The sequence below is a fragment of the Loxodonta africana genome, chromosome 1, assembly GCF_030014295.1.
Source record: "Loxodonta africana isolate mLoxAfr1 chromosome 1, mLoxAfr1.hap2, whole genome shotgun sequence".
In the NCBI taxonomy this organism is placed as follows: domain Eukaryota; kingdom Metazoa; phylum Chordata; class Mammalia; order Proboscidea; family Elephantidae; genus Loxodonta; species Loxodonta africana.
Window position 1 is genome coordinate 98,619,321 of NC_087342.1, and position 227,303 is coordinate 98,846,623.

General features: G+C 48.5%; 5 protein-coding genes across 13 annotated transcripts; 3 read left to right on the forward strand and 2 right to left on the reverse strand.

Moving 5' to 3' along the window:
- Positions 1-12,414: 12,414 nt before the first annotated feature.
- CDKN1A (cyclin dependent kinase inhibitor 1A) lies at positions 12,415-22,198 on the forward strand. The gene is made up of 3 exons (XM_003403940.4): positions 12,415-12,534; positions 17,443-17,898; positions 19,811-22,198. The coding sequence occupies exons 2-3, from the start codon at positions 17,454-17,456 to the stop codon at positions 19,858-19,860; spliced, it is 495 nt and encodes a 164-aa protein (XP_003403988.1). The 5' UTR covers positions 12,415-12,534; positions 17,443-17,453; the 3' UTR covers positions 19,861-22,198.
- A 22,316-nt stretch (positions 22,199-44,514) lies between these two features.
- Positions 44,515-78,381, forward strand: RAB44 (RAB44, member RAS oncogene family). 7 transcript variants are annotated; one of them, XM_023546242.2, is made up of 15 exons: positions 44,552-44,669; positions 48,861-48,919; positions 51,090-51,308; positions 57,602-57,713; positions 59,792-59,966; positions 61,397-61,543; positions 62,116-62,206; positions 62,636-62,731; positions 63,796-63,986; positions 64,581-66,046; positions 70,378-70,459; positions 71,545-71,659; positions 72,744-72,845; positions 74,921-74,997; positions 76,795-76,991. In XM_023546242.2, the coding sequence occupies exons 3-15, from the start codon at positions 51,102-51,104 to the stop codon at positions 76,883-76,885; spliced, it is 2,952 nt and encodes a 983-aa protein (XP_023402010.1). In that variant the 5' UTR covers positions 44,552-44,669; positions 48,861-48,919; positions 51,090-51,101; the 3' UTR covers positions 76,886-76,991. The 7 variants fall into 7 exon arrangements, with proteins under 7 accessions (XP_023402005.1, XP_023402010.1, XP_064141371.1 ...); XM_064285301.1 differs by lacking the exons at positions 44,552-44,669; positions 48,861-48,919 and adding an exon at positions 48,978-50,144 and having other exon boundaries at positions 64,581-65,509; positions 65,789-66,046; XM_023546237.2 differs by lacking the exon at positions 48,861-48,919 and having other exon boundaries at positions 44,515-44,669.
- Positions 78,382-81,348: 2,967 nt separating this feature from the next.
- LOC104845811 (somatostatin receptor type 4-like) lies at positions 81,349-82,472 on the forward strand. Its single transcript, XM_010589215.3, has one exon. The coding sequence runs from the start codon at positions 81,384-81,386 to the stop codon at positions 82,470-82,472; it is 1,089 nt and encodes a 362-aa protein (XP_010587517.3). The 5' UTR covers positions 81,349-81,383.
- Positions 82,473-83,715: 1,243 nt separating this feature from the next.
- On the reverse strand, positions 83,716-223,767 carry CPNE5 (copine 5). Of its 3 annotated transcripts, XM_003403939.4 has the most exons (21): positions 194,139-194,321; positions 179,746-179,786; positions 179,027-179,073; positions 153,046-153,149; positions 151,317-151,356; positions 151,035-151,111; positions 148,396-148,455; positions 145,924-145,987; positions 131,894-131,997; positions 126,429-126,533; positions 115,500-115,541; positions 113,165-113,240; positions 104,192-104,245; positions 99,664-99,725; positions 93,979-94,025; positions 91,814-91,995; positions 90,737-90,864; positions 90,399-90,501; positions 89,589-89,646; positions 89,043-89,116; positions 83,716-87,629 (listed from the first exon to the last, which is right to left on the reverse strand). In XM_003403939.4, exons 1-21 carry the CDS (start codon positions 194,231-194,233, stop codon positions 87,411-87,413), a joined length of 1,782 nt encoding a protein of 593 aa, XP_003403987.1. In that variant the 5' UTR covers positions 194,234-194,321; the 3' UTR covers positions 83,716-87,410. The 3 variants fall into 3 exon arrangements, 2 of the variants coding, with proteins under 2 accessions (XP_003403987.1, XP_064141386.1); XR_010322004.1 differs by lacking the exons at positions 83,716-87,629; positions 194,139-194,321 and adding an exon at positions 223,662-223,767 and having other exon boundaries at positions 89,051-89,116; positions 89,589-90,501; XM_064285316.1 differs by lacking the exons at positions 83,716-87,629; positions 89,043-89,116; positions 194,139-194,321 and adding an exon at positions 223,662-223,767 and having other exon boundaries at positions 89,535-90,501.
- Positions 209,851-226,754, reverse strand: PPIL1 (peptidylprolyl isomerase like 1). The gene is made up of 4 exons (XM_003403937.4): positions 226,418-226,754; positions 223,662-223,816; positions 211,666-211,734; positions 209,851-211,095 (listed from the first exon to the last, which is right to left on the reverse strand). Exons 1-4 carry the CDS (start codon positions 226,471-226,473, stop codon positions 210,875-210,877), a joined length of 501 nt encoding a protein of 166 aa, XP_003403985.1. The 5' UTR covers positions 226,474-226,754; the 3' UTR covers positions 209,851-210,874.
- Between the last annotated feature and the right edge of the window lie 549 nt (positions 226,755-227,303).

The following is a 227,303-nucleotide window of genomic DNA, read 5'->3' on the forward strand; positions in this document are numbered from 1 at the left end:
TATAATACCAGGTATTATTATTATAGTAGTAGTATTAGTATGGGGGAGGCAGGGGTTGGATGAGGGAACCACTAGAGAGCACCCTGTATAGAGCCAGCAGCGGGGTCCAGGATGCAGGAGACAGGCTGAGCTGGGCACTGGCCCCATCCTCTCTCTCGTCTCTCCTGTGTCCTCTTCCAGCCCAGGCTTTTCTGTTCCTTAAACTCTTAAAGTTGTGGTTCCCAAGCGCCACCCCCCCCACCCCACTACTATTCTGGCCCTTAATCAGTCACACGCAGGGGTTGATTTATGTGAAGTTAACGAAGGGGGCTTCTAGGGCTCTCATTTGCATGGAAGGTGCCCTGGCAATTAAATTTATAATTGTGTCTTTTTTTTTTTTTCTTAAAGAGAACTTCCATCATTGCATGAATTTTGGCCCCACCAAACCTGGATGCTGCCCTGGGTTTAGAAAGAAAATTCCAGTTCAGGCTTCAAATGCCCCATATACTGAAATTCAGCCCCTTTCTTTACCTGGACCTGGTCACCAGAAACCTACCTGAGTAGTATTTTTACCCCTGTGAGCCTGTTTAACCTTCGTTGCCTCTCTTGCAGCCACAGACTCTACCTGTCACCATTTGGGCTGGGTGTTAACCTTGGATGAATAAAGGAATAAATGCAGATGTCTTGAGTCTGCTTTGTTCTGGAGGAAAACCAGAAGAGGAAATGGCTGATTCCTGGGTCAAAGCAGAGCCCTGGACAGACAGGAAAAGCTGGAAGGCCTTTTGAATCCATATGAGACAAGAAACCTCTGAAATCCCATAGTGGTTGGCAGCTCAGGAACTCAACTACAAGGCTAATTGGGTGATTGTACTAGTCTAGAGACTTAACCAGAAGCTAAAATTGATGAACAGTCACAGGTCAGGAAGAAAAGAACCCTATCGTGGATCAGTGTTCATTATTGAGACTTGCTTTCTCCTTAATTTGGGGTCCATTAAGACTGCTCTGTTGATCTACTTTATTAAACATTTATGTAGTTTTTTTAAAAAAATATTTTATTTGTTTTTGGTGAAAGTTTACACAGGTTTACATTCTGTTTCCATTTAACAATTTCTTACATATTGTTCAGTGACTTGGGGTACATTTTCCACATCGTGTCAACATTCTCATTATTTCCATTTTGGTCGTTCCGCTCCCATTAATCCAGCATCCCTGCCCCCCTGACATTCTCATCTTTGCTTTAGGGTAGATGTTGATGATTTCTTTCTTTCTTTCTTTTTTTAAAGAGCACAGTACTTACGGGTGGTGATTTTGTTTATTTTATGAGCCAACCTGTTATTTAGCTGAAAGGTGACTTCTGGGAGTACATAGTTTCAGTTCAAAGTTTAAAGGGTTTCTCAGGGCAACAGTCTGATAACCTGAGGGTTTCCTCTGGCCTCTACCAGTCCAATATGTCTGGCTTTTTTTTTTTTTTTTTTAAGAATTAGAATTTGGCTTTACAATTTTCTTCCATTCTATTTATTGTGTCCCTGGTCAGAACAGTCTGTAGTAGTAGCCGGGCACCATCTAGCTCTTCTGGTCTGTGGATAGATGAGGCCATGTTTCGTGTAGATAATTAGTCTTGTAGACTAGTTTCTTCTTTGAGTCTTTGGTTTCCTTCTTTCTCTTTTGCTCCAGATGAGTAGAGACCAATAGTTGTACCTTAGATGGCCCCTAGCAAGCTTTTAAGACCCTAGACACTACTTACCATACTAGGATGTAGAACATAAACTTTATAGGCTATGTTATGCCAGTTGACCAAGTTGTCCCACGAGATTATGGTCCTAAGCCTTCAAACCCAGTAAACCAATGCTGTGAGGTGTTCGTTTGTATCTGGGAGGTATCCATATATCTATCTATATATATATATAGATATAGATATAGATATAGATATAGATATAGATATAGATATAGATATAGATATAGATATAGATATAGATATGAATATATATTCATATATATATGAATACATGTGCAGCACCATATATATATTCATATATATATATATATATATATATGAATATATGTGCAGCACACATGTCATGGATTGAATTGTGTCCCCTGAAAATATATGTCAACTTGGTTAAGCCATGATTCCCAATATTTTGTGGATGTCCTCCATTTTGTGATTGTAATTTTATGTTAAAGAAGATCAGGGTGAAATTATAATACCCTTACTAAGGTCACATCCCTGATTGAATATAAAGGAAGTTTCCCTGAAGTGTGGCCTGTACCACCTTTTATCTTACAAGAGATTAAAGGAAAGGGAAGCAAGCAGAGAGTGGGGACCTCATACCACCAAGAAAGAAGTACCAGGAGCAGGGCACGTCCTTTGGATCTGGGGTTCCTGTGAGGAGAAGCTCTTAGTCCAGGGGAAGATTGACGTGAAGGACCTTCCCACAGGGCTGACAGAAACAAAAAGCCTTCTGGAGCTGACATCCTGAATTTGGAAGTCTAGTCTACTAGACTGAGAAAATAAATTTCTCTTTGTTAAAGCCATCCACTTGTGGTATTTCTGTCACAGCAGCACTAGATGGCTAAGACAACACACAAACATGTATATATCTATAAACATTTATGTTTTTATTCTAAAATGGGTGAAATTGGGAGGAAGGGACACCTGCTTGTCTCAGTGCCAGGCGTGAACTCCCAGTGTCTCTCTGGCTTTCTGGGCTGTACAAGGGGACTTTTCTAGGGTGTACTCAGAATCTCGCAATTTGCCCCACACTAGGTGCTTCCTGGTACTGTTTGTGACCGTTGCATGTGCTCCAACTTTATCTCCTTCTTGGGATTGTTAACTTTGGGAAGACGGGGACTTCCACATCCCAGCCTGATAAACACTCAAGGCTGGATAGAGTTGGGGTGGGGGGATTAATAGATCTGGATGTAAGTTGTTTTCTTTATTTTGGAAAAAAATCATTCTTGATGTGAAATGGCTTTTCAGGATGTAGGAGGATGGACAGATGTAGGAGGTCCAGGAGACCTCAGCAGGCCTCTTGTCTCTCCCCCCGCTTCTGAGCAGGCTTGGACTTATGGCTTCAGTCACCAATAAGTGTTGGCAATGAAGATCGGATTCCTCCTCTGCCACCCCCCATGTAGGTAGCTATATATAAAACCATGCACATCTGTGATAGCAAAAGACTGGGGACAGCCTAAACATTCAGCTACACAGTGAAGCTCTCTGCAGCAGTCAAAAGGAGTGGGGGGCTTTGTACTTCTTGATGTGGAACAGCTCTAAATTAAATGGAAAAAACAAAACAAGGGGCCCAATCCTGTGTTTCCATTTGTGTCACAAGAATATATGTGCCCACAATCCCTAGTCCATAATTCCAAAATCCAAAGAGCTCTGAAAACCCAAAGTTTTATTCTTGGTGTGTGGCAAATTAATTTGGTAGCAAAACCTGAGCTGAAAGATGTGAAGCTCTTTGCACTTTTTATTTAATCCTGTTAGTGTGAATACTTTATAGGGTGCTGCCCCAGACCTGGGGTGACCAATGGTCCTGATTTGGCTGGGACTAAGGGAGTTCCCAGACATGGGACTTACAGTGCAAAAACCAGGACAGTCCAGGGCAATCAACATGATTGGTCATGTTAGACTAGGGGTATTAAAGAATACCCCTAGTACCTTAGTACGCACCTTAGTACCTTTCTAACATCTGAACAGCTCTGGATTCTGGAACTCAGCTGTCCCCAAGGGTTTCAGATGGAGGACTGTGGCCCTGGACGTACAAAGGCTCTTCCTGGGAGGAGATAGAAGCGACTGGCCACAGCCTTTGGCCCTGGGAAGGAAAAGGGTGGCTGGACGGCAGGGGTGAGAGGGAGACTGTTGGATGCATATCCGTTTGCATCTTTTGACTGTGAACCGTGTGAATGCATTACCTACTCAAAAAAATAAATACAGGAAATTATTGAAAAACAAAACTCTCCACTTTGGACTAAACTACAAATAGAATTTTAAATATTTTTGAAAAAATAAATGATGGTGTGTTGCCGTTATTGATGTCTTTATTTGTCAAAGCAATATTTGTCTTTTTCGTTCTGCTGATTCCTGTGTATCCTATTCTGAGAGCCACAGCGTCTACTGAGCCCTGATTTGGGAATCGAGAGTCTCCTCTTGGATTTCCTGAACAGAAAGGGCTGGATAGGTCTCAGACTTTAGCAGCAGGTGAACGATGGCTTTTACTTCAGCAGCCTGCTCCATGGAGCCCTGGGGCAATTTTTCCTGGTTGGTTCTTATTATTATTTTGAAAAATCAAGAACAATAATGAAAAGCAAGTAGAAACAGGCTAGGCCAGCTGAAAATGCCTACACAGCTCTGCCCTGGGTCTCGGGTGATATAATTAGTCGGTTTTATCCAGCGGTGAGTGGGCGGCTCCCCTGGCACCCCGCAAGGCCACTGCGGAGGCCCCATGGTTATGCAACGCAAGGCAAGCCCGGGCAAGGCCAAGCAGAGAAGCCCAGTCGTCCAGAGATGCAAGTGTGATGCACCTAGGGGAATATGGGAGGTGGAGGGAGTTTCAGGGCTGCAGGAGCTGAGGGGCGGGGGGACGACTGCCCAGGAGGCAAAGCTGGCCTCTTGCTTGCTTAGCCTTCAGCCTTTGGGGGAGCCTCCCACCTCACCCTGCTGTCTTCTCTCATCCCCCACCCCTCTCCCTTGACAGAAGCTATTCCAGTTCCCTCATTCGCACTGAGGTGGAAGGGTCTGCTGAGAGCTTCTAGAGGTGACAAAAGGACCCTGGGCTTGGATAGATTATATCAGAGTTCCTGAAGCGTTGCGGCTGGGGGATGGGAAAGTTTCAAATACCTGGGGAGATTTTTGAAAATACTTCCCTCAGTTGACCCTCAATTTTAATTCAGTAAGGCTGGAACTACATTCAGTAGGGCTGGAACTTGGAATATACATATATATAAAACTTCGTATTTTTTGTTGAAAATATACACAGCAAAACATACACCAATTCAACAATTCCTACATGTACAATTCAGTGACATTGATTCCATTCTTCCAGTTGTGGGATATATTTTTAAATTGTGTTAATTATTATTTAAAATGGTATTAACTATTTAAAGATATGTTGTGAAGAAGTCTACTTCCACCCTGAGACAGGCGGGCTGTGCACAGCCTAACTCCAGGGGGCGCTGTCCGCACAAACTCAGATGATGTTAATGGTGCCCCCGGAGGTAGGCAACGCGGTGGACTTGCTCCTCCCCCCAGAGACGACCACTATTATTGTTTCTTGTGTCTTCTTCCAGAGAGAGTCTACGTGATATAGGAGCTGAGCATTTTTCAAAAGGGGGTTTCCTTTTCTCCCACTCCCTTTGTTGAGAGTCACCAAGCTAGAGGGATGAAAGGTGAGTGGGCGGGTTTCAGGCACCTTCACAGTGATAAAGAAGGATTGAGCCTCCCCTGAAGCCTCATTCAGCAAGCTGCTCCCCCAGCCACCGTGTGCAGGCTGGTCCCACATACCCCATCATGAACCTGTTCGGGTTTCTGTAGCTGAATTTTTAGCAATAAAAGGGCTTTTCTTCTTAGTAATCCTTCTCCTACGGCTCCAGGGGGTTTTCAGACGGATTTGCTGAGTAAGGGATTTTCCTGCATTTCAATGCTATGACCTCTCAACAGACTTTGTTGTGCTGACTGGTTAAAAAAAAAAAAAAAGGTTCTAGATCAGAAGGGGGAAACTGAGTCCTGCTGGTTTGGGAACTGGGGAGGATCATGTCTACCTTGTTGTTTTCCTCTTCCCTCCAATCTCTCAGAGTGGTTATGAGATCACAAATATGAAAGTACCCATTTTATAGATGAAGACATTGAGGTCCAAGGTCACACAGTGCAGAGGTGGTACTGTTCTTCCTGTGGCTGTGTTCACAGACTCAGCAGGAAAAAACCCTCTCGTAGAAAGGAGGGAGGAAGAAGGGCTTCCCATCTACCTCAATCCTTTGTTGTGGCCGAGACGGTTAGCAGGTCATCACAAATTTATGCCTCCATCCAGGGACGACATCAACTCTTGCCTCTAGGTGGGGTCACATGACAATTTCTCACCAATGGAATGTGGGTGAGAAATGAGGCATGTTACTTCTGAACCAGCTGGTGAAGATGTACGCATGCCTTCATGTTCATTTGACTTCCTCCATCTAGAAGCAGAGATTCTGAGATCCTGGGGGATGATGGGGAGTCTTGGATTATGCAAACAGTTAACATGCTTGGCTGCTAACTGAAAGGTTGGAGGTTTGAGTTCACCCAGAGGCACCTTGGAAGAAAAGTCTGGCAACCATTGAAAACCCTACAGAGCACAAGTCTACTCTGACACACATGGGGTCACCACGAGTCAGAGTCAGCTTGATGGCAACTGGTTTTCAGGGGATGGTGGAGCCACAGCATAGAAAGAACATGCATCTCTGAATCACTACATGGAGGTCAGCTGCCTACAAACCAGAACCCCCCTGTTGGATTTGTATGTTAGTAAAAAAAAAAATTTCTGTTGGCTTAAGTCACTGAGATTTGAGAGTTTTATTTGTTTTGGTGGCTAGCATTATCCTAATACATACTGCACTTTTCTAAGTCCAGCCCTAAGCTGAAAGAATGTGCCCAGGAGGAGACATAAGCAGTTATCCCTCCCAGCAGGTACAGGGCTGTTAGAAATCAATGGAGAGGTATAGAAGGAGCTCTGGCTCTGAGCTTGGCTCCAGCAGGGCCACTAGACATTTGGGGCCTGGAGGTTGCAGCTGTTGCATTCTGCAGTGGTTTTGGTGGCCTTATGACCATGCATGGCACTCAGTCCACCCTAGGGAAGCAAAGACGAGGACAAGCAACTGATGGGGGTGGGGAAACAGAAAGGGTGGGACCATAGCTAGAATTCTGAATCTCCCTGTGTCACCTCAGCCAAAAGCAGCCCCTCCTAGGGCCTCTGTTTCCCACCTGTAATATTAGTCTGGGGGCAGCAGTGGTTCAGCGCTGGAGTTATCGCCCTCCATGCTGGAGATCTGGGCTTGATTACCAGTTACTGCACCGTATGCACAGCTACCACGTGACTGCCAGTGGAAGCTGCATGTTGACGTGATGCTGAACAGGTTTCATCAGAGCTTTCAGACTAAGATGGAGTAGAAAGAAAGGCCTGGTGACGTACTTCCAAAAGTCAGCCAATGATTTGGTTAGGAATAATCACATGGCCCCACCTAACTGCAAGGAGAGAAGCTGGGAAATATAGAAGGGCACATAGAAAAATGGGTGAGCATTACTGTCTTGAAGCCCTGGTGGCACAGTGGTTAAGAGCTCGGCTGCTAACCAAAAGGTCAGCAATTTGAATCCATCAGCCGCTCCTTGGAAACCCTGTGGCGCAGTTCTACTTTGTCCTATAGGGTCCCTATGAGTCTGTATCAACTTGTCGGCAACTTTTTTTTTTTTTTATTACTGTCTTGGCCACATGTGATAAAACTATTTAAAACAAAGGAAAGTTAAGCAAAACATTCAAGATATTGTTTACTTCAGGGTAAGGGAGGGAAGGGACAGGATAGGACAGGAACACACAGGAAGATGTCAGTGGTTTGTAATGTTCTAATTCTCAGGTTGAGAATGAAAACCCTGCAGATCACAATGGTCTGATTCGAAACTGACCATGGGAATGGTGGCCAACCAAAACTGAATCCGTTGCCATTGAATCGATTCCAACTCATAGCAACCCTATAGGACAGAGTAGAACTGCCCCATTGTGTATCCAAGGAGCGCCTAGTGAATTTGAACTGCTGACCTTTTGGTTAGCAGCCATAGCACTTAACCACTAAGCCATCAGGGTTTCCGGGAATGGTGCAGTGGGAGTTTTTTTTTTTTTTTTAAATGAATGAATGAATAGATGGATGACTATTAAAGAGAGGGCTCAGAAACAGGGGCACTGAAGCCTCACCTCAGAGTGTAGGCCAAAAATGGCCGTTGCATAAATATTCACTGAGTTCCAAGCTGAGGCTGCTAGGCCTAGAAGGTACAAAGATGAATAAAATATGAGCTCATACCCCCACCCCCAGGTTCCCAGCTCAGAGGATGCACTCAGCACGAAGACCAAGCATGCCAGCACAGCGTAGTTGAGAGGCTTGCACCCCAAGAGCGTTGGAAGCCAAAGGGAGCCCTAGAAGACCTCACCCCCAAGGGGCATGTGGGTTGGATCATGAAGGATCAGAAGGAGTTCAACAGGCAGAGAAAGGAGTGGAGGTGAGGTAGACTGGTCAGGGAAACCCATACCAGGAAGAGAGAACACTATGATCAAAGAGACAGAGGGGCCCTTTGCTCCTCAGGTGGCCTCTGTCCATAGCATTTCCTTGCCTCTTTCTAGTCCCTAAAGGAACTCTGGTGGTTACAGCGCTTGGCCGCTAACTGAAAGGTCAGCAGTTTGAACCCGCCAGCTTCTCCGTGGGAGAAAGATGTGGCAGTCTGCTTCTGTAAAGATTACAGCCTTGGAAACACTGTGGGGCAGTTCTACTCTGTCCTATAGGGTCACTATGAGTTGGAATCGACTTAACGGCAACAGGTTAGTCCCTAAATGGTTAAGTCATTCACATTGTGCTGTGCCACCCAGAACCCCTGAAGGACCTGGTCTGGAGTGTTGGCTGTTAATACAACTGAGTCCTTCTTCAGGAATTGGCCTCAGATAAGGGAGTTCCCTTGCCACCCCTCTGTCCCCACAAGCCACTGGTCACAGTAGCCCCCTTGCTTCAATTCAGCAACTCTGCAGAACCACCCTAGTTCTGGAGCTTCCAGAGGGATCAGCCTTCACCACAGCCCAATTCCTCCTTCTGCTGGATCCTGTTTCCTTTACACCCTCATAGGTGTTGATTCTGAATGCACTTTCCAATAAACCTCCTGCATGAAAATCTCTGCTCAGAGTGTGTTTTCTGGGACACATACCAAAGACACTCACAAAAGTGCAAATGATTACTAAACTCCAAGGGATGCCTTCTCTCAGAGTGTTTGTCCTATAGCAGTAATCATAATTAAAATTTGTGAGGTGATTTCACTATGCTGAGCACTTTTCCTATACGATCTTATTTAACAAAGAACCAAATCTAAGTCAAAGGAATTAATTTCTAATGGCGAAATTTCAGGCTTTGGCTAGTAAGCTAGGGAGACTAGAAGTATTTGTATGGCACAAATTCTGTCACAATTTCTGTGCCTCTCTGTATGGTCAGCCCTGACCCTTGTGCTGGTTGCATAAAGCCCCCAATCAGGTGAGGATGGGGGCTCCCAATCTCATTCTTCTTAAAAAAAAAAAAAAAAGCAGGGCTTACTTATTCTGCTTGGTGGTGTAATATCTCTGCTCTGCTTCTTCTCTGGGGTCTCACTTCTTGGGACTCTGTGTGGAGCTGAATTCCTCTGAAAGCTGGCTGTCCCTGTTTTGGGACTCCCCAGACCTCTTCTGAGAAATGGTGACATTATCCCCAGCACTTCCTCTCCTTTCCTGGGTAGCTCCTGCAGCCACCATGGGGCCCTCCTCACATCCTCTTTCCTCAGGCCTGTGCTTTCCACCTTTCCCTTCCATTATCTGGAGCCTGCTGGGTGGGGATGTGGGGTTGGCCTAGACCCTCCTGTCTTCTAGGCTGAGACTCCTTCCATCCCTAAGCTGCTTGCCTCCTGGGGAGCATGCCTGGGCAGCAGGCAGTGGCCCCCATCGGCCCTCTGGCCCTTAGGGACATGTCCCAACAAGTTGAGCCATGGCATAGAAGAGGCTGGTGGCTGCTCTCTACTTTGGGGTGGGGAGGGTGTGGTAGGAGATGGGGAACCCCCAGAGACCCCAGAGAGATCTTGGCCTTCTTGGTCAGAGTCTTCCTTCAGGGGCCTGAGTTTCACTGAACAAAAAATGTGGTTTGCAGTACACTCCAGAGAGATCTTGGCCTCCTTGGGTCAGAGTCTTCCCTCAGGAGCCTGAGTTCCTTGGAACAGAAAATTTGGTTTGCAGTAGATTTCTTGGGATTGGTCTGGGAACTGGCACAGCTGTGTGTGTGTGTGTGTGTGTGTGTGCGCGTGCGCGCATGCATGCATGCAAGGTGAGAATCAGCTCTTGTGACCTCTAACAACCTGCTCCTTTGCCCTCTTCAAGGCAGAAATCCTCCCTTGAAGGATGTGCCTGGCTACATGCTGCAAACATTTTTTTTTTTTTTTTTTAACGTACCTAGTGCTAGACACTTAGTAGGTGCTTACTAAATATTTGCTGAATCCCATTATGGTGGTGGTGGGGAGCTAGAAGCTATTAAAAAATTCACTTCCCAATAACAACAACAAAAAGAATTATTTCATTGTGAATCTCAGTACCACAAAACTGTAAATAATTCAATATAAGCCTTCATTAAAAAAAAAAAAAATTCCAAAGTAAACAGACAGATAATGTCAAGTCTATCTGAAATGCCCGAAAGCTGGGGGGATTCAAGGCAGCTGGGGGATGTGCTTGTCCTCTATTGGACATTTGACAACCCAGCACTTGAGTGGTGTAGGTGGAAGGGAGGTGGGGGCAGGTGCTGGGGGGTGGCGGCCCTGGGACCTCAACTTCTCTGGGACCCTCCTGAGGTCCAGCGACAATTCTGGCCTGACTTGAGGTCCAGGCAGAGTTAGGGGTCTGGGGCAGCACCCTCCCACTTCTACAGGGGCTCCCATCCCAACACTAGAGGAAGAAGCCTGTTCCCTGAGGTCAGCTGCTTTAGAGGAAGAAGACTGGGCATGTCTGGGCAGAGATTTCCAGACACTCAACAGCCCGAGATGTCAGTAATTACAGCCCTTCCAAGAGCCTGGATTCTATTTTTTAATGGGATTTCTCTTCAGATTTACACTCCATTCTCTGCAATATTAAAAAAAAAATTTTTTTTTTTTTTGTGGTAAATAATAGGTAACGTTTGCCATTTCAGCAGTCTTCACATGTACCGTTCAGTGACACGTTCATCATGTTTTATAATTTTTTTTAAAGCACAAACTGCAAATGCATCAGGGGAAGGAAAGAGGCAAAGGTGGGGTGCAAGGGGGGCTAAGGTGTGAGGGTGAGTGGGAATGGCTGGACATCTCACGTGGCTCTGTATCTGTCAGAAACACCAGTGGACACTTCCAGAATTGTCTGGCTTTAATGTTACCTCAGTAAGCTGCCTGCAAATGAGGGGTCCTGCAGAGTCCCTCCCCCCACCCCCCATTCTAGAGTCACCGAAGCAGAGAAGGCAGCAGGCAGAAGCATGGCAGGAGGTAAAAAACCTGAGTTCCAGCCCTGCCATAGCCATTTATTTATTGTGTGACCTGAGTTAAATCACTTAGATTCTCTGGGCAACAATTTCCCCCACAGAAAATGTGAAGTGTGTGTGGGAATATCCAGGAGATAAATCACCAAAGCCTTCTCCCCTTCTTTTTCTTTTTTTGATTTGGTAGTTGTGGCTAAGAATATACACCGCAAAACATATACCAATTCAACCACTTCTACACGTACAATTCAGTGACACTGATCACGGACTTTGAGTTGTGCAGCCACTCTCACCCTCCATTTCTGAGTTGTTCCCCCATTAACATAAACTCACTGCCCTCTAAGGTTCCTATTGAATCTTTCCAGTTGCTGCTGTCACTTTGATCCCATATAGGTACTTCTTAAAAGTGTGTAATGACCTTCTGCCCTTCTTAAACATCAAGTCTGCTGTAATCAGTGGTTTCTTCTGTTGAGGTGAGAAGCTGGGAGAGGAACAGGCGGGGAGGTTGGTTCCATTTTCCGATTTCCTGGAAACCGTGCTGGTCCTTCTGAAGTGTCCCCAGTTCCCTCTTTCTCTGAGGCACTTGACAAGCGTCAGCTCTGTACCCCTTAGGTTTACTGGGCCTGTTTCCTCATCTTGAAATAAAGCAGATCGAATTCTGTTCTGGCCTCAAGGATGCTTGTTAGGGTGTCTGGTTGCCCCAGCGTGCATCAAGGAGAGGTGGTCTAGTGAGAGCTCTGTGGGAATTGTGGTGGGATAGTGAGGCTTTTCTGGGAATTGCAAAGTGAGGTACATAATTTTTATTATTTATGGAATAGTATTTATTAATGCCATTCCTTGTGATCTTTTTAGCTGTGATGGGTAAGTCCTTGCCTGGAGTCCGCCAGCGGGGGGCCAGGAAGAGGGAGGGGGGGTCCTCCTAACTACGCCGTCCTGGTCCTGCGAAGCGCCCACTCACTCTTCAACTGGAAAAAGCCGGGTTTGTGGCTCAATTCGTGGAGAAATGTGTAAAGCGCGCAAGCCCAGGAGCGACGGGACGCGCCTCCTGCAGCTCCCGAGGTTCCGAGACCTACAGTTGTCCCAGGGCCTGGAACCCCGCCCAGACTCGGGCGCGGAGCCGCCCGGGCCCCCGGGGAGGGCGGTCCCCGGCGCGGTGGGCCGAGCGGCGGGTCCCGCCTCCCGAGGCGTGCCTGAGCCGTGGCTATATATCAAGGCTGCGCCAGGCAGCACCAGCTGAGGTGTGAGCGGCTGTTGGAGTCAGTGGCTTGGACACCCGGAGCCGGGCGCGGATTCGCAGAGACAGCGAGCCACTCAGACGAGGTGAGGGAGCCGCGACAGACAAGAGCAGACCCTGGGCCGGCAACTCTGAGCTGAGTGTGTCTGCGTGTGTGTCCGGATGTGTCCGTGTGTGTGTGCTGCGTCTACAGTTGTTTCTGCGGCAGGTGAATGACAGGCGTGTGTCTGTGCGCTGGGCTTTGCGCGCACGAGTGTCTGTAAGTGCGTGTGACGGGGGTCGGGATGTATTGGGGCCTCAAGGCGGGAGGGAGGGCACCAGTACTGGGGATCCTCTGCCCGCTCTCTTCTCCCTGAAACTCTCCTGGAGCTAGGAAAGGCGTGGGTGGGGCCGTCCTCGGAGCTTGCGGCTGTAGGGTAGCCCCCCTGACCCCCGGTGCCGCTTGGCTCTCGTCGTGGTCCGGAGGCCCCGGCCGCCGCAGGCCGTGGGGGGACGCCGGGGGAACGCTGAGCAGGTTAAAGTGGGCTCCGCCCCGGGGCCGCTCTCGGGCTTTCGGACCCAATTCGTGCCGCCAGGACCCAGGCCCGTGAGGTCCAGATCCCCGACGCCGCCGTGCCCGACACCCCTTTGGCGCTGAGGTCAGCGCGGGCTGTGTCCCCGGCCCTCGGGAATGTGCCAGGACACGTCCCTTAAGAACAAGAGAGGAGGTGACTCACGGTGACAAGGAGACCCCGGGGAGCGGGCCGGGTAAGATCAAAACCCCGCCCGGGCGGGGGGCGGGCGCCCCAGAAGCCTTCCGCCTCTCCGCAGTCTCAGTCCCCCATCAACACAGTGACCTACTTGGCTGGCACAGCGTGTTCCCGGGGAAGCCGGGGCACTGGAAGGTCCAGGACCTGGGGTCCGGCTCCTGCCGCGCGGCGCGGGTTCTCCGTGGGAGAAGCGCAGGGGTCTCATCTACCCTTTTCGCACCGCCGTCGGGAGAACCCCGCCCAGCCTGTCCTCGGGTTGGGACGCTGGACTCCGGAGCTGGAGCCGGAGCTGAGCCCACTCCAGGGTGGGCGGTGGGAGGGGGCGCATCTTTGCGGAGTGGGAGGTGGGAGGGGGCGCGTCTTTGCGAGATGGGGCTTCCGAGGGTTCAGATGCTGTCCAAGGCCTGTGTCTTTCGGGACTCGGATCCAGGGACTCGAGGCGCCCCCGGCATAGCCCCAAACTCCCTCTCCGAGGGCCAAAGAATTGAGCGGGGCAGAAGGGCGAATCGCGCTCGGGTGCAGCCACCCAGGGCGGACCACGGACCACTGGCACCATCAGAGTCACTTGGGGAGCTGTCTTGGGCGCCCGGTGGACCCTTGCACCCTTCTCGTGCGGAAAAGTATCTTGTTACTGGGTTTGGTACTTTGGGGCACCGGGGCAGCTCCCTCCCTGTCTCCCTCCCTCCACGTAGCGATTCGGGGAGGACTTTCGAGCGGTTTTATTTTCGTTGTTCCCGTCTATTTTTATTTTCCAGGGATCTGACTCATCCCGTGCTTTGGGCGTGGAGATAAGGTGGAGGGCCAGATCTTGGCGCGCCTGTGCGTGCGTGCGTGCGTGTGTGTGTATGTGTGTGACAGAGACGGCGCGAGAACGCGCGGTTTCCCAACAGCGGCGGGGGTTTCGGAAGCCGGGCCCGCTTAGAGTGACGTGTTCGCGGCCCCCGGCCCCTCCCTCGCAGTCTCCTCCTTCCCTACGCCAGGGTGACGCGCAGCAGGAGTGGAAGGGGGGTTTTGGCTGGCGGGAGCGCTTTGCAGGAAACTGACTCATCACAATTTGTCCCTCTCGCTGTCTAAGGCTCTGCCCACGCACCTCCCACCCTGCGCGTGATTTCCTGGAGATCAGCGCCCCCTCCCGGCCTTGTCTGGAATAGCAAACATCCCTTCCAACGGAATCAGGCTTCGCCCGCCTTTCCTTCCCGCCGCTACCCCTGGGCTGCTCCAACCTTGTTCTCCCCATACCGCCACTTAAAAAGAGTACCCCATTGGTTCAACAGTATTTACTGAGCGTTTACTATTTACCTGGGGATTAAAATATGGCTGAAGTGTCACACTAGGGTTTGGTCTAAGACACGCAGCCCAACGAGGGAAGCTCTTCTTCTTTGTAAAACGAGGGTTTGTGTTTTTTTCTGAGCTGGGAGTTATGATACTGGGCGTGAAAGCAGATTTTAATGGGGAAGGAGAGGCCCATAGGAGCCATCAGGCAACGAATGGTAGAAGGGGAGAGGGATCCTGCGGGACCCATCTTCAGCTCCTAGAAGCTGGGGAATATCCAGCTCACCGTAAAGCGGGCTCCTCCTCCTTGTGCCAATGGGTCGTGGAGACCCAGAATCCCCACTCCAGCCTTTCTGTGCGCCTCGCTGTCACCCCAGGGGAGCCCATCAGACCCTCTTGGGGAGCTGCACCAAACACTTGCTTGAATCCAGTCTGGATTAAGATGGTCTAGGGAAGGAGGGCCACCAATGTGTGCTTTGAGAAAGCCCTCCAGGTAAGCCTGCTGGACATACCTGGTTAAGAAACTTCAAAACTGGAGAAGGAGCAGGGTGTAGGGGCTGAGAGCATAGAACTCAGGGCAGACACGCCTGGATTCAAATCTACTTGTATCCCTTGTAACCCTGGGTATATTACTTAACCTCTCTGAGCCTTGGTTCCCTTTTCTGTGTAAAGGAGCTAATATATACGCATGTGCTCGGAGGATTAATATTTGTAAAGTGCTTAGACCAGTCCCTGGCACATAAAAATATATAAATAAATCTCACCCCCTGCCCTGAAGAGAGCCAACAAAGATTATTCGATGGATCTGCCCACGGCACCGTTGCCCCCTTTATGGGACAGAGGCCCTTTCCTTTTTAACTGTGTGATTTCGGAATAAGTTTCATAGCCTTTTGAGCACCTGCCCTTTACACCCTCCCCAGTGAGCTGAGACTTAAAGTTGTGAGCCCCTGTTCATTGTGAGAGGTGGGGGGTGGGGTAGATGTGGCACCAGGTCCAGATTTTCCTACCCGTGGAGGCCACTCAGCAGAGCTTTCTTTCTCAGAGCCTGCAGATCAGGACTTGTCCCCAGAAAAACCCAGTCCCTGCCAAGGATGTGTGGTTGCTATGTGACCTCGGGCAAGTTACTTAACTTCTCTGAGCATTGCTTTTCTCATCTGTAAAAAGGATTCAGTCCAGTCAGGGCTCCCCTCATGGGCAAACTCACCCTCAGCTTTCCTTCTTCTGAAGTGGGAGAAGAGGAGCTGTGCAGATCCGCCACCTTTAATTTTCTCTGCCAGCAAAACGAGTTTCTTGGGTGCAGGCAACTCAGGGCAAGGACTGTGAGGTGTCTAGACTTCAGATCACCTGATATGCCTGGCAGGATGTGGCTCAGCCCTGCAGAAATCATGGCCCTGCCTTGTCCCGCCCAGCCCCTCCTCAGCCCTAGGCCATCCGTCTGATGACATCCTTGGGAAAGGCCCTCTGCCCACAGCACCTGTCAGCTGCAGTCTGAAGGAGTTGAGAGCTGGTGGTGGTAGTGGGGTTGAGGGCCGGAGTGGGAATGATGGGGAGGAGGCAGGAGGCAGCTCAGCCAGAACTGAAGGCAGAGAGATACAGTGCTTCCCGTTTTCCAAACACTTCTGTATACCAGGTGTTGCTCTAAGCATGTTACCTACATTAACTCGGTTAATCCTTACACTTAACCCACTGAGACATTCATTATCAATGTCCTGGTTTTACAGAAAAAGAAACTAGAGCCCAGAGAGGTTAAGTCACTTGTCCAGGGTAACCCAGCTAAGCCTAGATTCCAACCCAGGCAATCTGGCCCCAGAGCCCTCTCTCTTGACTATGAAGATACAGTGTCTCAACTCTGTTCCATCCGGCTTCACTGCAGGGACTCTTCAACCAATTGTCTGAGCGTGCTTCCAAAGCCACACTCTTCGAACTTTCATGCAGCCCTAATTTACAGTTGAGGAAACTGAGGCCCAGAGACATTATGTCACATGCTAGTTTTAGGAAGTAACTGGTGGAGCCAGAACTAGAACCCAAATTTCCTGACCCCAAATTCCAGGGTATTTATAGGGTTACTGGAAACTCTGGTGACATAGTAAAGAGCTACGGCTGCTAACCAAAAAAGTCGGCAGTTCGAATCCACCAGGCGCTCCTTGGAAACCCCATGGGGCAATTCTACTCTGTCCTATAGGGTTGCTATGAGTCAGAATTGACTCAATGGCAGTGTTTTTTTTTTTTTGGTTTTATAGGGTTACTATGAGTTGGAATTGACTTGATGGGCAACAGTTTTTTTTTTTTTTAAGTTACAGAGCAGGTTTACCTCTCATGGACCTGCTAATGTCCAGTCGTGGGAGAAGCTATCAGTCTATTTATTCTTTTGGGAATTGACCTCTTGGCCAGATGGGGAAACTTCTGGACTCTGGCAATTCACATATATTTGAAGCATTCACACCTACTAAAGATACCTCAGGGGGGAAAACCATTTGATTTTAGTTGATAATACCTGGTAGTAAACAGGACTCTGATCCCTGCTATTGCAATAAACCTCTCTTTGTTGACATAAGCCTGCTCTTCAGCTGCCCACTGTCCCAGTGACATTGGAGGCGCCAGGCTGCCTGCGCCCTGGGCCCACCTGGTACCTTTTAATGGGTCTGGGGCCTGTGGGAAGGAAGTCATCTGGGAGTGGTGGGGCAGGAAAGGCCCAGAGATGGGCCCCACCTGAGGTCATACAGAAAGTAGAGCCAGGTAAAAAACCCAAACCAAACCCATTGCCATCGAGTCGATTCTGACTCATAGCAACCATAAAGGGCAGAGTAGAACTGCCTCATAGGGTTTCCAAGGAGCAGCTGATGGATTCGAACTGCTGACCTTTTGGTTAGCAGCAGAGCTCTTAACCACTGTGCCACCAGTGCTCCCTGGCTGAGTAAAAAAAAAAGGGAGGGTCCAATTTCCTGAGTGACCTGGGTCATACTTGTGTCTCAGCCACAGGCGCCATGTCGGAGCCGTCAGGGGACACCGCCCAGATCCCCTGCAGCAGCAAGGTGTGTCGCCGCCTCTTTGGCCCTGTGGACGAAGAGCAGCTGCGCCGCGACTGTGATGCGCTAATGGCAGACTGTTTGCAAGAGGCACGTGCACGTTGGAACTTCGACTTTGTCACCGAGACACCTCTGGAGGGCAACTATGTCTGGGAGCGTGTGCAGGGCCTTGGCCTGCCGAAGTTCTATCTGCCTGCAGGGCCTCGGGGGGCCTGGGATGACCTGGGAGGGGGCAAGCGGCCCTGCACCTCAACTGTTTTGCTTCAGGGGACGGCCCAAGGGGACCACGTGGACCTGTCGCTGTCCTGTACCGTCGTGCCTCGTTCCCCTGAGCGGCCTGAAGTGTCTCCAGGTGGGCCTGGTGCACGTCAGGGCCGGAAGCGGGGACAGACCAGCATGACAGGTGAGGACAGGTGTAGGAAAGAGGGTACTACTGGGAATGGAGTACCTGAGACCCAAAGAGCCAATCTGTTTGGTCCATCTTGCTTATTAGGCAGAGGGGAAAACAGGCCTGGAGAGGGGAAGTGATTTGCCTAAGGTCACACAGCAAGCCTGCAGCCATGACTGACTAGCTAACATTTATTGAGAATGTATTATATGCCAGGAGTCCCTGGGTGGTACAAAGAGTTAATGCTCTCGGCTGGTAATTGAAAGATTGGAAGTTTGAGTCCACCCACAGCACCTTGGAAGAAAGGCCTGGCAATCCACTTCTGAAAAATTGGCCACTATGGAGCATGGTTCTACTCTGACATATATGGAGTTGCCATGAGTTGGAGCAGACTTGATGGCAACTGGTTGGTTTTATTATATGCCTGGCCCTTTGCTAAACTTCTAAGGTGAATTTCATTTAGTCCTTATAGCAATCCTGTGCCATAAGACATTCTTACCGCCGTTTTATAGGTTAGGAAACAAGGCTCAGACAACCAAAAACCAAATCTGTTGTTGAGTTCATTCTGACTCATAGCAACCCTGTAGGACAGTGTAGAACTGCCCCATAGGGTTTCCAAGGAGCAGCTGGTAGATTCGAACTGCTGATCTTTTAGTTAGCAGCCGAATTCTTAACCACTGTGCCACCAGTGCTCCACAAGGCTCAGAGAAGTAGTAATTAGGCTAAGATTCCATAGTGAATTTGCAGTGGAGAAGAGACTAATGATAATAATTTCCTGGCCATCTGATCCAAACTTCACTTCCCCTCCCTAACACACACACACATACTTCCTGCCCCCCTTCCCTGCTTATTTTGTCCTCTTAAGCACTTTTTACTATCTATCAACAGCTACTTCCTTATCTTGATATTGTCTGTCTCCCCCATGAGAATATTAGCTCCAAGAGAAAGGTATCTGTATATCTCTAATTCATTGCTGAATCCCCAGTACCTAGAACAATGTCTGGCATGTAGTGGGTGCTTGATAAATAATGAATGAATGATGCTATTTGAGCATATCTGATGCTGGGCCCTGGACCAAGGCCTTTATATAAAATATTTCATTTAATCCTTATAGCACCAGGCCAGTATTATCCTCGTTTTACAGTTGATGGAACTGAGGTTTAGGGAGGCGAAGCCAAGGGACCCACAGCAAGTTTGCAGCTGGATCAGAACGAATAATAATAATAATAGCTAACATTTCTACAAGCCAAGAACTTTAAAGAGCACTTCCCATGAATCATCTAATTGAATTCGTAGATCAACGCTGTCCGATAGAACTCTTTGCAGAGATGAAAACATTCTGTATCTATCTCGTCCAGTGTGGTAGCCACTAGCCACATGAGGCTGTTGGGCACTTAACGTGTGATTAGTGTGACTGAAAGGAGCCCTGGTGGTGTGACGGTTAAGCGCACGGCTGCTAACCCAAAAGTCAGCACTTCAAACCCACTAGCCACTCCATAAGAGCAGGAGAAAAGACCTGGTGGTCTGCTCCCATAAAAATTACAGCCTAGGAAACCCTATAGGGGAGTTCTACTCTGTCATATAAGGTCACAATGAGTCAGAATCCACTTGATGGCATGTCACAACAGTGTGACTCAGGAATTTAATTTTTAATTTTATTTGATTTTAATTTAAGTAATCACGTATGACTCGTGGCTACTGTACTGGGCCGCTTGGCTCTAGAGTAGGTAGACCTTTGAATGTAGGTCCACTTCCAATTGTATCTGTGAAGTGAATGCATGTAAATGACCCCCTGAGAGTCAGAGTGGAGGTTCCCAGAGTTCTTCCCTGTACTTGACGGTGACCCCGCTGTGGTTTGCCTTGGTTGGGTGACTCTGTTGTGTACCCCCTTCCCCTGGTCATGCTGACCTTTGTTCTCTTTCTTCAGATTTCTACCACTCCAAACGTCGGCTGGTGTTCTCCAAGAGGAAGCCGTAACCCACCCGAGGAGGCATGGATCTCCTGGAACCAGGGGGCATCTACAGGCCCCTTCCATGTTCTCTGACTTAACCGTATTTTACGCAAATAATGTGCATGTGATGATTTTTTGCCAACCGCACAACCTCCCTGGCAAGTTATTTTCCTAGGCACACCATGCGCGTTATATGTATGGGTGCGTTATTTACGTGGGTGCGTTATTTGTGAAAATACGGTAGTCCTTCAGTATGTATGTCTTAATTATTATTTGTGTTTTAATTTAAACTCCTTCTCTTGTACATACCTTGATCCCCAGCCCCCATCCCCAGCCTCGGGCATTAGAATAATTTAAAAAAAAAAAAAAAAAAAAAGTAGGTAGGCCTGTCAGAGCGCTGGGTATTTTTTATTATACAAATCCTTATTTAAAACTTCCTCATTCTATGCTCTTCATGTCTTCTTTCCCTGGGGGTGAAGGGAGACTGGCTTCATGACAGCTGCTTCCTCCTCCGCCCAGACCTCTGAAAGGGCATGGCTCCCTCCAGTCACTGTCTTGTGGGCTTTATGAAATTCCACCCCTCTCCTGAATTCTCAGACCTAAATCCCTTATCATTTGAGAAGTAAACAGATAGCACTTTTAAGAGGCCCAGCAAAATGGAGCATTATCAGAAACTTTTTTTTTTTGGAGTCTCCTTACCTCCTCTAAGGCTGGGCATGGTAAACTTGAAGTGGCACAGCCTAGGAGCAGGGCTAGGGGCTTGGCACCCTCCTGGCACATGATACCCCCCTGTGTTCTGGGAAGGTAGGGTCTTGTAGCAAACCACCCTTACACCCCCCCCCCCCCCGCAGGTCCCCTCTGCTCTCTACAGGGGAGCCAGCCTCAATGTTTGTCCCCAACCCTGCTGGCTCCCCCTGGACTTTTTTAGGAGCCCCAGCTCTTTTCCAGCTGGGCTCTCAAGTCCCGTTCTTCTCTCCCCTCCTTCGTATTCTTTCCCTCTAGTAGCCTCCCGGCCCTGAGTGGCAGTTCCAGGGTGCCTGTTCCCCTCATCTCAGTAGATTGGATGGGGAAGGGGCACATTTGAAGTTGGGATTCCAAGTTTTACCTCAGGCAGCTCAAGCAGTGACCACCTCCTCTTCTTAGCTCTGGGGATGGGGACCCTAGGCAGTTGGACAGGCCTCCTTGAACAGGATCTCTCTCTGTTAAGAGTATGTGTATGAGGGGACACAGGGGTGGGTTAACCATAGGCATGGTACACATGGGCTTACAGTAAGCAAGGCTCACAGGAGCTTGTGTTAATTTACTAATCTGTAGTGTACAATTTCACATGGGTTTCATCACATCTTTGAAATTGTGCACTGCAGATTAGTAAATCAACACAAGTAAGCCCATGCATACGTTGCTTATTGGGTGTCTTAGTTATCTAGTGCTGCTATAACAGAAATAACACAAGTGGATGACTTCAGCAAAGAGAAATTTATTTCCTCGCAGTAAAGTAGGCTGAAAGTCCAAATTTAGGGTGTCAGCTCCAGGGAAAGTCTTTCTCTGTTTGTTGTGGAGAAAGGTCCTTCTCATCAATCTTCCCCTGGACTAGGAGCTTCTCCACGCAGGAACCTGGGGCCCAAAGGACGTGCTCTGCTCCTGGCACTTCTTTCTTGGTGATATGAGGTCCCTCTGTCTCTGCTCACTTCTCTCTTTTATATCCCAAAAGAAACGAGCTCAAGACACAATCCAATCCAGGTAGATCGAGTGCTGCCTCATCAACACAACTGCTGCACATCCCCCCTCATTAACATCATAGAGGCAGGATTTATAACACATAGAAAAAAATCACATCAGATGACAAAATGGTGGACGATCACACAGCACCCGGAATCATGGCCCAGCCAAATTGACACACACATTTTTTGGGAGACACAATTCAATCCATGACATTGGGTAATTTTTCTCGGGGCAGATTTTTCTGAGAGGGGGCTGATGTAGAACTCATCAGAGGATCTCCCTTTCCCCATTTCATTGCACTTTGAGTAGCAGCTGAGTCAGGGAATAGAAGCTGTGGATAGGGTACTCTAAGGGGGCTGATTCGGGACTCCGGGTTGTGAATTGTCTTTCCTATTGAAAGCTGAGTCCCTGGAGATGCGGAAGCACATAGTGGGTCTGACCCCAGGCACCTTCCAACTCCTGTAACATTCTGGCCTAGACTCTTCTCCCGGCTCCCCAAGTGTCCTGTTCCCCGTCTCTCCACCTAAGACTGTAAGCCTCTAAAGGGCAGGGACCACATCCTGTGCTGCTCTGTGATCTTCAGCCTCTTCCACAATGCTGGGTATACAGCAGGTGCTCAATAAATACTTCGTGTTGACTTTACTTGTGGTTTTACAGCGTTTATTGCACCTCGTCATTTATAAGAACAAGTAGTTGGGTTTTTTTTTTTGGTCATTTTAATAATTAAAAAAATAAAATTTTAAATTAAGCACTTAGATTTTTTTTTTTTTTAAATGCAGAAACTTGGCAAATAGATCATGAAGCAAAAATCAAAGAACAATACAAAAACAATATATCCTAACACCTCTGCAATAATAAAGAAACCAAAAAACCAAACCCGTTGCCGTCGAGTCCGACTCAGAGCAATCCTGTAGGACAGAGTAGAACTGTCCCACGGAGTTTCCAAGGAGCACCCGGTGAATTTGAACTGCCAACTTTTGGTTAGCAGCTGTAGCAATTAACAACTACGCCACCAGGGTTTCCCTGCAAAGATAGCCACTGTCAATATTTTGGTTTGTTTCCTCTGGATGTTTTCATATACCAAATGTGAACATTAACATTTTTCGATAATATACTGTACATAACATATAGTCTTTTTTTTGGTTAATCTTATTTTTGGTGAGAATATACACAGCAAAACCTGCTCCCTTTCTACAATGTCTAGACAATGATCAGTGACTTTGGTTACATTCCTCACATTGTGTCAACATTCTCGTTATTTCTATTCTAATTGTTTCACCTCCATTTACTTAAATCTCCCTGCCCCCTAACCTTCTCACCTATACTTTAAAATAGTGGTTGACCCTTTGGTCTTATATGATTTTTTTTTTTTTTTTAAGTAAGGCAATGCTCCAGGTTAACAAGCTTTGCACATTCTGTTTGTTTACTGGCTGTGTCTCCCTGCCCCAGTCACCCTCACAAGCTGCACCATGCCAACCCTCTTCCACATGTTGCAGAAAAAAAATAAGCATAGCACCATAGCACACTTATGAAAAGAGGGCTTGGCCAGCAAACAGACGCAGAAAAAAAAAAAAAAAAAGGTGTGCATTATATGCCAAAAATATGGTAGTCCTGTAGTCCAGTTCCTTCGCTCATTCTTGGGTTTCCTTCTTTCTCTTTTATTCTAGGTAAATGTAGACCAATAGTTGTCACTTAGATGGCAACTTTTAAGTTTTTAGACCCCAGACACTACTCACCATACTGGGAGGTAGAACACAAACTTTAAGAACTATGTATTATGCCAATTGACTGGATTGTCCCACGAGACCACAGCCTTAAGCCCCCAAATCAAGAGAACTAATTCCATGAGGTTATTGGTTAAACAAAACCCATCGCCGTCAAGTTGGCTCCGACTCATGGCGACCCTACAGGGCAGAGTAGAACTGCCCCATAAAGTTTCCAAGGAGCCCCTGGCGGATTTGAAGTGCCGACCTTTTGGTTAGCAGCCGTAGCACTTAACAACTACGCCACCAGGGTTTCCAGGTTATTGGTTATGTTTAATTAATAGCACATCTGTAGTGTCCCCACCCCTTTTTTTGGTGGTTGTTATTGTTGCAAAACCATACACAACCTAGCATTTGCCCGTTCATCCCTTTTCCCTACGTACAGCTTATTGACATCCGTTATATCAGTCAGGCTGTGCAAACTTCACCCACATTTGGTGCCACCTTTCCCATTTCTATAAATAAAAAATGACTACTACCTGGGGAGCATTCCTCCTTCTCTCCTCCTCCCTCTGGTAACCACTAATGAACATTAGTTTCTGTATCTTTACCAGTTCATGTCATTTCATAAATGAGAACATACAATGTTTGTTTTTCTGTGATTGACTTATTTCACTCAACATAATGTCCTCCAGGTTCATTCACGTTGTAAGATGTTTTGGAAACACATTTTTCTTTATTGCTGAGCAGTATTCCATTGCATGTATGTGCCACATTTTACTTATCATTCAGCAGTTAATGGGCACTTAGATTGTTTCCATCTTTTTGCTACTGTGAGTAATGCTGCAATGAACATAGGTGTGCCTATGTTCATGTCACTTCTATTAGATATATCTAGGTGTTATGGACTGAATTGTGTCCTCCAAAAACCTGTGTCAACTTGCCTAGGCCATGATTCCCAGTGTTGTGTGGTTGTCTACCATTTTGTGATCTGATGTGATTATCCTATGTGTTGTCAAGCCTAGCCTCTATGATGTTAATGAGGCAGGATTAGAGGCGGTTATGTTATATCTTTTGAGATATAAACGAGAGAATTGAGCAGAACAGAGAGGGCCCTCATACCACCAAGTAAGAAGAGCTGGGAGCGGAGCACATCCTTTGGACCCAGGGTCTCTGTGCTGAGAAGCTCCTAGAACAGTGGAAGGCTGATGACAAGGACCTTCCCCCAGAGATGACAGAGAAAGAAAGCATTCCCCTGGAGCTGACGCCCTGAAGTCTAACCTCCTAGACTGTGAGAGAACAAATTTGTTTGTTAAAGCCATCCATTTGTGGTATTTGTGTTATAGCAGGACTAGATAATTAAGACACTAGGAGTAGAATTGCTGGTCATATGGCAGCTATGCCTCTAGGTTTCTGAGGAACCCACAGACTGCTTTCTAAAATGGATGTACCATTTTGCATTCCCAGAAGCAGTGGATGAGGGTTCTAATTGATCCACATCTCCCCCAAGACTCGTTATTTTCAGGATTTTTTTTTTTTTTAAATCTTAGGTATCCTAGTGGAAGTGAAATGGTATCTCGTTGTAGTTTTGATTTGCATTTCCCTGGTGGCTAATGATGTTGAACAATTTTTCATGTGTCTTTTGGCTACTGGACTATCCTTTGGTGAAGTGTCTGTTCACTTACTTTGCCTGGTTTTTCATCGAGTTGTCTTTTTGTTGTTAAGTTATAGAGGTTCTCTATATATTTTAGATACTAGACTTTTGTCAGTTTTATCGTTCCCAAAGATTTTTTTTCCCAGTCTGTAGGTTATCTCTATAGTCTTTTTAGTAAAGAATATAGTGTGGCTTAACATCATTACTCATCAGGGAAATGCAAATTAAAGCTGTAGTGAGATACCACTATGCACCTTCCGGAATGACTAAAATTAAAAAGACTGACAATGTCAAATGTTGACAAGGATTTGGAGCAACTGGAACTCTTATACCTTGCTGATGGAAGTACAAACTATTTAATTCCCTTGGAAAACCTTTTGACAGTTGTCTTCTAAAGCTAAACTTATGGCTACCCCATGACTTAGTAATTCCATTGCTAGGTATGGTCTCAAGAGAAATGAGTATGTATTTCAACCAAAAGACACATATGAGAATGACCACAGCAGCATTATTCTTAATAGCCCCAAACCTAAATACCTATAACAGAAGAATAGACACGTACATTATGGTATATTTATATAGTGAATACTATGCAACATTAAAAAAAAAAACAACAAAGTACTTTTTAAAATTTTTATTTTTTTGTTCTTACTGAGAATATATACAGCAGAACCAATTCAACAACTTCTACATGCACATTTCAGTGACATTGATTACAACCTTCAAGTTGTGCAACCATTCTCACCCTCCTTTTTAGAATTTTTCCTTCCCCATTAAGTACTGTTATGTGCACGTTCTGACTATTCATAATAAACCACCCTAAGACTTAGAGTCTTAAAACAATAATAAATAATTTATTTGCTCATAATTCTGCCATGTGAACAGGGCTTAGAGGGAAAAGTTCATTTCTGCTCCATGCAGTATCAACTGGGGCAACTTGAGCAAGGCTGGAGGATCCAATTCCAAGATGGCTCTTTCACATAGTTGGCAGTTAATACTGGCTTTTGGCTTGGAAGTCAGCTGGGCTGTCAACCCAAATGCCTATATGTGACCTTTCTACGTAATTTGAGCTTTCCACAGGATGGTGGCTACGTTTCCAAGAGAGTGTCCTAGGAGTGAGCTATCCAAGACACCAAGGTGGGAGCTGCAAGTTTTTTTTTATGACCCAGTCTTGGAAGTCACACAGCTCTCCTCTCTGAGTCATCCTTGCTTGTGTTTGTAGTTAAGTAGCTTTCTCAGACTGCTTTCTGACTGTAGGAAGCTGGGGGCCCCAGGGCCTCTTTTTGTTTTAAATTGTCTCTATTGATTTCCATCCAAGCCGATATAATTCTTTTAAAATCTTTGTGGGCTTCCTGTGTAACAAATTCTAACCCATTCCATTAGTCAAAAGCCACACGTCTCTTTGAAACTCTCCTCTCTACCTTGGACTGAAAGTCAGGATGCTATGAAACAAATTCCTTAAATTCTTCTTCTTCTTTTATTTAAAGCATAATTTCTTTTTATTTCATTTTTAGATTTTCAGTTAGGCTCTTAATATTCTACCACCACCGGACTGTAAACTCTTTAAGGCCTACCACCACTTCTATCCGATAATGCCTTTATTTGTAAAGCATTTCAGTTTACGTAAACTTTTACAAACACCATTTCACACATCCTTACCACACCCAGCAAGGTAGGTATTCTTATGTCCATTTTGAAGATGCAGAAATAGAAGTTCAAAGTGATAAATTCATTTAGCCAGGTGGGATTAATAGATTTACCAAGGGCAAAGAGCAATAACTCAACAAAGCCAAGGTCCAAGATCCAAGCCCAGGTCTCACAAAACTCCAACTGCCTCCCTGCTCTCCATCCTTTTTTTTTCCTAAATCATTTATTTTATTTATTTATTTTTGTTGTTAAGAATACACACAGGAGAACACACACCAATTCAACAATTTCTACATGTACAATTCAATTACATTCTTCAAAGTCGTGCAACCATTCTCACCCCCCTTTTCAAAGTTGTTCCTCTTCTATCAACATAAACTCACTTCCCTGTAAGGTTCCTATCTAATCTTTCAAGTTGTTAATTCTATCTCATATAGATAGAATTTAAAGGAACACGATGCTCAAGACAGACATTCTTTACTAGTTAAGCTAAACTACAGAGAGTCTATGACTTACAAATGGGGTTCCATTCCAATGACTACTCCATCATAGGTCAGTTCTGAAATAAGTCGAACACCTCACTTTTTTTTTTTTTTTTATTATTGTCTTTTATTATCAGTATCTTTATAAATCCTATTTTATTTGTCTTTGGAGGTTGGAAACATTACATCCGAGGATGATACCATCAGCAAATTATATGTTGCAACATTATATATAGTACATATTACTAATGATAACCAAAAAAACCAAACCTGTTGCCATTGTCAATTCTGACTGATGGCGACCCTATAGGACAGAGTAGAACTGCCTGGTAGGGTTTCCAAGTAGCGGCTGGTGAATTCAAACTGCCAACCTTTTGGTTAGCAGCTGAACTCTTAACCACTGCGCCACCAGGTCTCCACTTATGATAAAAAATTTAAAAAAAACGGATGGTTGTAGATGTGGTTTGTCGTAACTCAAATATGTCGTAAGTCAGGAATCACCTGTTTTGAGAAAACTCCAGGGGATATTTTTGGTTTAAGCTTTAAAGATTATGTCAGGGCAATAGTTTCAGGGGTTCATCCAGCCTCAATAGCAACAGAAATTCTGGATTCCATGAGAATTTGAAATTCTATTCTGCTTTTCCCCCTTTTTGATGAGGATTCTTCTATAGAATCTTTGATCCAAATATTCAGTAATGGTAGCTGAACACCACCCAGTTTTTATGGGCTCATGGCGAAGGAAGCAGTTGTTCGTGGAGGCAGTTAGCTACACATTCCATTTCCTCATCCTCTTCCAGGCTCTCCTTCTTCTTCTATTGTTACAGGCCAATAGAGACCAATTATTGTACCTTGGATGGCTGCTTGCAAGCTTTTACGACCTCAGGCACTACACAATAAATTAGGGGTAGAACAGAAGCACTAAACACATCATTAGGCCAATTAAGTGAGATGTTCCATGAAACCATGACCCTAAACCACTAAACCAAGGAACCAAATCCCATGAGGTGTTTGGTTGTACATAAGCAGCCTCAGTAGCTAGTCTTTTTTTTTTCTGTCATTGTTATGGATTGAACTGTGTCCCCTCCCCCCGCCCCCCCCAAGTATGTGTTGTAAATCCTAACCTCTATACCTCTAGTTCTAATTCCATTTGAGAATGGGTTTATTTGTTATGTTAATAGGACAGGATTAGTGTAGGTGTGTCTTAAGTCAATCCCTCATAAGATATGAAAAGAGCAGATTAGGACAAGGGAGCAAGCAGAGATGGGGGAAGACTGATACCAAGCCACATGGAGATCTCCAAGGAACGAGGAAAAAAGAAGCTGAATAGACAAGAGCCTTCCCCCAGAGCTAATGGAGACAGAAAGCCTTCCCTCAGAGCCAGCACACTGAATTCAAACTTCTAGCCTCCTGAACTGTGAGAAAACAAATTTCTGTTTGTTAAATCCACCAATTTGTGGCATTCCTGTTACAGCAGCACTAGATAACTGAGACACAATTTTGTACTAGAAGAGCAGAGTGCTGCTCTAGCCAAAACCCAAAAACCAAACACACTGCCGTTGAGTCGATTCTGGCTCATAGGAAACACTGGTGGCGTAGTGGTTAAGTGTTATGGCTGCTAACCAAGAGGTCTGCAGTTCAAATCCGCCAGGAACTCTTTGGAAACTCTATGGGGCAGTTCTACTCTGTCCTATAGGGTTGCTATGAGTCTCTATGAGCTGCTCTAGCAGATGACTAAAATATGGAATCAGTTTTGGAATTGGGTAATAAGTAGAGGCTGGAAGAGTTTTAAGGTACCTAATAGTAAAAAGTAAAAGCCTAGATTGCCTTAAAGAGACTCTTGGTAGAATTATGAATATCAAGGGCAGCTCTGGTAAGGGTTCAAAAGCAAGGGAGGAGAGCTATAAAGAAAGCCTCTACCAATTTAGAGAATACATATGGTGACAGCAACAGAATATTGCTAGAAAGGTGGACATTAAATGTGCTTCTGGTGAGGCTTTAAAAGAAAATGAGGAACATGAGATTGGACCATGGAGGAAGGGCAATGCTTTTTGTGCGGTGGCAAAGAGCTTGTCTGAATTCTGTTCAAATGTTTGGTGGGAGATAGAACTTGTAAGTGATGGACTTGAATATCTCCCTAAGGAGATTTCTAAGCAAGATCTTAGAGAGGCTGCATGGTTTCTCCTTACCGCTTATAGTAAAATGCGGGAGGAAAGAGACGGACTTAAAAATGAACTATGAAAAATGAACACAGAACTTAAAGATTTGGAAAATCCTGTTGTACAAACTGAGGACACGTGTTCTAGAATTTTCACCAAGGGCGTGGCTACACAAATTTTTGTTAAAGAGATTAAGCCTGTGACTGATGGATCTAACCAACTGCACAGCAGAAAGCCCATCAGCTTAGACTGAAGGGGACGGAGAAAGAACAAAAGTGAAGAACACTGTCCAATTCTTGGAATTCTACAGGCAGGAAACTGGCCAAAGAAGCTACATCTGTTGTCCTTCAGGAAAAGAAAAGGACCATCCCTGGAGTGGCATGAAGATCAGCAGAACTGTTGGAAGAAGCCCAGGAAGCAGGGCCTTCTCAGTTTCGAAGAGTGGGGCCATGGTCTCCTGGATCTCAAAGGATGGAGCCATAGCCTCCTAGGTTTCAAACTCAGATCTTTGCCAACTTGGTTCTGGAGTGTGGGACTGCTGTTAAGGTGTGCCAGGGGGATGGGGCCACCACAAAAAACTGAGGGAACAGGGCTGCCATGCCCAAGGGGTGGAGGAATGAGGCCTGCTGGGGTCGAGGGGGTAGGTCACCACTCAAATGGCCTAGGAGAGTGGGGCTGTCTAAAGCTGAGGGAGCAGAGTTGCCAACCCAAAGGACCTGGAAAGCGTAGCTGAAGCCCAGGGCCAAGGGGATTCCACTCAGAATCCAGAGGGTGTAGCCAACACCCAGAGTCTGGAGGGCAGGGCCATTGCCCAGATGGTCTCAGAGAACAGAGGATTATTTTCAAGCCATGAGAACTAATGTAATGTGTTCTGCTGGATTTTGGACTTGCTTAGTGCCTGTTATCCCTTGTTTTCCTCCAGTTTTGCCTATTTATAGTAGAAATGTCTACCTTGTGCCTGTTTCACCATTGTACTTTGGAAACAGATAACTTGTAATTTGTATTTCACAGGTTCAAAGATGAAGAATTTTGCCCCAGGATGGAATATACCTAAAGTCTCACCGTATTTGGTGTAGATGATTCAGAAATGAGATTTTGGATTTGGAGTTGATTTAAGACTTTTGGGATGATGTGATGGGGTGAATGTGTTTTGCATGTGGGAAGGACATGAGTTTTTGGGGGCCAATGAGTGGAATGTTATGGAATGAACTGTGTCCCACCAAAATATGTGTTGTTAATCCTAACCTCTATGCCTGTGGTTATAATTCCATTTGGAGATGGGTTACCTTTGTTATGTTAATGAGACAGGATTAGTGTAGGGAGCATCTTGATATACAAGATATAAAAAGAGCAGATTAGGACAAGCAAGCAAGCAAGTGGAGACAGACGGAATTGATGCCAAGCCACATGAAGATCTCCAAGGAACTGGGAAACAGAAGCCAAAGAGATAGGGACCTTCTCTCAGAGCTGACAGAGAAAACCTTCCCCTAGAGCTGGCACCCTGAATTCAGACTTCTAGCCTCCTAAATTGTGAGAAACTAGATTTCTGTTTGTTAAATCCATCCACCTGTGGCATTTCTGTTGCAGCAGTGCTAGATAACTAAGACAGTCGTTGTTGTAAACGTGTACCACACAAATTTTGCCAATTCAACTTTTTACAGGTGTACAACTTATTGACAGCACTTAGAATAATTGGCTGTGCAGCCCTAACCTTCATCAATGGGATTTTTCCATCACTGTAAATCGAAACTCAGCACTCCATAATCAATCGCCCCCCCTTTCCCTCCTGCCCTTGGTAATCGCTAAGAAATTTTGGTCTCTATACATTTGTCTGTTCTTGTCTTTTTATATAAGTGAAGTCATATAATATTTGTCCTTTTATGACTGACTTATTTCACTCAACATAATGTCTTCAAGCTTCATCCATATTGTAGCAGTATCACAGTTTCATTTCTCTTACTGGCTGAGTAATATTCCAGTGTATGTGTGTACTACATTTTATTTATCCATTCATTCACTGATGGGCATGTAGGTTGTTCCTACCTTTTGGCTATTGTGAATAGTGCTGCAATGAACATTGCTGTACAAGTCTCTTCTTGAGTATCTGCTTTAAAGTCTTTGGGATATATACTGCAGTGTGATGGATTGCTTTTATATGGCCTTTCTCACCAAGGTCTTGTAACTCCCACCCAATCACTATAAGGTAATTGCGGCCCACCAAGAGGATTGGATAGATTGCTAATAATGTAAATAAAGTTTATGTCCCCCTTGTAGGGGTGGGATCATGCAAACAAGGACTATGGAACCTTAAAGGAATTGGTCGCTGTTGCCATCCCACTAGGTATAAAATGAACTATCCCAGAATCGGGAGGAGAAGATCTCACCACCACCAAGAAAGAAGATCCAGGAGTGGAGCGCATCCTTTGGACCCAGCTCCCTGCACTGAGAAGCTCCTAGAACCAGACCGAGAGAGAGAGAACTGTAATACTGAAAACAGCAAGAAGTGGTGGCAGAGAAGTGGCAGCAGCAGATGCAGGAGACTGACAGGAGATCGCACGCCGGGCTTCCTGGCCCACAGAGCCAAAAAGCTGAATGCCTTCAGGCAGGAGGCTTGCTGATGGAGTAGGGTGTCTCAGGGGACTTGGTGGATCTAGGTTTGCTGACCAGTGGGGCTAGACCTGAGCACCTTTGAGCCAAGGCTTACTGGCAGAGTGGGGTGCCTCTGGACACTTATTGGCAGAGCTAAAAGAGTTTTATAGCACTTGCCTGAGCAGGGCAGAGGCCAAGAGGGATGCCCGCATGCACGGCTAAGGAGAGGCTGTCCTGATGGAAGAACTGTATCCTAAGGGTTCCTGAACCTGAGTTGTAGCCTCTTACTTCTCTAATAAACTTCATAATTGTGAGTATCGTCTTCGAGTCTCAGGTGGCCATTGCAGTGAATTATTGAACTTGGCAAAGAAGTAGAAAGTGTATTGGGAAGGACGGTTGGAATCAGAATTGGTAAAGATGGCAGAGAGGGGAGGCATGTCTGACCTCCGCCTCATAATAATCAGCCTTGGGCTTTTGATCTTGATTCTCCTTCCCCCTCTTGAACCTAGAGGAGGACAGATGCCTCCCCCACGTCATTTTTACAATACCTAGGTGTGGCATTGTTGGGTCATATGGTAGTTCTGGAAACCCTGGTGGCATAGCGGCTAAGAGCTATGGCTGCTAACCAAAAGGTCGGCAGTTCAAATCCACCCATGCATTCCTTGGAAACTCTGTGGGGCAGTTCTACTCCATCCTATAGGGCTGCTATGAGTCAGAATTGACTTGACAGCAGTGGGTTTGGTTTTGGCGGGTATGGTAGTTCTATTTTTGGTTTTTTGAGGAACCACCACACAGTTTTCCACAACAGTTGTAGCATTTTGCATTCCCACCAGCAATGGATAAGTGTTCCAATTTCCACACATCCTTAAATTTCCTTAATATTCTTAGAAGCTCTGTTGCCTGGCAGAAAGGGTTTAATAAAATTAAGATTCTTAGAAATACTGTTGTTCATGAGGGGCCAAGAGACATGCCCTTAGATCTTTCTGAGATCACAAAAAGGTATTACAGTTGAAACTCTGACCTCATCTTTATCATGAGTCTACTTATTTTGAGAACATTTTACAGCTGTGAGAGGAGGTCATGAAACCTACACTTCACTGCATTCACAACAGCTCCTCAAGGAAGCTCCTATTGTCCCTATTTTATAGATGAGGAACCTGAAGTTCAGAAAGATTAGGTCACTTGTGCAAGGTCACTCAGCGAGTAAAGAGCACAAGTTCAAACTCAAGGCTGTCCAAATGGAGAAGCCATTGCTTCCATTTTGTGCTCCTGCCTCTTACCATATCACAGTTTCCCCCAAGCTGGGCTTGGGACTGGGTGATTGCCACTTCTAGTGTTGATTGCATTTCCCCAAAGCAGAACCTAGACAAGGACCTGGGTGTAGGTAGTTTATTTGGCAGGAAATCCCAGAAAGTGCAAGTAAGAGAGAGAGGAAGTGAGACAAGGAGAGGGGGAAGAAAGTCATACAGGGTGTGTTAATGAGTGGGTCATCGCTCTGGGCAATTGGCCTCACTCCTGTGAGGACCTTATAAGGAACTGTGTGGAAGGTCCCTCAGAAATACTCCATGGGACAGGAAGCTGGGTTATTTTATCCTTTTTGACGCTTCTCCTTCATTGGTTGAGGGTTTCCCCTGGAGGCCTGAGATGCTTGGCACACCGGGTGGAGCAAGCTGTCATGGTGACAATAAGTGGAGGAATGCAGGAGCTTGAGAGAGGGAGCTTGCAGCACTCTGGGAGTGCCCTGTCGCAGGTCCAGGCAAACTCAAGGTTGAACTTGGAGCAGGAGGTGGTGAATCTGAAGTCTACACCTTGCATTATTCTGATCTGCTGATTCCCCATCCTGAGTTTACTGTGTCGCTGAGGCTTCAAGATGGCAGTTGGCCACAATCGCTAAAATGGCTTAAAATGGGACAGTTAGTGGAACAAATTACAGCTTCTGCTGTATAGCTGGTCCTGAGATCATAATTGATATTTATCTTCTCCCTTCTCTCCTACCCATTCTAGATTCCCACACCCAGGGGTAGATTAACCAGTAAGTAAGGTATATATGGGCTTACAGTAACCAAGGTATGCATGGGCTTATTTGTGTTTACTTACTAATCTGTTGTGAAAAATTTCAAGGGGTTTCTTCACGTCTTTGATGATCCTGCATCCTGCTTGTCATTATCTGACCTCCGGTTCTTCGGACTTGAGCTAGTAGCTCACCTGCCAATCTTGGATTCGTCAGCCCCTGCAGGTACGTGAGTCAGGAAAAGCCTCCAGCCTGATACCTGACCAATGGTCTTGGGATTTGGCAGCCTGTACAACTGCATGAGATAAATCTCTCTCTTTCTCTATACATACATACATACATACATACATACATATATATATATAAAACCAAAAACCAAACCCAGTGCTGTCAAGTTGATTCCAACTCATAGCGACCCTATAGGACAGAGTAGAGCTGCCCCATAGAGTTTCCAAGGAGCACCTGGCGGATTCCAGCTGCTGACCCTTTGGTTAGCAGCCTTAGCACTTAACCACTACGCCACCATGGTTTCCTATATGGAGTCCTGGTGGTGCTGTGGTCAAGAGCTCACCTGTTAACCAAAAGGTCGGCAGTTTGAATACACTAGCTGCTCCTTGGAAATGCTATGGGGCAGTTCTACTCTGTCCTATTTGGTTTTTGGCATGTGTGTGTATATGTATATATATATATATATCTCACTGGTTTTGCTTGTCTAGAGAACCCAGCTTAAGACATTTGAAACTGTTCACTACAGATTAGTAAGTAAGCACAAGTAAGCCTGTGTGTACCTTGCTTATTGGGTAATCCACTCTTGTTCCCACCCTTGCTGTCATGTCTGCTGGTCTGGGTCACGTGCTCAGTGGAGTAACTCAGACCTTCATTCCTGAGAAGACTGAACTCCTGGTTATCTTATCAGGCAATGCTGTTGTTAGATGCTGCCAAGTCGGCTCTAACACACGGAGACCGTATGTATAACAGAACAAAATGTCACCTGGTCCTGTGCCATCTTCATGATCATTGACATGTTGGAGTACATTGCTGTGGATATTGTATAGTGCTTTCCAGCATAGGGGGCTCATCTCCCAGCACTACATTGGACAATTTTCTGCTGTGATCCATAAGGTTTTCATTGACCAATTTTCAGAAGTAGATCGCCAGGCCTTTTTTCCTAGCCTGTCTTATTCTGGAAGCTCCATTGAAATCTGTCTACCATAGGTGACCCTGCTGGTATTTGAAACACCACTGGCATAGCTTCCAGCATCATAGCAACATGCAAACCACCACAGTACATCAAAATAATAGGTGGTGGCTATAGTTCACTGAATTAAACCGTAGTTGCTACAATTTTCTTTTCACTAATAATCACTGGGCATAGAAGCACCAAGAGGTGCCGTAGTTAATCCCCAAGTTCCAGGTATACTCTTCCTGCTCCAATTATGTAGCAGCAAAGGCAGCTTCTCACGAAAATCAAAGTCAACTATCCTTAACTCCTTTGCCTGCTAGTCTCATGGCAAGAGGAGCTCCAAATGATCACGCATAGCTTTAGGGTCAACAGAGCTCTTACAGTATCCTTTGGGGAAAGTATTCCCCTCCTGGGGACCAGGACCTCAATGCCACAGAGTCTAGAGAATGGGGAAAGGAAGCATAAATCCCCAACGGGGCCATTGGAGGTGATTAGAAGGGCCATTGCTACTTCTAGCCCTCGGTTCCTAGACCAGTGATTCTAGTTATTGGGGTCACAGCACTCTGAATGGCCATTGGTTCAATATGTATTCCATATTCTGTAGCACAGGGCTGCAACCCTGCAGGATGTCGCCCCCAAGTTGGCATTTAGTTGAGCCCAAGAGGCAGTTACAGCACTCTATAGTACTGGCAACTTCTGCAGATGTGGTATGTGGTAGGACTAGTGGCTCCTGTGGTGCTGTGCCCATTGTTGCCTCTCCTTCATCATAAAGTGGGTTTTGTGGTCTGAGGGGATATTATGAGGGTCTTATGTCAGAAAATCAGATACTAAGTGTGCCCTTGGATAGTAGTGCTGGCTGAGACATTGCAGACAGAGAAAGCAAATCCATATTCAGAACAAGGATCAAGCCCAGTATGGATTACCATCCTTTCCAGGATGAAAGTGGTCTGGGTTAATCAACTTGCTACCAAGTGGCTGACTGGTGCTTCAAGGGATAGCACCATACTGAGGGCTCGGTGTTGGTCCCTATTGTTGGTAGGCTGGGCACTCAGTAGTGGCAATACCTAGATAAGTGTCAGCAAGAGGGAGTCCAGGCTTGGGGCTCCATGCAGAGTGATAGCCCTTCATACCTCCCATGGTGACTACTCCATTTACAGTCCCTTTGTGCAAACACTGAGGCGGCTAAGGACAATGGCTGGATGACATCCACTGGACAAAACATCTTGTCTATCTGGTTGCTCATACCTTGTTTTTGTTGTTGTTAGATGCTGTTGAGTTGGTTCTGACTCATAGCGACTCTATGTACAATAGAACGAAACACGCCTGGTCCTGTGCCATCCTTACAATCGTTGCTATCCTCGAGCCCATTTTTGCAGCCACTGTGCCAATCCACCTCTTTGAGGGCCTTCCTCTTTTTCATTGACCCTCTACTTTCCCAAGCATGAAGTCCTTCTCCAGGTACTGGTCCCTCCTGATAACATGTCCAAAGCATGTGAGATGAATTCTCGCCATCCTTGCTTCTAAGGAGCATTCTGGCTGTACTTCTTCCAAGACAGATTTGTTAGTTCCCTTGACAGCCCATGGTATGTTCAATATTCTTTGCCAACACCACAATTCAAAAGGAGTCAATTCTTCTTCCGTCTTCCTTGTTTATCATCTAGCTTTCGCATGCATATGAGGTGATTGAAAACACCAGGGCTTGGGTCAGTTGTACCTTAGTCTTCAAGGTGATATCTTTGCTTTTTAACACTTTAAAGAGGTCTTTCGCAGTAGATTTGCCCAATGCAATTCATCTTTTGATTTCTTGACTGCTGCTTCCCTGAAAGTTGATTGTGGACCCAAGTAAAATGAAATCCTTGACAACTTCAATCATTTCTCCATTTACCATGATGTTGCTTATTGGTCCAGTTGTGAAACTTCTGTTTTCTTTATGTTGAGGTGTAACCCATACTGAAGGCTACAGTCTTTGATCTTCATTAGTAAGTACTTCAAGTCCTCTTTACTTTCAGCAAGTAAGGTTGTGTCATCTGCATAATGCAGGTTGTTAATGAGCCTTCCTTCAATCCTATTGCTGTGTTCTTCTTCATAGAGTCCAGCTTCTCAGATTATTTGCTCAGCGTACAGATTGAACAGGTATGGTGAAAGGATACAACTCTGACCCACACCTTTCCTGACTTTAAACCATGCAGTATCCCCTTGTTCTATTTAAACGACTGCCTCTTGATCCATGTTCAGATTCCTCATGAGCACAATTAAGTGTTCTGGAATTCCCATTCTTCATAATGTTATCCATAATTTGTTATGATCCACACATTCGAATGCCATTGCATCGTCAATAAAATACAGGTAAACATCTTTCTGGTATTCTCTGCTTTCAGCCAGAATCCATTTGACATCAACAATGATATCCTTGGTTCATGTCCTCTTCTGAATCTAGCTTGAATTTCTGCCAGTTCCCTGTCAATGTATTGCTGCAGCTGCTTTTGAATGATCTTCAGCAAAATTTTACTTGCATGTGATATTAATGATCTTGTTCAATAATTTCCGCATTCAGTGGGATCACCTTTCTTTGGAACTTCTGCAGTCTGAAATTGAACATACAATGAGGATGCATTGATAGTTACTTGTGATTGGAATTCTGAAGTTGGAAACAAAGAAGAAGGATCAGTAGTTGAAAAATATGGCCTTGGTGATAGAAATGATGCTGGAGATCACATAATAGAATTTTTCAACAACATAAACAGAGACTATACACGTGGACCTTGCCAGATATAATACACAGGAATCAAACTGACTACATCTGTGGAAAGAGATGGTAGAAAAACTCAATATCATCAGTCAGAACAAGGTCAGGGGCCAACTGCAGAACAGACCATCAATTGCTCCCATGTAAGTTCAAGTTGAAGCTGAAGAAAATTTGAATAAGTCCACGAGTGCCAAAGTACAACTTGAGTATATCCCACCTGAATTTTTTTATGTGCCATCTCAAGAATAGATCTGACACATTGAACACTAATAACTGAAGACCAGACGAGTTGTGGAATGATGTCAAGGACATCATACATGAAGAAAGCAAGATGCAGGAAGCATCAAAAGAAGATGGAAGGAATACACAGAGTCACTATACCAAAAAGAATTGGTCAGTGTTCAACTGCTTCAGGGGTAACATATCATCAGGAACCAGCGGTACTGAAGAAAGAGGTCCGAGCTGCACTGAAGGCATTGGTGAAAAACGTCTCCAGGAATTGATGGAATACCAACTAAGATGTTTCAACAAACAGATGCAGGGCTGGAAGTACTTATTCATCTATGCCAAGAAATTTGGAAGACAGCTACCTTGCCAACTGACTGGAAGAGATCCATATTTATGCTCCTATCTTATCTGTGATGAATTGTCTCCAGTGAGTATTATAGTGACACACAAAGAACACCACTTTTTAGATCTATCTACAGGTCTCTTTCCCAGACCTCCTAGTCTCTGATCTTCTCATCTTGCTCCTTCCACACTCCTGACCAACTAACCAACCCATTTGTCACTACCCAAGAGTCCAAGTATGTTCTTACCTCAGACCATCTCCTTCCCTACAAGAGACATGACCAAGTACCTTGCCCAAATTTTGGCCCATTGGGAAGATTTATCCTCACCACTGTCACTCAGAGCCACCCCTGTGCTGTTGTGTGACAGAGGTCCGTTCTCAGATTACTCCAAGATATTGACCAGAGCAATCTATAGATTAGGCCCATTTCCCCTCTTCTCTGTCACCTGGTCATAGGGAACCCCATGAGGCTATTGGTGTGAGCTGAGGGAGACGGATCGGTACAACAGAGGTAGGTGCTATGGAGGTTTAGACCAGCCATTCTTGTGATTTACTTGTGCCCTCTGGTCCTGCTCATGCCCAGTCCTGAATGCACTGTTTCCACTGGTTGAAGTATTTCTGTTGTGCCCAGTCTACTTTACGACTTGGTGGATCTGACAACACCTAGCTCTTGATGGGCAACCCCAGTCATGTATTTGGTTGATGTCTCAGGGTCAGTTGTTCAAACTCTCGTGTGTCTAGAGCTCCTTTTCAAATGTTTAATTCTCTCGGTAGAAGGTATGGCTTTGTTCCAGGACCCTGGGGGTCTGAGATGAGACTCTCCCACTGGGGCTTGTCAGAGGCTCTGCATTGCCTACTTATCTCCACAGACACCTCCAGCACCATGAGATCTGTTGGGTCCACGTCAATTCTTCCTTGTCGGTAGCCCTGGTGTTCCTTGGCTTGTTGATCTTCACGTGGCATCTGTCTTCCCTCTTGTGTGTCTCTGTGTCTTTTCTGCTCTTTTTATAACTCAGAAGTGATTAGGTTTAGGACTCATTAAGATAACAAAACAAACACCTATTTCCAAACAGGATCAGGGGCCAGGAATTTAGTACCTATTTTTGGGGACACAATCAATCCATAACTGGAGAAAAAGGAGACTTTTTTCTTTTAAATTGTTGCAAAAATGTATATGACAACATTTGCTAATTTAACATTTTTTACATGTACAATTTAATGACATCAATTACATTAATCATGTTATGCAACCATTACCAATATCTGTTGCTACCAGAAGCTTGAAACATGAAAGGACCTTCCCCCAGAAACTTCAGAGAGAACACAGACCTGCTGACACCCTTCATTTGGCCTTCTAGGCTCCAAAAGTGTGAGATGATAAATTTCTGTTCTTGTAAACCACCCAGTTTGTAGTATTTTGTTACAGCAGACCTAGAAAATGAATACATTTTCTGACCTGAGTAATTTTCTCCCAAACCCCACCCCACTCCCAATCAGCCAGCCTACACCCAGCCTACACCCAGGTTCACTGCCCCTCATCACTGGATAAGCATCCTGGCATCTGGGCGAGGCCATCTAAAAATTGGGAGAATGGACAAATTGGAGGTTCTCTAACTCAGTCTTTTAAAATAAGCACAAAAACAGCAACAGCTAACATTGACTACCATCTGCCTAGCATCATTCCAAATGCTTTAAACGGATTACATCATTTAATCTTCACAACCAGCCTATGAGGTAGACACTATTATCAGCTCCATTTTACAGATGAGGAAACTGAGGCCTGAGTGCTTAAGTCACTTCTCTGAGATCACACCCTAGAAAATGTTGAGGAGCCAGGATATCTAGTGATGATTCCAGGCCACACCGCCTGCTTGATAAAACCAGAAAGGGGAAGTGCCTCGCCCAGCTCCTGCCACTGTGACACTGTGAAGAGGAGGCTGGTAGGGCCCTATCTCCATCTGCGACTGCCTCAGTCTTTGATGTCAGTGATGTTTTCTCAATTTTACCTAAAGCACTATACAAATGCAACTACAAAGCAATCCCTGGCCCTGGTTTTCTATGCAATTGCTCTCCTAAACTCTTAAGAGATATTCTGGAGCTGCCAGCCTGATACAGAGACTCAGACCTCCTTGCTGGAGCCCCAGTTCTCGCCACTGCACCCCAGAACACAGAGTATCTTGCTTCCGGACTTACCCAACTGTGAAGTGAATTCCAGCCTCTTTAAGGAATGAAGAGTAATGAGCGTGAAAACGTTTCCATTCGTATAGCGGTCTCACTGCCTTTGATCCTTGCAAGTTCACTCTGTTGTTGTAAAATCCAGCTTCCGAGGTCAGTGACACTCAGTGTTTTAAAATTAGCTCCACTGAGTCCCAAAAGGCCTGAATATAACTTTTTTCTAGCTCCTGGTATGTCCTCCTGCCAGCCTGCTCATGGACAGGCTTCTCCACTTGGGGCTGCAGCACTGGTTCGAGGGTGAGCCAGGCTGAGTCCTACCCGCCTGTGCCTACAGGGCTCCACAGAGGTTAGACTCCAGCAGAGAGGGCTGACGACTCCTGCCTTCTTTGTGGCTCTTTTGTTTCCATGGTTAGGAGGTGGGCTGGTGGAAGGAGGCCATGAACTGAGGTTGTCTGGGGACTGGATCTTGATAATCCAACTCGCTCTGCTCTGAGAGAATTGGAGGGGGCCCCTCGCTGGAGGGCAGAAAAGTCCTGATTTGTTGTATTAGCCTAAATCCAGCTGCAACCTCTGTTGGCCATAGTTTCAGAATATATCCAGGGTCCAATCACCTCTCATCATCACCTTCATCGCTGTCCTTCTAGTCCAGGTCACCACATCTTTCCCGGGTTATTGCAACAGGCTCCTCACTGGTCTTCCTGCTTCTCTCCTTGCCCTAAAAAAAAAAAAAACAAACCATTGCCGTTGAGTCGAGTCCAACTCGTAGTGACGCTACAGGACAGAATAAAACTGCCCCATAGAGTTTCCAAGGAGCACCTGGTGGATTTGAGCTGCTGACCTTTGGGTTAGCAGCCGTAGCACTTAACCACTACACTGCCACGGTTTCCATCCTTGGCCGAGTACCGTTTATTCTCCAGAGTGAGAGCAGCCAAACAGATCCTTTTAAAACCTAGGTCAGACCTTAGGCTTCCCCCAAATGCCTTCCATCTCATCTACAATTAGAAACCCAGGTACTTACATGGCCTGTGTCCTACCGCCTGCTACCTCTGACGTCATTCCCTCCACTTTGGGCTGCAGCCACAGTGGTCTCCTGGGTGTTTCTCACTCTTCCCTCAGCCTGAACACCCTATTTCCTGATCTTCCTCACTTCATTCCAATCTTTGCATCAATATTTCGTCATCAGAGAGGGCTCAGCTGACCACCACATTTAAATAACCCCCATGACTTTACTTCCTCACCCTGCTTTTCTCTTCTTCATTGCGCTTATCACTATTAAACATTATAGGTGTATTTTTTCCCTACACTTTTGAATCCTTGGTGCCTAGTACAGTGTCTGACACATAGTACAAAATATTTGCTCAGTACATACACGATTGACTTATTTCGTTCAACAAAGTCCTAGAAACTCTCTGAGCAACAGTTTCCTCATCTGTAAAAAGGGGGTGAAAGGGATCATTGGATGTGAGAATATTTATCTATTTAAAAAATTAAACCTAGTAATTAATTTAAAAGTTAAATTTCAAAATGTTTTGTTTTGCAGTAATTTTGGACCGACAGAAAGGCTGCAAAAATAGTAAAAGAATTCATCGACAGTCCTCAAATGTTAATGTCTTACCATGTTCGCGTTAGCATTTTCTTTCTTTGTATATGTACAAATCATTCTTAGATTCAGTTTTGAGTAGGTAATATATGGAGATGGTACAAAAAGTAACATATATAAAAAGTAAACTGTGAAAGATAAATCTCCTTCCTCCATCTCGACTTCCTCTCTCCAGCCCAACTGCTATCAGTTTCTTATATATTCTTTCAAAAGTGTTCTAAGCACTTACAAACATATATGAATATGTGTACATGTTGTTGTTGTTGTTAGACGCTGTCGAGTCAGTTCAGACTCATAGCTACCCTATAGGACAGGGTAGAACTGCCTCATAGGGTTTCCAAAGAGCAGCTGGTAGGTTTGCGGCTGAGCTCTTAAGCGCTGTGCCGCCAGGGCTCCATGTGTGCATATATATTGCACAAATTTAACACACACTTTTTTTTTCTTTGTACAAAACACACTATGCTTGAAATGGCAAATGGTTTGTTATCTATATATTTAATATAATAAAATACAAAACAAGACAAACCCACTATACCCAGGATTCCACATTTTACTTTTTTCATTCAACAATATATCTTGAAGATCATTCTGTGTCAGTACACCTGGCCCTTCTCATTTTCTTTACAGTTGCGTGGTGTGTCATTGCATGGACGTATCAGCACTTATTTAACTAGTTCTCTACTGACAGAAATTTGGGTTGTTTCCCATCCTTTCGCTACTACAGACAATGCTATAATGAGTATTCTTTTACACTGTCATTCTGTACATCATTTGTAGGACAAATGGCTAGAAGTGAAATTATTGAGTCAAAAGCTTTTCGCATTTTAAATATTAATAGAAATTGCCACATTTCTTTACCTAAAAGGTGTACCAGTTTGTATTCTTAGCAACTATGTGTGAAAGTATTTGTGTTCCTACTTCCTTTGTAACATAGTGTGTTACTTATCTTTTGTTTCCCCAGCTGGATAGCTGAAAATATCTCACTGTAGTTTTATTTCCATTTCTCTTAATTACAAGTCAAGATAAATATTTTTTCTTTGTGTCTAAAAACCATTTATATTTCTTTTTATGTGATTTGTCCACTTACATATGGTGCCAGTTTATTGCATTATTGCTTTTTTTTATTGTTCTGCAGGTTCTCTTTATATATAGAGGAAATTAGCTTATTTCCTGTGATACGTGAATATTTTTTTACAGCTTTTTTTTTTTTTTTTGCCATTCAGTCTTTTTTTTTAAATTTCTATATAGTCAAAATCTTATCTTTTATGGCTTCTAAGGCCTTGTGATATACATAGGAAGGCCTTGACCTCTTCAAGATTATTTTAGAACTATCCATTGATTTCTTATAATATCTTCATGAAGTTTTAAAACTTTTTATTACGGAAATGTTCAAACATACACAAAAGCAGAAAGAAGAGCCTGTCAAGCCTGCGGTGTCTTTATCAGCTTCACCAGTGATCAGAACAAGGCCAGTTTGTTTCATCTATGCCCTACCCATTGATTAGTTTGAAACAAATCCCAAACGTCAAGTAATTTTATGATTTTTAAATTCTTAAATCTTTGGTCCACTTTGAATTTTTTTAGAGTTAGATCTCCAACTTTGGTTTTTGCAGATATCCAGCCCATTCTCCCAACACAGTTAATTGAAAAAAAAAAAACCCAAAAACTTTTCCACACTGATTTGAAATGCTACTTTAAAAAAAAATAAATTCCCATATATATTTGAATTTATCTCTAGGTGCTTTATTCTCTTACACTGATTTATATCCTTATACATGCTCCAGTACCACACCGTTCTGACGGTTATAGCTTTGCAATATATTTTGGTACCAGGTAAGATAGCAGTACCAGCTGCCATTGAGTTGATTCCAACTCATGGTAGAACTATGTGCCACAGGGTTTTCGAGGCTGATTTTTCAGAAGTAGATTGCCAGGCCTTTATTCTGAGATGCCTCTGGGTGGACTTGAACCTCCAACCTTTCTGTTAGCAGCTGAGTGCATTTACCATTTGCATTTTTTTTTTATTACCCAAGGACTCCATCAGATAAAATACTTTCTCCAAAAGATCACTTAGATATAAGCTTCTCCTGGTATTTTAAGACATTGCCTGAGAATGAGGACCTGAGATACGGCAGATGTGCAATTAACCCAGGACATTCCACGCACCCAGCTTTGTCCACAGCTGTGCCCATCAACACTCTGGCTGGGACAAGGTGTGCTATCACCCTGGCAACCAAAGGCCTGGGTACAAGTTCTGGCTTTCCAATAAGGGTGACCTTGGGCAGTCCACCTCGCCCTTCAGAGCCTCTGTTTAGGACATCCCTTCAAGCTTCAGCATTCTCCAGTTCCAAGATTTTAGGACAAGAAGGGCCTTGGAGGTACCAGGAAAGATTGTGAAAGTAACAAGTGGTCTCTTCAACAGGAAGTCCCATAGATCAACCAAAGAGATTGGCTAGCTGGGGACCGGAAAGGGTGATTAAGCAAGAGACAAGACTGTTAACAGTTCCAGAGCTTGACTGCTCATGGTGGCAGCAGTTGTCTCATCACCAGGTCCAGGAGAAAGGGGGCTACGCACAGGACTGGGAGCCTTTGAGAGGTGGGAGTCACCCCAGAGTTGCAATGCTTCTTTTCTCTGGAGGGGTAGGGGTGGGGGAGGGAGCAGCTGTCCCAATCTAGCTCCTGCAACAAGGGTACAAAGGGCCGAGCCCACTTTTCTCGTGAATTTGGAGCTCTCTGCATGGTCTAATGGACAGCACTGGGGCAGGGGACTGGGATAGATGACCTACCCTTAAATGGCCATGTGACTTTGAACAAGTCACCTGTCTTCTCAGAGCCCTTGGTTTCTGTATCAGTAAAGTGGGAGAATGGGGAGGGTAGACTAGAATAGGGTACTAGGTGGTCTCTCAGGCTCATCCAGTTTCAACAATCTGGGTTCTGGGACCACCGCTAGTTTTTGTTGTTGTCGAAGTAAATGGAGTGAAGAGCAGACTCAGTTCCTAGACCCACAGGTGAGAGAGTGATGGAGTTGGGGGAGTCCCTAAGGCACCTGCAGATGCCATATTATAATTCCACTGCAGCCCTCCACCCCCTTTTCATCCTCCTTCTATGGATCTCCACTTACTTGGGGAAGGCCTGTGGTGTGTGCTCCCTTAACCTAATCCCACAGTGGCGAGCTGATTCCCACAGATACCTGGGAGTGGGATTCATTTGCTCTCAAGTTTGACTTCAAACTTTGTGTGATTTCTTGGTCAAGGAATGTGGGGAGAGGGGTCATGCTGAGGGACTGTGTGTATGTATGTTTCTGGCTATGAGGGGATTTCCAACTATTATTGGCGTGAGGGAGCAATTATGGACCAAGGGGAATGTGGTGGAGGAGAAGGAATGCTGACAGACGGGGTGCCCCTGGTGGCTGACTGAGAGGTGCTCTGAGTGACTTTGAGTGGGCAGTGACTACATGTGGAATGTCGGGGAGGGGAATGTTGTGACTGGGAGAGAGCAGACTGTCCCAGGGGTGTGCTGACCATGAGGGAGCGGTGGGTGTCCATTCCCACAGCCTGTGTGAGGGTGATGACTGACTGAGTGGGAGCTGACTGAGGAAAGATTGAGAAAGAGTGTGTGTGTGCATGCACTGACTGACGGTAGGATGTCCCCACTGTCTCTGAGTGGCCATGCGTGACCATGAAAGGGGCAAAGATTGCTTTTAGGGCATGCTGTAAGGCCATGAGGAGTGCTGTGACTGGTCTGAATGTGAGGGAGGAGGGGTGTATACTGTCCTGACTGACAATGACAGGTGTCCTGACTGACTTCAATGTAGTGCTGGCTGTAGGGCACCTGCTGACTTGGTGAGGCCCCAGGCCTTCCTGCCCCAGGCCTTCTGACAGGCAAGCAGGGCTTTGCCAGATGACTCTCTTGGGAGTGAAGGATTGACTTGGCCGAGAGGGCTGGAGGCCCATGATGGTGGGGGTGGGGCTGGGTGAGGTGTCCAGAAGGTGCTGTATTCTTATAAAATGCCAGGGAACTGCTGGGAAGGGGCTGTAGAGGGGCAGCTCTGTTACGAACTTCTCTAAAAATATTAAGGGTGCCCTGCACTGACTACAGGCTTCCTGGAGTCATGAAGGTTGGATGAACCCCCTGAAACTATTGCCCTGAGATAATCTTTAAACCTTAAACCAAAAATATCCCCAGACATCTTCTTAAAACCAAACAATAACTTATTAGTGAAAAAGGTCTCCTTGAGCATATGTTCTTTTGAGAACGATCTGTATGGGATCAAACTGACAGCAGCAACTTGAGAGATTAAATAGGAAACTTAGGGGACAGTAAATTTATGTTAATGGGGAGGAGTAACTCAGAACAGGAGGGTCAGAATGGTTGTACAGCTTGAAGAATGTAATCAGTGTCACCAAAGTGACATGTAGAAACTGTTGAATTGGTATATGTTTTGCTGTGTATATTCTCAAGAACAACAAGATAAAAAAAAATTAAATGAGTGCCCCATATCCAGGATGAGGCCACAGGAAATTGGTTTCAGTATTCTAAGTCCCTGTACTTGTAGAAGCCTGACAGACTCAGCAGCATGGTGCCCGCATCATAGTGGACCCTTCCCCCAGAGCTTCAGTTCTGGAGGCTTCCATACTGGGGATCTTATCTTGCTGCCTCATGCGTGTTATCTCCATTGCCGGAAGTACACATGAAACTGCTCTTAGAGACCAATACTGGGTCTCACCACGCTGAGCAGAGCCTGTCCACTTCTGCTCTGCTCCAAATCCCTTGTCCCACCTCCAGCTGCTCAGCTGGGCATCTGTGAGCCACAAGGGGGCCTTCTGCCCACTGAGAAGTCCACTGGGGAAAGTCTACGCCATGACAAATCAGGAGGGTGGGATCTAGTGCCCGTTTTGCTACTGACGTCATGGCTCCGGCAGGTCACGCTCTGCCTCTCCAAGCCTCTCTCAGTTTCCTCAACTGCTGAGTGGAATAAATTGTACCTGTACAATACTCAGTTATTATGAAACTCATGTGGCATTTCACCCTCATCAACGGCATCACCACCATCTCCCTTACTACCTTTACCCAGCAGTCACTGTATGCCAGGCATGTTCACAAGTACTTTACATGAATTATACATTCAACAAATATTTTCTAGTGTATGCCAGGTACTCTTCTAGGGTTTGGGATACAGCAGTTAACAGAACAGCAAACTCCCTACTCACATGAAGCTAAATGAGGAAAATATTCTGGGATGGCGACAAGTGCTAAGAAAAAATAAAGCCAGAAAGGGGAGTGGGCTGTGCTGGGTAGTGGGAAGTGGTGTTTTAATTTTAATGATCTCTTCTAATTCTCATGGCAACTCTGTGTGGTAGATATTAGTCCCATGCTCCAGGGAGGAAACTGAGGCACAGAGGTGTTAAGTGACTTTCCCAAGGAGCAGAGCTGGAAGAGGCAGAGGCCTGTGTGACTCCAGAGCACTATGACTAGAAGTCGTTTCTTATTTTGGGCCTCAGTTTCCACCTCTGTAAGTCTAAAGGGTGGGGCTGATGCTCTTCTGTGAATGACTCAGTGATTTTAAGCCACAAGGCCTCAGCCCCCAGGCCCAGCCCCATTGGCCATTGAAGGGTCATGGGGCCATGGAGAGAGGAGGCTCCCCTTTGAGACAGATGGGGAATGGGGCTGGATGGTGGCCTTCGGGGTTTTGACAATGTGGCCCAAGGAGGGGTCATTGTCTCCATGGGGCAAGATGGGAGTTAGGTGAGTATGAGAGATACTAGTGGAAGGGTGGTTAGAGTAGTATAGAAACTTCTATTCTAACACACGGAATTCCATTTTTAGCTTTTTTCTCCCTGCTTTTTATTAAGAAAACTTTTGAACCTATAAAACAAACCAAAACCAAATCTGTTGCCATCGAGTCAATTTCGACTCATAGTGACCCTATAGGACAGAGTAGAACTGCCCCATAGAGTTTCCAAGGAGTGCCTGACGGATTTGAACCGCCGACCATTTTAGTTAGCAGCCATCGCACTTAACCACTACTCCACCAGGGTTTCCCTTTCAAACCTATAGAAGGGTTGAATGAGTAGTACAATGATGCTATTGCGCCAATGGCTAATGTTTTGCTCCATTTGCACTCTCTCATTACATGCGCGCACACACACACACGTTTGTTTGTGGCTTGTTCGGAACCATCTGAAAGCAAATTGCAGCAGACATCATATACTTGACCCCTAGCTACTTCACATATCTCTTCAAGACAAGGTCATTCTCTTACCTGACCACAAGACCTTATCACGCCTAAGAAATTTTATCTTGCTCAATATCGTCTAATATATAGTCCGTATTCAAATTTCCCTAGTTGTTCCAAAATGTCCCATATAGCTATTTTCTTTTCTGAAAGAAAATCCAGTTAAGGGTTATACATTGGACCTAGTTGTCATTTCTCTTTAATCTCTTGAATATACAAAACAGTCACCCTGCCTTAGGAAACCCTGGTGGTGTAGTGGTTAAGTGCTACAGCTGCTAACCAAAAAGATCACCAGTTTGAATCCACCAGGCGCTCCTTGGAAACTCTATGGGGCAGTTCTACTCTGTCCTATTGGGTCACTATGAGTCAGAATTGACTCAGTGGCAACGGGTTTGGTTTTTTGAATTCAGTTGCCTAGAAGAACATCCCACTTTCTAGGGGACAGTGTGCCAGTGGAGGAATTATTAAGTATCTGAGTGCCCAAAACATGCTCAGAACAAGGCTAGGCACCATGAGGAGATCCAGGGTTAAATATGATCTCTTGCCTCCTAGAGCTCACTGCTGAGTTTCATCACCTTCGCCAGGAAGCCCTCCCTGGCAGGCCTAGGCAGGTGAGTTGCTGCTTTTTCAGTGTTTTCAGCACTTGGCACACAGGTCTGCTGGCCCCTCCAAGCTGTACTGTAATTAGTTTTGTGTCTTCTCCTGAATAAGGCTGTGAGTGCCTCCAGGGGAGACCAGGAGTTAGTTGCATCTGTACCTGCAGGATCAGGGGATCTGCTTGGGTGTGTAGGTGGTGTCCTGCACAAGGGTGCCCTGCTGAAGGGTAAGCGAGGACTGGGATCCAGTCCACATTCCACTTGGCAAACTATACTCCCTGGCACTGGGCGGTTTCTGCCAGGGGAAATGGTGCCTTTTCCTAATTCACTCTAAGTGCTTATTGCTTAGTGTGCGATAGATCTTGGGGACGGTTTGGGCAGAAGGAGGGCCTCTCAGAGAGGTATGCTGGTAACTGTTTAACAACCAGTTCCCAAGTGGGAAAAACCCTGATCTGTAGCATTTGCCAATTCCCATAGTGTGAATACTCCCACCACGGCTGATTTCAAGCCACCGAGTTAGGAAGTGCACAATTGGCTCCTGCGAGCCCCTAAGATTTGGCTCCAGCAGACCACTGTAGTTAAACAGCCATGATCTTAAAACTACATCTGAATCAAAATTAAGGTCCCAAAAGAAAGACAGAGAGACAGAGACAGAGACCCAGAAACAGACAGAGACAAAACAGACACACAGAGGGGCACTCTACTTCACTTTGAAGTTCTGGGCCTCCTCAGGGCAAAGAATTGCTTCATCCAAGTCCTGTGCAACCTGCAGGAGGGAACTTGCTCAAGGGAAGGCTGGACCAGTGGTTCCATGCCCCCTGAAATGAGCCCGTCGCCCCTAAAACAGGGCCCCCGATCCCTCTGCTCAGCCTGTCCAAGGCCTTTGACTCAGCAGAGCCCAGAGCAGAAGTTTCTTCCCTTTCCTGGGCACAGGCTTTGCTCTCTGCTGCCTCAATTCCTCGTCTCCTTTAGAGCTTGGCTCAAGACCACCTGCCCTGACCATCAGAACATGACCTTGACCCCCACCCCATACACTTTTATAGGCACTGAATTTGTTTCCTCCTTCCAGATCCTACCTGCCATTCCCCTGACCCGGGGTCTCACCTGGACCAAGTCTTACGCATTGAAATTTTTATTGATTGATCTACTGACCTAAGACCTTTTGCAACAGATGAAGGGGCCCCGATTAATGAATTTGACAACACTTACCTTAGCGCCTACTCTGTGCTAAGGAGCTATGGTACAATGTGGACTGAGGTGCACAGTGATATCCCCAGGGGAGCCCAGGGCATCACGAGCCCACAGATAAGGGGGCACTGAACTCAGCTTGAAGTGTGGGGGTGGCTTTCAGGAGGCTTCTGGGTGGAGGCAGCCTCTAAGGTGAGGCAAAGAAGTATTAACTAGACAAGGAAGTGAGAGAGTTGGGGGAGATTTGGGGCAAAGCATGGAAGGGAACTTGAAATTCTGAACAGCAAGTGGTTCAGTAGGGTTATGGGTGACCCCAAGGGCATTGGGGGGTGGTGGGATGAGGCAGGCGCCACCTCGTTCAGGGTCTTAGGAGCCCTTTGAAGGAGCTACTGATTCCCTGGTGCATGTGTTGAAGGAGTGGAGACATGGCGTTGAGGAGAAAAAAGGCTGGAGGAGAGGCGAGGGCTGAGAGAGGGAGGGGGCGATGGTGGTGGGAGCACTTCCAGGAGGCCCAGAATTCCTGTTTTGATGCAGCAGCATGTGAGAAAGTACACTGGAGGGACCACAGAAGAGTGCTCTCAGGAAGCTGTTTCTGGTCCTTCCCACAGCGAGATCCTGGCCTACGCTTTGTAACCACCCCCCAGGAGAGAAATAGAACATCTCCTAGAGGGAGGCTATTTTATTTAATGATCAGAGAAGGCTTTGGGCATTTGAGCAGAGACCTGAAGGAGCTGAGTGCATGAGTCATGAATATAGCTCGGGGAAGAGCATTTCAGGCAAAAGGAACAGAAAGAACAAAGGCCCTGAGCCAGGTGGGCTGAAGGCCAGTGTGGTGGGGCCGGAGGCAAGGTCAGAGTCCAGAGGAAAATGGTCAGGCAGAGCTTCACTGACGAAGGTGGATTTTCTTCCAAGGATTATGGGGAGCCATGGAGGGTTTTAAGTAGGGAGTAGCTTTGTTCAGTGGCCCACTGCCTCCTCACCTCTCCTCTGTCCCCAGGGCCAAGGAGCCATGGAGAATGGTCACAGAGTGTCCCGCAAAGTCCGGAAGCTGGGCTCTAACCGCCGGCGACAGACACGAGAGCCAGCTGATGGCCAGGATGCCCCTGTGGCCACAGAGCCAGAATCCTGGTCCTCCCAAACAGCTGTGGAACTACAGGACTTTTTCCAGGACTGCGGTGCCAAGGAGAGGGGCTTTGTTACCCGTGAGGACATGGCGGTGAGCCCTGGGCCCCATATCACTCCTACTTCCCCTTTATGTAGCCTCTGAGACTCCCTATCCCAGGAAGGCCTGCCCTCTCCCCTTTTTCTTTTCTAAAACCTCTTCTCAGAAAAGGCCAACAACTTGTTTATACTAACATGTAAATGACTGATAAGACATTTTGTGATACCCACTTCCAGAAGCATTTGCATTTTAACAACAGAAAGGAGTTTCAATCAAAGAAGTAACTTGATAATAGTAAAATTTTATGCCCATTGAGCAAAAAAGTTTCTCTAGGGAAGAGGCAGTGCCCTGGAAATCAAACCACGTCAGTGACTATCGACTTCACTGAAACACCAAGATCAATTTTTCTTTCCTTCATCCCTCCTCATTCTCTGTAAAGGGGCATATGTGGGCTGCCGAGGTCTCATGAGCCTGCCGTCTCCTCCTAACGCTGCTCCCTGCTCCAGACTTTGTCCTTTCCACTGTCAAAACTGACCCTTCCCACAGCCTATCACTCAGGGCCCCACTTTTTAATCCGCAGCAAACGGCTAATGGCTGATGTTGAAATTTAATTTTCAAAAAGGCAAAATAACGACTCTCAAGTAAAACGTGAACACTTATCGAAGGTATTAAGTAGTTAATTTAATTTATTGAATGATGGAACCAGTAAGATGTTGTGACCGGTTCAAAGGGCATTTGAGAAGCTAGGATATTTATAAGCAATTTGACAAAGGAGTGTTAGGATAAGATTGCTGAGTGAAATTTAAAAAATGGTTGATGCCTAGTACAGTAAAACCTACGAAAGCTGGAACCTGTGTAAGGCAGAAACCTGTCAGAAAAGGAGAACTCAAACATTTTCCAGTAAAACAAACGATAGAAAAGTGGTAAGACTGCATCTTGTCAAAGGCAGAAAGCTTGCGAGACCTGGAAAAATAAGGCAGTCCCATTGAGTTCCAGCTCTCACAGGTTTCACTGGATATAGAAATCAAAGTTTGTGAGTGGTTACCAGGGGTGGGTGGAAGGGAGGAGGAAAGGGGACTTACTGCTTAAGAGATACTGAGCTTCTGCTAAGGGTGATGGGAATATTTGGAAACAGTAATGGTTGAACGTGATAAACGTAACCGATGTCACTGAATTGTACATGTGAAGTGCTGAAAAGGCGAACAATTGTTGTATATGTATTTATCACCAAAAAAAAAAAAAAGTCAAAATGGTTACAATGCCCAACAGGTCATAAATCTTTAGAGTTATTTGTTCTACTAGACAAGAATTATTTTCATTTCTCCCAGACAAAAACTCTATAAGTTAATAAGTAACTTCAGTAAGTCTGAGGTTTTTAATTAAAAGTAAACAATGAGATGAACTAAGTCCATTCCTTCAGTCTAGACAATGCTTAGGCGGCCTCTGTCCCTGCATAACATTGGAAGGACATGCTGTCTACCTTTCTGCCTTATTTGCAAGTTTCAAATACTTCTTCTAGGATCATAAATAATCTCCAAAGTTTATTCTTGATATATATAAAAAAAAAGAGCTGGTCTCATTTGGTTTGGCTTGGTTGTTTCCATAGGTGCAGTGAGGGTGTGAATTAAGCATATGGGCCTGCTTGAGTTTGCTCTGCAAATCTAGACTTTTACAGTGTCGAGTCACTTCAGATTCTGTCCAAAAGTTTTCATATAGAACCTTAGGTTGGAGTTTCTCTTCCAACATCATTTTTTAAAAAGTTTGGTAAAATATGTCTAATGTAAAATTTGCTATTTTTAAGTGTACGATTTGGTGGCATTAGTTGCAATCACAATGCTGCGTGACCATCACCACCGTCTATTTACTAAATTTTACCATCATCCCAGATAGAAACTCCGCATCCACTTAAGCAGTAACTCCCTACCTCCCTCGCTCCCCCAGCCTCTGGTAACTTCTAATTTATTTTCTGTCTCTATGAATTTGCCTATTCTAGATACTTTCTATAAGTGGGATCATAAAATATTTATCCTTTTGTGTCTGGCTTCTTTCACTTAACATAACGTTTTCAAGGCTCATCTATGTTATAGCATGTATCAGAGCTCTACCAGATTTCACCTAAAATATCTATAAATCCGGGTGACTTCTTCTTTTCTTAAGATCCCCAATTTCTCTAAGGCCCCTCTCCTGCCAGGTTCCTTATCACCTTGTGCTAGGCCAGCTTCTTAGGAGGCCTTAGCACGTACTGACTCCACATGTGTCCCTTACAGAGGGCTCAACACACATGATTAAAAAAGAATTGTTCTCCAATATGACACTCCAAGTAGCGCCTTCGTTGCACAATTCATTTATCCTATTATATTCCAGTAAAAAGATGGGCAGATTCATACTGAATCTGTGCCGATAACTATATTGCCACGGAAGACAAGAGGACTCATAAAAGTATCAGTTTCTGAATTCTGAGGGGAGCAGTGAGATTCCGATACTACTTAAAATATTTAAATTCAGTTTAGAAAAGCAGAAGCGACTTTAAGCAAAAGCATAAACTGAGGGTTAGGGACAGCGCAGGAAGACAGAGAAAGGACTTCCTCATATAGCCATAAAAATAGGACAGTAAAAATAATACCAACCACATTCCAAACAAATAACCGCAATTAGAGTTCCTTCAGCTGTCCATTCAGTCCCGAGTAATTAGCCCTTGTTCCACTGGCTCTTGGACAAGCTGTCTGGCTTCGGACTCAAAGACTCCTGGAAATCCTGACTCAGTCCACTAGCTCAGTCTGGAGGCATCTAAGCAATGTCAGCTCACACGTCTGTACCAAAGTGAAGCATCAATAATTCAGGGAACCTGGAACAGTCTTTCCCGACAAGCTTTGAGTCTGTCCTTTTTTGTTGAAGACACAAACTCTGACCTGCAGTTTATAACACAGCATGTTGTTGCTGGGCACTGTTGAGTTGATTCCAACGCATAGCAAACCCTTGTGACAGAGCAGAACTGCCCCATAGGGTTTCCTAGGTTGTAATTTTTTAATCATTTTGGAAGCAGAGAGCCAGATCATTTTCCTGCAGAGGTGCTGGGTGGGTTCGAACCGCCAATCTTTAAGTTAGCAGCCGAGCACTTAACCATTGTGCAACCATGGCTCCTTTCAGGTAAGTATAGGAAAACTCAAATCTGTCTAATAATGAGACTGTGGTTATGTATTACAGTAGCAAATAATGTCAGAACTGAGGACAGAAAAATCCTCCATTGGGATACAGTACCAAAACCCGAAAACCAAACCCACTGACATCGAGTTGATTCTGACTCTATAGGACAGAGTAGAACTGCCCCACAGGGTTTCCAAAGAGTGCCTGGTGAACTTGAACCACTGAGCTTTTGGTTAGCAGTTGTAGTTCTTAACCACTATGCCACCAGGGCTTCCAGGATACAGTACATAACCATTTAATTAGCATTTGGTCGGTGTTTCCCCTGAAGATAAGAACATAGCAAAGGCATTGAGAAATCTCCAGGACCTTCCCATAAAGCACGCAATTGCTGAAATATTTATATTAACAGCAGTTTTCCTAGATAAATAGCCTCAGAAAGGCCGAGTATCTCCACTCATTGGACAATTGTTCCCATGATGCTCTTATAATAATGGTGCCCTTTTTTTTTTTTTCGTAAATATAGAGAAAGACGTCCGGGAATTTTTATTTTATTATTTTTTTAAATTAAAGATCTGATCTTAGGCTGCTAACTGAAAGGTCGGTTGTTCGAACCCACCAGCTGCTCCTTGGGGGAAAGATGTGGCCGTCTGCTTCCATAAAGAGTACAGCCTTGGAAACCCTACAGAGCAGTTCTACTCTGTCCTTTAGGGTGGCTATGAGTTGTAATTGACTGGACAGCAAGGGGTTAGGGTTTATGGGTACAGTTAGGAAAGAAAAAAAGTAAAACAAAAACACAATAGAATGTTACTATTATTATTATTTTTTAAAAAAGATCTGACTGTGGGAAGGCAAAAGCACAAGAACTGTCAGGGAAGTTTTGGGTGTCAGGTTAAGATAGGATCATGGGAGCCTGAGAAATAGTGCTTGGTTATCTAACCAAAGTGACAGTGAAAGTAAATATTTTAAAATAAATGTATTTTATTTTTATAAAGATTTTTATAATGAAATTTCAAGGGTACTTAGCTCTTTCATAGGGAGGGGACTTCGCTTTTCGCTTAAAATAAAAATTAAGGACGTGATAAAGTCAATAGAGAGCAGAGAAAATTATTCTAGTGAAACATAGCCTCTCTGCAATCTAGGCAGCTTACATAGAAGGTAAATAGCAACCTCTGTACTCTTTGAGAAAAGCTCTAAGCCCAATTTGTCATTTTAATAGAGATAAAGCCAAATTCTAGTTTTGCATTAATATAACATGTGGCAGTAAAAGTTTCACACTTTAAAAAATAAATTACCACTAAACTTTTCAAAATCGAGCCAAATTTGGCAAAATGTTAACATATTTCAGACATGTTTTTGGACTCAGGTATTATAAATTAAGGGAAATAAAGTTCCATTTCTGCAAACTCTCTGCAACTTTTTATATCCATTCAGGTTTAGCCTTTTATCCCCTTTCACATTTTGGGACTACCAGAGACTTTAAGGCAAAATCACTTCCCTTTTCCCTTGAGAAGCAAAAAACTCGTCTCGTTTCCTTACAGACACCCTTGCTCCTAGTACAGTCTCAAGCACCCGCAGTGATTACAACCTTTAGCCAGAATAACTAACCTCTACTTCACAGAAAAGGAGCCCTGGTGGCACAACAGTTAAGAACTTGGCTGCTAACTGCAAGGTTGGCGGTTCAAACCCACCCAGTGGCTCTGCAAAAGAAAGACCTGACAGTCTGTTTCTGTAAGGATTACAGCCTGGAAAACCCTGCGGAGCAGTTCTACTCTGTCACATGGGGTCTCTGTGAGTCAGAATTGACTCGATGGCGTCTAACAACAACAACGAGGATTTCACAGAAGGACTGGGGGATAAATAACTGAGGACTGACTGTACAAGCATTTTAACAGACTCACAAAGCTCACATATACACACAATACAACTTTCAATAGCTACCCATGTCCCCTGTACAACTTTTGAAAGTGGCAGAAATGGATACATTCATTAATAGAACCCAAAGATACAGTTACTCTCAAACATCTAAAAAGTAAGAAGCAAAAGGATCTAAGCCTAAAATTACACTCAGCATTCAATGTTTTAGTATTAAATTTTTCTTAGACATTATCCAGGTAGCCAAAAATGATTTATTAATTAATTTAATTTAATATTAATTTAGGAGTCCTTGGGTGGCACAAATAGTTAAGCACTCGACTCCTAGCTAAAGGTTGGTGGTCTGAACCCATCCAGAGGTGCCTTGGAAGAAAGGCCTGGCAATCTGCTTCCAAAAGATCACAGCCTTGAAAACCCTGTGGAGTGCAGTTCTACTCTGCACATATGGGGTAGCCATGAGTCAGAGCCAACTCCGCAGCAGCAAGGTTTAGTTTTGGTTTAGGGCTTAAAGAGCTCAGCCGGTACAGTGGCCTGCAATGCAGCTTTCTCAGCTTTGTCACGTGAGTCCACTGGGGCATCTCAATGGAATCTCCAAAGCTGTTAAAGGGTAATTTTCAGAAAAGTAAAATCCTGACTCTTAGACAAATTTAAAATGACCACATATTGAAGATTTTATTTAACTCATTATTTAACAAGGAATATAGTGGTTCAGGGAGAATTTTAAAAGTTAAGGTATTTATAGGTAATTTAACAAAGAAATGTTAGAATCAGATTGCGAGTTAGATTTTACAAAGTTAGATTTTTTCCATCAGACAAAAAATATTTTGTGTCCCTCTCGGACAAAAATCTACATATTAATGTGTGACTTCATTTAGTCTGGGACCTTTAATCAGCGGTAAATAATGAGATGAACTAAGCACATTCACAGAGTCTAGAAAATGTTTGGGTGACCTTTGTTCCTGTATAACACTGAAAGGCTCTACTGTCCACCTTTTTGCCTTGTTTTCGAGCATCACATAACTTATGGACACTGATGAACATTCTGGGGCAGTTTAGCTGCTGTGCTTCGTCAGCGTCCTAAAGGGAGGGGACGTGGAACAGATACGTTTTGATGTTGGATGGGGGAAGCAAAAGGTTTGGGGCCAGTTCAGGGCTCTGCTGAGAAGGCTCTCTTGGTTGAGGTTGGGGAGCTTCAAAGGTAGGCCCTGGGTTAGGTTAGGAGGAAGACTCCAAAACTGGGGAGAGGGAAGGAGGAGGTGGTTGAAGATAAACACCTCCCCTTTTTCGAGTGTGGCCCAGAGCTGTGTCCTCAACTCACCCCTTCTTTCCAGGCAGCAAAGTTCAGCTTCCTGGGCAGCGAGGAGGAGCCAGAGATGATCTTCGACTGGATGGACATGGAGCGGAAGGGACGCCTCTCCCTTGAAGAATTCAGCTCTGGGCTCAGTATGTCTGTCCTGGGAGGGCCTCTGGGGACGTCCTGCATAGCCAGGTGTTCCATGAAGTGTGCCCACCCCCAGGCTTGGCTAGGCTGGCAGGAAAAAAAAAAAATTTTTTTTTTTTTTTTTGCAGGAAAGGCAGCAGTAAATCCTTAAACAGCCAGAGGCCCCTTCACACACACACACGCACGCGCACACGCACACGCACACGCACACACACACACACACACACCCGGAGCAGTTCAGGGCACGGCTGATAATAAGGATTATTGTAGAGATGAGGAAACTGAGCCTCGGCTGGGAAGGCAGTTAAGGCAGAGCTGGGCCTTGAGATTCCTGGCCCAGAAGATCTGCTCACTTCTGTTCCCACCAGCCAGGGTCTTCATTGGCTGGGGGCTTTCTTGAGCATCCCCCCTCCTCCAGGTAGGCCTCCAGGCTTGTTTTCTGACACCTCTCCTGTCTTCTCCCCAATGAAAGACTTCTCTAGGGTGAAAAGTTAAACACCTCCCATTCTCGAGACCATTGCTCTTGTTTCTGTCTGAGGGGGATCATGTACCGCCTTTGCTTAAGTGAATTCCAGGCCGCAAGGAGCAGCAGGGTGTGGTATTCAGAGAGTAAGGGCTTCCTCCAAAATCAGGTGCCCTCAAGTCATGGTGAGTCCCCTAGGTGGTACAAACAGCTAATGCTTTCTCCTGCTAACCAAAAGGGTGGGGGTTCAAGTCCACCCAGAGGTGCCTCAGAAGAAAGACCTGGAGATCTACTTCTGAAAAATCAGCCGTTGACAACCCCGTGGAGCACAGTTCTACTCTGACACACATGGGGCTATCACTAGTCAGAAACGACTCGGCGGCAACTGGCACTGGTTTTGCAGGCTTCCTAGGCCCTGAGCCCCGCTGGGCAGGGCCCTCCCAGCACCCACTTCTCAAGACAGGCCCAACAGGACCTAGAGAGACCAAGGCCAAAAGGGCATAATACACGCAGTGATCGTGTCGCTCGGGGATTACCTTCGGCCCAGGGAATGAGAGGTGTGCTGTCCTCGGTAGAGGCCCTGCAAAGTACGGCTCAGCCTTCAATGCCCACAAAGCCACCCGGAGTCCTCGGGTCCGCCCAGTCTCCAAAAGCTTGGGGACCAGCAGAGAGGGAGGCCAGAAATCTGCATTTACAGACTGGGGACGCCCCAGGAGTTAGCTGGTCCAGCTCCGAGGCGTGAGAAGCTGAGAGTGGGGCAGGAGGGGAGAAGGGATTGGGAATAGGGGGGCAAGGAGCCAAAGGAAATATCTCTTATCCACACAGCCCCAAGGGGCCATCTTTACATCTGAATCCAGTCATACCCACCATGCCAGGGACTCTCCATTGCCCATTGAACAAAATCCAAACCGCTTCGGGGCCTACGGGGCCGGCACAGACTGGACCCCGCCAACCTCTTGGTCTCACTCAGTGTCACTCGCCCCCTTGGTCTTGCCAGCCTGGCACTCACCTCAGGGCCCTTGCAGGTACTGTTCTCTGTGTCTGGAATGCGCTTCCCTCCATATCCACACGGCTTGCTCCTTCTTGTTCCTCTCATTTCAGTTCCAATGTCACATCCTCAGGGACACCTGATCACCCCATCTAAAGTAGGCCCCTCTCCCAGAGTCTCGAGGGCAATTAGCCTATTTATTCCTTTAGATCACTTAGTAAAGTTACTTCCTTTTAAAAAAAGGATCCTGCTCCTCAACTCTCACTAGAATGTCACCTCCACCAGGGCAAGGATTTGAGCCAGTTTTGTCCCCAGTACCTACAACTACCACTATGTGCCCAGCACATAGTAGATAATAAATATTCCTTAACTGAGTCAATGAAGGCCACCATGGAGCCACTGTGTGACTTCTGGTAAGCTTCTTGGCCTCTCTGGGCCTCAGATTCTCATCCGTAAAGTGGGTGTGATGTCTATCTTGAGTAGGCTGCCAAGGCTGATAGGAAGAATGAAAGAATGTGACCCTGTATGAATGTGAGGGCACAGGTACGATTGCTTTCCCCAGGGGCTGGAGCAGAGCAGGGCAGGGTGGAAGGTTTGGGATGCTTCCCTCTCTCCCTTTCTGCCCACAGAGAGCATCTTTGGCTCCAGCCTGAGCACCCACAGACTCCGCAGAAGGAGGCCACTGCCCTCCAAACGGAGATCTGCAGCTGCCAGCTTCCCGGCACTGGAGGAGGCCAACACGGAGGAGAAGGAGGCGTTCCTTGCCTTCATGGAGAAGCTGGGGCCCAGCCACTTACTTCCTGAGTAAGGCCAGAGCCGTGTGTAGGCTGGGGGCTCACCCAGGCAGAGTGCTAGGATGGGTGCAAACCCTGACTTGGCTACCTGCTAGCTGTGCCATCTTGGCAAATGGCCTGGCCTCTCTACCCTCATTCCTTTTCCAGCTGCAGACTGAGTGTAAGAGCTGTTGTGGGATTAAATGGGAATCCCTGGGTAGTGCAAAGAGTTCATGTGCTCTGCTGGTAACTGAAAGATTGATGGTTTGAGTCCACCCAGAGGTGCCTCAGAAGAAAGGCCTGGCAATCTACTTCTGAAAAATCAGCTATTGAAAACCCTGCAGATCACAGTTTTACTGTGACACAAATGGAGTCACCATGAATTGGAGTCGGCTCACTAGCAACTGGTGTTGGTGAGATTAAATGAAACCATGTGTCACGAGAGGTTCCCCCTACTCCTACACCCTCCCTCTCTTGTCCTTCTCTATGGGATTGCTCCCCAGCAGGATTAGTGAGTTGGGGTATCGATCTTCCAAGGGGACTTCCATTCTTAAAAACATGAGGCTCCCTGAAAGTACATTTCTTAACCCAAAGAGAGGGTTCTCTAGTCGGGCGATTTCAGGCCTGGTGATGCCCAGGATTGGGCAGGTTTGGAGACAGGAAGGCATTTTCTCCAAATTGTCTCATGCTTATGGGATTCCCTCAGGCTCAGAGCAGGGGAGCTGCCTGAGAATGCCCCTGCCACACACCCCAGACCCCACTGGGGTCCCTTAGAGCCAGTAAGGGCCTCACCTTCACCCGTTTGCCCGGGCTTGCTCACTCCATTGGGTTCCCCAGAGACAAGATCGCTCTTATCTGCCTCTCCAAGGGTGTGGCCAGTATTGGGGGGCAGGTGGGGTTGGGCTTAGGATATAGGCTGGTAGGCAGGTGGAGTGGGAGCCATTTACCCACTTGGCAGTGTGGCCTGGCTTAGTCCTCTGCCATCTGTCTTCGTGACTTAATTAAACCTGTGTGAAAGCGGCATTCATCGAGTGCCAACTGGGTGCCAGGCCCCAAGCTGGTGCTTTCATTGGGCGTGTCTGTCATTCTCTAGCGACCTTGCCAGGCAGATATCAGGCTCACCATTTGACAAATGAGCCCAGAGAGGGCATTGGACCTGCCAAAGGTCACACAGCTAGAGAGTGTATGGGAAGGGAGAAGGCCGATGGTAGCCCTCAAGGCTCCCCCAGCCCGTGTTTAATCACTAAATCATACAAAGTGTTGGGCTCAAGGAGGGAGAGGGCACATGTGGGGAAGAGTCCTGGAGGAGGTAGCATTTGAGTTTCCCCTTGCAGGGTGTCTCAGCAGATTTTGGTGCCCAGGTGCCTGGTCTCTTGGAACACTGCAATTATGACGAAGGAGTGGGTTCCCCCTGCTTCCGGTCCCACCTCTTACCTAACCTCTGGCTACCCTCTCTCCCAGGCAAGCGGAGATTTGGCAGCTGTGGTGGAAGCTGCGGCAGGAGGAGCCCCACCTGGCAGGCAATCTGGAGGGCTTTCTGGCCAAGATGATCAGTCGCCTGCAAGAGGTGCGGGCTGACAAGGAGGCTCTGGAGCTGAGCCTGAGGAAGTGAGTGGGTGGGGTGGGAGCCTGTGCGCAAAGTGCCCTCACCAGGTGTCAGGCACCTAGTAGGTGCTCTTTACATTTTAGTTGAATCCAAATGGAATTCCTCCAGCCCAGCAGGGCCTGGGGGCTGGATGGGGCTGAGCTGAGCTGGAGGAAGAGGTGGTGCAGAGGACAGACTGTTCATATAACTACCGTATGTGCGGTGACCCCTGGAGCTGACAAGGGTACAGCCCTGCCAGGGGCTCTGAGTTATGGGGACAGGAGATAATGACAGAGGCAGGCAGAGACAGAGAGATGGGACGATGGGGACTATGTGACAGGGCCAGGGGGACTGACATCTTGGTGATGGTTACAGGAGTCAGTGTGATGGGAATAGGGTGACCAGTGCCAAAGTCATATGGGTCAAGATGACTGTTCTCAGGGTGACAGGGTCATTGGCCGCAGCCAGTGAGAGGCGAGCCAAGGAATGGACTCCAAACCTAGGTCTAAACCACCCCTGCCAGCAGCAGGGCCCCAGAGGTGCTGATGGGCTGCCTGCCCCCCACCTCCATCCTGCCACCTTTGACCCCTTCCAGGCGTGACTCTGATCACCATCGCGAGGTCCAGGAGCTCTACGAGGAGATGGAGCAGCAAATCCGCCGGGAGAAGCAGCAGCTGCAGGCTGAGGTGGGCTCCATTCCAGCAGCTGCCCTTTGCCCCCATGCCCCTCACCCCTTGCCCAGGATTTCTCTGCTGGCTAAGTTGTGGGGGGCTGGGACTAGCCTGTGGGGATAGCAGTAGGGTGCTGGGAGTGGGTCCTCTCACAGCTCTGACCGGCACTTGTTGCCTAGAGCGATGGGGTGTCGAGTGCTGAGCCTGGGCCTCTTTCCCTCTCTGTGGGGTCTCGTTGTGCACCCTGCAGCCCATCCTTCCCCTCTGGACCTCAGTCACTTTGTCTCCACCACCTAGGCCTGAGCTGGGAAGTTGCCCTGAGAACCCTCCCTGCTGGGCCCTACACCCCAGGCCTGGGTGGAGGTGTGAGCGTGGGGAGGACCAGCCCAGCTGGCTGGGTTGTGGAGCCAGCGGTGCAGGGGCTGAGTCCTCTCTGCTCCCCAGAGCAACTCCCGGGACGTGGCCCTCAGCTTGCAGATGCAAGAGGTCCTGGAGGCCAAGGAGCGTGAGGTGCAGCGGCTAGCTGAGGGCCAGAGGGAGGTGAGCCACTGGGCCTCCCCGGAAGCCTGATGTCTGAGTGTTCACGGGCTCTGACAGCTGTTGTTGGACCTGCCGTAAATGCTCTCTGATCCGGAGGCCTCATTGGACTGCTTGGGCTCCCATATGGGTATAAAACCAAAAACCAAAACTGTTGTTCTCCAGTGACTCTGACTTACAGCAACACTATAGGACAGAGTAGAACTGCCCCATAGGGTATCCAAGGAGTGGCTGGTGGATTTGAACTGCTGACCTTTTTGTTAGCAGCCAAGCTCTTAACCACTGCACCACCAGGGCTCCATATGAGTATAGCCCCATGGGAAAAAGGTGTCTTGGGCCCTTAGATGAGGCTAGGTAGTGCTGGGGGGAGTGACGGGACCTGAGTTCAAATCCCTGCTGTTCCACTTAAGAGCCACACAAACCTGAGGAAATCACTTTGGTTGTCCTGGCCTCAGTTTCTCCATCTATAAAATGGGGACAATCGCATCCATTGCATCTCGCAGGGTTATTATGTCAAATGAGGTAATACATGGAAGAGCACTTTGAGATAGGCGAACACTGGACAAACATGAGGTCTTGATACTGCAGAGGCTTAGTGACAGGGAGATGTTCAACTCTTATCTCCGTTGTCAGCTGAGTGACCTTGGCAGGTTCTTAACTGCTGAAACTTGGTTTCCTCCTCAGAAAAACGGGGGTCAGAACTCCAACTGGGAGTCATGTGGTTTGCTGTTGGGTCAGGAGCCCTGTTGGGATTCCATGGGGCTGGGAGTTGAGCAGCCCTGGAGGGCTGTGAACAGAGGAGGGTGTGGTGCTGGCATTTGTGCTCCTCATGCATTTCCTCTGTCCTCCCTACCCCGACAATTAACATGTCTCTCCTGGGTGGGAGGTAATGGAGCTAATTAGGCTAGTGGGGGTAACCACCCGCCACCCTAAACCTATGTTTTAAGTTGGGTCTCCAGGAGCCTTTAAGGGGGGGGGTGGTCTAGGCCCTAGAGTGGCCCTGGGAGACTTTGCCTTGACCAGAGGACAATTTGGCTTCTCTCCTCCTCACCCTCCACCCCCCACAGCTGCAGGCCCAGCTTGACCATCTCAGTAGCACCCACCAGGAGGCCAACTCAGAGAATCAGCAGCTTCGAGAGGCTGAGAAAGACCTGGTTGGGCAACTGAAAGAGGTGCAGGGACAGCTGCAGGTGACCAGGGGACACCTGAAAGCTGCCAAGGGCCGAGTGTCATGGCAGGTGGAAGAGGAGGAACCAAGGCAAGTGGCTACCAGGCCTGGGTTGTCCGGGTAGAGGTCAGGGGCTTCCTGGAAGAGGGGAGGAAGGCTCTGAGTTCTCCAAGGCCCTGATCAGCACCCAGTGCGCACGCACACACACACACACACACACACACACACACACACACAGTCTCCTGCCTTTAATTCTCTCAACAACCGTGCCAGGCAGAGGTTATCATTCCCATTTCACAGAAAATGAAAGTGAGGCACAGAGAGGGGTAGGTTACGTGCCTAAGGCCACATGACTGGGACACATATAGGGCTTCATGGGGTGCTGCTTCCGGGCAGGCACTCGCTCTACTTTTTATAGCTTGAAGGAGGGGGATGGGCCAGAAGAGTCAGAGAAGGTTTCCTGGAGGAGGTGAGGCTTCATATGGTCCTTGAAAGACGAGTAGGATTGGATGAGAGGGAGGACTGGGGAGGGCATGCCAGGTGAGAAGGACTGCCTGAGCAAACCCTGGGAGGAAGGACCAGACGTGGGCATGTGAAGGATGGTGAGGGATGCTGGTGGGGTTAGTGTGGCATCATTCCTCTGCCTGCTTCTCCCCTGACCTTCCGCTCTCCTTGTCCTTCTAGTGTCCCCAGAGCAGTGGAAGAGAAGGCCCCAGCTCCCCAGGCCATCTCCCCTGAGGAGTCATCCCTGCCCAGGCTGTTTGGGGACAACGACAGCTGGGACCAGCTCCTGAGCTTTAGCAGTCCCCCACTCAGACCCCTGCAGCTCTCCTGGAGTCCGCCCCCCACTCCAAGGGCCCCCTCAGCCCCTGATACACCCCGTGTGGTCAGGCAGATCTCCATTTCGGGGCCACAAGCTCTGCCGTTTGGTCAGAAGCCATCTTCAGAGCCAGATGGGGCTTCTAGGAGTCCCCCTGGGGGGACTTGCAGGGCTGAGGAAGGGAGAGGAGGGGACCCAGATGGGCAGGACATCAATTCAGAGCAGCCTATGGAGCCTCCTGGCCTGGAGGCCAAGGGGGAGCCAAGGCCTGATCCTGAGTCCTACTTTCGCTGGGATCTCCTGGGGGCCCCAGCTGGGCAGTCAGGGGGCCCGGTGGCAGCCACACTAAAAGTGCTCATTCATTCGGAAGATGGGTCCCTTCCTCATGTGGAGCCTCCCCCTCTCCAGGCCCCAGCTGGGCCCAGTGAATTGCCCCCAGCCTCAGATCCAGATGACAAAGGCCCCAAGCCTGGGCCTGCCCCAGTCAAGCCACACAGGCAGAGAGAGGCCTTCCATCAGGACCCACACACTGCTGGCTCTGAGCCAGGTTTGGGGCCCCTGGGGGCCGGGATCCTCACATTGGAACCAGCTAAGCCCTCCCAGGGTCAGGAACCTGTGGCTCCCAAAGAAGGGCTGGAGCCAAGGAAGCCAGGCCCAGATGAGCAGGAGGGCCACTCCGGGAGACTAAGAGAGGCTCATGTCCAGGCCCTCGGGCCAGGTGGGCCACCCAGCCTCCACCACCAGAGTCTGGAAAAGGAGCCTTGGGCTGGAGAAGGAAAGCAAGAGGACCGAGGTGGGCAGGATGTGGGTCCAGTGCAGTCAGTTGAGTCTGAGGGCCTGGAAGCTGGGCCTTCAGAACACCCCCTGCAAGATGCTCTGCCTGCTACTCCCCCACATGGTCCACCCCAGGCTCAGGCTAAAGTAGAGGCCCCTGTTCCCGGGAAACCATCAGCCCCAGGCATCCCCTTCCCCATGGGGGCTCAGCCTAGTGATGGAGCAGGGCCCCAGGAACCCACACAAACCCTTCCCACCACAGTTGAGCTGGAAGCCCAACTCAGATTCCCACCCACAGCTGCTCAAGCAGAAGGAGGGCAAGGCCTCCCTCAATCCGGGGAGCCAAGGGCAGAGAGCAGACCTGAAGACCCAGGAACGGAATCCCGGAAGGCTGGGCAGCCCCCACTCCCAGGGGACCTCCCGGCCAACGAGCCTCAGGATGACCCTGATTACATCTTCCATGTCATCTTCCTGGGGGACTCAAATGTGGGCAAAACCTCTTTCCTGCACCTGCTGCATCAGAACTCCTTTGCCGCTGGCCTGACAGCTACCGTGGGTAAGGGCCCAGGCTGGGGAGGGTGGCAGGGAGGGAGGGGAGACCCCAGGACTCGGGCCAGTGAGCCAGAGCAGGGCCAAAGCGAGCCATCCTTGAGGGCTCTGCAGGTACTGCCCTGGCCACGGGCCCCACATAAGACATTATTTTATATGGGCATGATCCTACTATTTTACTAATCGTCTTTAATTACAGGTAATTTGCTTTTTCTGCATTGATCTGATTAGCTTATAATGAGCTACATCAACAATGCACCCTGCAATTTAGGTGCTGGTTGGAGGTGAAAGCATGCAAGTCTCCACACACGTGGTGCACGGGCAGGCCGCTGCGGGGCCCACTGTGGCTGGATTTGCTCATGACTGGCTCCAGGCCAATCAGCCATGCTCTGGCAGGAAGTTACCTTGGGCACATTGAATATTTTTACACAGAGAGCATTTGGAGAGTGAGGTGTTAGGAGCCCAAAAGCCTGAGTTCAAATCCCAGCTCTGCCACTTACTATTGGTATGACCTTGGGCCAATTATTTCACCCCTTGAGCCTCAAAATCTTCATCTGAATAATGGGGGCACCAATTGTGCTGACTTTCTAGAGTTCTAGAATCAGGAGTAATTAATACATAGCAAGCACTTAGAATAATGTCTAGCACCTAGTAAGAGCTCAGTAAATATTAGTTATTATAAGTAAATATTTGATAATGTCTAATTCAGTGGCTTCTGCAAATGAAATGTCTCACAGAACAAAGCTTCCTCTCCCCAGAAATGTCAGGATCTGTGGCCACTCCTTGAGCGGTGCACACAGTTTATGTGCTTGGCTGCTAATGAAAGGTTGATGGTTTAAGTCCACCCAGATGAAACTTGGAAGAAAGGCCTGGTGGTCTATTTCTTAAAAATCAACTATTGAAAACCCTATGGAGCGCAGTTCTACTCTGACATACATGGGGTCACCTAGAGTTGGAATGGACTCAATGGCAATTGGTGTTTTTTTTTAATGGCCAAGTGAACATTGTGTAGAAAAGTAAGCTGATGGGAATGAAGGGGGAACCCATTTAGGAGCAAAGATGGACGGATTCACGTCTTTGCATCAGCCAGGGCATGTGCTGACTGGTGACTAGGGCCAGGCCAGTGGGTAATGACAGCCCTTGCACAAGAGGGACCCAGCACACGTTCCCCATTTGTGCTCTAAGAATCCTCACCTGGGGTGCGTGTTAAAAACGCAGTGCCTTGGGGAGGGGGAGCCCATAATAGACCTGGCCTGATGTTCGGCAGAATCACAGTGTCTGCAGGGCCACCATTATTGATTATCTTAGCTACTATTTTGGAAACCCTGGTAGCGTAGTGGTTAAGCGTATGGCTGCTAACCAAAAGGTAACCAGTTCAAGTCCACCAGGTGCTCCTTGGAAACTCTATGGGGCCGTTCCATTCTGTCCTATAGGGTTGCTATGAGTCAGAATCAACTTGATGGCGACCCAAAGGTGGGCAGTTCGAATCCACCAGCCTCTCCTTGGAAACCCTACAGGACAGTTCTACTCTGTCCTATAGGGTCACTACGAGCTGGAATCAACTTGACAGCAACTTTTTTTTTTTTAGCTACTGTTTACTGAATGTCTACAATGTACCAGGCATCTTATCTACATGTCTTATTCCTTACAACCCTCCTCATAATTGAGCCTTCCCATTATTCTGTGGTAAGACGGCTCTACAACAGACAATCAGGGGAAAAAAAAAAAAAACCACAATTGCATAATTGCAAAAAAAAAAAAAAAAAACAGGGCAAGGCTGCATGTACTGCTAGCCAGCTGGAAGAACCTGAGACCCAGGTGCAGAATACAAATCTGTTCCAGTCCCAGCTGTGGTTTGGCACCACCGGGGCCTATTCTGGCTTCACCAGTCATGAATATCTCTCCACCCTGAATCACCTTCTCTTCACTCGTTCCCCCTTCTCTCAGAAGATAAGAACCATAGCCTGCCTGCCTTTGAGAACAGGGCCAGCTGGAAGACCAGAGCCCACTGAGTTATATTCAAATGTGTGGTGGTATGAGATTTTTCCCTATCTACCATTTTACAGATAAGGAAATTGATATGAAGACCCGGTTAAGTTTCTTGCCTTCGCCGGGCCCCAGGGCTAAAGCTCATACCCAGAGGCACCTACCTTCAAATCTCATGCCCCCACACCAGAAGTTTCAGCATTGCCCTCTCTCTGGGGCTGCTCATTTAAAATAGTAGAGTCCCTGAGAAGGAGAAAACATTATATCCCTCACAGATTATATGGTTAAATTAAAACATGTTTTTAGGGAAAGCACAAGGACACACAGCTGGATTGAAGAAGGGGATGGGCAAAAACTAAAAGCCAAACCTGTTGCGGTCGAGTCAGCCCTGACTCATGGCAACTCCCTCTGTTACAGAGTAGAACTGCCTCATAGGGTGTTTTGGGCTGTAATCTTTATGGAAGCAGATTGCCAGACCTTCCTTCCGCAGCACTGCTGGGTAGATCCAAACCACCAAGCTTGAGGTTAGCAGCTGATTACAAACTACTTGTACCACCCAGGAAACATTACATCCCTAACAGTTTATGTGGTTAAGTTATAACATGTTGTTGGGGAGTGTGGGGACACATGGGTGAATTGAAGAAGGGGATGGGCAGAGAGGTGGAAAAGCGGGGATGGTAAGAGAATTATTAAATCCAAGGAAGAATAGTAGTTATCATTATTCAATAGAAGCAGTGAGCTCTCTGTCACTGTGGGTATTTAGGCAGAGGCTGGATATCATCACCGGGGGACTGGATTAGATAACCTCAAGAGACCCTAGGCTTCCTAAGACCTTCAGGAAAGAGGGCATCAAAGAGAAGCAGATGCTAAAGACAAACTTCTCTCCTTCACCATTTTGCTAAGGAGCTGCCACTTTTTGTAGCCTCCTTGGAGAGTGTGGAGGGGGGAGGGCCTATGGTTTCAGCCACCACCAGGGGGCAGCAGCAGGTGCTGCTGGGGTCGCTATTGAGTTTGGCATTGCCAATGTGAGAAGGCACATTTCCTGAGCTTGCCTGGGGCCTGTGCGCACAGGACTCCATTGGAAAGGGGATAGGGAATGGGGACAGAGCAGCCCTTCCCCATCAGTCCCTCAACTGTAGCCTGGTTTCCTTGGGAAGTGGGGGTTGCCAGGAAAGTGCACTCCAAAGATTCCAAACCTCCCTGGGATTTCACTATTACCTATGTATTTCCAGGGACAGAAAAGGTCTGGAAGCATGAGCACAGGAAGGGGTGGGGCTGTGAAATTTGGGGGACTGGGGTTCAGGGAGATGAGAATTAATAATAATAATTACCAATTTTTAATAATAAAATTTTTATTATTTCTCAATTTTAATTGATAAATTTCTGTGATAACATTTTTTGATAATTGATAATTTTTTGGTCATTTTTAATAATAAAATTATTTAAAATAATAAGAATTAACACCTCTCAAGTACCCATTGGAAACCAGGCTGAACCTTTGACACAAGTCTCCCGTTGAATTCTCCCAATCACTCTGCAGTGCAGGTCTTTTCAAATTGCCACCTTACAGATGAGGAAATGGAGGCTCAGAGAGGTGAGGTGACTTGTCCGAGGTCACATAGACTGTACAGAGCAGAGGGCAGATGACTCACAGCCTGAGGGGTCCTCCCTGTAGTCCGCTCCTTCCACGACCCTCCCTACTCTGCTGTCTAGTTGAAGGGAGAGATGCATCGGGCAATTAGGGGATGAAACAGGGAGTATTATAAAAATAAAATAGTGAGACTAGTTTTCCCAGATGACCTGAGGAATAAGCATTGCTGCCCAGTTGGGAAGACAGTTATATTCATAGAGATAAATACAACACAAGGTGCCTTGTGTTGGTGTTGGCACTGACCGTCAGGGTATGGGACTGCAGCAGGGGCAGTGAACTCTGTGGGCTGGGTGGGAAGGCTTCTTGGAGGAAGTGGGCCTTGGAGTATGGATGCAACTTGGAGAGTAGAGAGGAAGCCCACCAGCTGAAGGCCCCCAGCCCCACTGTGGCTGGTGTTGGGGATGGGCATATATCCAGGCGTGTTTTGGATAGAGGTGTCCTGGGTGGTGCAAATGGCTAACGCGCTCAGCTGCTAACCAAAGCATTGGAGGCTCAGTCCACCCAGAGGCACCTCGAAAGAAAGGCCTGGTGATCTACTTTTAAAAGATCTGCCATTGAAAACCTTATGGAGCATAGTTCTACTCTGACACACATGAGGTTGCCATGAGTTAGAGTTGATGTGACAGCAACTGGTTTGATTTTGGCTAGAAGTCCTGGATGTAACTTGAAAATGAGGGTTACTCCCTCTCCGTATGTCCTAGGAGTGGATTTTCGGGTCAAAATCCTGCTGGTGGACAACAAGCGCTTTGCACTGCAGCTCTGGGACACGGCTGGCCAGGAGAGGTAACGAACACTGTCAACAGGCTCCACCATCGGTGATGTCAGGGACCAGGGCTGAGCCTGGGGACGCAGAAGGGCTGAGGGCAGTCCTGGCCTTAAGGAGTTAAACATGGGCAGGAAGCTACCAAATACAAATGAGGCGTTGGCCTCCTAAGGGCTCAAGATGTCAGGGAAGGATGTCAGGGAAGGAGAGATGAGTCAAGCCCAAGTGAGGGACAGGGCAGCAGGCACAGGCCCCCTCCCTAGCCTGGCAGTGCACAGGTTAGGGCTGTCCCAATCACCTATCCTTCTGAAAACACTGGTCTTCCACTTTCCAGCTAAGCAGTGCTGATGAAAATTTAAAAGGCCCATATTCTTTGACCTAGCAGTTCTACTTCTAGAACTCCATACTATAGATACACTCATACGTGACTATAATAACATAGGGACCAAGACCATTCATAGCAATATCATTTGTATTACGAAACATTGGAAACAACCTAAATGTCCATCAATGGGGGACCAGCTAAATAAATGAAGGTCTATCCATACAATGGAATATGGTAAAGCCATAAAAAAGACTGAGGACTCTCTTTATGAACCAACAGGGAATATCTCCAAGACATTTTGTTAACTGGAAAAAACGTATTGCAGGAAACTGAATATTAATGAATGCAGTGAACGTTTTACACTGTAAACCAGAAGGGAAGATATCTATGTGTGTATACATGTGTGTATGTGTGTGTATATATATATATATACATACACACACATTCGTACATATACATTTATATGTAAGTGTAAAATACTCCTGGAAAGATACTGAAGAAACTGGTAACCCTGGTTGCCTCTGGGAAGGGGGACCGGATAACTGCAAGAAAGAGGAGAGGTAGACCTTTCACTGGATGTACTTTGGTACCTTTTGAAATTTAAGCCCCGAGAACACATTACCTAGGCAACGATAGCTACACTGTAAAAAGGCAAGCCTATGCAGGCTATCTTTGGGAAGCAATCAGAGGCAGGGCAGGTTAATTCTCCCCACTTTGCAGATGGAGTGGCTGAGGCTAGAGAGGCCAGGGCCTGGGGCCTCATGCAGACTTTATGGGCAGGTACCACAGTATGACGCGGCAGCTGCTTCGCAAGGCTGATGGGGTGGTGCTCATGTATGACGTCACCGACCAGGAGAGCTTTGCCCACGTGCGCTACTGGCTAGACTGTCTCCAGGTGAGCAGATGGTTATCGGGGTGGCCCCAGTTTCTGTAGTCAGGAGGAAGCTTGTATCTTGCCCACTCCCCCTTTTTTCTCAGAATTACAAATGGCACGACAGACATATGGGTGACGTCACCCACTGAGGGCATGTGGCTGGATGAACTGAGCACGTTAATACAAAGAAACCACAACCACACAATACAGCCCCCAAACCAGACTACTTCCTTTATCGTACGAACATTTCTGTTCTACACACAGTCATCTGTGTCTGTTTGTGGCATCTACTACTTCACATCTGGAAACGATGTAATTCTAGTGCCATCGCAGGGGATAAATTCGTCTGTCTCTGGTTCTTTCCCCTAAGTATTTAATTGATACGTGTATACGGAAATTCTGCAGTATGTACTAGCGCAGCAGAGGGGCATGAAGTCAGACATGTCTTCTCTCCGGAAGTTCCTAGTCTAGTTGAAGAGATGTAAAGGAAGCAGGGTGAGGTAATGATTGAGGAGTGGAATTCGGCTCTGAGATATGACAGGACCTGGGTTTGATTCCCAACTACCCAGCCTACTAACTCTGTGACCTTAGACAAGTGACTTAACCTCTCTGAACTTCAATCTTCCTACTTCTTTGATAGGGGAGTTATAAGAATTAACTGATATGATTGCTTTCAGCATGGCACCTGGTGTGCAGCAAGCGCTCAGTTAACAGAAGCTATTATTATACTTGAAACAATTACGAAATGAGCCAAGGCATTCTGGGTAGTCAAGTACTGTTTATTCTGCACAGACAGGAAGAGGGGGCATGGGCAGGAGCCATCTATGAAGGCTTCCTGGGGGAGGTGTCCTTGAGACTGGCCTTGGAAAGTGGGTGAGATGTTTGTAGGCAGAGAGGAGGGGCAGATTCACTGTAAATAGGGGTGGTGGTGAGGTGGGAAGGGTGTGGAGGATTGAGACAGGGAGAGGCAGCCCCCTAACCCTGGGAATGTGTTCGGGAGGGCACACATTCTCAGTTCCCAGGAAGGCAGGGCCAAATCTGCCCCAGGCCTGGCATACAGTAAGTGCTCAACACCTGTGGCTGAGAGAACATGTTTTGCGTGCAGGACGCAGGGTCCGACAAGGTGACTGTCCTTCTCCTGGGAAACAAGATGGACTGTGAGGAGGAACGGCAGGTGCCCACTGAGGCCGGGGAGCGACTGGCCGAGGTGAGCCCCTGGGCATCGACCCTTCTCCCAGCCCACACTGGACAGGCACTGCCCTAGAGGGTCACCCTGGCCTGGGCAACTGAGAAGGAACATTCCGCCCATTCCTGCCTCTGCCTCCGCCAAAGGCCAGGTCAGTGCAGACGGCAGCCTGGCTACCTCTGCCTTCACCCACCCAGGTCTCTGGAGACCAGCCTTGACCCAAACATAAGGCTGCTGATAACGGGCATGACATTGAACCTCTGATGGATCAGTGAATTCCCACACATGTCCCAACCTACATAAAAAATCTCTTCAGAGTAAAAGGGTTTTCAAAGCTTCACTTAAAATTCCCAATCAAATCTTAATTTTATCTCTGGTCTCTAATTAAAATTCTTCCTTCTAATTTATTCTATCTTAAGACTCAAATTCTTCCCTGGGAAGATGACATCAAAAGTACCATCACCAGACAGTGGATACTATTTACTTATGAATAGAATTTAATGACATTCCAGAAAATCTGGAGAATAGTAAAGAAGTTAAAACAACAACAACAAAAAAAAACCCTCTTAGTTCTACCCCTGACACAACCCTTCTTAATTAATATTTCCATCATTTTCTTACTGTTTATCTTCTTCTCAGAATCATAAGATCATCGTTGGGGTTCTTGGTTTGTGAGAATTTTTTCGTTTTAAAGGTGTAGATCACCCTTTGACACAATAACCCCTCCTCGAGCTATTTATCCTCAGGAAAAAATCAGAAATAATAATCCCTAAGGGAATAACAGAGGAGTCCTCGTGGCGCAGTAGTTAAGGGCTCACCCACGAACGGAAAGGTTGACGCTTCAAACCCACCCACTGCTCTGCAGGAGAAAGATGAGGCTGTGTGCTTCCATAAAGATTACAGCCTTGGAAGCCCTATGGGGCAGTTCTCCTCTGTCCTACAGGGTTGCTATGAGTCGAAATCGACTCAACAGCAGTGGGTTTTTTTTTTTTTTTTGAAGGGAATAACATAATGGATACCTGTATAATATATAATCAAACCTGTTTATTTGAGGATATTCTTTACAGTGTTATTTATAAGAACAAACATTTGGCTGGCGTTGCTGGTTAAATTGTGGCGTATTCGTATGAGAGGTTAGTTATTTTCTGTTCAGAATCCTGTCCTGGAAGGATATTTCAGGGTGTGGGACAAAAGCTTACACTAAAATGTGCAATCAGAGAAGCCGGCTGCAGATCTGGGTATAGGTTAGTTTGAACCATATGGACTCGCTGATATTCGATTGCGTGGGGCTTACCCAAACAGCAATTTCATATGGTTTAACCTAACAGTGGGGAGGGGATGTAGCTCAGTGGCAGAGCATGTGCTTTGCATGTACGAGGCTGAGGGTTCAACTCCGGGTGCCTCCAGCTCTTATTTGAAGTCCCTGGGTGGTGCAAACGGTCTAAGCACTCAGTTGCTAACCAAAAGGTTCGAGTTTCATGATCACCTGGAGGCCCTTCAGAAGAAGCGCCTAGCATTCTACTTTCAAAAAACCAGCTGTTGAAAACCCTGTGGAGAACAGTTTTGCTTTGACCCACATGGGGTCGCCACGAGTCAGAGTCGACACAATGATGGCGGTTGGTAACACAATAACAGCATGATGACATTTAGCCCATTTTCCCCAAGCAAAAGGATTATATAAAACAGAATGGAAATACATATGCCCAAATGCTAAGAGGAGTGGCTTATATTTTGTTCTTATAATTTTTTATATTGTGTTTCCAGTATTTCCCCCAATGAAATATTTTTGAAACAAGAAAACATAATTAATAGTTATAAAATGTCCCCCAAAGGCATTTCTCCAAGTTGGGACTCTAAAGACTGAGGAATATTTCTAGTATGGCATCCTAGACACCTTGGTCAGCCCAGATGGAGTGGGCGGGGGGCCCAGCTGGGGAACATGGGCCACACCAAGATGGGGCTGCCCGTTGCAGCTGGCTTAAGGAAGTATTGGGCAGGACTCTGATGGCCAGGCTTTTGGCCCCAGAGGCTGCCACCTGACTTCTCAGAGGTCTGTCTCCTCAAGGCACCTGTGTCCTTATCTGTCTGGCCTGCAGGAGCTGGGAGTCTCCTTTGGGGAGTGCAGTGCTGCCCTGGGTCACAACATCCTGGAGCCTATAGTGAACTTGGCCCGGTGAGTGTCACCTCACCCCTCTCCACCCAGAATCCTCTGGGGCAGCCTTCAGCCCAGACTCATGGGAAGGAAAGGCCCATTTTGAGGAAACGTGTCTGGAAACATATAGTTAGATAACAGGGCTCACCAGTCTGGACAAATGGAGCAAGCACTGCACTGAGAGTCTCCTGACTCCAGTTCTGGCATTCTCATTAGCTGTATCCCTTCCAGTGAGGGACTTCGCCTCTCTGAGCCTGTTTTCTCATCTGTAAAGTGGGATTGGGAGGGGAAGTGTCACTCTCCTGCTCTCAACCTTCTAGTGACTTCCATGGGATTTAGAATAAAATCCAAATGCCTCCTGATGGCCTACATCATCTCCAGTGCCATCTCCCCTGCACCTACGCTGGCACACCCCCCTCACCACCCCCCTCCACCAAGCTCAAGCCTCGATGGCTACCCTTGGTTCCCCTCACAGAATTTTCTGCCTCAGGGCCTTCATACCTGCTCTTTCCTCTGCCAAGAATGTCCCCTCCCTCTCATCTTTCAGAAAGGAGCCCTGGTGGCAACATGGTTAAGTGCTCGGCTGCTAACTGAAAGGTTGGCAGCTTGAACCCACCAACCACTTTTCAGGAGACAGATGTGGCAGTCTGTTTCTGTAAAGATTTACAGCCTTGGAACCCCTATGGGGCAATTCTTCTCTGTACTGTAAGGTCGCTATGATGGCATAAAACAATATCTTTCAGATTTCAATTCAGAGAGGCCCCTTCTGACCACTGCCCCCATCGCTGTTCTCCATCACAGCCCTCTCTGTGCCTTTCATAGCCTTCTAAACAAATTGTAATTATGTGTGCTTTTGTCTAGTTTTTTTGGTTGTTTCTTTGTTGTCTGCCTCTCACACTGGGCTGTAGTTGCAGGAGAGCAAGGCCATGTCTGTTTTGTTTACTCCCCTCCCACCCCATACTCAGGACTTGGCACGTAGTAGGTGCTCAATAAATGAATGAAATGAATAAGGGTGGGGCTGTTAGACCAGATGAGCTCTAAGGCCCGGTCTCTAACGAAGTAGTCAGAGTGAGCTTTCTAGACTTCAAACCTGTTCACACCACCACGTCCTCCTGGCCAAAACTGCTCAATGACTTCCCTTTGCTTTAGGATAAAAGTCCAAGTTCCTGAATGTGACTTCCAGGGCTTACAGAGCTCTGGACCCCTGCTGCTTCTAAGGCTCCTCTCTGACCACTTAGCCCTTACGCTCTATGGTCTAGCACAGTGCCTGGCACACAGTAAATACATAGTGAATGAATGAATGAATGGACTTCTTTTACTTCCCCAACCCCCAAGCTCTCTCTTGACACCAAGCCTTTGCCCTTTGCTTACAATACACCTCCCTTTCTGCCAGCGAACCCTGGTACACCCCTCAGCCCGCAGCTCAGACACCACCTCCTTCCTCTCTGGGAAGTCCCTTTATATGCCTCCCCAATCTACCATTCATTTCTGGGGTGCAATCACTCCCTTTCCTACCAATGGCCCCTTTTCCTACTACTCAAGGCATGGATGTATTGGCATCTTTGTCATGTCAGAGTCCCTGTCACAATGCCTGACACACAGTAGGCCTAATAGAGTGCCAGCAAAGAGACAGAAGACCAATGTCCCATTTTCCTGGTGCCATGGGAAGGCAGGGCAGGGGCAGAGCAGGTGGGAGGGGGAAGCTTGGGGGAGCAGTCCCCCACCCCTCTAGCTGCGCATGGGAAGTCTCCTGCCTGCCCCTGTACGCTGCTCCTGGAAAGTGGGAGGGGGGACTGAAGCCTAGGTATTACCACGCAGGTCACTCAAGGTGCAAGAAGACCTCCTGAGGGGTTCGCTGGTGGAGGTGGTCCCCAAGAGGCCACCAAAGAGAACTGGCTGCTGCTCCTGACCACCTGCGCTGGCCAGGGTAGGACGGCCACCCCTTGGGTTTCTTGTCCCTCAGCTCCTGTCCCGCATGCCTGGCCACAGCTGGGGCAGAGAGGACAGCTAGGAAGTTCATGAAAATCCTTGTCAGCTCAGGACTTGGACCCCAGGGTGGGGCCCTTTGCACTCTGAAGAAGGACTTTACTGGGTAGACAAGGTTGGGGGTGTGGGGGGGTGAGGGCGTTTAAAACCCTTTAAAGAAAGGAAAAGTCCCAAAAAACAGACTTAAGGATAATACACCAAAATATTGGCCACACATCTCTGGGTGGTAAAATTTTAGGGTGAATATGTGGGGGTGTTATTTTCTTTTTTATGTGTATTTGTATTTTCAGATTTTCTGCAATGGCTAGGTATTCCTTCTCTAATCAGAATAAAAATGTTGAGGGGGAGGAAAAAGTTTCCAAGGAGCATGCTTTGGTGCTGATAAATAACGTGGCCTGTTATTATGGATTGAATTGTGTCCCCCTCAAAATATGTGATGTTAATCCTAACTTCTATGCCTCTGGTTATGATCACACTTGGGAATGAGTTTTCTGTTATGTTAACGAGGCAGGATCAGTGTAGGCTGTGTGTTGAGTTAACCTCTTACAAAAGATAAAAAGAGCAGATTAGGCAAGCCGGATTTCGGAGAAGAGAGATGACGAGTCACACGAAGACTATCCAGGAGCAGAAGCTCAGAAGAGACAAGAACCTTCCTCCAGAGCCAGCAGAGAGAGAAAGCCTTCTCCTAGAGCTGGCACCCTGAATTCAGACTTCTAGCCTACTGAACAACGAGAAAATAAATTTCTGTTTGTTAAAGCCACCCACTTGGCGGTATTTCTGTTCTAGCAACACCAGATAACTAAGACGCCTGTGAACTACAAACTGCTCTGTTCAAGCAGTCCCTCTGTTCTGTGCCTGGCAGTTGTTGTTTGGTGCTGTGGAGTCAGCCTCCAACTCATGGCAACCCCGGCAGAAGTGAATGAAATCATGCCCAGCCCTGCCCCATCCCCTTGATTCGTTGAGGATCAGACTGTTGGAATCCATACCGGTTTCATTAGCTGATTTTCGCCAGTAGGTCAGTCACCAGCTACGCTGAAGCCTGTCTAGCATCACAGCAACACACAGATGGGTGGAGGCTGTACATGAGGTGCATCGGCTGGGAACTAAACCTGGGTCTCTTACGCAGAAGATAAGAATTCCACCACTGAACCATCTCTGCCCCCTTTGTGCCTGGCAGAAGTGTGTTAACCTTGTTTCACAAAGTGTATTTATTTGCAAGTGTGGGGTTTCTTCTGAGGAGAATCCAGTGCTAGGGGAAGAGCCATGTTCTGATGTATTCTGATGTCCTCCTGTATCCCTGAGCCCCAACCCCACTGCCTTTCCCCATGATCCACCTCTAAGGGCTCACATTCAGGAACACCCCTCCTAACCCCGATGGCACAGTATCCCCTGGTGCAGCCTTTGCCCCGAGGTGTCAACCTCTGGATCCTTGTGGGGTGCCGCTGGGGTGTGGCTGGTGGGCCCTGGGGAGCAGCCAGGGAAACTGGAGTCAGAATCTCTCCTGGACTCCAGTTTTTTGCAGGAATTCCTGGAGTATTGCCCAATATTTGCCTCCTGAAGCATTGCTGCATATTATAATCCAGGTCTGGGGTTTCCAGTGCCTTCAGGGAGCTTGCTTTGGGAAACTTCCGGAGACTGCGCCTCAGTGTTGAACTAGCCCATCATTTGCGTTTGCTGCAAATGTTGTTATTTGTATCTTACCATTAACCACATAATGCTCACCACGCACTGAGTGTCTGCTGTATGCAGGCGCTGAGTTTCGTACTTGGCAATCATGTGCGCGCTGGTGAATTCCCTGGCTGAATCGGAGGAAATCCCAGCTTCATAGTGAGACGGGGAAGACGGTCCAAGAGACAGAGTTGCAAAGAGCGAGAATGACAGAGAAACATGAAGAGCAGGGGACAGAAGACAGAGCCTTGTCCCTACTTGTTTAATTGCAGCCTTGACAGTTCCTGGCCCCTATCCTTCTCCTCAGTTCTAAAACGGATGCTGCAGTAGCAGTGAGCTTCCTGTCACTTAGAGGCATACAAGCAGAAGCCAGGTGACAGGTGGCAAGAGGCAGGGTAGAGAGGATTCAGGCCATCAGAAGCCACAAAGAGTTGGGTTAGATGCTCTGAACAGGCCCCATTTAACCTCCAGACTATTTGTGGGATGATTCCCACGACCCAGCCCACTCTTTTCCTGGGTCTCTTACTGAGTCTTTCTCACCCAAATGTCTTCTCCATTCCCTGACCCATTCCACAAGCCTCCCCTGCCCCAAGCAATTTCTAGGCTGTAGTGTGTAGAAAGACAGACAGACAGAGAAAGAAATGTGGGCTGTAATCAGTGATGCCCAGCTCTGGGTCAGGGTGGGGCAGGTCCTGCCGTTGCCAATGGCTCCCTCTCTGAGGTCCAGGAGGCCAAGCAGGCATCAACATGGGCCAGGGAATTAATGAGGCAGGTAGGTAGGGCGTGATTCCTTGGGGAGCCAGTGGGGCGGATAGAGCCTTTGTCCTTTGGGGGACTCAGAGTGGGAGTGGCCCCCTGGGGTGCCCCTCCCATCTCAGCTCTGCTCCAGCCTCCAGGCAGCCAGCTCAGGTTCCCCAGAAGCAGTGTTCTGAAAGGGACTGGACATTCTTCTGGCTAGATCCACCTTCTCTGCAGAGCACAGCTGTGGAGGGACCACCAGCCTGTTTCCCAGTATCAAGGGGCTCACAAGTCAGCAAGCAGGGCCCAAGAACCTCAAAGAAGCACGAGGCCGGTAAGGACTGCAGCAGGCAGGGCTCAAAGTAGACTGCAAAGTGAACTTCCAGACAAGTGGTGAGTTCTCAGGGTACGTCAGCTAAGGGGCTCTGATCACAACTTAGCTTGAGGCTGATTAAGAGAAGGAGGGTGGGACTGGGTTGATGGGGCTCAGGTGTAGAGTGAGGTCTCTCCAACTCCCACTCCCGATGTAAGAGAAAAGGGGATGGAAACTCGGTCAGGACCCCACTGGTCTGTCTTGTTTGCTACTGTATATCCCAGTGCCTGGACCAGCATAAGCACTCAGGGAATACTTACCGAGCTAATAAGCAAAGCTCTAAGCTGGCTGCCTCTCCGCATTTTTAGCTTGGGACTTCTGGCTTGGTTCGCGGGGTAGCAGATGGCTGACGCCAGACCCAGGGCTGATTCGGGATACCTAGTCTCCATCTCCCAGCCTGAGTTCTTTCAATCAAGGGCTCAGCATGTGGGATGGAATGGGGGTGAGGGCTTCCCCCAACCTCTACCAAGTAACCAGCACAACACAGCTCACAGATAAGTGGTGACTTCTCAGGGCAGAATGCTAATGGCAGCACTTCTCAGCTGGTCTGCATCTCAGAATGATCTGAGGATCTTGAAAAGCTGCCAAAGCCCAGACCAGTTAGATCACCTTTCTGGAGGTGGGATCCAGACATCAGTGTATTTTGAAGGCCCCAGGTGACCCCAACGTATGAGGCTTAATACCTTCTTGAAGCCTTTTCATACCCACTTTTCACTTGAGTCTCAAATCTGCCTGTGAATCAGGTAGGACAGGGTTTGGTTTTAAAATATCCGTAACACTTATTTACCAGATTATAAAAGCACTCACTATAATTTTTAATCTGATTTATTTATCAGATTATAAAATTTTAAAATTGTGAACATTCTAGAGAAAAAAAAAGATAAGAGAATGAAAATTACCTGAATCTTGCCTCTTAGTGAAGATTGCTGTTGACATCTGTTTTATTTCCTCTATTTCCTCACCTCCTTACAGGGAGGGAACTAAGGTAGGGAAACGTTAAGTAACTTTCCCAAGGTCACAGTGCTACTAAATAGCAGAGTCAGGATTTGAACCCAGGTGGTCCCCAGGCCCCATTGTATCAGGCTGTTGTGAGGTCTAACGGGGCTACTACGTGCACATGTCTGGGCCCACTATAAGCAGAGCTCTGTGAAAGGTTGTTGTTAGGTACCATTGAGTTGATTTCCACTCATAGTGACCCCATGTGACAGAGTAGAACTGCCCATAGGGTTTTCTTTTTTTTTTTTTTTTGCTGTAATCTTTACGGGAGCACATCGCCATGTCTCTCTCCCTCAGAGCCGCTGGGTGGGTTCAAACTGCCAACCTTTTCGTTAGCAGCAGAGTGCTCAAGCATTGTACCACCAGGGCTCCCTATTTTGTGAAATGAGGGGAGCTCATATGGGAAAAGAAAAGATCCCTGAATGGCACAAACGATTTGCATTCAACAATTGGAATCTACCCAGAGGCACCATGGAAGAAAGGCCTGGTGATTTGCTTCCGTAACAATTACAACCAAGAAAACCCTGTGGAGCTCTGCTCTCTCTGTAACACACAAGGTTGCCAGGAGTTGGAATAGACTTGATGACACAGGTTTGTTTTCTTTTCATATGGGAAAAGAGGGGAGGTGGCACTTGGGCTGGTTTCTATGCTGTCCTTGTGTGTCCGAAGCAGGAGGATGGAACCTGGGCTAGAGTCCAATGCCACGTTCACCACCCTGCTTACAGCCATGCCTGAACAGCAGCTCCGCCTCATCTTTGCCGGGATCTGTGGCCTCATCCTGCTGGTGGGGCTGCTGGCCAATGGGCTCATGTTGCTGGTGGTGGGCCGGAGCCCAGGTGCCCCCCGCCCGCTCCTTGCCCTGACCAATAGCCTCATGGTGAACATCACGCTGTCTGACCTGCTCTTCCTGGCCTGCGTGGTACCGGTGCGGCTGCTGAGCTTCCTGCGGCATGACTGGTGGCTGGGCCCTGCTGTCTGCACCACCAGCCAGGCTGTCAACACGGCCACCATGTTCTGCACCTTCTACAGCATGGTGGCCACTGCTCTCCTGCGTCATGTGGCTGTGGTCTGGCCTGATGTGGCCCTCCCAGCCGGCTGGGGTCCCCGGCTGCTGATCTGTGGGGCCATGTGGGTCCTGGGCATCACTGCATTGCTGCCCAACTGGCTGTTCCAGCAGGTGGTGGTGGAGGAGGAGGCAGTGGGGGCCTCTGGGGACCGGGCATGCATCTTGCTCCTGAGCCCTGCTTGGACCTCCTGCTACTTCACCCTGCTGGGAGCCCTGGCCTTCCTGCCCTGCGTGCTGGGGCTAGGCTGCTCTTTCAGCCACGTGGGCTGGCTCCTGTGGGCACAGCCCCACGGCCCCATGGGGGAGAGTGCTTGGGAGCACCAAGAGAACACTGGGCTCATCCTTGTGGTGCTGGTGGTTTTCGTGCTGATGTGGGGGCCCTGCTCTGTGCTGGGCTATGTGGCAGCTGTGGGTGGCCTGCCTGCCACGCCGGTGGCTTTTGTGGCCTCCAGCCTCTGCACCATCCTAGCCTACTCCAGTTGTGCTGTCAGTCCCATCCTCTGCTTCTACCTGTCTCGCCCCTTCCGGGCAGGACTCCGGAACATCTTCTGCAGGCCACTGGCAGCCAGGCATCACCGGGGCGAGGGAGGGGTTGCTGTGGTGATGGAGAGTGGCCAGCCTGGCCACGACACGGCTCCAGGAGGCCTATGGGGCCTGGCAGGGGTCTGAGAGGATAGGCTGATTGGAGGGCTCAGACTTCAGGGAGATGGGAAGACCCTTAATAATATTAGATCCCACCCCCTCCCATTTTACCAGTGGGAAGACTGAGAAACAGAAAGGGCAGGTGGCCCAGCAAAAGTCACACAGCAACTTAATGCCTCAGGCAGAACACATGTCTTTAGATAACTAGACCAACCCTCTCACACCATCTTAAGGGTCAGATACCTATAGGGTCCACTACTTTCTAGATAAGGAGCTCTGGTGGCACAATGGTTAACTGCTCAGCTGCTAGCCGAAAGTTTGGCAGTTTGAATCTGCCCAGTGGCTCTATGGGAGAAAAACCTGGCAATCTGCTCCCACAAAGATTACAGCCTAGGAAACCCTATGGGGCAGTTCTACACTGGAATTGATTTGATGGCACACAAAGACAACTTTCTAGTTGTGTGACATTGGCCAAGTTCATTAACCTCTCTGGGCCTCAGTTTTCTCATCTGGAAAATGGGATAATGATAGTACCTTCTTCACAGGGTTGTTATGAGGATGAAGTCACTTAACATATATAAGGTATTTAGGAGAGTGCCCAGTGCTTAGTAAATGCATGAGTCTTATTATTACTCACCTTTTATTTTTATTAGTTTAGGGGCATTGGAGGGGAGTGGGCAGGGGACAGGGAATGAGGGTAGAGGGGCTCCCAAAGGCAGAGAGGTGGGTAGAGGGATAACGTGGGGCTAACAGCCATGTGGGGTCCTTAATCCTGAAGGAATGGGGATTGAGTGGGGGTGAGGGGAGGGGCCAGCTGCGGTCTGGTTGGGGGCTCACAGCCCAGGAGACCCTTTCAGCTAACTCTCCCTACTCCGCCTGCCCTCCTCAAGCTCTGTCCCACACACCCCTCAACCCAATAAGAGAACAAAAATGATATCAACCATGGAGCACTTGGGCTGGGCCTATGAATTTCTAGGTACGCTCCTTTCTTCTCTGTTTTTCTTCCAACAGTGGCTGGGAGAGGGGCCTCTTTGAGACCCTTTCCTTCTTTTCAAGTCCAACTTCCCATCTCCATCTCTCCCACCTCATCTCCTCCAAGAAGCTCCTACCCTCCATACCCAACCTCCGGCTTCCTCAGAGAAGCTGCAGCCTGGGCTGGCCAGGGGGCCAGAGGAGAGACTCACCTGAAATTCCCAAGACAGCAGGGTCTTCTTGGTAATACTGTTACCACACACACACACACACACACACACACACACACACACACACACACACACGACTCCATGGTAAAAAATCATCTTGGGAAACATTGGGTTAAACCAAATCAAACCAGTATCTTTGCTGCAAGATTTGTCAGAGCCTTGAATATCCTCAAGGCCACTGGACTCTCCCAGAGGGGCTCACAGCAGGCAGTTTCCTAGAATCCATGCCAGGGAAAGAACACAGGAGAGAAGCTACAGCGTCGGGCACAGCAAAGGTGCTGCTGCCTGGAGGCAGCGCCTCTGAGCCTTGATGCCCCTGCTGGCCTGGCATCTCCTCCCAACACTTTCCCACAGGCGCCAAAGGTGAGGTAAACCGTGCTGCTGGTTATGGGAACTTCCCTCCTGAACTGTGACCCCACCCCTTTCCCACTCAGAAAGCATAGAGGAATGCAAGTCAAAGGGGCATCTAATTACAGGGACAGCTGTGAATCAGCTCTAATTTACTATAAAATCATAAGAAGTAAACAGTTCCCGAACTTTGGCCTAATTAGTACCGAATTCCTGGTGATGTGCAGGATGGGCCCGGCTGCCTGGAGGCCTAATCTGACAGCAAACTTGCCCAGACCCTTTTCCCTGTGATCCTGGCCCCTGAAGGTCACAGGGATGCAAAGAGGGACAAGGAGGAAAATGGCGTTTATTGTCCTGTGCACATGTCACACAGGCCATGGGCACATACCTACGTGTCACTCCACGTGGCTGCATATAACCCTGCAGGTAGGGGTGACGGCCCCACTGCACAGAGCAGCAGTAGCTCACCATGGGCACAAGGACTGTGAGTTACCCAGGCTGGGCCAGAAGGCCCGCTTTGGGTGCCCACAGACCCTGGCCCCTAACGCCGGCTTGGCTTCAGTGCCCCAGAGTTGTAGGGGTTCCTTGTTCCAGTGCAGGAAGTGGCACCTGTCTGTGTGTCAGTGTCTCCAGCACTTGAGCAGAGCCTGGCACTAGTGTTCAGTAAATACTCGTTGAGGTGAATGAACCAAGGATCAAGTGAAATGAAGTGATCCACTTGCTTCAGAGAAAAATCGCATCGTGTTACTCGCTTCTCTCACCTCCTCAATGGCCCCCTGTTTTGCTCAGAGTAACCACCTGTTGGAGCCCCTGTTATAGACTGAATTATGTCCCCCAAAAATATGTGTTGTAAATCCTAACCTCTATGCCTATGGTTATAATCCTCTTTGGGAATGGGTTGTCTTTGTTACGTTAATGAGGCAGGATGAGCGTACAGTGTATTTTGAGTCCAGCTCTTTTGAGATATAAAAGAGATTAAACAAGCCAGCAGAGCAGAGGTGGGGAAGAGAGATGCCAAGCCACATGAAGACTGCCCAGGAGCTGAAGATCAAAGAGAAAAGGACCTTCCTTCAGAGGTGACAGAGAGAGAAAGACTTTCCCTAGGGCCAGCACCCTAAATTCGGACTTCTAGCCTCTTGAACTGTGAGAAAACAAATTTCTGTTTGTTAAAGCCACCCGTTTGTGGTATTTCTGTTCTAGAAGCACTGGATGACTAAGACATCACCCAAGTCCTTACCATACATTCTGGCCCCTTCACCTCCCTGACCCCATCTCCTACGCTCTCCTCTTCTCAACTCCAATCACATAGGCCTCCTTGCTGTCCTTCACACACACCAAGCACACACTCCCACCTCAGGGCCTTTGTATTCGCTGTCCCCTCTACTTGGAATGCTTTTCCCCCAGATGTCAGCATGGCTCATCCCCTCATTTCCTTAGGGCTCACCTCAAACATTAAGTGCTTGGCTACTAACCAAAAAGTTGGAGGTTTGAACCCACCCAGTGGCTCTGCTCTGCAGGAGAAAGACCTGACTTTCTGCTCCCGTGAAGATTACAGTCTAGAAAACTCTATGGGAATGTTATATTCTGTCACGTGGGATCGCTATGAGTTGGATTCAACTCGATGACACTTAACAACATCACTTCCTCAGAAAGGCCCTCCCTGACCACCTCATCTAAAACATCGCCTCATCACTCTCTCTTTCTAACACTTATTGCTACCTGAAATTATATTATTTACCTACTTGTTTATGTGCTTACTGTGTTTCTCCCTGTCTTATCTGTGTGTTTGTTGTAAGCTCCATGTGGAGACAGGTCTGTGTTTTGGTCACTGCTGCATTCCCAGTGCCTGCCACAGAGCCTGGCACAGAGTGGTTGCTCAATAAATCCTTGTCGAACAAAAGAATGGAAAGAAAAGAAAGAACCTGGCCTCTGTCAAACAGCAACGCCTGTACTATTTTTCATGGGAGAAAGGAAAACAAGGGACTTTAGTAAAAGAACCAGATTTACTTCAATTTAAGGCAAATTCCACACAGAGACTGTCTCAGAGACGGGCACAGGACCAGACAGAGTAGAAACACCACCTTCATGCATGACAGGAAGGGAAGCAGTGTCGAGTATCAGACAGGGCAGGGCCAGGCATGGAAAGGTCAGGTTTCAGTGGGCTGAGGAGCCCCATGCAGCAGGAGGGGCTGGCATGCATGTCCTGCTTCCTGCATGGGTAATGTGGGTGGCTGGGTGGGCCCAGTGGTGAGCTCACCTGTTCCCACCTTTCCCACAACAGGGGCAGAGGCTTGAGCTCAGACACCAGAGCCCAAAGCTAAAGGACTGGGGTATGTTTCAGGCGACAGGACAGGGTGACCCTAGGGCCAAGACGGCCTGGGATAAAGGGAGATCACACTGGTAAGGTGTGGGCTGGGGTGAGCTAGGCATGGGATGAGTGGACCCTCAGGACATCAGAGCTGAAGGAAAAGCTGGGACCATCTGGTCAACCTTCTCATCATACGGATGTGGAAACTGAGGCCCAGAAGACAGAAGGACCTTGCTTGGGTTCCCACAGCAAGGAGGGGGTGGAAGCAGGACCTGAACCCAGGATTCCTATCTCCTATCCCTGTGGAATGGAGGCTGCTCAGAGAGCAGCGGCAGTGTGGGAGCACCAAGGCTGGGTTGCTCCTTGCCAGGCCTCCAGGCGGGCAGCAGAGGGCTGAGTACCACGGGCCCTGGAGTCATCAGTGGAGGGACCTGTGCACCCACACCAGGAAGAGGCCTGTGGGTCTTGGTTTCTAGAACCAGAGTCATACTCAACTTAAGAGGCACCAGAAAGGGCTGGCCAGTCATTTGGCCTACCAGCTCACAGTCACAGCCATTCTCTCATGGGTCAACAGGGCTCCCATTGCATGCAAGTGTCCCTGGAAGGGACACATATCCAGGCATTCCTGCAAACCCATTAGCTTCAAGAGGCTCATTGGAATAGGACACAGGATAGAGACTGGGATGGGGGTTTGGGATACGATTAGACACCAGAGAAGAGGGCTGGGGCTGGAGGAGGAAAGCCCAGCCCAAGGCTGCCTGGATATAGGTAAGCAGATGGATTGCCCAGGGTGGGCTGAGGGGGACCCCATCATCCTGCTTAACACCTTCCTTGCTGGGCTAGGAGTCAGGGGAAGAAGGGCTGAGCAGGGACAGTGTGCCTCATGTGTACTTCCACCCCTGTATTCCCCAATTCCCTGGGTCAGGGCCAGAGTGAGGCCAGGTAATTGGGAAAGAGTTTCCGGAGGCCCCACCCCCAGCCTTCCTCCAGGCACACAGATGTCCCAGGGGCTAGACTGGGCAGGGCAGGAGATCTGGTCGGGGGACCCTGCCCACCGTCTGACTGGCTCTCCCCAGGTCCCAGCCACCTGCCTGCCATGGGGCAGGCTCAGATGTGTGTGTGCAGGGGGGAAGCAGGGGGCGTGCGGGCTGGAGACTGTGGGGGTGAGTGGGCTGGGGGCCCAGGCGGGGGATGTGGGCGGATGCCCTGTGCCTTCATGTAGGACACCAGCTGGTCGGGGATCTCGGCCAGCACGTCGCGGGCCAGACGCGCCATGCTCAGCACGTGGTTGCCTGTGCGGTCCACATAGTCCCGGAAGGGCACAAACTGGGGGGTGGGGAGGCAGGGTCAGGCCCGGTCTCCTTCCTACCCCAGACCTGAAAATCTCCAGGCCTGGGGTCATGTCCTCACCCCTCTCCAGGCCCTTTTGACTTTACCCCCTCCCCCATGGTGAATTCCCTGAGGGCAAGGACTGTGTCAGAGTCATTAATTCACTCATTCAACAAGTATTTATTGAGCATCTACTCTGTGCCAGGATACTCCACTGAACAAGATTGCTCATCTCTTTAGTCTTGGTGTGAAACACAGGGCCTGGCGCTTAGTAGGTGTTCAGGAAAGGTTGTCGAATGAATCCCCCAACTTAAGGGACACTATGCCCTCAGGGTGTCCTCCACTCTCTCTGGCCCCTGCTTCTCCTCTTTCCTCTCTAGGGCTAATCTGGCCAGCATCCAAAGGCCACCCCTCTGGCTTCCTCCCCGTGTGCCCTGTATTTCTTGAGGGCCTAATGCTCACTCCTGCCTCCAGGCCTTTCCATTCACTGGCCCTCCTCCCAGGTTGCCCTCACGCACTTCCAGCCCCTTATCTTTGGTCTTCATTCCTGGAATGCTCCTGCCCTCCCTGCTGCTTCTTTTAATCAAGCAAGTGTAGAGAATGTCAGCTCTTTATTTCGAATCTCCTACACACTAAGGGCTCAATCTGCATGAGATGAAATTAGAGATGTGCTTGTTGAGGGTACATTCTTCATCTAGGCTGAACAGGGATTCCTGGAGGACAACGATCAGTCTACTCATTACATCTGCATACTATGAGGGGATGCTGGAGCCCTGGTGGCACAGTGGTTAAGAGCTCAGACTGCTAACCGAAAGGTCAGCAGTTCAAATCCACCAGCTGCTCCTTGGAAACCCTACGGGGCAGTTCTACTCTGTCCTGTGGGGTCGCTATGAGTTGGAATTTACTTGACAGCAACTGGTATGAGGGGATGTTAAGGCATTAACTCAATTAACCAAGCAATGCCTGTTCTCCAGAGGGCTGCAGCAACACTAAAGACACCACCTCTGCTGTCAAGGGGTTTGCCATCTCATCAGAAGGCAGCTGGTGGAAAACAACAGGAGGTCCGGGGAACCAGGCTACAGGCGCTCTGGAGGAGACTTGGGAGGCCTGGAGGGCCAGAGACGGCCAGCAGAACTTGGAAAAGTATCACAGAACATTCTGGTGGAGGCACCAGCAATGTTAGGTGTGAGGAGTCAATGTTAGGTGACATGGCAGGGAGGGGTCCAGCTGAGGTAAGTGTGAACTGAGGACTGACCCTCGTTCCCCTCTATGGCGGCCAGGCCACTTGGGAGCCCCAAAGTGCTTCCTTCCAGGGGCCCTCCCCAAAAAAGTTCCCAGAAACAGGTGTGAGGTAACCCTGGCTAGAGGGGCTCTTGCATTTCCTGTGGGCAGACAGGGCCTGGGCTTCACCTGCACGATGTCCCGCTCGGCCAGCTTCCCTCGAGAGGAGATCCGCACGTCATCACCATCCAGCTCCACCATGGCTGTGTGGGGAGAAGCAGCATGGGGGGATTAATGGTGGGGACCCCAGGTTGGTAGGTCAGTGAACTGTTGTCCACTCCCAAGCCAATCCAAGGCAGAGACCACAGACTCATGCCCCCATGTTACAGATGAGGAAACTATGGCCCAAGACAGGAGGAGAACAACCAGGCAAGCCTCTGACTTCTAGCCCAGTGCTCCCGCCTCCCCCGGGCTCCCAAGGTTGGAGGAAGGAGGGATGACTCAGAGCCTCCTCCCCACAGCCTTGGGATGTGGGCATGGGGTGCACACCCTGACACACCCCTCCCTGTGCAAACAAAGGCACCCTCACGCCCTGCACGCTCACCCAGACAGTCATACACACACTCAGGTGAAAGCTCTCGCTCTTGGGAAGGGTGGTCCCCAGGGACCTGAAGCCTCTGGGGAAACATTTGAGGGATGGGAATCAGAAGAGGGGAGGGCAGCAGCTGGACTCACCGTCAAACTCTGCCTGGCCCACGCCGATGATGATGATGGACATGGGGAGTTTGGCAGCCTGGGAGACAGCATGGGGGGATGGTTTGGACCCAGCAGAGGGGCCAGCCAAAAGAATGAGAAAGACACAGGCAGGGATAGAAAGAGATAGGTCAACAGAATAGAGGTAGGACAAGGAAGAAATGAGAGAAGAAGATGGAGAGACAGAGAAAGGGGGAAAGAGAGGGAAAGGGTGTGCCTAGAGATAAAGACCAAGGGAAACCGACGTGGGACCCCGAGAAGAAGGGGGGTAGAGAGAGAGAGACAGAGGGGGAAATCTGTCACAGGTCTGTTTCTGCCAGCTACCTCCATCCCTTCTGTGCCTGCTGGACCACCATCATGAGGGGCCCCTCTTCTATGTGGGTCTGAAAGAGGGGCTGGGGCAGTGCAGATGGGGCTTCTTTTTCAGAGAGGCCACATAGTAGGGCAGCCACATTCCTGGGACTCCTCTACTTTGGGCCTCCCACCTCGTCAACCTGGCAGGCTGGGCTGGGAGCTAGGGAAGCAGTCCTCGAGGTTGGCTAATGAGGGAGCCACGGGTGTCTGGAGAGAGGACCACATAGTGGGACTAAGAGATGGGTGCACAGCTCCTCACGGGGGGTCTCATGTCAGCCTGTTGTCCCTTCCATCTCTGGAAAACCCTACCAGACCCTGCAGCCAGGAGCCGGAAGTTGGGTGTGGTCTGTGGGTCCCCTCAGGGAGGGGAGGGAAGCCACACCCCGGTGTTTCCCTAAAGAAGCAGGAAGGCAGGCCCCAGAAGCTCCTCTCACGCACGTTGACAATGGCCTCCTTGGTCTGTGCCATGTCTGAGATGACTCCGTCTGTGATGATGAGGAGCACTGAGTACTGGGAGCCATCCTGCACAGCCGCCGCATTCCTGGGGAAAGGGCAGGGCTGAGGCCTGTCTGGCCAGGCTTCTGGGCATGTTGCCCTCCCCTCAAGGACCCTGAGCACTTTGGTGGGGACAGGTCTCAGGTGGATAGGAGGAGGGTCTCTTCAGGGTCAGGGCTCCCTGAAAGGGGAGTCAACGGGAGAGACACACTCTCGCCCAGTCATGTGAGCAGCTGGGATGGGGTTTCATGACCCTGGCCAAGGCGGGGGCAGGTGCTCACCTGGCCACGTGGGTGACCACAGGGGCAAAGTTGGTGGGACCGTAGAGTTGCACAGTGCGCAGGCTGCGGTGGTAGGCCTCCAGGATGCCGTCGATGCCACAGCAGGAGGGGTTCTCTTGGTTGCCGTTCTGGGGGCACAGAGTACCAGGCAGGGGGGTTAGGAAGGGGAGGCTGAGCCCAAGACGGAAGGAGGAGTGGGAAGGAGGACAGCCCAGTGGTCTGTGGGAATGGAACTGGGATCTGCTAGACGCTTCTTTGGTGGGCAGGGGATTCCTGGACCTGCCCTGAAGGTCAGCACATGCTCTGGTGAGCCAGGGTCAAGCCTGCTCCTTGCTCCCCTCTGTGCACTCACTCAAAAAGGCCCCCTGAGAGCCCTGCTGCTTCCCTCAGAAAACCGCAGGCAAGCCCATCATTCCCTACAATGGCTGCTGGGTCTGAGCAACTCAGGGAAGGGCCTCTGGCTGACCCATCTCTGTGTGTCCAAGGCCTAGCACAGTGCCTGGCACTCAGCAGGCATATGAAGCATGCTCCCTAAACACATCTGACTGACCAAGTAGCCAAGTGAGCTTCCCCAGCTAGTGGGAGGGAGGGAGAGGACATGTCCTGAGGAGGTATCTCCATAGAGCCTGGGATCCCTAAGGGATGCCATGTTCTACATAACCACTCTCTGCAGGAGCCCACCTTCCAGAGCACTGCTGGCCCTCATCCCCTCTCAGCACCAATGCAGGAAGTCCTTGGGATTACCTGTAGCTGCCCACACCCCTCATCCTCTTTTCTGGGCCCTGGGGAATAGATCAGCCACAGCTCCACTCCACCCCCACCTCCATCTTGTCAGAATAAGGAGGCCAAAGCCAGCTGTAGGTGGTTCAGACGTGGGGCAGTGGGAGGTATCTGTGAGCAGGGGGAGAGTGGGTCTCCAGAGGCCCTAACACAAGCCCCTCTACACACAGCCAGCCAGCTGCCTTGCCCCACAAAGGCTGTACCTCAAGTCCCTAAGCCTGGAGGATCGGAAACGCCCCCACCCCGAGCTTGTTACTATACCCCAGCCCAACCAGCCCTTCCTCCCGGGCCTCCTACCAGCGGGAACTCGTGGGACACCCGGCCGTCAGGGGGCAGCTTGGCCCCGAAGCCAAGGGCAGGGAACATCTTGTCGCTGTCGTAGTGCTGGATGATCTCCCCAACAGCGGTCAGTGCCAGCGCGTAGGCGTTCAGCTGGTAGGGGCTCATGTAGTGCAGGGACGTGGACTGCGACGGGTTCCCTGCAGCACGGGACATGGGAGCATTTGCCGGCCTGGACCCCCAAGCCACCTCGGGTTCAGCACGCAAAAGGGCACCCAAGGGAACCCCTATTGTTTTTTTTTTTTTTTTTTGCAGAGTAGAACTGTGCTCCATACGGTTTTCATGACTGTGACCTTTCAGAAGCAGATGGCCAGGCCTTTCTTCTGAGGTGCCTCTGGGTGGGTTTGAACGGCCAACCTTTCTGTTAATTGCCCAGCACGTAACCGTTTGCACCACCAAGGGACTCCCCAACTTTTATTTATTTCTCCTCAATTCCTCTCTTTCCCTCTCAGCCCAAATTCAAATCTGTAGGAAACCCTGGCTGCTGAACTTTCACAATGTATCCAGAACCCCACCTACTTCCTCCCGCAACTGCCACCACTCTGGTCCAGTCACCATCCTCTCGCTTACGGAACTGCAGCAGCCTCCTGACTGGGCTCCCTGCTTCTGCCCTGGCACCTACAGTCCCTACTCAGCACAGTAGCCAGAGCGGGCCTGTTCCAGCTAGAGCAGATCACGCCTCTCCTCGGCTCGAAACGCTCCACTGCTTCAGAGTCAAACCCGAAGTCCTTTGAAGGGCCCACAAGCCACATGATCTGGTCTCCAGTTACCTCTCTCCTACCCACATCTGTCACTCACTCCGTGCCAGCCTCAGCAGCCTCTCACCTCAGGGCCTTTGCAACGGCTGTTCCCTCTGCCTGGAACACTTTTCCTCAGAGGTCCACAGGACTTACCTCTGTTCAAGTGCCCCCTTCTCAGTGTGGCCTTCCCTGACTAGCCCGTGGAGAGTTACAGTCTCTCCCTGGCTTGATTTTTCTCCGTAGCCTTTGTCACTGCTAATAGAGTCTATATTTTCTTTCTTTGTTTATTAATGAGAGGCAGGACAGCACAGGCTCTGGAGCCAGACTGCCAAGGTACCAATCCTGCCCTCGCCTCCTTCTATCTGTATGATCTTGGATAAGTTCCTTAACCTCTCATCCTGTCTCCTCACCTGCAAAATGGGATGACAATAGTTCCTACCACGTGGGATTGCTGTGAGGATTAAACAGGTGTCATGAAGGCCCCTCCCCACTCTATGACACTGGGGCCTGCATCCCCAAGTGAGGTTTCTGACACCGTGAGCAGTAGGAGACCATGGCATCTTCGACACACTTGGCATAAAAATGAGCATTGAGCACCCCTAATGGGGTCCAGAATCCAAGACTGAGATGTTTATAATACTGTAAAGTTTGGCATGGTGGTGACTTGGCCACATTCTGATAGAGAAGAAATTCAGAGGAGGAAAGGAAGCTAGGGTAGCCCCAGAACAGTGAGGACCGGGTCCTTGGCTGGGTTTCCGTCCTCCTTGAGGACCACAGAGTTGGGTCTTGACTGTAGTCTTCCCCTCGAACCTATGGGATGGGCTGCACAGAGGGTGCGGGATTTGGTGCTGGGGTGAAAACACCTCTTCCTAGGGCTCTTGATGGGCCCAGATGACACACGGTCCTGTTTCCCCAGAGAGACTGGGTGTCCCTCAAGGACAAGGTTGTGGCTCATAGTATGTAGCCCCAGGGCCTGGATTTGTTAGTGACCCCGATCAGACCTAGGGATACCATTCTCAACCTGGTTGTATCTTTGGCCCTTCAGGCCTATGCAACATTCTTTGGCAAAGAGGCCAGGGACTAAGCAGGACCTGGCTCCCGGCAAGGGCCACCAACACAGCCCTCAAACCCTCCCCTTCTAGCCCGCCTCTGTCTTTCCAATCCCACCCCGCCATCCTGCTCTGCCCATTTCCCCACTCACTATTAAAAACCAAAAAAAAAAAAAACCCCAAACCCGTAGCCGTCGAGTAGATTCTGACTCCTAGTGACCCTATAGGACAGAGTAGAACTGCCCCACAGAGTTTCCGAGGAGCGCCTGATGGATTCGAACTACCGACCTTTTGGTTAACAGCTGTAGCTCTTAACCACTAGGCCACCACTCACCATTGGAGGCGGTGAAATCAATGGCCACCGTGAAGTTGATCTGAGTCCTAGAAGAAAGGGAACAGAAGGGAAGTTACCTCAGGAGAGGCAGGGCTGTGGGGACCGCTGGACAGGGGTAAGAAACCCTGGCTGTGGTCCCAGCCCCTCTGTCTGCCAGGTGCCTGTCTTGGTTAAGTCATTCTTCTCGCCAAGGTTCAGCTTCTGATTCTGGAAAACAGAGATAGTAACGCCAGCGCACCCTCCCCTAAAGGATTTGTTTTGAGGATCAAAAGAATTTAGCTGTAAGAATGTTCTTTGAAGATGATTAAGATCTGTGTGGACACGTGATTATGATTACTTATTTCCTCCTCCAACCCTGACCCCTGGGCCCACCTGAGGCCAGTGAGGTAGAGTTGGAGTAAGCTCGTGCCTGTATTTCAGGCTCAAACTTGGGTTCGGATTTAGGGTCAAGCTTATTCAACAAAAAAGAGAGCCACACTGATATCGTGCATCCCCTGCGAGAAGAATGACCCACCACTCACGAAGTGGTCTTGCCAGAAAATTGAACCTCTAGATCTATCTAGCGGTTTGCAGGAAATATGGGACACTGTAGAGAATGCAGCCAGCAAAATCCAGGCTGTGGGAAACTCTACTGGAACGCTATGAGAAGTGACCAGCAGCATCAGCCTCACCTGGCAGCTTGTCAGAAAGTTCAGGCTCTCCTCTGTGACTGTTGCTAGGTGCCATTGAGTTGGTTCTGACTCACGGCGACCCCATGTACAACAGGATGGAACACTGCCTGGTCCTTTGCCATCCTCACGATCGATCGTTAATATGCCTGAGCCCGTCGTTGCAGCCACTGTGTCAACCCATCTCATTGAGGCCCTCCTCTAGAACTACTGAACCAGAATCTCTTGTGGGGAGGGCAGGGAGAGTGGCAGAAATCTGTTTAAACAAGCCCTTCAGGTGGTTGGAAGGAGCTCTGGTGGCACAGTGGTTAAAGCGCTCGGCTGCTAACAAGGGTCAGCAGTTTACACCCACCAGCCGCTCTGCAGGAGAAAGATGTGGCAGTCTGCTTCCATAAAGATTTCAGCCTTTGGAAACCCTGTGGGGCAGTTCTACTCTGTTCCATAGGGTTGCTATGAATCAGAATCGACTTGATGGCAATGGGTTTGGTTTTTTTCGGTCAGGTACTTGAGGGATGTCGTAGATGAAAGCAAAATTAAGAAACAAATGAAGCAATCTCAAAATATAGATCTCGTCTGGATTCTGATGAGGAACATTTTTAAAATTTATAAGACAATCGGAGACATTTGAACACTGACTAGATGTGTGGTATTAAGGAATTACTCTTTAAAGTGTTGAAAAGCAAAGATGTCACTTTAAGGACTAAGGGATGCCTGATCCAAGCCATGGTGTTTCCAATCACCTCATGTGCATGAGAAAGCTGGACAATGAATAAGAAGACCGAAGAAGAATTGATGCCTTTGAATTATGGTGTTGGCAAAGAATACTGAATATCCCATGGACTGCAGAAGAAGGAACAAATCTGTCTTGGAAGAGTACAGTCAGAATGCTCATTAGAAGCAAGGACGGCTAGACTTTGTCTCACATACTTTGCATGTGTTATCAGGAGGCACCAGTCCCTGGAGTAGAACACCATGCTTGGTAAAGCAGATGGTCAGCGAAAAAGAGGAAAGTCCTCAACGAGATGGATTGACACAGTGGCTGCAACAATGGGCTCAAGCATAATGCTTATGAGGATGGTGCAGGACCGGGCAGTGTTTCATTTTGTTGTACACAGGATCCTGTGAGTTGGAACCAACTTGACGGCACCTCACAACAATTTTTAGGTGTAACTGAGGTATTGTGGTTATGTTTTTAAAAGAGAGAGAATCCTCATATTTTAGAGATACATCCTGAAGTATTTTGGGATGAACCATGTTGTCCTGGATTTGCTTCAGAATAACTGGATGGAGGGGAGAGCTGATGGAGCAGGACTGGCCGTTGAGTTGGTAATTGTTGAAGCTGTGTAAAGGTTACAAGGGGGTTCATTTATATAGTACCTTCTCTCTACTTTTCGATGTGTCTGAAATTTTCCACAATAAAAGGTTAGGTTTGGGGGGTTCAGATTTCAGGCTTGAAACTTTCTGGGGGCTTGGTGGTTCTAGGGGCTGGACGCTGCAAAACAAAGCTGACTAGGACATGAGTCCCTTATAAAGTCTAGTTCTGGGTTGTCATACTACAGGATAAGCATTGTTTAAAAAGCAAATTCCAGGGCCCCATCCCAGAGACTCCAACATGCCCCCATCCCCTGGCCTCATCCAGGATTCTAAGGAGCATGTTCTGGGATCACACATGGGGAAAGCTTCTGGTGGTTCCCACTTGGGCCAGGGGATGATGTAAGATGAGGCAGGCCTCATGTCACCAGCATTTAGCAGATGGTCCCTATGAGAAGCCACAGCCCTCTCTCCACCTGATCACAACTAAGCTGCTGTTCATGGGACCCCCAACCCCCAGGATGGTCAAGGACATGGTTAGTAGGAGACCTGAATCCTCCCACACCCTTTCCCCTCATCTGCCACCTGGGGCCAGGGCTTCGAATCAGTTCATTCCAGTTTGAGCCCCTGCTGAGAACTTGCATTTCTACCCCAGATATACTGAATCATAATCTACATTTTAACAGGATCCCCAGGTGATTCTCTTTTTTTTTTCAATTGTACTTTAGATGAAGGTTTTCAGAACCAACTAGCTGCTCATTAAACAGTTAGTACACATATTGTTTTGTGACAGTAGTTACCGACCCCACGACATGTCAACACTCTCCCTTTTCAACCTTGGGTTCCCTATTACCAGCTTTCCTGCCCCTCCTGCCTTCTAGTCCTTGCCCGTGGACTCTTGTGTCCCTCTAGTCTTGTTTTGTTTTATGGGCCTGTCTAATCTTTGGCTGAAGGGTGGACCTCAGTAGTGACTTCATTACTGAGCTAAAAGGTTGTCCGGGGGCCATACTCTTGGGGTGTCTCCAGTTTCCATCAGGCCAGTAAGTCTGGTCTCTTTTTGTGAGTTAAAATTTTGTTCTCAGGTGATTCTTATGCATAAAAAATTTTGAGAACCACTGCTCTACTAGTGGTTCTCAGAATCGGTCCCTAAACAGTATCATCAGCATTGCCTGGGAACTTGTTAGAAATGCAAATTCTTAGCAGGGGTTTGAACCAGTTTGAAGCCCTGGCTGGGGCAGAGCATCCAATGGACTCCAGGCTCTAGGAGAAAAGGAGCCACAAGAGAGAAGGAGCCTGGGTCCCTGAGTGGCTGCACGGAGCAGAGTCTTCTCAACCATCCCTGCTGTCCCATCCATGAATGAAAAATAAGCCTTGATTTGTAGTAAGCCCTGAGGATGAAGAACTATTTATTACAGCAGTTTGTTGTCACTTCCCAGCATGGAACATAGAGATTGTGTCTTTGTTAGGGAAAGGGAGACATTTGGAGGGTCAGACCCCTGCTCTGGGGCCACCCTTGGGCAGGGGTTCTGGCCCCCAGTACTGCAGCTGAGGGGCACAGTTTAGGCTGGCTTTTCCAAATACACAGTGAGGAATGAGGCAGGCCCTACTCCTTAACTAGTCCCCTGCTCTGGGTTCTAAAAAAACAGGCATTTTTTTTTGTGGGAAAATTACTCTCTGCAGTCTCATCTCCCCACTAAAGGGCAAAGCAGGGTAGAATGCAAGCCCTGAGCTCCCAGCTCTTCCTCCGACATAGGGGCAGAAGCGACTGTACCCTTCCTCTGGGGGTTCAGGAGGGTAGGTGAGAGAGGCCAGGGCGGAGAGGATCCCTAGACAAATGCCTCCTCCATAAGCTTCCTGCCCAGACATGCATGCTGGGCGCCTGCTCCCTGGAGCCAGCTCTCCCTCAGACTCTCTGGAGAGTTTAAAGAGAGGTGTAGGGAGGGCTGGCACTGGGGCTTCAACCTGCCCAGTACTGCCAGTGCCAGTTTTGTGCAGTTACCCGGCCTCCTCGGCCCCTTCCCGGTGACACCTCACAGCATCCAGCCCTTTAACTTGGCCGTCTCTCTTCATCACACCCCACCCTGTAGCAGTGAGGCAGGCAGGGCCAGGATTATTAATTACTATGGAACGAAAGGCAATAAACGTGGAGTAAAGGCAGCCCTGCCCCGATTAGGTGTGTGGCTTTGGGCAAATTATGTCATCTCTCCATCTGTAAATGCAGATAATTGTCCCCACCCTGCCCACTCTGCTCATGCATTGGGGGCATTATGCAAATGAGTTGGATAAATAGGATGAGGATTGTTTGAAAATTGCAAGGTGCTAGGAATGTAACCCACTGCTGTGGAGTTGATTCCAACTCATGGTGACCCCATGGATCCCTGGGAGGCCCAAAAAGTTTGTCCTTAGTTGCTAACTGAAAGGTTGGCTGTTTGAACCCACCCAATGGTGCCATGGAAGAAGTGCCTGGCGATCTACTTTCATAAAGATTACAGCCAAGAAACCTCTATGGAGCTAAGTTCTACTTGGTAACACTGGGGTCAAAATGAGTTGGAATGGACTGGACAGCAATGGGTTTTTCGGAATGTAAGGGGTGGCTTGTTGCTTAACGGGGTAGAGGATGGGGCAGTTTTGATGGGGAGGGAGCAAGGGCAGGGTGGGAGAAAGCTCAAAGGAGGGACAAATAGGTGCAGAGAGGCCTCTGGATGACTGGAGGGAGGGTGTGCTCACTGAACAGAAGGTGAACTTGCACCATCAAGGCTGCGCAGGTTCAGGACCGCAGGGAGCAATGTCATGGGAAAGTGAGTGTGGCTTCCCAGGGTCTGACTTTTCCCTCTGCCCTGGAGAACCAGGCAGCTAAGGTGCCTGTTTGGCTGGGATAAGCCTTTGGCAGCTACCCTTGCCTGTCTCCTTTCCAGACAGGTGTAGTCACTCACCTGCCTGCACCTGCAGGCTCCTGGCTGCCCACACTCTGACCTGGCACCTGTCCTGGCAGGGAGCACAATGGGCAGGCCCTCAGCTTGGAGTCAAGCTTTCATCCCAAGTGCTGTTGGCTGGAGCCTCTGGTGGCTTCCCTGCCTCCCATGTCCTGGACACTGTACCCTTTGGTTCTTTTTGTTCCTTAACTCATGTTTGACTATCTGCAAGCCCCAGGACCATCCCCTGGCTCACTCCAATCCCACCTGCCCCTTACAGGTCTCTGATACCACTGGGCAGGTTAATCACTGTCCCCAGAACAGATCAGACATATCAGAAGCTCAGAGCTGGAAGGAACCTGAGAACTCACCTATTCTAACTTCTTTGTGTACAAAGGCAGAAATAAGATACCCAGGGAGGGAAAGCAACTTGTCCAAAGTCATTCAGCAAATCCATGGCAAAGAAGGGCCAGAGCCTAGGCCTCCTGACTCCCAGACCAGGACTCTCTACCTCCCCAACTTTTGGCTCTTTTTGTCATGGAGTCCCATACCATCTCAGCATCCTGTCTCTGTCTGGGGAGCTGGTGTGACCCAGGCCAGCCTCTTTGGCTCAGGAGCTCCTATGCAGCCACTCAGGATCCAGGGGCATGCGGGACGCTGGGTGAGTTGTCTCCACCAGACAGTCGGGGATCGCCCAGAGCCCAGCATCACAGGCCCGGCCAGGGGGGAACCAGAACTGGTCGTATGGGTGTGTGGGGCCCCTCCCCTCTCCCTGAGGCCACATCTTTTCTCACCCTCCTTTGATGTAGTCGAGGAATGTGCACTCTGACTCCACAGCGAAGGAAAGCAGTGTGACCTTGAAAACAAGAGGAAGCTTGGTCAGCGGGGAGCCGGGGTGGAGGGCAGACATTTCCTCAGCATTCGATAAGTGCCTGTGTTGCATGCATTATTGCATTCGGTGTCCACAAGAGCCCTATGAAGAGGTGATACTACTACCCCCATTTTCCAGCTAAGGAAACCAAGGCTCAAAGAGGTAATGCAATGTGCCCAAGGACACTGACAGGATGAAGCACAGTGGGGATATGAACCTGGGTCTGACTCCGGAACCTGTACTCTTGATCCTGATGCCAAACTGCATTCTGGGAGGGTTCCCTTCTCTGTCAGTAGAGCACAGAGCTCCCCCAAGTGGGCACCGGCTCTCCAGTCCCAGGACCCCTGGCATGGGGTGCAGAGGGCGAGGGGTCTTCCCGACACAGGCTAACAAGCTCCCGGTGCTGACAAACCCCAGCCTCCACGTCCCACTGACTATAAATCCCGAAACACACCTCTTGTGTACTTCTTTCAAATCTTACTTGTCCACTGCATCCCTCTGGGATCTCTCGGCCTCCACCCTTTCAGACTCAAGTCCCTCATAAGCAGCCTGTTCTTTCCCTGGAGGTAACTGACCACCCCAGTTCCCCCTCGTCCCAAGCAGAGGCCTGCTGACCTCCACCATCTGGAAGGTGCCAGCTCGAGGCAGCTACCTGGCAGCTATTATAACAACGAATAGGATCGACAAGACAAGGGAAAGGCTGGCAGCCTAAACCAATTAAAGAAGGCAAGATTGGGACAGGAGACCTTTGACCTATGTAAGAGGACAAACTCCTCTCCAGTATGTTGGCAGCCCCCACACTGGGGCAGACTCAGCTATCTTTATCAACTCCCTGGGTAGGGCAGCTATCGCCTCAGCTTGGCAAAGCTAATGAGCCATTAGCCTGCATAATGGGAAGGATGTGAGTACCGGGCTGGGCCCTGGAGACAGCTACCCACTGGAGTGATGGTGTGAGGCACCTGGATGAACACAGCCTCCTTTCTTTCCAAGTGTAGTAGTTTAGACTCACCAGGATTGGAGTGGCCCTCAACCCTGACTGACGATCACTGCAATCCCTGGTGATCTTTTAAAGCATCTCTCGGCCTTTGTGGGGACCTCAGACCAATTACACCAAAATTTCCAGGGAGGGGCTCTGGCCCTGGGTCTGTCTTTTTAAAGCTCCTCACAGGAGTATAACCCACAGCTGGGATTGAACCCCAGGCCCTGGGCTGAAGCAATTCCCTAACTTGCCTGACCACAAGGATTCACCCAGGGACTTGTTACTCAAAGTGGACCAGCAGCATCGGCATCACCTTGAAATTCAGAAATGCAGACTCTCTACATTTTAACAAGATCCCCAGGTGATTCCTGCTCCTAGTAAGGTACCAAAAGCGCTAATAAAAACAAAACCAACCCTGTTGACATCGAGTCAATTCTGACTCATAGCCACCCTATAGGACAGAGTAGAACTGCCCCATGGGGTTTCCAAGGAGTGGCTGGTAGACTCGAACTACTGACTTTTGGTTAGTAGCTGAGCTCTCAGCCACTGTGCCACTAGGGCTCCAAAAGCCCTAATACGCTAGTCAAAAACACAGATTCTTGGGCCCCAGCCTGGGCCTCCTAATATGGAGCCCCAGGGAACTGGCCTGGGCCTCTGTATTTTAACAAGCATCCTGGATCCTGGATGATGTTTATGGTGATGATTGTGAAAGGCGGGGTGACCTGGAACAAATCACGTCCCCTCCCTCGGCCTCAGTTTCTTCATTCATCTTTAAAGAAAGAAGGTAGAACAAGGTTAGTGGTTTTCAAGCTTTTTTTTTTAGCTGTTCAACCAAGAGTTCTCAGCTGGGGGAGGTGCTGCCTCCCCTAGGAGCATTTGGGAACATATGGGAGAGTTGGGGGGGTGGGTGGTCTCACAATGACTGGGGCTCTACTGGCAACTATGGGCAGAGGCCAGGGTGCACCTGTGAGACAAAGAATTCTCCTGCCCCAAACACTGACAGCATCCCTGCTGAGAGGAACTGCCGCTTTGGACAAAGGAAATACTTCTTCCAGCCCCAGTCTGTGAAATAGTTACAGTCAGAGAAGCAGTGGTCAATCTGCTCTGAATGTACAGAGCACTTTGCAGTTTACAAGCCTGCATCTCTCATGTGTCTGTCACAGCCACCCTGTACGGTAAGCAGGGTAAAAAAAAAAAAGAAAAATTTTTTTGTAGGGATGATATATTAGCTCATTTTACAGATGAAAAAATGAGCCTCCTCGAATGAAGAACACCAAAGACACAAGGTAAATATGAGCCCAAAAGACAGAAAAGGCCACATAAACCAGAGACTATACCAGCCTGAGACTGGAAAAACTAGATGGTGCCCGGCTATAACCAATGACTACCCTGACAGGGAACACAACACAGAATCCCTGATGGAGCAGGAGGACAGTGGGATGCAGACCTCAAATTCTCATAAAAAGACCAGACTTAATGGTCTGACTGAGACTAAAGGGACCCCAGAGGTCATGCTCCCCGGACCTTCTGTTAGCCCAAAACTGGAACCATTCAGAAGCTGACTCTTCAGACAGGGATTGGACTGGACTATAAGACAGAAAATGATACTGGTGAGGAGTGAGCTTCTTGGCTCAGGTAGACACATGAGACTATGTGGGCAGCTCCTGTCTGGAGGAGAGATGAGAAGGCAGAGGGGGACAGGAGCTGGTTGAATGGATACAGGCGATACAGGGTGAAGAGGAGGAGTGTGCTGTCTCCTTAGGGCGAGAGCAGCTAGGGTTACATAGCAAGGTGTATATAAGTTTTTGTATGAAAGACTGACTTGACTTATAAATGTTCACTTAAAGCACATTAAATAAGTAAAAAAATTGAAGGCAGATCCCATCCATTTTCTCAAAAGGTGTGACCTTCTTTGTTCCTCTCACAGCCCCTCCAGAAGTAATCGTCAGAGGTTCTGACATAAATCACAAACGTTCTTTGGTAGATTTCAATATCTTAAAACACATAGCAAAAGCACAAGCATCTGGGACATCTGGAAAAATGCACAGTAAACACATTTTTTTCTGCAAAAAAAGGGAAAAAAAATGGGGCTCCTCAAAGGAACCCCAGGGCTCTCCTGACCAAGACCTCTTCTTAGTCAGGTCTGAAATTACAGTCTCCCTGACTCAAATCACTAAGCTTGGCTGCATTCGATGATGGGGCCATGGACCTCTGGAGTGGTGAGGTGACTCCAAGGGGATGAGTGTGGGTATGTTTACACTACAAAGACACTGGCTTGTTCTTTACGTGCACTGCAAGCTCCGACCTAAGGACCTTTGCACATGCTGTTGTTCCCTCTACCGAGGAGGCCCTTTCCCCTTATCCTCAGTACTTATTCCCTCACCTTCTTTGCATCTCTGCTCAAATGTCACCTTCCCAGAGAAGCTCGCCTTAACTACCTTACATACAACAGTAGTTTTTCCCCTGGCATTCCCTACTGTATTTTTTTTTCCGCGGCACTTATAACCACCTGACACACATAGGTATATATGTGTGTGTATTTCATTTCTGGAGCTTAGGTGGCTCAGTGTTTAAGAGCTCAGCTGCTAACCAAAAGGTCGGCACTTCGAATCCACCAGCTGTTCCTTGAAAACCCTATGGGGACAGCTCTACTCTGTCCTATAGGGTCACCGAGTCAGAATCAACTCAATGGCAACAGGTTTGGTTTATTTGTTTTCTCTCTCTTCCCACTAGAATATTAGCACCACGAGGGCAGAGATTTTGGTTCAAAGTGTTCCCAGCTGTACCCCTGGTGCCCAGAAGAGTGCCTGGCACATGGGGTTTTGTTAGTGGCCGGCAAGTCAATTCTGACTAGTAGCAACCCGATGAGTTGCCATGTAAATGTAGTAGCCTCAGTAAATTCATGTCAAATGAATGTACGAATGTGCTGACGACCAGCCCCCAGAAGCCACTGGGCCCATGAGTCAGCCCAGGATGGTCACAGTTAAGCAGGGGCAGCGCCCACAACAGCTGCCAGCCCTGGAGCCGATTGTATTGTTGACTTCCACTCTGCTGATTTCTCACTGTGTGGCCTTGGCTGAGTCACTTCCCTGCCTGCAGCCTGGGTTTCCTCTTTCATGGTAAGGGGATGATAAGATCTGCCTCTGGGGGAAACAGCCTGTGAAAAGCCCTGAAATGGGGAATTTCCCAGAGTAGGGGCACAATCAATACTACTCCTCTTCCTTCCTACAGTAACTCCCCACCAGAGTTTCTCTCTGCCACTTATTCTGTGTCAGGGCCCTGTTGTGTTGTCTCTACCATCTTGGCTTGGCTGTGGTTCCCTCCACCCCACCCTCCGCACCCCGGAGCCTCTCCAGGCCTCTAGTTCCCGCATTCCACATGTGCACAGACTGACATACAAGGCTCCCTGACACCAGACCTATCTTGGGGAGCAGAATGTCTATACCCACGGCAGGGAGGGGTGCCTACTCACTGTGCCAGAATTCACGTATTTCTTTTTCTTCATTTTCTTTTTTGGGTTTACCACCTGCAGGAAAAATCAGTTATCTGGTAAGAAGGAACATTTCCAACTAGTCAAGGCGGAGCCCCCAGGGCCTTCACCGACCCTGGGTGTGGTCTCGGTCCCATCAAGTGGACTCTGAAGACTTGGGGCTGGGGGCAAGGGGAGGAAGGCTCAGGGTCCATGAGGTTTTTTGGGAGTCTGACATTTAGAGTTACACAGTTGGGTCCCCGATTAGACTCGGTGTCCCACGACCCACATCAAGAATAATATTAATTTAACCTTCTTTCCCACTGTTCCCCCAAACACACCCTCCACCCAGTGTAGCCAAAGAAGGCTTGATGTCGCAAAGCGGCTCTGCCTGTGCCTGCCCTGTGTGTTGGCTCAGGTTGCTCCCCTCACCCAAAGTGCTCTCCTTGCTTCCCTTGACCAATTCCAATTCTCCTTGCTCCTCCTTCAAGTCCCAGCCCAAAGGGCTGCCCTGGAACCATCAAGGGTTCCCTTTAGACCACCAAGGCCCTTACAGGACTGTGAGAACCTCCTTAACTGTTCTTTATGTGTAAGATTTAGCTTCCAAACCAGATCTGACGTCAGAGAGTAAATTGCAGGGCTAGGCTCATAGTAAAAACCAGCTGCCGTTGAGTCCACCCTGACTCATGGCGACGCCATGCGTGACAGAGTACAACTGTGCTCCATGGACTTTTCAATGGCTGATGTTTCGGAAGTAGATCACCAGGCCTTTCTTCTAAGATGCCTCTGGGTGGACTTGAACCTCCAGCCTTTCAGTTAGCAGCCAAGTGCCTTAACCATTTGCACTACCCAGGAACTCCAGGCTCATCGCCGATGCTGAAAAAAATACTTGTTGGTAGGCTAACTCAGTGACCTTAACCAGGGTGGTTTTGTGCCCCCGTTGCCCCTGGAACATCTGGCAATGTCTGGAGACTGTTTGGGTTGTCACAACTGCTGGGGGGAGGGGTGCTAGTGGCATCTGGTGGGTAGAGGCCAGGGATGCTGTTAAATATCCTACAACACACAGGACAACTCCAACAACAAAGAATTATCCACCCAAAATGTCAACAGTGCCAAGGCTGAGAAATTTTGGGCTAAAGGAAGAGGACTACCCACCCCGCAACTCTGTGGGAGGAAACACCAGGTAATCTGCTTTTGTAAAGATTACAGTCAAAAAAACCATATGGTACAAGGGGTCGTCCAAGGCACAACTAGGTCTCTATTCGCCTGGAGCAACAAAGGAAGAAGGAGTGTCAGGAATAGGAGGAGGCAATGGAATGTGTGGCTAATTGCCTCCGTTAACAATTGCCTCCTTTGCCATGAGACCAGAAGAAACGGATGGTGCTCAGCTACCATTACTGAATGTTTTGGTCAAAGATTCTACAGAAGACTCCTAATCAAAAGGGGGGAAATGCAGACCAGAATTTCAAATTCTCATAGAATCTAGAATTTCTGGAGCCATGGAGGCTGGATGAACCCCTGAAACTATTGCCCTAAGATAATCTTTAAACCTTAAACCAAAATATCCCCTGTAGTTGTCTTAAAACCAAATAATCGATTAGCTTAACTAGTAAAGAATGTCTGCCTGGAGCATCATGCTCTTTTAAGATCTATCTATATGGGATCAAATTGACAACAGCAACTTGAAAGATAGGAAACCTAGGGGGCAGTGAGTTTATGTTAATGGGGGAGGAACAACTCAGAAAAAGAAGGTGAGAATGGTTGCACAAAGCAAAGAATGTAATCAATGTCGCTGAATTGTACACGTAAAAACTTGAGTTGGTATATGTTTTTGCTGTTTATGTTCTCAACAACAATAAAAATAAAATAAATTATTTAAAAAAAAAGAAAACCCTATGGAGTATAGTTCTACTCTGACACACTTGGGGTCACCATGAGTCAGAGCTAACTCAAGGGCAATTGATTTGGCTTTGGGGTTTTCATTGTTTTTGTTGTTGTTATTTTTCTTTTGGTTATTTTTAAAGCAATAAATAAATGTAGAATGTATTTAAAAACACACATACACATAAGATTCTATGGGGCAGTTCTATTCTGTAACACGTGGGGTTGCGGTGAGTTGGAATCTACTTGACGGCACCCAGCAACGATGACAACAGCAACCCTGCCCTTGTGAGCCCCCCACGAGACTTTTGCACTTACTGCATTTGTGCTCCCAGCCTTTTTTTTTTTTTTTTACATGGGAAGTTGTGTACAACCTTTCCCCAACCCCTAAAAAAAAACAAACAGAAAAAACAAACCCCTAACCTCCCATTAAACAGAGGGAGGTAATTTTCACACCCACTCTGTGGCCTCTTGGTTTCTGGGGAACTCACTTCCCCTCTCCCACATGTCCTGTTCTTTCTGCAGGGGCCACAAGCTGCATCTTTAGCTCAGGTCTCTTCTGCATGAGTGGGTGTTGATATCCACTTCTGGAGATAAGGAAACTAAGACACAGAGATGACAAGTGATTTGCCTAAGGTCACACAGCTGATCTGGAAAGTGACAGAATTAGAAACGAGGCTTCCTGCCTCCAGGCCAGTGTTCCATACATTGATGCCACCTTGATAGCCAATACCAACACGTTCCTTCAGGAAATACTTAAGGGGTAGAGGTGGAGGATGTCAGTTCCTCCCCTCAAGGATCTTCACTCCAGTGGGAAAACCAAGATATATACTGGAGGTGGTACAGTTAACGGGTTAATGCGCTTGCATACTAACTGAAAGGTTGGAGGTTTGAGTCCACCCAGAGGCGCTTCAGAAGAAAGCCTGGTGATTTACTTCCAAAACATCAGCCATTTGAAAACACTGTGGAGCACAGTTCTACTCCCGACACATATGGGGCCGCCATGAGTCAGAGTTGACTCGACAACGACTGGTTACTCAGGACAAGTGACAGGGGCATCAAAAATGGAAGAATTAGAGAAGTGTCAAAGGAGTTGGAGGGAGGAAAACCATTCCAGGTGTGAGTACCAGTGAAGGCTTCCTGGAGGAGGTGGTGTTGAAGCCAGACCTTGAAGGACAGGAAGGATTTGGGCATGAGAGTTCAAGGGAAGGCAATTCAGACAGAGGAGAAGTTGTGGGCAAAGACTGGTTGGGGAGAAACACAGAACTGGGGTCCTGTTTGATGGAAGAACCACGGGGTGGAAGAGTAAGTTGGGCTTGGCTGGAAAGGAGCCTAGAATGCCAGGTTAAATGTTTGAACGTCATCCAGAAACCAGCAAAGAACTCTGGTGAGCTCTAAGCTGGTAGGGGACAAGATCACAGCCCCTCTAGGATGCTGGGACCCCGGGGGATGTGAGTACAAGGGAGGATAGGGGACTGCCAGGGAGATGTTCACCTGGTTCTGCCCCCTAATAGATGTGTGACCTCAGGCAAGGTACTTAACCCCATTGTGCCTCAGTTTCCTCATGTGTAAAAATGGAAATAAAAAGAGTACCTACCTCACAGAGAAGTATGAGAACTAAATGAGTCAATACAAGTAAAGTGCTGGAACCAGGGCCTGGCATGTAGTAAGCACTGTATAAGTGTCAGCTGTTGCTATGTTCATTATTACGCTACAACCGCTAGTCTGGGTGAGAGGTAATGAGGGCCTGGGGGTGTTGGGACAGGTGCTAAGCTATGGCAGAAACAGCATTGTCAAGAAGCGACCATAGATCTTGGGTCCTGGAGGTGGCCATGGGGTTGGGGGAGGGACCGTGATGCCAGATACAGAAGGATGGAGGAGCTGGATTTGGGGCACAGGTGGGAAGTTTAAGTGGAAGGGCTGGCAAGCTGTGCAGGTGGAATCTGACAGCCTGGATGAAATGCTGAAAGAACCCGGGGAGAGAAGCCGAGGAGACCTTGGAGGGCTTTCTTTAGCACTGGGGAATGCCTCCTCCACCGGCCACACAGATGTCCCCATGCTCACAAACATACCCAAGGGAAAACACCTTACTATCTAAGCAAGCTGTTGAGATGAGGGCAAAAACGCGGCCCCAATGCTGCACTGTGCCTCAGTTTCCCAATCTCTCCCATTGGGGCGTTGAACCGAGTGCATCTCAAACTCCAAAGCACCCCTCCAGCTAAGGACTGGACTCCTGGAGGTCTGGGCATAGCCCAAAGACCTGGCCACAGGCACAAAATTTCTTTGAAGCCTTCTGTGTTATCTTTAAAATTAGCCCCTATTCCACATTTCCACTCTCTATCATAACTGTTTTAATCTTAAAGCAATGTTTTGCTCCCAGGGCTTCACGGGAGGTGGGCATTGATAAGGTGACCTGTTTATTCCAAGGCTTCATATACTCCAGGCATCTCTGCCCCCAGGGTACCAGCCTCTCCAGCCCTAAGTGGCTGCGGCTGTGAAGCTCCAGGCAGGGTACCAGTGCCCCCTAGAGGCCATCTCAGGAACCTCCCTCCCTCCTGACTCCACTAAGTCTTCTCTTTTTTCCCTCTTCCCTGGCCCTCATGACCCCAGGGCAGGTCTGGGGTCTGCCTACGTGCAAGGGGGCACTGAGTGGCTCTGATGAGCCCGGGGCTGTGCTGGCTCTGAGGATGCAACAGTGAGTGAGACATCATGCCACCCTCATGGTCTTCGAGGAGGTAGAAAGTATCATAAATAGGGAATCGTTGTGTGGGGAGGGAGACACCTCGGACCACCAAAGAGGGGTGTCTAATCCAGACCTGGGGTGGGTGGCTGTGCAGGCAGAGAAGGCTTCCTGGAACAAGTTACATCTGAAGGGAGTCTACGAGGACTGGCGGCCCCTAACCAGGTAAAGAAAAGAGAAGAGGAGGTCCCTCCAGAAGGAACCAGCGTGGATAAAGTTATGGAGGTGGAAACAGCACGGAAGTTCACAGAGCCTCAGATGGCGTGATGGGCTAAAATGGGAGAAGAGCAGAGGACAGGGGCAGGGACAGGGGCCAGATGTGAGGAGCCTTGAAAGGTGTGTGATTTATGTAGCTATTTACATACACATAGCTATTGCACAGGAGTCCTGGGTGGCAAAAGCAGTTAAGCACTCAGCTGCTAACCGAAAGATTGGAGGTTGGAACCCACCCAGAGGTGCCTCAGAAGAAAGGCCTGGTGATCTTCTGCCAAAAGTTCACAGCCATGAAAACCCTATGGAATGCAGTTCTACACTGACACAAATGGGGTTAGCATGAGTTGGAGTCAACTCCACAGCACCTGGTATACCTGTTGCACCCAGGCTTGTGGGGTGAATAAAGAGTATTCTGTGTGAAGGAGCTTAGACTTCACCCTGTAGGTAAACAAATCTCAGCTGGGGTGGGGGCGTCTTCTGGAATCTCCTTCTACCTGCCCTGTGAGCAACATGGCTGGTGTGGGGATGGGATGCACAGACAGGTTCTAAGCCAGGGAGCCATGTGGTCAGATCACCATTTTGGTGGAGCACTCTGGGTACTAAGTGGAGGACTGAAGGAGGTAGGAGGGCCATTAGGAGGTTGTTGCAAAGCCCCCACACAGGGGAGATGATAAGGACATGGTGGACGGAGATGAAGGGAACAAATGTTGGAATATTTGGGTGGTAGAGGGGCAGGATTCAATCGTGGACCAGATGTGGGCTGGGAGGTAATCAAGAATGACTCCCAAGGTACCTTGGGCCCTAGTGATGGGAACACTGGAGAAGGAGCTGGCTGGCTAGGACGGAGGGAGGGAGTGGGGAGGCTTTAGCTAACGTGTTCAGTTTTGGAAGGTTAGCCTGAGGAGGATAGGAGCCTTGGTGATGCAATGGTCAAGCACTCAGCTGCTAATTGAAAGGTTGGCACTTTGAACCCACCCAGTGGCTCCATGGGAGAAAAGAGCTGGTGATCTGCTTCTGTAAAGAATATAGCTTAGAAAACCCTATGAGGTAGTTCTACTCTGTCATACAGGGTTGCTACGAGTTGGAACTGACAAGTCTAACAAGCCTGAGGAGGGGCCAGTTAACAGCTGGACATGGAGTCTGACAGGATGATGTCAGGGCCGGAGATGTGGGCCTTTACTGTCAGAAGCTTGTTCTCTCTTTAGGCAGCTCTGACTCTAGGAGGGCCTTCCTGAGCCCAAACAGGGAGTGACACCCCGCCACAATCCAAGGTCTGCCCTCCGGGGCTGCCAGAAATTTAATTCATTTTCCACCTGTCCATGTTTCTGATATGTGAAGACAGCATTTCTGCTTCCCAAGTCTGCCTTTCTTTTGTTGAATGCAAAGGAGCAAGAATCAACCACTGAGAAAACAATTGAACTTTTTCTCCTTTTAGCCTGAGAGATTATGGCCTCTTCTGAGCCTGTCAAGCACCCTTAGACACCCAACTCCAGGAGGCCTGACCCCTTCCCTTCACCTCCCTAAAAGCTTCCTCAAAGGAGACCAGAGGAAGGAGCCTACTTCTCTCTGCCTGGGTGGGCAGATGGGGAGGGGAGAAGCCACAAAGACAGCCCTTCCCTTTGTAGATGCAGAAAACAAAACAATTTACTCAGAGTATTGGAGCCCCTTCAGAGAAATTCATCCACCCTCCATCTTCACAATAGCTTTGTCTGATCTAATTCAGCGTGTGTATAATAAACACCTACTGTGTGCCCAGCGGAAACCCTGATGGCGTAGTGGTTAAGAGCTATAGCTACTAAACAAAAGGCGCTCCTTGGAAACCCTATGGGGCAGTTCTACGCTGTCCTACAGGGTTGTTATAAGTCAGACTCCACGGCAATGGGTTTGGCTTTTTGGTTTGGTGTGCCCAGTGCTGCCCTGGCACAACAGAAAGGACTGTCACTTTCCCTGCCTTTGGGGACTATAAAGTCTCAATGGGAACACAAGACCTACCCATGCAGAAAAGTGGTTCAGTTCAGGGTGCGGGGAATGGCATCCCTTTTCAGTGAACGATTTGCCCTTTGGTCCTGGTTTTGCGATAGAACCACAACTGAGGCCAATAAGTGAGGGCCAACCCAACTAAGAGGGATGACCTGGGGCCTGATGCTAAGTCCTGTGGCCAGGCCAATGAAAGCCCAGGAAGCCAGGCTCACTGGAGCTTCCTGGGCTGGAGAGTGTGAATGATTGGCTCTTGGAGGAGGGGGTGAGTACATCCCCTGGGGACACAGAACTCTGTGCTGAAGAACACCGCCCCCCCCATAGTTGTCCTAGAGTGGAGAAGTCAGTTGGGTGGGGAGATAAGAAATTTGGAGATATATCAGAAGGGACTGGTACCAGAAGCAGCAGATATTCTGGACTTGGTAGAAGGCAGAGCCAGGAAAAGCAGAAGCCGGCATCTGCCGAGCAGAGAAGTGGCAACAGAGTGGTCTGAGAGGAGTGGGCTGAGAGCTGTAACACACTTGGGGCTGCAGCAGCACCAGAGGCAGCTGAGACCGCGGGCAGGCCCGGGCAGCAGCAGAAACCCTGGACGAGAGAGATAGGCCCAGAGGTGGCACAGGACACCTATCTGAGGCACTGGGAGGCCCCCAGTGCGAGGCACTAGGGGTCCCCCCAGTCTGAGGTACTGGGGTGGCCGCAGTCTGAGGCACTGGAGGGCTGGGGTGGTGTCTGTCCAGAGTGCAGGGGTTCTGCTGCCGACTCTGTGTTGTACACCCCACATAGGGTTGGCCCTCAGATCAGTTCTGCTTCCAGAGATGCTGGTCTAGAACTGTCCCAAAGTTGTTGGTGGAGAGCTGGACCAGCTATGAAGTGGGCAGAGCCAGCCAAGAGATATGCCAGCCCAGTGACATAAGACTAAACATTGACTCTTCACCATGAAACCGCTGCTTAAGAGTGAACACTGACTTCTGTTTATTGTTTGCTATCTACTTTCCTGTATTAACACCTGGGGAGCGTCTTGTGTGTTCTGGCTCTGATCAGATGGACGTGATATTTATGAACAACCTGCGACTGCATCACAGATACAGCATATGTACACTGTACAGGGCGAGGAATTCGGATTCAGGGATGGGAGTCAAATCCAGCTCTTTAACTTCACTAGCTGGGTGGCTGCTTACATGAGGAAAATACTACCAGACCTGCAGGGTGCTTGTGAAATGGTAAATCTTCTGGCACACAGGCACTCAATAAATGACAGTAAATGACAGCACTTTATGTATTGGTCACTCAGGGCCAAGCACTGTGCTATTAATTTATTTAACCTCAGCTTATTATCAGTTCAGTGACTTACCCAAGGTCACACAGCGAGTAAGTAGTAGAGTCAGGATATGGATACAAGCTGTTATTAGGATCATAACTATCCACGGTTAAGGAAGTTTGGCACAACTGTTCTGTCCATGAGTTAGAAGGAGGAGAAAGCACAGGAGGACAGAGGGGCCGAGGAAGGCCACTTAGAAGAGTAGGACCAGAGCTAGATTTGGACGGTGGGAAGGACATTCCGTGAGAAAGAGAACACACAAGCAAAGGCTCAGAGGCAGAAATTGTCCTTTGAGGGCAAATGCTATCACCTCTAGAGAGAATTAGGTGCCTTGTTCCGAGTCATCCAGCTAGTGGTGGGGCTAAGTCTAGACCAAGGCTTCCTGGCCCCTATTCTCTTATTCTGGACTCTTCCCTGAAATGCAAAGATACTCAACAGGCCCTGAAACCACTCTGATTGAGGGCAGGGGGCAGCTTTGAACTCAGGATTTGGGTCCCAGGCCTGGAACCTTCTTCTCATAGTGTCCCCCACCCCACCCCTGTTCTCTTTCTTCTTTCTCTCTCAGCAGACCTGCTCTTTAGCTGAGTACTGTAACTCACTGATTTGGAGTCAGACGAGTCTGGGTGGTTTGCCTCTTGATTCTGCCACTTACTGAACGACATGACTTTAGGCAAGTTCCCTAACTTCTCAGACTCAGTCTCCTTCACTGTAAAATGGGACACTGACACCCACCTCACTGGCGAAAACACAAAGCCCCAGCCCAGTGCCTAGCTCACTGTAGTCCTCAATGCCTGGGAGCTATTTAAGGTCATCAGAGCAAACCCCAGACTTCCGGGGGCAGCCTCACCTCGTAGATGTTGAATTGGCTCTGCCCGCGGGCCAGCTCCCGGTAGCTGGTGGTGAATTCCCCAATGAAGTCATGGCTGCAAGGGAAGGCTGCTGCTGAGATCTCAAGGCCCAGACTGGGCTCCACCTCTGCCCATCCTCCCACCTCTCACACACCCCTTCCCCTGGTTCCCAATTCCTCCTGGGCCTTTGTCCCAGGGACACCTGCCAGCAGAGAGGCTGGGTCCCTGGGAAGTGAGTCTAATATTACCCATGGAGCAAAAAACCCAATGGTCACCCAGCAAAGGCGCCCTGGAGGAATGAGACCCTGGATGGACACTTTTAGATGGAGAAGAGAGAACCAAGAGGTTCCTGGGATGGACAGACCCCAAGGCTGGCAGGAGTCAGGAAAAAGTCTCACACAGCAATCTGAAGTTTGTATAGAACATAGCCACCAAACGCAATGCAAGGCTCCTATTTGGATTCTGGTTTGAACAAACCAGAAATAAGAGGTATTTTGAGGACAACTGGGGAAATTTGAATGTGAAATACATATTAGATAGTAGTCAAGAAGTATTGTTCAGTGTATCAGGTATGATAATGGTATTTTTGATTATGCAGAAAAATGTCCTCATCTTTTAGACATGCTCAATAAAATACTGAAAATACTTAAAATACATCGCCATGATGTCTGTAATTATGTCGGCAAAACATGTACAAACCAAGAATGGCAAAATTTAACAATAGTTAATTCCAGGCACCCATTAAACTCTTCTCTCTACTTTTTGGTATATTTGACATTTGTCCAATAACAGCTTGTAAAAAGACAATTAGAGCTTTGTCCACCCCAGCAGCAGGGGGTGTTTTCTGTGGTGCCCACAACTTCTGAGGCTCTGCCCCCACACACTGTGTTTTTGCAAATGCAGCAAAAACTGAACAAAGCAGAACTCCCAGTATTTACCCCGTGGTCAGCTCCCTCCTAACCTCTGCTGTCCCTGTTAGAGGGCAGCGGTTACAACAGCACTCAACGTCCTGGCCTGGGGCGACCTGCTGGAGAGTGATACCTAGAAGGTGTCCCCAGGACCTTCTCTGCCTTGAGCCCACTCTGTATTTTGACAGCTTGTTTATAGCTCTCAGCCTTCAGGCTGTGAGCTCCTTGAGGCCAGGACCCAGTGGCACGTGACAGCAGCCTGCAGTTGACATGGAAAAGGAGAATATTCCAGGTAAAGAAGTATGGGCAACTCCAGGGTAAGAAAAGGCAAATCATGGATGGAAACATCCAGCTGACCTGCCCGGCTGTGAGGTAGTTAGAGGAGAGGAGATAAGGAGGAAGGAACAGAAGGAAGGAAGAAGGGAGGGACTGAAGGTAGTGTTGGCATTAGAGTTTCTCCATAGGAAGGTCTTAGGGAAAGCAAGCTCCTTAGAAGGGGGCTTGGGGATTTAAGTTCAAGCTGCATTATTTAAGAAAGCCCTTTACATAAGACTGAGACAACATCACGGTCCACATCACAGACTTGGGAGATACCAATGGAGATTATAGGGCCACCCCTGGTGGTGCCACACAATGTCAGAATGACATACTTAGATTTGGTTCAGTGGACAAGTAGGAGTCAACAAGAGTTTCAGATTATAGCTGTGAGAGCCTCTTCTTGTCCTTATCTATGAATTTCCAGAACATTGGCTCCTTGGGGGCACTCAGATCCATAGAAAGGGAAGGCACTGGCCTCCGAAAGACCCTAAGTGGGAATACCCTCCCTGCCCCCGCCCCCAAGCACAGCCCTACTCGGGCACTGCCTATGACTCCTGGGAGCCCATTCTTGTGCATCAAAGCTTCCCCTCCCATGACCTGGTCCCTTGGTCCTTGCTCCTGCAAACAGCACCTCTGACAAAAGGAGGGCTATGCGTATGATGGGCCTCCCCACTGGAGAGCTGAGCTCATCTTTTGCATCTTGGTGGCCCCACAATGCTTAGTTCAAGGTCTCACATGGAGAACGTGTCCGTGAATGCTCAGGGGTCATCACTATCTGTCCTGTAGAACATGTGCATTTCAGAAAATTCTAAGTTCTGCCAAAGCTGGGGAGATTTCAGGCACTGACCGGCCACTTGGCAGTGATTTGGGGCCAGAAGGCCTCTTATGCCCTTTGCACCATACCCTGCAGGAAGGAGACTACTTTGTGCTTAGTGCAGCTGGTTGGGGTCCAAGGCAGCGGACCTCCCGCAGGATAGCCCAGGCTCTCCCACCCCCAGAGCTGCCATGGTGGGGCCTGGGCACAGCTCTCCCCTTGTGTGGTCACGGCCCAACCTCCCTCCCCAGGGCTGCCTCATCACTGCTCACCTGTGCCCTCCTACCAGCTTACCTGCCATCTCGATCCCAGTCGTACACCTCCACCTTGATGGTCCTGTAAGGCAAAGGGCCCATCATGGGATAAGCCTGACCCAGACCCAAGTGGCCTGAGGACAGGGCTCTCCTGATGCCCCCAGACCAGAGAGGGTGAGGGGTCACCCTCCAGGCTACAGGGCCCTAAATGGCGAGGTAGGTAGCCCGGGAGACAAGGGGAGCTATCTTGGGGCCTTTTAGCTAAGGTCTTAGGGACCAGGGCAGCCCCAGAGCTATGGAGGGACTTCCTGGAATTTCAAGGAAGACGTGGAAAAACAGCCTCAGATTTCCTCTCACCCTACCTTCTCCTTGGCCATCCCAGGTGGGGCACAGGCCCCAGGATGAAGTCATACTTGTGGATTCTTCAGGAGTGGGCCATTATAGAGGAAGTGTGAGCTCCCCAGATCTCGGGCCTAAGCAGGGTGGGTTCTTCTGGGGAGGGGTAACAAGACTGCTTGGTGGGACCTGGTTGGACTGTGGAGGAGCCAGCCCCAATGTTCAGGGATGGGCTCAGAGGTGCTTCTTGGGTGGGGGGTTGCCTGCCCAGCGCTTCCATCCCCACGACTGGCTCCTGAGTGAGGGTGTAATTATCTTCACATTTTAGCCTGGTTGCTTTAATTAGTTTGTTTTGACTCCTGTGCATGGGGCTGGGCTTTGGGAGCACATTTTTATTTTTAGCCACGTTCCCATGGCAACAGGCTAGCGGACAAGAGGTGGGAGGAGGGAGGTGGAGGGTTTCTGGTTAACCCTTGGTAAGGGCTGCTGGATCCTCCAGGGATGGTCAGGGACAGGGGGCTTCCAGGGTCCTGCTGCAGGGTCAGAGGCTGGGGAGGCTGAACAGGCCTGGAGAGCAGGTGGTCTCCAGCCTTCAGTCCTAAATGGGGCTCACAGAGGCAGCTGCCTGGGCCTGGTCTTCTATTAACAGCCTATCATCTCGACCACGGCACAGGCCCCTCTCCTCGGGCCTCGAAGAGTCGGCCTTGGGGTTCTGTAGCCCCCAGGAGGAGGCGCTGTTTCCCTTCGGATGAGCCTCTTGGGTAAGGGGTGGGGGAGACAGATTCTCTACATCAGGGCAGAATCTGTTCTGGATTGAAGGAATGTCGGGTGTAGGTTGTGCACAGACTAGATTTTTGTAAATGAAATCTTGTGTAAAATGGTCTGGTCCTGGAAGTCCACCGTTTAAAGGAATCCTTTACACTCTCACGAAAAACAAAGAAATTATGTCCCTGAGGTGAATTAGTGGAAAGGGGAAAAAAAAACTAGGTAAGTAGGAAAGACACTGGGGTCTGGACTTAGAGGGCCCCTGGGTTGGACGCTGGGCCTCTGCTATGGGACCTAGAGAAGTCACACAACCTCTTTGAGCCACAAACTCTCATCTCTAAAGTGGGGATAATAACAGCTTCATGGAATAGCTGCAAAGGCAAGTCAGTAAAACCCATTGGTGCATGGGAGGCTCTCTGTAAAGATGCCATCTTCTCTCCACCTGGTGGCATAAAGGTTAAGTGCTCCCTTCTAACCAAAGGTTGCAGTTGGAACCCCCTCGGCCACTCCATGAGAGAAAGACCCGGTGATCTGCTCCTGTAAAGATTACAGCCTAGGAAACCCTATGGGGCAGTTCTACTTGTCACATGGGGTTGCTCTGAGTTGGACTCCACTTAACAGCACACAATAACCCTCCACTTTATCATCTGGCCACACTCAGATAGTTTTGCATATGAAATTTACTTAAAAAGTCAGAGAACACCTGAGCTTGGAGACCTGGGCCCTGCAATCTTCGATTCCTGGAATGACAAGGCTAGAAGTGACCTTAATGGTATCCAAGCTGGACCATCTGGTAGAATCACTGGGGAAATTTTCAGACACACAGACTCCAGGGTCCTGCCCTGACACATTCTGATTTTGTAGCTCTGGGGCAGGGTCTAGGGATCTGTATTTTAAAGGCTTCTCAAGTGAGTCTGCTGTGTATGTTCTAGAGTGGTGATCTCTACTCCTTCATTTTCAGATGGGGAAACTAAGCTCTAAGAGTGCCCAGTCATACAGCTGGTGAGTCTGTCCCTGCCTCCAGCCACTGGTCTGAAATGCTGAAGTCACCCAATTCCTTCATACTTGCCTCCCAGTCCTTCCCCAGAGCCCTGAGACCCCAGCAGGGCGTGTCCTCTCCAACTACTAACTCCATCAGGTGACTGGATTGGTCAGAGCCATAAGCTCAGAGGTGTGGAAGGGGAGTGCCTTAGTCACGCTCACAGCTCTAGATGTCCATGAAATCACCAGGGAGATTTTTGAAAATTCCACAGCCAGAGGGCCTGACCAACTTGCTCTGGATAGATCTCAGGCATGGGTAGTTTTGAAAAGCTCACCGGCGGACTGACGATGGCTCTGGACTACAGCACTGGTTTTCAAACTGGATTGCACACTGGGATCACCTGGGGAGCTTTAGAAAGACTGACGCCCAGGCCCCACTAGGGGTCAACTGGTCTGGGGTTAGCCTGGGCATGGGAATGGTCGACAGTCCCCCAAGGGATCTGAAGGAGCAGCCCAGGTTGAGACCTGCTCAGTGGTAGACTCGTGTACAAACTGGGGCTAGTCTCAATCAAGCGTCCAGAGATGGCTGCAGCCTGGGGGTCAGATTAGCTCAGAAGCTGCAACCTCCAGCCTTGGGGTGAGAGAAACAGTGCCCAGAGACAGGGGAAGGCAATAGGGAGAGGCCAGACACAGCTTTGGCTACTGTGTTTCCAGTTCTGTCACTGTCCAGGCCTGGTTGGCCCCCAGTCTTGACTCCCAACCCTTAGGAGAGGCCCAAATAAAGCTCATGTCCGGCCAACTGTGACTTCTGAAGACAGCACCCAAGAGAAGGGGCTTCTGGATGTGGACAATGAAATAGGCCTTGGCTGCCCACTAAATGAACATCTTATTTAGCATAAAAGGGTTCAGAACACAGAGCCCCTAATCTGAGAGACAGAGAGGTGGAGAGGGAAGACTGCAGCCCTGGGTGGCAACCCCAGCTCCTCCAGTTACTAGCTGTGTGGCCCTGAGTAGCTGGCTTAACCTCTCAGAGGCTTTGCTTAGTCCTCGGTAAAGTGGGGATAATCACACCCACTTTGGAGTTGCAATGAGAATCAGAATCAGCATTTGACATGTGTTCCACTTCCATCTAAAACTCTCAACTCCTTGACAGAGAGGGCCACGTGAACCAGCGACTACATCATCCTGAGACCAGAAGAACTAGATGGTGCCCAGCTACAACCCTGACAGGGAACACAACAGAGAACCCCTGAGGGAGCAGGAGAGCAGTGGGATGCAGACGCCAAATTCTCATAAGACCAGGCTTAATGGTTTGACTGAGACTGGAAGGACCCCGGTGGTCATGGCCCCCAGACCTTCTGTTGCCCCAGGACAGGAGCCATTCCCAAAGCCAACTCTTCAGACATGGATTGGACTGGACAATGGGTTGGAGAGGGATGCTGGTGAGGAGTGAGCTTCTTGGATCAGGTGGACACTTGAGACTATGTTGGCATCTCCTGCCTGGTGGGGAGATGAGAGGGTGGAGGGGGTTAGAAGCTGGTGAAATGGACATGAAAAGAGAGAGTGGAGGGAGAGAGCAGACTGTCTCATTAGGGGGAGAGTAATTGGGAGTGTTTAGCAAGGTGTGTGTGGGTTTTTGTATGAGAGACTGACTTGATTTGTAAACTTTCACTTAAAAAATTATTTAAAAAAATCTCTCAACTCCTCATATGCACACCCTTGTTCACTGCAGCATTGTTCATAATAGCAAAAAAGATGGAAACAACCTAGATGCCCATCAACAGATGAATGGATGAACAGGCTGTAGTACAAACACACAATGGAGTATTACACAACGCTAAAGAACAACGATGAATCCGTGAAGCGTCACATAACATGGATGCCTCTGAAGGACATTATGCTGAGTGAAATAAGTCAATCACAAAAGGACAAATATTGTATGAGACCACTACTGTAAATATTCATGGAAAGGTTTACATACAAAAAGAAATAATCTTTGATGGTTACGAGAAAGGGGAGGGGCGGGGATGGAAAAACACTTAATGGAAGAAAAAAATAAAACTCTCAACTCCTTTGTCCAAGCTTCTGTCTCCCAAACAATTTCCATTTGCCTGGACAATGCCAGCTCTACGAGGGCAGGAATTTTTCTTGTTTTGTTCACTACTAAATCTCCAGCTTCTAGAATCACCACCAAAACACAAACCCATTGCCATCGAGTCGATTCCAACTCACAGTGACCCTACAGGACAGAGTAGAAGTGCCCCATAAGGTTTCCAAGGCTATAATCTTTATGGAAGCAGACTGCCACATAAAATAAATACATTAAATAAGATAACGTATTTAAAATGATTAGGACACAACTTGGCCTAATCCTAACTACTCAGTAATTTAAGTGGGTTTGAACCGCAAACTTTTTGGTTAGCAGCCTAGTACTTAGCCACTGTGCCACCAGGGCTTCTGTTTCTAGAATAGTGCCTAGCATGTAGTTGGTGCTGTTGACTGACTGAGATCTCCTAACAACTTTGTGAAGTGGTCCACGCAGATAACAATACCGTTGTTCCACAAATGGTAAGCCTAGAGTTATGTGTCTTTCCCCAAGTCTCACAGCTGGTCAGGAGCAAGGCCAGGCCTCAGAGCCGGGAGCCACTGTCTGTGGGCATTGGAATGACAGAGCCATTGAGCGTTGTGTGAGCCTCGCCAGGCCAGCAGGGACGAGGGACACTGGCAAAGACACCGGGCAATGCTCCCTGCCCACCAAGCAGCTCTATGTGTTCTTCCAGTCCTGAGCTCCAAGGACTTCCTCCTAATGAGCCTCTCTCCCTGGCAAGGAGAAGGTACGTTTCCCTGCTGCTTCCAAGTCCCCAGGGGCTGGAGGCCTGAGGGGTTTGCCCTAAACTGACTGAGTCAGTCCAATGATGCTCAGAGAGGATCCAGGGAGGAAGAGGAGTGCCAGGGCCTGACCTGGCAAGGGGGTGAGGTTGGCAAGGCCGGTAAAGGAACTAAAATCCCAGCCTCTGGCTTCCACTGTGCAACCCTGCACTGTACTGCGGTGACTTCACCTCCTCTGAGCCTCAGCTTCTGCTTGGGGCAAACCCCGGATGATAAGACCTGCCTCATGGAGGATGTGAAATGCTGGTACTGTGTCTGACCCCTCCTCCTCCTGGGTGTCCAGCATGTGGTGGAACGTAAAGGAGAACAGACTATAAAGCCTTCCTCCAGGGCACAGGCAGAAGCATAAGGTTGTGGTGATGTTAGAGCCCCCAGCTCCTAGGGAATCCTCTAGAACCCCGTGCCCTTAATACCGTCTCTTAAAATCTACTCATCCAACATTGAACTGCGAGTGATGGATAGCGGCCTCTCCTGGGGGAACCTGGTTTAAATGGGACAAATCCTCAAGCCACAGAAAGTTCAAAGAGAGGGTAGGGAGGATTTGGCGAAGACAGAGGAAGTGCTTCCTGTGATCACCCCCACTTTATCCAACTGGAGCACTGGGCTGGCTCTGACCCAACGCCATTTCCTCAGACTCCAGCTCTGCTCAGCTGACTCACTCAGTTTGGTTTGTCTTGACTAGAGACACTGCAAAGGTAGGAGGGCTCCAACCAGAGGGCCAGCCCAGAGGGGACTTCTGGTCTGGGCCTCTTCACCTCCAGCAAGTTACATAATCTCTGGTCCTTGATTTCCCCCATCTGTAAAATGGACACATCACCAGTACTCACCTCCTAAGGTAATTCCAAAATTTAAACAAGATAATATATTTAAAATGATTAGGACACAACTTGGCCTCATCCAAACTACTCAGCAATTTAAGTACTATTCACTGGTTTCCATTCCCGTCATTCCAAGGAAACTGCCCTTTCTCATCAGATCCCTGGTTCTTGTCCTCCTCGACCTCTTTTTCACAAATGGTTGATATTTCTGTTTGAATCCTTTCTTGGCTCCCCGTCTAGTCTTCTTCTCAACCCCCTCCTAGATCTCTGACTTCCTTGTCTCCTTCCTCTTGCTCCCAATGTGTGGGCATCCCTCAGAAGGCAGGCTCAACCCCAGGGCCTCAAGCACCTGACCTCTGCTCACTCGCCCTGCTGGGGACTCCCAGACCCCCATCCCCCTGCCCCCTAGCACAACATTGCAGTGCTTATCCCACTGCCCTGAACTCTCCATGTGGCTAAAACTTTCACCTCTCTTCTCCTGGACCCTGTCAACGACAGCTCCTCATTTTCAACCACAGACATAACTTTTATAACTTGTTGGGGTTGTGTGTGCCGTCAAGCCTACAGGACAGAATACACAGGCTCTCAAGTCAGCTCACCTGCCCCACGCCAGAAGCCAAGCGCTGTTTTTGATCCATGGGTGTGTGGAGCTGAGCTTATCATATAAAAAACAGTATAAAAACCCATAGGGTTTTCTAGGCCGTCATCTCTATGGGAGCAGGTTGCCAGGTCTTTCTCCAGAAGAACCACTGGGTAGGTTTGAGCCGCCAACCTTTCAGTTAGCAGTTGAGTGCTTAACCATTGCACCTCCGGGGCTACTTTTATAACTTGAAAAGGGTGGTTTTTTAAAAACTCACTTGCACGTAGGCTATGACAGAAAAGGGCATAAAAGCAAATCTGTGTCAGCAAAGAAAATTCCACTCCCCCGTCACACCTCCCATTTCTGTGGATGACACCACCTTCTCCTGTCCCCCCAAGCTCCAAACCATGGTTATCTCTATGTCTCTTTCACTCCCTTATTTAGGAGATGCCAAGGCCTTTTGAGTCTTCCTTCATGCTGTCTCCCTCTCTCGTCTGAATTACTTGGGGTTAAAGGCAGAAGGATCTTCAATACTTTGAGGACTAAACCTACTCGGGGTGGGCTTCCCCACCTCTAGTCGCAGAGCAGGTCTGCCTCTCACCCTTGAGCGAGGCACCATTAGAGAGCCCTCCTTCAGATACACCCCACTCCCATCACATCGTGTCTCACCACATCTTGACAGCAGAGTGTAAGAGTTAAGGGCAGATTTTAGAGCCAGGCTGCCTAGGTTCAAATCCCGGTTCTACCACTTGCTGGCAGTAACACCAAACAGTTACTTAATATCTCTGGGCCTCAGTTTCCCTACCTGTAAAATGTGGAAACACTGGTGGTGTAGTGATTAAGTGCTACCTGGCGCTCCTTGGAAACTCTATGGGGCAGTTCTACTCTGTCCTGTTGGGTCACTATGAGCAGGAATTGACTTGACGGCAATGGGTTTGGTTTTTTTGGGTTTATTAGTACCTCCATGGTCCCTGGGTGGTACAAGTGGTTTGCTTTTGACTACTAACTTAAAGTTGGTGGTTTGAGCCCACCCAGCAGCGCCACAGAAGAGAGGTCTGGTGATCTACTTCCATAAAGATTACAGCCAAGAAATCCTAATAGAGCAGCTCTACTCTGTAACACATGGGGTTGCCATGAGTTGGAATCGACTCAACAGCAACGAGTTTGCCTTTTTCGGATCAGTACCTCCTTCATTTCTTTCCATTCTTTCTAATTACCATCAAGTCAATTCTGACTCATAGAGCCTCTGGGCGCATCAGGGTAGACCTATGCTCCATAGGGTTTTCAATGGCTGACTTTTTTGGAAGTAGATCTCTAGGCCTTTCTTCCAAGGCCCCTCTGGATGGACCCGTACACCCAACCTTTTAGTTAGGAGCAAGGCATGTTAACCACTTGCACCCTCCAGGGACTCCACCTCCTACATACCCAAACCAAAACTCAAACCAGTTGCCATTCCGTTGATCCCAACTCATGGTGACCCTGTATGTCAGAGTAGAACTGTGCTCCATAGGGTTTTCAATGGCTGATTTTTTGGAAGTAGACTGCCAGGCCTTTCTTCTGACCACCTCCATCATAGGAGCTACTAATTGTTGGAAGGATTAAATTAGTTAATATAGTAAAACACTCAGAGTAGGGCCTGTATAAGCCTTTGTTATTATTATCACTTGTCCATCTCCCCCACCAGCCTGGAAACAACCTAAAAAGGAGGCTTGGGAAAAATAATCTATTTTTTCCCTTATTTATTATGTTTATGGGTTCTTCACTAAAATGTAAGCCCCAAAAGGGCAGAGATTTTTGTCTTTTTTTGACCACTGGTATATCCCTGGTGCCTAGAACATTGTCTGGCACTTAGTAGGTGTTCAATAAGTATTTTTTTGAATGAACCAATGAATAAATGTATTTCTCAGGGGAGAGTTTCCATAGCTTTCCCTGGCTTTGCAAAGGGAAATACAGGGCCCCAAATTAAAATGTCTGATGCCTGGTTGGCTTTGGAAACGTGGCTGTTGGATTACAGAGTGTGTTCTGTGAGGCTCCAGGGGGTGCCTGAGAAGGAGAGGAATAATGGTCTCATTTTCCAAAAAAAAAATTTTTTTTTTTTTTTTATACCCTCTGGGTCCTGGGAGGGCCTCCGATGCCAGCACCTCCTGAGTGGCTGCTGGGGTATGCCGGTTATGTTAGAGCTCAGCCGGGGTCGGCGTGACATGCCCAGCCCCTTCGATTAACACCTCTGTCAGTCATGTCACAGTCAATCTGTTCCCAGCCTCGGAGAAGGGCCGAGCTGCCCTGACACAGTGGTGGGAGCCCAGGCTGGGGGCGCAGCCTGGGAGGGGGAGGGGCGCCTGCCTGGCCTTTTCCTCCTCCCTGCACTCTCCCCTCCTCCAATGGCAGGACAGTGTGCCCAGACCTCTGAGAACCGCTGCCCACTCACCATCCCTGACAAGCCTGGGCTCTGAAGCCTTGGGAGCCCTCCCTCGGGATGCAGGTTTGTGGGGGCCAGCTGGGCTCCCAGTAAAGTTGCGGCAGCAGGGCTGGGGCCTCCAATTGCTTTCACCTCATGGGATTTTAATTGTCATGCTCTCCCTTCCTCTCCATCCTGCCCGCTCTTCCCACACCCCTACCCCCAGGAAGTCCTCCAGTTCCACCTTCCAGTCTTCTCTGAGCCTCCTTTAGGCCCTACTGCTCTGACCAGACTGTCTTCCCATTCCCCCCACCTCCCAGCTCCAGAAGCTCCAAGACCCAGCCGGACATGTAACATGGGTCTGGATGCTTAAGGTTGTCTGCAGTCTCCTTCTGCACAGTTTTTAGCTCTCTAAAATGCATCTGGAAACCCTGGTGGTGCAGTGGTTAAGAGCTATGGCTGCTAACCAAAAGGTCAGCAGTGTGAATCCACCGGGCGCTCCTTGGAAACTCTATGGGGCGGTTCTACTCTGTCCTATAGGCTGCCTGTGAGTCAGAATCGACGCCAGGGCAATGGGTTTTTAAAATGCATGTGCACAGAGCTGGGCTCCTGAGGCCACACTATAAGCTTCCTGAGAGTGCAAATATGTATGCGGGCTCCCTTGAACGCTGTTCAGCTGAAGTCACACTACCAAGCACATCGTAGGTGCTAGAGGACCACCAGCAGAACAGATTGTGGCTTTTCTGCCCCTGCCAAGAGGCAGGAAGAGGAGCTACCTCATCTCTGACATCAGCAACCTGTGAGGGCAGCCTGAGGGCTTCCTTGGCAGCAAACAGAGGGAGGCCATCACTTTGCCCACCACCTCCTCCACCTCCACACATACCCTGTCAGTGACTACTGTGGACAAGGTTCTAGGGAGCCCATGGCAATTCCACCAGCCAGAGCACCCCGAGGTGTCTGTTTTGAGGCCCCAGTGTTCCCTTTCGGAGTGGCCAGTAGAGGTCCAGCTTCCCTAAGGTATGGGGTAGCTTCTGCTGCCTGGGCAGCCCTGCCAGTGGGTTCCTGAGAGCTCACCCACCTGAGCTGCGGCCATCTCCAGGAAACCAGGATGGGTTTTCGTGACTTAATCCAGACCATTGCCATCTTCCAGTTCCCATCTTAACGTGTGGCCTCCTCTCTCCCGGCACTTACCACAATTTGTAATTATACATTTCCTTGTGTTAAAATTATACATTTAATTAATGTCTGCTTCCCCCACAAGCCTGTCAACTCCAGGGGTTGGGTAAAGGGTGGTGGTTGTGTGTTTTGTTCACTGCTGATTTCCCAGCCTCTACCATGGTGCCTGGCACATAGCAGGGATATTAGAGGGCTAAGTGCTGACTCTAGTACTCTTATGTAGGTTGTGCCACGCAAGCTTCAAAGCAGCCCTATGAGGTAGGCAGACACTTTAATACTCACGTTACAGATAGGGAAACTGAGACTCAGACCGGTCAAAGTTGGCCGAGGTTGATGGTGCTTTTTAGTCACAGAGCCACGATTAGAAACCAGGTATCTGGTATCTATGCTCAACACTAGTATAGAACTATGTAGCGATGATGATGATGAAGATGATAGCTAATGTGTAACAAGAGTAGTCTATGTTGCATCAAAAAATGCCACTGTTCTTCGCACCCCAGCCCCTCGCCCCCCATTTATAGCACCTTGGCTGGCAGAGAATATCCCTGGGATTCTAACTCCCCAGAGTCCATCTGTCAGGAGTAGGGACTGATGGAGGCCCAGTTGCTTCTGCCTGCATCTAGAGCCTCCCCCACCCCCCACCTGTCCTTCCACTGGGAACAATAAAAAGACAGGCTGCTGAGCTCCAGGCCAGAGCACCTGGGGACCCACATCTGGGCTTTCCAGGAGTCCCAGGCACATTCCCAACCCCAGTCTTGGGAGTTTCTCACCAGTGAGAATGCCAGACAGGGAAGAGGGAGGTGTGAGGGGAGGCCATGAGGGGAGGGCGTGAGGATATGAAGAGGCAGAAGCTACCTGGTGAGGTGGTGGGAGGTGGGGGGACGGAGCTCACCAAGTCCCATCCCTGTGCAGGGCCACCCATTGACAAGTTCAGGAAGCACCATTCATGTTAATGGGACTGCCCCCAGGCTTGAGGATGGCACAGGGGTGTGAGGAAGCAAAGGATAGGGCAGTTTCCCATCTCACCGGTCATAGTCCCCATTGCAGAGGGCTCTCACAGGAATGGAGAAAGTTTGCCAGACTGGGTTTAGGGTGTTCTTCATGACCTCCGTCTTGTGGCAAATGGTGAACCTGGAGAAGAAGAGAGGGAAAGGCTGTCAGGCCTGAGCCTGAGGGAGGTAGAATCCAGGTTAGTAGAGGAGCCGAATAATGGAAACTATGGTTTCATAGGTAATAAACTGCCCATAGCTGGCAGCATCCAGGCATAAATTAGATGGCCATTTCCTGGTGATGCTGCAGGGAGCATTCCTACACCAGGTGGAGACCTGGACTGGTGGGATAAGCCCTGGGATGAGTGCTGGGAGATCTAGGTCTAGCCCCAGCTCTGGGGTCAACACGCTGTGCGACCATAAGCAAGCCCTTCCCTCTCTGGGCCTCCACTTCCTTACCTGTAAACCCAGGGAGTTGGCCACTATCAGAGGTTCTGCACCTGAGACCCATGGAAGGACCTGTGAATGGACTGTAAGGGGTCTATGAGCCTCTGAAATCATAGGTGAAATTGGGGGTATGAGTAATGTGTGCTTGCTCCTCCCCCTGTCTGGAACATTCTCTTGCCAGATCTCCATCTTCATGGCTTACCCCTCACCTCCTTTAGGTCTTTACTCAAATGTCATCTCAGTAAGACCTCCCCTGGCTACCATCCCTAAAATTTACAACCTCCTGATCCTCTGACTCTGACATCCCTAGTCCCCTTCCATACCTTTCTTTCCATTTCACTTGTCACCATTTGACATTTTGACATAATCTATTTGTTCCTTATTTATTATGTTTATAGTCTGTCACTAAAATGTAAATTCCATAAGGGCAGAAAGTTTTGTTTTGTTTTGTCTCATCACTAGTATATCCCTGATGCCTAGAACAATGCCTGGCACTTAATAGGTATTCAACAAATATTTTTTCAATGAATCAATGAGCAAATGTATTTCTCAGCGGAGAATTTCCATAGCTTTCATGGGCTTTTCCAAGGGGTGCTCAGTCCCCCAGTTAAAGCTCTTGTCTTAGATGATCTCTAAGACCCTTTCAGCTCTTCCAGTCTGAATCCATGAACTTGCTTTGCAAACTAAAACTATAGAATTTGCTTTTCCCAGCTGGACCCCAATCCAGCACCCCTACCCACACTGTGCCTAGCTAGTCCCATCCTGAAAGCTTGCCCTGCCACATGGAGGGCAGCCAGGCACCAGAGCTGAGCTGGAGACAAGGGAGCTGTCTCCCTGAGACTCTCCCAAATCTGCCCTGGCTACGTGCCTGTCTTGGAAAGGTCACCCAGGTAAGTGCCTGGGCTCTCCCTGTGCCTACATAGCCTGCACCATTTCTTCTCTGGCAATTTTCGAGTCAAAATGTCATTGCTATCACCGTGGCTCAGCGTTTCTCTTCTCTGCACCTTCTCATCCACTCACTGGAGCGTGGAGATACATGTGGGAGGCCCCACACACACACCCCAGAGCTGGTGACGAGGACAGAAATGGGGGTGGGGAAAAGGAGAGGCCGCTGCTGCCCACAGTTGGGGTAGGAAGGGAGGGCAGGAAGAGGAGACTGAGAGGGGTGAGTTTGGCAGTAGGGAGAATAAGGAGCAGCGACTGGGATGTGAAGGGAGGGTCATATTGGGTAGAAGTCATAACCAGGCTCCAAAGACGTCCCACCCCGAAACACCACACAGATCTTCCAAAGACTTCCCATGTAGAATACCACACAGACCTTCCAAAGACCTCCCACCTGGAATACCACACATATCTTCCAAAGACCTCCCACCCTGGAACACCACACAGGCCTTCCAAAGACCTCCCACTCCGGAACACCACACAGACCTTTCAAAGACCTCCCACCCAGGAACATCACACAGACCTTTCAAAGACCTCCCAGCCAGAACACCACATAGATGTTCCAAAGACCTCCCACCTAGAACACCACCAGATCTTCCAAAGATCTCCCACCCCACAACACCATACAGACCTTCCAAAGACCTCCCAGCCAGAACACCACACAGACCTTCCAAAGACCTCCCACCTAGAACACCACCAGATCTTCCAAAGATCTCCCACCCCACAACACCATACAGACCTTCCAAAGACCTCCCACCCAGGACACCACACAGACCTTCCAAAGACCTCCTCAGCATCCCCATCTCTTCAGAACCTCTGACTTCTCTCTTTCCTTTCCCGTGGCAGTCAAACTGCTTACCTAGGTCTCCTAAGCTATTAACCCAGTTTCCTCTCTACTTGTTCCTACCTTGATCCCGTTGCAGTCTGCTTTCTGCTTCGGACCCTTGCTCAAAACTGTTTTAAGCCCCAACACCAAATCATGGGCCTCTCCCTTCCCTTGATTCCCCTGTTGCACTTGCCATAGTGGGCCAGCCCCCCCTCTGTGTCCCCAAATGGTCCCTACTGTTGTTTAACCACTCAACTCAGTTAGAGACCTACTCAGAGCGTGGGTGTCGAGAGCCTTACCCAGTGTAATCAGACAGATGTGGTCTCCAGTTCCAGCACCACAACTTACTAGCTTGCAGCCTTGGGCTAGTAACTTTGACTCTCTGAGCTTCCCCCTCGTTTGTAAAATGGGGATAATAACCACAGCTTGCAATGCCAGGCGCTGTTCTAACTACACATAATAACTCATTGAATCCCTGAAGCAACCCTGTGGGAAAGGTGCTATGAGTATCCTCATTGCACATACAAGGTAACCGAGGCACACAGAGGTTATAGCTGCCCTGTCCAAAATGATAGCCACTAGCCACATGTCACTAACTAAATTTAAATTAAATACAATTGAAAATTCAGTTCTGTGGTTATACTAGCCCCATTTCAAGTACTCAACAGCCACATGTGGACAGTGGCTGCCATACTGGACAGTGAGATACAGAACATTTCCTTCCATCATCCCAGAAAGTTCTATTGGGTTAGAGGCTTGTCTAAAGTTGTTGTGTGCTGTTGAGTTGATTCTGACTCATGGGGACTGGGACCCCATGTGACAGAGTAGAACGCCCCATAGGGTTTTCTAGGCTATAATCTTCACAGATGGAGCCCTGATGGCACAGTGGTTCAGCACTTGGCTGCTAACCGAAAGGTCGGCAGTCCGAACCCACCAGCTGCTCCTCAGGAGAAAGATGTGACAGTCTGCTTCCGTTAAGATTACAGTCTTGGAAACCTTCAGGGGCAGTTCTACTCTGTCCTATAGGGTCGCTATGAGGTGGAATCAACTCATTGTCAATGGGTCTGGTTTTTTGGTTTAATCTTTATAGGAGCAGATCATCAGGTCTTTCTCCCAAAGGTCTGCTGGGTAGATTCAAACTGCCAACCTTCTGGTTAGCAGCCGAATGCTTAACTGTTTGCACCACGTCTGAAGTTACACAACTAACGATTGGCAGCACATAGCCAGGACCCAGCAGGCAGCCTGCAGAGCCCATGGTCTTCAATATCACTTTCTAACTCCCAGGTGAGCTATTAAGATGAAGTAAGATGCGGTAGGAGCAGCGTCAGGCACACAGTAGGTGCTTCCTAGATGCTTCCTTTCCTTTTCCCTCCTCCCCTGGCTAGTGTGACGTTTCACTCTGGGGGCTCCTCAAACCTTCCACTCTCCTGACTATCCTGTTCTCACCAGTTCACCCTCTGACCCGGGCACCTGCCGATTCAACTTGACAGTCCCTGTGTAGGGGCCCATCTCTTGGCTGGCTCCCTATAGGTTTCTCCAGCTGCCCTTGATTACCTCTTGGGGAGGCTCAGCCCAGAGCTTCAACTGAAACTTGCCCCCAAATCAACTCCCATCACCCCCTCCCCCCATGTGACCAGCTCTTTGCCATTTTCCACGCTCCAGGTTCCCAGGGCTCTATCACTGGAAACGGGGCTGCGACTTCTCCGAGCTCTTTCCACCACCCAAGTTCCACCTGGCGAGGTCTCATACTGTCCTTGTGCCCCCGCCCTCCTCTCCCCATTCCTTCCCCTGTATTTCCACAGCACAGCTCGCCTGGGTGCTCTCAGCACCTCCTACCTATTCACTGTGTCAGTCACGAGCCTCTCCCTCTTCCCCGCCCCCTCCCCATCCATCCTACACATCTCGCTGCTGGAACAATCCTTCCCAAACACAGTTTGCAATGCACCCCCCTCCAGCTCCAAACATCACTTCCCCTCTCCAGGCCAGCAGGGCCTTCACCCCTGAAACAAGCCTGGCCCTCCCGCTCTGCCTCTCCGCAAGAGTGTGGACATTTCTGTGGGCACCCAGAACAAGACTACGGCCTTTTCCTTCCCCCTACAAGTCAAGTCAAAGTCAACAAGAATTATTTAAAGAAAACCTGCTGGGAGTCCTTTGATGAGACGAAGAATCCCTTTGTTATGCAAATGATTATACCTAATTTCCCTGTTTTGTACGTTCAGGTTTAAAAATCAGTTTTCCCTTGAAGCGTTGCTTCTCTGCACCCCCAACACACACACACACACACACACACTCACACACAGAAATTCAGAACCCATGGGGAACTTGGTGAAGCCTTTCTACCCTCTGCTCAGGGCACACTTGCTTTGCACAGACCGTGTCTCCAGCCTGTGTTCCTCTTCCCTGCTCCTCCCCAGTGGACCCATTTTCTTCCCCTCCTGCAAAACCTGCTTCCAAGTTCCCCTTCTCAGCAGCGTTTCTCTAATTAACCTCCCTGGCCCCATCGCGTCCTTGTTCTGCAGCATCCCAGCTTTAGTGGCCACGGCCTCCCAGAACTGAGGCGCTTAAAGAGACCATGGAGGCCGCCTAATCCGCTGGTTCATTTTACAGATGAGAAAACAGGCCCCGAGAGGGGGCAAACTTGCCTGGGGTCACACAGTGAGTGGGTAGGGAAGACCTGGTCCCCTGACCCTCAACCCAGAATCTGGCCCCACTGTGTTTTCCTGACCTACATTTGCCCCCTTGTTGTATGTGTTTTCACCACGTTGTGGGTAGCTTCCAGATGAGGAGGGGGGAGGGGAGGACACAGGGCTTCAAAGACATCATGAGTTTTGAATGAACCCTACGGCAGAGTTAGAACCAGGCAGAGGTAGGGGTCCAAGTTTGCTGTACTCTTTGTGCTGTAGTGGGTGTTCGTTCAGAGGAGACTGGGCTTGGAGACGTGGACTGACATGTGTGGAAGAATGAGGGGACTGTCAGGGAGTCTCCCCGTCATTCCCAGCCCTGGCCCTGTTTTTACTGCTCTCCCCACTTCTGCATACCTGGCACTCACCGTTGTTGAGAACCTCTTGGGCATCAGAATAGTATTGTTGCACCATCCGTATGGGCAGGACACTAGCCAGGAGCCCCCTAACTTCCACCCAGAGCCCCTGTCCTTTCTAAAGCAGGAGCTCCCGGGGAGGGGGAAGGGCAGAGGAGATATGCCTAGTAGTTACCATGAGCTTTTCCACCTCTCACCCCAGAAGTGGGCAGGAAAAGCACAAGGCACAAAGTGTTGCCAGAAAACTCACGTTCCATCCTCGTTGCTTCTGTAAAACACCAAGAAAGGGTCCGATTTCCCAAAGAAATCTTTCTTGTCCAGCTTGTTGGCACAGAACTGCATTGTAGCGACGTCCTGGAGGAAGGGAGGGAGAACAGGGGTGTGAGGCAGGAGAAGGGTGGAAAGGGCTCTGATCCCTGGAGAAAAACAGCCCCACAACCCTGGGAACGTGAGAATTCCAGATCTGGTTCAAAGGGTAGCATCTTACACTTGCTCAGCACCTACTAAGTGCTAGACCCCAGGCTAACACCTCTGTGATCTCAATTCATCCTCAAACACCCCTCCCCAGTAGGTCCAGCAGAGCAGTCCGGTGGTAAAGCAGTGGATTCTAGAGCGAACTCTCCTAGTTTGAATCCCGGCTCTGCCACTTTTAGCTGTGTGACCATGGGCAAGTTAGGTAACCTCTTGGAGCCCCAGTTTCCCCTTCTGTAACATGGGGCTGATTCCTCATAGGGTTGTTGTGAGAACTAAATGAGACCAAGTGTGTGAAATGACCAGCAGAGTGCTGGCATGCAGCAACCACTGGAAAAATGTTAACACACATTAATTCATTAACTATTTTACTCAGTGGCTCAGAGAAGTGACCAATCCAAGGGCACTGAGCTGGGGTCTGCTAATCTCAAAGCCCTCGTTCTGTGCACACCACCTCTCCCCTCAGACATCGTGTGGTTCCTAGAGAATGTTCCAGTCTAAGGACTGCTTTCATAACCACTAGCTCATGAGAGGCCCTACAACCCTCTAAGGTAGTTATGGACCATGGCCCATTTTACAGCTGAGAAGCCTAAGGCTCAGAGCAGGCAGTGACTCCCCCAAGTTCACCAGGTAGGGCTGACATCAGAGCCTGGGGTCTCTGACTACCCAGACCTGTTGGCAGTTCACTGCCTTAGCTGACCCAACACATAGTCCAAGAATTTGAAGAAGGTCTCCAGACCTTGGTGAAGATCACTGGACACCTCCCCTTACATGGCCCCCCAACTCCTCAGCTCGATGGGACTCACAAGGCACTGGGCAGAGAGGTACCCCCACATCCTCTTCTCTACCCATCCCCCTTATGGTCTCTTCAACATGAAGGATCTACATGGTGACTGTTACAGATTAAATTGTGTCCTCCCAAAATATGTGCTGGAATCCTAACCCCTATATAGCTGCAGATGTCATCCTGGTTGGAAACAGGGCTTTCTTTGTTATGTGAATTAGATCATACATGAGTAGGGTGGGTGCTAAATCTAATCACTTCTGAGTTATAAAAAGAGCAGATTAGACAACAGAGATATGAACACACTGGGAGCACATGGCTGGAAGACAGACACCATGTGAGGGTCTCCAAGGAACCAAGAAATGCCTGGGACTACTGACAAGGAATGGGCATAGCAGAGAATTGATTCAGACTTTTAGCCTCTAGAACTGTGAGAAAATAAATTTCCGTTCTTTAAAGCCACCCACTCAAGGCATTTCTGTTACAGCAGCACTAAGGGACCAAGACACAAATCAGCTTCAAAGGTGCCAGGGCCTAGAGCTCTGTCCCCCAGTCCACCAGGCCTGGCCCGCTCTAGAGGGCTAGGGTCTATCAGGAAGTTATTCAGCTCCAAGACTTCCTGACAGGCTCTCTCACACACTCTGTACTCTCAGCAGGAGGTCTCAGTCTCTGGATGTTAGTGTCCCACAGCCCAGTGAGGACCAAAATAATGGCAGAGATGGAGAGGTAATTGCTAACCAAGCTAAAGGACATAGTCAAAAGTTTGGGGCTCCATCTGATCTTTTGATTGGGTCAGTATGGTGGAAAAAAAAAATTTTTTTTTTTTTTTTTTTTTTTTGTGGTTAGGAATATAGTCACTGGAGACAAGCTGCCTGCTTCAGCCCCATTTCTTACTAGCTAGGACAAGTTACCTTCTCTATGCCTCAGTTTCCTCATCTGTAAAATGGGGTGATAGTAGTGCCTACCTCATAGACTTGTTGTGAGGATAAAGTGAGTTCATATGAGAACAGTGTATGGCACATAGTAAGCGTTGTGTGCTTGCCTACTATTATTGTTTTTTGGACACTTCTCCCCTCCCCCATCACCTCACATGCCTTCCCTCAGGGCATCTGACAGCAGCAAAGACAGAGCCTCCCTCTGTTCACGCATTCATTCACTCAACAAACGCTTATTAGACGCCATCTGTGGGGCTGGTCACTGAGCTCAACGTTTTACATCCCTTATTGCATTTAGCGCTCAGAAGAATCCTTCATGGCTTCTCTGGGAGGACAGAGAAGTTAGGGAACCTGTCCTGGATGACCAGCTGGGAACTGGTGGAGCAGAAATTCAAACATGTATAAACTGATTTCAAAGTCATGCTTCTTCAGGCACATCACACTGCCTCCCTGAGAGAGAGCAAATTACATTTCTTGAGACCTGCTCCCCTGTTTTCTTTAGAATCTGCTGATTTCTCTCGACATGGGCAGGGAAGGCTGGGCTCTGGCTAACCTGGGACAGGAATGCCTACTTAACAGGGGGCTGGCTCTGAGGATGAGTGTGCTGGGGGCAGAGTGGCTGGTACACTAAGGTTCTCGGGTGATGACTACTTTTATTATATCTCTCATCATCGCCCTCCTACCTGTGAGGGAGATGGAGACTGGACTGGGGGTTTTCCAGGTCCAAGAAGCCCCAAGAATCCTAGAGTCTCTAAAGAAATCTAGGACTTCTCCTGAATAAGAGAATGGTTGGCTTACTGAGTACTTACTAGATGCCAGGCACCTCCTCTACACATAATTTCATTGAATTCTCATGATAACCATATGAAGTATCTCCTCTAGTCTCCCCATTTTACAGATGAAGAAACTGAGACTTTGAGAGGTTAAGTCATTGTCCATGGTCATGAGTGAGTAACCCAGACAGGTCGGCTTCAGAGCTCTTGCTCTTACTCTCCCAATAAGATCTCTACCTTCTAGAAGGTCCATTCCAGGTACTGGGATGGGTAGGCACTCTCTTCTTCCCTGGAGAAAGTTCCAATCCTATCCCATGCGGGATGGAGCAAGTGTTTCCCTGGGAGCCCCATCCCTTGGCCTTGAGAAGGGAGGAGTCCTAGGATGGGGTAGGTTCTTCTTAGGACTGGCTACATAATTTGTGGGCCCCAGTGCAAAGTGAAAACATGGGGTCCCTTGTTCAAAGAGTATAAAGAATTTCAAGACAGCAACAGCAGAGCATTGAACCAAGTGTGACACCCTGCGTGGCTAAACAGGTCACATGCCCATGAAGCTGGCCCTGGCTCTTTCCCCAAGAGGCAACCTGTAGTGTCATCAGAAAATCACTGAGAAAGGACCAGGCCCTGTGCAGGGAGAGCACCGTGGGCAGCCCCAGCAAGGAACCCAGAGTTTTGAGTTCTAGTCTGAGCCCTGTGTCACCTTGAACAAGTCACTCAAGCTCTCTGAGCTTCAGTTTCCTCATTTGCAAAGTGAAGCGCTGGATGGGGTGACCACCACAGTACTTTTAAGCAGGATAGTCTAGGATCTGGTACTGATGCCACATGGTGCATAATGGTGGCAACTGGGCAGTGCTAAAACAGCCGGTCCTTGAATGGAGGGCTGGCACTCAGGGGACAGTCTGGAAATCCAGCGTCCCTCCAGCCTCTCCAGGACATGGCTTGGTTGTTATCATAGTGACCCCTCACTTACCTGCAGGTCACCTGTAAGACACATTCACTTAAATGAACACGAGAGAGCTGCCCACTTCATACTTATCCTGCGCCGCTTGACTATAAAGTAAGTACATATATTTGAAACAACCAGAATGATGCCATAAAATCTAGAGCCAAAAGCTCTTATTTTCGGCTCCTAGGAGAACCCCTCAGGGCCCTATGAGAAACAAACAAACAAAAAAAACCCCAAACCCATTGCCGTCAAGTTGATTCTGACACACAGTGACCCTACTGGACAGAGTAGAACTGCCGCATAGAGTTTCCAAGGAACCCCTGGTGGATTCGAACTGTGGACCTTTTGGTTGGCAGCTGTAGCTCTTAACCACTATGCCACCAGGGTTTCCATGAGATGAGAAAGAGAGGTAGAAATATTAGAAAACAGAAATGCAAGAACTTAAAAGACCAGAACGTCTGGGTCCATCTAGTGCTCCACTGGACCACTGTGGGCGCAGCATAGCACCTGGCATGTATGTGGCAGAGTGAATGGCACAAAGGAGCTGAGGGCTGCCTGGTTGGAATCCCAGCTCTGTCACCTACCAGCTGAGCAGCCTGGAGCAAGCAACTTTACCTTGCTAAATCTCAGTGTTGTCCGTAAATGGGGTAGCTTTGTTGCCTTGTAAGGAGTCCTGGGAGGCGCAAATGGTTAGGTGCTTGGCTGCTAACTGAAAGGTTGGTGGTTTGAGTCCACCCAGAAGGCACCATGGAAGAAAGGCCTGGCAATCTACTTCTGAAAAATCAGCCACTGAAAACCCTAGGGAGCACAGTTCTGCTCGAAAACACAAGGGGTCACCATGAGTTAGAATAAGCTCAAGGGCATTCGGTTTGGTTTATAGGTAAAGTACCAGTCCACAGTGCCTACCACAGAGCAGCTAGAGTAATAAGAGGCAGAGCTGAGATTGGAATAAGACAGTCTGGCTACAAAGATTAATAACTGAGATTCCAAACAATGATTCTCAAATCATCAAGATAAGTATACTTATGTTCTATAGCCTCACTATGAGAAGTCAGGGAAGTGTGAAATCCATTTTAGAAAGATCACCATGTAAACTAGTTAAAATTAAAAAAAAAAGGAATGGCTTTGGAAGTCAGCTATCTGGAAAAATCCACTCATGTGTGACACCTTATTCCCACCGATGGCAGGTAAGTGAGGCGTTGCTGGGGGGTTAATTTAGTTGCTCTGATCCGCCTTCCCTAACACAGTCTGGACCTGGAAAGACTCACCAAAAACCCATTAGGATAATCTATCTTGTTGCACTGTTCCATAATCCATAGGGAATAAGACAGACCTTCAGAAAGATTTCTAGCCTATAAAGAAGGCAAGCTTCCTCCCTAATGGGTGTGCACCCTATAGGAAGCTCCTAGAGACCAGAAAGGAGTAATTGTCTGGGGACTATGCTTTTGAAGGTGGCTCTCAGTTATGTCAACAGTCGTATTAATGAGACTTCAACTGCTCCCCCTCCAATGTGAGTTAGTGAATGAATCAACCCCTTGATATACGTGTCGACCCAAAAAGAGGTTGAGCGAAGTGGAAATAAGATAGATGGGCCAGCAGGATAACAGACCAGCACATTTTGGCCTGGGCTCAGAGGCTCTGTTGTTTGGTAGCTTCGGCCTGTGTTGGGGAGGGGGAACAGTTCTCTGAGCACAGGAAACACTGTTCCCAAACCAGAAACATCACTGGAATCAACCACAGAGAAGATAAAGCCGCTCCTGCAATGTATAATTTCCTGCAATTTCTGCCTTTTCACCCTATCTTTTTAAAAAACATATTAAGTTCTTCTAAAACAGCAGGATTGCCTCAATTTGCATCTCTCCGCATGTTAATCAGGCTGCCTGGGAAACCACAGCAAACAGCCTTTCTCTCCCGGGTGGACCAACCTGCACTTGAGCCTTAGCCCTTTCTGCCCCAGAAGCTGGCTCTGGAGGCCAGAGGTCAGGACCAGAGGTCAGTGAGTGGGCTGAAGGCTGGGTACAGGTCAGTAACACCCAGAAGGCTGCGCCAGCTTTGGTCTTGCTGGCAACCCCCAAGGTCAGAACAAGCATGAGGCAAGTGCAAAACCGAAGGGCTGCCGAAAAGTTCAGTTATCAGAATGAATATTTTAATACAATATTAAAAAAAAATCAAAACCAATGCAAAAGCTCATGATGAACAAGATATCAAAATTTTAAATAAGTAAATTATTTACAAATGAAGAAATTAAGGAACAGAGAGGTCAAGCAACTTGCCTAGGGTCACAGAGCTGGGAGGCAATGGCACTGACCTGAACTCGGAGCTCACATTTGTAACCACTTTGCACTACTGCCCACACATTGTACCATAAACCAAAACCAAACCCAGTGCTGTCGAGTCAATCCCGACTCATAGCGACCCTGGAGGACAGAGTAGAACTGCCCCATAGAGTTTCCAAGGAGCGCCTGGCGGATTCGAGCTGCCGACCTTTTGGTTAGCAGCTGTAGCACTTAACCACTACGCCACCAGGGTTTCCCATTGTACCATAAGAAGCATAAAATTTTTGTTGTTGTTTATAAGAGGCATTTTTAAATAGATGATGGAAGTATGGTGACATTTATTACCTTCTCTTTGAAGTTTGTTGGATTTTCCCAAGTTCCTAGAATTAATACATTGCCTTTTTAGTCAGAAAGAATCACTAGCCGCAACTCTTTGAAATTCAGCACTCCAAAATTGAAACCACTGCCATCGAGTTGATTCCGACTCATGGCGACCCCATGTGTTATAGAGCAGAACTGCTCCATAAGGTTTTCTTGGCTGTAATCTTTCATAGAAGCAGATCACCAGGCCTTTTTTCCATGGAACGGCTGTGTGGGTTTGAACCACCAGCCTTTAGGTTAGTAGCACCCAGGCTCCTATTCAGCACTCTAGCAGGAGGGAAACAACCCAGAACTGGTGAGCTAGAGCAGTGACCGACAAGAGGTTTCAGCATTCACAGGCAGCCCAGGTCCCAGGATTGCTGGGATAAGACTGCAGAAGCAGGAGACCTGGGGTGTAGGCCTTCAGGACACCAGTGAAGACCCTGTGGGTTAGAGTTTACTAGAACACAGATGGTGGGTATACAAGTTGGTTGGGGAGACTGGGCCTGTGTCTTCACCACATTGAGGTCAAGCTGGTTTTTCTTTGTCGTCTTAATGACTGACTCCTCAAACAATCAAATCAGTTGTGCATCTGTTGATTTGGTCTTTTCAACACAAAACCAAACCTGCTGCCCTCAAGTTGATTCTGACTCATAACAACCCTCCAGGACAGAGTAGAACTGCCCCATGGGGTTTCCAAGGACCGCCTGATGGATTTGAACTGCCGACCTTTTGGTTCGCAGCCGTAGCTCTTAACCACTATGCCACCAGGATTTCCTTTGGTCATTCAGAGGCTGAAAATTCCAGATTGACCATTTTCCCTCCCACTCATCGAGCCTGTGTGTCTGGGAAACCAACCAAAATTCATCAACTAAAGTTCAAAATAAAAACGGAATAATGTGAATATAAGGATGTTCATTGCAGTATTATTTATATTATTTCCTATAAGGTAATAGTCCCTGGATGGTACGAATGGTTAATGTACTTGTCTACTAACTGAAAGGTTAGAGGTTCAAGTCTACCCACAGGCACCTTGGAAGAAAGGCCTGGAGATCTACTTACGAAAAATCAGCCATAGAAAATCCTAGGGAGCACAGTTCTACTCTGACACACATGGGGTCGCCATGAGTCAGAGTTGACTCGACAGCAACTTGTTGGTTATAAGACAATAAGTTCAATAAACTATGTCCCACCCATACAGTGGAATAATATGCAGCTATTAAAAAACATGTTTTCCAAGAATATCTAATGACATGGGAAAATGCAGTTCATAAAACTAGATACCTTATTATCCCAATTTTAAGAAAAAAATTATATATATATACCTGGAAAAGAAGTCTTGGAGGAAACACATCAAAATGTCCACAATGATTATCTCTGGATGATTTTTCTATTCTTTACACTTTCTGTACTTTCCAATTTGTCCATAAATGAGCATTTTTTTTTTTTTAACTTCAGGAAAAGGGCTTTTTGTTTCATTTTGCTTTTAACCAGAGAAATGATTCCCAAAATGAAAAAATTACAAGCTAACTGCTAAAGGAAACCCTGGTGGCGTAGTGGTTAAGTGCTATGGCTGCTAACCAAAGGGTCGGCAGTTTGAATCCGCCAGGCGCTCCTTGGAAACTCTACGGGGCAGTTCTACTCTGTCCTATAGGGTCGCTATGAGTCGGAATCGATTCATTGGCACTGGGTTTGGTTTTGGTTTGGTTAACCGCTAAAAGGGTGACGTCTGAACGCTGCTCATTCATCATGCACGGTGCTCAGCCCAGTCCTGGGCACAACACCCAGCTTTCCTAAGCACCAACCTGCTTACTTTTGAGTATCAGAAAACCTTCACCACCTCCCCTCCAAGTTTCACCTTCCTCCCCCTCCTCAGTTCTCTTCCTCCCTTCCCGTATCCCTCCTACCCACCCAGTCTCACAAATGGAGAAACTGGGCTCTCCCTGAAGCTTGCCTTTAGAACAATGAAAGATTCAACTTTGTCAGGATTCCAGGCTGCTAAGCTCCCCTGCAAGAGAAGCCCTGGTGGCACACTGGATAAAATGCTTGTCTGCTGACCAAAAGGTTGGCGGTTTGAACCCACCAGCTGCTCCATGGCAGAAAGATGTGGCAGTCTGCTTCAGTAACGATTTACAGCCTTGGAAACCCTTTGGGCAGTTCTCCTCTGTCCTGTAGGGCTGCTATGAGATAGCAACGAGCTTGAATGGGAAGCTACCAGGTCCCACATAATCTGGCCTCAACTCTCACCATTCCCACCCATACCCACACCTCTAACTCATCACCTATCACTCTTCCTCTACCCCAGGGCCTTTGCACAGGCTGTTTTCTCTGCTTGGACTGCTTTTCCCCAAGAGCTGCAATGGCTTATACATGTTATACAGTACTATCTATGACTTTTCCTTTAGGATAGCAAAGATTTGTTATAAGAAAGAAACAATGGGTCTGACAGGATTGAGGGCCACTGCTGTACCGTGATTGCTGGCTGGTATTTCTGTCTCTCACACTAAATTGGAAACTCTGGGAGGGCAGGACCTGGGTCAATGTGTGTTTGCTGAACTGAAACAAATGAATAAGTGAGCAGGCTGGTGATACCTAAGTATTAGGGACTCACAGAGGCAGCTGCAGTGTGAAACTGTGGTTTTCTTGGCCTGTGAGGTGAGGCACACCTCCCACCTTTGCCATGGGTGTACAGTGACCTGACTAGGAGGCCATGAGGGCGTGCTATCCCAAGCCCAGGAGTCCTGACTCCAGGTCACAGCAGGTCTGGGTGCCTGGCAGGCCGAGAGGGAATCAAGGATTTAGGGGTAGAGCAAAGAGCTGCCCACTCCCCACACCAACAGCCTCACCTGTGCCCCTCTAGAACCCAAGCCACTCATGGCTTCCAGTGGGTTAAATGGTGGTCCCCTGAAAGTTATGCCCACCTGGTACCTGTGAATTGGCCTTATTTGGAAAAAAGGGTCTTTGCAGATGTAATTAAATCAAGGATCTCAATATGCGACCGTTTTGGTGGGCCCTAAATCTAGTGACAGGTATCCTTATAAAAGAAAGGCAGAGGGAGATTTCACATACTCAGACACACAGAAGAAAAGGCCATGCGAATACAGAGACAGAGTGGCGTGATGCAGCCCCAAATCAGGGAACACCTGGAGCCACCAGAGGCTAGAAGAGGAAGGATTTTCCCCTAGAGCGTTTCAGAGGTAGTGTGGCCCTGCTGACACAAGACATGGGAGCTCTGGTGGCGCAGTGGTTAAGCATTTGGCTGCTACCCACAACTGCTCCGGGGCGAAAGATGTGGCGGTCTGCTTTCGTAAAGATTTACAGCCTTGGAAATCCTATGGGGCAGTTCTACTCTGTCCTACAGGGTCGCATGAGTCAGAATCGACTTGACGGTAACGGGTTTGTTTGTTTTTTTGGTCTCCAGACTGTGAGAAAGTCAATTTCTGTTGTTTCAAGCCACCCAGTTTGTGGTTGTTTGTTATGGGTGCCCTAGGAAACTAAATACACTGCTCAAAACCAGGTTGTTGGGTGTCGTCAAGCCAATTTCAACACAGAGTGACCCCATGTGACAGAATAGAACTGCCCATAGTGTTTTCTTGGCTGTAATCTTTATGGAAGCAGATTGCCAGGTCTTTCTTCTGTGGAGCCACCTGGTGGGTTCAAACAGCCAACCTTTCAGTTAACAACCAAGCACTTCACTGTTGTGCCACCAGGGCTCCATGCTCCAAGCCCCGCTAAGAAAGTACAGGTTCCATAGGGGAGAGAAAGACCACCTGAGAATTGGGAGGCAGCTCCAATCTCTCTGGGTGGGCCTCATTACTGCATCTGTGAAATGGGGTCACACACCTCCCCAGCCCCAAGCCCTGTGGTGAGGATCAAACTTGGTAGACTGTGAAAAAAAAAAACAAAAACAAAACCTGTTGCTGCTGTTGACTCGATCCTGACTCATAGCAACCCTATAGGACAGAGTAGAACTTCCCCATAGGGTTTCCAAGGAGGGCCTGGTGGATTTAAACTACCTGTCTTTTGGTTAGCAGCTGTAGCTCTTAACCACTATACCACCAGGGGAAACTGTAAAGACTATGCAAACGTTGGTCCTTATCACACTTAATAACAATAGTTTTACTGCTGAGCATAATTAAATCTTGGATGATTCAAAAGGCATTTCAGGAGCTTAAGCTCATCATTGTCAACATCAAGTATCCACTGAATCATATTTTTGTTCAAATTGTGATGGCAGAACTTTCTCGGTATTTAAATTTCAGATGAGCAAGAATTTTATATAACCTATCAAAATATGCCGGTGACACGCTGGCATTCACTCTCATCCTTTGCTGGTCCCCCACCCGCCCACAAGCCTTCCCTCCCTGGGCCCTGCTCGTCCCCATCCCCTGGGATGAAGGGAAGGTTTGTCTACTTCTGCAGAATGTATTCATTTGAGCAGGAAGACTTGCTCTGGTGAAAAAACCGTCTCCCAGTCTCCACCCTCTTCCTTTGATCCTCCCACTGAATGCCCGAGCAAGCGGCAGAAGCAAAGCCGTTCAGAGGTAATTATTTTAATTCAGCCAGATGCTGGGAATTAGTCTCTTTTCCTTGCAAGTGTTCTAGGGAAAGACAGAACCCAGGCAAAAATGCCCCAAAAGAAAAGGAAGCTGACAATATCAGGAGGGAGGAGGCAGGGAGCCCCCAATACTGGAACAGCTTAAATCAAGGAAATTGCTGGCAGGGAAAGATGAACAAGGGGGAGGGGAGGACGGAGGAAATGAGAGGGAAGTATTAAATGTAGACTGTTTACCAACCCCTGGAATACTGGAATACTGGACCAGTAACAACAACCAGCTTTGTCTAAAGCTTTAGAATTTCCAAAGGACTTTCGCTTATGTAATTACCTTATCTCACTAGGAGCCCTGGCTGCACAGTGGTTAAGAGCTTGACTGCCAACCAAAAGGCCAGCAGTTCGAATCCACCAGCCACTCCTTGGAAACCCTAAGGGGCAGTTCTAACCTGATCTACAGTCACTATGAGTCAGAATCCACTCGATTGTAATTTTTTTTTTTTTTTAATAATAAACTAGGGAGGAAGTCACCAGCTGGCCTAGAAGTTTGAGGGGAAACTGAATTCAGGCCTACTTAGGAGTCAGGTGTGTGCCAGGCACAACCACCTTCATGATTTCCTTGAAGCCTCATAGCAACTCTATCAGTCCCATTACACAGGTAAAGAGGGAGCCCAGGTGGCACAGTGGTTAAGCACTTGGCCGCTAGCTGAAAGGTCGGTGGTTCGAACCCAACAGCCTTTCTGTGGGAGAAAAACATGGCATGTTCCCATATAGATTTACAGCCTGAGAAACCCTATGGCGAAGTTCTACTCTGTCCTTTAGGGCCGCTGGGAGTTTTTTTTAATACACCTGAAGAAACTGAGGCTCAGACAGTTTAAACAGAAGCTCTAGCTATTCTATATGTTAATTGGGTTCTCTTCCTTGTCTGAACTCCGACAGTGCCCAGACCTTCAGCATACAAAGGTGTAGGAGTTTTCATCATAAAAAATCCACTTTAAATATCTGGTCTATTTTTGCCTCAAAAAAAAATTTTTTTTTTTTTTTACTCACTCAGTCACACATTCCTGATAGATTCTCAGTGAGCACCTACTGTGTGCCAAACCCACAGTACTGTGTATACATCTGTGTGAGGTGTGTCCTTGCGGGCAAGTTCCTCCAGGTCCACTGAGGTAAACAGACAAGTAGAGCAGCCAGAACGAGCAGCTACATATGAGTTTATTTGGTCACTTTTACAATGTCTTGCACTAACAATCTTCATTCACGTGTCTTATTCTCCAACTGGACGCCCCAAGCACAGAGTTTATGACACAACAGCCTAGTGGTTTAAGGCCCTGGCTCTAGAACCAGGCTGCCTGAGTTCGAGCCTAAGCTGTTCTACTCACTGGCTGTGTGACCTTGGGGAGGTCACTTAACTTCTCTGTGCTTCAGTTTCCTCATCTGTAAAATGGGAACCATAACACATGAGATATTATGATATGTGACATTATGTATTACAATATATCATAATACCAAACACCAAACCCAATGCCGTCGAGTCGATTCCGACTCATAGCAACCCTACAGGACAGAGTAGAACTGCCCCATAGAGTTTCCAAGGAGCACCTGGCAGATTCAAACTGCTGACCCTTTGATTAGCAGCTGTAGCACTTAATCACTATGCCACCAGGTTTTCCATATATCATAATACATCAGATATATAAGTCAGTACATGTAAACCACTTAGCACAGTGCCTGCCTCAGAATAATTGCTCAATTAATATGGGCTAACACGAGTATACCTCTATACCAATAGAGGATCCATGAGGTCAAAATTATTTTCGTAATAATGCTAAGATGCAAAATGTTCCAGAGGTCACCTGATGGTGATACCATAGCAGATTGCAGAAGCGTGTATGTCTTCTCTTAAGCCAAACGTTAATGAGATTTGCAAAAATGCGATACAAGGCCACTGTTCTCACTATATGACTTTTGTTTTGGAAATAGTTATTTTTTCAAAAAGAGGTTACTTCTGTTAACGTGTAATGGGTTCAATTATTATTTTTTTTAAATGAATTATGACAAATATTTTCTCAGTTATCATTTCTAACATTGTAGATACTGATAGATACCTGATACAATAGCTGCACTGACTCCCCAGGGATGTAAGAAAACCTCGTTTCTCCTCCTGGCCCCTCTCAGCCCCTCTACCCTGAGCTAGCCCCAGCCCCATGGGAAGCTGTGTTCCCAGGTTAGCCCAGGCTTTGTCTTGTTCTCAACTCTACCCTCCCTGCCTGTCCTGCCTCCTCTTCCTCTCCCCGGGACACACTGCCTTCTCACCTTGTGGTTCCTAATTAACCCAAGAGGCACTCAAGTCTGCATGGTTTGGGGGAATGAGCCCGGGTTTTAGAATCAGGCTGACCCAGATTAGGATCCTGTCTCTCCCACTTACTGTCCTTGGACAGGCTACTTAACCTCTCTGAGCCTCAATGTCCTCATCAGTATAATGGGTTTTTTTTTTATAATGGGGATAACAATAGTACCTACCTCTCAGCAGAATTGTTGTCAGAAGTAGTGATAACGTATGTAAAATGCCCATCGCTTGACAAATAATAACTACCATTATTATTAGAATGTATTTTTTTTATCACTGTTATTAGCCATCAGGTCCTGTGCGGCCCCTCCTGGTATGGCCAGCCTCCCCTTCCATTGCCCTCATCTCCTGCTTCTCCCACAGAGGAAGCACAACCACGGGCTGTCTGCAGACACTGGCTTCCCAACACACACTCCCTCCCTCAACCCCACGCAGGGTGTCACCCTACTCCAGAGCTAAAAGTGAAAAATGACAACTAAATGCCAAGTGTCCAGGCTCCGAAAATGAAAAGGCTCCTCCGCCAGTCAGTGCTGTTGCCAAGGCAGTCTTGGCTCAGGGACACATGAGTGGTCGCCATGATGGCATGGGAGCCAGGGGACCAGGGCTCCTGGCCCAGCTCTGCTGCTGACTGCAAGGGAGCTCCTTCACCCCTCTGGCCCTCAGCTGCTCAGCTCCAAAAGGCGGAGATGGCTTCTAGCTCTGATCTTACAGGATTCTGTGACAGGCAGGTCAAAATGAAGGGTCTGTCTACCCCCAGTTCCCTCCAAGGAGGCCAGGCTGCTCTCTATCACTGCCCACCCCCACCAGGTCCCATCCTGGGTCCCTCTGCCACTCACCCTACAGTTGCTGAGCTCCTCCGCAGACAGGATGATGGTGCCACATTTCTTCCCTGGGACACCACTGGGGGAGGAGAAGATGAAAGAATGGAGAGAGAGGCAAAGTCAGAGACACAAACCTGAACACTCCCTGAATCGGCCCCTCCGCATCCTCCCTGCCCCTCACCATCCAGCAGATCTACCCCAAAACCCCTGAGAAGACAGAGTCTCCTGCAATACTTGTGGCAGTGTGGCCTAGTGCACTGCTCCCTGGGGTCAGGCTGCCAGGCCTGGAGCTGCCCCGCCCCTGCTCCCCGAGAGCCCACCAGTAAGGGCAGCGCATTTGGAGTGAAAGTCCTAGAATGGAAAAGCATCCAGACTCACCCGGAGGCTTCCAGACCAGTGGTTCTCAAACTTTCCATCCAAAGACCACTTCTGTGGGCAAAAGACCTTGTGGGCTAGCCACCCCAACCCGCGCCCAGCAGACCCCCAAAGCCCCTGAGCAAGCAGCCCAGTTCTGAGCTGCTCTGGGTCATCATGGGAGGGACAGCACCAAGAGGGAGCAAGGCTGGAATACTCTCAGAGGCCACTTTCCCGGGCTTTTTCCCATGGCTACCTCCACTTGGACCTCTTAGCTGGGGTCTCCCTTGGGGAGAGAGAGATCCCATCCAACCACTCAGCTCCTCAGTAACACCAAGCCCAGTTCCCAAGGTGGGGCTCCACCTGGGAGACATGCACCACCTCTTCCCCGGGTCAGGTGCAGCCCATCCGCTAGGCACCAGCCCATCCCACTCTGGTGTCTGGGACTAACCCAGGGGGTCCCAGGACAGCCAGGGCCACTGGGAAGGAGAGGGAAAGGTCAGGTTGTCTAGCAACTGTGGACTCTGGGTTCCTTACTAAGCTCAGTTACCTCACCCATAAGATGGGTGTGATCATAGCATCCATTTTACTAACACACACACAGTGCCTGGCTCAGAGAAGGCCCTCAATGAGCACCCTGCCCTGGCCCTTTTGCTTCACAATTGTGTAAAGCTGATAAATTCCAGTCCTAGACCTCAGGGCAGCCCTGGGGCCACCAGCATGCCGTCTGTGGAACACACTTTGAGAACCACTGATGGAGCTCTTCCCAGCACCAGTTTTTGGAGGAAGAGGCTCTCAAATAGAGGAGGCAGAGGAGCCACCCCCAAGGGGGCTGATGGGACAGGTCAGAAGAGCAGGGGCCACATCCGGAGCCTCCCCTGCCATACGCAGATGGCAGTGCCTGCCAGCTTGTCCCCCTAGATCTGGGCAGCTGAGCTGGGCACCCCAAGGACCCTCCCCACCCTAGCCCTGGTCCTCCCTGGTAGTAGAGACATGATTTTTTTGACCAGGGAGACAGAATCCTCAACACAGCCTCCTCCACCCTGTGTTTCTCCATCTGTTCTTCTCTGCTTCTGAGTTCCCACTTCTATTTCCTATCTCCCCTCCACACCCCAGTCTAACCTGCTCCCACCTGCTTGGCCTTCCTTTCTCCTTCCCTCCCTCCATCCCTCAGGTCTTTCTCTCTCTTCCTCTCCCCCCCTTCCCCCCAGCTCCTGCTCCGTCTCCAACTGCTGCTTATTTACTGTCCTGGTAAATTAGCATCTACCCCCTCCTGGGCTGTGGGCAACCCTGGGTCCTCCGAAGGCCCCTTCCCCACAGCCAGATAGTTTAGCAGCCAATCAGGTGCTCAGACCCCAACTCCTAGGAGCCCTCAGCAACGGCCAGTGGAGCTTTGCTTACACAGCCAAAATGCCCATCTGCCAGAGGCACCTTCGGCTGGTCCTTGAGCAGATAGATGCTCCCCGCCCTGCCCCAAGCTGGGGTGAGGAAGAAGCCAGAGCAGGGACCCTCCAACCAGGAGAGGAGGACAGGGGGAGTGAGGAAGTCTGCACTGCCCACATTTGCATGAGGCCAGCCAAGAGCAGATGGTCGGGGTAGGGCTCAAGCCGAAAGGATGGCCCACAACAGCTGGTGAGCACATGTGAAAAAGTGGGGATTCAGGGAATCTACTCTGAGGAGGTTCATAGTCAGCAGAGAAAGCAATGGAGGGGAAGTGGGGTGGGGGAGATAAAGAGAAGGGAGGGAAAGAGAGAGAAGGGTGGGAGGTGGGAGGCAGAAAAACCAGCCCAGGGAGAGAAAAAGATTCCATTCCGGAGAGTCCCCAGTCTGCTGATTCCTGGAAACAGCTCCTACCAGAAGCCCTGATCCCTGATCCCTGATGTTCCATGAGCCACTGGGGCTTGGGATGCTCAAGCTGTAGCCCGAATGAGGGCAGGGACCAGCTGTAGAGTGGTGGCCTCCATCCAGGGCCCGAAGCGCCAGGGTCTTTAGTCTCAGGACCCTCACTGTCCCCCTGATGGAGGCTGACTTTACAGAGGTGGGAGCAGGGACTAAGACCAGACCGTGAGGCCCCCTCTGAAGGGCTGGCTTAATGTCTAAGGACTCTGGGGCCCTGTATGTCCAGTGACCTACCCGTTGGACACGGCTGGCATGGGTTTGCCTGTCCTGGAATTCAGGCTGAATGCTCCTATCCTGTGGAGAGAGAGGAAGAGAGATGGCATGCCGTGAGCAGAGAGACCCCCATCCTGAAGAGACCTACAGCACTCGGCCTCAGATATTTGGAGACTGGTTTCCGTTCTGGAGGCCAAAACTAGACTGAGGGCCACAGGCCAGGGGCAGAAAGGTCTTCTTTCCAGACTTTGTTATGAAGCTCTGGGCAAGTTACTCTACCTCAGTGGTTCTCAAAGCTTGGTCCCATACCAGCAGAATCAGCATCACCTGGGAATGTGTTACAAATGTAAATTCTCAGGCCCCATCCTGACCTACTGGATCAGAAACTCTGGGGTGTGGAGCCCAGCAATCTCTGCTTTAACAGGGCATTCTGATGCAAGCTACTGTTTGAGAACCACTGCTCTGCCTCACTGAGCCTCACTGAGTATCCTGGTTGTGAGAAGGGAAGGATGGGAATGAAAATGGGACCTTAGGAGACCGCTGATGGAACTGCAGGAAATCATGTAAGCAAATTACTGATCTGGAATTAAAAAAAAAAGTTGCCTTCAAGTTGGTTCTGACTCCTGGCAACGCAACGGTTGCACAGTAGAACTGTGCTCTATAGGGTTTTCACGGCTGTGACCTTTCAGAAGCAGATCGCCAGGCCTTTCTTTCCAGGTGCCTCTCGGTGGGTTCGAATAGCCAACCTTTCAGTTAGTAGTCAAGCACTTAACCATTTGCTCCACCCAGGGTTAAGTGCTTGACTACTCACCAAAAGGTTGGTGGTTCGAACCCAGAGGCACCTCAAAAGAAAGGCCTGGCGATCTGCTTCTGAAAGGTCACAGCCTTGAAAACCCTGTGGAGCGCAGTTCTACTCTGCACACATTGGGGCACCATGAGCCAGAATCGACTTGATGGCAACTGGTGTGTTTTTTGCCCAGAATAGATGCCCAGTAAACAGGAAGTCCTCATATGGTCTAACTGGCAAGATGGGATTTACATATAAAACGTAGCTGGGGGGTGGGGTCCTTCTCCACCAACACCCCATTACCTCTACACTTTAGATCCTGCTTGCCCCTTCAGGCTCAGCTCAGAAGCCAACTTCTACAGGAAGTCTTCCTCAAACCTCTCCCCAGAAGGGGTGCCCCTCCACCAAAGGCTGACTAGGTGACAAAGGACAGGAAGTAGACATGAGGGATTCTTGGGCCCACTGGGGGCACTGACAAGGGGTAGACACACTCATGACTGGGGTATCTCCAACCTGGCGATCCAGGTAGAGCCATGGTTGGGGTTGGTGGGAGGGCCGATCGGAAAGATCAGATAATAGTGGATGTGGAATACAGCGGACAGTCGTGGCTCAGTGGTAGAATTTTTGCCTTCCATGTGGTAGACCTGGGTTCAATTTCTGGCCAGTGCACCTTATGCACAGCCCCTACCTGTCCGTTGTTGGAGGCTTGCATGTTTCTATGATGCTGAGCAGGTTTCAGTGGAACTTCCGGACTAACACAGACTAGGAAGAAAGGCCTAGTGATCTACTTCTGAAAATTTGCCAATGATAACTCTATGGATCACAACAGTCCTAGCTGCAACTGATCATGGGGATGGCGCAGGACCGGGCAGCGTTTCATTCCGTTGTGCATGGGGTCGCTCAATAAGTGATAGCTGGGTCGCTATGAGTTGGAATCTACTCGATGGCAAAGGGTTTGGTTTGGTTATTATTATCATTCTTTTCTGTGAACCCAGAGGAAGAGACCTTTTCGGGGGTCCCTGAAATCACCACACTGCAGGTCACAGACAAGGTACAGGGAGAGAGATCCCCTGAATCGGCAGTTATTGATCATGGTGAGGGGCCAGCGTCCAGTGGAAATTTGGCAGAAGCAAGCTGGGGACTGATCCTCCTTTCCTGCTTGCTCTGCCCCATGGCCTGGACACTTCTCCCAGTCTATAGGCCTCTCTTGCCTGGGCCCTGCCCTTGGGGTTTCCTGAGAAACAGGGACAAGAGAGGTCACCCCCACCATTTGGACAGCCCTGACTGGTTCTTGAAGCTGCCCTCAAGCTCCACTGTAGGAAGCTTTGGGACTCCCCATCCCAGAGCCTATTCAGAGTAATAGATTTCCCCTAAAAGCACTGTGAGACCCTACAATGCAGACTGTCGGGGGCAGGGTGGGGTGGGGGGGGGTCTTGGTGTGCCCAGTTCTGGCCCACAATGAGCTGTGAACTACCTGAAGAACATGCTGCTTGAGTAGAGCCCCCACTTTACTTCTTAGCTGTGTGGCCTTGGGCAAGTCACTTGCCCTCTCTGGGCCTCAGTACCTTCCCCCATATAATGATGGCAGTGAGGGAATGGGAGTGGATCAGACGGTGTCTCAGGGCCTTCCCAGAAGCATGAGGCTCTAATAACCCAGACTGGATTCCTCCAAGATAGCTGGGTTTGAAGTCCTGCAAAGGCAGGGCCTATAGCTTCTTTTATTCCCAATCACCCTACACATGCCTGTCACAACTGGCTGACTCCTTTGCTGCCCACCCTGAGCCTCGGCCAGCCCTCAGCAGGGATGGGACAGGAGTTGTTCCATCAGTGGAGAAAGAGCCCAAACAGACTTCACCCCTCCACACACACTTACGTGAGGGACTTCTCCAGACGGCTCCCAGGGGACCCCACAATCTCTCCAAGGGTGCAGAAGGCCTGGCCCAGGAAATCCTGTGTATCCAGGGTACAGCAAAAACCATTATCACCCACTCTGCTCCCAGCCATCACCACCTCCCCCTGTCCCTGTGAAGGGCTCTGAAATGACAGGCCGTAGCATCAGACACACACTCTGTGCCACAGTGAAGCCCGAGCCCAGCCCAGATGATGGTGTTTGAGAGACTTTTCAGAATCGTGCACAGACCCTGGCAGAACTCACATGTTTGGATAAGTCAGGGCTCTTCGAGTCAACGTCGTATCTGCAGGGAACACAGACAGAAGGTGAAGGAAGATGGGGGGCAGGGCCCCTACATCCCATTAAACAGGCTCCAACACAGTGGTTATTTCTGAATGCAATGACTGGGCAGAGCTCAAGGGAGTCTTTTCGGGGGCTAGATATGTTTTCTTGATCTGGGTGGTGGTTATATGGGTGTAAACAGATGTAAAAAATGCACCACGGGGTGTACACTCATGATTTGTGCACATTGCTGTATATATGCTGTACCTCATTAAAAATTTAAAAAATAAAATAAATAGGCTCTGCTGCTCTACGCCGTTCACAGCTGGAGTCCTGAGCCACCTTGTGCTTCACTTCCTGCCCTGTTGCCCATCTTCCCAGCTAAGGGTCGGCTGCCATTGGAGCTTAATACCTTGCCTTTGACCTTCCCTCATCTCCTCACCTTACCCAGGCCTGCCCTGCCAGTCCTTGGGCCTGGTCACTCAAGAAGGAGGCCTTATCACCTAACACTTTCACCTCCTCTGCAGGCAGATCCTGCAGTGTGGTCCCCTCCCCTCACCTAGAGCCTGTCCTCCAACATCCCCTCCTCCCATCATTCTCTCATCCCCTCTCCAAAATGTAGCTGGGTGACTTGTCTTCCGAAGGCTATGGCAACGCTCCTCAGCACCAGTTTCTCCCATCATTCCCCACGAGCCCATCTCCTTCTGCTGCAAGTTTTCCCTTTGCTCCCTCAGGCCCCAAACTCCCTTCTTCCCCACGCTGCCCACAGTTCTCTGGGAAGCAGACCTTTCTAATCACCCCACACCTCGTAAAGACAAACTCCCCCACCCGCCGACGAAGACTGAACTTCCACCATTATCTTAACCTCAGGGAGAGGCTGCCTCCAGTTTTTAGGTGAACATGTAGAAGCCATGAACCCCTTCAGCCAGGTTTTGACAGAAGGGAGAGGTCAGTGAGCACCCTCCCAGTCACCAGGAGACCGGGGCTGACCAGGTCAGAGCCTAGAGCTGACCTCAAGGTCTTTCTTTCCTCAACCCACACTCCCCAGAGCCAGGCAGCTTGTTCAGTGCCCTCCCCACACTAAGACAAGCAGGAAGAGAGGGTGGCACTTTGCTCCCTCTCCCGCATCCTCTTTCCATACACTGCTGGGAGGTGAGGGTGGAATCAGCGAAACCCAAACCAAACCTGTTGCTGTTGGGTGGACTCTGACTCGGCGACCCTATAGGACAGAGTAGACTTGCCCCGTAGGGTTTCCAAGGCTGTAATCTTTACAGAGGGGCCCTGGTGACACAGTGGTTAAAGCACTCAGCTGCTAACAGAAAGGTTGGTGGTTGGAACCCACCAGCCGCTCCACGGGAGAAGGATGTGGCACCCTGCCTCTGTAAAGATTTACAGCCTTGGAAATCCTGTGGGGCAGTTCTACTCTGACTGACAGCAGTACGTTTGGGTTTGGTTTTGGTTTGGCTAATCCTTAAGGAAGCAGACTGCCATGTCTTTCGACTGAAGAGCAGCTGGTGGATTCGAACTGCCAACCTTTCGGTTAACAGCTGAGTGCTTAACCACTGCGTCACCAGCTAATTGTCACTTTTACCCTAGGTCCACCCTGGGCTTCCTCTAATCTCACAGCTTCTCCCACCTTCCCAGGTCCTGAAGCCTCCCAGCACTGGCTATTCCCCACCAGCTTGGTCCTCAGCACTTGTCTTCCACTTACAGGTCGAATCGGAGGTTCTGCTTCTCCTCAAAGAAATAATCCACAATGAACTTGCGCACAAAGTCAGGATTCAGCGTGTTGTCGATGACTTCGGTTCGTCCAAACTGCAAGAGAAGATGGGATGTGGACCCTGGGGCCAGGCTGTGGGGAGGGAGAGCACTGGACTAGGAGTCCCTCAGCCCTGGCTCAGCAGTCATGGAAGCAGTAATGGAAATCTTCTCCTGGCTCCTGGCCCCATCCCCTTCCAATCAAGGCATGAGTTCCTCCATCCAACAATGGAAACCATTCACATTATGGCTGTAACCTACCTTGTCAGGTTTATTGTATCCAAACTAAACCAAACCCGTTGCCGTTGGGTTGATTCCAACTCATAGCGACCCTACAGGACAGAGCAGAACTGCCTCATAGGGTTTCCAGGGAGTGGCTGGTTGATCTGAACTGCCAACATTTTGGTTAGCGGCCAAGCTCTTAACCACTGCACCACCAGGGCTCCTTATTGTATCTAAAAAATATCTAGTTCCACCTAAATTGTATGGTTTTGGTAGTGAGCAGACCCTTCACTCCCACATCACTCCCTTTGCCTATGCTTTGCCCTTCTCTTAGCCTTCCTTCCCCTTCCCTACCAGCGGCATTTCCTCCATTTTTTCAAGGCCCATTGTTAATGCCGCCTCCTCCAGTTTACTTGATTCCTCCAACTAGAGAGGTCCTTTTCCTTCTCTGAGCCCCGACTGAACTTGTGCCCAGTCCATGGCCACGGTTCTTCTTTGACTGATTCCACAGTGACGTGTGTATTTATTTGATGTCCCCAGTTGCAAATGCAAGTGCAGAGACAGGGACTGTGGGAAACAGCCTTCTAAAATGGCTTCCACCTCCTGGTTGAATCCTGAGATGACTGAAGCCCCAGTCAACACCTTGATTGCAGCCTTGTGAGAGACCCCGAGGCAGAGAACCCAACGAAGTTGCACCCGGATTCCTGACCCTGTTGTTTAAGGCATTAAATTTTGGGGAAATTTGTTTCTCAGCAATAGATAACTGATACAGGGACTTCATTTTCTTGGTATCCCTTGCAGCATATACTCCAGAATTTTACACCCACTACTTGAATCCAATGGCTTAAGGTAAGTCACTCCTCATCTCTGGGCATCAGAATCACCCGGAGGGCTTGTTAAAACGCAGACTGCTGGGCCTCACCCCCAGAGGTTCTGATTCAGTAGGTCTAGGAAGGACCCGGCAATCTCCCAGCTGATGATGCTGCTGGTCCGGGGACCCCACTTTGAGAATCACTGGAGGTCTGTGGTCCTGTAGACTATGGTCTACAGGGCCCTGAGTTCCTTGGAGGTTTTCCTGCCATGGAGGAGAGAAGGGCAGAGTGGGTATGATTCCAGGCTATCAATTGCATCAACGTAGCTCCTTTTGGGCCGATAAACAACATCATGATAATGATGAAGAAATTGAAGTTGTCAAGGGTTTCATTCTACTTGAATCAACGATCAGTGCCATGGAATTGGCATTGATTGTCAAGAAATCAAACAACATATTGCATTGTGCAAATCTGCTGCAAAAAACCTCTTTAAAATCATAAAAAGCAAAACATTTTGTTGACTAAGGTCACCAGCCATGGTATTTTCAATCACCTTTTATGCATATGAAAACTGGACAATAAAAAAGGAGGACCAAAGAAGAATTGACATCTTTGAATTATGGCGTTGGTAAAGGACACTGAATATACCATGGACCACCAAAAGAACAAACGAATCTATCTTGGAAGAACAGCTAGAATGCTTCTTAGAAGTGAGAATGGGGAGACTTTGTCTTGCTTATTTTTGAACACGTTATCAGGAAAGACCAATCACTAGAAAAGGACATCATATTTGGTAAAGGAGAGGGTCAGAGGAAATGAGGGAAACCCTCAATGAGATGGATTGACAAAACAGCTCCAACAACGGGCTCAAAGATACCAACGATTGTGAAGATGGCACGGGACCGGGAACATTTCGTTCTGTTGTAAATAAGGTCTCCATGAGTTGGAGCTGACTTGAGAGCAACTAACAACAAACAAACCAAACCAAACCTGTTGCCATTGATTCCGACTCATAGTAACCCTATAGGACAGAGTAGAACTGCCCCATCGAGTTTCCAAGTGCCCAGTAGATTCGAACTGCCAAACTTTTGGTTAGCAGCCATAGCACTTAATCACTATGCCACCAGGGCTTCCCTTCTTTTTATATCTGTTCAATACACTGGGCCCTTCTGATTTTGTTTCAAAAATGGGGTATGGGGCTAAAAGATAAAGTGTGAAACCATTGCACTGTTTGCTCCATGCAGGCCGGGCCCTGTTGATTACAATATTCCCCCAAGTGAATAAGACAGGCAGGGGTACAACAAAGTATTTTAAATAGACTGTTAATCTTTCTTAATATATTAGCATGCTTTTCTGACTTGGTAAGTAATTGCCAAAATAGAAAATTAATCCTGAGTATTAGTCCTCCTGATGAGACTCTGCAGACCAGGAAAATGCAAGCACATGGGCCCCTCTCATGTCAGTGAGCAAATATCTGGGTTACCTGCAAGTTACCCTGAGTGTCCCCTTTTACCCCTGACCTAAGTTAAAAACTTGCAAAAGGAACCTCCTACCCAAGGCAGGATGGGGTCATCTGAGGAGCACTTGATTGGTGCTTTCCTGTCCCTCACCCCTTCATCTAATCAACCTCTCCTTACTGCCAACCCAATCAGCTAACTCTCTCTCCTATCCCTGCCTCCTCTGCCATGGCCGTGGTCAGGCCTCATCACCGTCTTACCTCTACTGTTGTAGCATGTTGGTGTGCCCTGTAGAGTTGATTCCAACTCATAGCAACCCTACAGGACAGAGTAGAACTGCCCCTAGGGTTTCCTAGGCTGTAATCTTTATGGGGAAACCCTGGTGGTGTAGTGGTTAAGTGCTACGGCTACTAACCAAAAGGTCAGCAGTTTGAATCCACCAGGTGCTCCTTGGAAACTCTACGGGGCAGTTCTGCTCTGTCCTATAGGGTTATTATGAGTCGGAATCTACTTGTCGGCAACGGGTATGGTAATCTTTATGGAAGCAGATCACCGCATCTTTCTCCTGTGGAGCCTTTGGGTGGGTTCAAACTGCCCACCTTTCGGTTTGCAGCTGAATGCTTAAACACTTCACCACCAGGGCTCCTTTGTGAGTGACATAGCATGTTTTTGGTAGCTTCCTGATAGGCTCCTCTACATCGGCCAGTTCTTAACGTTTTAGGGCTCAGCTGCCCTCCAGCCCCCCTTGGTGCTCCCAAGTCCCTCTGCGCATCTCCAGCTCTGTACTTACCACAGCCCTGATGATAATCTACCAAGTCTCTTTTTACCCCACTAGTCTGTGAGCTGCTCAAGCACAGGAAAATCTAAGTTCTCCTCATCTTTGCAGCCCAGGACCTGACATAGTGTTTAATACAGTCATGGGCTTACGGTCACAGAGGATAATACCCATTGTGGTTGAGTTGATTCCAACTCATAGCATCCCTGTAGGACAGAGGAGAGCTGCCTCCATAGAGTTTCCAAGGAGCAACTGGTGTATCTGAACTGCCAAACTTTTGGTTAGCAGCCGTAGCTCTTAAACACTGTGCCACCAGGGCACCAGAGAGGATAATAGCTAATGTTTATTCAGCACTTCCAGAGCACCAGGAACTATTTTAAACATTTTGCACATACTGTCTTATTTAATGGGGGCAGTGACGGTTCAGTGGTAGAATTCTTGCCTTCTATGTGGGAGACCCTGGTTCAATTCCCAACCAATGCACTTCACGTACAGTTGCCACCTGTTTGTTTGCCACTGGAGGCTTGTGTGTTGCTGTGATGCTGAACAGGTTTTGGCAGAGCTTCCACACTAAGAGAGGCTAGGAAGAAAGGGCTGGCGATCTATTTCTGAAAATCAAGTCATGAAAGCCCTATGGATCACAACAGGTCCGATCCACAACAAATCATGGGGATGGTGCAGGACCAGGCAGCATTTAGTTCTATTGTGCATGGGGTTGCCATGAGTCAGGAGCTGATAAGACAGTATCTAACAACAATTTAACAACAATTAAATGATCAATAGACCAAATGACTGCCATATCCTTAAGTTATCTCATTCAATTCTCACAAAAATTCTGTGAGTTATTACCCATTTTACAAGTGAAGAAACTGAGAATCAGAAAGGTTAAGAAAATTGCTCAAGGTGACATAGCCAGGCAGAGCTGGGATCTAATCTCAGGTATGGCTGACTCCAAAGCCTGTGATATTTCACTTCTTCTAACTGCCTGGAGTCGTTGCACATTATAAAAATCAAATAACGATGAGGTTTACTCAGCAAGCATTTGTAGAAGCCGTTCCATGTACAAGGCAATGGGGAAGGCACCACGATGAATAGGACTGGGTTCCTATTCTACCTTCTAAATCAGATAATAATCTTATAATGTTTAACCCTTGTCCCAAAAGAGTCTCTACATTTCCTCTCCGGCTTTTTCTAATTCTCAATACCTCCTGCCTTCAGACAAAAGGGAAATTTCTCCTAATGGCATTCTTGAAGAACATTCCGGTTAAGTACCTAGGTTCCAGAGAATCCTCTCATAGGGTAAGGACCCACCTCCTCCTCAATCCACAGCCCTCCTCCCTTGGGTACCTCAAAAAATGCCCCCTGGCAGAATTTTAGATAAATCCCAGCCCAGAAGAAGCAAGCATTCCTTTGAGCAAGGCTCCTTCTCCACCCCACCCCAGCAAAGACTCCAAGGAAACACCCATTAGGGAAGATGACAAGGCTGCTTTTAAAATGGCACTTGAAGCTTCAATCTTGGGGAGTTCCCAAGAGGTTGAGCTCTGCAGAAGAAGAAGAAAATGGAGTTCCCCTGGAAACAGGACGGAGCAGGGGACTCCAAGGGCTCGCAATGTCTCCTAGAGCAGAATGGGGGCATGTGAGCTGCGCTGGGCAGTGATGAATTACCAGGACTCAGAGGTAATTAACATATGCACATCAAAAACAACTGTAAAATCTACAACCCCAGGACTTAGTGAAGGTATTTTATAGCTTTCATTACTTGGGTTAATGGCAAAGGGGGAAAAAAAAATGTTAAAACTTGGATTTTAAAAATCCAAAAAGCCACCAGGTCCCTGTCAGGCCCTACTTATATACCTGTTGATGATGGTAGGAATACAACATAACTGACACTTAAAAAAAAAAAAAATCAATTTGGCAGCTATATTTTGTTCCACATAGAATTATAGTTTTCAAGCTGGAAGGGACTTGGAGAAATGAGGTATTAGTGCCCGGGTAGTGGGAGGCACACAGAGGCAGGCCATCTAGCTGCTGGGAGGCAGATTCCGCCTGGGGAGGAAGGAGATGTGGTTTAACCCCTCACCACCTGCAACCCAAGTTGAGCCAGCCCTGAACACCTTTCTAGCTCATTCTGAATGCCTATGTCCACACTCCAAGGCCAAGGATGCCAAAGGGCCTCCTGTGGATCACAGGCTAGGGCACTGCCACCAAACACAGGTGAGCATAGGAACTGTGATTAACAAAGGCTGCAGGGAAGCCCACAAATCTGCATTTCCACCAAGTGATTCTGAAGCAGGGAACCCTAGAGAATCTTTGGGTAGGTGGGCAAGTATGCACTGGGTAGGAGTTGGTGCAAAAATTGAGGAGGGGGCTGAGCAATCAGGGAGGTGGGGGAGGGCCCTAAGTAGACACCGAGACAGGAGAAAGTGCAAACGAGAAGGAAGCCTGGAAATTTGGGTATCTGCCCTCTGAAAGAGGGCTCTAGTGTCTCACTGGTAGATTTCTTGACTTCAACCTTCCATGTGGTTTGATTGCTGGCCAATGCATCTCACAAGCAGCCACCTGTCAGTGGAGGCTTTCATCTTGCTGTGATGCTAAACAGGTTTCAGCAGAGCTTCCAGACTAGGACAGACTAGGAAGAAAGGTCTGGCAACCTACTTCTGAAAATTAGTGAAAATCCCATGGATCACAATAGTATGATCCCATTGTGCGTGGGATCGCCATGAGTCTCGGACTGACTCGACGGCAGCTAACAGCTGCAACAACAGCCCTCTGAAAAGTTCCCTTCTTGTCCCTGGCCACAAAACGCAGAGAAAAGAGCTCCTGACAGGGCACGAAAGATGCTCCTGAGGGCTCCTAAAATCTCTGTGACTAAGCCCCAAGAACGTCAATTAGGCAGCATTAATTACATACCACCAGTTTCAGTGAGACCCTCAAAGGGGAGGCAGACTTGAAACTTCTTTGGAGACTAAATTAAGTGGCTCCCAGGGGCTCTGCTACACATAGAAGTTGGGATTTCTCGGGGCGGATGGGGCAGCTATTCCACCAAACTGCTCTCAGGCAGGGCCAGTGCTTGGCTGGGATTGACAGCCCAGGTCAGGCAAGTCGGGTCTTCCTGCCCCACATCCAACTACCAGGCCAGCGGGGTCCTATGTCAAGGAATCAGTTTCCCCACTGGAGGGAGTCGGGGGAATGCTGATCAGGCTTGGACTGATTTGGAGACTTGCTTTTTGTGCTAGAGGGTCTCCTTCAGCTGCCTCCATCTGCTCCAGTTCCATTCCATGTCTTGCTCTGCCTCCAGCAGACTGTTTCCATTCAGACAGCATCATTCTGGTTCCCTCGTCCTGTGGGTTCCACTTGGGTTTGGCCAATAGGAGGCACTGGCATAAAATGCAGGAGGAAGAGGTTGGCGTATTTCTTCCGCCTACTGCCCAGCCTCAGCACTGTGGTTCCGGGAATGCGGGCCTCCCTCCAGGACTACAGCTCTGCCCATCAGCAGGCCCTCTACCCCAGCTCCACCTCTCCCTGGGCTCTGGTGGCACTGTCTCTTCTTATTGCTGGGCTGGTAACAGCTCCCAGCTGTAGTTAGTCCCTGGGTGCTGCACTATTCCTTATGAGTTCTCTCAACCTCACTCACACCTTTGAAAGAAACACCTTTGTTAAAATCTCTTCAGTCAAACCCTTTGAGTAGAATTCTTTTTCCTCCTGGAGCCCTGACTGATATATTTTTTCTTTCACAAACATTAACACACAGACAATTTCCAATTCAACTGGACATAAACCTCCCCCCCCCATTCTGCTCAGACTTCCCTGTGTAACGTTCACGTCTCCAAGAAGGTGCATGGCTGAGATGCCCAACATTCCATGACAGCCCTTTTGGAAGCAGGGTCTCAGCTACTGCTGGCCCACCTAAGGGCCTCAGTCGGGACTCTTAGGGACCAGGGCCAGCCTCCTCCATTTTGTAGAAAGTGGCCACCCCAGCCCCATCCACACATGTGCTGAGCATCAGAAGAGTCATTACTCCATGAAGCCAGACTGAGGGCCAAGTAGGTAAGGACAACTGCTAAACTAGAGTCAGGGTTTGAGGCTCTTAACCTGGGCTTTAGTGGGCTTCTGACACCCTGAAATGGAATGCAAGTGCCTGTCTGTACATGTCTGCGTTTTCTGCAGGGAGGAGCTACAGTTTTCATCAGTTTCATGGAGGAGCATGTCTCCAAAAGCTGTAAGAACCACTGATCTCAGAATTTTCTACTCATGGTGGTAAAGTGAAGGAAATAGTTCACAGCACAGAGTCTGGTACCAGGCTTCCTGGGTTCAAATTCTGACTCTGCTACTCACTGGCTGTGTGACCTTGGGCAAGTCCTTTCCCTTCTGTGCCTCAGTTTTCTCTTCTGTACAATGGGAATAAAAATTTATGTCAGAGGGTTGTTGGAGGCTTAAATGATTTAATTTATGGAATGTACTTAGAAGAGAGTCAGGGACATAAAAAGTGCTCTGTAAGTTAATGATTCCCTACTCTGGTTCCTTCCAAATCTCAAATCCTGGCCCAGCTGCCTGGGGAGTGTTATCTCTCAAGTCTCTGAACTCAGTTTTGTTGCTAAGACTCTCCTGGCCCTAACTGCTAACGTTTCCTTCTCAGCTCCTCACCTTCCATGCCTAAGAATGTTTCTGGGTGTGTGGTCCCGTGGAAGCCCCAGCTCTGAGTGGTTTCTTTCCAGAAATCTCCCAGAGACAGGGTGAAGCTGAGGGGGAAATGCAAGACCAGCCCTTCCTGCTCACAAACCAGCTGCTGTTTCAGATCCAGGCCTTATCCTCCCTGCTGGCTCCTCACAAGCAACAGGCCAGCAATGCCCCAGGCCTCAGTCAGAAAAAAAAAAGGCAGCAAAATGTGTAAAGTTTGCTTAGAAACCAGAGGCCTGGAGAAGAAAACTCGCTAGGGCCACTGGCGGGGGAAGAAAGACAGGAGGAAGCCTCGGGCAGAAGGCTGCTGGAGGATGGAGGTACCTGAACCTGCTCAGCCTCAGCTCAGACAAGCAAGGCAGCCTGGGAAGAGACTTCCAGATTTCTAAAATCTTGGCTGCTCCTCTCTTCTTGGGGGCAGTGATGGTTCACTAGTAGAGTTCCCGCTTTACATGTGGGAAACCAGGGTTCGATTCCTTGGCCAATGCTCCTTGTGCTCAGTCACCACCCCTCTGTCAGCAGAGGCTTGTGTGTAGCTACGATGCTGAACAAGTTTTAGTGGAGCTCCCAGGCTTAAAAAAAAAAAAAAGACTAGGAAGAAAGCCCGGGCGATCTACATCTGAAAATCAGCCAGGGAAAACATTCTGGATCATAATAGTCAGAGCCACAACCAATCATGCGGATAGCACAGGAGTGGACAGCACATCGTTCAGGTGGGCATGGAGCTGCCATGAGTCAATACGAAAATACCTCGTGGGGGAAGGGCAAGGTTGGCAAACAAACACAGAAGGTATGCATTATTCGAGTAAAAATATGGTAACTGTGATCTCGGGCAAGTCATTCAATCTCTCTGAGCCTTAACTTAGTTTTCTTATCTGTAAAATGGGGATAATAATACATGCCTCATAGGGTTGTTGTGGAGATTAAATGAGTCAACACATGGAAACACTTGGTGCCTGGCACACACTAGGGGCTACAGGAGGGTTATTATCAGTATTGAAGACCAGCTATGTAGCAGACACTCCACATGGCACATCATGCACATTCCGTTGGAAGAAATGGCTTGTCCTGCTTTAGCAATGGGAAAATGCACACTCCAAAGGGTTATCCACATTGTCTCACACAGATAGTAATCAATAGAACTAAGATTTGAACCCAGGCCAGTGGCCACCCCACTACAACACCCTGGTTCTAGGCCTCACTACTCGCCAGTCACAGGCATTTGGAGGGGGTTGACCTGGATGTTGGGTGCTGCCCCTGAGCTGCCTGCTGTCAATGCCACCCCTCCCCCCAGTGGGTAGGTTGTGAAGAGGAAGGTTGTTGTCATTTGCTGTTGAGTTGGTTCCTGACTCATAGTGACTCCATGCCCAAATGAACAATATGCTATCCAGTCCTGTGCCATCCCCATGACTGGTTGTGGCTCGGACAGTTGTGATCCAGAAGGTTTCCGCTGGCTGATTTTCAGAAGCAGACCCAGGATCCCTGAGACAAAGGCTTTCCTGGGTCTTAGGCCTGGACAGAGAAGGTACCCTTTCTGGCCCCTGACGCCAACAGCAGCTTTCCTTCCTAGTTTCTCTTAGTCTGGAAGCTCCAGTGAAACCTGTTCAGCATCATAGCAACACACAAGCCTCCAGTGACAGGTATTTCGAGGTACTGGCATTTAGGAAAACACCTTGCGGGGGAGGCCACAGTGGGTAAACAAAGGTAGAAAGTATACATTATTTGCATAAAAAATCCAGTAGTAGGCGATGGGAACAGGATTCGAACCCAGACAATATGTCTCCAAGTCAATAAGGAGTTAACATAGTCACTAACCAATAAGTAGTTAATACTTATGAATAAGGCTGAGACTATATGCTACCCAGTCTTCATTTCTGTTGTCGTCCGGCCCCCAACCCAACCTCCGAACTCCTTCAGAGCTTACTGTCCCTTCCACCTTGTTAACTCTTCCTGTGGATGGTGGCTGATTCTACAGGTCAGGTCATACAGGTGAGTGTCCCTAACCTGTACCTCTGACCACTCCTCTCTCCCACCCCAAGCCTCCACCTCCCAGTCCTGGACCTTCATATGATTTCCATCAACATTTGTTGATTGACAAGGTGACCTGGAGCCTGATGATTTTAGACCTGGAAGAAACCAAATCCTCTCAATTAACCAATAAGAAAACAGGGGTGGGGGCAAGAGAGGGGAGAGAGGGAAGGGTGGCTTCCGTCCGAGGTTACAACAGCTAACTAGGAAAAGGACAGTGACAGGCGCCTGGGTCAGAGGCACCGTGCCCTGGTTCTTCCAGAAGCCTGTCATCGCCCCCTCTCTCTCAGGTTGCTTTCTTCCATCAATCCTCCCCCTTCTTCCCCTTTGTATCGTGACTTCTCATCTTCAAAGCACTTCCACTCATCCATGATCTCATTTAGTCCCCCCGGTGACCCCTTGGAGGAGATATTATTATCATCCCCATTTTAGATGACGGACAGAGCTCCAGGAGGCCAGAAGACTCTCCCAAAGGCACCCAGCAGGTCAGGGGAAGGAGGACCAGGGTGCTGTGCCCCACCCCCACCTCTCTGCACCCCTCGCAGGGCTACCAGGAGTGACGAAGACACTGGGTCCCTGTGTTCACTGCGGCCCCCTGCCTCAGTAATGACTGGGTGGCTCTCTGCAAGCCAGAACAAACTTTGTGGCCCCTGATTTAAGCATCTCTTGCCTTTTTACAAATTACAGCTGGATGGAGCTTCAAAAACATCCCCCAGCTGCAAAGCCCCCAGTGGCTGTGCTGGCCAGGACAGAAGGAGGCTGGACCTGACAGATGGCTCTCTACCTCACAAGCTGCTCACCCTTCCCAGTCGTAGCTCCCCGTATAATTTTCATATATTATTGATGGTTCTTTAACTGGGGATTCTAACAGCCTTGCTGCAGAGCCTAGCCCTGGCCCCTATGAATCATGTTCACTGGGATTAAAATTAGAGGCCAGAGAGCTGTTTAGCTCAAACAGGAATAAGAAAGGGGAATGTGCTTTCCAAGGTTGGCCCCCGGTGGCTGCCCAGCAGCCAGGAGGAGAAGGGATCGAGGTCTGGGCACCAGGAACAGGCCACAGAGGACCTGCCTCCACATCAGGTCTAGAAAGTTCTCTCACTGGAGGAGTCCAGGATTCCGCGGCCAACTCCTCCTTGAGGAAAGCCAGGCCCAAAGAGGGGAAGAGGCTTGCCTAAAATCACACAGAGCAAAATGTCTGCATTCATGTTTCTTTGGCAGGTAGCATTCCAGACCATTTCCTGTTTTGTTAAGTCCTCTGGTTGAGGAAGGGGCAGGAGAATTCACTCCCACATTCAGAGGTGGACATGAGGAGGCCTGAGTGAGCAGACCCAGGCTCCATGTGACAAAAGCCTTCCTGGGTCTCAGGCCTGGACAGAGAAGGCACCCTTTCTGGCCCCAGACACCAGCAGCGGCCTGTGAAATGTTACCAAGCTCATGATGAAAGACTTCCTGCCAAAAACTTTAGTTCCTCTTTAGCCATTGTTCTGGATAACTTGTAAATCATCCCAGCTCCTGGGGGAATGGCCTTTTTACCAATGTGCCTGGCTGCCAAACTGCCAGCAAAGCATTCTCCACCAGCCCCTGGTCTCCCCCTTGTCCAGCTTGGGGGCTGAGGAAGGGCAGACCTTGAGCAAACCCTGCCCTAAAGGCCGCAAGGCATGATCCAGGGGCCCTGGAACCACTTGTCCCCCAGCTCACCCCAAAATAGCTACATCTCTCCCCAAACAACATCACAATGTCTGAATAATCAGTGGTTCCCTCCTTTGGCTAAAGCATTGGTTTCTCACTTATTATTGTTGTCAGCTCCCAATGCATCCCAACCCCACACATAACAAAACAAAGCTCCGCCTAGTCCTATGCCGTGCCCATGATTGGCTGTGGATCAGACAGACCATTGTGATCTGCAGGGTTTTCGTTGGCTGATTTTCAGCAGTGGATCACCAGGCCTTTCTCCCTAGTCATCCTTAGTCTGGAAGCTCTGCTGAAACCTGTTCAGTATCACAGCAACACGCAAGCTTACAACGACGAGAGGGTGGTGGTTGCGCACGAGGTACACTGGCCAGGAATTGAACCAGGTCTCCTGCACAGGTGAGAATTCTACCACTGAACCACAACTGCCCCCTTGGTTTCTCACTTAGGGCTTCTTATTATAAAAAGAACACTTTTGGAGCATTTTCTATATGCCAGGCACTTTACATGAATTAGCTCATTTAATCCTCGCAGCAGGTTTGTGAGACTAAGCACTTGCCCAAGATCCTCCTGCTGGGAAGATGGTGGGTTGGGATTTGGACCCAGTCACTTTGACTTTACAGCCCACACCCTCAAGAGCTCAGCCACAACTGAAAATTGCAGCTGAACACTAATGCCAAAGGGTAGATAGATTTATGAACTACCAAGGGACACGGCGTAGAACCTTGGGGTTTGGAAGAAAAGCAAAATCCTTTCTTCAAATGAACTCTTAGGCTTATGCCAAATGTATCACACAGAAATAATGAACATCTCTGATTAAATGGGAAAGAAGAGGCAGGAACCACACACAGATTCACAGTTGGTGCCGGTCATGGATTGAATTGTGTCCCCCCAAAATATCTGTCAATTTGGCTAGGTCATGATTCCCTTGTATGATTGTACAATTGTCTGCCATTTTATCCTCTGATGTGATTTCCCTAAATGTTGTAAATCCTACCACTGTGATTTAATAAGATGGATTAGTGGCCATTATGTTGATGAGGTCTACAAGATTAAGTAGTGTCTTAAGCCGATCTCTTTTGAGATATAAAAAAGAAGTAAGCAGGGAGACAGGGGGACCTCATACCACCAAGAAAGAAGCACCAGGAGCAGAGCGTGTCCTTTGGACCTGGGGTTCCTGCACAGAAAAGTTCCTAGTCCAGGGAAAGATTGATGAGAAGGACTTCCCTCCAGAGCTAACGCAGAGAGAAAGCCTTCCCCTAGAGGTGACACCCTGAATTTGGACTTCAAGCTACTAGGCTATGAGAAAATAAACTTCTCTTTGTTAAAGCCATCCACTTGGGGTATTTCTGTTACAGCAGTACTAGATGACTAAGACAGTGCCTGAGGTACCTCTGAGGTACCACCACTGAACCCTGGGCCTAGGAAAACCCACTCTGAAAATCCATGACCTGGACCATGGGACCAGACGAACTGGATGGTGACTGGCTACCGTTACTGAACATTTTACTTAAAGATTCTACAGAAGAATCCTGATCAAAAGGGGGTAAATGTGGAACCAAATTTCAAATTCTCACAGAATCTAGACTTTCTCGAGCCACTGAGGTTGGATGAACCCTCAAAATGATTGCCCTGACATAATCTTTAAATCTTATACCAAATATATCCTCTGAAGTCTTCTTTAAACCAAACAATTAAAAAAAGAAAAAAAACCCCGCTGCCATCAAGTCAATTCCAACTCATAGCGACCCTATAGGACAGAGTAGAACTGCCCCATACGATTTCCAGGGAGCACCTGGTGGATTCAAACTGCCAACCTTTTGGTTAGCAGTCGTAGCTCTTAACGGTTATGCTACCAGGGTTTCCAAACCAAACAATAAAAAAAAAAAATTTTTAGGTTAGCTTAATTGGCAAAGAATGTCTCCTTCCAGCATTGTAGTCTTTTAAAGAACTACCTATATGAGATCAAATTGACAACAGCAACTTGAATGATGAGATAGGAAGCTTAAGGGGCAGTGAGTTTATGTTAGTGACGGGGGAATAATTCAGAAAAGGAGGGTGAGAATGGTTGCACAACTTGAAGAATGTAATCAGTGTCACTGAATTGTACATCTAGAAACTGTTGAATTGGTGTATGTTTTGCTGTTTAAATTTCAACAACAACAATAAATTATTAAGAAAAACAGTGGCCTGGGCAGAGGAAAGGACCAGGGATCCAGGATCAGACCAGGTTTATATCCTGATTCTGCAGCTTTCTAGCCGGGTTTCCAGGCAAAGCAAGGACCTCTCTGTGCCTGTTTTCTCATCTGTGATGTGGTGAGGGCCAAGAGATATAACGGAGGTGTGGCTGACATGGAAGCTGTACAGGACAGCAGGAATGTCAGTTGTCCTTTGATTTTAGGGAGGGACAGGAAAGGGGACAGAGCCTCTTCACAGTCCTGTCTGGGAGAATTGCATAATAATGATATCTATCTACAAGTACTGAGCACAGCCAGACACAGTGATAAGTGATTCTGTTATCTGGTCCCCACCACGGTCCAATGAACAGGCATCAGGATCCCTTTTTAATAATGAAAAAAAAACTAAGGCTCAGAGAAGTTAAGAGACGTGGCAAAGAAAGGATTTGAACTGACTCCCATGACAGTGCTTACTGTGCCAAAGCAAGTTTTAAACCACTAATCTAAGACTGTTGTTAGGTGCCGTCATATCGGTTCTGGCTCATAGCAACCCCACGTATAACAGAATGAAATGTTGCCCAGTCCTGTGCCATCCCACAATAGTAGGCACATTTGAGCCCATTGTTGCAGACACTATATCAGTCCATCTCATTGAGGGTCTTCTTTTTCACTCACTCCTTACTTTACCAAGCATGATGTCCTTCTCTAGGGATTGGTCCTTCCTGATAACGTGTCCGACATAAGCAAGATGAAGTCTTGCCATTTTCGCTTCTAAGGAGCATTCTGGCTGTACTTTTTCCAAGACACATTTGTTCATTCTTCTGGCAGTTCACGGCATATTCAATATTCTTTGCCAACACCATAATTCAAAGGCATCAATTTTTCTTCGGTCTTCCTTATTTATTTTCCAGCTTTCGCGTGCGTGTGAGGCAACTGAAAATACCATGGCTTGGATCAGGCGCACCTTAGTCTTTGACGTGACATCTTTGCTTTTTAACACTTCAGAGAGGTCTTTTGCAGCAGATTTGCCCAATGAAATGTGTCATTTGATTTCTTGACGACTGCTTCTATGGGTGTTGACTATTGATCCAAGTAAAATTAAATCCTTGACAACTTCAATATTTTCTCTGTTTATCATGATGTTGTTTACTCATCCAGTTGTGAGGGTTTTTGTTTTCTTTATGCTGACGCCTAATCCATACTGAAGGCTGTTGTCTTCAATCTTCATTAGTAAGTGCTTCAAGTCCTCTCCACTTTCTGAGCTGATGACAAGGGCAAAGGCCACCAAAGGCTCCCCAAGAGGCCCAAGGCTCAGGTGGGCTCTTTCTTTGCAGAGGACACCTCTCTGCAAAAGGGAGGGGGTCTATAAAGTCAACCCCAGCTCGCCTTGGAGTGCACCCCTTAGAGAGGCCTTTCTCCTGTACTGGACTTTAGCAATAATAATGGTTCACTCATTCCTTTAAGTCTTTCCATAAAGGTCTATGTAGCATGGCTGAGGAGTCCCTGGGTGGTGCAAACGATTAAGTGCTTAGCTATTAACAAAACATTTGGTGGTTTGAATTCAACCAGAGGCGCCCTGGAAGAAAGACCTGGCAATCTATTTCCAAAAGATTACAGCCATTAAGAGCCCTATAGATCGAGGTTCTACTCTAACACACATGGGGTTGCCATTGGTCAGAATCAACTCAACAGCAACTGGTTTGGTATTTTTTTGGTGTGACAGGGGCCAGATCCTGTGTTGGTCGTCAGGGATCTCAAAATTGGGCTCGCAGCCTGGCAGAACTGTCAGCTGTTGGACAAACTGGATCCCCAATGTCCTTGCCCACTGCTGTCTCATCCCAGGACCTCCACAGAACTCCAAATTGTCTTCTTGTTTCTATCTTCCCCCTCAAGCCCACTCTCCACATAATGGCTGGAGCTGTCTTTTGGAAACATAAACCAGGTTGCATCACTCCTCTGCTTGAAACCCTCCAATGGCTTTCCATCACGCTTAGATCAGGATCCAAACTCCTACACAGCCTACGCAGGAAGCCCTCCAGGATCTGCCCCTGCTGAGCTTTACGACCTTATGTCCTACTATCTTCATCATTCATACCTCTCAAGCTACACTGGCTACCTTTTTGCCCTTTGAATGCAATGAGCTTATTCCTACCTCTGGGCCTTTGCACCTGCTGTTCCTCTGCCTAGAACACCCTCCTACCCCCTACCCCCAGATTATACATGCCACCACTCAGGACTCAATTCCATTTCACCAGTCCCTAAGCAGGGTCTCCCTTGACCTCCCTAAGTAAAGCAGTTCCCCTCTCCCTGGTCACTTTCTACCTCATTACTCTGTTTTAGCTTCTTCACAGTGCTTATCAATCAAGACCTGAAATTCTCCAATTTATTTGCCGACTACACTGCAATGTAAGCTGCTTGAGAGCAGGGACTCTGCCCTGTTCTCTACTATGTGCCCAGGGCCTGGATCAGTGTATGGCACAGAGTAGGTGCTTGATAAATGCTTGTTCACTGATTGGTGACTCTTTGGAAACCATGATTATTTCAAAGATCTCATTCTCCCAACAGAATCTGGCATAACTCCCCAGGATGGGTTCCAGGCTGTGCCAGTGGGGCCCTGCCCTCCCTTCCACCGACCGAGGAGAAGATACAGTCCACGTAATTGCCAAGGAACCCAGGGATAGAAGACGAAAAGGGACAAAGACCTTCCCCCAGAGCAGACAGAGAGAGAGAGCCTTTTCCTAGACTAAAAAAAAAAAACTAGACTAGTGCCCTGAAATTGGACTTCTAACCTCCTGAACTGTCAGGGTCTCACTCATAAATTTCTGTTTGTTAAAGCCACCCACTTGTGGTATTTGTTGTAGCACCACTAGGTAACTAAGACATTCCCATCATCCTTCAAGTCCCAGTCTAGTACCACCTTCCTCAGAAAGCCTCATCATCCCTCCTGGACGCCTCCCTGATGTGGAGTACTGAGAATTCACGTCTAAATCACTTGGGTGGCTCTGTGCCTAGTTAGCATCTGGAACTTGGGGCCCCCAAGAAGATTCATTCCAATTCCCTCATCAAAACGAAGAAAAGGGAGGACTCAAGCTTAGGGGACACTGAGCTTCTGTTAAAGGTGTTGGTATATTTTTGGAAACAGTGGCGGTGGTTGAACGACATATTGAACATAAGTAATACCACTGAACTGTACACGTGAACATTGTCGAAATGCCAAATGTTTTATTACGTATGTATTTACCGAGATTAAAACGAACAAGCAAAAAAAAGAATAGTTCTCAGCCATAAGGAGAAAGGACGTCCTGATGCACACCATGACATGGATGAGCCTTGAAAACACCATGCTGAGCAAAATAAAGCAGTTCCAGAAGGATAAATATTGTATGATCTCATTTACATAAAATGAGCAAATGTATAGAAAGCAAAGATTATTAGTGATTACCAGGGGCAGGGGTGGGGGGAAGGGGGAGTTTTCACTCAGGGAACATTAAGTTTTGTGTTATTGGCGGTGGAAGGATTTGGAAAAGGAGAGTGAGGATGGTCGCACAATGTGAAGAACGTAATCAGTGTTACTAAATTGTACATGTAGAAGTTGTTGAGATGGTGTCTGTTTTGTTATGTGTATTTTCACCAAAATCAATTTTAAAGAAAGAACTGGGTTCAGGTGAGGGAGAAAAAAATGAAGAAAAGGGGACTTTTAAATCATTCTATGTCTGTGTCTGGTATCCTCAGCTCACTGTACGGTCTCTGAGGACTACAGCTTTGCTTCCTGGGGGCGACCACAGTATCTTGTTCAAGTTACTTTCCTTTTCTTATCTATAAAATAGGCTATCTGTGCCAGGCATTGTGCCAGGTGTATAAACTGCCTGGCACAATTCCTGGCACCCAGAAGTCCGTGAATAGATACTATTAACAAATTTTTTATCTTTTACCAGCTGCCTACCTGGCACCACCAACTTTGCCTACGTTATCTCTAATCCTTACAATAATCCAGCAAGGTGGGTATTATAAATCGCCCATTTTACATGTGAGGAAACTGAGGCTCGAGAGGACAAGTGTCTAGCACAAGGCTACACAGCTCCAGGTACCATGGTTCTTATGCAGTCTGACTCCCAAGCACTGCCCAAGACTCCACCTCCTCTGTGGATCCATAGGGAAAGAACCCTGGTTTCCCAGCCATGTCCCGTGGGGTGAGTTTCTTAACCTCTCTGAGGTCTGAGATTCATGAGTACCCTCCCCTCAGAGTTTATGTGAATGGTGGTGGAAGGATTTGGAAAAGGATAATGAGAGTGGTTGCACAACTTGAAGAATGTTACAAGGAGTAGGGATGATGAGTATGAGATGCTAGGCAGACAGCAGACACTCAATAAAAGATAGCTATTGTCACCCAGGAAACCCTGGTGGCATAGTGGTTAAGAGCTATGGCTGCTAACCAAAAGGTCGGCAGTTTGAATCCACCAGGTGCTCCCTGGAAACCCTATGGGGCAGTTCTACTCTATTCTGTTGGGTCGCTGTGAGTTGGAACTGACTCGATGGCAGTGGGTTTGGTTTTATTGTCACCCAACAGGTGCTCCATACCTCTTGGTTGATTCTTTGAGTAGCTTAGACAACAAGAGTTATTGGGGAGCTATCTCGGCTTCTGGGGGTGGGGGTGCCTAGGAAGCTCTGAGAAAGTTAAAGGTGGATGGGAGGGGAGCTACCTGTGATGCTCTGGGCTGGAGAACTGGGCTGTGTAGGAAACACACTTTGGGAAAAATACTGATAAAGAGATGTGTGTTCCAGAGGGTGGGCCCAGGCTGGTAAAGGGACAAGAAACAGTGACATAAGAGAAACCACTGATACAAATGGCCACGTTCTAAGTCTCCCCAAAAGCTGACTAACGGGTGCCATGAGCTATCCTCAAACACTGAGAGTGAGCACGTGGAAGAGAAAAATCAACAGACCCTACCTCTAAGGAGGACAGAATTAGAAACAACGGTGGAATGTTGCCCTTTGTATAAACCAGTCATCATCAGGTCGATTCCGACTCATGATAACCCATGTGTGTCAGAGTAGAACTGTGTCCCATAGGGCTTTCAGTGTCTGGGTTTTGGGAAATGGATCACCAGGCCTTTCTTCTGAGGCATCTCTGGGTAGACATAAACTTCCAACCTTTCGGTTAGTAGCTGAGCACATTAATCATTTGCCCCACCCAGAGACTATCATAGTTCTTATAACATCATGTTCTAAAAACTACTTTCACATTTACTTTTCTGTGCCTCAGTTTCCTCCTCTGTGAAATGGGACCAATAATAATACCTCCACCATAGGGTTGTTTTGAGAACTAAATGAGTTAATACACATAAAGGGCTTAGAACAGTGTCCGGCACAATACTGTTATATAATGTTATCACTGTAACATAGAACGTTATCACAATTAATCAAGGAGCCCTGGTGGTGCAACAGTTAATCACTTGGTTGCTAATTGAAAGGTTGGCAGTTCAAACTCAGCCGGTTGCTCCACAGGAGAAAGACCTAACGATCTGCTCCCATAAAGATTACAGCCAAGAAAACCCTACAGGGCAGTTCTATTCTGTCACAGGGGTCACTATGAGTTAAAATCCACTCGATGGCACCCAACAACAACAACATCACTATTATCATTGCTATTATTGTTATTATTATTACCTTCCTGAATAGAAGTGAGCTATTATTATTATTACCTCCCTAAATTGAAGTGTCTGGTCCCGTTTTGCATCCCCGGCATTCATCCCCTAGCATACAGTAAGTGCCAAACACATGCTCGTGGAATCACAGATATGTAAAAGCACATATTAAGTTCCTTGCTCTGAAGAAAATCATCCTGATTATTTAGAGATGAACCATTCACTCCTAGCCAGGGTTAAAATGTCAACCAGGCTGAGGTTACTCAAAAATACTCTGTTCTCCCCCAGGGTCTGTGGGTGGGGCAGCTGGGGCCACACGCCCTGCAGGTGCTATGGGCCCATCAGCGGGACATTAAGATTCTGTGATTCCCATCTCCTCCTTTATAAGGGGCCCTCAGTCAGGACTGCCGCCTGGTGAGGGAGGGGCAGGGATCACCATCCCCATTTTTCAAATGGGCAACCAAGAAGGGCTCCCTATTTTGTTCTTTTTCCCAGAGACAGCATTTCTGGGCCTCTTCCTACCAAACCATCCTGCCTTCCCCGGGCCACGCCGGCTTTGATGCAAACGGTGCTCGTTTTCCTGGGCTAAAATTACATCTTGAGTCCATTTTCATAAAATGTGGTGACAGATTTAGGTGCTGGGAAGATGGAGCTTTCTCAGAAGGCACAAAAATGACCCGCATAGTTAAAATCAGCTGAAATCCGGCAGCCAGGGGCCACAAGGGCAGCTTTCATCCTTCCCAGGATCGTCACGGCCTGGTGCAAACCCCAGGGTCCAGGCCTGCCAGAAAAATGTCTGTGTCTGTGCTGGACTCACCTCTCAGCCAAGACTTGACCATCTCTCCGCCAAGACTCCCTAACGGAGTCTTGCTCCCAGAGGGCAGTGATCTAGCATGAGGGAATAAAGGAGCTGGTACCTGTTTCCTTGCAAGAGTAGGCTTCCATCCCAGGGGCATTTCCATAGAGATGGATCTGAAGTTTTCTTTAAAGACTGTTGTGGATTGAATTGTGGTCCCCCAAATATGTTTTTAAATATGTGTTATAGGGTCGCTATGAGCTGGAATGGACTCGACAGCAATGGTATTTTATAAATGTGTGTTGGAATCCCAACCCCTATACCTGTGGATGCAGTTCCATTTGGGAACATGGTTTTCTTTATTATGTTAATGATGCCATATCAGGGGAGGGTGAGCTATAAAAAGAGCAGATCAGACACAAAGACCAGCAAGCACAAATGGTGGAAAGACAGATGCCACAGGGAGATCTCCAAGGAAAGGAGAAACTCTGAGGAGAATGCCAGAGAAGCTGAGACAAGGATTTTCCCCCAAAACAGACAGAGTGAGAGCCTTCCCTTAGAGCCAGTGTCCTGAATGCGGACTTCTAGACTCCCAAACGGTGAGAAAATAAACTTCTGTTCCTTAAAGCCAACCACTGTGGTATCTGTTATAGCAGCACTACCAAACTAAGACAGGCTCCATTCCTGATACTTTCTTCTGTGGGTCACACAGAGAATCGGGCAAGGAAGTGGCGCCCATCCACGGAATTGCATCCTCCCTTCTCCAGGAACAGCTTGAAGCCTGGGCCCTAGGAGGGCACTTGGGACTGAGTTCCCTGAAGGCTAGGCACCGGGGATCATCTCCTCTGGTAAACGAGGTCAGCCCCCTTGATATCTAAGGACCCTCCTGCTCTGACATTCTGACCCTATGGCCTCAGCCATCTTCACTGTACCATCCATAAGCCTCCTTGAGTTGATGCCTCCTGGATCTTGCCAGCCTCAGATGCTAAGCACCAACCGTACTCATTTGTCCATGCTTGAGGGTCTCTATTCGCCCCTCCGGACCCACTCCTGCCCTTCCCCACCCTGCTCTGTGCCCCGGGGGCTGATCCAGGTAGACTGCACCACCAGCCCCCAGATCCTGTGTTTTCCAGTGGGGCTCCATGAGCAGGAGGTCAGAGGATGAGAAGAGAGTGAGGCTGCCCGGGGTTGACTATATCCCTCCACTGATGGGCAGCCCTCTTGGGGTTCCAGGAACCACTCCCTCTCTTACTTCCCCAGGCCTGGGGTACTACTGGCTCCCCACCATTGTCAGTGCCCATGATTCACCATCCTTCCTGGTTTTCCTAAACCCACCCACTCCTTTTAAATAGCCCTCTATTACACTCCCCCACTTACCCAGGACGGGGACTGACCAGCATTCCTGCCTCCATGCCTTTGCTTACGTTATGTTTTTTGCTGCTGTGTCCTCACGCCACATTCCCCAGCTTCACTGAAACCCAGTTTGACTCAGCTCCTCCAAGTGGACACTCCTAAAGGGGCTGGAGTCTAGCACCCTGGTTCCATGACCTAAGGCCAGTCCTGCCCCTCTCTGCAGAACAAGGAAGTTGACCAGATGATCCAAATGTCCCTTCCAAGCCCACATTATCCAGCTGGCTTGTGTTCAGGTCAAAATGCATTAAAAACGCCCAAAGAACTGTCAAAAGGCTTTAGCCGAATGTGGCATCTGGCTGCAACCTTCCCTCCTCAGAACAACCGTTTTATTCTCATCCATAATTCTCTCCTCACCATTTCCTCTGCTAGGATTATTCACACTTCCAGGCTGCAAACTCCTGAGTTCCAACTCTTGCTTTTGGTGACGCTCTATTCTTTTGATCCATCTCCCTCTTTTCCCCAGCACCTGGTACGTTGCTCGGCACCTCATAAACGCTTGTTGTTACAAATATTGACTGGAACGGAGGAGTGACCAGCAAGGGCCTGAACGCTTTGGATGATGTTGTGCGATAACATTTATTGAGCACTGACTGCATGCCAGGCACTTTAATCCATCATCTTGTTTTGCTCTCACAACAGGCCTACGAGGTAGGTGTTATCCCCATAGAGTCCCGGGTGGTGCTCATGGTTAAGGCGCTCAGCTGCGAACTGAAAGATTAGAGGCTGGAGTTCTCCCAGAAGCACCTCAGAAGAAAGGCCTGATGATGTACTTCTGAAAAATCAGCCATTGCAAACCCTATGAACCGACAACAGCAACTTGAAAGATTAGATGGAAAACTTCGGGGGCAGTGAGTTTACGGTAACGGGGGAGGAACAACTCAGAAAAAAAGGGCGAGGATGCTGCACAACTTGAAGAATGTAATCAATGTCACTGAATTGTACATGTAACAGGAACCGTTGAATTGGTGTCTATTCTGCTGTGTATATTCTCAATAACAACGACAAGAAAAAATAAAATCAATTCTGTGAAAAAGAAAACCCTATGGAGCAGTTCTACTCTGGCACCCATGAGTTGGAATCAATGCGGCAACAGCTGGTGATAGTTGATGTGAAAACGGGGGCTCAGAGAGGTTAAGAAACTTGCTCTAAGTCACACAGCCAGAAAGGGCTGAAGCCAGGAAGGAAAAAAAAGGAAGCACAGGTATATTCAACACCAAGGCCTCCCGCCTTTCTTCCACTGCACCTTGCCCCTCCACAGCTCTTTCCAGACCACAGGTGTCTGTGGTAACAAGATGCAACTTGGAGGATCAGGGACCCTGAACCAAATGGAATCAAGTCTCAATTATAGAATGTAATTACCGGCTCACCAAGCAGTGTCCTTCTGAAGAGGCCCTTCCCAGAATTTCCTTAATGAATCACTAACACATTAGCACATTCCTGGTTTGCAGGAAGCTCAGCCAAAAGGCTTCAAAAGTAATTAGTTTGCTTAAGTAAGCTAAACATTTCCTTAGCAATCTACTTTACACTTTAATTGGCTTCTAGTCTTGGAGAAGGTGAAAAAGTAAACTTTAACCCAGCCCCTGTGGAAATATTTCCCACCCGTTCTGTGGACAACACTCACCCCCCTTAGGCGGCTTGCCCTGAGAGGGAAGCAGGGCAGGTGATTTTATGGCCATTCCGCCACAAGAGAAAGGGAAGTTCATTAATAAAGTCTGAGATACTGAAGTTTTACTGGCTTTTCTCGTCATGCCATCTGGGGGGGACCCACGTGGGCTCCTGGCGTAGGTCATTGTGTGAACCATTTCCCTTCCTTCCCCTTTCCGAAGGCCCTGGGGATTGGGGTGTGTCCTTCTGCTCCTCACAGCTGCCTCCGCCCCATCAGCCACTGAGGCTTTCCTCTCTTAGTGGAGACCCCAGAGTGGGTGGAGATGAGCTCAGGTGGGGCTACCAAGGCCAAATAGCCATAGGAAACCAGCTTCGGACTTGAGGGCCAATAAGCTGATAACCCCTCCTCCACCTCCACCAAAGAAAACAACATTCTCCCCTTCAGCCCTTCAGCTCTCAGCCCTCACTGTTCACAGGAGCCAGGGGCTACCTGGACCCTCCACCTCCTAACTCAAAGCTCCCCTTCCTCTCTGCACCTGAAAACAAGTTCCTGTGGGAGACCTGGAAGGGAAGAATGAAGAAGACGTGGGAAAGACACAATGCCTCTACATCCTGTCATCCTCTGTAGGCCAGGCTCTCTTTCCTAATCCATTCATTCCTTTAACAGCCATTAAAGCATCTACTATATGCCAGGCACTGCTGTTCTGGGTGCTCATAATATCGCAGCGACTGAGGCAGATGAGGAACTCTGGTGGCACAGTGGTTAAGAGATCGGCTGCTAACCAAAAGGTTGGCAGTTTGAATTCACCAGCCACTCCTTGGAAACCTGTGGGGCAGTTCTTACTCTGTTCTACAAGGGTCGCTGTGAGTTGGAAAAAACTTGACTGCAATGGGTTTGGTTTGGTTTTCTTGGAGGCAGAAGAAAATCCCCACCCTTGTGAAGCTGGCAGATAACAAAAAAACTAAGTAAACCAGAGTACGGTAAATAGTGATAAGGATCAAAAAGAAAATTAAGCGAGGAATGAGAATAAGAAGTGTTGGAGAGGTTGAAGTGTTAGGTCAGTTGGCTAGGGAAGTCAAGATCTGAGGGAAGCGTGGAGCAGGCCATGTGGACATCTGAGGGAGAAGCATCACAGGAGGAAGGAACAGCAAGTGCAAAGGCCTTGAGGTGGTTAGAGGCCAGTGTAGCTGAAGTGCAGTGAGTGAAGGTATGAGTGGTAGGAGATGAAATCAGGCAGGTAAAGGAAGGCAGGTATGTGGGGCCTGGTTCGTCACTGCAAGAGCTGTGGTTTTGTGAGATGGGAGCCATTGGAGGGGGTCTGAGCAGAGAAGGGGCAGAATTTGACTTGGGTTTTAACAGGATCCCTCTGGCTGCTGGTGGGGAATAGTGTAAAGGTACTCAGGAGACCCCCACAACCTACTAAAGCTCTCTGTGATCCTGAGAGTGGGCCCTTCAAGCCTACTCTCTTCTCATATATTCCATCAGGTGGGCTTTTGAGCCATTACATGGCCCCAGCTCTCTACAGATTAGTGTGGGGCCCCTTCCCTCTCTCAGACAGGGCCTCACCAGGCTAGGCTCCCCCTACTTTGCACCCCACCCAGAGGCTGCCCCAGGACAGCTTCTCCTGTGCAGCTAGAGAGTGCAGGGGTAGGGCTCCCTCAATTGCTTACTCATTAATCAGGCCAAGGCCTGACTGGTTGTGGAGCATGAATAAGAGCAAAAAATAAACAAGCCTAGGTCTCTGCACTCCAGAAGCATTACTACAGGCTGGGGGATGAGAGCCGCCTCTTGGATTCTACATCCAGGAGCCTCAGGCGAGTATGGCCTGGGCCAGTACAAGGCATCATGGGATACCATCTACAAACCAAGGACCCCAAGACATCAAGGTTGGATGTGCCCGACCAGGAAAGCTCCTGGAAGAGGTGGTATATGAAATAGGTCTTGGAGGGTGAGGAGGGTTAGGGAGGAGGTCTAAGGAAGGCATTCCAGAAGGAGGGGATGACAGCAGCAAAGCCCAGAGGCAGAAAAGCACAAGGGGCCCACAGGCAAGGGGGAGGGGCAGTTAAGGCAAATGGAATGGAGGTGGAGGATGGAATAGAGATGGGCTGGAAAAGTAGGGTAGTCCTGGGTCGTGGTGGAGCTTGGAGACCAGGCTAAGGACTGAGACTTGATTCAAAGCAGTGGGGGATCACTGAAGGTTTCTGAGAAGAGGGATTACCTAACTGAATCTGTGATCACAATAGTCAGAAGCCTTGGGAATGTGGGGATGGCTTGTTCCATGAACCAGAAAACATTCATGGAATTCTTGCTGTGAGACACAGTGCTAGATGCTGTGTCTCCCCCCTCAGACTGTGGCTCCCTGAGGACAGGGCTTTGTCTCCCTCTCAGACTGGAGCTCCCTGAGGGCTCCCCTCAGACTGGGGCTCCCTGAGGGCAGGGCTGTGTCTCCTCTCAGACTGGGGCTCCCTGAGGGCAGAAGCCATCCCCTCCATCTTCAGTCTCCTCCTCCCTTGGCAGCCTTTCTAGCCTTCATGGAGAGGCAGTAAGGCTTAGATGCTGCAGGAAGGTTCACTTCAGACTTAGAGACGATCAGGTCCAGGCTGATATTTCTAGGGTTAGGAAAGGGGCTGTACATACCTCCCGCCACTGCTTGTTCTCCATTCCTTGAGTATACATGACGCACACTGTGGGGAGAGGAGAACAAACGGTTAAAGCCACAGACCAAGAGGACGGTGGGGGTCCCAGTTGGGGAGGGCCCCTCAGGAGACTGGGGCCTGGATGGCACTGTGGGATCAGTGGGGAGGTGGGTATCTCCTGAGGTGTCAGGGGTCTTGGTGGGTGGCCTCCAAGCCTGGGCTATGACGGCTCTAGACACACCAATTAATTCACAGGGGTCAGCTTAGAGAAGGGTATCTAGATCATAGGTATGTCTAGGAGGGGGAGGTCAGAAGTCATGACATGTAGGCAAGAACAGAGGTTTCTGAAGTGTGAGGGAGATAGACAGGTGGGCATAATGGGGATGTGGTGGCAGAGGTGTGGCGGGGGAGAGCATCTGAAACCTGCGTTGTACCTTTAGAACCCAACATGGCCTCATGAGGTGAGAGGATGGCTTATCATTATCATCAGCCCCATTTTACTGATGGGAAAACTGACACTACTGTGTCAGGGCTTCACAAGTACAGCAAGTATGATGGGGCAAACCCCCCAGTCCTCTTTCTCCAGGTGGCATTGGTGAAACATCAAACAGCCTTTAGGCACTTGGAACACTGCCTGGCACATAGTTAGGGCTCAGTAAAGGCTGTTAGTCATAATAGGGCTATTGTTATTTTTCCTGTTATTGTCAGAGCAGGACTTACGTGGGTCAGACTTGGAAAACATGTCTTTGTCCAAGAGGTTCCTGAAAGAGGAGGAGAGAGGAGGAATTAGCAGGGCCCTGAGGGGAGGAGGCAACCTGGGGGATTTAGGCTGTTGCTAAAACCTGGGGCTGCCTCTGGCCTGGCCTCAGGCAAAGCGGGGAAAAAAGGAGGCTCTTTGGCAAACGTTTATTAAACTCTCTTTAAAAGCCAGCACTAGGCGGGCCCTGGAGGTTCTTCAACTCCACCTTCCTAACCTGAGCTGTGCTTTCTACCTCCCACCTCCACACCATCAACACACGCCCTCCCTGTACCCTGGTGCCCTGGGTCCCATGACCCCTCATTCTCACTCGAAACCCCAATCTGCCCAATGTTTTAGTCCTTCCTTCAGATTCTCCTCGTACCACTTCTCTGTCTTTAAAAAAAAAAATTAAGCCATCAAAATGTATCCACTCAGTGTCCCATTCTCTCTAAGTTCTGCTTACAGCTAGTTTATTTGATCAGCTCACCTGTGCCAACAGATTAATGAATGACCCCTCCCAGGGGACCCAAGGTGCCCTTGTGGAGCAGTGGTTAGGGAGACATTTCCCTGAGTCACCGAAGCCATCAGCAGTGACAGCCTGTCTGGACAACAGTTAACCCCACCACCCACACCTCTCACCCTGAGGTAGGAGCCAGAGACTGACAGACAAACAGACAGATGGACAGATGCAACAGCAACCTCGTGCCAACACGTGGCATCCTCTCACGCCTGAGGACCATGTTCATGAATCACCCAGGCTCCAGTCCCTGAGCAGATCCCCAGCGATGGTCTCGAGAGAGGGATCCCCAGACAGCTTGGGGGAAACCAGTTCCTGAAGAACTTACACCCCAGCCTGAGTTCAGGTCTCTCCCTTCAGGGACTTCTCCCCAAAGGTAGCCACCCTTCCCTGACACCCCACCTCCTGCTCGTGACAACCCCTCAGCTTAGCCCCACCGCCCCCTCCACCAGACCTGCTCCCTTTGGAAACCATCTGATAAACCTCACAGCCCACTGAATGCACATCAGAAGAAAGGATATGCAAGATGGCTTTGAAAAGTAGGCAGCAGAGGCTACATTCCAAGTACCCACCCAGTGCCATCAAGTCGATTCCGACTCATAGCGACCAAGTAAGATGTCCCTTTTACAGGCTCATTCACATCAAGGTAGGCTGGCCCATCACTGGGCTGACCTCCACCTGAAGAGGCTAAGTTTGAGGGCAGGGGCGTCTCAATTTAAACAAAGGACAAAAACCCTTCACTCCTTAGATGACTCTGGAATGGGGGAACCTGAAGCCCTGTGAGGAGCTGGAAAGTCATAAAGAGGGTGTGTGTGTGCGTGTAGATTTCTCTACTAAAGCAAGCACTGGGGATTATCTTTGAATTCTGTGATAAGATTCTATAATTACATAAAACCCCAGAATGTTCAAGTTGGAAGAGACCTCAGAGGTCACCTTTTTTCAACTCCTTTCTAAGTTGGGAATGTGAGACTTCGAGAAAGGGCAACTGACTCCTCCAAGGTCTGGGTCTTCTCCAAATTTGGGTCTGGAACTCAAGTTTGGCTATGTGCAGGCTAGTGAGAAAGACAGTGAGACTCTGGCTTTCAGCCTATGGGAGTGTCTGTTTTGTGCGTGTGTGTGTGTGTGTGTGTTGGAATCATATCTTCACAGAGAAGCAAACCAAAACCAAACTCACTGCCGTCGAGTTGATTCCAACTCATAGTGACCCTATAGGACAGAGTAGAACTGCCCCATAGAGTTTCCAAGGAGCGCCTGGTGGATTCAAACTGCCAACCTTTTGGTTAACAGCTGCAGCTCTTAACCACTACGCCACCAGGGTTTCCCAAAGAGAAGCAAGAGAGGCTTTTCCTGGCCCTGTCTGCCCTCCCCACTGGGTCAAAGGCACACAGCTGAAATAAGAAATAGAATTCAGCCACCTGGCTTCTAGACGCCTCCCTGACCTGTGTCCTTAGAACTCTCACTGAGCCCTGGGGCGTGGCTCACCGTGGTCCCTGCACCCAAGAGGGTGGGGCACACTCTCCCCTTCACTTTGCTGAAATTATCCTTCCCATTGCCGTCAATTCTGACTCATGGTGACCCCATGTGTTGCAGAAGAGAACTGTGCTCCATAGGGGATTTCACGGCTATAACCTTTCAGAAGTAGATCACCAGGCCTTTCTTCCAAGGTGCCTCTGGGTGAGTCTAAACCACCAAACTTTGGTTAGTGGTCACTCAAATCCTTCTAGGCCCATTCAAATCCTTCCTCCTTGATTTTGCCTTCTTTGGACACTAACAACAAGCATTTCTTCTTCCCTTCTCCTGAGCTCTCTCTGGCCCGCAGCAGGCAACACTCTGACTTGCAGCATCGCATTGCCATGCTGAGCACATCCTGGGCTGCAAAGACCGTGGATGCATCTGTCTCCCACATTGGCTATGCTCTCCTCCAGGACAGGGACCCTGTCTCTGCCACAGGCCAGCCTGGTGCCTGACTCACAGCAGGGCACGGCAAGCTCAGTGGATGAAGGAAGAGTGTCTCTGACCTGGATGGTGAGCTGTCACACTCAGGGACCACCCCTTACACTTAGCTGTAGACAGTCAGGGTTAAGCGCATGACCTCTTCAGTCAGACAAGCTAGGTTCACATCCCAGCTCTTCCACTCGATAGTCTGTGCACACTTGGACAGGTCACAAGCCTTTCTCATGCCTCAGTTTCCTTATATGTAAAGCGGAGTTAAAAACAGTTCCCCCCTCAGGACTGCTATGGAGATTAAATATGTGGAGCACTTGGGACATAGCCAGGCTTGTGAGACAGGTTAGTTATTATTGTCAGGCCTGGTACCGAGTACAGCAGTTACTCTCCTGGCTGTCACTTGGGTTCACTTGGTGACGAGGTTGAGACAAGTGGGTGGCACAAGCCTCCTCGATCCTAGCTGGACCAAGGAAGCCTAACACCCACTCCCTGGGCCCTGTTCTGATCTGAAGGGCCTGTTGAATTCCCTTCACAGGTGGCTGAGAGCAGCCCACCCCCTCATCCCACCCTCAGCCTCCTCCCCAGCCTCTGCCTTCCTTTCCCCCATTTTAGCCTTGAGGATGCTCTGCCCCTTTGCCCAGGTCCCTGCACCCCTACGCCCCTCTCTGAGTCCTCACCTCGGCCACACTTGCCACCATCTATCCCCTCACCCCAACTGCTTGTCCTGACAGGAAGCCTCAGGGCCTGCTGAGCCTCCTCTATTGGCCTTGGGATGGTAGCTTCATACCCTTGAGCAACAGGCCTCACACTTTGTGGAATCACCCTTGCCCCCAGTTGTAAAAATGCAGGTTCCTGGGCCGAGTCCCAACTCAAAAACCCATTGCCACCGAGTCAATTCTGACTCATGGTGACCCTATAGGACAGAGCAGAACTGCCCAATAAGGTTTCCAAGGAGGGCTTAGTGGATTTGAACTGCCAACCTTAGCAGTTGAACTCTTAACCACTATGCCACCAGGGTTTCCAGGCCCAGTCTCAGAGTCTGGTTTTATAGTCTGGGGCAGGGCCTAGAAGCTGTATCTAAACAAGCGGCCCCACCCCCTCATTGTGTTTCTGATGGATAGAGTCCAAATACCCACTGAGTCACCGTATCTTAGGGCCTCAGCTTTTCCGTGCAGCCCTTGAAGGCTCTTACAATGTAAGGCACATCCCCTGTGATCCTCACTCTGATCCACTGAGGATATTGAGGCCAGAGATGGTCCACAGTCACATAGACAGTAAAAAGGCAAGGGAGGAAGAAACCAGGTCTTCTGCCCTGAAGCAGGGCCTGAGCTATGACAGCACAGACAAGACCAGACCATAAGCACTTTTCCTCCTCTTTTTGTCTTTGGTGAGCTCAAAGAGAAATTTTTTCCAACAGGCAAAATGTACTTTTTCCCCCAAAGAGCACAAAACCCTTCAGCTGTCCATGCGGCAGCCTGGAGTTTAGATTCTTTTGTTCCTTAAATCAAGGCCAGGGAAGCATTGCTGAGGGCTCCTCTCCTTCCCACTCTCTCCCAAGGGATCATTTCCAACTCAGTGGCAGTGAGAAAAGGACCATCCACTGGGCCATGCGGTTAGAAGTCTCTAAGACCCCAGCAAAGGAAGAAAGCACTGGAAAGACCGAAATGAGAGTTGCAGTTTTAGAGGAGACACAGCCCTGCCTTCAGGGAGCCTAGCTGAGGAGAGACACAGTCCTGCCCTCAGAAAGCCCCAGTCTGAGGAAAGACATAGCCCTGCCCTGAGGGAGCCCCAGTCTGAGGAGAGACACAGCCCTGCCCTCAGAAAGCCCCAGTCTGAGGAAAGACATAGCCCTGCCCTCAGGAAGCCCCAGTCAGAGGGGGAGCCCCAGTCTGAGCAGAGACACAGCCCTACCCTCAGGGAGCTTCTGTCTCAGGGGGAGACACAGCCCTGCCCTCAGGGAGCCCCAGTCTGTGGAGGAGACACAGCCCTGCCCTCAGGGAGCCCCACTCTGAGCAGAGACACAGCCCTGCCCTCAGGAAGCCCCCGTCTGAGGGGGAGCCCCACTCTGAGCAGAGACATAGCCCTGTCCTCAGGAAGCCCCAGTCTGAGGGGGAGCCCCACTCTGAGCAGAGACACAGGCCTACCCTCAGGGAGCTCCTGTCTCAGGGGGAGACACAGCCTGCCCTCAGGGAGCCCTCAGTCTGTGAAGTAGATACTTTTGCCCTTGAGGAGCTGAGACGCTGGGTGAACTGACGATCACATCTCCTTGGCTGTATCTAAACAGAGCCCATAAATGCTGCACGGGCGCCCTGAGCAACAGCCCTGGCTGAGTTTTTTCTCCTTGTGCCTCCCTTGGCAATGCAGAAGGAACCACATTAAGAGCATCCACCCTCAGCTTTTTCTGGACCAGGGGTCCTTAATGGAGGTCGGTGGACCCTCTGAAACTATAAGCAAAATGTGGCATATTGGTACATATAAATTTGTCCTTTTGGAGAGCTTTTATCAGATTTCCAAAGAGGTTTATGAGGCCAAAAAGTTTAAGAAAATATGGTTTATCTTCTTCCCAACAACCAGCCAGCCCTAAGCATCCCTCTGAAAACTGGTGAAAGGTGGGGGCACTGAGAGCACAGACTGGGAACTTCATTGCTGGGTCTGAAACCCAATTCTGCCTCTTCTAGCTGGATGACCTCAGGCAAGTCACTTAACCTCTGTGTGCCTCAGTACTGCCATCTGTAAAGTGGGGGTAATAATAATCCTTCCCTCCCAGGAGTTTTCCGAGGAATGAATAGCGTTCGTATATGCAAAATAGTTAAAATAGTGTCTGGTACATAGTAAGTTGCAATAATAAATGCTCAAAAAGGGCCCGAGGAGAATGGGGGTGGCATCTAGGGATGCCCCACGTTCTTCCCTCCCTACTCCATAGTGCCCAGCTAGAGCAGGACCTCTAACACCCACATGCCACAGGACAGGTGGGCCAATGTCAGGTAGAAACAGACATCCTGAAGGATCCCACAGAGACCCCCGGGCCTGTAGGGTCCACCAGCAACACCCCACTCCTCTATGTGGCATCTCAACACCAAACATCTGGCTGATTCCCCAGATGAAGGCAAAGGGGGTAAGAGGGGAATAACGTCAATCAAATATCTAATCTGAGCCAAGCCTTTTGTCAGGTACTCAACCTGCAACACCCTATTTACCCCACATATCCATGTCAAGAGGTAGATACCACCCTCTTTTCAAGTGGTATGCCCAGTGTCACCCAGCTTGTCAGGGAGGGTGCTAAGATCTGAATTCTGAACACCGAGCTCATTTGGAGGTACCATAGGGAGATCCTTCATTATCAAAACCCTGGGTCTCCCAAAGCCCTGTCTGGTCGAGCAGGGCCCTCACATCCTCAATCCCCCACTTCCTGCTCAGCCTCTTCAGAGCTGCACCCAGACAAATGAACGACTGAAGAACAGGAGGGTTTCCGTTCTCCTCCTGCCCTGCTCCCGCACCAAATGAGCAGAAGTAAGAAGTAATCCGAGGAAAGGCAGGGAGCCGAGCTGGGGATGAAATGGCCTTGGCACCCAGCCCCTGGCACTGGCTCATCTCCCCTTTCAGATCCTGTCCCTCACCCGCGTGCTCTGTCTTCCTGCCAGGCAACCTCGCCAAGGTCTAAAAAGCAATTTTCACGTGGCTTAAAGAGCTCTCCTTTCTGGGGCTATTTGCATTATTAGTAGTAGTAGTAATTATTGTAATAATTCTCCCTCCCCTGGCTGTGTGGTAGAGGGAAGAGAGCATAGGCTTTGGCTTCAGATGCATCTGAGCCGGGATCCCCGCAGGCTACATGGTAATTCTGTGACCCTGGATAAGCTACTTAACCTCAGTTTCCTCATCTGTGTATGGGTCACATACCTGCCTTGCGGGTTGTTGTGAATGTGAAGTCAGTCACTTAGAAACGTAGGAGGCATCCTTGATTGGCTCTGTCCCTTATTCCCCCTCCTGTCCCATCCATCAACAAGTCCTGAAGCTTTCAACTTCAAAAACACCTCCTGAATGTGCCCATTCTTCCCCCATGACACCATCATCTCTCACCTGGAGCTGCAGTGCTCTCCTGCCGGAGCAACCTGCTTCAATTCCTGCCTCCCCGACTCCCTAGTCCATTCTCTTCACAGCAAGCCAGAGAAAAAAAAATTTGAAAGGTCTACCAGATCACCACCTTACTCCTGTTTAAACCACTTCTCCCAACTGCTGTTGGAATAATAAATCAAACACCTTAGCATGGCCCACAAGGCCATGATCTGTACCCCTCTTTTCTCTCTGTCCTCATCCTCCACTCCTCATCCTATTCCCCACATGGTTCACACTGTTACAGCCACACTGGCCTCTCTATAGTTCCTGCAACCATACTAAGGACTTTCCTGCCACAGGGTCTTTGGACTCACCGTTCTCCCTATCTGAATCACCTTCCCTCCAGGTTCTCCCAGAGTCAGCTTTCTCAGCCTTCAGATCTAAGCTCAAACATCCCCTGCCCATCCTGTCTAAAGCATTTTCAACAACCATGAACTTATTTACAGAGCACTTAACCCTGTCTGGTGTTATTTAATAAACATTTTGTATATTTGATTATATTCTGCCTTACCCCCCACATGTGAGTGCTATAAGGGGAAAGCTTCTCCTGTCCACCACTGTCTCCACAGCACTTAGAACTGTGCCTGCTATAGAGAAGACTCTTAGTAGCAAATGAAGATCAATATCAATTACTAAACGTATGAATGTGTCTGTAGTGTCCAGTAATTGGTAACTATCATCATCATCATTCATTACCAAGCTTATTTAACACGTTCCAGTTTACACAGAACTTCAGAGGCATCATCTCTTTGGTCTTCGTAACAATCCTACACTATGTGGACAGGACTGGTATCCTCCATTTTACAGATGGGGAGACTGAGGCTTGGAGAAGTGAAAGGACATAGCCCAGGTCTCAGAAAAGGTAAGTCTGGAACTGCACTGTCCATCTCCTGCCCAGGATTCTTCAATACCAAAAGGCATGAAGCTCTCTTAGTGGGATCTTCAGGTACTGTGCTAAGCCACCAGAGGAATATTAGAGGATAAAGTGCCCTGCAGTGCTGTAAAATCACACCAAGTTGGGCGTCTTCTTGCCTGGGGAACTGGTAGGAAAAGAGGTCGTCAGGGGTCCAGCCCAATTGCACTTGGAGAAACAGTCCCCAGTCACCTAACACTGGCTGTCCATAGGCTACAGAAAAGGCTGACGAACCAGTCCTCAGAGATGTCAAACCCGAGGTCCCTTCCGGCCCCAGAAAATTCAGGTAGTCTCTGGAGCCATTTGGAAAGCTGCTGTGGCAGATGTCACCCCCCCACCCCAATAAGCATTCCTCATTTTCTTGCTGCTAACAGAACCCAATTTAGTTCAGGCATCTGATGGACACCACTTATCCCTGGCCTAAGAGTGAACATAGGGCCCAGCTCTGGCCATTGAGACAGAAGGCAAAGCCTGCAGAAAGATTTTGAGAGGGATGGTGCTTTCCAGATAAAAAGAGCCTTTCAAAGAAAAGGCCTTTGCTTCCTGTATTTAAATGTGGCTGTGATGACTGGAGCAAAGGCAGCCATCTTGTGACAATGAGGCCCATTGTTTGGAAGATGGCATTGTGGAAAGATGGTTCCTTCATGGCCAAGTGAGCTGACAAACCAGCCCTGAGATTACCACTTCCTGACTAATTGTCATCTGAGAAAAACTAATCTTTTGGGTTTAAACCACTAGCAGTCAGATTATCTGCTAACTGTAGCCAAAGCATTCCTAACTGAACCCTGCTTCTGTGCCCCAGAGCTTTCCAAGCAGCATTATTTCCCCACCTCTTCCCTATCCTCTTCTTCCAGTGCTAAGTCATCCCCAGCGATGACCATGGGTCTGGACAGGGAGGACTATGGGCTGGAGGCAGAGGAGGGATAGGGAGTTCCCGCCACGTGGTCTGGATGCCATGGAAGGCTGGCTGCCATCCTGTGATTTTCACTCTGGTCTCTGCTGCCTTGGGATTTCCCCAGTCTCAGGCTCACTTCTCAGAGCCACAAGCATCCTTGAGCAAGGATGGCCTCTCTCCTCCCTGGGGACAGAGCACCTCCCTCTTAGTCATGCCTGCCATGGTTTATACCCTTGGAGACTCCAGCTCCAGACCTCAAGAAATCCTCAAGCCTCTAAAGTCAGGAAAAAAAACTAGACTTGGAAACCCCTCTCCAAAACATATTAGCTGTGTAGCCTCGGGCAGGTCCCTTAACCTCTCTTAGTCTTGATTTCCTAATCAGCAAAAAGGAAAAACACCACTATCTACCTCACAGGATTGTTGAGAAGTGAAAAAGGTAATTGCGGTAGGCAGAATTCTAAGATGATCCCCAAGGTTCCTGCCTCCTGGGACACAAGCCCTGTATAATTCTCTCCCCTTAAGTGTATGCCTGGACTACTCACATACAGCAACTGTATCATAAAAAATGGATATTGTTTTAAGCCACTAGATTTGTGAAAATTTGTTATGCAGCAATTGAACACTAATACAATAATCTTAGGTTGAACCGTATAAAATTGCTACTTCAGTTGGTCAAAAACAGTTGCATCTAGAAAATTTCATTCAGTTCAGCCTAATACGGATGTAAAGTGCCTAGTATGCAGTAAGCACTCAATAAATGCTACTGTTATTATTCCCCAGGCTCCACTAAACTGTGAGTGCCTTGACATCTCCAACGGCTGAATGGACTTCTTTCTTCTAGCACCAGCTTTGACAGCTGCCACATTGTCCCCAGGCCCTTCCCTCCACAATGTCACCCTCCTACTGCCTGTCAGAGGAAAGCACTCAGAGTCACCTCACACTCTTTCTGAGAGGCCCAGGGCACAGTTCCTGAGCTGGGCTGCCTTTTGGGCCCCAGGGCAGCAAAATACCAACTTGAACAGACAGCAGAAAACATCTCCAGGGCAGCGGCAACAGCTGCCCCACAAGCCCCATGCCAGCTGGCGGGGAGAGGGTAGCTGCTTGAGACAAAGATTCCAGCAGGGCCAAGCGACCAGCCTGTCTCTGGACTCCTCCCCACAGGTCTCTGGAGCCCCACCATGTGGAATCGTGCTCTTAAACCAGGGCATTGCTTCTGCAGCAGGTCCCTCCAGAAGTACAAAGGTTTCCTGTTACATAAAAAATGCAAATCACTCTAACACGGATGCTCCAGGTAGTACAGAGAGACCTGAAAAATAGAGAGGCCCCTGGGACATGGGACACTGGACAGGTAAATTTTGATTAGGTCTGTAGTCCAGCTAACAAAGTTAGTAAAGATCTAGAACATGACATGTGAGGAAGGAGGGGCTTTTGGCTCGAGGGGAAAGGTCCCTGCTGGTATCTGGCTCCACAAACCATCTGTGCTACTCACTCCCAAAACAACCCTTAAGAATTTCTAAATGGATCAGATCTCTAGGAGCCCTACAAACTGGGACCCAGCTATAGGGACAGATCTTTATGTACTTCCAGGTGTCAAATAACCCAAACCAGTTGCCGTTGAGTGGTGACCCCACATATGTCACAGTAGAACTGTGCTCCATAGGGTTTTCAAAGGCTGATTTTCTTTTGGAAGTAGATTGACAGGCCTTTCTTCTGAGGCATCTCTGGGTAGACTCAAACTGCCAACCTTTCAGTCAGCAATCAAGTGCTTTCACAGTTGGCGCCACCTAGTGACTCCTGTCAAATAAGCCCCCAAACCCAAACTCACTGCCATGGAGTTGATTTCGACTCATAGCAACCACATAGGGTTCCCCAGGCTGTAAATCTCTACAGAAGCAAATTGCCACATCTTTCTCCCTCAGAGCCACTGGTGGTTTCAAACCCCGATCTTTCGGTTAGCAGTCGATCGCTTTAACTACTGCGCCACCAGGGATCCTTTGTTAAAAAAAAAAACAAACCCCAGCGCCGTTGAGTCAATTCCGACTCCTAGAGACCCTGTAAGACAGAGTAGAACTGCCCCATAGAGTTTCCAAGGAGTGCCTGGCGGATTCGAACTGCCAACCCTTTGGTTAGCAGCCTTAGAGCTTAACCACTACGCCACCAGGGTAACATAAATTACTATTCCTGGGTTAACCCATTTAATTCTCATAACTCTGTTGTACGGATTATTAGGCTTCCTTTCGAGTTGCGGAAACTGAGGCACTGACAAGCGAAGTAGCTTAAGGTCACAGTGACAGAACTGTGATGATCTGAACCCAGACAGACAAAGCCAGAGCTCACATTCTTAACCACTGTGCCAAACAACTGAAGGCTTTTTAATCTTCAGCCTTGAGTTTACCAAGGTAGGTTAAAATAATTGTTTGGGGGTAGACTATAAATTAGCCTAAGAGATACTCTACCCGAAGCAGGGGCCCAAACATGTCCATTCTACCATGTCATCTGCCTTCAGCTGAGACTTGGCTGGGCTTCTGCAGCAGCCCTGTGCCGGTGCTCAGACTTGCCCCTGTACCAGGCAGCTCTGCTCAGTCAAGAGTGCCCTACGATAGGCATGACAGATGGTTGGCCTCTGCCCAAGGCACAGGACAGGGAGCTCCTGGGGCTGCAGGGGGTGGCAGGGACCTTCCTGAGAAACAGAGGGGGAAGGGAACCGGAAACTATCATTCCTGGAAATGAGAGGCGGCAGCTCATGATCTCCCCAAAATGTTGACCTCCTCAACCCCAGATGCCTTATCCTGAAGCCCCTGGAGTTCTCATCCCAACCCCTATGCCTGCCCTACTGTTCCCTGCCCACCAGCAGGTGTCACATAGATGCTCAGGGCAGGGGCACTCCCAGCCTCCTCTCCTGGGGTCCAGTCATTGTTGACCACAGGGTGGGGCGGGGTGGGGGGACTTGACTCCATTGACCAGTGACCACAACACGAAGAATATGCTGGAGAAGGTGCTCTAGGCATCCCCCACTCCAGCCCATCCTCTTCCTCCTCCTCCTCTTGTCCTTCTCTGTCTCTCTCTGTTCTAGAACTTGGATAGCTGGACCTGGTTGAGGCAAAGGGGTGGATTTACAACTTCAAGTCTACCCAGATGGTTTGATTGCCTCTCCTCTATTCCAAATGGCTCTGCCCTCCACGCCAAAGAAGCTCGTCTCCCCACCCTCTGGCTCTGCAGAGGTCAAGCCCTCCTCAGACTGATGGATCACATCCCCTGAGAGGGACTGGATGCCAGGGTTGATCCCAGAAACACATCCCCCAAGAACTCAAGTGCATCCCTAGACACCTCATAGGCAAGAAGTTTGATGTCTTTGGCTACCTCCACTTCAGAGACCAAACAGGAGAGACCAAGTGCTACTGCCTCAGGGTAATCACGTTATGTTGTTGTATGTGTCTATTTGATTCTGACTCACATCGACCCTACGACAAAGTAGAACTAACCCGTAGTTCTCTTACAGGGTTTCCTAGGCTGTATCTTTACAGAAGTAGATTGCCAGGTCTATCTACCAAAGACCTGCTGGGTGGGTTCAAACCACCAACCGTTTGGTTAGCAGCTGCGAGCTTAACCATCGTGCCATCAGAACCCCTTAGGGTAATATTAAAAAAAAAAAGAAAATTGCGGTCAAGTCAATTCCCAATCGATTCCAACTTATAACGACTCTATAGGACAGAACAGAACTGCCCCATAGGCTTTCCAAGGCTGTAAATCTTTACAGAAGCAGACTGCCACATCTTTCTCCCATGGAGCAGCTGGTGTGTTCTAACCGTTGACCCTTCCGCTTGCAGCCAAGCAATTAACCACTGCACCACCAGGACTTCTTAGGGCAATCATAGTTACTTATTGGGCACCTACTGTGTGCCAAGCAAGTACAAAGCAGTGTGATATATCAGCTTCAAGATCCCCTAATCCTGCAAGCTAATTTTTCCAAGTATTCATTGAGCAGCTTGAATGTACCAGGCGCTGTTCTAAGTACGTGATCTACCTCAGGGAACAGGGCTGCTTGATGAGTACTCGTTGTTCATCATGATGCACATGACAAATAGGGGAAACTGAGGCTCAAAGTGTGCCCCAAGTGCTGGAGCAGAGGTTCCATTTCAAGATGTCTGACTCCAAAGCCACAATGCCATCTACTCTCTGTCTCCTCTCCTCTCCACTGGAGTAGAGGGTTCTTGGGTCTGAGTCAGGGTGGGGATCCCTACCCTCAAATGTTTACACAGTTGCCTTGGAGGAGGAGGGATGAAACCTACACACCTGAGCTATCTTAAGAGGTTTAGTTCTCTGTGAGCTATCCCATGGGCCCAGCGGACATGGAAGACAATGATTTGGGTTGTGTGTTCCATGGGTGAAAAGGATGCCTGGGGGTCGGCAAGCATGAAGCAGGCTTTTCAGGGTGGAGGACATGAACTGGCAGGGATGAAGGAGGAATGAAATCTCAATGGGAAATAGGCTGTTCAGAGGCTTGGAGGTGGGATAGATCCGGAGATAACGCTGAAGACAAGCATGATTGAAGCCTGGGAGGGAGCCTCAGGCACAGGAGAAAGGAGGGCGGGCTGTGGCAGTTGTTGACGGCTGAGGAGGTGAGATTGGAGCTAATGGGCCATCAGGAGTCTCCCAGCAGAGTAATGGCAAGATGCAAATGGCGTTGGGAGATGATTCTGACACTTCTGTGTGTGATGCCCATGAGGGAGGCATATGGGAGCTGTCCTAGGAGCCCCCTAAAGATCCTGGCTCAGGGGCAGCTATGTCTGTCCTCATACCTCCCATCCACACTCACTCCCCAAGTCTTCAGGAGAAAGTCCCCCCTGAGTCCCTCCCTCTCTCATGCCCCAGCCCAGCCCCTCTGGGTCTGCTCACACCTCCCCAACGCCACATTTGAAAGATAATTCTGGGGCCACAAGGGTGGATGAAGGGTCTGACCAAAGAGTAACCTGAAAGAGAACAGGGTGGGTGATTTGGAACACAGGGCACGGCCAAGGCTTGGAAATGCTGTTGGTCATTTGGGGCAGGGGGAATGGCCTTTTCTGGGGAAACCTCAAGGTGGGCTATACCTGGGCCACCATGCCCCTTACAGTCCCAGCCAGGCTCCCACAGTGAAATAATATCCTTCCTCCTTCTCCACCAGTGCCTCCTTACTGCCTGAGGTAGCCTTCCCTTCAGCTAGGAGAACCTGAGGGAGACACAACTCTTAGATGAAGTTACCCTCAAAGCCTGTGTGACATAACTGAGGATTTGGGGATGGTAGCCCACAAAAATACTACTTCCCTTCCCCTGCTGAACTCTAAAATTCCACAATCAGTGTTCTATCCCTTTGGCTTAAAATTTTGGACCCAAGTGTTTTTTTTTTGTTTTTTTTTTTTATAGTGCCCTTTTAGGTTGTCATCCATTAACCACACCTCAGCATGAATGAGTGAATCTGATCATTTTCAAGGAGTCAGTTTCGTCGATGTTGAAGGTGAAAGAACGTTTTTGAATTCTGGGGTCTAGGAAGACGGGTAGGTGGGGACAAGAGGAGGGTGCTGGGGCAAAGGAAGGGAGAGAGGAAAGGAGGGTACAGAAAGGAGAGGCTGTGCACGCCTGGAAAGAATAGGGGCAAATCACTCCTCGTTTTGGGAAGGGTTGATCAGAGACGGGGCTTGCGGGGAGACCCTGGGATAGCCTTTCACCACCTCCATCTCTCCACTCGGGCACCTGGACCCTTGTTCCTGCGTCTGTCTCGTCGCCGCAGCAGCCGGGAGTGCAAACTTTCCGGGATGAGACCCCAAGCCTAGCTTCTCCCAGTCCGCTGTCGCCAATCTCGGTTGGACAGGGGCTCTTGGCGGACCGGCAGGTGGGCGTCCCGGAGAGAAGGGAGCTCGCCGAGGCAGACGGTTGGGGCGACTGGGGCTGCCGGGCTTCAGGTCCAGGGGCGGGGCGGGGGGGGAGGGAACCCGGCCAGCGGGAGGCTCACCTGCAGGACACGGTGATCTCCACCTTGGTGGCCGGGATGCTGCCTGCCAAGGAGTCGAACTCGCCCAGCGACGCCATGTCCTCGGGGTGCTCCATCCCCCACTGGGCCCCCAACCCCAAATAATTCAACCCCGCGCGACTCGCGTCTCCTCCGGAGCTACTAGAGCCCTGGGCTCTCCCCCAACTCCGGAGCCAGGGCTGGGCAGCAAGGGGAGGAGAGAGGAGCGCGGAGAGGGGGCGTGGGAAGTGAGAGAGAGGAGGGGGGCGGAGGGAGCGGGGGCCGCGGAGAGAGGAGGGGGCGCGGGCGGCGAGCCGAGGAGGCTGGGGGCCCAGCAGTGAGTGGCGAGGTGCCCAGGGGGACAGGGTTCAGCGGAGAGAGGCAGAGAGGGGCGCAGGGAGAGGGCAGCGGAAGAGGCGCGCGGAGCTGTGGAGAGGGGCGCGGGGAGAGGGGCGCACGGCGGCGGGGGGGAGAGGGGGGCGCGGGAGACCCGGCGGCGGGTGTGGGGCTGGAGGTAGGATGAGGGGCCGGCTGCGGAGGTCGCCCGGCGCGGGCAGCGCAAAGCCGGGAGCGCCGGGGCTGCGCCGCCTCTAGCTGGGTCTCAGCGCGGGCGGTGGCGGGGTTCGGGTTGCGGCTGCAAGCGCCACCTCCTCAGCTCGAGCTCCGGCTCCGGGGTACCCGGGCTGTGGGAAAATCAAATCTCTCCGAAGCCGCCGCCTCCCGCCCCCCAGGGTGGGCTGCGTGCCGGGTCCGCGACCGCCGGAGGGGGCGCCCGCAGGGGCCGGGGCGGGGCCGCGGGCGGGGTCTGCGCACGGGTGTGTGTCTGTCTGTGTGAGCGTGAGTCTGTGTGCGCGCGTGTGTGTATATGTGCGTGGCGGGCGTGGGGACGCGGCTCCGGATGCCGGGAGCCTTGGGGGAGACAACTAGAGATAGTCCGGCCCCGTGCGTCTAGGTCTACGCTGGTTCCCCACCTCCTGTCAGGGATCTCCAAACCGGAGGAGGTAGGGAAGAGGTGTGTGAACCAAGCGGCGGGCGCCCGTTTGAGAAGAGTCTATGCCGAGCGGGGATGGGGAAGGACGTGCGCAAAGAGACCCTCCAGGGGTTGGGGTTTGTGCTGAGTGTGCGCCTCTGCACGGTGTGGGTCTCAATCTAGAAACAGACTAAAAATCTCCTCCTGAGGAAGCTTGTGGGGGGAGCCCCAGTGCCAGGAGGAGCTGCCTCGGTTTCCTAGTGAGGGCCAGACAGGGTCGGGGCATGGGCGCGCCCCCATCTCGCCTCTGTCTCTCGCCGGGCCCCGGCCACGCCGAGTCAGCCACCTAAGATACAAGCCAGCGCCCTCCCCATTCCCTGCCCGTCGTGACCACACGGCTGAGCCAGTTCCCTGGTCTAGAATTTTCCACCACAAGACTGGGAGGGCGACCCGAGCTTCCTGGGTTTCTGTACAACCAGCACTGAATAGGCCCCTGCTGTGTGCGCTCTGGGGTTCTGCCCTGGGGAGAGGGGGGCTTGAGGCACCTTTTAGGCGGTCCTCCTCCCAGCCAGGACCGTCACGACCCACTCCCACTCCGCTCCAGCCTCGCCCTCCCGGGCCTGGGATCTCAGAGTTGAAGCATCTCCCTGGACTGCCGCAGCCCGTCCTCAGCCTCAGTCTAACGTTTGTTGAGACCGAACCTCGGCTTCAGCGCCCACCGCCCGCCTAGCGGAGCAGGACGAGCCTTCGGGCCGGGGGAGGAGCTGGGGGAGGCCAAGAGCCTGAGGCTGTACGGGGAAAGCCACGCCCTCTAGGCCTTGGCTTTGACAGCAGGACTATCGCGAAGCGTTAAGATTCTGTTTGAAGTCATTTCCCAGAACATCAGATATAGTCAGAGTTAAAGATAAACATAAGAACACATTCCACGACCTGGGACAAGTGTTTTCCGTTTACTTATGGCCCAGAATCAGCCGGACTCGTACTGCCCCCTGGGACAGCCAACACCGGGCAGAGGACTGGGGTGCCCAGAGCAGGCGGTGCAGCTGGGTCAGGAGGCCCCACTCATCGGTTTGCGTCTGAGGCCTTCCGTCCACGGAGAATAATTCGGGCCTCTTTCCTGAGGGATGCAAAACTGGGGTTTGAATCTCTACACACACACACACTCCACATGCTTGTGTAGACAGTACTCAGCACTATTTGTTGAGGACGTTATCCATTCGTATTTACCCAGCACCTGTTGTGTATCTGGCCTGGTGCTAAGGCTATGGGGAAACTTGGTTGACAACAATGATTGCTGTTTGTTAGGTACCTCGGAGTGCATTTTGACTCATAATGACCCCATATGACAGCAGAACTGCTCCATATGGTTTTCTGGGCTGTAATCTGTGAGCCGGAAACCACTCACTGCCAAAGGATTTGGCTTTTTTGGTTAATCTTTTTTTTTTTTTTTTAAATTTTTTTTGTACTTGAAGTGAAAGTTTACCAATCAAGTCAGTCTCTTGTACAAAAATTTATATACACCTCGCTATATACTCCTAGTTGCTCTCCCCCAATGAGACAGCACACTCCTTCTCTCCACCCTCTATTTTTGTGTCCATTCAGCCAGCTTCTGACCCCCTCCACCTTCTCATCTCCCCTCCAGACAGGAGCTGCCCACATAGTCTCAAATGTCTACTTGATCCAAGAAGCTCACTTCTCACCAGTATCATTTTCTATCCTACAGTCCAGTCCAATCCCTGTCTGAAGAGTTGGCTTTGGGAATGGTACCTGTCTCGGGCTAACAGAAGGTCTGGGGACCATGACCTCCAGGATCCTTCTAGTCTCAGTCAGACCATTAAGTTTGGTCTTTTTACGAGAATTTGAGGTCTTCATCCCACTGCTCTCCTGCTCCCTCAGGGGTTCTCTGTTGTGTTCCATATCAGGGCAGGCATCGGTTGTAGCGGGGCACCATCTAGTTCTTCTGGTCTCAGGCTGATGTAGTCTCTGGTTTATGTGGCCCTTTCTGTCTCTTGGGCTCATAATTACCTTGTGTCTTTGATGTTCTTCATTCTCCTTTGCTTCAGGTGGGTTGAGACCAATTGATGCATCTTAGATGGCTGCTTGCTAGTGTTTAAGACCCCAGACGCCACTATCCAAAGTGGGATGCAGAATGTTTTCTTAATAGATTTTGTTATGCCAATTGACTTAGATGTCCCCTGAAACCATGGTCCCCAAACCCTGCCCCTGCTACACTGGCCTTGAAGTGTTCAGTTTATTCAGGAAACTTCTTTGCTTTTGGTTTAGTCCAGTTGTGCTGACCCTTCCTGTATTGTGTGTTGTCTTTCCCTTCACCTAAAATAATTCTTGTCTACTAACTGAATAGTGAATACCCCTCTCCCTCCCTTCCTCCCCACTCTCGTAACCATCAAAGACTGTTTTCTTCTCTGTTTAAACTATTTCTTGAGTTCTTATAATAGTGGTTTCGTACAACCGACTAATTTCTCTCAGCATAATGCCTTCCAGATTCCTCCATGTTATGAAATGTTTCATGGATTCATCATTGTTCTTTATCTATGTGTAGTATTCCATTGTGTGAATATACCATAATTTATTGGTTAATCTTTAAGTCAGCAGATCACCATGTCTCTTACAAGAAGAGCCGCTAACATTTCAGTTAGCAGCCAAGCACTTAACCATTGTACCACCAGGGCCATTATATTTGCAAACTGTTTACCCTGGGCCAGACATCACGTGTGATTTTTTTAAAAATTGAGATATTAGTTGGATACTAAAAAATTCGCTATTTTGAATTGTGTAATTCAGTGGCTTTTAGTATATTCACAAAGACTATGCGTGATTTGTAATCCTCAAAATATTTACGGGAGGGAAGCGGTGTTATCCACATTTAACAGATAAGGAAGCTGGTGCCTAGAGAGGCTAAGTAACTTGCCCATGATCACCCAGTTGGAACTGGCACAGTGAGGATTTGGAACCAGGCAGTTGACACCAAAGCCTGTCTCTGAACAAGAGGCTTGACTGCCTCTTAGGATGGGGTCAGACAATGGAGGATTTTAAAACCATCACCAAATGAGGTCCTGTTTGAGAGGACACCAATAGGGAGCCATTGCAGGTTGTTGAGCAGGTGAGTCATGAGGCTGAAGTTCCACCATGCAACCTTGTAATGTAACAGTAGCTGGAGTAACAGCCCCAGGTCTCTTTATACATTGATGCAGGAACTTCTCTGTTTCTCTCTAATCCCTCAGTTGTTGCACTTCCACTGCTGGCTCCTCGGCAAAAAAATAAAAATTTACTGGGCACCTGCTCTGTGTCAGGTGCTATCCTAGGCTCAGAGAATAAAGAGGAAAAAAAAGACATAGCATCTGTCCTCAAAGAGTTCCCCGGCTAGTGGGGCTCCATGACATACAGACAAACCACACTGCAACATGAGGAGTGCTGTTGAGGGCCCTGGGAACAGAGAAGAATGACCAAGAGTTCTCCCCCAGGGTGAGTACCAGGGCTTCCAACCAATTCTTTCCCTGGCTGAGAATTTGCCTTTCCACCCCAGAATCAGAATCTGCATTTTAACAAGATCCCCAAGTGATTATTATAACGTAGGTTATGATTCAATATATCTGAGGTGGAAAGGTAAATTCTCAAGGGTGGAACCAGAATGAAACAGTTCGAAGCCCTAGTACAAGGGAGAGATGGTCAGGGGCCACTGCAGAAAGCTTGAGCAGGACCTTGAAGGATGACGTCTTAGTTTGGTTCCCCCAGAAGCAGACCCTGAGACAATGATTTGAATGTGAGTAGTTTATTTGGGTGATTAAGGAAACACTGTGGGGAATGCAGAGGTGAGATAGGGAAGGAAGGTAAGGCAGCCAATAAAGGGTGCATTATCAAGCCAGTTACTGTGGGCAACTGGGGCTCCATCCCAGTGGGGAACTCTGGGAGACAGTGTAGAACGTGCCTCAGGCTTAGCCCACCAGAGAGATGAGGGAGCTGGGTGTGTATGTATATGCCAACTTCCATTAGTCATCAGCTCACTGGGTGAGAGCTGGTATTGGGGAACATTAATTCCTGGGCACTTCTGACTTGACCCCCATGGGGTGGCAATGCAAGCTCCAGAATCCAGAGAAAGCTGCACAAAAAAAATGCAAGTACTGGCAGCTGGATGGGGGCTGGAGTGTTCTGGAGTGGTAAAGGCAAGGGGACGGGGACAGGACACTGACAGTAACAATGGCTGCTTACAGAAGACAAATGTTTAGCTGGAGGACAAGCCCGAGAAGGCATTCCTGGCCAGAGACAGGCATGAGTAACGGCTAGAGGCCCGTATTCAGGAAAGCTGGTGTGCCTGGAGCAGAAGGTGAGGGTGGCAGAGGTAGAAGATGAGGCCAGGGAGGCAAGAGGCCACAATGCAAGGTGATGGGTTGTGGCCTCCAATAGGCACAGACACATTTCAGAGAGGGCGCTGGAGGAGGGGTGGTCTGAAAGACTGGCCCCTCAGCTGCACGGCTCACCAGTGAGCCCCAGAACACAAAACTTGCTGATTGGACCCAGGATGAAATGCTCACAATCTCTGCTCCAATACATTGCTTTTGTATTGGTTCCAAAGCAGACCACTGGCTTTGCCATTCGATGGGTCGGTCATTCCTTCTTTGAGGAATATGATAGTGCCCAGTAGCCAAGGTCACTTGTGATATCCAGGCAAGCTGGCCATTAGGACTGTAGGAGCTGCAAATGTGCTGTCTGAGCCTGGCAACAGGATTAGAACCAACTGCAGCCCTGGCTCACCTGCCATGTTCCCGTCGCTCGTCCCCCTGATTAAAAACTGCAAGCACGGAACAGGCCATGCCCATAAGAAATGGAATAACCAGCATCAGCATTTTGCCTTTGCCATCCAAGACTGCAAACACGCTCTCATTTGACCTAATCCTTGGTGTTAATGATGGCAGAGCAATTTCGGGAGGCAACTTGCAGCATTGATAAGGAGAGGAAAAGCACCACAGGCCTTGGGAGGCAGCGCTTCTCACAGATGTTGCAGCTGCTGCCCTCCCGCCAGGCACTTTGTAAACGCTGCCCTCTGATCCCCATTGGAGGCTGGGGAGGGTAGGAGAAAAGAGACGTGGAGGAGGGAGTGTATGTGGGACAGGGACGAATGAGCTGCCTGTACCGTACCTTAGAACAAACTAGAAAAAGTGATCTTTACTCTGGGTTAAGGCAACCCTGAGCCAGGCAGGGCACACAGCCTGTTGAGCAGAGTATGGGCTGGATTTGAGCCCCTACTCACTCCCTTGGCTGGATGTCCTTGTGCAGTGAACACCCTCCGCCACTACACGTGGCAGCCCCAGGGAGAGATGGAAAGACAGAGAGTATGACAGGAACCTGAAACCACCATGGCAGTAAGGAGGCAGGGGAGATGTAGTGTCTGATTCCATCCATTAGCAGAAATGCTAGAAGGGGTCTTGGTTGGAGATCATCTAGGTTAGACCCCTTCTTTTATTCAAGGTTACCTGGCTATTCCCTCTGCAAGAAACTCCAACGATAACAATGGGGCCTGGTCTGCCAGACCAGTGAGGGCCTGCCTGAGAATGGTGTGGAGGGAGGCCATGCTGTTGAGTAAGAGGGTAGAGGAAGAGGTAAGAAGCCAGCCATGGGCTCTCCATGCCTCCAGCCTTCCCACTGCAGACAAGCCCCCATTCCTCCTGAAGGGTGGTAGTCTCCCTGCCAAATGCCCCACCTTCCCACCAGAGCCCCACTCTGCCCCTCCCTTCTGCCTCTCACCAGACCTCTCACCAGGCAGCTTAGTCCATGCCTCATGTGGGCAAAGGGATGCCCCAGGGCCCTTCTGATCGGGGGCCAGTAGGATCCACTTCCGACTCCAACCCACCCTGGCATCTGTCTGCAGCCCAGTGGGCACTGGCTTCATCTCTCCCTCCTCTTGCCCTCCTCTTCCTTCCAGCCACACCTGCTTTCCAAGTGAGGGAGGCCTCCCTGCCCCTTACAGTATAGAAACTGGACTCTTCACACCAGCCAGGGGTTTCACTTAAAACCAGTCAGATTGTGCTGCTCAACACCTTTTCATTGCTTCCATCTCACTCTGCGAAGAGCCAAAGGGCTTACTGGGCTACACGATCTACCTTCTCCCCTCCCCGTGACCTCTCTGACTTCATCTCCTTGTTCTATCCCCTCACTGACCCCATTCCAGCCACACTGGCCTCTTTACTGGCCCCTAAGCTCCTGTCTCAGGATCTTTGTACCTGCCCTTCTCTCAGCCTGCAACAGTCTCCCCGTGGGTATATGCATTGACTCATTCCCTCAGGGCATTCAGGTCTCTGCCTCAATGCCCTCCTCAGGGAGGCTCTCCTGGCCACACTACCTAACATGCATGTCTTGTTACTCTTGTTTCGCCTTTATTTTTCTTCATAGCACTATCCTGGTCAGTCTCCTAGGACATAAGCTTCACGTGGGCAAGTGTCTTTCACTGTCACATCCCCAGCCCCTAGGACAGTGCCTGGCATACAGTAGACTTTGCTCAGTTCCTCAAATGTCTGAATGCAAAGTCCACTCCTCCCCACTGAAACATCTACTCCTTCCACCAACCATCCCAGACAGGGCCTAGAGACGGAAAGAAACTAGTCCGAGGTTTTGCCAATAAGCAGCAATAAGAGATAAAACCTGGGTAGTGCAGTTAACTTGCTCTGCTGCTGACAGAAAAGTTGGAGGTTCGAGTCCACCCAGAGGTGGCTGGAAAGAAAGCCTTGGTGATGTACTTTTGAGAAGTCGGCCATTGAAAGCTTCTTGGAGCACCATTCTACTCTGACACACGTGGGTCACCATGAGTCGGAACCTACTGGACGGCAACCGGTTTTTTTTAGAGACAAAAGCTAATAGGAACTATAATTAGAACTAGAATCTCCTGGTTCCTTTCTTCTTTCACCTCAGCTCCCTTGAGGTCAGGGATAGTCTCCTTAATTTTCCGTTGACTGATAAATGCAAACGTGCCATCCCTGGGCCTTCCACAATAAGGGCCAAAGTGACCTTCCATCTCCCCAGCTCACTATCGTGTTTTTATACCCAACCAGGCTGGCCGTGCTGAGCTGCCCCGGCCCTTTCCTCCTGCCATTGCCTCTGACAGAATGTTGCCTCTGCCAGACCCCAATCCAACTCATTTTCAGGTACCATCTCTTCCAAGAAGCCAGCCTGGATTCCTCCAATGAGACTGAGTTTCTCCATCCACTGAACCTCCAAAATACTTTGGTAGATTTTTTTTTTTTTCTCCTCTCCCCCCTTAGCAGGGGGCATGTTCTGAAGGCAGGGACCATGTCTTTTCACCTTGATCCTCCACAGCCTGGTCTTTCTCAGGCTTCAGCCTCTCTTTTCGCTGGTCTTAATTTCACTGAATACATCACCCTCAGTCAGCCAGTCTGCTCTTAGGCCTCCTGAACTCTCTCCACTTGACAGAAGCCAATTTCCTCTTCTTTGAGCATCTCACATTTCTTCAGAAGCTTAAAAGCAAATGATGTCTCTCCCTGAGGTCCCAATCTCCCACTAACACACTTGATGCCTTCCTGGTGGACATGCTCAGGCCTGGATTTCACCTGGGAAGCCTCCCAATTCTGTTCCTAGAGCCCGTTTTCATTTCTCCTCTGCCCCTGCTGCTGTGAGGGGCTGTTGCCAGACCACAGGCCTCTCTGCCTTCTCAGGCTGATGGATGTTCAGGGGCTGTCATTTTACCCCCCTCCCCCCTCCAGGTCCTCCGTCACTCCTGCTCCTAGCCATCTCCCAGGGCTGTACCTATACTGTTGTGGCCGGAAAGCCACTGAGAGTGAAACACTTTTTTTTTTTTTAAGCTTTAAATTCATTTTCATGCCAAGCTGCCTGTATTTTTCTGCCTGGCTGCTGAAAGTCACCCGAAATGTGCACCAAATGCCACCAGTCTGGGTTTGTGCGGCAGCTGGAGTCCTTGTGGCCCTGCCTGAGCGCTCCTGCCTGCCTCTCCAGCTCTCCTGCTGTGATTTCCCCACATTTTCTTAACTCTGGGCCCCGCGCTGAGAGAGAAGCTCATCAGACACACTTCACATCTTGCCTCCTCCACCCCTGGCTAAGAAAAGTTGCCTTGATTACGGGAAGTATTTGTTCCCCAGTTCTCTGATAATTCTATCAGGAGCCTGGGTGCTGGCTCAGGTGTCAAGGTTCTGGAGCCGCTGCTGACAGCTTCTTCTCGGGGGCTGCCTGCCCGCCCACCCCCTCACCCAGGGGCTGGAGGCAGAGTGCTGGGTCCTTTTCACTTGTTGTGACCTTGAACCCTTCATTGTATCTCTACTCCCAGCTTAAAAATGGGATAATAAAAACCTGTACCACCACCTTCTCCAGAGATGGTAATAATCCAATTAGATGAGGATGTGCTGGGAGCAACCTGGAAGAAAAGCACCATCATAAAATCAAAGAAGTTTGGACTGGGGGGGGTTCACAAACCATTGTCTGGGCTCCTCATCCTACAGATGGAAAAACTGAGGGACAGAGAAGGCTGTGAGATGACCAGTCCCAGCTTGAAAACCAGTGTCCACATTTCTTGAATTACAGGGACAAGGGGGCAAATAATTGTAAGGAAACCCTCCCTTTGTGAGGGATTTGGGGATTCAGAGTGTGACAGAGGAGAGAGGCAGACACCGGGCTTGGATCTCAGCCCTGCCAAGGGCTACCCACACGATGTGGAGCCAGTTACTCAGGCTGCTTCCTCACCCATGAAATGGACATTTCAATGCCTTGTTTGCAGGTCTGCAAGATTAAGTGCGACGGTAAATGTGTAAAGCACTTGGCACCCAGTAAGTTCCCCAAACAAGAGTTAGTTCCCTTTTCTTGTTTTATCTTAAACAGTATCACAAATGCTTTCAAACAGGGAGTCACAAAGGGAACATTTTCTTTTAGAGCTGAATGTTGCCAAAGACAACTGTGAACCTTGGATTCTCTCTCCTTTGGGGGCTTTTCTTATACAGTGAATGTGAAATGGACATTCTCCCCACCAGTGTAACGAGGAAGTAGAAATATTGCTTCTCCCTCTTCCCCCACTGCTTCTGCTGTGCCAGAGCTTCCTCGCAGGTACAAGGGGCAGCAGCTTTTAATGGAGCCTTCACTGAGAGGAAAGTGATTTCTACGAGATTAGCTGAGTGGTGAGGCTAATACAGTTATGATCCAATAAACATACTGATTAGGGTCATTTGCGCTCCCTCCCTCCTGCTGCCTGGGCAGGCCTGGAAGGAGCCTGCAGACAGCTGAGGCTGGGGATGCTGTAGGATGGAGCACTCAGGTTAGACATCCCACCTGAGCGGCAGGGGCTTCAGGTTCTGTTAACCCCTGCCCTGCAACCAGATCATTCTCTTTTTCTGCATTTCATCTCTCTGTATGTCCAAGGTGGAAATAGGAAATGGGCTGAACTGAGAATCAGAACTCCCCAGGTCGGAGTTGTTCACTGTGTACAGGGTTCTGTGCTCTATGCCTTTGGTCCTCAGTTTGCTTATCTAGAAATGGGTATATATGTCAACTATAGAAGCTGGTTTTGGGGATTGAGAGAAAAACACACAACGAAGCTTCTGCCATGGAATATAGAAGGGCCAACAATAACATTTTTTTTTCCTAAGGTTCCTTATAGTTGATTTTCTCTGGTTCTATGAAATTATTTGCTAGGCAGCTGGCATTAATAAACTAGACTTAGGGCTGGGTGTATAAACCCATACCCCAGTGCCGTCAAGTTGATTCTGACTCATAGGGACCCTATAGGACAGGGTAGAACAGCCCCATAGGGTTTCCAAGGAGTGCCTGGTAGATTTCAACTGCTGACCTTTTGGTTAGCAGCCATAGCTCTTAACCGCTACGCCACCAGGGTTGCTGGTATACAAAAGGGGCCCTGAAATTGCTTGTTGAATGAATGAATGAAACTGTAAAGAAGATTTTTTTTAATATAATTTTTATTGTGCTTTAAGTGAAAGTTTACAAATCAAGTCAGTCTCTCACACAAAAACCCATAAACACCTTGCTACACACTCCCAGTTATTCTCCCCCTAATGAGACAGCCCGCTTTCTCCCTCCACTCACTCTTTTTGTGTCCATTTCACCAGCTTCTAATCCCCTCCACCCTCTCATCTCCTCTCCAGGCAAGAGATGCCAACAGTCTCAAGTGTCCACATGATCCAAGAAGCTCACTCCTTATCAGCATCCCTCTCCAACCCATTGTCCAGTCCAAGCCATGTCTGAAGAGTTGGCTTTGGGAATGGTTCCTGTCCTGGGCCAACAGAAGGTCTGGGGGCCATGACCACCGGGGTCCTTCTAGTCTCAGTCAGACCATTAAGTCTGCTCTTTTTATTGGAATTTGGGGTCTGCATCTCACTGCTCTCCTGCTCCCTCAGGGGTTCTCTGTTGTGTTCCCTGTCAGGGCAGTCATCAGTTGTAGCTGGGCACCATCTAGTTCTTCCGGTCTCAGGATGTAGTCTCTGGTTCATGTGGCCCTTTCTGTAAAGCAGGATTTTAAACAGCTAAGAAGGAAGTGGCTCTTTATAAGGCTACAGAACCAAGGCCCAGTCACAAGGGCTCTTTGAACCTTATGATGCATGGCGGCTTCCATCTGGTCCAGTAGATGAGAAAGAGGGCTGACTGGCCTGCACCAGAGAGCACATTCCTAGCCCTTTTGGTGCCATGCTGACATCTCAGTTCTGCCCCTCACAGTCTGAGCAGTTGCTGGTTTTCCACATCCAAGGGTGGCAGGCATGGCTTAGTAAAATCGTGAAAGGCGTTGGCAGGCTTCTGTCTTCTGAGGAAGCTGCAAGTCTAAACTGTGTTCATAGTGGCCTCTAGTGGCAAATCTCCAAAATAGCATGCTAGCTAGAAGCTTGGCCACTGAAGGAATCTTCTGAGAACGACCTAGATTCAGAAAGCTAGGGCTAAAAGGGGCCTAGTTCAAATACCGGCTTGATGAATGAGGAAGCCGAGTTCCAGAAGTAAAGTGATTTGCCCAAGGTCACACCAAGGCCTCATCCCTGTGCCCACAGAGGCCACGTGTGTTCCAGGTACAGTCAGGGATGTGAACTACCTGTTTGGAGAACCCACCCAGTGCCATCGAGTCGATTCCGACTCATAGCGACCCTACAGGACACAGCAGAACTGCCTCGTAGAGTTTCCAAGGAGCACCTGGCGGATTTGAACTGCCGACCCTTTGGTTAGCAGCCGTAGCAATTAACCACTACGCCACCAGGGTTTCCGATTGGAGAACAGGGGGTCCCAATTTCTAAACCAGACCAAGCAACCTTAGAGTGAGGCCCTGACTTCGATCTCTTCTATAAAAGAATGTTGCTGAAAGATCCCCACACCTGATACTTACCTAAGTAGTAACCCCTCTATAGACAACAGGACGCTGAGGCTAGGAATGCTTTATAAGCAGTCACCTAAACAAATGCGCTTTTCATTTCTTCCTCCTCCCCATGTTGCAGTGAACGTGGTGCCAGAAGGGGCCACACTGATGGCTGATTGGCTTGAGGATTTGGGGGTGAGAATCATTTCCCTTGCGTGGGGAAAGCTATTTTGACGTCTCCTAGAGATACAATCCAAAAATAAATCAAACTGAGGGCTTCCAGGGGGCTTAGTCGAAAAAAGTGTTTGCTGCCATGCCAGCTGAAGCTTGGGTTTAGAGACTTGGGGTCCAGCTATTTCTGCAAAGGGATCTCAGTGTTTTCCTGATGGAGGATAATTTATTTGATTCACCCAGCAATAACCTCAAAGCACTGTGCAAGGTGCTGAGGGGACTCACATAGGGAAGACAAGGTCCTTGCTCTGAGCTTTGTCTTGATTCCAGCAGGAAGATGCTGTGTGGGCTCAGTTCGTTGATATGATGCGGATGAAGAGGCGGGAGAGGCATATGGTGGGTTCAAGAGCCACCGGCAGTAACGATTGCTGGCATCTGAGTGTTTTCTGAATGCCAGGCACTGTTCTTTATACTTTACCTGTAGTAGCTCATTTAATCTTCACAACGGCACCTTGAGGTTGGAGTCATGATCCCCTAGTTGAGGAAACTGAGACACAGGGTAGCTGAAGAATCTTGCTCCAGTTCACACAGCTGGTAAGTGGTGGAGCTGGGATCCAGACGCCGGCAGCGTAGTTCCAAAGCACCTCCAATGTCATACTTGCTGATGACACTTTCCCTGCATTTCCTGCAATGTCTCTTGGCCGCACGATCTTATCCACTCTGGTGCCCACAAAGGGATCATAGTGCCACATACCAGTCTGATGTCCACAGGGCACTAAATTGGGATCAGAAAAGCACTGATGCCTAAAGCTCCACCCTAGCTGTCAAAGCCAGAAGCCGTTAAAGCTTATCCTATGCTTTGAATGGAAAAATCCTCCTCCCCAGTTTCATGGTAGATAAACATCGCTCTGGGACTTTGCTATTCACTGTGGCCCATGGACCAGCAGTCACCCTCTCCTGGGAGCTGGCTAGAAATGTAGAATCTCTGCCCAAACGTGCACGAGAATGTGCATTTTAACAGGTGATTCCTGCACACAGTGAAGTTTGAGAAGCACTGGGCTAGGGCCTTTGGGGGTTGAACACCTTACAGTCTGGGGGCCAAACTTCTCCTCATCCATCCCAGGGTCACTGGTCTCAAGGTCTCTTTCCTTGGCTTGTCTGCCCTCAAGCTTGCTCCAAAAAGTGCAGAATCTCTTTCCCATCCCACCAAAGTGCTATCTCCCCTCTCTCTCTCAATTAGCTCCCGAAGGCCCTCATTAATCTCCATCTAAGTTATAAACCAATTCTTGCCTTCTCCCTCTCCTTCTGGATCTATCTGTGGTGTGACCGAAATGAGTGATCTGTGCACACCCACTTTTATGAAACTTGCCCTAACCGTGCTTGTCCTGAAAGGGTGTGGACACTCATACAAGAGGATTAACTACAGTTCCTTTGAAATGAGCTCCCCTTATACTGGAACAAGGATCCCTGGTGGCACAGTGGTTAAAGTGCTCAGCTTCTTACCAAAATGTGGGTGGTTCAAACTCACCATGGAAAAAAGAACTGGCAGTCTGCTTCCGTAAAGATTACAGCCTTGGTCTTAAGGGGACTTCTAAGTCAACTGGCAAAATATACTATTATGAAAACATTCTGCATCCCACTTTGAAATGTGGCATCTGGGGTCTTAAATGCTAACAAGCAGCCATCTAAGATGCATCAATTGGTCTCAACCCACCTGGATCAAAGAAGAATGAAGAACACCAAGGTCACACGATAACTATGAGCCCAAGAGACAGAAAGGGCCACATGAACCAGAGACTTACATCATCCTGAGACCAGAACTAGATGGTGCCCAGCCACAACCGATAACTCCCCTGACAGGGAGCATAACAGAGAACCCCTGAAGGAGCAGGAGATCAGTGGGATGCAGACCCCAAATTCTCATAAAAAGACCAGACTTAATGGTCTGACTGAGACTAGAGGAATCCTGGTGGTCATGGTCCCCAAACCTTCTGTTGGCCCAGGACAGGAACCATTCCCGAAGACAACTCATCAGACATGAAAGGGACTGGACAATGGGTTGGAGAGAGATGCTGATGAAGAGTGAGCTACTTGTATCAGGTGGACACTTGAGACTGTGTTGGCATCTCCTGTCTGGAGGGGAGATGGGAGGGTAGAGAGGGTTAGAAACTGGCAAAACTATCACGAAAGGAGAGGCTGGAAGGGCTGACTCATTAGGGGGAGAGTAAGTGGGAGTATGGAGTAAGGTGTATATAAGCTTATATGTGACAGACTGACTTGATTTGTAAACGTTCACTTAAAGCTCAATAAAAATTATTAAAAAAAAAAAGAGCCTTGGAAACTCAATGGGGCAGTTCTACGCTGTCCTTTAGGGTTGCTATGAGTCAGAACTGACGACAGCATACTGAAACAGGAATTTCTGCATCTGCGGCTAACTGGCAGAGTGGCTAGAAATTGTGGAATGACTCAAGTTTCACTCTTTGAGGGCACATCCTCTATGAAAACTGGCATACGCCCATCTGTGTGATCGCGCCAGCATGTGCTTGTGTTCCTTTCTGGACACGATAGGGCTCGTGCTGCTCTCTTTCCATGTGCACGCAGAACCTTCTTTAGAACCTGCTAGAGGCGGATCCAATTATGTTCACCCAGCCCATATGGAGAGAAACGTACTCCTACTTTTCCAGAGTGTAGAACAGGACCTCACACATCAAAATCATCTCTGGAAAGTCAGGAAATCATTTTAGTGGTTTGTTGTTGCATTTTGCTTTTTTTGTTGTTGGGGGAGAGATGGGAATGGAGAAAGAGGTTGAAGGTGGAGGCTTTAGGAATAGAACCTTATGGCATTCCGTACAGTAAATCACCGTTTCCAAAAGTTATAGCATGATAAGACATGTTAAAGCTATAATCCCATCTTCAAGGAGCTATCGGTTTAAGGGAGCAACATAACACACATTGCCCCTGGGCACACAAGGACATGAAGGTGGGTCTCCTGCAAGTTCTAGAGATGATCCAGGTCTCTCAGCATGTCCACTTGGTTCCACTCACTTGTAATTCCCTCTCACTCAGAAATGCCACCCATATCACTTCATTCCTTTCTTTGGTTCTGCCCTTAAATGTGAAAAGTCCCCTGGAGAGCCACAACCCTAAAACAGCGTGAAATCCTGAAGACATGACCTCTGCAACATTACTTGAGAGGTTTTGGGGTTAAACTGCTGATCGAACCTCAGACGACATTTAAAATCAGACCACAAATGCAATTTTAACCACCCGTGGCGTTTTATTTCAGAAATTTGTATGTATTACGTAGGTGTTCACTTCCCTCCTCTGACCCTTGCCCCCCAACGAAATAGGAAGATTTTTTAAAAAAACAAAACTTCAACATATAAAAATCTCTTATCTAGTTTCTTTAAAGTCTTAGGTTTAAAAACAACAACAACAACAACAACTTCAGTGGTGCCTTTCTCTTGCATGAGAATGCTGTTTTTTAAGGAGAATTCAGTCTGTCCTTGTGCTCACTACAGATTTCTATTCCTTCCTGTGGAAAAAAAAGGTCAGTGCTTCAGCTTCCTTTTAATAAACTCTTCTCTTGATTATCACACATTATCATCCCCCACATGACACCTTCTTAGGAACTTGATTGTTGGATGCATTTTCCATTTGGCAAAAATTCAATGTGGCTTTGCGTGGGATGTCTAAGTGTCAAGAAAAACAGCAGTGTTGATGCTCTGGTTTTGAGGGAAAATATATATAGAGATGCACACACTCCCTGGAAGAACAAATGTAGGAGACTGAAATAGGGTGCGCCCAGAGTTAAAAAGGCTGACAGACACTACTTGGTTTTGAATTCTGGGGCTGTTAGCCACTGACGACTGCAGTATAGGCCAGAATATCAATCTCCCCAGGAAGAAGTCTCGTTAGACGCTGTGCACCGACAGAGACTCTACTTCATTTTGTTTCAAGTGTATCAGAGCAGACACACACAAGCAGCAGCAGCATGGGTCATCTGCAGTGGATACAGCCTGTACCTGAACATCTATGGGCATTTCTGCAAATGCTCTGTCAACCTCGGCACCGGGGAAAGAGAAAAGAAGCATCCTGTTAAAATGTAATTTCCATCTCTAACTCACCCAAGACCCCAGGCTTCCTTAGCTCCATGATTTGCAAGGCCCAACTGAAGTTTACAGTTATATGTCATTCTAGGTCTAGATCTGGAAGCCAGTTCCTTGGGGCCATCTCAGAGGACCCAAACATCTGGGTGTACCCATGAAGGCAGTAAGTCTACCCAGAAGGGTATGCCTTGATGATCTTCACATCGTCCACAGGGCGGTCCTGAGAGTTTGTTTCCACCATTCCCACTCGATTCACCATTCCTATGCCCTGGCACACCCGACCAAAAATGGTGTGTTTGCCATCGAGCCACTGAGTGGGTGCCAGGGTCACAAAGAACTGGCTCCCATTGGTGTCTGGCCCCGCATTGGCCATTGCGAGAATTCCAGCCCCTGGTAGGAAAAAGGAAGAGAGCAATGAATATGAATGATCCTCACAGCTCAAGCCTGGAGCTGCTATACCATCTTAGGGAATGAAAGAGGCCAAGATTTTGTCCTGGCCTCTGTCATCAACCACCCAGACCTGGCCAGCTTCCCCTCAGGGCAGCTTTCTGCCCTTGCACAAAAGCTATCACTGCACTATCCAGGTGACCTCGTCTTCCCTGCCTTCACTTACTCCCCAGCCTCTATCCTTGACGATCCCCACTAACCAATGGGGCACTCTCCCTATTCCCCTGAAGCATCCAGTGAGGTCTCCTGCGTCTCTGAGGAAACTTTCGATGGCCTATATTTTATAACAGCAACATTCAAGAAGTAGTTTAGAGCCTACAACACTCAGAATCACTCAGGACTCTGTGAGGGACACTGGTTTCCCTCATCTGCCAGCACTCTGTGGCGCCGCAGCTAGGCAGCTGCTGGCACCATGCCATGGTGTCAGGCATTCCACCTTGAATCACAGCCAAAAGAGGGGGCTTTAAAGTCCATCTCCCCTTCCTACCCAGGCCAGCTGGACTATATGCTTACCCGTGAATTTCAAGTCTGGATGAAGCTCATCTTCAAACTGCTTGCCGAAGATAGATGCGCCACCTCGACCTGCCCGATTGGAAGATGGGAAATGAACAGCCAGTCCCCCCATTCTACCTCACAGCAAGAACTGTGGCCCAGGGTCAAAGTTCAGAGTACAGGAAAGGAAAAAGTAGTGAGCCTACCCAGTCCCCCGCTAGATAGACTGCAACTACACAATCCTGCTGCCAGCAACAGAATCCAGCACCAACACAACACATTCAAATCACAGGTTTCATTCAACTAAGATGTTTCTTTTCAAAATACATCGAGTGGGCTTTTTTCCTCATTATTTAAATAATACATATTCACTGTCAAAAATGTGGAAAACATAGAACATTATCAAAAGAATGCTAAAATCCCTGTAATCTAACCATCTACGGATAACCAACATTCAGCCTGATGTGTTGATTAAGCATTTTCTTGATTTTTAGCTCTTTTATGACTATTTTAGACAGGAATGCCCCAAGTCCTAACCCTGCGCCTGCCATGTCACAGACATTGCTAATCAATCAGCATTCTTTCCCGCTTAGATTTGCCTCTGAATCCTTACATGAGAGTTGAAACCTATTTGCCATCCTTAACCTAGGTAATGGAAAATAAAATTTATTTAAGTCAGGGATATCAAGCATAAGGAGAAATAGAGACAGTGGTAAGTACAATGTGGCAGAAAGTAATAATATCATAGTGGGCAGAGTCAGTTGAGAAGAGAGAGTGGGTCGTCAGGAGAAAATGAAGAGACGAGCTTGCTAGCAACATCACCATCAACTGTCATATTAAGTCCACAAGGCCACAGTGCTGTGCTGGGAACCGTAAGCACAGGCAGGTTTTGTTTTTAGAGCAAAATGATCCAAGCGTGGTTTCCTCACAGGAAAAAAAAAATATAAGAAAAGATAATTTTCAAAACTAACGTTAAATAATTATTTAATCAACCATATATATGCCTTGTTGAACTACGCAATTTTCTCCAAGCTGACAAACCAAGACAAAACTGCCTGGAACAAAGTAACCATCGGATTTATCTGCTTACTCTGCTTGCCTGGCAGTGTGATAACAGCCCAGGTGCAGGGAGTTCACCTCCCTTCACTACCTGTGACATCACCAAGACATGTAGCTGGACACACCGTGACCACCTCTCGCCACCCCCACAGGCCCCTGGGCATTGCTAAGGTGTTCCCATGGTAAAAGTCCTTTGCTTTACCTTTTAGGATGCTCCATCACCAGGGAGTCTGTCACAGCGATGTCCAAAGCCCCCATTTTCAGGAAGAAAACACTGTTCTTATGCAAAGAAGAATGCGGGTGAACCCTAATAAACCAGGAAACCTCCTACCCAGCCCAGGCTACCTTTGCTTCCAGAAAATCGCTCAATTATAGCAAGCTGTGTAAAAATTCATTCCAAAAATTCCAATATGCCAGTATATCATCAAATGGCAATTACGGAACCAATGTTTCCTTTGACTTGGCCCCCTCTGCTCTGCTCTCCAGCAACCAAGCAGAGTCAAGGCTCCTGCTTGAGGTTTCACGGGGCAGGGGTGGTACTGGCAGTACTGAGGCTGAAGCTGAGAGAAGAGGAAGGGGGTGAGGGCTGTGCTGCCAAAGAGATGCCAAACTGAGAACAAGCTCTATGTGTGAGCTCAGGTAAGCAAGCTGAGAGCATTAAGCTCAACAGGGCACTCTGCTGCTCTGCAGACTGAGCCTTCAAAGTGAGATCTCTTTAAGCTGAGGGCAGCCAGGACAAAACTTCAGGGCTCTGCCCTCCAGAAACAGACAGCCATCATATAAACTTCGTCTCGAACAAGAAGAGGACTAAGGAATAGGCTTACCAAAAAGCACAGATGAAGCCTGGGTTTTAAGCAATCAGAAGGAGACAAAGAGGAAAGAGCATGGAGGCCCCTTTTGAATCACTAGGCGTAGCCTGACCAACTACAACCTGTTTGGGCCTCTACAGACCAAGCATTTTTTTGTGATATGTTATCTTTTCATAACCCAATTCAACTCAGTAGGGTTTGCAGCAAAATGTCAGAAAGACAAATAATTCCAATCAAAACATTCCTTCGGGCATACGGATTAAGGGAGAGGGGAAGGGGGACAAGGAATGATTAAACAGTTCTCTGGAGCAGTGAAGGCTTCACAGACGTCAATGATCCGTTATAAAGGCAATAATAAGCTGTGTAGGCTTTGCAGTCACAAGCTTGCTGCGTGCCCAGTACTGCACAGATACAACGGAGAGAGGCACAGTCCTGTTTTCTAAGCTCTGCACTCTCAAGGTTCTTCAAAAACACTTATTCGATGTATATAATATTTCAAATGCACAAAAGATACAAAGAATAATATAAAAACTGTGACCCCCCCCCAAAAAAGTACTGCAAATCCAGTTGAAGACCCCATGCCTACCCCCCATTCTCTCAAGAGGTAACAACTGTTTCAAAGGATTACATTTTCCTCAGAGGTAACCAGATTCTGAGTGGGAGTTGTCATTACCATGCCTTTTCTTTTTTTATTACATATGCATATATCCCTAAAAATGTACTGTTGTTTTGCATGTTTATTAGTATATATAATGGTATCATGCTCTATGTTATACACATATATTTAAAAAAAAAAAAAAAAAATATATATATATATATATATAATCTGTAACCCAATATTGTCGAGTCGATTCCAACTCATAGCAACTTTACAGGATACAGTAGAACTGCCCCAGAGGGTTTCCAAGGAGCACCTGGTGGATTCAAACTCCCGATCTTTTGGTTAGGAGCTGTAACTCTTAACCACTACTCTATAACAGGGTTTCCATATACAAGTGTATATATAGCAAGTTACTTAACCTATCTAAGCCTGAGTTTTCTCACCTGCAAAACGGGTTTACACGTATTTTTTTTTTTCTTATTCTCAAGACCTTTGCCTCTTCTGATGTGTGGAAACCTCCCAAGATGAGCTGGAGAGATACCTAAGATGTGCAGTGTGGTCTCTTACACAAAGATTACCACACTTGGTGCTTCTCATCCTTGCCCCTCCCATGCCACAGCTGATGAAACCACGGATTACTATCCAGCCCCAAAGCAGCCAGAGGCGGGCCAGTGATCCATAGAGGCCCACATGAGGGCTCTGCCCAGTGGGGGCACTCACACCAGAGGGTGGCTGACAAACAAATCAAAGCCCCTGTTCTGGCAAAAGAGGCTCTAACAGACACTGCATGTTAGCTGCCCCCTGAGCATTCCCAACCCCCTTCTCCAATGCCTGCCCCAACCTCAGAGACAAGGACTAGCTCCTTTTATAGATGGAAAAAAAAAAAAAAAACCTAGAAGTGACCAAATGACCCTACTCTGACTTACTGATATAAATGGAAGACTGCTCAGTAAAGTTTCTGGGAAAGCTATAGCTTTTCCGGGTAAAAAGGGATAAACACATTCCTTTGTCCTTCACTCATAGCCCTTTTCCCATCTTCCTTCTTTGAAAGCAGCAGCGGTAGCCATCATGTAATCATATGGCAACATGTTTGACATCAGAGGTCAACACACTAAGAATGGTGGCGTGGCAAGTTACAGCAAGCCTGGCTCCCTGAAAACTCTGCTGGGCAACTGAACAAATGCCAGCAACTGCTCTCCTCCAAAAGTTTTGTTAAATGAAAAACAAACAAACAAAAAAACCTATTTATGCCATTGTAGTTGAGTTCTCTGCTACCTGCAGCCAAAAGCATTCCTAACTAATACAACCACTTGGCTAGTAACAGAATACGAAGGCAGAACAGACTAGTGGAACAGCTGCTGGATCACCAGGGCAAATCCCAGACACCTTGTTTACCATGAGAAACAAGACTACAGTTCTCCAAGAGGCACTGCAGTTCTTTACAGGGAGTTCTCTCTTCCTCACTTGCCCTTAGGGTCAGAGAGAGGCTGGATTCTAGTTCGGGACTCACCATTTACTAACTGTGTAACCTGTGGCAAACTACTTAACCTATCTAAGCCTCAGTTTCCTCATCTTCAAAATTGGAATAGTAGTAGTTGTACCTTCATCTCAGAGGACTATTAGAAGAATTAGACAATGCATGGAAACCATACCGTGTGTAACATGAAGTTATGGGTGATGACAAGTCCCTTTAACCAAGGTAAGCTGAGCATGGTCCAGGTGGGTTGTGAATGCTCAGGGGACAATTAACCTGCAGGCTGTGATTAACAGTGCCAGCTCAGGAGCCAGCCTGCCTGGGTTCATTCCAGATCCTGTCCTCTGACCTCCAACACGCCCTCCGTGCTCCCTACTCTCTGCTCAGAATCCTGTTTCACTGAGAAAAAGGAAGTATTCAAAAGAGAACTTTCACACGCTTTCACCACTAAATCTACTTCCCTTCCGACATCTCTACCCTTTTACTTTCCTTCTCATGTTATTGACACACACGCACGCACGCACACATGCGCCAGCTGCTATCAGGTCTACCCCGACTCATGGCAACTCCAAGTCTGTAAGAGCAGGATTATGCTTCACGTGGTTTTCGATGGCTGAGTTTTGGGAAGTAGACTGCCAGGCCGTTCTTCTAAGGCACCTCTGGGTGGATTCGAACTTTCAGTCTTTCAGTGAGCAACTGAGTGCGTTTGTACCACCAGAGACTACTATGTTGTTAATACAATGTATGAATAAACTGTTTATACGACTATCCCACCAACATGTACTTAATCTCACTCCTCTTTAAGTAACTTTGCAACTACAATTTTCTCCTCTCTCCTATACAAATTTTTCTCTTTCTAGTGGATCATTCCTATCAGTATACAAACAGTTAATATCTCCCATCTTTAAAAAATACACACACACACACAAAACAAAAAAACCTCCCTTGATCCCATATCCTCCAAGAATCCCTCTATTTCTCTGCTTTCCTTTAAGAAAAACTGTCCTCAAAACAGCTGTCCACACTTGGTGTCTCCACTTCCTCTTCTCCTATTCTGTTTTCAGTGCTCTCCATTCCGACTTCTGCCCCCATCAGATCACTGAAACTGCTCTTGTCAAGGTCACCAGAGACCTCCACGACACTAATAAATGGCCAATCCTCAGGCCTCACCTTACTTGATCCATGAGTAGCATCTGACAGTTGATGTCCCCCCTTCTTCTTAAAATATTGTCTTCACTTGGTCTCCGTGACTCTACATTCTCCTGGTGTTCCTCCCACTTCACTGGCAGCAACTCATTTTCCTCTGCTGGCTTCTTCTTCCTCCCTCTCCTTTCACAGGTATTAGACCTGCACTGCTATCTGAACATTCTCCCTTCCGACTCCTGCCTCCTCACTCCTTTAACTCTCACAGGTGTTAGCCCCAACAAATCTTGTGAAGTTCTAACTATGTCTTGGTTCTGCTATGACCCTAGAACAAATTACCACAGTCTTAACCTTGACAACAACAAAGCCTCCAACTGTTCTCTATGCTTCCACCTTGCCTTCCTCCTTTTCCACCAGTCCATTCTCCACATGGCAGCCAGGGGAATTCTTTTACAAGTCTGATCATGGCACTCTCCTGCTCAAGATCCCCTAACTACATTTCATAGCCCTTAGAACAAAATCCAAAGTCCTCAGCATGACTTACGAGACCTTCTATGATCTGCTGCCCTGCTACTTAACTCTCCAACATCATCTCCTGCCACTTGTCCCCTCACTTACCTGCTCCAGCCACACTGACGTCCAGGCTGTTTCTTGCTAAGTACACTCTGGCCTAAGGTAGGCCTTTGATTGCTGGTCCCTCTTCTGGAATGTTCTTGCCCCTGACAGTCAGTTTCATGGCTCACTAATTCACTTTATTCAGAGCTTGTTCAAATGCCACCTTATCAGAGAGGCCTTCCCAATCACGCTATCCAAAATAGCACCTCCTTCACTCCAATTCCAGTGGTTCTCAACTGTGGGTGATTTTGCCCCCCTGGGGACATTGGGCAATGTCTGGTGGTATTTTTAGTTGTTATAACTGGGGGTTCTACTGGCATCTAGTGGATAATAGCCAGGGATGCTGTTAAACAAGCCACAGTGCACAAGACGTTGTTGGTTGCTGTTGAGTCAATTCCAACTCGTGGCAACCCTATGTGCGCAGAGTAGAACTGCTCCATGTAGTTTTCAAGGCTGTGACCTTCAGAAGCAGATAACCACGTCTGTCTTGTCAGACACCTCTAGGTGTATTCAAACCGCCAACCTTTTAGCAAATAGTGGAGTGCTTAACCATTTGTCCCACCCAAGGACTCCTTACAGCCCAGAGCATAGCCTCCACAACAAAGAATTATCTAGTCCAAAATGTCGGTAGTGCCAAGGTTGAGAGACCCTGCTCTATCCCTTTACACATTATTTTTTTGATAGCATTTGCCATGACCTGACAGTATATTGTGTACTTATTTGTTCACTGTCTCTCTCTCCCACTAGAATGAGAGCTGCATGAAGGTTTTCTTATTTACTACAGGAGTCTCTGGGTGATGCAAACAGTTAAGGTGCTCAGCAGCTAACAAAAGGCTGGAGGTTCAAGTCCACCCAGAGGCACCTCAGCAGAAAGACCTGGCAATCTACTTTCAAAAAAATCAGCTACTGAAAACACTTCAGAGCACAGCTCTACTCTGACATACATGGGGTTGCCATGAGTCAGAGGTGACTTGATGGCAACTAGTTTTTAACCAGTTTTTTAGTTTTTATTGTAGCCCCAGCACTTTTAGAACAATGCCTGGACCACAGAAGTGCAATAAATATTTGCTAAGTGAATAACCAACCAAAATAGATAATCAGTAACCACGAATGCTCTTTCGAGCTCTTATTTTGTTTCAAGCCTGTGCTAACCATTCTTCAAACATCCGCTCACTCACTACTCATGACAATCCTCTGAGATGTGAAAACCACACTCCCCAGCTACAGACAAGAAGGCTCAACAAGGTAACCTAACTTGCGTATGCTTAATAAGTGTCTGTGTGAAGCCAAAATCCAAACCCATTCCCAGCAGGCTCAACTCAGTTCTTCACCACCATACTTTGCCATATACCACAGCTGGATTAAATTTCCTAGCACATTTTTCTTATCTTTGACTCAAGAATCCAAAATGAATGAAGCTAGCTAGCCGAAAGGTTGGTGGTTCGAACCCACCCAGCAGCTCCATGGGAGAAAGACCTGACAATCTGCTTCTGTAAGGATTACAGCCAAAAAAAACCCTATGGGGCAGTTCTACTCCATCACATGGGATTGCCATGAGTCGGAATCAATTCAATGGCATCTAACAACAAGATCAAATGCATCTGGCTGGAAGTCTCGTTAATTGGCTCCTCTTACCCCCTAAGCTTATTTCTTACCACTCTGTGCCCTCTGTCCCAAACTGTTCCTTTAACACCACTTCAACATGCAGTTCAGAGATTCATGAACCTTAGCGGCAGAAATCACAACTTCTGATACATTTGTCCTGGGTGTGGAGCCATAGTCGGATTGTCACAGAGCCAGTCCAGCATACAAGACTCGACACCTGGGGTGGTAGGGTCCTGTCAATCCCCTCACCTCTGTATGCCTGTCACTCGTGACTCTGCTCTGTGCTCATTCTTTTTCCCAGATGCAAAATGCTCTTTTCTCAGCTTCCAAGAGTTAAAAGTCTGTATTTCCCTCAAGGCCTACCTCAAAATAAGCCTCCTTCCCACTCTAATCCCACTCCACTGTGCCTTTTCCCTTATTATGAATTATTTCGGCCTACAAAATCCATGCCACACCACCATACATTTGCCTATTTTTCACAGTTGTTTCTTATAGCAAATACCTCGTCTTCCTTGCTGAGCTGGGAACTCTGCAAGGAAAACCAATGCCTTAGCTTCTAATGCTTAAGTGTCCCTCACAGGCCTTGGAAGAGCACAGGACAGCCAGCAGATGCCTAGCAAATATTCACCAATTGAATAAAATTAACAACGAGTTTGCTGTTTAACATGTGAAATTTCAGGTGCTCCTGGGACTACCAAGAGGAGATAGGAAATTAGAGTGAGTGATACTCAGAATAATCACCGTATAATTACTCACTGCACTGGCAGCAGCGGTGAGCACTCTGAGGCTATGTGTAGAGCAGAAAGAGCTAAAGAAGAGCTTAACAGGATGTCCACGTCTTTTATGCGGGAGAAAGAGAAGTCAGCAGAAACATAAAAGACATTCAGGGAGCTAACAAAGAAGCCAGCAGAATATACAGTTACTACAATACAAAGGAATATTTAAAAGAAGAAGAATGGCTTAAAATGAAGCAAGAAGTCAAAGGGTATTTGAATTGAGTAAAGATCTGGCAAAGACGTTATCAGAGAAAGACTGTGGAGAGGATGGGTCCAGAGTAGTCAGAATAAGGAACAGTTGGGGATGGAAATGGTAAATCCACCTGCTGAAGAGCCCAGGATGCCACACGCTGCCCAACTGAGATGTTTAGCAAAGAAAGTGTTGCCCAATCAGCTGGCAGACATGAACTAGTAACCCAGGAGGGCCCAACTCCTGTTTGCCTTCTACCATAAACCTGCCAGCAGGCTTAGCTCAATTATTCATTCTACTTGGTGCAATTATTTGGAAATCTTTTGAGTGATTGGATTTCATTAAAATTACATCATGGAAATGTGACATTATGAAGGATTGCGAACTGACTGCAGAAATTTAGGGAAGCTCTGACATGAGCAACTCACATTTGGGTCACTTCCAATTTTTATACACTAATCATGGACTCTCTCAGTTCACTGGCATTATAAATTAAAAATTCATTTTATAACAACAATGAGAGAGAGAGGAAGATGGGAAAGAGGACACTGAAGTGTTGACAGGACGCTTTCAGATGAAGAAAGTGAAGAAGTAGCATTAGACTCTGCCTCTCCCAACACCTGATGAAGAAACACAAAAAGTTAAAATTTAAAAAGCCAAAAATTTACCATCATCAGCCAAGTAAGGAAAAGGAAATAAACTTACTCCAAAAATTCTAAAAAGAGTCAGCCAAGGAAAGAAATAGAAGATTCTGCTTGCACTGCCTGAAAGCAGTAACTAGGAAAGGAATGGCATCCTGAGAATTTCTCAAATACTCTCCAATTTTGGTGAGCCAACAGAGGCAGTGAGTGGGCAGCCCCCAAAAGTCAAGGAAAAGCCCTTGAGGGCAGAAGCCCCCACATTTTCAGGTGCTCAGGAGTGACAGGGCAGGCTACCAGGGCCAGCCACCTTCTAAGGCACTGGGTCAAATTGGGGGAACTGCCCAGAGCCTGGGTTGGGGGCAGAGGGACACCCCTGGCAGATGGAGGGGGCCTCAGGACAGGGCTTTTAATGGAGTCTTGGGAGATAGGCCAGAGGCCAGCTCTCCCCCAAGAGGCTCACTGAGCATGAGTGGAGCTGGAGCTCTCTCCTTCCCACCCCCCATTGCAGGCTGGAGTAAAATGGAGAGAAAGCAAGCTAGCATTTGAGTGGGGAAAACAACTGGTCCCAGAGTGCAGAGAGTGTGAAGGAAAATCCACTTAGCCCATGTATGAGCAGATACAAGGTTGGGACAACACAGGTGCCAACATTAAGCATGGATAAGATGAAAAGAAACGGCATGGGATCTGTGCAGATATACCACAACAGAAAGAAGGATGGAAAGAAAGGGGGGAGGGAAGGAAAGAAAAAAAAAACACCCCTGAAAACTCGGTCTGGGAGAAAAGATCCGGGAAAAGTGGCTTTTCCATGGCTGTCTCAAGCTTCAGATGAGCTCAGGAGAAGTAAGAATCCAATAAAACAAGAGCCCAAAGACAAGAAATAAACCAACAGAATGTAGTAAAAGACTGCAGAGCTAAGGAAGCAAACTGAGAAACCAATGACATCAATAAATACAGAGCTAAGAAATCAACAGTGGCAAGGAACAGGACGGACATGACTGAAAATTAAAGAAGGCACAAAGTAAAGGTCTGAGAGTATTTCAGTGGATGTTAGGGAGAAAGGGAAAACGATCACCTCACCCAATCAAATGGAATGTGACAGACCTGGTTTCCTAAAATAGAAAATCCAGTAAGTGTAACAGAGAAAATACTCAGAAATAACGCAAAAAATTTTCCCTGAATCGAAGGAAGGGGTCACGTTGTTTGTCAAGTATAAAGGTTAACAGGCAGAAATTCTCAACATGAACAAGGTTAAAAAATACAACCCTCCACTCTACAAGAAATTCTGCTCTCTAGCACTTGTGACCAGGAAAGACTAGTGGTGAGCACAGAACCAAATGAAACACAGACCCACACTACAGCAGAAATAACGAGCAGTGTAGAATGAAAAATAAATGTGATAACTCTCACAAAGTAAAGGTAAAACTAACAGCAAAAACTGAGAGTGGGAGGAGGGAAGGGTAGGAATGGGTAGGAATTTAAGTACGAATCCCCTCATCTTTCACAGTAGGAAGTCAATTTCTCTGTTAAACATATGCAAAATTAAATATAATAACCTTTTATTTTAAAAACAATAGCATCCATGACATAATTCTACTCTTTTGGACATTATTTCCATCTAGCTAGTTATCCATCCATCCATCCATCCTTTTAATTACGTATCTGAATAGAAAGCTGTCTAGAAAGATGGCTACCAAGAGTTAACATTCATGGAGAGAAAAAGCAGAGCAAGGGCCCTGAAAACCAACCAGAGAGAACGGTCAGCACCCACCAGTTTCACTAATACATCCTGTCCAAACACCCACATTCCTATCTCCCTCCAGGCCTTTCCTTGAACTCTATACTCGTAATCCAGCTACTTATTCAACATCTCTACTTGAATATCTAGTAAGTATTTCAAATTTAATGTGTTCAAACTAAATTTTTAATCTTCCCCTTCTAAACTTGCTCTTCCCTCAGCCTTCCCCATTTCAACAAATGCAGGTCAAAAACTGTGAAGCCATTCTTGACCATCTTTCTCTCACATCCCACATCCAGTATGTCAGCTAATCAAATCCCATCAGCTCCATCTTCTCACCACTTTCTCTCCTATCAGCCTAGTCCAACCATGTATTCTAGACTGGATGACTACAGCAGCTTCCTAACTGGCCTCCGACTCTGTTCCTGCCTCTACAGCTGTTCCCCAAACAGCAACCAGAGTGATCTTTTTAAAGCCTAAGTCAGATCATGTCACTTCTTTGCTCAAAACCCTCCAAGGGTTTTCACCTTACTCAGAATAAAACCCAAATTCTCATCATCTCCTATGCAGGCTCCTGCCTGACTCATGGCCTTTGTACTCACTCTTCCTTCAGAGCTACAAGCTTCATTCCGTCACTTTATTCAAATCTCTGCTCCAATAACCTCCTCTCAGGGAGGATGTCCCTGACCATTCTACAAAAATGCATCCCCACACGCTTTCCCTGCATTAGAGAGAAGGAAGTTTATGTCTTTTTGTTCACAGGTGTATCCCTAGAGCTTAGAATGATATTTGACACAAAGCAGGCGCTCAGTACTTGTTAAATAATGAATCAGTGAAAGAACCCAATATTTTATTTTCCCCAAAACACTGAAAACGATGCTTTTCTTTATTTCTGATTAACCAGACTACTCTATGGATAACTACAATTCAGGCAAGTATTATTTCCTCTTAGTGAGCAATACATGGAAGTTATGAGAAGCTCTATAAAGTCCAGGGTTCAAAGATGATTTCTGGTCAATCCCACGTATGTGTGTTTGGGGAGGAGTCCCTAGGTGGTGCAAACAGTTAACGCGCTTGGCTGCTAAAAGAACAGTTGGAGACTCAAGTCCACCCAGAGGTGCCTTCCAATCAGTCACTGAAAACTCTGTAGAGCACAATTCTACTCTGACACACATGGGATCACCATGAGTTGGAATGGACTCGATGGAAACTTTTACTTGTGTTTGGGGAAGGGTGTATGCTAGGGAGGGTAGGAATAGTCACCAAACCAGTCCTTGGAATGTACAAGAGAGAGCTCCGGGCTGCTAAATCCTCTAGTTATGACAGAGTGAGAGTGAGAGTTCAGAAACGAATGGCAGCTTTACCATACCTGTCCCTGTTGGGTCACCTCCCTGGATCATGAAGTCTTTGATGATCCTGTGGAATTTGGTGCCATTGTAATAACCTCGACGAGCCAACTCAGCAAAATTCTTACAGGTCTTTGGTGCATGCTTCCAGTATAGTTCCAGCACAATGGTCCCCATGCTGTAGGAGCAGAGAAGAGCACAGCTCCCGTCAAGAGCAAAGGCACAGTAGACAACAATATCATAGGACTACTCCAGGATCCTTCTAAGTCATGAGATTGTGACAATCACTGGATTTCATGTTTAGCAAAGGAAAACAACCCCCTTCAAGTAACATGAACAGAGATGTCACCTTTGAGTAAAACATGAGGAGGTTTGTGGTACTTCTTTTAAGCAAAATAACAACTGAAGATAACTCAAAATCCTAATACCTGATATATAAAAGTAAATCTCTGGTCATCTGGAACCAATATAGCCAACTGCTGAATTCAAGTAAAAAAAAAAAACTTACACTTAATTTGTAGTTTAAAAAAAAAAAAATGAGGGTATTAAAATATCAGTTCTTATTCATTTATACATGCAGAAGTTTCTGGGTAGATCAGAGACAGAGAGGAGAGGAAGATTTGTCAATAAATACCTTTAAAACTTTTTTCTATTTTTGAACCATGCGAATGACTAACTAGCCAAAAGAATTTTTAAAGAAAAAAAGTACAGTTTGTGTGTGTTTGGAAAGGTATACAACAAAGGTGAAATCTGATTAAACCTTTGCACCCACCCAATGTGATGAGAGCATTTTTTTCTCTCCCAGTCCTGCTAAGGACAGGGAAAAGAAGAGACTAGGACAGATGTCTTCTCCTCCACTCCATCACTCTTTAGACTGTAAGCTCAAAGAATATGAAAACTGAGTCCACTCTGTATAGCCTACGGAGCCCTGGTGGTACAGTGGTTAATCACTCGGCTGCTAACCAAAAGTTCGGTGGTTTCAACCTAACAGCCGCTTCTGTAACAATTACAGCCTTGGAAACGCTACGGGGCAGCCCTACACTGTCCTATAGGGTCTCTATGAGTTGGATTCGAGAGCAATGGGGTGGGCTGTACAGCTGGATACCCAGTGCCTAGCGGAGTGCCTTGCACATTGTAAGCACTCTATAGACATGTGAAATGTGCTAGAAAATAGCTTCCTAACAGCCTTTCTGTCTGCAACCCATCCTCCACACTAACATTCAACATGGATTGATGGTTTTTCTGTGCAAGGCACTGTTCTAGGTGCTTTTGCCCTTACAGAGCTTATATTCTGGTGGATATTTCTTAAAAACAGGAAATAACCTTTTGGAATAACAACAGGGAAGTCTTATACAATTTTGAAACGTTTATACCTTTTGACTCAGTAATTTCAACTTCCAAGTATCTATCCTATGGAGACTACCCTAAGTGCCTAAGCATACATGTATTCCAGTATTATAGCAAAAATCAAGAAGCAATTTAAAATGTCCTTCAAAGAGGAAACAAGTAAAATACGAAATATCCCTACTGTGGCAGGCTACACATATTATTGGGTAAAAGAAAAGCAAATTACAGGAAGACCGTATGACCTTATTTGTGTAAAAAATGAAACATAAATGAAAAATGTTATATGCATATAGAAAAAGATCTGAAAGATAATTCAACAAACTATTAACACTGTTTATCGGGAGGAGATGGCTTTCATTTCTCACTCTATACACTTCTATATTGTTTGGATTTAAATTTTATTTTCTAAAAAAAAAAATGTTAGCAGGGGAATTCAGTGATTATTTTCAAGTTGGGGTCTAAAGAAGGTGGGGAAGATGGACAGAGATCAAGGGCAGCACGGGTAGATGCAGGGGGACTGAGAGAATTCTGTGCTCTTGGGGAAAGCAGCTTGGGCACGAACAGAAAGCAGACAGAGATCACCTTGAAAAAATCACCTCGAACGTCAATAAATGAGGCTAAGAGGTTTAAACTTTATACTGTAGCAGCAAGAAGTCACTTAAAGTTTTTGAGCAGGCTCTCTTGTTCCACTTTGGAAAGATCACTTTGAGCTTTTTTCCGAAGAGGCAATAGAATGAATGGGGTTAAAGAAGCTAGCATGTGAGGCAGACAGACCAGGCTCCAAACGAGGTTCCCCTAGCCCCATGCTTTGGTCAAGCCATTTCATCTGTAAATTTTGGCATTTCCCTTGCTAAAATTGGAGGGGAGGAAGTGGGATAACATCTACATGATTTGAGTTGCTAGGATTAAACAAAATGTAATGGCATACATCAAGGGCAGGGCACTAGCTGCTTGATGCTTAATTATATTGTTATTCATTATATCACCGATAGTGGGGAAATGCGTTTCTTTCTGTGTTCTCAGAATAATTTGTCTCTCCTGTTTTATCATGTAATTAATTACATATCTGTCTCCTTCACTATACTGTGAGCTCCGAAAGGCGGGAATGCCCGTCTTTCATCCACCTCCGCAGGCTCCAATCCCAGATCCTACATGTCTAGCCTGTGGACTCGATCCTGAATGAATGAACAGAGCGGTGGGGGAGGCCGATCAGGCAGCTGTCGCTGCGGTCTCAGCGTGAGTCAGTGCAGAGCTCGGATGCCGGCGGTAGCGGTCCCCACTCCGCCCTCAGGCCGCCCTCAACGGCGGTCGCTCCGCGCTCTTCCACGTGCAGGCTGGCCTCCCAGGGAGCGCCGGGAACCAAGGCCCCTGGGGACGTCTGGGCTCCTCGTCGCCTCCGCCAGCCCAGCCCCATTGGCCCGACACCCCTCACCTGGTCTCCAGGTATACGTTGGGCGGCTGCCAGGAGTCTGGTGGGATCGCCGCCATAGCGAAACCGGGGGATCCTTCTCCAGCAACAGCTATTTCCGGGGTCGAGTCACTGGGGACCCACCGTGGCCGCGCACACTTCCGGTCCCCGCCGTTCAACCCTTTTGGTCCTTGGGTTTGGGGGTTGGGATAAGGATGAGGAAGGACCCTTCCTTCTCAAATCGGGAAGCTGGGGTTCAAGGCGACAAGCCGCCGGGGGCAAGGACAGAGTAAAGCGAAGCTCCATTAGAGCAGGAAGGCAGTACCACGCTAGTCTGCGAACATCTGATTGGTTTGTTTTGGCGTAGATGGCGGGAACACCAGCATATCTGCACTCTGATTGGAGTTACGACTTAACATTCAAATCTAAGAATATCCTAGACCTACAATTGGGCAGGAACCTGAAGGAGAGGAAGAGGATAAAAAAGAATGGAGAAGTGACTTGCCGGTAACTAGCTTTTTTAAGGCTCTGTATGGTTTTTTTTTTTACGTAGCGCTTACGTTAAGAGCGACTTGACCGCGACGGGTTTGGTTTTTTGGTTTACACTTTCGTATCTCATTTACTGCGCAAAGAAACCCTGTAGAGTAGATATTATTTTCCCATTTCTCAGATGCGAAAACTGAGACTCGGCAGTTAAGGACTTTTTACATTACAGCAAATTTGAGTCTCCTGACTCCGAAGGCAAAAAGTAAGGGGAGCAGGAAGATGTAAGGGCAGGGAAGAGAATGACAGATACAGAAATAGAGACAGGAGAATGCAGGTCAAAGGGTCAGGGCAAGAGCAAGGCTTAGAGTGACTGGCTGGGATAGATGGTGCCCCAAGGTTGTTAGGAGAATTTAACTGGGGCAGA

Coding starts and splice junctions, on each gene's coding strand:
- RAB44 (XM_064285291.1), top strand. Junction 66,047..70,377: donor TGGCCTGACAGCTACCGTGG/GTAAGGGCCCAG, acceptor CGTATGTCCTAG/GAGTGGATTTTCGGGTCAAA. Junction 74,998..76,794: donor CCTATAGTGAACTTGGCCCG/GTGAGTGTCACC, acceptor ATTACCACGCAG/GTCACTCAAGGTGCAAGAAG.
- CDKN1A (XM_003403940.4), top strand. CDS start 17,454: ATGTCGGAGCCGTCAGGGGACACCGCCCAGATCCCCTGCAGCAGCAAG. Junction 17,899..19,810: donor GGGACAGACCAGCATGACAG/GTGAGGACAGGT, acceptor CTCTTTCTTCAG/ATTTCTACCACTCCAAACGT.
- LOC104845811 (XM_010589215.3), top strand. CDS start 81,384: ATGCTGTCCTTGTGTGTCCGAAGCAGGAGGATGGAACCTGGGCTAGAG.
- CPNE5 (XM_003403939.4), bottom strand. CDS start 194,233: ATGGAGCACCCCGAGGACATGGCGTCGCTGGGCGAGTTCGACTCCTTG. Junction 151,112..151,316: donor GCCCTGACTTATCCAAACAT/GTGAGTTCTGCC, acceptor CTGGATACACAG/GATTTCCTGGGCCAGGCCTT. Junction 87,630..89,042: donor CCGAGCGGGACATCGTGCAG/GTGAAGCCCAGG, acceptor CCCACCCCCCAG/TTTGTGCCCTTCCGGGACTA.
- PPIL1 (XM_003403937.4), bottom strand. CDS start 226,473: ATGGCGGCGATCCCACCAGACTCCTGGCAGCCGCCCAACGTATACCTG. Junction 223,817..226,417: donor AACGTATACCTGGAGACCAG/GTGAGGGGTGTC, acceptor CTGCTCCTACAG/CATGGGGACCATTGTGCTGG. Junction 211,096..211,665: donor TCCAGACTTGAAATTCACGG/GTAAGCATATAG, acceptor TTTTCCTACCAG/GGGCTGGAATTCTCGCAATG.